Genomic DNA, 288,358 nt, shown 5'->3' on the forward strand with positions numbered 1-288,358 from the left:
ACAGGTGGTTGTTAACCTGCTGCTAAGGCTAGATGTGGTCGTGTGGACAACCACACAGATAGCATTTAAGCATTAACGCTATTATTTTGAAGTGGAGTGCTACCAATACAAACCTATATAATACTGCCAGTCTGTCGTTGGGTACTATTTTCAGAAAACACGGACAAATACTTTTGACACTGTCCCTGCCTAGGTGGTATTGGCCTTAATTCGGCATCAGGTAACTGTTGTGTGAAATCCCTCGTGCAGACCACGTGCTGTGTGCATGAAAGCTTCAGTCTTATGTCATATAATGGATGATAAGACATTCTATTTAGTCCTCTATTGACATGTCATGTCCCGATATAGCTAAAGAAATATACGTAATCGGCTTGTCATTCTTAAAATAACTTGTCCTACACTGGCAGGACGTAGCATGATATGGTCGCAATATACACGTAATCTGTAATCTCCGACTTTGAGTCGAGGATTTCACTGAATCCAACTAGTTTCTGGAATATATCTAAAACATAATACAGAATTAAATGTAAGAAACGTGTTTGTTTGTTGTTAAACGCTGCACTCAGCAATATGCCAGATATATGAAGGCGGTCTGTAAATAATCGAGTCTGGACTAAACAATCCAGTGATTGATATCTTGAGTATCGAGCAACGATCTACACAATGACAAACATCTACCAAGTCAGCGAGCCTGACCACCAGATCCTGTTAGTCACCCCTTACGACAAGCACAGTCGCTGAAGTAATGGTGTGGTCTTCATTGAATGAGTGAGTTTAATGCTGCGTTGAACAATAATAAATATAGTTGTATATATTGTGTATGTGTGTATCACTGCGTGTTAAATGGTAAGGTATAGCTAGGGTAAACTATACAGCGAAGCCTCGCTACACCGAATCCTTATTATCAAAATTTGTTAAAGCTGATTTTACTGTTCGATATCGATACTCTGTCCGTATCGAACTACTAAAAACTCGACATGTTATCGATGAGCACAGCGCGGGGATTCCGGGTTAGAATAGGTTCCTAGTAAACTATATGCAAATGGATTGCGTGGTCAGGCTCGGTGACTTCGTTGATTGCGTGTCATCGTACCCCGACGGTGTACCGCCGATCTTTGCTCACAATATCAATCACAGGCGACCAAATTAATCGGGTGGTCAGGCTCGGTGACTTTGTGAATTGCCTGTTATTGTATCCCAACGACGTGGTTTGTTGCTCATAATATCAATCACTAGTTTGTCTGGTTCGAATCGGTTATTTATAGGCCGCTGCCATACTGCTTAGTGCGGAGTAAAACAACAAACAAACAAATTGAGTTGGCAGAAATCTTACAGCGAGGCCTAGGCCCACGAGTATGGTGCTCACAAACACGGGATAATAATTTGAGAGGACCTCCAAATCCCTATACATTCAGCCACTCCTGTAATACCAAATTGAATATATTCATTTACATTTCCTCAATATTTTGAAACATGGTACTCAAACTGGCAGCAATAAACAAATAATAATGTTTACAGAAATGTCTTCCTAAACTGTTACATTAAAACACTATCAGAAAAAGAAACATATTTCGACAATCTAATTTATGGCAGCTGTATCTGGTATGTGGCTGTTGTGCTGAAGCGTGGGATCAAATATGTCTCTCGCGTGATTCCATGACCTCTGATCATTACAGAAGACTTGTCATTAGCTTGTAGCCTGGTTAGAGGAAATAACTCAGGGTTGCGTGATGCGTTTACGCTCATCGCGAGAATTCCCAATCAACATGTGTTTTTTTTAATCCGACACTGACATTGGCCTTACTTTAAATAGGGGGGTCATATTATCATAATTTACCAGATCACACGTTACTAAGAATTATTTTCGATGCCGGACTGCTCCAGTATGGTAAGAGCGAACAGGGTCAATCGTAAAGTCACAAACATGTTACGTCACATCAAACATTATGACGCTATGATGTCAGTGCAGGCCGTTGAGCTGATTTGTGTGGGCTTAAAAAAAGACCGCGAGTGACCAATCAGATATCTGGATTTTTTAACGAGTAATGATATAGCCCATTCCAACGGCGATACATCATCTTTCCTATGGCGATGCGATGCGGTGCGGTGCGATGCGGTGCGGTGCGGTGCGGTGCGGTGCTGTGCAATAGATGTCTGTCTGCGGTTGGGTATTTTTAGGCTGGACACTCAGACCACTTATTTAGTCGCACACATTTACAATATTTTTTTTATTTCATAACATCAAGTACTTATACAGTAGACATAATAAATAAACAATTGTACAACAATAACATTGGACGCACAAAGTAATTATTTTCAGAACCAATGACAATAGCCATGGATAAAGTTCAGAAACACAAAGATATATGCATGCATACATACACACACAGCTCTAGTTCGGTACAATTATATCTATACAAGTACATGTGTTCAAGGACAGGGCAAACAGGGACAAGGTCAAACACGAGTGGATGCGCTGACATTGACCAATGTCTGCCTCCTCTTCATCAGAGAAACAGGTATAGACGCATGAACACATCGCATGTGATCTGTCATTATTCTGACGGTGGCGCCTGCAGTATTGTGCAAACTACCAAAACACTCCCATTTATTCGGGCGTTTTATGGAATTAGAGACGCCAGGGGCTTCCGACAGATTTGTTTTGTTCATAGTTCTTCACATATCATTATCAAAGTTAATTAATTAACACGTTCGTCTGTCCATACATATTTACAAGCAGACATTATTTTATACTTCAGAAAGTTGGTAAACTTGCTGTTTGTTTGTTGTTTAACGCCGAGCTCAGCAATATTACAGCTACGTCACGGCAGTAAATAATCGAGTCTGGACCAGACAATCCAGTGATTGACATCATGAGCATCGGTCTACGCAATTTTGATACGATATGCATCAATCAGTCTGACCACCCGATCCCGTTAGTTGCCTCTCACGGCAAGCATGGGTTGTTGAAGACATATTCTCAACCCGGATCTTCGCGGGTCTTGTTAAATAAAGATGATTAAGCGGTTAATGTTGAGTTCGAATCTTTAATTCGTTCCGATTAAGACTGATGTCAACCATTATGGTTTGACCAAATTTCTTGGTGTCGTGGTCGTTTCTCCCACGTTAAGCTTCACACGTCGTTATCGACTGAAATACGGTGCTAAACAGCGTTAATAAAACCCACTTAAAAACACGTCAAACGAAAAACGAAACTGCAGAATATTGACAATGATGGCTTAGTTTCAAGCGGAACAGTCCGTTTAATGGTGTATATTCCTGTACTGATTTTCTATTTGTCATGCAGATGGATCTGAGCGTACTGATCACGTCTTTGGTGGCTGATCGTAAATGATACGTACACGTGTTTCGTGTATGCTGATGAACACGACATATACGTACATGCGCACAATTGATTTACTACAACTCATCACTACCCTAATGCAGAAACCTCCCACTCTGACTGGGTAGAATCACGGCTATTCACTGGCGAGATTGGTATTGACGGGGTAAAAACCAAGTAGTCGACAGTGTCTTAATAGGCTGGTCGTGTAAAGGAAACTCAACAAATATTTATACAGATAGCCTACACCATCAGGTCGATAATATATCGTGACTCGCTTCGTTTGTAAGATTTAAAGGAATTAATTCAAAGGTAGGTGTTACAAAAACAAATGTAAAGAATAAAACGGAATAGTTTTGAATACATAGTATGGTTGAAATGGTTAAAACGTGCATGGAGTAATATAAATACCATTCGAACATGACACGCGATAGACTGTGGATTCCTTTGTCACAGTGGTATACCCGCGGACTGGTTGGTGCCAACACCACTCACCATCAACATCAACATCAACATCGTTCGGGCAGTGGGTTTATCTGCATAGCCTAGCTACATAAATGAAGAACAACTGACTAGACACTTCCGTCTGAAAAATAACGTCTTCCATTATATGATGGCATCAAGTTGCGAGCGCATATTCGAATCACCAGGAGTGACGTCATGATAGAACAATGTTTTATCGTGAAATAAACCCCGCTTTGTGCTTCATTGTTCTTTGCGACTTATCTATATTTAATTATATGTATACGCTCTGGGTAAAGACAAAATAGTTTAAGGATGACAACTTCTTTATTCTGAGGAAGAGAATTTATGGATGTCAACTTCGTTGCTATGAGGAACACCACATTTCATAACAAAGGTGGAAACTTAACAAGGGAAGCCAAAAGTTAATTTACGCCGATGTGTGATTAGCAATGGACAGATGGAAGCCAAACACTTAACAGTTCATAGTTAAAAGGTGATAGCAAAGGATAACTAGAAGCCAGGATTGGTGATAGGTAATAGGAAATAATGGGCAATTCGGAAACGAGAGGTAGGGGGAATTAACACTGATAGGTAATAGCAATGAACAATGGGCTTCGGGTAGCATTCAAAAATGCCAATCAAACAGTTCATATGTTCTGTGATCTGTTAAAGAGACAAAAAACGTGTCTGTGGTTCAGAATAGGTTAAGGTCGCATTGTGTGTTACTGTGGCCAATGGACGTAGTGTTAGCCTTGTAGCTGACCAATCGTTCATTACGCCGAGAGTCCTGGACCTTACGGTTACCACGTGTGAAGGGAGGTGTGCTCCGCAGTCATAGGGCTGAAATACAACGTCAAGCGACGTCAAACATGTCCACTGTAACTGTGATTTTAATAAGCCCAATGTGTTTTATGATTCACGTGAGCCGATAATCCATTTCTATTTTGTCGTAACCGAGTAATTCGTAACGAATATTATACACATGTACGTAGCCCGTATGGTCGGTTATATGTGCTTCAAGTAATACCGATAAACAAGGACAAAAGCTTTTAACACCGATATTATCCTATTTAGAAAGGTTTTTCTGAATCTCTACTAACTAAAATACGACACAAAGAAATGCGAGTATCAATAACAATGATTTGCTAAGTAATAATAAATCGGATAAGGTATAACGCCCTGAATTCTTAGCATGAATAAGTCAGATATACTTACAAATGGCCAATAAAATGTATGACGAGGTACATTTTCAACAATGGTCCGTAACACTAACCTCAGAGTAGTAACAATGTATCTTGTTATTTATTATTCAACAATGGGTCCCACGAGAGATTTACTGACGTCAGGCGTAGCGTGGGTGTTCAGAGATACGTGGGACTTAACGTCGTATTTAAAATTCTTACATACAGCGATGTGTGTGTGTGCGCGCGCGTGCGTGTGTCTGTGTGTCTGTGTCTGTGTGTGTGTGTGTGGGGGGGGGGGGGGGGGGGGGGGGAGAGAGAGATAGAGAAAGAGAGAGGCTGTGGACTAGTGCCGATTTTATTGTGCTAGCCCACTGCGATACAATGCCGCAGTTTAACATGGATACCCCACTCAGACACAGTATACTGAATCCGAGCCGACCAGTTCTTGTATTATCCCGTTAATGCCAAGCGATTTACCGATGACATCACTCGCGATTCATCACTGGATTGTCTCCTCACGATTTGATTCTTTAAAGACTGTCTTCATATGACAGGAATACGGCAGTGCGACCTTACCTAACACTTACTTTAATGCAAATAGTGCAAGTGGAGGCTGCTGTATAACAGGACATGCTTACCCCCTTCGCGAACACCTGGTGTCTCGTCACTGATTTTCATTCATATCATTTTAACCACTATTGTACCTTTTATGCACAATGGAATCTGTTTCGACAGATAATCGAGACTGATTATTCTCTGGCGTTGAAGTTTTACATTTAACGACGGGGTAGATCATACAGCGCCGAACGACACTTTCTGTGACCTCTATATGATGGACGGCTCTTTTCATCTCGCCTAAAACATGATAAAATGTGTAACAATTCTCAAAATTATTTAACAACACTATAATGATATTGTATTTATATTCTTATGATATATGTTACAACTGGAGATATATCCAGTCAAACATTACTGCATAATACATGGATTGTTGGCAATGAGTAAAACTGTACTGTCTCCACTCTATTTACCAGGATGTAATACTGATTGTGGTATCAAAGTCGGTTACATGAAATATCTAAACAACGCTTGTTTTCCGTCCTAATACATACAGTAAAAGATATCCGAGCTGGTCTGCCCATATGTGTACTGCTAAAACGTGGGATGGTGGGGTAGCTTTGTGGTTAAAGCGTTCGCTTGTCATGCGGGGCTCGATTCCCCACATCGGTACAATGTGTGAAACCCATTTCTAGTGTCAACTATACCCACTCACTAAAGCAGGTGTAGTCTGATTCATATTGATGTAAGGGCATCGTTTCAACCTCTCCACACTGCCGGGCGGAAGAATGTAAACGCCCATGGTATACATTGATGGTGGCGAAAAATGAAACATAAGGAAAGGTTATTCCATGGTTATGTATTTGATACGGGTATCAGTGTTGTGTTTTGGACCTGAGGTATGCAGTGGTCCGGTGGCTGTTTTCAGCATGGTAACGTTAGGATAAAGTTTGGATGTTTTTGGTCAAATCCAACTTTCTTTTGCCCCGCAGTTTACATTATTGTTGGTTAAAACTCCGTCAGTCGTGATCCTTCAGAGAACTAAGAACCTGTCAATCAAATATCTTACAAATTAAATTTTAATTCCCGGAACACTTCTTCGACCAGTGATTGGTTGTCAACTTGCAATTTCCGTAAACACTCTATAGCATTCAAGATGTACCTATCACCATTCTTACGGATGTCTCAAAACCAATATATGTGTCAATTTCACGCTGCTTAAGTAGATTTCATGACAAATCAAAAACAAAACCGACTTGTTTCACCGCAAGAGGAAGCCTATGGCTGGCTCTACAGCTTGTCCAATGGGTTTTTCAGGAGAAGGTGTAAAAATCGCCCTGGGGGTCAATAAGGTAAGAGTACCGCTTCTTCTCATAAATGTCATATATTTATAGTGTGACAGAGGTAATCATTGTTTATTTATGTAAATTTCATGGCTATTGTCGCACCTCGTTTGACCCGTGTCTATTTCAGTGACAACCACTGGATTAGTTCCTGTTAACAGACTCGTTGGATTAAGATTCGGTGTAGCGACGCTTCGCTGTATAGTTTACCCTAACTATACGTTAGCATTTAACACGCAGTGATACACACATACACAATATATACACAATTTATATGTATATATGTACATTGCTGAAAGTGGCGCACCCATCAAGATAATTAAGATGTTAAAATAAAATCGCCAAGTTATAAAAGTTCTCAAAATATTATATCAATTTATACGGTGTACAATTTAAAATACACTTCTAGCCACTAAAAGGCCACGTAGAAATAGTACATATTCAGGTCGTGTTTGTCAACGTGCATGGTCTGAAAAGGTCTCGGGTAAATTAGGTCAAAGCCAGGCCAGTTTGGTGGATCAGTTTGCGTAGGTTGAAAGATTTCTATTTCAGGTCTAGGTGTTGAATGTCGAGTTTCAAGTGTAGAAACACCCAGTATATATAAATATATAGCACAAATACCACTAGCCGAGATGTGACACGCAGTATACATATATTAGGCAAAGCATATACACATATAAATATACACAAATTGTAAGTAGACAGATTTGCATTTCAACAAGTTTGTTTAGCGTTAAGGTATCAAAACTCCTTATCTCTATTTAGATATATCGAGATTCCAGCCACAATGTAGAGTGAATGAATGAGTGAGTGAATGTTGTTTAACGCCGCAGTAATTCAAGATTTGTCACAGCGGCCTATAAATAATCCGAGTTGGACATATCAGTGTGTTGATATATCCGAGTGTGGACTGACCGGTATGTGGACATATCAGAGTGTAGGCATATTTGAGTGTGGACATATCCGAGTGTGGACTTACCGGCGTGTGGACATATCCTGATGTGGGCATATCAGTGTGTTTGCATATCCGAGTGTGGTCATATCCGTGTGTGGACATACCAGTGTGTGGACATATCAATGTGTGGACATATCAGTGTGTGGACATATCAGTATGTGGGCATATCAGTGTGTTGGCATATCCGAGTGTGGGCATATCAGTGTATGGGCATATCCGAGTTTGGAAATATCCGAGTGTGGGCATATCAGTGTGTGGAAATATCAGTGTGTAGACATATCCGAGTGTGGACATATCTGAGTGTGGACATATCCGAATGTTGGCATATCCGAGTGTGGGCATATCAGTCTGTGGACATATCAGTGTGTGGATATATCCGAGTGTGGACATATCCGAGTGTAGGCATGTCTGAGTGTGGACATATACGAGTGTGGACATATCCGAGTGTGGACATATCCGTGTGTGGGCAGATCAGTGTGGAGGCATATCCGAGTGTGGGCATATCAGTGTGTGGGCATATCCGAGTGTGGTCATATCAGTGTGTGGACATATCCGAGTGTGGACAAATCAGTATGTGGACACATCCGAGTGTAGATATATCCGAATGTTGGCATATCCGAGTGTGGGCATATCAGTGTGTGGACATATCAGTGTGTGGATATATCAGTGTGTTGGCATATCAGTGTGTTGGCATATCCGAGTGTGGGCATATCAGTATGTGGACATATCGGTGTGTGAACATATCCGAGTGTGGACATATCCTAGTGTGGGCATATCGGTGTGTGGACATATCCGAGTGTGGACATATCAGTGTGTGGACATATCCGGGGGTGGACATATCCGAGTGTGGACACATCAGTGTGAGGACATATCCGAGTGTGGATATATCCGAGTGTTGACATATCCGAGTGTGGACATATCCGAGTGTGGACATATCCAAGTGTGGACATATCAGTGTGTAGACATATCCAGGGGCGGACATATCCGAGGTTGGACATACCAGTGTGTGGACATATCAGAGTGTGGACATATTCGAGTGTGGACATATGCGAGTGTGGATGTATCAGAGAATGAAGACACTCAGCCTGACTCGATCATAACTGAAATCGATTAAATGGCACTGGGTACTGAGGACCTATTTTGAGCTGATATCCCCACAGGGTGACAAGCATGGGGTGCTGGGGACCTATTCTCACACGAAATCCCCACAGGGTGACAAGCATGGGGTGCTGGGGACCTATTCTTTCCTTGAATTCCCAAGAGTGACACGAATAAGTGCTGGGGATCTATTCTGATATAAAACTGCACGGGGTGGCAGGGACGCAGATAGGTTTACTTCTGTGGTGGACGTTCATACTTAAACGATACTGTAGCCACAAGGGTACAACCAACCACGGGTTTGAACCGTGCATATGACACAACTTATTTCCTGAGATACACATCATATTGACAAATAGATATTTACAATTCACATTAGGCTACATCAAATTCATTGTTTGATATTAAAGGTGATTTGCTGTTTTGTTACTGAAATCTCCTTCACATATCTCTTGACAATAATAACAGAAATAACAGCGATTTCGAAAATTAATAATGATTACTTCATGAAATATTAAATAGAAAACTTAAATAATGTAACTATCTTTTTAAAATTATATAATGATATTGTTTTCTCTCACATAACTGTATTTTCTCTTGAGAAGAAATTGTAACTTCCAGCTTATATGCACTTTCGCGTCAAGGGAGGTAATCATGGCGGCCCAACGATGCACGGACAGCTGTCGAAACAGCTGATGCACGTCAAGGCTGATCAGAGTGCAATATTCTATATTTACACACACACATTTGTGTTCATAGATTACTTTAGAACGACACTGGGCATATTTCCAGATCGTTTATCAGGGTTTAATTACTGTGCATTAATGGCGGCCACAGCGACATGGACCCCGTGAAATCCGGTTTAGAATAGGTCTTCAACAACCCATGGTTGTCGTAAAAGGCGACTATGCTTGTCGTAAGAGGCGACTAACAGCATAGGGCGGTCAGGCTCGCTGACTTGGTTGATGCATGTCATCGTATCCCTAGTGCCTTAATCGATGCTTATAATGTCAATCACTTAATTGTCTGGTCCAGATTCGATTATTTACAGACCACCTTCATATAGCTCGAATATTGCTGTATGTGGCACCAAAACGCCAACAAACAAACACAAGCTTCATGATTTTCACACTGAAGGTACTTCAGATTCAAAAGTACACACATATTTTGAGCTAAATTAACATATTAAAGTATACACGGCTTTGTAAGTATTAGGTAAACTGTGAGACACGATTCATAGGTTGTTACCCGGGGAGTGTTATTTCAAAGTGTGAATCACTTAGAGGGTGATCCGCGCATCAAACCTTTATGCGTGGAAGAGTTGTTCTACTTGATTAGGTGATTAGAACCCGGATGTATATGTTTTACAAACTCTTGTCTTAATGATCGGGGCAGTAATAATCGTGAGTCCTCCATCTTTGAATGAAAGTTTTATTACATGAACGTCTCTTCTCAACAACGTGTCTCAATGACTTGGCCAAATTAGCATACTACTTCCAATCGTCTGGTCTCGTTTAAGGTTTACTATGGTGATCAAAGTCCAGGGTCGTGGTGCTCTCTTTAACGAAGTCAAAACAACCCTTTTGACAAAATCACGAGGGCAATTGTTTTTGTTAAGAAATCGAAAAAACAAAAGCACGGATGTGCAGTCAGTATGCGATTTTGTTTGTTTGTTGTTTATCGCCGCACTCAGCTATATTCCAGCTATATGACGGCGGCCTGAAAAATAATCGAGTGTGGACAAGACAATCCAGTGATTGACATCATGAGCATCGATCCACGCTATTGTGATACGATGACATGCATCAATAAAGTCAGCGAGCCTGACCACCCGATTTGTCGCCTCTTACGACAAGCATATTCGCCTTTTACGACAAGCATAGGTTGCTGAAGACCTATTCTCCACCCGGATCTTCACGGGTGTCAGTACAAGTCGGCACAGGCATAATCTGGGTGTACCGCCCACAGATAAATCGTGTCTGGATTATACCACCACTAAACGTATTAATATGTATTTGTTATGTAAGTAAAAAACGTCCACGCAAGAGAATAATCAGCCTCGTGTGTCTGCGATACAGATAACATTGGGCGTAAAAATGCAAAACTATTGTGTTTAATTATTTGAAAATCAGTGATGACACCAGGTGTTCCCGAAAAGGGTAAGCATGTCCTGCCCTACCGGTAGAAACCGCCACTCACACTATTTGAAAAAAAAACAAGCGTTTGTTGCCTGACACTGCACAGCAGTGCGCCGGTCATACTAGCTGTGGCCTGTAAATGTTCCAGACAGTTTGCCCGACTAACGGCTTTTCACTGTTTAATTGTTTACATCTTTCCTCTATCTCCGAAAATTACTGTTTGTACATGGAAACAACAACACAATACAAATGGCAATATATAATATGACAAATCATAATCGTGCTGGTATACAACGACAAATATTTCATCTATGGCGAAGCTGACACGAAGAAACTATTTCAACAGAACAGTTAACAAGCTTATGGCTGTAATAGCACACTAAGTATCAAACCGAGAGAGCTAATGTGTATGGGCGATCTCGGGCGTGTTTGAAACAATGTCGAGAGTGAAAGTGGATAGTCCAGCACCCATTGCGATCATTTCCATGATGTAAGTTGAAACTGGTTGTGATTAGGATATGTCTCTGAATTCAATACACCTCATTTTCCCTTTTAAAGTGTATAGCATGAATATTGTCTAATATATTTCAATTATCATTTGCTTTGTCAAATTTTCACTTATGTATGAAGCGATATGGCATGTAGTCGTAAAACTAGATGTGATTAATGCCGTATTTGGATTCAAAGAATTGGAGATTTGGCGTTATCTTTGGATACAAGGAAGTCGTTAATGACGAAGAGTTCAGAACACCATGGGCGTTAACATGAATCCACAAATAAACCGAAATTTAGGCTGTTCGAGTGTTCGAGATGTATACGAGTGATCATGACTTTACAGATATCGACATATCACGAGTTTCCGTTATTAAGGTCGATATTAACTCGTCTGGATTAGGATGTTATAAGTTTGTCATTTGATATTCACATGCTATAGCTGAAATCACACAAATACGAGCTGTACAATATATATATATTTTTAACCTCCACAGGATAAATGGGTTAATAATATAAACAAGTGTACAGCTACGTATACCTGTGATAAAAAGAAATACCATGTATCAAAGAGGATTATTCCGTGCTAACGATCATACGATGGAATTCCCTATATTTTATTTCTCTCGTGTCTGTTTATAAATCGTCCCGTGAGAATGCATTGTTTGAAAATGAAACAATCGGTAGTGGACAGCTGACGGAAGTAGATCGGAGTTCCGCGTTGTCATATTCGTCACACAAATAATTAAGTCCATGCAGATATTCTATAACACCATGTAATGCAAACTAAGTCATTTGAACCTTATTCTTAGTGTACATGCTATTGTTGATCTAAACAGTTCATTTCATTATCGCTAAACATAATGCGCAAATATATAATAATGCAACTCGATCCATAGCACACGGATATCAGGCGAGATTGACAGGGCAACAACTATCACGTGACGAACCCGACACGAGCGTGGTGAGGTCATAAGAGGCGGGAGCTGATTGGTCCAGCCTCAGCATATATATCCCCGTGGGTTATATTTAGCTTCAGTTTATCCATTGACTTGAGTATAACAACAGCGCCTTGTGTCCTGTCAGTCTAGAATCTACCGGTGAACACAGCTTCATTATGAAGGCAGGCAATATGAAACCTCAGGATAAGAAATGCGTGCATTGTGCCGTCTTTGGAGACGGAATGGTTGGGAAGACTAGCATCTCGGAAAGCTACGCACAGAAATCCTTCAGTGAGAGTTATGAAGCTACAGTATTCGAGAATTATGCAGGTATGTACACTGATATTTTCTCTTAATATCATTACCGTTCTTATCAGGGATGAAAACGACAACCGGTTTCTCTCTTCTGAAATTATTGTTTATTATCTATTTCATTTCTTACTAGGTATCACGTGATATTACTTTCTTGTTTCTACTATATTTATGCAAGTTACATTCAACAGTTGTACAAAAAAATGTTTAGAGTTAAATCCTTTCGAAATATATTTGTGCGAACATACCATTCTCTAGCACCGCTGCCAAAATTCCTTTCTCGAAGCAACGAGAAACATCAACGACACGTGAAGTAATTTGGTTTGGGGAATGTTTGGTTTCTAAGGTGTTGTAATCAGTGGGTGGAATAGACGCAGTCGGTGAGCCATGGATCGAAATACCAGACATACCACACCCCGTCACCCACTATCACATGATACAACCTATTGATCGGGTTAGCTTCATTGTTAGGAAGGAATGCAAAGCAGTGTAACTGTATGGGTCGTTACACGAAGCAATGGATAACAATTCGTAGGTGTATTATGTACTTGTTAATTTAATGTTATGAGTTATTGATATTAAATGGCGGATATTTATGATTATTTTTTTTTATTTTCAGTGCCCTTGAGCGTTGCTGGGGAGGAGTTTATCATCAGCATGTTCGACACAGCTGGACAGGTAAGAACAATTTCTGTTCGACTTTTCCTGACGTCGTAAAACGATATGGTATCCTTTTGAACATATCACAGTGATCTGTTATATATTGGCATGGGGGATTATCTAACAATAGGGGATTGTATGGATAAATAAATGTTAGATAGCAACAAAGTGATACATATTTGAAGAATTAGCAGAGGCAGCATCCTGGCTAGGGTAAATAGGTGGCCAGTAGAACTGTAACCAGTTCGCTAATATTGTCTGTGTTTTGAGTCAAGATTCTTAAGCCGAGCTGTTTGCCTAAGGAATCATGGATGTTTGCCTTCCTGAAACTTGTTGAACACGATCACAGTGTCGGTGTACGTTTACATATTCTAGATCAAGGCAAAGGGCTTCCCGTTAGTGTTCTACTCTACATGTTTATATGGACATTGTCTTCTGTGAATAATGTAACAGATATTTTAATGTTTTCATGTTGTTGTTTTTGCAGAAAGACTACGAGAGTCTACGCTCGTTCACTTACAAAGAAAGTGAGGTCCTGCTTCTGTGTTTCTCCACCTGTGACCGGGAAACGTTGGCCAGCATCAATGACGTGTGGATGCCTGAACTGAAGAGACATACTAAACAATCTAAACAAAAGAGACCGGTCATCCTCGTGGGCACCCAAATTGACCTCCGTGTCGGGAATGAAGACAGCGAGGTCAGCGCCGACGAGGGTGTCCAGTTGGCCAAGGACATTGGTGCTGACTGCTATGTGGAGTGCTCGGCAAGGAGCCGTGAAGGACTGAAAGAGGTGTTCGAGCATGTTGTGTTTTCAGCTCTGAAGTATAGAAAGAAGAAAAGTAATATTCTGAAGCAAATCTTCAGTCGTTGAACTCTTAAGTCCAAACTGGATTTACCTCACCAACGACCTTGATTCGTTGACAACAGCAAACACTCGCCTGCTGAGCATCGGCAGCTTTTTGTCTGCTCGTCGCGTGCGATGTGTCGTCTGCTCCCAGCTGCGACACAACTTGAAAGCTACTTCCCCTTGATTCTTGGGAAAATCGACGAAGTTTGATGGACTTGTGTTGGAACCGCCATCCATGGTGTTTGCATTCATTGCAAGTCACTAGTCCCTGTGATAAAAGTGATCTGAGGTGACAAGTGACAAATACGTCACAGGTCTGCTGTACCCCCTGTATCCGATACAGATGTAGGAACTGTGATAATGGTGGTCAAGCCTTTATATCCATCATTCGACTGGACAGATGTATTTGATTGATGTAATCAAATATGACTTAAGTTTGGCACTTCCAAATTCTAATTTATTTAGCTATTATTCTCGATCTAAGTCCCATGTCTTTCAATCTAGTCATAGCGAATAGTAATGTTTTGTAGCAGATTTAGGTCAGATTTTATATTTATTATTAATATATTGTTAATCAAGATTATATTTGAACCAAGTCTATGTCAACGAATTCCGTAAAGATATAGGGCGGGTCCCTGTGATAGGAGTCGTGTTATGCTACCTGTATTTTATTAATAGGCTCCATGTTTATACAAATATGACGACAAAATGAGCATTTATTGCAAGAGTGAAATGTTTCAACTGTTGCTGTCTTCATGTGCCGCTGGTCGGCAAGGATACATTTTTTAAAAATAAAATTTGTTGAATGAATATTTTACTTTTGTTTTCCTTTTAAACTGTCATGGGTTTGATGTAACAAGTGGTGTCACTGATATGGTCAACACATTGTAAGCTTGAATGCGGTGCTAGCTGCCTGCATCAAGTTATGTGATGACATTTACTGTGTTTCATCCATCGAGTTGATGTGATGAATGGACCGGCGGTAACCACAGAGCTGACACGCTGTATTGGTGACTGGTGAGACTCCGTCCCCAGCATCCTATGTCGGTGGTAAGAGGTGACGAAATGGATCAGGTGGTCAAGGGTCGGTTACTCACCTCAGATTGTGTCTTCGTAACCTGGCGGTGTAGATCGTTACTTACAATATCGATCACTTGATCGTCCGGTCCACCCTCGATTATTTTGACTGCCGTTATAGAATAGTGCTGAGTGCGGAGTTAAGCAAACAAACCAACACTTTGTAACCTTTCATCTGCCAATCGATCCTGGTTTAACGTTCTATCAAATAGATATTCACCATATGTATTCGAACTCCGAACACCCTTTAAGAAGCAGTTGCGTTAGTTAGCGTTCACGTAAAACGACGCCCAAAAACCCCTCAAATTATGGATCAAGATCGGAAACAAGTACTCAAATGTTGTAGACCATGTTTAAAGCAATACTCCCTTGATATACTGTTCAGTATGTAGGGGATGGGGGAAGCTGACACACCGTGGTTCAGTTGGAATACTGTTCAGTATTTAGGGGGTAGGGAAAGCTGACACACCGTGGTTCAGTTGGAATACTGTTCAGTATTTAGGGGGTGGGGGAAGCTGACACAACGTGATTCAGTTGGAATACTGTTCAGTATTTAGGGGGTAGGGAAAGCTGACACGACGTGGTTCATATGGAATACTGTTCAGTATATAGGGGGTGAGGGAAGCTGACACACCGTGATTCAGTTGGAATACTGTTCAGTATTTAGGGGATGGGGGAAGCTGACACAACGTGATTCAGTTGGAATACTGTTCAGTTTATAGAGGGTGGGGGAAGCTGACACACCTCGGTTCAGTTGGAATACTGTTCAGTATATAGGGGATGAGGGAAGCTGACACACCGTGATTCAGTTGGAATACTGTTCAGTATATAGGGGTAGGGTGAAGCTGAAACACCGTGATTCAGTTGGAATACTGTTCAGTATTTAGGGGGTGCGAGAAGCTGACACACCATGGTTCAGTTGGAATACTGTTCAGTATTTAGGGGGTGAGGGAAGCTGACACACTGTGATTCAGTTGAAATACTGTTCAGTATTTAGGGGGTGGGGGAAGCTGACACACCTCGGTTCAGTTGGAATACTGTTCAGTATATAGGGGGTGCGAGAAGCTGAAACACCGTGATTCAGTTGGAATACTGTTCAGTATTTAGGGGGTGGGGGAAGCTGAAACACCGTGATTCAGTTGGAATACTGTATAGTATATATAGGGGGCGACGTGCATGCACGTGTGTGTGGCTGCTTGTTCGAGTCTGGACTTATGTCGGTATATCTTCTGAGACACCCCATGCTGCAGTTTAACATGGGTACCCCACTCGGACACATAATACTCATTCCAAGCCGACCACTCCCCAGCTTTATCCCCTCAATGCCGAGCGGCAGGCAGGGTAACAACAAGTACATCGCCTTACGTCTTTTGGTATGACGCAGCTGGGGATCGAACCACGACCTTCCGCTCTCCGGTCAGGCACTAGACCACGGAGACCTTGTGTAAATTTGGAAGACGAACGTGCTCACGCACCCTTGTTCATTGCAGTCTGTCACATTGCTTGACATACATGTCAAAACATTATGGCTGTATTGTTGCTGGGGCTGAAATGGACACCAATGAGTCATATTCTGGTGATAAGCCAATGCTCCGGTGACGTGGGCGTTGTTAGTTGATTGTGAGACGAGGTCCCTTCTGCTATCTGGGTTACATTGATTAAGCCAAATAAATGTCTAATATCGATTCAGGGATGCTACAAGTCTAAAAGTCTTTCTTAGACTGTTTATGGACACAACAGTGACGCCGCGTTTGTCCAGAAAGCTCGTCTTACTGACAATCTTGTTGAGAACGTCATTAAAGTGACATTACCTAGAATTCATAATTCGTTTATACGGAAATTAATGTAGTCCCGATGGTTTAACTGTATCGCCGTAAGTAACGTAGATCATACGCAATGCATATAGTTTTGTATTAAATACATAGCTTCGTACATACATGCGGTGGCGCACGGGTGGCCCTGCCGTCTAGAGCGCCGCAATTCGCTGTGCAGAGTTGCGTTTCTTGGGCTCGCCCGTGTTCGTGGGTTTCACCAAAGAGGTAAACATGTGAGACCTGCATCACTTTCCACCCAGATCAAGCTAATACGTCGAGTTTTATAACTCGAATACGGTACACAGCGGTGTTAAACCTGTTTTTAAGACTTCGAAGTTACTGTAACAGCTGAGGCAGAAACAGAAAGAGTCTTAAAACCTATAATAAGACGTGACTCCTTCACGTCGTAAGAGACTGCAAATCTGTTAATAAGGCGTTCGTTCTCATTCCATTCACTGACACAGATTCGTCCCAATTTGCAATTGTCCGTGCACAAGCTGAATTGGAAGCCTTGATGACAGACAGCAATGCTCTACTATCCTACCTCCGGCACGTCTGTCGCCCTTCTATGACCCAGAACTTGTTAACACAGATTCTCTTAATGAGCGCTGGACAGTTCTCCGCGCAACTTCCGGGCTGATCAATGTGCACAAAACATTCTTTAGTTTGAAATAGAGGGCTACCTCAAACTCCAGGGCACCGTAATGCTATGGAGTTATCCGTAGTTCGATACACGCAGGTTGTGACAGTCACATCTTCTTTATCGATATATGGAGTTCGGAGTGCGGAGTTCCAGTTATCGAAGTTTCTCTGCAAGAAAGAAGTTCCTTTCAAACAGTATGGTAAAATGGGCTTCGGTATTCATGGTGTCTTGATCAACGAGGTTGTGCGTATTACTAAGAGATACACCACCACCTTCGTGGTCGAAGATAGAGCCCGGTGAGCGAAAGGTCGGTGATTCGATCCGTACGACGTCAAAAGTTGATACGTGTTGTTATCCTGCCTGGGGCTCCGCATTAAGCCATACAACAAGGACTGGTCGGCTCGGAGTGTAATGTCTCTAGGTCGGGTATCCATGTTAAACTGAGGCATGGTGCCACAGTGGGCCAGCACTATAAAACTGACAGTACAATTAAACAGCCACACAAACACGCACACAGGAACACATACGTGAACGCACGTTGCTATCTATATACAAGTGCAATAATCTTGAACGTGACTTTCAGACCTACTTGCGGAACCTGTGTATTTCCACCCTCGCTACTCCAAACTCCTTACCTACCGGAACACGAAATAGGAATTTATGCTTTATGTCTTTGGTTCACCGAATGTGAGCTATAAGGATTGAAAAGTAATGGGTAGCTATAAATATGTTTTCGAACCAATTCGATTCAATTTAATCCTGTATGTATCGTTAAAGCAGATTTTACGTCCATGTCCAAAGTTATTCTTATTTACATTACAGTTTGATATCGGTACTGTGTGTGTCTCGAACTACTGAAAACTCGACATGTAGTCGATGAGCGTCCAGTGGGGATTCCAGGTTAGAATAATTATTGGTTCCCAGGCAACTATTGGTCGTAAAAAGGCATCCAAATGGATCGGGTGGTCAGGCACGGTGACTTCGTTGATTTCATGTAGTCGTACCCCGACGGCGTACCTCCGATGTTTGCTCACACTATCAATCACAGGGTTGTCCGGTGCAGATTCGGTTATTTACACACCGCCGTTTCTGAGTGTGACGTTAAACAACAAACACGCAATTAATTATCCTTATTTATTCAAGTTATCGAGGTTAGTTCGTCATTTAGTGAATGGCAAATGTTCAATATACCTGCCGGCGATATGTCATTGAGCCCGGACCAAACTAGTGGTCAATAATGTGAACAACGATCCACGCAGATAGGTGAGGATGACTCGCAACCAGCCATTTCGCAGTTAAACAAAGCGGTGACCAGCAAGCCATGTTTGAGTAGCCTTCTACACTACGCATGGATGTGAGGATGTGTGTTACACATTGAACTGCGATATATCACTGATGGTTTATCCAATACCAGCAGACTAATGGACATAAAAAAATCATAAAAAATCTATGATAGTTAGAGTGAAAATGCACAGTCCATTTATGACACAAACTGTTGCCTTGTTGTTTCAGGAAGGGTTGTGTTATGATAGCTATCTGTCAGATGGACTGGGTTTTTCTTCCTCAGTATGTTTTCGTATTAAACAAACAATGGAAATCCCTACTTTAGACAATATCAGACACTTCCCCGTTTCTGTTTTGACGTATATAAATAATAACAGGGAAGTTGAAAATCCACTCATATAACGGAACAGAACTTCAATTCCTTGGTGGGTGAGTATGGTTTTACGCCGCTTTAAGCAATATTCCAGCAATATTCACGGCGGGGGACACCAGAAATGGGCTTCACACATTGTACTCATGTCGGTTCAATTCCTTAAAGGCAGGATATAGGCTAAATAATCAGAGTCCGATAGTCACATTTAAAGAACAAACGTTTTTAACGAATTATCCTGAAGAATAAAATATATGTTTTGAATGAAATTTTATTACATAACTATTTACTACTACTACTACTACTACTACTACTACTACTAATAATAATAATAATAATAATAATAATAATAATGATGATGATAATGATGATGATGATGACGATGATGATTGAATAACAGTCCATGCATGTGAAATGACATTTTGTAAGATTTTGAACAGTAGGTCAACACTATTTGTCATCATTCTTAGTTCATTATCTGACCCATTTCTTTCTGAGTCGCCCTACATTTCGTTCTACAACAAGTAGATGCTGTCCTATTACTTTCCGGAGCCTATCCCGAAATGCTTTGATTAGCGCGATACCACTACTATTCTTAAGACCAATAAACGCCTGCTCGTCAACTCGACCTAAAACCAAGAGCAACTTGTCACAGTATTTCCCTGCATGAAGTCCATCCATTTCCTTACATCCGCTTATCTTGGATATATAAAGTAGCTTTTTAAAAAGGATTCAATAGAATATGCCGTTCTTTTATCTGTGGGCTCATCTGCCGAATTCCCGCGTCGTCGTAATCCTATAACCAGTGAATGAGGGACTTCCGACCCTCTAAGAGTACAGCGTTAATGAAGCGTTAGTTCCCGCAAATCAAAGTGTCACTACATCTATGCTCCTGAATCTGTGTCAACGTGTCTGCGGACTCGAAAGTGTGCCAGCTTGCGCGCTGAGCAATGGCTCTGCTAAGCGAGTACCCACAGGAGACCTTTCTGCATCTTGGATAATGGTTATTAGTACAATGTGCTGGCGTCTTTTTGTCCGGATGATGCTTTATTGTTAAAGAGATCGGATGAATTCTGGGTACTCGTGGGCGATATGTAGTGACATAAGAGCAGTATTCTCAAGGACAAACGTATGTCGTCATTTCTACCGTCTATGAGGGGTATAGTAATGTCATTAATTTGATGTGAACGCATTCGGGTTCATCATACTGTTCTGACGTCATAATGTATGATTGAGAGGACTGTATGTGTGACGTCATTGTTCCAAAACCAACAACTTTGCGTGGAATATAGAAGTGTCAAATAAGGCAATTTTGTCCACCGCGAATCCGGTGGTGATTACAAACACGTACGTACTGTACTAACTAATGTCCTGGAGCTACAGTTTCCTGTCCTGTCAATGGCGGGACTGAACTTTTCAGATAATTGTTTTGCTCGATGATGTAAGAGAATAACATTCAACGGTCACGGCCGTTGAAGAAAGCTGCCCCGACAGGTGAGAAAGGTTTGACAGAATGATCTTAACCAACGGAGTACAGAGTTTCCTCAGGGTGTCCAAGTTGCGTCAGTCAAACAGAATGAGGCTAGATTAGTCTTCTGTGAAACAGTAAGTCTAGATGAGAGTATCTGCCTCAGTGAGTCAAAGTGAGTCTCCTGTCTGAGTGAGTCCAGGTGAGTCTCCTGTCTGACTGAGTGAGTCTAGGTGAGTCTCGTGTCTGTCTGAGTGATTCCAGGTGAGTCTCCTGTGTGAGTGAGTCTAGGTGAGTCTCCTGTCTGAGTGAGTCTAGGTGAGTTTCATGTCTGAGTGAGTGCAGATGAGTCTCCTTTCTGAATGAGTGAGTCTAGGTGAGTCTCCTGTCTGTCTGTGTGAGTCTAGGTGAGTCTCCTGTCGGGCCTGAGTGAGTCCAGGTGAGTCTCATGTCTGAATGAGTGCAGGTGAGTCTCCTGTCTGACGGAGTGAGTCTAGGTGAGTCTCCTGTCGGGCCTGAGTGAGTCCAGGTGAGTCTCTTGTCTGAGTGATTCCAGGTGAGTCTCCTTTCTGAGTGAGTCTAGGTGAGTCTCCTGTCTGAATGAGTCCAGGTGAGTCTCCTGTCTGAATGAGTGAGTCTAGGTGAGTCTCCTGTCTGAATGAGTGAGTCTAGGTGAGTCTCATGTCTGTCTGTGTGAGTCCAGGTCAGTCTCCTGTCTGAGTGATTCCAGGTGAGTCTCCTGTCTGAGTGAGTCTAGGTGAGTCTCCTTTCTGACTGAGTGAGTCCAGGTGAGTCTCCTGTCTGACTGAGTGAGTCCAGGTGAGTCTCATGTCTGTCTGTGTGAGTCCAGGTCAGTCTCCTGTCTGAGTGATTCCAGGTGAGTCTCCTTTCTGAGTGAGTCCAGGTGAGTCTCATGTCTGACTGAGTGAGTCTAAGTGAGTCTCATGTCTGCCTGAGTGAGTCCAGGTGAGTCTCATGTCTGAATGAGTGCAGGTGAGTCTCCTGTCTGACTGAGTGAGTCCAGGTGAGTCTCATGTCTGTCTGAGTGAGTCTAGGTGAGTCTCCTTTCTGAGTGAGTCCAGGTGAGTCTCCTGTCTGACTGAGTGAGTCTAGGTGAGTCTCCTGTCTGTCTGAGTGAGTCCAGGTGAGTCTCCTTTCTGAGTGAGTCCAGGTGAGTCATCTTAATGTGGGAGGAAAGCCCGAAGTGATGCAGTTCTAAAATGTTTACCACTTTGGTAAAACCCACGAGCACGGGTAGTGCTGACAATCCTACACACACAGCTCTTGATCACACATCTATGCTGTTTATTGTTTATTTGTCTTTTATATTATTTTGTATTTCATTACAAATTTATATATTTATAAGTTATTATTTCAATTTTCGTTACAAACTAATATGTCTATTGCTTTAAGGAACCAAGTATTCCAAGTACTTTAGACTACAGAACCCTACATGTTGTGTTATGTGTCGTCCAAGACAAGCGGAGTGCTGTATGAGACCATAGTACATATTAAGTTCCTGTCGAAGTCACAACTATACATCGTTGTAAACGATATTCGAGATATTGAAGTTCGAGTTAGCTATGTTTTGTTGTATTGATAGTCTCTCCTTGTAAACGTGTAATAATAAGTTGATGGAATACACTATATATATGAGGTGTTGCTGATTTTAATATACGGTTATGAACTCTACGCAAGGTGTTAAAGAGTTCAGTACCCCCACACATCCACACCTATCCGGTCAAGCACACCAACCAATATAGCATATTTCCCCACGCCGCCATCTCAATGCACTGCCGCAACAGAGGTCCACACCTGAGTTGGCACTTGGCACGCCGTCTTCTCACACTTTGAAAAAAAACATGCAAAATTCCTTCCTCCACAAAGCACAAACAAGTTTGGCTGGGCTAAGGCTTGGCTTCAGGCTTGGCTAACCGGGATGAAACGATAAATGACGCGCCTCATTCCGTATCTTTACGCCTCGTGTAGATCGTCTCCACGTGGGATTATACCCGCAGAATGTTGTCCATTATTCACACAGATAAACTATCGTTTAGAACGATGCAGGTTTTTGGTCTAGCAGACTCCTTGTCGGCAATTGCCCTCATATCGTCACTCCTCTCGAACTGCGGATTGTTTCAATGTCCCTCGGAACTTCGATTTAACTTTTTTTAATATGAATTGTTTGATAGGCATTACTTAGAAGTTGACGGATGACAAGAAAGATGCAATTTTATGAAACAACTTCTTTAATACTGTAAAAAGCGACGTTTCGGTATAGATCCTTACATCGTTGTCAAGCAAGACTGAATTAGGTTGTTGTTGTTGTTGTTGTTGCATTAGGTGTTTTAGAGGTCGCCTTCTGCCTAGGCAATTTCGGCTGACCTGTCCCTCTTTGAGACTCCTGTGTGTGAGAAGGGTTCACATATCTATTGTGATTTCGGTGTTCACATAATTTCTGTTTTTGCATTGATATGATTTCTATTTTCTTATATTGATATGATTTCATTTTTATCCTTGGCTGCTCTGTTTATATACGTTCGAGCAGCTGTCCATCTCTCAGAAATAGAGTTAGTTTGGCCTTCGCTATTGCATCTCTTGGCTTTAGGAGATCTATGACAGATAGCGGATCTAACTGCAATTCTTGTTTTAACCTAGCCCGGGCTGGGGCATGGTCTTGACATTCTAGTAACAGGTGGTCAATGGTTTCAGCCTGATTGCAAGATGAGCAAACCTTGTCATAGTGCTTTTTGTGACCAAGTCTGAGGCGTGAGATAGCAGTTTCAATTTTCCTTTCATTTGAGTATGAGTTTGGCTTTTGTTGTACCTTGGGTTGAATTTTGTATAGCCATCTGCCGATCTTACTTGCGTCCCATTGGGCTTGCCATCTTTTTGCTATGGAGGCTTTGATTTTGCTTTTTATCTCTAGTTTACTAAAGGGAATAGGCTGTATATCCGCTTTGTCTAGAGCTAGCTTCGCCAGTGAGTCTGCTTTTTCATTTCCATGAATATCTATGTGAGAGGGGATCCAACACAGCTCCACCTGTTGCCCTTGGTCCGATAGTTTTGTATATTCGTATAGAAAATTGTTGACTGTGTTTGGCCTGGAGTTTGAGTTTCTCCCACTGATGGCCTGAAGTGCACTTAGCGAGTCTGATAGGACGACTGCCTTTGCTTCCGGGAGTTCCGGTATGAGTTTGAGTGCATGATGAATTGCCTCCAATTCAGCCGTGAATACTGACTGACCATCAGGCAAGCGAACTGAATGTGCTTGGGGTTTGGAGCTGTGGATATGGATCCCGTAACCAGCACTGTTGTTGATAGGATTCTTGGATCCATCAGTGTATATATGGGCCCAGCTGTCCCAGGTAGTTTGAATTTTAGTGATAGCTACTGATCGTAGTAGGGTTGGGTTTTCTCTTTTAGTGACTTCTGATGTTAAAGCAGTGTCAACTTTGGGAGTTTGTAAAGTCCAGGGAGGGTGTAAACCTTTGTAGTGACTTTCTGGAGGCTGAATGTCATCGCAATTGTGACTTCGAATGAGTTCACGCACTAATATCCCAGATGGCTTTAGTGAGGGATTTTTTCGAGCTAGGGCTTCATCTCGAGCGTTTTTGTCTTGCCATATCATTTTAACCAAAGGGTTTGATGTTCGTCCCCAGAACGATAATATTGCCTGCTCTCTTCTTAGTTTCAATGGGAGTTCTCCTGTTTCTACTTGTAGTGCTTCTAGTGAGGTGCCTGTCGCTGCGCCTGTGGCCAGCATTAGGGCTTTGTATTGTATTCTGTCTAGGCGCCTCAAGACAGTATTTGATGCTGAGTAAAAAGCCTCACAACCATAGTCAATTTTTGATCTGATAAGAGCTTTGTAGAGGTCCAGCTGAGTGTCCCTCGATGTGCCCCAAGATGTGCCTGAAATTGCCCGTAATACGTTCAGGTCTTTTTGACATCTGTTTTCCACATATTCTATATGCTTGCGCCAAGTGAGGTGTTGATCAAGGATAACTCCAAGAAATATTGCAGATTTTTCGAATTTGATAGGTTTGCCTTTTATGGAGACACGGGGTATCATAGCATCTTTCCCCCGGCGTTTGAATAGAACTCCAACCGTTTTTTCACTTGAAAGGGTGAATCCCCATTTATTGCACCATTGATCTACTCCGTCCAGGGCTGACTGGAGTTTTTTTCTGATTTGTGAGATATCTCTGTGCTTTACCCATATTGCTCCGTCATCAGCGAACTTAGAAGTTTGGGTAGGAGAGTTGACATGGTCAAAAAGATCATTGATCATGATATTAAACAGGGTTGGGCTTATGATGCTGCCTTGTGGCGTGCCATTGTCCAGTGCCATAGGATCCGATCGATTGTTCCCTATTTTAACTGATAGCGACCTGTCTTGCAGGAAGCTGTCTATGAAGTTTGCCATGTTCCCTTCAACTCCATTTTGTGATAGTTTTGAGAGGAGTCCGTCATGCCATACCATATCGAAGGCTTTGCTGAAGTCCAGAAATACTGCGGCTAGGCATTGTCTGTTTAATTGGGCTTTTTTTATTTCATTTTCCAGTCTTAGAATATGATCTAGACACGAGTGTCCCTTCCTGAAGCCACTTTGGTCAGGTTTTATGTGATTGCCAGTTTCAAGATGATGCATGAGCCTTTTTGTAACCATGGCTTCCATGGCTTTGCACATGTTTGAGGTGAGTGAGATAGGTCGATAAGAGTTTGGTAGGGCTTCTTCTTTCCCTTGCTTTAGCAGCGGGATAACCGCAGCATGTTTCCATGCTTTTGGGACTTCTCCTTTGGACCATATCGTGTTATACAGCTCAGTGAGTAAGCCTTTGGTTTGATCAGGTAGAATTTTCAATATCTCGTAGCTGGTTGTGTCAAGACCAGGTGCTGTGCCTTTTCTATGTTGTATCGCATCATCAAACTCTGTCACCGTAAATGGTATATTGTATACCAGATGCTTGCTTTGCGGCCGTTTTGAGATCTTAGGCATAAGCATTTTTTCCTGTTTGAATTCTTCGCTGCAATTTGTGTTGCTGCTGACAGATGAGAAGTGCTCAGCTAGAATGTTGGCCTTTTCTTTGACTGTATGGGCGTTGGCTAACTTGGGAATTTTTGTGGGTTTCCGCTTACCCCTGATTGCGTGTATTTTGCTCCAGACTGTTTTAGCATTTGTTTTCTCATTAAGGGATTTGCAGAAGGTCTGCCATGACTCTTTTTTAGAATCGTCTATGAGTTGTCTTACTTTCGTCCTGGCTGCTCGGACTTGGGCAAAGGCTGATTTATCCCTTTTTGACCTATTTAGGGCTTTCTTTCTCACTCTCCTAGCTTTTCCTATTTCCCTGTTCCACCATGGTACCGGCGTTTTGCCAGTTTTGTGGTCTTTTTTTGGAATTGATTTTTCAGCTGCGGCAATAATTGCTGAGGTGAGATTTTGGCAAAAAAGGTCAGGATCATCCGAGGCAATTTCTGAGGACTTGAATGATAAACATTCCTTCCTGAATTTAGGCCAGTCAGCCTTTGCATAGTCCCATGTGGGCTGAGGATCGGGCTGTTCCTCTAATTGTGGTGGGCTACCTATGTAGGTGAGTATAGGAAGGTGATCGCTTCCCCATGTGTCGTCATGGACTTGCCATTGGCAATGTGAGGCGAGGTGTTTGGTGGCAATTGTAAGATCAATTGAACTCCACGTGTTGTGGACTTGGTCATAACGTGTGTGACTGCCGTTGTTCAGAGTTATGAGATTGTCGTCCTCAACCCATTTCTCTACCATTTTGCCGTATTTGCATGAATCATTCCTGTCTTCCCAAAGAGGGCTGTGGGCATTAAAGTCACCAAGGATTATCCCATTTTTGCCTACTATTTGAGCTAGTCTTGTTAACTCTTCCATGTTCGTTTCATGGGTAACCCTGTGATATATGTTAGCTATGCGTAATTCGTTGCCATTTGCCAGTTTTAGGGAGATTACTTGGGTTTCAAGGTTTCCTACGTTTGCTTCAATATTCTTGGAGGTACAGCTGTCGTGGACAAGGGTGATTAGTCCTCCTCCCTTGTTGCCAGGCATAAGTCTTTTTCTGTCTTTTCTATATTGGGTGTACCCAGGTAGTGTGAATTTGGCTTTTTCACTGAGTTTAGTCTCCTGTATTAGAATGACATGAGGCTTGATCACCTTTTTTTTGACGAGTGCAGTCAGTTCATTGCCGTGGCTCTTAAGGCCATTTGCGTTCCACTGTAGTAAAAGCAAGTCCATGATAATTTATAGATGAGCGCTTATTGAGTTTTAGGGCATACCCTATTTAGGAACTGTTTCTTTGTTCCTTTGTATTTCATTATTTTGGAAGCCAGTTTGAGGATACAGGTGGCTTTGGCTTTGACACTCATTTTTCTGCTTGTAATTTGGATCAATGCCGTTGCAATGAACTCTACAACTTTGTTTGTGTTCTGAGCCTTTTGTTTACCATGAGCTGGTGTTTTCTTAGCCTGACTGATTCGTTTGCTGTGTTCCTCAGTTTGAGGATTAGAAGGCATGGGGTTTGATTGGGGAGCTTGGGTCTTTTTCCCCTTGCGTTTTGCAGTGGCTTTGTGCCAGTGAGCAGGCGGATCAGTGCTCACAGATTCGATTGTTTGCTCAGTGCTCACAGATTCGATTGTTTGCTCAGTAGAGTGATCAGTAGTCGCTTGGGTTTTTTCGACCTCATTGGGTTGAATAGATTTGGATTCAGATTGCTGAGTAGGTATTTTATTTATACGTTTGCTGATGAGCAAGCGTTTAGGACATTTCGGCGCCAAGGATGAATGACCCTCTTTCCTGCAGTTTGTACACCATGTGTTGCAGTTTTCTTTGCAAGAAACTCGGGAACAGTTTTTGCACTTGGGTGGCTGGTTACATGATGTTTTCGTATGTCCATAGAGCATACAGTTTGTGCATTGGGTTGGCCTTTTCCTGTATGGCATTGTTTCTATGTCCTTACCACCTAGATTAAGATGGCCGGGGACTGACTGTCCAAGTAATGTGAGTATTACTACTCGTGTGTTGTTTGTGCCCATTGATGTGATCCTGAATGCCAACAGGATTGTAGGTTGGGTGACTTTCTTTTGAGCTTGACAGACAATTTGATAAAGCTCATCGTCATTAATTTTTTTGTCAAGATGTACCGCACATCTGACATTGCTAAGCCACTTTGGGGTATCCCATTTTAGTTTGATCCCGTTTATGCTTTTGGGCATATCAATTGACTCTGTGAGATTGTCCCCGACAACAACATACCCTCTTCCACACTTATTTATTCGAATAATATTTTTGTGCTTCAGCTCTTTGGCAATATCTTGAGCTGTTAGGATCTTATTAAGATCTTGGGAGAAGTCCGCGCTAAAGACTACTTTTTCCCATTTGGTTTGTGGTCTTCTATTTTGCTGTGTCTTTGATTCTGATGAGACCATTTTTTTGTCTTTTCTGTACCATTTTAGCCTTAGGTGGGCTAGATTGAGGCTGTTTGCGTTTAAGCATGCCTTGAGCCCATAGGGCACTATAATCGATATTTTCTTTGTTTTTAGTTCCTGAGAACGTGAATCTGTCCTGAAAACGGTCAGGGACATTTAGCGCGGCTTGACTATAAGTCAAGTTGGCTGTTTTTTTTGGCAGTTTTTCTGGTGACCAGAGTGAAGGGATTCCCTTCATTTGGGTTGGGCTGACCCATTCGAGAACTGGGCTGGTTCTCTTGAGAGTTGGGCGAACTCTCAACAATTGTAATTTCTGGACATAAGTCCGCCATCTCCATTTCCAAGTTCATATTTGTCAGTCCCAGGGGCCTGGGTGATTGACAACCGTGCAGTTTAAGCTGGTGAGCGAACCGAGCTTGGTAGGCGCGGAGGGTTGTGTACAGACTGAATTAGGGTACTTACTTACTTATATTGGAGATTTAACGTGCGCTTTCCGACTGCAAGCGTATGTCGCACACGGGCCCGGCCAGGCCATTTAATGTGTTTCCAAAAAGGGGAAAAGTGAGTTTGTGCAACCCAGGAGGGGGCTTTAGGGGTTACTTATATAGTAATTTTGAAATTTTGAGATTTGGAAAGAATGCCAAGAGTGGGTGGGGGACGAACTAAGGGAGCTGTGTGTGTTGGGTGGTTATCAAATAAGGTAGTTTTGGTTTTAATATTTTATTTGGGGTTTAAATGCGACTATTTAGTCCTGTTTTTATTAGGTATATGCCTAAGGCTTTGAATTTTTCTAATTTATTTTGTGGGTTTAGGATTGATTCTAGTGTAAGTCCGGTTTTAAGATTTAGGGTGGTCTGTAGTGTTGTTCGGTGTGTTTGGTAGTGTGTGCAGTGAATGAGTACGTGTTCTGGTGTTTCTTGTTGTTTGCAATGTGGGCAGTTTCCTGTTGTGTGTAGTTTAGCTATTTTACGGTGTTTATTTAGTTTGGTGTGGCCTGTTTGTAGTTTGGTAATTATTCTGTCGATTTTTTTGGATGGGTGTAGTATTTTGGGTTTATTTAAGGGTTTTTTGAGTACTTTCCTAATTTGGCTATTTGAGTTTTGGTATATATTTTGCCATTTTTTGTTAATTTTTTGTTTAGTGACACTTTTGATTTCTGATTTTGAGCTGGGTAAGTTTAAGCTTATTTCTGGGAGTTTAAGGGATAATTTTGCTGCTTTATCTGCCTTTTCATTTCCAAAGATTCCTACGTGGGCGGGGATCCAAATGAACTCTATTTGTTGAATTAGGGACATAGTACAGAATATATATAGTAGGTGGAGGATTAACAGTAGGGGATTAACAATAACAACAATAGCATATACGAGTATGAAAACATAGGTAAGGTGTTGACAGCAAGGGGATAATACTGTCACAACACGATGGACAGAGAACACATAGATGGAAGCCAAAAGGGACATGAAGCCAATTACAAAGGATAAGTCCCTGCTTCTTTTAGTTTTCTATTAGTAAATTAGTTTAAACATCCCGCCCCATCAACACCAGAATCAAAGAGCGCAAAACCCCAACAATGTGTTATGCAGTGAGGCAATGGATCAGTGGGACCGGGGACATATTAATTTAAGATGCAATGGTCTATATGATACTTCGATGACCAATGATTGCTTGGCCAAGGTTTCAAGTAGAAATCATATCAGTAAGTAAGTGAGCTGTGTTTTAGGCCGCTTTGAATATTATTTCAGTTATATCACGGCTTGTCAGCTTAATGTGTGAGGACAACCCAAAGCGGTGCAGATGTTAAACGTAATGTTAAAGTAAAACCCCGTTAACCTAAAGTCTGAGAGGTGTTTCGAGTTACCCAGGGTGCCGGACAATCGGTGTGTTGATATAAGATCAGATTACTAATAACTATATATCCAGTTAAGTGTTACACTTGAGCTCTAGATTCAGTGATAATTCCCTGCAGGAGTTTTGGGACATGCACGATAATGTCACCGTTATGAAACACTCGAAGCTTTCAATGAAATATATTTAAAATGTGACATATAAAGATAAAAGCGCCAAAAATATTGCTATATTCATATTAAGAAAGCTCTAGTAAAGTAGGATCCATTGTACGATTCCGACTATATCATGGCTATATCATGAGCATGTGTTTCAAACAGTTGATGATACCAGGTGTTTGCAAAAAAACAGTGTCAAGAAAGGTGGAAAGAAGAGTGAGAATATGGACAAAAGTGCAAGTGTATTAGTGTTTTGGCGACTTGGTGCTATCAAACTCATTATCTTTCAAAATATGAGATGGGAAGTTGGTTTCTCCAAAGATGCAGCGCCTGGCATTATCAGTATTCCCTCAGCAATGTCCGAGATTATGTGAAAGGAGAAAATGATTCTCACTTTACCTATCAAGCCCCGTTACTTCACCTTTTACCTTTAACCACACATATTCGGTGTTACTGGAGCACAAAGCTGAGCCTTCATCACTCCCTTAGGCTCTCATTGTACATCTTTGCATGAGTCATGTGAAAAAACTATCTCTTTCTAAGTAGGTCATTGTAATGCTCTCTTGGTGATAAAAGCATTGCCTTAGATTACTTGTTATTGAGTCTTAAAGCTACGGAAATTATACCGTACTGCGGTATGTGATTCTGCGATATGTCTTTCCGTTTTCTTCAAGGCTGAACGTACAGTTCGACCAACTTGGTCGTCCAGTTTGTCCATAATTTACAGATGAGTGCTGCTTTTGTTTAACACCGCACTCAGCAATATTCCAGCTATATGACGGCGGTCTGTAAATAATCATGAACATGGATCCACGCAATTGGGATCGATGACATGCATCAACCAAGTCAGCGAGTCTGACAACCCGATCCCGTTAGTCGTCTCTTACGACAAACATAGTCGCCTTTACAAGCATTTTTAAATCTTCTTCAATTATGTTATGGTAGAATTCATAACCTTTTAGGTACAATCGAGCATGTTCTTTCCACGAATATTTCAAAGAGCCTCATATGACACTTGCTCAAAAGATGTTTGATCAGGCTTACAACATTTAAGGCCTTAGTAAGACTTTCACATTGGTTTAACGACGCTTGGACCAAGAGGGTTATTCCTCAGCGTGAAGACCCATGTATGAGATACACATTCATGGGCCTTTGCAGCTAACATGGAGAGGGATTGGCTTGAAATATTGGAAAAGATCTCCAACATCACCACTCTTTTACCTCTTCCGACCCGATTTTCCACATACGGAATATGTGTCCTTGAATAATCAGTAACAACTTCAAAACGAGAAAACACACATTTATTTTCATCGTTAACGCAGACATTATCACGATATTCCCTTTTACTCTCAAACGGTTTCTTTCTGGATTCACACAAGCGATGACGCCATATGTTTTCATGGCAATTGAACCGCCTGGTTAGAACATGAACAGTTGAGAACACATTACTGTTCATTTCAATCAGGTTGCTGCACGTGCACGTAAGCTTCACGTAACCTTGTACTCTTGCAGGTGTCTTTTTCTGAGGCTGTTGATGAAATCTTTGACAATGGCTTGTTGTCATCTTTTGTTCTTCCTCGCGAGCCTCAGGGTAGGATCTAAGCCCATGATCAACCGAGGTCACGAACGTTGATAAAATGTAGGGAAATCCTTACCACACTTAGATCTTCAGATATCCGAAATACTGATCTCCTGCATTAGTCTTTTCTTTGAGCGATCATGATAGCGAAAGCTCGTTGATTTCGTTTACTCTTTGTTTTTTCGCGTTAATTTAACATCATGACATTTTGAAATACTTACAGACGGTTACAGCACTCAGACAACAGGTATCGACAACGTGCCCACAGGACATGTACTTTGTCACCGTGGATCGTGCTCCATATACTACTTCAAAGAAGAAGTTAAAGAACACCCGATTCTTTTAATGCTATTCGAAGTTTGCCAAGGACTAAGTTTTGATGATATAACAAAATCATCCAACAAATAAAGATTGTACTATCCCGGTACACAATGACAAGGGAACCCCTATGGGACCCCAAATTCAGGAGGAGCAGACAGAGGGCATGCAGTCATGGGCACGATGCGCATGAAGTGTTTGAAAACCTGGGTTTCGATGTTTAGAGACAGAATCGTTGCACATCATTGTCATTGAACACAACATTTGCTACTGAGGATTCCAAAAACCAAATGCACCATTCACCGTCAAAGAAGTCATTTGACGACTGAAGAATTAGGCAGATGCATGTACATGCTTGAAATTAAGTCAATACAACGTCACGTTCCAAACGTCTTTGTCAGGGCATGGCGATCAAATCAAGTATACATAACAGAAACCATGGAGATCAATTCAAGTATACATAACAGAAACCATGCAGATCAATTCAAGTATACATAACAGAAACCATTGAGATCAATTCAAGTATACATAACAGAAACCATGGAGATCAATTCAAGTATACATAACAGAAACCATGGAGATTAAGTATACATAACAGAAACCATAGAGATCAATTCAAGTGTTCATGACAGAAACCATAGAGATCAATTCAAGTATACATAACAGAAACCATAGAGATCAATTCAAGTACATGTAACAGAAACCATGGAGATCAATTCAAGTACACGTAACTGAGATCAATTCAAGTGTTCATAACAGAAACCATGGAGATCAATTCAAGTACATGTAACAGAAACCATGGAGATCAATTAAAGTACACGTAACAGAAACCTTTGTAAAGAGGTTTTACCTATGTAAATGAATTTTGATTTGAGTAGTTCCGTAAAACTGATTTCTGTTATGAACGAAGATTCCTTCCAAGTTGTTTTAGCTAAAAGTATTTACAAAATGTTTAAAATTGTAAATATGCACGCTATAGTGTATGTGCTTTGTATATACTAGTTTTATACTGTGTAATATTGTCATTGTGTCTCGTCAGCCAAGTAAGGCTGTCACTCTCAAGAAATAAATAAATATCAGAGTCTGTTTTTGAGTATGCTGGATGAAACGTGCTTTGGGTGGTGACGAATCTTAAATGCATCGCAAGGAAGATGTGTATTTCATTCTCAGAAGGACTGTATACCGCCCAAGGTCTGTAAATAACAGATCAGGGCCAGCATACGTCAAATGACAATCTGTAAATATCAACCTGCAAATAATCAATCCGTGTTCATTTCCCTCCATCAGAGAACAGTATGCTCTCTTTGTACACAACACTAATTAAACAGCATAACAAACGGATTTAGCCTTGAGGAAATTGACCACTTCCATAAGCTTTTGATAGCAGCACGCTTTGTCATGAGCACGGGTGACTATTTAAATACATTTCATGATCGTGTGTCAAGCCTTGTGTAATTAATGTATTTACTTGTTGTGTTTGACGATAACGCCAGTAGTTTGGCAGGGGGTGGGGGGTTATTGGATTTTATATACTAATAATTATCGACTGCAGGGTTACTGTATTCAAAGTTGTTTGTAATATATGAGGATGACCCTTAATATAAGATTCACACCAGTTTCAAGGACGCGTGTCATTACTGATTAGTCGTTTTAAGTCCTTTTTGCTCACTCACTCACGCCCGTTTCCCTGAGTATAACAATGACCTTTTCATGATTATGATGGGTTTTGTCGCTTATATTCAGTACGTAGGCTCTTGTTGCAGCTACTCTCTCTTGTGACTGAAATATGACTAGAATCCCCCCGTGGCGTTATTATATAAGACATTACGACACTGTTCTCCTGAACACGGAACAAGGCATGATGGAACATTTATCTGTCCACACTGGCTTTTTTTTCAACATTAATTATTACAGACAAAACATTTCAATCTTGTACGTCGACGAAAGGAAATAGCGTTCCACTGACCTAATTTGCGATTTTGTCAATACATGTCCAATTATTTTCACCCAATAGTCTGTGGAAGTCAGTGTCGCAGTAGAAAATCTAGGTGAAAGATAAGTGTCGCTTAGCTGAAGTTCCAGGCTGGCTGTCAGATATTGACAGGGCCATGTTGTAAGGGTCCAGTTTAATGTGATAAGGCAAACGGCTGCCTTTGAGTGCATGATGATAATTCGATCTGTCCTCCCATGAAAGGATTGACCTCCGTGAGTTACATTATAAGCAAGTTATGGTGACTCTTGAGATCTAGGACAGGTACCGGCTGGAGCAGAACCTGGTTCCCGGCAGAGTAGAGTTATGTTCAATGATCTTCTTTTATATTAGCGTAGTTACGAACGTGACAGTTATCTCGGTTGGTACCAGATACCACTTCCTGAATTAAAGTTTATGGATAAATTTCCGAATTTTGACTCTACATCGGGATGTAAAAGACCCAGTAGGCACAGATGCTACCCCAATCGGGATCCCCCAATCCACGCTTCTTTTTAAGCATGTACTTATTCGACAATGTCATACATGAATGTGCTAGGATATACTAAACTGTCGGACGAAAGAAAGCGTACACTTGAAAACAGGATTTGACCAAAACCTTAGACGTTATCAAAGCGTTACTGGGCTGAAAACACTCGCCGAAACACGTCAAACTTCAGGTCCAAAACACAACTTTGATACCCGTATCGAATGTATTACCATCGAATAACCATTTCTTGTTGGTTTTCTTTTTTTCCCCGTCAAATATGGCTTTATACGTCCTTTTGCCCGGTACCTTATAATTAACTGACTCATTTTGGCATGTGGTACAAAACAAATAACACAATTACCCCTGCTTTTCCAAAAAGCTGTATCCTAAAAAAACAGCTAGTTTTTTAAAGAACGCAGTGTCGCATCCGTTACTGTGTGTTTCGTAGTTGAGCTTTATGAAAACTACAAGGATATTGGATGCTGCTTAACTCATCGTCACTATTTTCTGTACAGTACTGTTATTGCCATATGCCACTCGCAGTAATTTTGGGTGTCTTATTTAATTTGCGAGACAAAATAAGCCCTACACAGCGATTGATGTAACCCATTTATAGCTACACCTTCCTAAAATGAGATCGTAGTAACCTTGTTCTTACCGCGGGATTTGAGTCAGAATTTAATTATAGAGGTTATCCTGGCTTATTAATAATATCTGATCTGTCCCGAATTTTAAGAGTTCCATGTCTCCCTCTTGCTTGACAGATAATGTCGGTCGGTGTCCGCTAATGTGCACGTGAATGATGAAGTAACACTGAGAGGAGGGGAGGACTTTCCTTCACTGGCTGATTTGTTAGTTTGTTGTTTAACGCCGCACCCAGCAATATTCCATCTATATGAAGGCGGTCTGTAGATAGTCGACTCTGGACCAGGCAATCCAGTGATTCACAACATGAGCATCAATCCACGCAATTGCGATACGATGACATACTTCAACCAAGTCAGCGAGCCTGACCACCCGATCCCTTTATTCGCCTCTTACGACAAACCTAGTCGCCTTTTACGGCAAGCATTGGTTGCTGAAGACCTATTCTAACCCGGATCTTTACGAGTCCCACTGGCTGGTACCCGTCTATACGACCGGAGTGTTATATAAGTAAAGTTAAGTATGTTGCAAGAAGGTAACAGACATTTTTAGATTAAAGAATCGTGTTACACTAGCAGGGCAACTGGAGTGAGTGATTTGGGTTTTACGTCCTATTCACCGCCGAATTTGCTAATATACGCATCACGAACAAATTTAGAAGCTATGGAATCCTAGTAGGGACATTGTCGCTTTGTTGTCCTTACAACAATATATAATTCTCCTATATTATATGTCGCATTGTCGCATTGTCGCGCTTTGAAAACTATTTGCGACAACGCGACAGTGTCCCTTCTAAGATTCCATATAACAGTTAATTTGTGGATAACAACTGTAAATGAGACAACACCAAAACTAAACTGACATTTATGCACCCAAATACCCAAAAGTGGTAGACTTTTTTCTCGGAGCACTACCCATGAAAACACATTGACAATTAAGTTGTACACACGTGAAACGACATCCACCACGTGGCTTGAAAGTACAGGGCCGACTCAGACCAAAGGAATAATGCATGGGGTATGACAAAGAGTTTGACAATTCTGTATAATGCAAATCGAAACGACCACCAAACGCTCGTAATCCGAGGGCGAAAACTCCGAGAGAGGACTGTTACTGTTTGCGTTCGCCCGGGAATGCTAGGACAAAGGCTAAGACAACGGCTGAGGACAACGAGCATGACATCAACCAAGACAATGGTTAGGCCAACGGCTAGGATATATCGACCAGATCAACGCCCGAGACAACAGCTAGGACAACTGCAACGACAAGGATCAACGGCCGGGACAACAACTTGGACAACAATCGGGACAACAACCAAGAAAAAGGCTAGCAAATGGGCTAGGACAACTGCTTGGACAACGACCAAGACAACAATCAAGACATTGGCTAGAACAACGACCAAAACGACAACCAAGACAAAGTCTAGGACAACGGCCAGGGCAACTGCTAGGACAACGGCTAGGTCAACGGCCGGGAGAACAGCGAGGTCAACGGCTAAGTCAATTTCAGAGTAGCCGTGGGTCCGATCATGTGATCACCAGACGGAGTGCTATGACCTGTGTTCGTTATAGGGAAGCCATGATCCTATGATACCGTTAATCTGGCACAACAAGGTTGTCATTACTTAATATTCGGGATGACAACGCTGCCCACACTGAGCAGTCAACAACCGTCAGTTGGAGTTGTCTTATTTAGTTGGTTGAAATGGCAATTATGGGTTATTTCGAACGAAACACCAGCTCGAGATAATCCGATACGACTGCACATTACTATGTCATACGTCCAGAGTTAGAATTGGCTTTTAACAACCCGTGTTTGTCGTAAGGGACGACTGACGGGATTGGGTGGTCAGACTAGCTGACTCGGGTGATCCGTGTCATCGAATTTGATCATAGTTCGATGCTTATGGTGTCGCTCACTGGATAGCCTGGTCCAGACAAACCACCGGCATCCATTGACTGAGGTAATAATAGTGTCGCGCTTAGTGCATGCCGCTGTGTGGTGTGGAAATATGAATGGCCTTATTCATTAATATTTTTTATTAATTAACATAGATGGAACATAACTGAGTGTTACGCAACAAATGCACAAACGTCCATGAAGGTTATCCTACTGTCAATGCCAACATCGATGTCCCTCAAATGATGTTCCGTTCACATTTGTTAAGTATATTTTGAATTTATTATTCAAAGCAAAATTTGGACCAAGATTATGATTTACATCTTTACAGGATATCGTCATTGATCTGCCAGTCTTATTTCCAAACCTTACAGATTACAGCAGGAAATAGCCATGAAACCAATATATTTCATAAATCACAAAAGACTAAATCGGAAGTCTTACTCGTTGTGTGACACTTCAACAATGGCAGACAACGTAACAGAGAAAAATGTCAGGGTCAATATCCGTATCGTTATTGGCAGATGATCCAGATGATTCAGCAACAAACTTGACTCATATCCGTGACTGCCTATAGATATCCTACCATGATTCCTCCCTGCATTATCACTGGCTTTACCCATGGGGTTGACTCTATGTGTCTTGTCTCATCAAGTACACTTAACCTAGACTGAACATCGCGAGCTGAAGCTCGGGGACCGGGATGAAGGAACACACTGTCTTGAGGTTTGGAAAGGTGATGTCTGTGCATGTTGACTTAATTGCGAAATGTGTTTGAACCCACTAACAAATAACATGGGCCTGAAGTTAGCAGCGGGTTCGTCATTCAGCTCATGTCCAAGAAAATATATAAATAAATGGAATAAAGAATCTGTAACTGTTATTCATGTACTAATTTACAATAAAGACTTAAATTGTGGGAAAGCCTTTGCAGAAGTAGCCCTCATTAAATATTGACTGTATTTTAGGACAAATTAACAAATATAGGAAAGTTTAATTGTATTATGAGTGTGGCCTCTGCTCGTGGACCCTGTTTCGCTTTTTTCAACTAACGTAAATATGAAAACACTGCTGACATTTTTTTTTAAATTGACGTAATAACTGCAATGAAAATATCAATTTCCTAAAAATAATTTGTTCACGTTTCCAGATTTGTAGATAAATCACCAACGATGTGTAAACCAACTCGAATAACGAATAACGAACCCAGTGGAAATACCGTATCTCATATCTGTTATACAATAACATAACTTTAAGATGTGTGTTTGTTGGTTGATGAAGGGTTAATTGTGAATGTTACCTTGAGAAGATGTCTTTTTAATATGTTTGTTGGTTTGTTATGAAGACTGGAGATGTGGTAGCGACAGTGTTGTGGGTGCAGAATGGCAGATGGACTAACACATCCGGATTTCCAGTCTGGCTGCATGTTGTTTCAAAATTAGTAATGCGTCTGGCACTCTTACGTCGTACCTGTGTTTATGTAGGTTCAGTGTTCGAAGTCAAGGGTATATCGACATTTCCGGGAACTAACACTCATTGATATATATCAATGCGTGCGTGCGTGAGTGCTTGCGTGTGGACGGGGGACCTACTACCTAATAGATTTTCTTTGTTTTCCTCTCTCTCTCTCTCTCTCTCTCTCTCTCTCTCTCTCTCTCTCTCGCTCTCTCTCTCTCTCTCTCTCTCTCTCTCTCTCTCTCTCAGAAAATCAATGGTCCCTATTCATAATGCAGTTCAGCCAATCGGTGAGAAGTATCTATTGAATCCTGTTACAACGTGTGAAATCCGTGTCAGATATCAATCAATCATTCTAAAACATGATCGTGCGTTTGATAAAGATATTGATTCATGTTAACGTTGCTAATGATAAATGCATATAATGGACATAACTCATTGTTTGTGTCCTTATCAGAATACTGAACAATTAGTTCAGCGAATTATATCTTGACGTCATTGTATTGCACACTTACTCAAACAGGAACTTACAGAGGAGATTCCCCGGATTACAACTTCTAGGTTCGAGCTTATGTTATTTGCTCATGAGGCAACCGGGATCTAGAATTGGCTGCCGAATGCTTTTTAAAAAGCCGAACCATATGTAGAACATCCTTGACGAGTTTCCGAACTGGTCTGGCCCAAATGCAAATGTTCTATATTGTAAATGCGACAAATGCTTCTCCCCTGTAATTTCCTTTTATTTCCTTTCAACTATTTTACAATAAATCTGTTTCAGCTTCCCTTTTACAGTTTATCATTGCAGTTGTTATATTTCTTTCTTTACTTTTTTTGTCGGAATAATGCGCCTAATTTGCTTATGTTATATTGTTACCTGTAACACTATTAATACTATTTCTTGTATCTTGCACTGCCTATTATTATACGTATAGTGTCTTTCCATTGTGAAGACATTTTACAGATCGACAACTGTTTCAAGTTTTATATTGTCACGATATCCGGATGTTGCCAAGGCAAATTATAACATTCTAATCCTTTAATGACGAACTATTTCAAAGACGAAGACGTAAGGCATTATTACAGAATTACACTCTAACCAAATGCAAAATAAGAGACGTTTCAGTCTTATAACGTCATCGTCGACGGTAACTTGGTTGACTTGGTCACGAGGGTCGTTGCTCACGCTGTTAACCATTGTCGTTGCTGTCACGTCGTGGGGGGGAATTGCAACAACGTCACACATATCATAGACGAGTTGTTTTCCTAATCCTCTAAGAAAATCACGAACACAGGCAAGATTGTATTTGGATCGAGGATCCTGGCACGATCCTGTGTACAGTATGTCGCGGCGCATTAGCTGACAGGGTCACCAGGATTATATGTCACATTTTAGAAACAAAGCGTGCATCCTGAATCATTTGAAGTAATAAAAGATTAGTGGCGACTAAAGTCGATACCTTGTCACGTGTATATAAAATTAATCACAAATGCATGCCAAAACAAGAATATGAAAACCCTGCTGACATTTCTAAAATTCTGACTTAATAAAACAGTTATTTGTGTAACAGACAAATGCATAGATAATTTGAATAATAAATTTGATAATTATACTTGTTTGAAAAAAAATACAAAAACATGGTAATTTCATTCGATCATAATAAATATAATTATTTCAAGTGTAAGAATTAAATTCTATTACAACCTACGTGCGTTAATTCCAGGTCACATTATAGAAACAAGTCGTGCATCCTGATATATTTGAAGTAGCAAAGATTAGTGGTGACGGCACCTTCTCATGTGTATATATAATTAATGAACCACAAATACATGCCAAAACTTAAATGTGAAAACACTGCTGACATTTTTTTTAAATCTGACGTAATAACTGCAATGAAGATATCATTTCCTTAAATAATTTGTTCACGTTTCCAGATTTGTAGATGAATCACCAACGTTGTGTAAACCAACTCCACATCAATCGATTCTTGAATAGCACAATGTGACAGGTGGTACGCTCAAAACGGCAGAAATATCGGAAGTTAATCTGATTGGTCAGTACGATGTTCATTTCAACCAATCGTTGTTGTAAAACGATAATAGGCTGCGTCTGTGAGTGTTTGTAATCATAGTTGTATGGATGGTTCGAATTCATGTTCTCATTAAAGATTATAAATAACGAAGCTCACTCGTTTGTTCACACGTCAATCAAAAACATTTTTTGCCGCATTAAGGCGAAATATATATATCCTATGAGACATTGCCATCGAAGAATGTTCCGCCTTTGGTAATTAATAGTCCTCAGTTTATGAGATGTTTCTTTATTCTGTTGATAATTGATGACGCATGGACACTCGCGGTGGTTTTGCCCAATCGGTTTTTTCTTAATTCATGGAGATGATATAATCTCAGTGATCTAGAGCGACATGCAGATATGTGTACCTTGTCGTCCCAGCATTCGCAGATCGCGGGTTCGACTTCCAAATTCACCCCGATGATTCAATGAGGGACTAAATGTAAGTCTACTTCACACACGTGTACATCGACAAAGAACACATATTTGGAGACATTGAACGTAACAAAAGCATCGTACGTCAGCGGCATCAATGTACGTTCCATTACATTTTCAACCAAAAGTTATAAAAGCGAATATTGTGAAATGCAAGCCATCTTTCGATTAAAGGGGAAGTTAGGAGAAATGTACCAGTCTCTCCCGATGTGTCTCGTGTGATCTATTTCAGATGACATCTTGTATATAACACTGCCACCTTGATTGGCAGGAACGCGGGAACGTTAGAGTGCTGTTGAATTGTACCGTGACAACGGAGAAACTCGCCTCGGTTTGAAAGAGGAAGTGCACATTTAGAAAGGTAGACTTATAGTGGGTGGGAGAGTGATAGTATAATCAAGCTTTATATATGATGAACGTATACAACGATTGTTTATATGATGGATCAGCAATATATTGTGGAAGTAAACTTGATAGAAGGGTGGAAGCCATGTAAATGTATCAGGTTTCACAGCGCTATACATTACTTGGATAAAACCACGGTACGCGAAAACAACGGGCGAGAGTAAATGTTGTCACACGCAACAGTTATCATTATTACTGTCGGAGTGAGTGGGTGAGTTAGGTCTAACGCCGCTTTGAACAGTATTCCAGTTATATCACGGCGTTTTAGCTCGATTTGGGAGGAAAGCCCGAATTTATGCAAACCTTTATTCCTGTCCGATTACAGCAAGCTGTATACGATAGAGGAAATCAAACAAGAGCCCAACATCTCGAACAACGATTCAGAATGCATAATGTATAAAAGCACATCATCAGGTCATACAGTGTTTTAACTCCCCTGTAGGTGACCAAGCGTGGTGCGCTGAGAGCCTATTTGACTTTGAAGCTTTGACTTCTGGTAACAAATCTATGACATAGTAATTAACGTTCTGATTTATTATTAGTCTGAGGCATACCCTGATTGGCTAGGCCATTAAGGAAGATGACCAATCAGCAAAGTGTATACGTAAGGTTACTTGGGTCTGCACTCAGAAGCAACCTGACTTACGTAAATAAATTAAAAAAGTAATCAAGATTGGAATTTATAAATAAACATTTTGTCGTCAGTGTGATCTGTTCTACGTCAAGGATAAAAGCTGAAGTACAAACCACGTCATCCTGTCGTGGCTGCATGTATTTAGATCATTTCAAATACATCATTCTGGTTACACGGTAACGGTACGTTTGTTATATTTTAAATTACGCCATGGTTGCGACGTAATGACGTAAAATATTGCTTCATATATCATGTTGGAAATTCTTCAACAGTACACATACAATTCTATGTCGTCAGAGGCGCGGTATTTTCCAAAAAAGATGCCAGTTGTGGTAGTAGCGGTAGTACCAGTAGCAGAAACGGTAGCAGCAGTAGTGGTAGTAGTAGTGGTAGTAGTAGTAATAGAAGCAATAGCAGCAGTAGCAGTTAAAGTAGCAGTAGTAGTAGTAGCAGTAGCAGAAGCAATAGTAGCAGCAGCAGTAACCACAGAAGCAGCAGTAGTAGTAACAGTAGTAGCAGTAGTGGTAGCAGTGGTAGCAGTAGTAGCAGTAGCAGCTGTAGTAGCAGTAGTAGTAGCAGCAGAAGTAGTAGTAGTAGCAGTAGCAGAAGCAATAGTAGCAGCAGTAGCAGTAGCAGCAGCAGCAGTAGTAGTAGTAGTTTGATAACAACGTGCACGTGTGTGTGTAGCTGCTTGTACTAGTCCGGACTTATGCCGGCTTCAATGTTCTGGTTCACTGAGTCACCATGCCACAGTCTAACATGGATATCTCACTAAGACACATTATACTGACTACGGGTCCTTGTTTTGTCTCCTTAATGCCGAGCGCGACAAGAAGTACCATCTTTTATCTTCGTCTGATGTGACGCGATCGAGAAGTACATAAATGCGTACGTGGCCTTAAGATGATTCCAAACCGACGGTAGTACAACCGTACATGTAACCCCTTTGTTTCAAAGATATTGACTGACATGAACGAGTTTGATGGGTTTTAGGTCGCTTTTAATAGAAATCGGTTGCATATCGCAGCGTGACTGCTTGATGCGGATGAAACCCATGAGTAAGGGCATGGTGCAGACACACCAAGAAACATAATTATCTCTGCATAACATGTACCCTCTTGACATGAAAACTTGGGAATGGCTGAAGTGTATATCTTCACTCTAGCTCCTAATCTCCCCGGTCATAAGTTGCAATTCTTCGTTTGGGATATTTCATTGAGGTAGCACAGTCGTCTCCGGTTGGAACTTAATCAAGAAAATATATGACATTCCTACTTGTTCCTTCCCCCGCTACAAAAGAGCTACAAAAACAGCTAAGAGCATTAACAAAACTAACACAACAACTCTAAAGGTCAACTTCAAAACAGTTAATACAAAACAGCTTTAAAAAAACAGTGATATCTGAAATTTCATGTACGTAAATAAAACACATAACAAACCATACCCTCTTGTCTCACAGTCGTGTTCAGCGAACCTGTGGCAGATAGTATTACAAATGCATATTCACGTATCGCGAAATGGCGAGCATGTCCTCATTCTTCCTTGATGTACCGTTTACTCTCCAAAACCGTATGTTAAATTCTAGTTTTGTAACCCACGAGGACTTAATCCTCTGCTGGGCCCACAGGACCTGCATGTAGAGTTGCGTCCCTTGGGCACGCCCAACACCTATGACAGTGGATTCGAATCGCCTACCTATTGCTCATGGGTTTCACCAAAGTGATAAACGTCTGAGACTCTCACATTAGGCTGACACGCCGTGATATAACTGAAATACAGTTCAAAGCGGCGTTAACGCATTCACTTTCCGATGGCACTCGCCTCTACCCGTAATTAGTCCCATAGATCACCACAGACTATTCTCAAAACGGGATGTTTCCAGGAAGAAATACTCAATGACTGTAATACAAGTCTAGTAGTACGTATGGTTTTACGCCGCTTTTAGCAATATTCCAGCAATATCACGGCGGGGGACACCAGAAATGGGCTTCACGCATTGTACCCATGTCGGGAATCGAACCCGGGTCTTCGGCGTGACGAGCGAACGCTTTAACCACTAGGCTACCCGACCGCCCCTATACAAGTCTAAGTCAGACCGACATGATATAGGAGAAGACGGCATACCGCATGCCCGTAAACATGTCAGATTATGTAACAAGCAACACATCATCAACAACCACGAGGGAATAGTGACACCGCGCGCGTCCGTTTTCCGGGAATCGCAACCCGATATATTGGACTCCTGCCAGGTATTCCCAAACATCCGGGTTTCATTTGGTCCGGGATGGCAGCTGCACTGCAAGCCATTGATCCATCATCAGTACAATAATAACAGAACGATTATGATATTTATGATAAGTTGTTTCTGGTAAGTGGTAAGATCTTTGCTTCTTGCTCAATTGTCATATCACAGCGCGGGTGAACTTCACACATTGTATCCATGTTGGGAATCGAACCGGGGTTTTCGTCCTGATGAGCGAACCCTTTAATAACTAGGTTAGCCTACTACCTACCTACCATCAGAATAATGCTGCTTGCAAACTTAAACCAATTCGTTACGTTATGAAAATAAATGAAAAGAATACAATGTATTAGGTTTTAATTTACCAGTTCGTATATTGAACATGATTATATAAATGATGTCAATTGATTCGTTCAGTATTTCTGTACAAAGTCTCGTGTTGTTTGGTAATGGCGCGTACAAGAGGCAATGTGTGTATGTGTTTCAGCAGAGAGAACGATCGCTCAAGTGAGAGATATGAGAACAATCGTGTTGGTGAGATTTGGAGTATGCAGCACATGCGCCTGGGAAACTGACATTGTGGTTCTGAAGAAGCAACAACAAATATATATAGCTAGGTAATGATTGTTAGTCTAGTGCTCATGGCAACAGAAAATACATCTTAGTCCGCCATATGTTATTTGCGCATAGGAAACAGGACGAAGACAATACCTGATTTCGTAATCTATACGTGGCATTAAATGGGCACACTGCAACTCTTTGACCTTGATCTGAATTTTAACCAATAACTAATAGTCGGAATATTATACAATTTAAACTCTTTTATGTGGACCCCGTGAAACAGAACCTTGAAACTCAAACACAATTGTTGTAATTAGGCGTCGGGGGTTAAACAGAGGTCAGCGATATCGCAGTTCTCTGTGCACCGTTACCTCCCTTGCTGGATCATCCCAATTACGAGTTCTGGTCAGATAGCATCACACCCGTGCTCGTGGATTTCACCACTGTGTTAAACATGTAAGACTTGCTTCATTAGCACTTCGGATTAACGAGGTTTCGCTGTACAACATGTTCTATCATTATCATCGATTTTATGAGAAGCCAAGGTTCCTTTTTGAACAGGGCGGTCGGGTAGCCTAGTGGTTAAAGCGTTCGCTCGTCACGTTGAAGACCCGGGTTCGATTCCCGACATGGGTACAATGTGTGAAGCCCATTTCTGGTGTCCCCCGCCGTGATATTGCTGGAATATTGCTAAAAGCGGCGTAAAACCATACTCACTCACTCACGTTTTTGAACAGGATTGATAATAAACATGTTTTGTTTTCGTATCGTGTGTTACGTTTCGTTTACCTGGTTTCAAAACACCCTCTGTATTTACATCTTGCTGCATACACATATGTTTCTTGCATCAGAATAAATCTTTGCCTCCTCAGATACATATAATGTTTCAAACAGCTTCATCGTGTACCAGCGTTATAACGAAATCTCACGACAGGAAATATCTCGCTATAAAGATGGCATAGTTTCCCATTTTCATCATCGCTATACGGATGATAATTTTTCACCGTTTTATACATGATAGCTCTATGTGAATAATGTACACGATAGAGTACTCTCAAGCCCAGGGAAACGTCAATTACAGTGCCTTGTCAATGTATAAGGAGGAAGGAAATCGGCTTTACATATTGCGCAGCAGGGGTTGTGGAATCTGCTCTTGTCGCTTTTTCAAACATTACACAGCGTTCAATGGCATATTTTGTGTTGCAGCGTGGATGACAGATTGTCCGGTGTTTCAAACAGCTAGTTTGGGCCAACTGTAAACATTGAAATAAACAACCAGCGCGCGACGTCCGGGTCATAACAATAGCGCGGTTTAGTCAAAACAAAATCATCTGACTGTGATTTATTATCATTCATAACTGCTTACGTGTCATAACTCTAAAAAACAAGTATCAACGCCAGTTATTAATGTTATTTGTTTAAGACTTTGTGGCTATTGTTGTAGCAAGAGAGTTTTTATAAATAATTATTATCAGTGACATTTAATTTGTTTGAACCTTTGACTTCCTTTTCTTTTCTTTTCCTCTCTTTACTGTACTTTGTTATGACACATGTTAACTGTACCCTTTACGTGCATTGTTTAGACGCCTGTTAACTGTGTACTTGACGTACATTGTTCAGACACATGTTAACTGTACCCTTTACGTGCATTGTTTAGACGCCTGTTAACTGTGTACTTGACGTACATTGTTCAGACACATGTTAACTGTGACCTTTACGTGCATTGTTTAGACGCCTGTTAACTGTGTACTTGACGTACATTGTTCAGACTTATGTTAACTGTGCCCTTTACATGCATTGTTTAGACGCCTGTTAACTCTGTACTTGACGTACATTGTCAAGACACCTATTCACAGTGCCCATGGTGTACATTGTTCGGACACATGTTAACTGTGCCCTTTACGTGCATTGTTTAGACACCTGTTAACTGTGTACTTGACGTACATTGTTCGGACACATGTTAACTGTGCCCTTTACGTGCATTGTTTAGACGCCTGTTAACTGTGTACTTGACGTACATTGTTCAGACTTATGTTAACTGTGCCCTTTACGTGCATTGTTTAGACGCCTGTTAACTGTGTACTTGACGTACATTGTTCAGACACATGTTAACTGTGCCCTTTACATGCATTGTTTAGACGCCTGTTAACTGTGTACTTGACGTACATTGTCAAGACACCTATTCACAGTGCCCATGGTGTACATTGTTCGGACACATGTTAACTGTGCCCTTTACGTGCATTGTTTAGACGCCTGTTAACTGTGTACTTGACGTACATTGTTCGGACACATGTTAACTGTGCCCTTTACGTGCATTGTTTAGACGCCTGTTAACTCTGTACTTGACGTACATTGTTCAGACACCTATTTACAGTGCCCATGGTGTACATTGTTTAGACACATGTTAAATGTGCCCTTTACGTGCATTGTTTAGACGCCTGTTAACTGTGTACTTGACGTACATTGTTCGGACACATGTTAACTGTGCCCATTACGTGCATTGTTTAGACGCCTGTTAACTGTGTACTTGACGTACATTGTTCGGACACATGTTAACTGTGCCCATTACGTGCATTGTTTAGACGCCTGTTAACTGTGTACTTGACGTACATTGTTCAGACACATGTTAACTGTGCCCATGGTGTACATTGTTCGGACACATGTTAACTGTGTCTTTGACGTACATTGTCAAGACACCTGTTTACAGTGCCCATGGCGTACATTGTTTAGACACTTGTTAACTGTGTCGACGACGTACATTGTCAAGACACCTATTTACAGTGCCCATGGCGTACATTGTTTAGACACTTGTTAACTGTGTCTATGACGTACATTGTCAAGACACCTATTTACGTATTTCGTACATGCATATCATTATACATATATGAGACAAAGATAAAGTTCCTTTTAAAAGTTTGTTTACAACTTTCCAATAACCTAAATACTGTTCAAAGTAGCGTTCAACCTTTACTCACTCACTGATGTGATATTTGTTTGTAATTGGATGGATCTATAGACATAAACTAATTTGGTTTATAATGAAATCTAAATTTTATTTAACCTAATTACATTCGTAAAAATCATATAATATCAGTAGAACATCACAAGTGTATAAAGTAACGTCTCTTCAAAATAATCAGACGGGTCAAACAGGGAACAGAAGTTAAAATTGTCTGTTGACGTCAAACCAATATGTCCAAACTGTAGTGAGTGAACCCGTTACTTGTGTTCCGTTATCCAACAGATGCAAACTGCAATAAGTTTCCGTCTTGAGTAATCTATTTCAGGCATGTGGAACTCCCTCCTTCTCGACTAATTGCGCCATGTCTGCTTCGGCTTTAACGACTGTATAGTTATCAACACTTGAAACAATTACACAACTCGAAATAAATACCTTCCTCGTGAGTTTTACACTCAACGAGGGCCTGCTTTTGATTTGTGTAACTATATGTTGATGTACACCGTCTGCATGTTTGTTTACTTGCACGGATCACATCCATTAACAAACAGCATTGGGGAGACTATGAAAGGGTAACTGCTCTCGTGCGGTATTTAAATATAACATCGCTTTTGAAATAGCTCCGATAGACAGACAGAGTTCAAAAAGCGTAAAAATAAATCTGTTACGTCATGGTTAATATGATCTCATCGCCGTTTTGTAATATGACACTGGTTATCTTTGAGCAAAGGAACGTATTCTTGGAACGACCTTAATGCTGATAATAATTGAAGATAATATACTAACCCGCAGTGTTGAAAAGAGTTTTCTAATAGATGCAATTCGATTTTTGGCGCTTAAATGGTTTAGCCATTTTAAATCCAGGGTGGTCTTGTCAAAGTAGCTGGCATGATTAAAAAGTGTAAATGAAGGTCCAGTGTTTAACACGTCCTTTTTTTATTGTCATTTTTATCCGACTGTTGCATATTTGTATCCGAATTGAGCACTTGCCTTTTCTGCCTTCGCCGACATGTCAGATGGACAAGACAGGTCTAAAGACTTTGATGGACTTTTAGAAGTTGGCAGAACATGAATGCATGATACTTTTTAGGGACATCAACTGAGGATATATGTTCATGTGATGATATACATGGAACCCCAAGGTGAGCAAAAAAACAGGCGAGTCGAAAATCTGTTCTCGTTTTAAATCAGTTTGCGTGGGTAAATAGTGAGTGAGTGAGTATGGTTTTATGCCGCTTTTAGCAATATTCCAGCAATATCAAGCGGGGGGCACCAGAAATGGGCTTCACACATTGTACCCATGTGGGGAATCGAACCCGCGTCTTCGGTGTGTCGAGCGAAAGCTTTAACCACAAGGCTACCTGACCGCCCATAGCGGCTAAATACGTGCGATAAGATTGTCTTGTGTTGCTGTCTGTAAGTGAATAAAATAGATTACAGACGGAATCAGCTACAAATGTCACATGTTTTCATCTAAGTGTGTTCGTTTTCATTATGCATCCACCGGAGCATATGTCTTGGCACATTAACAAACCTACCGCTTATATATTTAGACACGTTAACCACATCTAAACTGTATCAGATCAGTTCGTAATATATTTACCGTGATGAAATATATTGTTCATCCTATATCTTATCCTTACTCAATATGTTACTGTCAAATATATCGGTTAAACAATGTCTCAAAATATCGTTGAGCCAGGAGAGTCTGTACGGCCATTTGTCACGCCTTTCAAATGTGCAACGTGAATGTGCCATCGGCATGTTGCAGACGGGAACGTCCGTAGCTGAAGTCGCAAGGACGATGGGTTGTAGTCGACGGACTGTTTATGATTTACAGACGCGTCTACAGAAAACGGGTACCACCACTGATCGCCCTCGGCCAGGTCGACCACGTGTGACGTCACATGCAGAGGATCGTCAGATTGTCTGACGTCACCTCCGTAACCGATTTTTGACGGCTACATCAACCAGAAATGAACTGTTTAGGGGTAGACTGAGCGCGCAAACTGTTCGAAACCGTCTGAGAACTGCTCACCTTCAAGCACGACGGCCATACTGCGGGCCGATTCTGACTCAATTACACAGACGTCAACGTCAATTGTGGGCACAGCGACACTTACGATGGATTCAGAGGAATTGGAATCAAGTCGTCTTCAGTTATGAATCCCGATTTAATCTTCGATTTGCTGATGGTAGGGCGATGGTGTGGAGGCGCAGTCATGAACGTTACGCCCAGTGTTGTCTACAGGAAGTTGACAGATTTCGAGGCGGAAGTGTCATGGTGTGGGGTGCTTTCTGTGGCAATGCACGTTCCAGGCTTCTTGTCATCCTTGGCAATCTCAACGCTGCTGCGTACCGCGACCAGGTACTGGCACCAGAACTTCTGCCTTTTATGGCAGCACATGGACCCGGTTTGATTTTCCAACACGACAATGCCAGACCCCACACAGCAATTTTGACAAGAAATTTCCTTCAGAATGCGTGAGTCAACGTCATGGACTGGCCGTCAAGGTCTCCCGACCTCAATCCCATCGAACACGTCTGGGATGCTCTTGGCAGAAGTCTGCGCACTCTCCAGAACCAACCACAAGGTCCATGCGGAGGCGTTGTGTGGCAGTTGTCCACGCACATGGTGGCCATACACGCTACTGAACTTGTGTGCCATCAGATTCTCGAGCTTGGGACTTATGATTTAAACTGTTGATGTTATTACCGAATACCGTAGGTGCTTGGAACAAATTATGGTTACCACCGTTAATTAAAATCCTTCTTTGGACATTAATGATTAACAATTACCTTCTCTGATACATTTGCCCGTTGTATATCATATATGGGATTACTTTTAAAAATGTGAAGTTTTTAATTTGACTCAGTATATTACGCTCGTGCTTGGGTCATTCTAGTCCTGCACCATGACTGTGGAATCTATATTGTTTAGGTAGTGTTTTTACTAAAAGCATAGGCAAGTCTTGATCAAACTAATCAAGTCTAGTTTGCTGAAAACAGCAGAAGAGGAAAGGTTATTTCAAATAAGAAAAAAAATATTTTAAAGACATGTTTTCATTGTCTAAGTGTTAGTCTAGGGTTATTCGTGTATGTATTGTTCTTGCACTGCGTTCTCACTAACTAATTTGCATATGGAACAAAAAAACTAATAAAACTGACCTGGTAGAACATTTCCTTCGGCCAGATATGACGTCCGTCACAGATACATTTGGATTAGTTCATGCTGATGGCAGTAGTTCAGGATCTGATGAGACAGGATTTCTTATTACGCTGATGCACGTGTATGATCGTGCTGACAAGTTCTGGGGAGTATAGTATCGTGTCAAGGACTGCTGAACAAAACAACAGATGATGTAATGGAGTAAGGTAATCCCAGTCAATGTGACCTAATCAAACAGTGGGTGAGGGCAAGGGAGGTAACAGGATTGGCAGAAGTAGCAGAATGAAAGGGTGGGGACTGGATTGATTGAGGCGGTAGGTGGTAAGGTAATCTCCAATGCAACGCGTTGTTTCGCATCTCTGGGTACATTTTGTTTTGTCGGCGTAGTGTACTGAAAATGCGGATAATCTTTTCGCGAACACCTGGTATCATCACTATAGTGATTCGGGGCGGTCGGGTAGCCTAGTGGTTAAAGCGTTCGCTCGTCGCGCCGAAGACCCGGGTTCGATTCCCGACATGGGTACAATGTGTGAAGCCCATTTCTGGTGTCCCCCGCCGTGATATTGCTGGAATATTGCTAAAAGCGGCGTTAAACCATACTCACTCACTCACTCACTCACTCACTCACTATAGTGATTCATAACCAGAAGCTCATGATATAGTCGGCACTGTACAATCCACCCTGCTCTCAGCGGTTTTCTCAAGAATATTGAAAGGGTCTGGTTGCTTCATTCCTGTGTTAGATGCCTAGATTAGATTTCTATTTAAAACATGTTTACCTGTAAGTTACGTCAGCTGTTATCTACAAACAATGACATAGGAATCTGACGTGTTGAGGAAAATACCTCGGCACTAAGAATTATTTCAACCACGTGTCGCTCCATAATGACCTTGGCCTTGGTAATCTGTTAAACAATGTGTTTTCTGGCAGTTTACCTTATCTGTAGACTGAGCCCAAGGGGCAAAGAATATCTAAAGTTCAATCACCTCTCGGAGGACGATCACCTACAAACAAATCTACCGACGGATGTCCTCATTAATTTCCTAATCTAAACAACCCGGAAAGATACAAGCCCATCACTCTGACATCACAGTGAGCCACGGTAACAGAGTAATTGAAGCACAAGTACACTGGGCGTCATTAACTATGGTGGAGAATAGTCTTCTTTGCTGCACTCCCCCCACCCCCCCCCCCCCCCCACCCCCCCACCCCCCCCCCCGACCCTTTTAGCTAACAATTTAACATGACCACCCCCCACCCAATATACATGTAACATTTTTTCCAGGACTAGCCCTTCCCTGTAAGAAATGACCTGTCAAATGTTCAGATACAGCTATTTCTTAACGACCTTCACCATGCGCAGAGACACGAACAAACTACTCTTGATTGGAAGCCAACAAGCTGTGAATAGATCACGTGCGATCTTAAATTACTTTTGTTCTTTTTAATGTAGTGCTTATCTCAAGTAACGGGATATTTAAATGTTCATGTATTCTATTGTGATCCCATTGCATAGACTTGCATGTATGAAGGTTAAAGAAGTGTTACTGTATGCTGAACAAGCAAATTCTATTTGCAGCGAGGTATATAAACATAAAACTACGTCGATGGAAAAGTGGCATTGGGATTTCAGTGGAGATGCTCTTTTGTGTTATCCGATATCATACGTGCATCATACTAGTATGTCGTACATTGTATGTCTCTGCTTATCATGTTCTTGGGTTAATTCACTGAAAAAAGCATCGCAGTCGTAGCTCAGGTCACTGTTTGCCATTTGGCAGTTGGGCCCAGAACAATATTATATTTGAACATTTCTGAACAACATCTGATCTACACTACATCCTACTACATCAGATCCAAACAACAAAATTGAACAACACCTATACAAAACACCTGGAGTGAACAACATCGCTACATATCATCTACGAACAACATCTCATTTGAACAACACATCCTGGCAACATATATGAGTAAATTCAGATCTAAGCAACATATACGAATATAGTCTCTTCTGAACAACATCTAATATATACATTCTGATCTAAACAACATCTATAAATAAGGTCTGACCTAAACAACATCTATTAACAAAGAATCATCGAAACAACATCTATGAATAAAGTGCCACCTAAACAACGTCTATGAATATAGCCTCATCTAAACAACATCTGTAAATAAGGTCTGACCTACACAACATCTATAAATAAAGTCCCATCTAAACAACATCTATGAATAAAGTCTGACCTAAACAACATCTATGAATAAAGTCCCATCTAAACAACATCTATGAATAAAGTCTGACCTAAACAACATCTATAAATAACGTCTGACCAACACAAAATCTATGAATAAAGTCTGACCTAAACAACATCTATGAATAAAGTCTGACCTACACAACATCGATGAATAAAGTCTGACCTAAACAACATCTATGAATAAAGTCTGACCTAAACAACATCTATGAATAAAGTCTGACCTACACAACATCTATGAATAAAGTCTGACCTACACAACATCGATGAATAAGGTCTGACCTAAACAACATCTATGAATAAAGTCTGACCTAAACAACATCTATGAATGAAGTCTGACCTACACAACATCTATGAATAAAGTCTGACCTAAACAACATCTATGAATAAAGTCTTACCTAAACAACATCTATAAATAAAGTCTGACCTAAACAACATCTATAAATAAAGACTCACCTAAACAACATCTATGAACATAGACACACCTAATCACCTAACAAAAATGTATGAATAAAGTCTGACCTAAACAACATCTATGAATACAATCTCATCTAAAGAACATCTATGTATAGCATCCCGATACAAGATATATGACGTCACCTGACCTAAATTACGTCTCTGAACAAATTTGAACTACAAACAACATACTTTAACAACTTTTGATATAAACAACTTTTATGAAAAAACATCTGATAAAAATAACATCTCTGAACAGCTTCTGATCTAATCAACATCTCTGAAAACCATTTCATCTAAACAAAATCTCTGAACAACGTACGATCTAAAACGCATCTCTGAACAACATCCGATATAAACCACGTATCTTAACAACATACGATCTGAACAACATCTGTTAACAACATCCGATCTGAATAACATCTCATCTAAGCAACATTTTCGAACATCTGACCTAATATCACCTCTGACAAACATTTCTTGACAACTTCAAACAACATCTCTGGGCACAAACGTCTTTGAACAACATCTGCTTTAAAAACATCTCGTCCGAGTACTGAATACATCACTTCTGAAACCTTGGTTTCTGGCGCATCAAGGTTATTCAATAGCTTCTCTATCACCCATGGTGAAGTTACTTGTTACACACAGTTGCGGGGCGTTCCATATAATTTTCGATTCTAACCATAGCTGTGTCAGGTACAGTGAGGGTTAACGTCGCGTCCAAGATTATTGCACTTATATAGCGACGCGCATGCACGTGTGTGTGTGTGTGTGTGTGTGTGTGTGTGTGTGTGTGTGTGTGTGTGTGTGTGTGTGTGTGTGTGTGTTGGTGTGTGTTGGTGTGTGGCTGTTTGTACTAGTCCGGTCTGATTTATAGTGCCAGCACACTGAGATACCATGCCGCAGTTAAACATGAATACCCCACTCAGACACAGTATACTGACTCCGAGCCGACCAGTCCTTGGTTTAGCCCCTTAATGCCGATCGCTAGATAGGGTTACAACACGTACCATCTTTTAACGTCTTTTGGTACCTCTAGACCACGGAGGCGGCGTAAGGCACAGTGAGTGAGTGGATTGCGTTTGAAGCCGTTTTGAACAGTATTCCAGTTATATCGCGGCGTATCAGTTTATTATGGGAGGAAAGCCCGAAGTGATGCAGGTCTTAGACGTTTACCACGGGCACGCGTACGGTGCTGATAAACCTAGAAACATAATCGGTGTAAAACCGGATTCGAAACAACAATCGTAGTTTTTTGGCGTGTCCAAGGGACGCAACTCTGCATAGCGAATTGCGGTGCCTTAGACGACTGAAGCCCCCGCGTCTGTAAGATATAGTACATCGCAGTATGGTAATTTGTGTGTTCCAGCTTGCAAACGATTTATGAAAATAATCATTAAATTTTATAAAATAAGTATAGATAAATATTCACAAATTCAATTTGAATGCTTGTTAGATTAATATCTCTTTATTTATATTTGGTTGAACGGAGTGAAAATGTTCAAAACAATCTATCCGTTTAACTTATGTATAATGTTTCTTAAAAACTGAACTGAACAATACAAAACTTATGTTTAAAGTTGTTTCACTTGAAGCTGAAGCTACCATTTACGCCTCGCACCTGCGTGTTCTTGCACTGTTTCACAGAAACATACGAAGCGCATCTGCAAACGTTTCTATGGCAACTATGCTGATATGCTTGCTTATGACGGCATGCCATTAAGGAATCACTGACGTGTGATCACACTGTGCGCGTTTAGTTGAAGCTCTTTGCGTGATATAAACTGACGTCCAAAAGAAACTTTACCAGAGTTTGAAATCACTCTTGCTCAAAAACAACAAAACATTCATGCATGAAGTAAAGTGTAGAAGATCAATTTTTCAACATAATCAACACTGAAAATGACAATCATACCGCCACCGAGAATGACGTCAGAGCACCCCAAAGTTGGGTGTGGTACAAAACTCGAGCTTGTGTGTGACCACCAAATGCCTCAATACACGCAAAAACTCTTCGACGCACAGAAAAAGTCAGTCGTCTGATGAGGTCACGTGGGATTTGACGCCATTCTTCTTGGAGGGCCAAGATCAGTTCTTGTCGGTTGGCTTGAGAGTGTGGTCGTTGTCGAACACGACGATCCATCAAGTCCCAGAGGTGTTCTATTGGGGATATGTCGGGTGAGCGTGCAGGCCACGGCTGGACGTTGACGTTGTTGGCTGCGAGGAAGTTAGTGACAATTCTGGCTGTATGGGCTCTAGCGTTGTCATGCTGATAAATGACACCACGTGGCTGTTGTTGGAGAAATGGTAGGAAAACTGGACGAAGAATGTTATCCATGTAACGCTGAGCTGTCAAGTTTCCTTCAACGATGTCCTCCCCTGCCTACAGATCCCTCCCCACACCATGACACTCCCTCCACCATATGGTACAACCTCCTGCACGCAACAGGCTGCCGTTCGTTCGCCCCTTCGGCGGTAAACACGTTGTCTTCCATCAGCCCTAAACATACAGAATCGACTTTCGTCAGTGAAGACAACCCTCTGCCAGTCACGTCGTTGCCAACGTCGTACAGTCCGGGCCCATCTCAATCGCAGACGACGATGTTGCGCTGTCAATAGCTGTCCTCTGTACGGTCTAAAAGCCCTGATTCCATGAGCCCTGAGTCTCCTGGCCACTGTCTGTCGACTAACCCTGTGACCTAAGGCATTTGTTGCCGATGACGTCACTGTCAAGAAGCGATTTCGGAGGTGCAAGGTACGCAAGTACCGGTCATCATGGGGCGTGGTCACCCTGGGACTGCCTGTTCTTGGCCTGTCAGCGGTCCGTCTGTCTGTCTGTAACGTTGCATGAAGTTGGTAACGGCAACACGGGAGCAACCGAAGGTTCGTGCAATATGGGCGTGGGTGGCTCCCATCTGTACCACACCCAAGGCTCGTTCACGTTGTTCGACTGTGAGTCGTGGCTTTTCTTTGGTGTGTTTTTTATCTCTGTGGATGTCTGACTTGCCTTTGCAATCGTTTTATACCCTTACCCGCACGTAAAGTTTCTTTTGGACGTCAGTTTACTTAGACTGTACATCGTCACCTTATTGTTTAATTTGTTTACAGATCGCACGACAGGCAACATACACTTTCTTGTTTATGTAAATAGTGTGAATGACAGGTGCTGCCGGTGGGGTAGGACATGCTTACCCTTTTCGCGAACACCTGGCCATTCATATAATTCAGTGATCCATTCGTATAATTTTAATCACTGGCATGGTACTTGGCATACTATGCCAATGCGTGATATATACTAAGACACTATAAGTGATATACTAAGACATGGTACGTGACATGCTATGCCAATGCGTAATAGTGAGTGAGTGAGTTGGGTTTAACGCCGCTTTTAACAGTATTCCAGTTATATCACGGCGTGTCAGCTTAATGTGGGAGGAAAGCCCGAAGTGATGCAGGTCTTAGACGTTTACCACTTAGATGTATGTATGAACATGGGCTTGTGGCAGTGAAAGGGTTAACTTGCTATTGTCAAGGTCACGGTCGTAGCTAAGTGTTTACCTGGTGTCTGCAAATCAACAAGAGTCCAGTCATCAAACACGGCCGATGAATACATTGCAGTGGCTCTTTAGTTGCAATAAAACTGCAGAGATGTTGAATTGTTGCAATAAAGGAGCCAGTAACCGTAATTTGCAAACCAAAATAGCTGTTACTGGCGATGTACGCTGAAAGAACAGACGATACTACCAGCAGTCGAAGAAGTGAGGCACACAGCGTAAACTGATTGTTTTTGTTCATGAACATAAATATTATGCATTTACTTTTGCTATAAACAATAAAGAGACAATGCTCCTTTCTCACACATTGAAACAACATATAGGTCAGGAATGACGGTACTTCTGACCTGCCTCTCACATGGCACATGAGTGAGTGAGTGAGTGAGTTGAGTGAGTGAGTGAGTGAGTGAGTGAGTGAGTGAGTGAGTGAGTGAGTGAGTGAGTGAGTGAGTGAGTGAGTGAGTGAGTGATCTTTTAACAGTATTCCAGTTATATCACGGCGTGTCAGCTTAATGTGGGAGGAAAGCCCGAAGTGATGCAGGTCTTAGACGTTTACCACTTAGATGAACCCCCCCCCCCCCCCCCCCCCCCCCCCCCCCCACACACACACACACACACACACACACATACACAAATAGGCTCACACATTGTACCCATGTCGGAGATCGAACCCTGGTCTTCGATGTGACGAGGGAACGCTTTAACCACTAGGCTACAAGGCCGCCCCTGATATATACTAAGACACAACCTGCACAATCAGTCCTGGTGGCATTTCGGGTTAGAACAGATACCCAACAAGCAATGCTAATGGTAGGCAGCGGCTTATGGATCGGGTGGTCAGGCTGGGTGACTTGGTTGATTGCGTGTCATTGTACCCCGACGATGTTGATCTTTGCTCATAGCATCGATCACTGGGTTCTCTGGTCAAGATTCGATTTTATTTAAAGGCCGCAGCCATAAATCTTGAATGTTGCTGACTGTCGCGTTAAACAACAAAGAAACAAAGACACCGTAAGTGTTACAGTAAAACCAGGACTTCGCACACGCCACTTGTTCATTGCTGAATACGGCGTAAAACAACAATCACTTATCCGCCATCTATGTTCTTCTTGTCCCCTGATTAATTGGAGATGGTATAGATTTCTGCAAACAACGTTTTTGTTGCCCGAAGCGCTTGCAAGGATTTCAATCCGTCGGGAGCATTCGTCTACACTCGCATCTTTCTGTAACTTTCCAAGTTTTGTGTCCGGAATGGCACCAGTTGCTCACGAATGGGGCTGGAAGTGCAAACAAACTCACAACGTCCTTCACACTAAGGCTACGACCTGGAAATCAAGTAGGATAACTCATCCCGGTTAAGGAGCCTACACACGTGTCAACTCCTGAATCAGCTGATCAGCGGGCTACTCACACACGCAGTCTGACTTCGCTGAAGATGTTCTACAGCAGCTGTTCGTGTGTAATGACTCGGGAGGTCAGAACAGTGACAAGAGCTTTTAGAACTGGCAAATGTTCACTCCTTGAATACAACTTGAAGAAGCGTGATGGTATTTAGTGCGTTAAACTTGAGACGTGTAATTTTGGCGTTATATATGATGTCGGGTGAAAATCACCGACACATTCTGTAATCATATTCAATAACGTTAATGAATCAGGTCAAGATTTCCGAACAATGAATGAAAAATATGATATTTAGTAAATGTATTTACTAACATGAATGAAGTTACCGAATGTCCTTATTCAAACTGTAATTTGGCGATTCATAGGGTGAATTGTGACTTGGGTTGAGTGATAGAGTGAGTGGGTATGGTTTAACGCCGCTTTCAGCAATATTCCAGCAATATCACGGCGGGGGACACCAGATATGGGCTGACTTGGGTTGAAATAAACAGAAAGAAGTATACATCCATGTTGGATAGTGCTGTAGTCGCCACGGGTATCATAGTTGTATTTTGGACGTTCAGAACGCAGTGTTTCTGCGGCTCTGTTACACCTATAGTGATTATGGGTTTTTTAAAAGTCTATATAAGTTATAATTACGGCGTTCTAGGAAAGAGAACAGTGATGCCTACTGTCGATGTTCCCCACACAAGGTCCGGGGTTCGATCCCCGACCGCGTCATACCAAAAGACGTTAAAAGATGGTACTTGTTGTTACCCTGTCTGGCGCTCGGCATTGAGGGGCTAAAACAAGGACTGGTCGGCTCGGAGTCAGTATACTGTGTCTGAGTGGGGTATTCATGTTAAACTGCGGCATGGTATCTCAGTGAGCTAGCACTATTAATCGGCATCAGTCCGGACTAGTACAAGCAGCCACACAAACACACACACGTACATGCACGTCGCTATATAAGTGCAATAATCTTGGACGCGACGTTAAACCCCATTTCACCTCACCTCACCTTGGGAACCGCAAATTGTTGCTGACAGCCCAAGGTTCATATACGAAGCGGATCTGAAAAGGACCAAAAACACAGATCAGAATTGAGCGAATCACGACCAGCGAATTGCGTCACTTCCGATCAGGAGTATAATCCTTGAGTATTATCCTTTGTTTGATAGCATCGTTCTCACCAGTTTTCGGGTTTCATCCGTCAACGGTTCGCGTCACTGTCTTATTTGCTTCTACAAGAAGCTGAAGCGCTGAGGCGACATGAACATCTCACCCTCTCACTCACTCACTCATCTGTCGGCGTCGCTCGCACGAGGTATCAAGTATTGCTTTACGACGTTAATACATGACTCTCGACAGATTTTAGGCAAATATTTTAGGTCGAAGCTTTTTAGTTTATTTTCAATTTTTTGTCGCAAACATACTAGGGATTATTGTGTTGATATATTTCAATTCAGACTGACACATTAAAACTAATATTGTCATCAAACATTTGCAGCATACCTTTTACTCAACATGTCACCACAAAAGAAGGTAGAAATCTATACATGTATGTAAGTTGAATTGAATTTTATTATTTTTTACTTGTGAAATCATTTTGAAATTTGAAATTCAAAACATGTTCATTTCAGCTCGATTTCAGCTTCAATTTCATTCTGAATCACACGTGTACACAGTTTATCTCCCCTATCCTAATCATCCAGTAATGTCAGCCTATGAAATGTACCAGTTCATTAACACGTCAGGTGGACAAGGCCGGTATAGATCATGGAACAGGTACAGCGTCTTTTGCACGTTTCCGTGAGCGGTAGGTGTGCATAGGAATCCATATCAACAACGCGTTGGTATTTGCTGTCTGAAATAGGCACTCGAGGACAAACTGTAATTGAATTGTTTATATTTTCTTATAGTAAACATGTCTGTCAATGTCAAGGAATGCTGGGCCATATGAAGGAAATAGTTGTGTATTTCAATTACACATTCCAACCACTTATTCACTTTCAAACATGTATTAAGGCTGATAAATACACGCATTGCTGGGCATGCGCGTGTGTGGGTGGAGGGGGGGACAGAAACGGCTTCCTGGATAAAAAGAAGTCGACCCAGTGAATGGAAATGACCCGGACAACACTGGGGTCAAATGGAGCGTGTTTGTCACGATACGCTAGACTGTTTGAGTGAATCAGTTGATGTTGATTACGCCGCAACAAACACCTCAAGACCAATATTTTTCTGAACGTGATGTGTTCATATATGTCATTTAATTGTTCTATTGTCGTCGCAGTCTTCTTGTTGTTTACGCCCAAAGGAATATGTAATCGAAACTGATTATACTCTCGCGATGGGGTTTTATATTAAATATTGTTAGGTCAGCGTAAAGTTCTACCCTCTTATTCAATGTATGTTTAAATAGAAATATAACTGTAAATCAAAATAATTAAGGTTTTTATGCTTGTTACAGATATTAAATGTTTACCTTGTTTCTTGTGCTAATTATAAGTGATATAATCAGTGATGTGCCCAGGATGCATCTATACTAAACGGGGTCACCCATGTCTGTGTTACAATGTCGCATAAAAGCTAGGCTTCGCATCTCCAGCTAAGGTTGTGCGACTTTCAGTTGTTACAAAAGCGTGATGCTTTAAAAAAATTCTTTTACTCCCTCTAATAAAATCAGCTTTTGAACAAGCTTAGTGGCAAATAATATTAGCGCAATTCAGACAGTGCTCTCATTATTGGAATATCTGTCGGCCAAAGGTAATCACGGGTCCATTTTCTCCAAATAGTTTTCCTTTGCAATTACCAAGGTATTGCAACATGTCTTCCCATTACCCCAGCCATTGTCAGAATAGAACGATGTGACGAGACCGCTACATTGGAATCGCAAAGATTGGGGACACTCCTCTAGCTCGAGGCATTCAGCCTCCAGTGCCATGTCTAGCTTTGCCGTTCTCATAATATTTATAGTTGGAAAGGTTATATTTTGGTTCTAGTCCGAGCAGGTTGAGATAATAATAATGATGTATTTCCGGATATCAAGCTGAGTTTCCATAATTAAGTTAGTTAATGGTGATTTCTACACCTGGAAGTGCTTCACTGAGGCAACATGTCTGAAATCATCTTCGGAATAGCCGTAGATATGGATTTGTGTTATATGATTGAATGATTGCACGGTTGATACATGTTCTTACTTTCAGTTGCATTGTTTAAATGATACTCTTTTTCACTTTTCTTTAATAGATGAATATTGATAGAATATTGGTACCTAATGGTTTATAACACGCGTTTCGTTATTTCTAAAAAATAAATGTATTGAATAAAAGGTTATACATGTATATTACATCATACGACCTTGATGTTTGAATGATTAAAATTCTATGAGGTTTGTTCTGACACTCGGTGTGTATGTAATCATGCTTAAAATGATGTCCGATCCAATTCTCTATTTTAACTTTACCATATGTTCGTATGGTTTTTCAGGTGAACAATTGACTTGCCTTAGCGTGTGTCTGTAGCCCTGTAGGGCTAGACACGCGCACCTTTTTGCGAACACCTGGTATCATAACTACTTGATCGTGATTCAGAAACACATGCTCGGAATCGTGCAATGGAATTTGTTTTAATAGAAATTTCTGATGATTATGAAAATGGTTTTGTCGTTTTACTACAATTTCAAACATAAACACATCTTGCTTAAAAACGCGGAATGTCTAATAGAGTGAGACCCGGTTAACCCAGACCTATACCGCTCACTGTGACTTCGTCTCAAATTCAAACGGCCGGATATGAAGTCGTGGGTTCGTAGATATATCGATTTGATTTCATTCAAACGTCCCAAGGCGCCACGGGTGGCTCCGTCGTCTAAGGCGCCGCGATTCGCTGTGCAGAGTGGGTTCAAACCCCGGTCCGCCCCGATTATGTTTCAAGGTTTGTCAGCACCATGCCCGTGCTCGTGGGTTTTACCGAAGTGGTGAACGTCTGAGACCTGCTTCACTTTGGGCTTTCCTCCCACATTAAGCTAACACGCCGTGATATAACTGGAATACTGTTAAAAGCGGAGTTAAACCCAACTCCCTCACTCACTCACACAAACGTCCAAAGCAATGTAAACTGAACAAAGGAGCAAGGATATAACAGGATGTCCGTTCAAACTACATGCAGTGGAGGTCATCAGTGTCGACTCCAGTGAAAGTCGCAAAACATATCTCCCTATCTCAAAGGATCTTCTATTCTGATTGAAGACTGAAGAATATATTTTGTCAACAGTGGCACCAAAGTATTTCTGAATCGCTTTATCTTAGCAATTACAGCAAAGTGAACTCTATTTGTACAAACTGTGCATCCGGAGAAGCAGAGGATGAATATCATGTCCTACTTATATGTGAAACATATTCAATACGTCCCATTTTAATTCTGGAAACCCAAAAGTCCAGAAATTCTACGGTCTTTTCCCAGTCTCGGTCAAAGGTATTTACAAAAATAAGCATGCTGTTTTCATGGGAACATACTAAGGAAGAAAAAATGAAAAAGAAAAAGTTCAAAAACTCAATATTTACACCATCTCGCCCTTGGGCCTGCCCATGGGCGAGAATGTTTTCCTTTACACAAAACTCATGTTTTTGTTTCTCAAATACTTAACTTGTATTCCATCAAGTATCATACACAAAATTTAACTCATTTTAACTTCATTCAACGATTTTATAGCGATATTGAAATAGTTCGCCCATGGGCGAGAAAAAGGCTTGGCCCATGGGCGAGAATATTTTCCTTTACACAAAACTCATGTTTTTGTTTCTCAAATACTTAACTTGTATTCCATCAAGTATCATACACATAATTTAACTCATTTTAACTTCATTCAACGATTTTATAGCGATATTGAAATAGTTCGCCCATGGGCGAGAAAAAAGCTTGGCCCATGGGCGAGAATATTTTCCTTTACACAAAACTCATGTTTTTGTTTGCAAATACTTAACTTGTATTCCATCAAGTATCATACACATAATTTAACTCATTTTAACTTTATTCAACGATTTTATAGCGATATTAAAATAGTTCGCCCATGGGCGAGAAAAAGGCTTGGCCCATGGGCGAGCATATTTTCCTTTGCTCAACAGTTTTAGTTTCGCAAATACATTAAGGGATTATAGGTATGACACATGATTCAACTCATTTTAACTTAATTCAACTAATTTTTGGCGTTATTAAAATATTTCGCCCATGTTTTCGTCAGTCCCTTTAAAGAATTAACTAATTGTTTACAAAGTATATTGTATCATGTGAAACACACTTTGTATTTATCATTACATTACTAATCTAAAAGGGCCTTTGGTTGGTTGTTGGAAATTTCGAAATAATTATTTCATTATATGCGGTGCGATGTTTACAGGCGATTGAGTGAATATTTTGACACTAAAGCAACTTTTAAATGCATTGTCTCTTTTGGTATGAAAATGGTAACAGTTCAGAAAAAACAACAGCCTTCTTGTGATAATTCTCATTTTCTCATAAGTACGTTGTATCTAATTACAGTGTCGGCATTATTTACATTATTATTTCTACAATACCTGCTCTCGGTCAGTTACGATCTACCACACCACACGCGAATAAACAGTTATGCAGGTGTTGCTCTGGGCAAATACCTAGCCTGTATATGTATATTTTTTGGTGCATACATGTATTACATATGTTCGTTGATATGTGGATATATTAAGCACAAAGACAAAAAAAAGTTTATGAAATATGAATTAGTGCCTTGATATATTCAACGAGATGTGTGTCATCGTTTAATGGGTCATTCAATAAAAGTATGTTTGGAGGAGATATGAAAGGAGCCGCCCAATATACACAGTGTGGTCCGGTGAACTACCACCCCATCCTGTCCGTAAGAGTTATGTAATCGGTACACAAATATATTTGATGCGGTGTCAGTGTGTAAGGAGTTTGAATTACGTCCGCCACTGGCCACAGAGGTAATCCTCAAAATATCGTAACAATCAACAAGGTCAATGCCGTACTAATTACCTGGTGACGCACGTAACAACGACTGTCAATCTGTCTGCTACAGCTACCATACCATCATCCCTGTCACAACTGGCATATCAACGGCTTATTCAAAATATTAATTGTAGAAACGTCGTTGAGAGACTAAAGTATGTCGTATACAGTCCTCATATTTGATTAAAAAAAAGTAAATACGTCAACTGGGAATTCAACTGGATGTTACCCTCCTTATATCAGCTAACAGCCCTGTTTGTGAAAATATGTACAAGACATAAGATTTATAGACTAATAAAATCAATTGTAAGGCCGCATACACCAAAAAAACGAATTATATATGTCTTGGTTTCATCGCTTGTGTATTAGATGATGGGAATGACCTGAAATGTTTTTAACGTTAGATTAGGAAGGAGAGACATTACAGTGTTTTATAATACTTGGGAACATGAGCAATAAGATGTAGCAACATAAACATGCATGGAATGGAATAGGAAAAATGGTGAAAACAAATTGAAATAGATTTTAATAAAACATTATTATAATAAATAACTTGCAAAAGCGGTGCCCAAAATTGTTTGACCTTGTTATGTGCGTCGTAGACTGACGACTAGCAAGTTATTGTCATGCTGTTCGCATGGTTCCATATACAAATTCAGATATACAACCGGTATAAAACTGAGAACTGAGATGCCAAGTATTACCTGCATTCACACACGGAAGCAAAATACTTGAATGTATGCCCTCTCCTCTGAAAAATGTATCACTAAAGTATTTGCATTGTAATAAATATAGTAATAATAAATCTTGGTAAATTTGGTAGGTCTCCGGTTTCGGAGTCCATACCACACAACCAACTAAAACCACACAATCCTTCCGACTCCCAAACAACCAATCAATATTCATGGCAGAACTAATGGGCATGGCCTCAGCCCTCCATAATCAAGAATCCAAAAAACACAACAAAAAAATCCTAATACTTACCGACTCCCTAAGTGGACTGCAAGCCCTCCAAAACAAAAATACCAAAAACCGACCTAAATTAATAAATCAAATACTTAAAAGCTCCAACGACCTAACTAAGGCAGGCAAACAAATAAACTTCTTGTGGATACCCGCCCACGTAGGAATATACGGTAATGAAAACGCCGATAAAGCAGCTAAACTATCCCTCAAAATCCCAGAAATAAGCTTAAACTTACCCATCTCAAAATCAGAAATTAAAAGCGTAAACAAGCAAAAAATCACCAAAAAATGGCATAACCTTTATCTAAACTCAAATAGCCAAATCAAAAAAGTACTCAGCAAACCACTAACCAAACCAAAAATTCTCCATCCATCAAAAAAAATCGACAGAGCAATCACTCAACTCCAAACAGGACACACCAACCTAAATAACCATCTAAAAAAATAAAAAACATACTACAGGTAACTGCCCACACTGCAAACAACTAGAAACCCAAGAACACGCACTCATCCACTGCACACACTACCTAACACATCGAACCGCATTACAAACCACCCTCAATCTAAACAAGGCTCTCACTCTAGAAGCAATACTAAACCCACAAAATAAACTAGAAAACTTCAAGGCCTTAGGCGTATTCTTAATCAAAACGGAACTAATAAAACGCATCTAAAAACACTATAATCTACCAAATCAAAATTACATAAACAAACAAACATCCACCATACCCAGCTCCCTTAGTTCTACTCCCCAACCCCATCGGCACCTATTCCAAATCTCAAAATTCCAAAATTCTATATAAGCAACCCCTAAAGCCCCCTCTTGGGTTGCACACACCACTTTCGCCCCTTTCGGAAACACATTAAATGGCCTGGCCGGGCCCGTGTGCGAAATACGCATCGGTCGGAAAGCGCACGTTAAATCTCCCAAGAAAGAAAGAAAGTAAGTAAGTAAGTAAGTGAGTGAGTGAGTGAGTGAGTGAGTGAGTGAGTGAGTGAGTGAGTGAGTGAGTGACTGCACCAACAAAGTCTGTCGTTCCACAGTATCGACAGTCAATGACATCATGACGAAAGAGTCAAGTCCTCATAACCATGAACCAGTTAATCATGACTTTAAGGTATGCATTACGGCCTTATAAGAATATCAATATTGATACTGTAGGTAAAAAAGACTAGATTACTGTATGAGATAAACGTATTTATGCAAATGTAATTACGTATAACACGTTTTAAAATATTACATTTCTTAAATGTGATTTTGTTTGTATATTTGACAGATCCGAGAGTCGTTGCAGAATCTCAAACAGAAGGCCAAGTCATCCCTGATCCCCATGCCAACACCGTTCGACGAAGCAGTAATGGCATTGAAGAATGGTGAAGCCTGGACCGATGAAAGCAGGTCCGTAGTGGAAGCTATGCCCACATTCCACGCGAAGAAGGACACTCTGTACAGAGCAAGACGATCCACGTTACCACCACTTCCTGCACACGTCACCACAACCTGGGTTGAGACAGAGCAGGAGCCTTGGAACCATTTCAACAACGACGGCACTCGCACCAATAACCACCTGGAGGGATGACATGGACGCTTAAAGAAAGTCATCGGCAAAGCCCATCCCAACATCTTTGAGCTGATAAGATTTCTAGGAGCTGAACAGCAGAAGGCAGAGTGTAATCTGCTACAGTACCAGCGTCTCCCACCAAAAAAAGAAGTTTTGTGATATACAACGCAGAATCGATCAACTGAAGACCAGACTGATTCAGAATGAAGTCAGCGTAATTTTCTTCGCTGACTCAGTGTCTCATCATCTCAAACTGTCCTAATTGCCCATGACTTTTACGTCATCTAGTACATATACTTTCTAATTATTTGTAAATAAATCAATATTCCACCCTTATTGTCTTTCTTTCGTTCTTTTCAAATCCATTTCCACTTTTTTACTTGCTCGAGTTGTTAAAATAACACTCGATACCCATTGTTTAACTAGATTGGCGGATTAAAATATTCGCAGGACGACGACCTCACTTTTTGCTAGTCTGTTTTCATACGACACAGGGGGTCGTCGTCCTGAGAATGAACCCTACATGTATTGTTGATTGTAGAAGATGCTCACATCACTGTATCTTAGAAGGTTTACCCTCACTTTGCCAGCAGCTTGATGTTTACAGAATGGATTAGTGGTTACACCTGACTGAGCGTGCAGGTCCAATTTATTCCCCGTGTGATTCTATCTGGGGTGTACAACCATGAACTATATCAAGCCTAAGAATGTCAGGTTCAAGTATCATTTGCAACACATTCAACAGACAATAAATATGTTATATTAACTAAAAAAAGAAAGCGAAAAACAAAGTTTTACATTCATCTTTTATTTCACACAGATATTTGCAACATTTTACATTCATATTTTATTTCACACAGCTTCCAAAGTCGAACAATATATGAAACATATCATCCAATTTATAGTCCGACAAGATGTGAGACATTGTCTCCACAGACCAGGGGGTTGTGACACTTGTCACAAGTAGTCTCTTTTGCTGCTCTAACCTTTCCTCTAGCTGGCGGTACACCTTCTTGGGTCTAACACTTCCACCTGCATTCAGCTGCATCACCGTCAACTCTGCAAAGTTCTGTTCGGACTTCATCAGGTTCACAAACTTAAATATGTTGGGGTGAAAAGCAGCAACTTCGAAAGCCATCCTTCTACATGGTTTGTTGTCCTTGGACCTACAGTGTCGAAATGATTCCACATGAATCTCTCTCAACCCTCCACCCACTGCTCAGTCACATAGTCATCAAAGTTCCTTACTTACACCAGGGATGTCCATATCAACCGATTCCAAAGCATGGAGCCAGAAGTCTTCAAAGTCGGAGAAGTGGAAGTGCTGCTGCATGACGGATAAACCGATGCACAGATGGATTGTTCTGAAATGTTACCTGAAGTCCACAGCGTTGCACATTCTTCCATACTGAAGTGAAACATACACCCCTTAATCTGGGCAACTAATTTGGTGTAGCACCTCTTGTTTTAAGGGATCACCATGCTCCAGTGACCTGGAACCTGTAACAATAGGAACACCCTCTCAGAACGCAAAACTGATAACATTCAAAAATGTAATTAGTACACAGTTAATTGTTACATATAATTTCCTGCATATTCCTTTTTAAACAAAAAGCCGACATGTATACTGAAATCGGTGTCCACTGTTAAAAGGGTATTAGTGCAGTCAGCCATGGTAAATGGAGAGACAATAATAAGGTGATTAATTATTGTCTGTTGCAGAATATACGGTAAAAGTGTAGTCATTTATATATATACACATTACACATATACAGATAAAATACACGATATGATACAGTGCAAGAACAAACTAAGAACAAACGGTTTCTATTAAAAAGAATTATACGATTATGGGTTTAATTAGCATGTTTAATTTTTCAGGCCAACACGGTTGAGATACAGCATCGACATACTCAACTTGAGTTGTTTTCTGCCGGTCGTAAGTTCATTGTTTGACTGAGCACACTTGTGTTGAGGTTGCGATATTTTCTTCTCTTTGTTGGCAGCCTTCCACCGGCCTGAATTTTGAAAGGTCTCAGCATGGGACTGTTAATTTCTTCTTAAAGATGTCAAAAAGCATACAAACTTGTAGATGTTGGGGCGGTTAGGACCAAACTTTTTTCAGCTCAGAGTGCCACTCTTCCCAGTGTTAGTGGTCCTGGAACCAATGGTGTCAAACAGGTTCTGCACAATACGTCCATCAGATTCAACTGTTCAGCAACATTGTCACTGAATTTCAGGTGAACGAGGGGAAAGGCAGACGCACGTGGATTTTCTCTCAGGTTATTATTGTCTTGAGTTCACATATTGGGGCATTTCATATACTAACTGCACAGAGTTCACCTGCACATGTCCACTTTATTGAGACAGACTGTAACCAAAAATGCAATGAGCTGTAGCTCCCAGTCCCTTATAACAACGACAACAACAACCAGTGTGAGGGCACAGTAAGGTTAAACCGTGTCCACCAGACAATCTCAGATGGCTAACGCCACATCTCCCATCAAGTCAGTTCTATTTTTCAGCGCATAATTATTTTTTTACATTTTGAATAAAGGGAATTAAAAAAAATCATATTTAACAAACCTACACATTACCAAAAACAAAACTTTATAATCCTTTCTAGACTTCGTTCCAATTAACCTGGATCATATAACTCGCTCGCGAAGGTCGTATACGACTTTAAAGTGAATACATCTTTAGTGTACAAGTAACTTTTAACTGTATCATATATACTCATGATAAGCAATTATTTTCGTTCCTAATTCGAATGAGCACATTCTGGGGCTAAATCTGCAAAAGGACAGACAAAATATTTCTTTGTACAATGCAAACGATACAAACGTAGCGGCTGTTAAAAGAGACAATGACTTAATAATCTGCAATATATCATTTGTTCTCGTTTAATCTATTGTACATCTTGAAACTTTACAATCACTTCAATGAGTACTTAAATGTTGTGGTATTATGAATGAATTTAGAATATCAATAGCGAAAAACAGTCACCATATGGGATGTACATGTATAACTTGTCTTCCAGCACCACGCTTGTTCCGAGGCCCGTGGTCATAAAACTAATCGGTCCTATAAAAGGAGCAACAATCCCGCTGTGGTTCACTCCCAATTGTCAGACGACCTAATCATCGGACAGATCAGTCAAGTGTGACCAGTGTACCTGCCTGGTCGTACCTCCTAATTACTGAGCTGCCCAATACTGTCATACTGAGTGATAGAGATTAAACAGATTATGATTGTGTTTGTAAGTTGCGTTTGATCTGTGCCGGGTTGCAGTTGTTTTATTAAGCAAGACCAGGGGTAGTTTTTTCAATGAAACCTATCAACGGTTGAGTTTGTTTTGCATTCATGTCATTAAATACATTGTTAGGTAGAATGATAACACGTTATATAGATTAAACATCTCCCTAACCTCAGTATAATCTCACATGTACTCCAAGTACCGTACTATATTACTTTGAGGAGACATTGAGTAGGCATTGTATGCTGTCGGAATGACTTTACGCAAATCCCTGCGTCAATGGACCCGTGAAGATCCGGGGTAGAACAGATCTTCAACAACCCATTCGTGGCCTAAATGGGCGACAGCGCTTGTAAGAGGCGACTACCGGGATCGGATGGTCAGGTTCGCTGACCTGGTTGATGCAAGTCACCGTATCCCAATTGCGGGGATTGATGCACATGATGTCAATCACTGGTCCAGACTCGATCATTTACAGACCGCCGTCATATAGCTGAAATATTGCTAAGAGCGGCGTTAAACAACTAACAAACAAACAAACAAAACTTTGAGGAATTCACAACAATCACAATGACGACGTATGCATATCTTGCAATCAACCTGAATCCAGTTACTGGAATGTCAAACCCGGGCTTGGTTAAAACAAGCATTGCAGTTACATCCGCTACACGTTCTCCTGTAATAATTGTTTTATTCACAAAAAGTGTTAGGCCTATTACACAGAACTATTTACAGAGAGGAGAAAAAAAATACCACTATTTTACATATACATCCATATCCATACAAATAGATATTAAGACTGTATGTAATGACCGAAGTCAAAAAGCTTTGTAAATGTAGACTGCATAAGAGCATTAAATTTATTTTTAGAAGGGGTAAAATATTTAGGAGGAATGTATTCAGCTCTTAAATCACTATAAGCATTGCATATAAGCACAAAGTACATCTCCTGTAGTCAATAGATGCAATACCGAGACAGCAATGTCAATTTATGAGGGACAGACAACTACTCCAACATATATAAACAGAGCAGCCAAAGATAAAAATGAAATCATATCATGTACGAAAATAGAAATCATATCAACACAAAAAGAGAAAGTGTTTAAGTACTAAAACTTGCAATAGATATGTGTACCCTACGTACACATATGAGTCCCATTCGAAAGTCTACAACACCCGAATAACTGTCACACAAGTTTGGGTACCCCTTGTGTTCAGGCAAGTTCTTTAATTCAAAAAAATTGTATTAATTTGTTTTAACCATTTTCCTATTCCATTCCATGCATGTTTATGTTGCTACATCTTATTGCTCATGTTCCCAAGTATTATAAAACACTTTAATGTCTCTCCTTCCTAATCTAACGTTAAAAACATTTCAGGTCATTCCCATCATCTAATACACAAGCGATGAAACCAAGACATATCTATTTCGGCTTTATGGTGTATGCGGCCTTACAATTGATTTTATTAGTCTATAAATCTTATGTCTTGTACATATTTTCACAAACAGGGCTGTTAGCTGATATAAGGAGGGTAACATCCAGTTGAATTCCCAGTTGACGTATTTACTTTTTTTTTTATCAAATATGAGGACTGTATACGACATACTTTAGTCTCTCAACGACGTTTCTACAATTAATATTTTGAATAAGCCGTTGATATGCCAGTTGTGACAGGGATGATGGTATGGTAGCTGTAGCAGACAGATTGACAGTCGTTGTTACGTGCGTCACCAGGTAATTAGTACAGCATTGACCTTGATTGTTACTATACTTTGAGGATTACCTCTGTGGCCAGTGGCGGACGTAATTCAAACTCCTTACACGCTGACACCGCATGAAATATATTTGTGTACCGATTACATAACTCTTACGGACAGGATGGGGTGGTAGTTCACCGGACGACACTGTGTATATTGGGCGGCTCCTTTCATATCTCCTCCAAACATACTTTTATTGAATGACCCATTAAACCCATTATCTATTGTCACTTAATTTCCCAGTGTGATGTATAAACGAGACATAAAATGGGAAGTGAAAAAGAAACAAACTAAACTTTAATTCGTTGAAAAATAACGCCAATGAATTGGTGTACACGTGCATGAATTTGTATGATAAACTGTCAAAACGTATTGAGAGATAAGGCCGGGTTCATTAAAGATTGTTGCAATATGTAAAAAAGGTGAAATTTGTAAAACTTCTGTAAAGGAAACATCCAACCAAAGGCCCTTTTAGATTAGTAATGTAATGATAAATACAAAGTGTGTTTCACATGATACAATATACTTTGTAAACAATTAGTTAATTCTTTAAAAGGACTGACGAAAACATGGGCGAAATATTTTAATAACGCCAAAAATTAGTTGAATTAAGTTAAAATGAGTTGAATCATGTGTCATGCTTATAATCCCTTAATGTATTTGCGAAACTAAAACTGTTGAGCAAAGGAAAATATGCTCGCCCATGGGCGAACTATTTCAATATCGCTATAAAATCGTTGAATGAAGTTAAAATGAGTTAACTTTTGTGTATGATACTTGATGGAATACAAGTTAAGTATTTGCGAAACAAAAACATGAGTTTTGTGTAAAGGAAAATATTCTCGCCTGCCCATGGGCCAAGCCTTTTTCTCGCCCATGGGCGAACTATTTCAATATCGTTATAAAATCGCTGAATTAAGTTAAAATGAGTTAAATTTTGTGTATGATACTTGATGGAATACAAGTTAAGTATTTGAGAAACAAAACCATGAGTTTTGGGTGAAGGAAAATATTCTCGCCCATGGGCCAAGCCTTTTTCTCGCCCATGGGCGAACTATTTCAATATCGCTAAAAAATCGTTGAATGAAGTTAAAATGAGTTAAATTTTGTGTCATGATACGTGAAGGAATGCATTGAAATATATTTGCGAAACAAACACATAAGTTTTGTGCAAAGGAAAATATTCTCGCCCATGGGCCAAGCCTTTTTCTCGCCCATTGGCGAACTATTTCAATATCGCTATAAAATCGTTGAATAAAGTTAAAATGAGTTAACTTATGTGTATGATACTTGATGGAATACAAGTTAAGTATTTGAGAAACAAAAACATGAGTTTTGTGTAAAGGAAAATAATGGTGTAAATATTGAGCTTTTGAATTTTTTTTATATTTTTTCTTCCTTAGTATGTTCCCATGAAAACAGCATGCTTATTTTTGTAAATACCTTTGACCGAGACTGGGAAAAGACCGTAGAATTTCCCATTTAAGGTAATACTATAAATTTCTCCCCATGATATGATGCTTGCTGTTTCTGTATTCTTAAAACATGTCTTTATAATGAGGAATGTGTAACTTGATTTAAAATCTAATCATGTACATCACGTGACAAACTATGCAGTGGCAGAGCTGTGGCAGGGGTACATTGCTGGAGGTCCACTTATTTCCTGCGATGTTCATACTGTTAGCTGCAGCCTTGTGCTGGACAAGTGAGTGGGAGAACGTGGAGAAGTGAAGACGCTTACAGCACAGTTTCACAATCCTGTCTGACATATTAGTGGGTTTTTACGTCGGCGTATAGTGTCAGCTGTGTTTTTTCTTGCACTGGCAGAAATCAGTTCTAGTCGAACCTAGCCGGTTTGTGCAAGCAGGCATCGTATTGATGTCAGTCACAGTGACCTAACTCATACGACTGAGAGGCAAATCAGCACAGTACTTCGATTTTACCTTGCTTCATTCACATTTTCATCCTTAATGAGAACGGGACACGGCGATAACTTCAAAACTGTTTACATCAGAAATGCGCCTTATAACATCAACGTATTGAAGATTTGTCCGTGATTGCATGTGTATTAATCACGGGGTATGCGTCATCACAAAGATTTGATACATGTGGAAACTATTCTGAATGTACGTTAACAAAATATTTACCACCTTAAACAATGTTATCGTGTGACAAATCGTTTTGTTCTTTTAGGTGAATGAACTCTGCAAGGCTGGGTGTTGATTTCATGAGCTGCGCAACATATGTAGATGACAGAAGCAGTTTTTTTCTTACCTATGTTACACGTACATGTGTACGATTACATTAGGGTGTGTGTGGTATGCACGTGTTTGTTTGTGTCTACATATGCACGTGCATTTAGGTGTACTTGGCATACACATGTTCGTGGATGTATATGTGTACGGAGAATAAATACACGGTTTAACTGCTACAGAGGTCCAGTCCATCCTCATGTGCGGGGGTTGGGGGTGGAGAGTGTGTGTGTGTGTGTGTGTGTGTTTGGGGGGGGGGGGGGGGGGGGGGTGGGGGTGGTGTCACGGGTGGCCCAGTTGTCTAAGGCGCCGCGATTCGGTTTGCAGTGTGCAGAGTTGCGTACCTTGGGCACGCCAGAATCCTATCATTATGGATTCGAATCCCGGTTCGGCCCGATTATGTTTCTAGGTTTGTCAGCACCATACCCGTGCTCGTGGGTTTCACCCAGTGATCGATGCTATGAGCAAAGATCAACATCGTCGGGGTACAATGACACGCAATCAAACAAGTCACCCAGCCTGACCACCCGATCCATAAGCCGCTGCCTACCATTAGCATTGCTTGTTGGGTATCTGTTCTAACCCGAAATGCCACCAGGACTGATTGTGCAGGTTGTGTCTTAGTATATATCAGGGGCGGCCTTGTAGCCTAGTGGTTAAAGCGTTCCCTCGTCACATCGAAGACCAGGGTTCGATCTCCGACATGGGTACAATGTGTGAGCCTATTTGTGTATGTGTGTGTGTGGGGGGGGGGGGGGGGTTCATCTAAGTGGTAAACGTCTAAGACCTGCATCACTTCGGGCTTTCCTCCCACATTAAGCTGACACGCCGTGATATAACTGGAATACTGTTAAAAGATCACTCACTCACTCACTCACTCACTCACTCACTCACTCACTCACTCACTCACTCACTCACTCACTCACTCACTCACTCACTCACTCACTCACTCACTCACTCACTCACTCACTCACTCAACTCACTCACTCACTCACTCATGTGCCATGTGAGAGGCAGGTCAGAAGTACCGTCATTCCTGACCTATATGTTGTTTCAATGTGTGAGAAAGGAGCATTGTCTCTTTATTGTTTATAGCAAAAGTAAATGCATAATATTTATGTTCATGAACAAAAACAATCAGTTTACGCTGTGTGCCTCACTTCTTCGACTGCTGGTAGTATCGTCTGTTCTTTCAGCGTACATCGCCAGTAACAGCTATTTTGGTTTGCAAATTACGGTTACTGGCTCCTTTATTGCAACAATTCAACATCTCTGCAGTTTTATTGCAACTAAAGAGCCACTGCAATGTATTCATCGGCCGTGTTTGATGACTGGACTCTTGTTGATTTGCAGACACCCGGTAAACACTTAGCTACGACCGTGACCTTGACAATAGCAAGTTAACCCTTTCACTGCCACAAGCCCATGTTCATACATACACAATGTACCCACTGCGTAGTTACATGATGCTATTAAGTAGTGTAACGGTAGTAGTAGTAGTAGTAGCAGAAGTAGTAGTAGTAGTAGAGTAGTAGTAGCAGTAGTAGTAGCAGAAGTAGCAGCAGCAGTGACAGTGCAGTAGCAACAGCTGTAGTAGTAGTAAGCAGCAGCAGCAGTATTAGTTGGTTGTTTAACGCCGCACTCAGCAATATTCCAGCTATATGACTGCGGTCTGTAGATAATCGAGTCCGAATCAGACAATACAGTGATTGAGATCATGTATAAGTTGCAGTAGTAGTAGTAGCAGCAGTAGTAGTAGTAGTAGTAGTAGCAATAGTAATACCAGCAGCAGTATAAGTAGCAGTAGTAGTAGTAGTAGCAGCAGCAGTAAGTAGCAGCGGTGGTTATAGTAGTTTGTGTTTTAGTAGTAGTAGTAGTAGTAGTAGTTGTTGTTGTTGTTGTTGTTGTTGTTGTTGTTGTTGTTGTACCAATTGTAGTAGAAGTAGTAGGGTGAGTGAGTGAGTTTGGTTTTACGCAGCTTTTAGCAATATTCCAGCAATATCACGGCGGGAGACACCAGAAATGGGCTTCACACATTGTACCCATGTCGGGATTCGAACCAGGGTCTTCGGCGTGACGAGCGAACGCTTCAACCACTAGGCTTCCCGACCGCCCCGGAAGTACTAGAAGTGGTAGGTGTAGCAGCGGTTATTAGCCTTTGGTTGTTCGTCAACATTTGTTGTTGTTGTTTGTTGTTTTACGCCTCACTCAGTAATATTCAATCTATATGACGGCGGTCTGTAAATAATCGAGTCTGAATAGACAATCCAGTAATTGGAATCATGAGCATCGACCTACGCATTTAGGATACGATGAGTAAGTGAGTGAGTTAATATTTAAAGTCACATCGGCAATATGTCAGCCATATAGTGACTATATCAAATTATACAATACATTAATTTAGAATATAACCTGTCCATAAAAGACAGTAAAAGAACTAGATTATCACAGATATAGGTTTAAAACTAGTAAATGACCACACAACTACTCATAAAATTACAATATAAAAGTGGGCAATATATAAATGAGACCTTATGTTAAAAAGATGAAACTTTGAAATATTGATCACTTGTGATGGAAATCAATATAGTCACAAAGGACATGTTTGACTGTGATTCTTTCATCACAAGGGATACAGAATGGTGGATCCTCACCTTTCAATATATATTCATGTGTATATCTGGACTGACAACCCAAGTATTGCATGTTTTTCATTAATATCTACTTGGGAGTCCCACTTCTTTTGCATTAGATCGTTGATGTAACGTCTATTTACAAGTTAATAACCATTGTATGGGATAAGAAGTGGTGTCACAGATTTGTTGAGTGCTGCCTTTGCAGCAGCATCGGCCATTGTGTTACCAATGATTCCAACGTAGCTGCGTAACCAACCAAAAACGATGGCGTACTGGCCAGTCGTAAGATCGTTGTGTAATTCAGATGAAATATTCGTCATGACCTGAAGACAGGAAAGGGAATGAGAAAATGTGATGAACTGCATATGTTTACACTGAGTATTAATATATTTCAGAGCTGTTAATATTGTCTGTGATTCTGCTGTAAAAAACGAAGTGTCATTTGGTAATCTTGATGATATGGTTCTTGATCCAATGATAGTGGCGCTAGCAACTGCGTCACCATCATTGGATCCATCGGTAAATATAGACTTGAAAGTGTTTTAAGTGCTTCTTAATTGATTATATTCTTGCTGATACATTATTTGGCAAGTGTCTGATTTCTTTAGTAAAGTTAAGGAAAGAACTACCCGTGGCTTTACCAGTTGCCTCGGAGGAGACGACAGTACATGTGCAGGAGAAATGTTATTGAGTTCAATTTCCAATGCCATCGTAACACCATAAGCGGCATTGGTGAGGCGTTATCAGAACACAAATGACGTTGCCGACCACCCACGTTCAGGACGTCCCCGAGTAACGACGCCAAGACAGGACAGATGGATTCGAGTTACACATCTCCAACACAGGTTCCAAACGGCAGTAAAGACGTCCCAGACAATTCCTGGACTGCGCCGTATCCATCCCAACACTGTCAGGAATCGTTTACGTCAGTACGGGATTCGACCACGACGCCCTGCCATACGTCCCATCCTGACACACCGTCATTGTGTCAGCCATCTAAGATGGTGTCGAAATCATGTTCGCCAACCTCGAATATGGTGGAGAAATGTTGTCTTTACAGATGAATCGAGGTTCAACATTTCCCACAGTGACGGGCGCCAACGTGTCTACCGGCGTTTGGGAGAACGTTATGCACGCAACTGTATTGTGGAGAGGAATCGTTTTGGAGGTGGCTCTATGATGATTTGGGGTGGGATAACAGCACGGCACCGAACCCCTTTGGTGGTTGTTCAGGGCAATCTCACAGGTGTTGGCTACAGAGATCAGATTCTGAGGCCTGTGGTCATTCCTTTCCTGCAACGTCATGGCCCGGGATTGACATTTCAACATGACAACGCTCGTCCTCACACGGCCAGGGTCGCAATGGATTTCCTTCACCATAACAATGTCATGTTACTGCCATGGCCTGCAATTTCTCCAGATCTCTCCCCAATAGAGCATGTGTGGGATGAAATGGAGCGCCGTCTGCGTCGTCTTCCACATCCTCCAGATAACGTCCGTGACTTGGCACAGGATTTGAGGAGGATATGGCAGGCAATTCCCCAGGCCTTCCATGCCCATTTGGTGGACTCCATGCGTCGCCGATGCACTGCTGTGATTTTCGCACAGGGTGGTCATACCCATTATTGACTTTGTGACTTTGTCGTATGCCCTCTACTCCATTTTGATCTTCTGACGTCATCGTAACAGATGTTGTTCAGGTCCCGTTGACATTTTCTTATGGTCCGATCATTCAGCTGCTACAGCGTCTGCATCATTTTGTTCTTGCTGTGTTGTATTTCAATCCAGAATATATTTTCTCCGTGCACAGTTTCTTTATGTGGCTAGTATATATACCTCAATTCCAAAAGTATGAAAAACAGCAAGAAAAGAAACCTATTTATTTTCATTCAGAAAACGGAGAGGATTATAATGAACTTTTCTCTATTCATGAACTCCACACTGCCCTTGGACAAGCTCACGATACTGCCACAGGAGTTGATAACATACATTATGAACTCCTTAAGCACTTACCAGAATCATCCTTAGAAACACTATTAAATATTTTTTATGTCATTTGGACATCAGGGAATTACTTTTACAGGCTCCACCATAGACGATGCAGATATAATTAAATTTAGCTCTGTAGAGTTGGAGGAGTGTTTTCTTATCCCCTTCCCAATTGGAATTTAAAACAACTTTCAAAAAGTCAAGGTACTTCAGGCATTTATTTTTCAAATACTTCTAAGAACAGTGATCCATCAATGGAATCATTTAAAACTTTGGAGAGACTATTCATGTTAATACTAAACAAAGTGACAGACAAAATACTGCCTTGTGGGACACCCTGATCCTGATTATAATGATCAGACAGGATTGAGCCTTACCCAGACTTGAAATTGTCCGTCAGTTAACATTTTGGATATAAACTGAGGCAAACGGCCTCTCAATCCAAAATCATGTAAATCTTTTAGAATCCCGTTCGTCCAGGTAGTGTCATACGCTTTTTTCTAAATCGGAAAAAGATTTTTCACAAATGACTCTAGCCGAACCAAATCGTCAACAGTACTTCGATTTTTCCGAAATCCACACTGAATGTTAGTAATTAAATTATTAGACTCCAAGTACCATGTTAATCTATTGTTGACCATACGTTCCGTGTTTTTGCAAACGCAACTTGAAATGAAATGGGTCTATAATTTGAGGGATCAGTACAACCCCGTCCAGGTTTCGGTATGGGTACAACTATGACATCGTGCCATGAAGAGGAAAATTTACCTGATGTCCAGATATCATCAAAAATTAACGAAAGGGTTTCTAAACACGGTTCTGGTAAGTGCTTCAGGTATTGATGGTGTATATTATCAGCTCCTGTAGCAGTATCATGAGCTTGTACAAGAGCAGTAAGAAGTTCATGGATTGAAATATTTCATTATAATCTTCCCCATTATCTGATTTAAAATAAATTGAAAAAAGTTAATAGTTTTCTTTTCTTCTTTGCTAACGTTTCACCGAGTGTATTTGCCATATCAAATTTGTTGCAATTGTTTGGCATCAGAGTAAGAAATAGTTTGTGTATGCTTTATTTTTGATATTTGTGATTCAGAAATAAACATAGCACAGGATTTGGACGAGGCCACATGCTCCCCGTCACAGTTGGCACATTTGATCTCGTGTGTGCACTCTGAACCCTTATGAGTTCCACTGCAAGGAAAGCACCTAGGCTTGCGAGTGCAAGTTTTGGGCCCCGTGTCCAAACTGTTGACAGTGGATTTGGAACATAACCCTCCACACCAGCGTTTGGGTAACCAGCTTTGATAGACTTTGGAATTTTGGCAAGACAAAAAGTGAAAAGATAGGTATTTGTTTGGATGAAATTTCAATCTTCTGGTTTTTCTACTAAACCGCTTAACAGCGGTGAACTCTTGATGTTTCAATTAAGCAGCATTCTCGTCTTCTGTCATGTCAGATAGACAGCGAGCGCGGTCTCTGACAATGCCTCTGCGAGAATTCAGTGTCCTGTGCACCGAAACAACAACCTGGGTGTTAACAAACTGCTAAAGACCCAGTAGATTGACAGATTGTTGTCCCCGTGCAAATTCCACAAGGATGGAACCAGAACGAAGACGTGTAACATTGGTTACCTCTCCACAGTCACAATGAATGCCTTTTGAGATGGCGAAAGGATTAAGTTTTAAAGGATTGCCATCAGCAGATGCGATGGCAATGAATCGTGGCCAAGAATCTGCCATCGCAGGTGATATGTCTTCTTCATCAGGCGGTATAGAATCGACATAACAGCGTTTATTTGTTGTGAAAGAACCAGTTGATTTGTTGTGAGCCATGCATGGTGTTATTATATTATTCGGCACCCCTGCTCCCCACCCGCCATCGAGTATCAACAAGGACGACGTCACACTGGAAGCCAACTTGCAACACCAGGGATACAGAGTGTTATACTCCAGAAAATATAGACCTGAAAAGATATGAGATAAAGAGAATAAGTGTCAGGCTGGTTTGGCCCATAACACTGCTCCCACGAAACACAGAGTTCAGAGGTCTCTATCATAAGACTCTAGGCAAAATTGACCATACAATTGTTTTGATCACACATTCAAGCGTGAAACCACATTTTGTATTAATGATATAGTTTTCAAAAGTCATATACTCTATGCTAGGGCATGACGTGACCAGCTGATTGATAGAATCGGGCCAATTATACCACCCATCTAGGTGAAGTGAGGGTCGAAGTGGTGTGTTGGGTAAAAGGTGCACCTGTTCCTGGCCCCAGTGCCCTCAACCACCAGAATCCCGTCCTCCATCGACACAGGGGCGCAACCTACGGCAAACGGGTTGCCCATTTAGGTCGCCTCTTACAAACAATGGGGTGCTGAGGATACATTCTTGAGTACCTCGGATGATCACGGATACGATGACATGCATCAACCAAGCTTGTCCATACGATCCCGTTAGTCGCCTCATACATGCATCAACCAAGCTTGTCCATACGATCCCGTTAGTCGCCTCTTACATGCATCAACCAAGCTTGTCCATACGATCCCGTTAGTCGCCTCTTACGACAAGCAAAATGACCTTTTACAGCAATCATGGGTCGTGGAAGACAAGTTATAGCCTGGATCTTCACGGTTTTGTCCAGATATGGTCCAGACAGCTGGGTGGCGTTAGATGACAAACAAACACATACTTTTAGTGCAAGGTGTGTGAGAGGTGGGTGCTACTGGTAGAGGAGGTCATGCTTACTTTTCAGGAACATCTGGTGTCATCACTGATTTCAAAATATCTATTCATATAATCTTTTCTTTCACGACAAATGAAATCTGTTTCGGCAGATAATCGAGACTGGGTATTATCTGACGTTGAAATTTCATGTTTATGTCCAATTCCTAAAAGGGGCACCACATTTGTTACATGGTCGCTTTTCGTATGCCAAGAATCGCGCCAGAAAAGAGAGCCGCCACAAGAGGGCATCACCAGAACCTGCTGGGGACTAACTCCTTCTGCAAGCGTCTACCCATGAAGATCCGGATAGAGAATCCATGCTCTTGAGTGAGTGAGCGAGTGAGTGTGGTTTTACGCCGCCTTTAGCCGTATTCCAGCAACATCACGGCGGGGAACACCAGGAATGGGTTGTACCCATGTCGGGAATCGGACCCGGGTCTTCGGCGTGACGAGCGAACGCTTTAACCACTAGGCTACCCGACCGCAACACACCCCCACACCCCACCCCCACACCCACACCCCACCCCAACCCCCACCCCCAGGCTCTTGAGAGAAATTTCCCTAAACAGAAACAATGTTCTTCCTCTTCACCCAAACTAGTGCCAGACAGGGTAAGGAGATCAAAGCGCTTGACTTGATCAACTGTCCCCAGGTGATGTGCTTCGAGTGAAAAAAAACCGAACGAACTATACGTATGTTTATAATATTAATGTTTAAAAAATCATATTTCAACTATAAATATTGTCTTTCCTTTTTTCCAATGTAATTGTATATAAGTGGAAGGCATGGGATTAGTGAATTTTATATAATATTATATTTTGTGATTTCAAGATGTCAGTGTCATGGGCGGTAACACCTTAAACCTGTTGGGATTTGACGCATCAGAGACATATATGATGTCTGATACAATTCAAGGTTTTGACTTGTACCATATGTTCCCGTGTTTTTGAACAATCGACTTGCCTTTTGGTATGTTTGTGACGGGAGTCACCGGTTGGGCACCTGGCCTCGTGACTATTTGATAGTGATTCATTACGATAAACATGTATTAAGGTCCTTACCATAGGCTCTGCTTATGGTTATCGACAATGTTTTGTCGCTATTATTTATTAGCCAGGCAAGCCTCAGCTTATGGTCTGATTACTTGTATCGAACGTGTCATATGACATCACGTCAAAGTCGCAGTCACGTGTGTGTGTGTGCATGTGTGGCTCTTTTACTTGTCCGGATTAATACTAGTTTTATAGTGCTAGCTCACTGACACACCTTGCTGCTGTTTAACATTGATACCCTACTCAGCCTACCAATCCTTGTTTTGTCCCCTTAATGACGAGCGCCAGGCAGGGTAACAACAAGAAGAATCTTTTAACGTCTTTGGTATGGTGCGGCCGGGGTTCGAATCAACGACCTCTTGCTCTCCGTACAGACGCTCTATTCACAAGACCACGGAAGCGATTCCAAATGTCACAAACATTGTTCTATGTTATAAAAAAATTGGTCTTCAGCAACTCATGCTTGTCGTAAGAGGCGACTAACGGGATCTGGTGGTCAGGCATGCTGACTTGGTTGATGCATGTCATCGTATCCGAATTGCGTAGACCGATGCTCATGATGTCAATCACTTGATTGTCTGGCCCAGACTCGACTATTTACAGACCGCCGTCTTATAGCTGGAATGATGCTGAGTACGGCGTTTAACACCAAACAAACAGGGACATCTATTGAGGACACACCCAAACATGTGCATATACGCCAATCTCACCGGGAAGGGGGATGCCGAGGTTAACAAGGTGTCGCTGTATAGTGTACGTCGTCAAGCTAATACTTTAGATTTAAGTAACTTTGCCAAATTGTATAGATTTCTATTTCAGTTTTGATTATTCTTTCAAATCATAAATATTGTAATTTATAACCTTGAAGGGGAGACTGATTAGTTTTATTTAAGGATAAAAAACTTCCTCGGGCTTGACCAAGAAAGTACGCCCTGGGCAGAGGGATGTTGGGCCGAAAACCTGACCAACATCCGTCTGCCCAAGGCGTACATGCTCAGTGGAGACCGAGGAGGAGGTTTATCCAAATTATATACGGTCTAAATGCAAGAAATACCAAACAAAATAAGAAGACATCGGAATACCTTATAGTGAAACATTACAGAGCGTCGCGGTAAAAGAATTTGATGAAAGCTTGCGAGAGAAAGACCACGTGCAACATGCGCAGGACTCAAGTCATGACATGTAAGATTGAACACTCCTTTATCACCTGCCCCGGTGGCTCAGTGGGAAAACAGTGGGTTACAAACCTACCCACGATACATTAGGTTGCAGGTTCGATTCACGTCAAGGAGTTTTCATTTGAAACAAAATTGGGACTCTTTACCAATAGAAAAATAACGTTACATTCATATGACCTTGGTCTTACAATTCAATTAAACCTTCGGCATTTCCTTGCGAATGCCCTGATTTCCTGGTCAATGAATACATTCGCAGTTTAGCAAAATTTTAAAGAACCAACTAACACGGTTGTGATACATCACACAAGGTTTATAAACTAGAACACACTTCATAGCGAAAATATTTTTTTGTCTCATCTTTTCTCAGAATAATAACGGGTCAGCTCTTTGGCCTGTGTCGTCGTGGTAACATCGTGGTAACGTCGTGGTAACGTCGTGGTAACGTCGTGGTAACGTGATATAGATCCCATGTCAACACACATGAACGCGTGCCATTAGGTGAGGTACATTTCAAACAGTATCCCAGTCGTCTAAGGCGCCGCGATTCAATGTGCAGAGTTGCGTCCCTTAGCCACGCCAGAAACCTTTGATTGTGGGTTCGAATCCCTGTTCACCCCGATTATGTTTCAAGGTTTGTCAGCACCATACCCGTGCTCTTGGGTTTCACCGAAGTGGTAAACGTCTGAAACCTCCTGACACGCTGACACGCCGTGATATAACTGTAATACTGTTAAAAGCGGCGTTAAACCCAACTCACTCAAAGAGAATCAATCACTATTGCAGTCACGTTCATGTCATTACACTTGATTGTTCACGATACTGAAATACATATTGCACGGGAACCTGAGCATATTGATCAATATCTAAATGTAAACGTGTGATCCAAGGTAGGGTTTGCCTCATTGACATGCATGGGTCACGGATATCCGTCTCGCGGCTGTTCACATGAATACAATATCCCAGGGAATTCATCGTCACAACGGTCGCCGTACATCCGCATTCGTGGTTAAGGGAGGCGGGTAAGTCAGGGAGGCGGGTAAGTCAGGGAGGCGGGTAAGTCAGGGAGGCGGGTAAGTCAGGGAGGCGGGTAAGTCAGGGAGGCGGGTAAGTCAAGGAGGCGGGTAAGTCAAGGAGGCGGGTAAGTCAGGGAGGCGGGTAAGTCAGGGAGGCGGGTAAGTCAGGGAGGCGGGTAAGTCAAGGAGGCGGGTAAGTCAGGGAGGCGGGTAAGTCAAGGAGGCGGGTAAGTCAGGGAGGCGGGTAAGTCAAGGAGGCGGGTAAGTCAAGGAGGCGGGTAAGTCAAGGAGGCGGGTAAGTCAGGGAGGCTTGTCAGCTTGAACCAAATGAGTGAGTGAGTAAGTGAGTATGGTTTTACGCCGCTTTTAGCAATATTCCAGCAATATCACGGCGGGGGACACCAATATAGGCTTCACACATTGTACCCATGTCGGGAATCGAACCCGGGTCTTCGGCGTGACGAGCAAACGCTTTAACCACTAGGCTACCCGACTGCCCCCTTGAACCACGCAACCATTCAGGAAAAGAACTGGTCATGCGCCATAGATAACGGGAATGTAAGCACTGTGACAGCTTTTTAATCAGTAAATGGGTTCAGGAAATTGAATGGATCAGCAAACTTTAAATTTATTTACACATTCAGTGATGAACCATATTATGTATCCCGCCGTCATTCGGCTACAGCCAAAACTCCTTGCAACGTGGTCATGCGGGTGTGAATGACCAGTACATCGTTCCCTTTATATCCATATCTTTGTAGTCTGGCATGCTGCAAGTGCAGCAGAAGTTTCACTTAAAACTCAAGTTCCACTGATCTGAGTGATGTAGTAAGTACATTATCAAGCAAACTGTTGTTTTTGTGTTCGGTCGATTGATTCTCAACCATTTTGTAACACTATTCGGGTTTGGACCCAACCTGTCCAACTTTCAGTTTGGTAACTTTTCCTTTTTCAAAAGTTCTGCTTCTTATGTCCATCATGCACAACCTAAGTAATTGATAAGTACATTCCTGCATCACTTCGAGCTTTCCTCCCACATTAAGCTGACACACCGGATATAACTGGAATACTGTTAAAAGCGGCGTTAAACCCAACTCACTCACTTACTATTATTCTATACAATGCTATATTATACTGCTATTTTCATTGTTCTGTTTCGCCTACATCTGAACAGTTATAATGTTTTAGTGAACATTGAAAAAATCTTAACATTCTTTCCATAGGTTGAACTTGAAATGTCTCGTAAAAAGCAAATCTCAGCTCTCTTTTCAGGAGAAAATAAAACATGACTCTAAACAAATCTCGGATTTGATGTGAAAAAGATCCTTGGTCCAAGCACCGGGCTACGCTCCTGGGTAATGTGAGTGAGTGAGTGAGTGAGTGAGTGAGTAGGGTTTTAACGGGGCGTTTGACAGTATTCCACTTATATCCTGGGTCTCATCTTAAAGTGGGAAGAAAGCCCGAATTGGTGCAGGTCTCAGAAACACACGAGCACGGCTACATTGCTCACAAACCTTGTAACACAATCGGGGCGAACTGGCATTCGAATCAACAATCATGGGTTTCTCGGGTGTCCAAGGGACGCAACTCTACACAGCGAATTGCGGCGTCTTGGACGACTGGGCCACCCGTGCCCCATCTAGGGTACTGATGTTAACAGACAGCATCTCTTTGGGGATCCTTTGAGGATGTCACAAGTGACTGGACATTCCGTACACATACATGTGATGGCAGGAGCCATGAAAGTTAGCGAGTATCAGTAAGGAACGTCCAGTTACACTTGCATTGCCTAACTTATATCAAAGTAACAAGACACTTAGTAATAAGAGTTCAATGCAGCTAGAAAGTTGAAATAAACCAGTAAATAAATGACAATAAATACAAAATAAATATGCTGCACAGAGATTTCATGCAGTACATTTGTAAAACAGGAGAACCTCTCACTTTGTGCTTCGATGTTCGCGCTATAGTTGAACTCGACCGTAGAGTCGTACTGCAATGGGTTCGTTTTTGCGATTTGATCGTTCTAGCTAGCACGTTCGTAAGACTCGTGCTTAGAATTCAGGCATAACCGTATAGTTTTCATTGCAGAAAGTAGATAATATGTAGTTAAAACAATAGGGGGACTCATAGCTGTATTTCAGTCCTACATGTACACCGTGATAACGATGAATTATTGCGCAAAGCGACGTCAAACACAAAAAAACTATACTGATTAACAAGTAGAGAGATATATTTGGTTTCCGTGGGTGGCTTAGTCGTCATTTCACCGACATTTTAACGTACGTAATTATAATTATATTGATGACATGTATCATCATTCAGTATTTTATTATATACAGTAAAGTACGGTTATAACGAACTCAAAGGGACTACTAATTTTAGTTCGTTATAACCGTAGTTCGTTATAAGCATATATACAGCATAACTACAGCAAATAGTCGGGACCAAAAAAGTAAGTTCGTGATATCCATAAGTTCGTTATAAGCGTGTTCGTTATAACCGTAGGTTACTGTAGTTTGATACAAATATTCGAGGGAAGAACTATCAATAATATTTTCATAATTGTCCAAAATTATCATGAAACTTGAAACCTGTCTGTTATAAATGCGAACATCCTCACTCTCAATTACAAGTTGTTAGTGCTATAGCACTTTCGGGATTTATTATTCCTTCCACATTTTTAAAGCTAATTTCTTTTGAACAAAACGTGTTCATTAATGAACCCGCCGTTGACTCTATACACAATGCGATCGATTTGGTGTTGACTTGCTTAAGGGAGGTAACTCTGACTCCCCAAGCAGTTCAATCTGAAACGCCATGCATTGCTCAACATGAAGTCTTTTAGTTCGAAGCTTGTTAGCAATTTCTTTGCAAATTAAAAAATACTTCTTTCATCTTGTGGGTTTTTTTTTCAATCATCACGAGGGAAATTGTATTGATTGACATAACATTTAAAGTTTATCAAACATGAAATTAATAATTTGGTTGAATGTTTGACAGATTTCAATTACGTCAGCAATCGTGAAAAATGTCTAATACGATACATGTGAGTACGGTTCATGCTCAGCTCCCCGAGGATCACTCAACACATGCTTTCTCCACCATATGTATATATTTGTCTCCCTGTTGACATAAAAATCACAATCCGATATAAACGCTATACACAGTATTTTGTTCCCTAACATGTTATATTCACCCGTTTTTCAGTGCAATCGACTTCTAAAACAAATAAAACACACGCGGTTAATATGATCTTCCCGAGGCAGTCCATTAGTCTTTGGTACAGCTGGTGGACACGCTTGCCAGGGGAAGATGGGATGTTTTATTCGAATATTGTCATGACTTCTCCCGGCGAGTGGATATATTTTGCTCCTTGCTCAAACCTGTTGTTGATACTGCCTTACCCTGTACAGTGAGTGAGTCAGTCAGTCAGTTAGATTTAACACCAGCTTTTAACAGTATTCCAGTTATATCACGGCGTGTCAGCTTAATGTGGGTGGAAAGCTCGAAGTGATGCAGGTCTCAGACGTTTAACACTTCGGTGAAACCCACGAGCACGGGTATGGTGCTGACAAACCTTGAAACATAATCGGGCCGAACCGGGATTCCAACCCACAGTCATAGGTTTCTGGTGTGCCCAAGGGACGCATCTCTGCACAGCGAATCGTGGCGCCTTAGACGAGGGCCACCCGTGCCAAGATTTCCACTTTAACGGGGTTACGTCTATTCCCAGGGAAAACAATTCTTATCAATTTAATTTGATCATTTTGTCATCACCTAAAAGGACAATAAGAAGGTTCCTGCGCACTGGGCGAACAAATCGCCATGTTGTTGCCTTCTCGACCAATATACCTGCTAAGCAAGGTGACAGCTGTCTTGTGTCCCCCCAAAAGACCACCATGTCTCTGTGTGTGAGGAGTTCACACCAAGAGAGCATTCCTCAGATGCCGCTGTAAATACATAGCGTCGTTGACCCCGCTTCCCTTGTCACCCGAAGGGTCATAGTTGTCTTTCTACCTTGGCCTTTGAATTTATCTGTTTGATGTGCAGACTGCTTCAGCTTAAATATGAACTTTGTTTTCAATTTTTCGTGTAAAGCCTCATAAATATACTTCTTCGTAAATGTATTCAACCTTATCTGACCACTCTAAAGTGATAAACCACTTCTAAAATCATAAGAAACCTTTGCTAAAAGCCGAGTTGTACAAGTCAGAGTATATCATTAGCATGTAGTTATGAATCGCTATCAAATAGTCATGATACCAGGTGTTCGCGCAAAGATGAGCACATCCTGACCCACCGGTGGTACCCGCCACAACACATGAAATGGCAAGTCTGACATCATTTTTCTGAACAAGCTGATCTCATATCATTTACCTGAACTATCTGGTCTGATATCATTTATCTGAACAACCTGGTCTGATATCATTTATCTGAACTATCTGGTCTGATATCATTTATCTGAACAATCTGGTCTGACATTATCTTTTCACGCTTAGACACTTAGTCCGTCACCATTATCTGATCCAACTAAAACTGAACTCATTTACCTGATCCAACGTAGTCTGTATCACCATGGTTTGAACTATGTTTGTGTAGACCATGTTAATCTGGATCACGTTAGTCTGAATCAAGTTAGCCTTGACAAAATGTGTTTATCTGGACCACGTCAGACTACGATAATCTGGCCAAAGTTTGTCTGGATGACGTAAATCTGGATCTCATTAGTCTGATATCATTAGCCTTATCCGAATTTGACTGGGCTGCATAACTTTGAATTGGCTAAGTCTGGGCCACCAGCATTTCTCGCCATATGATCTATACTGTAATCAGGATATCCCATGTCCTTAGGGCGGATATCTATGTCTTGCAATTCCTGCACTTAAATGTATCATACGTGTATCGCGGATAGGCAGAGATGAATGATGCTGCAATATGCAAACCGGCCTAGAATTTGTTTCAAGGTTGTTCCAAGACCAACTCACTCACTCACTTAATCGTTTGTAGTTAATTGGTCCTTACTAAATACATCAAAGAGAAAGAGAGCGCGTAACAGAAATGTACATGACATGTACATAACACCTGTCCGTCAATGTCTTTAGCCTGTGCGCCATGTCACCGAGGCTATTCAAGTGTCACTGAAAACAAGTAGTCTTCGGTTTCTTTGTTAAATCGAGCGTTATCATGTTCGTTACCCCGTGAAATACGCGACTAATTCCACTCCACCCCAGCGCTTGTTTAATGCTCCGAACCCTTCAAGGACTCGCGATCATTGTTCGCCCATGACTTGCGGTTTCACACTATATTTAGACCATTTTTTCTGTAACATCGGGTCAAGAGTTCTTGAAATATGTTTCTGTCGTGAAATCACGTTCATTAAGTAAACACTGTGATTTCTTTATTTTTAAATGGGGTTGCCAGTTATCGATAGACCTCGGAATAATGAACTAAATTATCGCATCTAGGAAATATCTAACTGTTCTAAGTTTTATACAATGGTGGAAGGGCGATAATGAACGCATTTTGTATTGAAACACAATTTATACGAAATAAGTGGCGCTCTGCAAACACGTGGACCACATTAGTCTGAAATTCGTGTGGGCATTATGTATCTGTACCTCGTTATTTTGGACGCCGTTACCCAAGACCAATTAAGTGAATACACCAATATACTGGACGAAAGTCACGTCAGTTTTACCACACTGATCTGGCCATCGGACGGTAGAAGCGGCTGTTGCACGTGCTACACGAGGGAAGGCTGCTGGCCCTGATCTTATTCCTGCTGAGTCACAGAAAAGTAGTACTTGAATTGACATTCTTTTCAGACTGTTTACATATATTTTTGATAACAGTACTTGTCCGGATACATGGTGTAATAGTTAATAATTAATCCTATCAGGAAGCTGGATAATGACCCACGTGTATGACCCTTAGGGTATAGAGGCTTCTCTCTCCTCTGTCCCCTGTAAGATTTACTTTGACATTTTAAACATCCGTTTGAGGTAGTGGCAAGAAAATAACAATATATTAGCAGACAAACAAAATGGCTTCCGTGCTAGACGAAGTACCTGAGAACACATCTACAGTTTATTTTCTGTTATTAATAATAGGAAAATGTCAAGGCAATCAACTTTTGTTTGTTATATCGATGTAATGAAAGCCTTTGGTAAGGTCAACCGTTATTGTATGTGGTATACACTCTGAAAACTTGGTTTAAATGGTAAATGTCTCCATGCAGCCCAGTCCCAGAACTCATGGTCACGTGTCCGGATCCGCATCAATGACAGTAATACAGATACATTCCAGGTACAGTCGGGTGTCCGTCAAGGCTGCGCTGTCACCGTCACTGTTTTCAGTCTACATAAACGATCTTGTGAAGGAAATCAATAATTTGACCTGTGGCATATATGTTGAAGGCTCCATGTTAAGCCTGTTATTATACGCAGAAGACATTGCACTTTTGGCTCCTGATGAACGCTGTTCACAGCGCATGTTAGACTGTGTATCTGACTGGTGTATGTGTTAATACCAAGAAAACTAAGATTGTACATTATCTGTTTTCGCAGATCTGATTTTGGATTTATTATCGGTAACAACACCATCGATGAAGCTTATAAATATCTTGGCCTTTGGTTTCACGAAAACTTGGATCTGAATTTAACAGCTAATGAAATAGCTAAGTCGGCTAGTCACGCACCGGGTGTCATTATTTGTAAATATAGGCCCGCCGGTGGTTTGGCTTCTGGTGTTTACAAACCACTTCATGAAACTTTAGTTCAGCCTATTTTATCGTATGGGTCGGCGATTTGGGGAATTCTGCTCCGAGTCGTGCCTGCCTTTTGTTCTAGCCGTGAACAGTATACCTCAAATCTAGCTGTCCGTGGTGACATGGGATGGACCCTCAAATTAACAAAACCAAGAGCACCGGCTGCGTTCTGTGGATGAAACAAGAATGCTTCGTGCCATTAGCAGAGGGTCCCAAATTTTCAGAAAGTCTTGGTATAATGGTGTTGTTTCTTTAATTTCTTCCTGGCAACTGCCTATTGCAGATATTTTCAACATTTCATTAGTTGAATTATCTCTTGTTTAATATCATTAGATTATCAAGATTGTCATTTCTTTGTTTGTTTGTTGTTTAAGGCTGCACTCCAATATTCCAGCTATATGGCGGCGGTCTGTAAATAATCGAGTCTGGATCAAACAATTCAGTGATTCACATCATGAGCATCGGTCCTCGCAATTGGGATACGATGACATGCATCAACCAAGTCAGCGAGCCTGACCACCCGATCCCGTTTGTCGGCTCTTACGACTAGCATAGTCGCCTTTTACGGCAAGCATTGGTTGCTGAAGACCTATTCTACCCCGGATCTTCACAGGTCATTCCACAACTGGTGTAACCAGAGGCCAAACAAATGGCAACAAACTTCGTACATATCACCTGTTTTAGGATACGTTAACAGTTCAACCATATTTCAGGGCTCCTCTACAAAGATCACAACGCAGTGTTTTGAGTAAACTACGATCAGGCACTCTGCCTTTGCATATTGAGTTGGGAAGGTTTGTACGCCCAAAAGTCCCCTTCGAAAACAGAATTTGTAATTTGTACAGTCGTAATTGTATTGAGGATGAAACTCACTATTTGATCTGTTATACATTCTTTTCAGATTTGAAGTATGACCTTTGGAACGACGTAACTGTACTATATCCCTCGTTGCTACACCTATCACCAGTTGACCCGTTTATGCTCAACTCTGATATATGCCAGCCCCGAGCCTCACTCATATCTAGAATGCTTAGACGACGAAAGTTTCATTTAACTAATTAAGTTTTATATGTTTGTTGGTTTGTGTATATTTTGGTAGGTGTGTTATGTGTGTGTGTGTGTGTGTGTGTGTGTGTGTGTGTGTGTGTGTGTGTGTGTGTGTGTGTGTGTGTGTGTGTGTGTGTGTGTGTGTGTGTGTGTGTGTGTGCGTGAGAGAGAGGAATGAGATCTAAAATGATATCCCTATTGGGATTCGGACAGGGCCTTTGACATGACGAGCAAATACACCAGTCCTATACAGCCCTATACACTGAATAGACACCACAATGCTAAGTGAACGTGTCTATTACAGCCGGATGTTCATATGTCGCGAACAGCCAGCTGATACTTCAAAACATGTTATGATTGAAACACCTCTCTTATCAACAATGATACCGCCCATGACATGTACATATTATTCACAACGATTTTCCGGAGTCCAGAGATTTGCACCAACGTCATACAGAGCAATTGATATGTGATTTACCGGTTACGCCTAGCAAGGCACATGTTTTGTAAATAGGCAAGGCATATCAATGTCAACTGTAAATTTACCGTAAACTTGTGACATCGACCAGCACTCAGTGTCAGTTTAGGAGGCCCTGGGGTTGGAACGGACTGTCTGAAATGTCCTGCCTCCATAAACTGGCTGTTTGAGCTGTGTTGTTTGGCTGTTTTCATCGTTCTGTCAATATTGTGGGAGGGTTATATGGACGATTCCAATTGTTACATCTCAAATGCAAATAAAACCGAGTGACGAGATAATCCTTGCTATGCACAATGGATCGGGGAGGCGTCTTTTCTTTGCAATGGAGCCTGAGTGGCCACTGTTGACTTGCATGGTCTGGTGTCAGGTGTAACCACTGGTGTTGTTTGGGCATCAAACAACATGTGCAAGGATAATGGTGGTGTACAAATACTACCTGTATTATATATGTAGGATAGGGAGACTAGAATTGGAATATGTACTTAACATATGTGAAATATTACAAAATATCAAAATGCGTCTTTCGGTGTGTATCTATATAATTTTATTTATGCGTCAAAAATAGTTTCAGGAAGAGTAAAAATAATGGTGAATGTGATGTCAAATGTTTTCCAGTTTTTTAAGGCAGTATGTTTCTTCAGTGACGCAGAAACATGAGTCCTTTTGTTATTGTGTCCATGCAAACGTGACAAATACTAACTTTAGCTGCTATTGCCATACAGAGAACGATTCAATGATAACTAATTCTTTTTAAATAATCTGTAAGCCATAAGACGTTTTCATGGTAGTTAGGGAAACAAAATGCTTTAAGCTACAAAAAACATTTCCACTGTACTATTCCGATTATATCAAAAGATTGTGGATGATGGACATAAATAGTATAACTTTTGATGTAAACTGACGAACAAAAGAAATGTTTCCAAACAGGATGGACATAATGGGTCCAAACCCCGAATACTGTCACAAAATGGCTGAGAATCAGTCGCCCAAAATCAACCAAAGCAGTTCGCTGAGTAATGCACGTGCTACATCACCCAGATCAGTGGAACTTGAGTTTGAAGTGAAACTGCTGCTGCACTTGCAGCATGCCAGACTACAAAGATATGGATATAAAGGGAACGATGTGCTGGTCATTCACACCCAAACCGTTGGCAGTGACAAATAACATGCTGACATTAACGGTTCTGAAAGAACAAGCAATTGGTATGGCACATCAAGGAGACAGGCGATATTTCATCGTCGACGTCGTTGGTGACTAGCCCTGCACCATAACAATACCCCTGAACATTGTTTAGCTTTTGTCCCCAAAAGCATTTTTAAAATATTGAAAGTCCAAGTATACAGTAAAATGCATTTCTCCAATCACAAAGATCAGTTTTTTGCCTCAGATTGGTCAGAATTAGAAACACTCACTTACATCTTACAGGGCCATTAGTAATGTCATTTAATTGTGACGTCATTGTAACGTTGACGTCACAATGGTCTGCAAAGCATTGTGATACAATTTCATTGCAGCGATATCTACAATATCCCAAGCGATATCTCCTGTGGGAGCCAGTATTGGATGATAAATCACAGTCAACAACGCTTATGGCGTCTTGAAATGGAAGATGTGAAATGCTTATTGATAAATAATGGTTACAGGCATACTGTCTCTCATGACCAGGTCTCTCTGTCAAGGATTAGGGATTAGTCACGAAATACTCTGTATTGATGAGGATGGTCGAGTCTTTATATTGAGGCTATGCTTTGTCAGGCAGATGATGGCTGAGTTTTTTTACACAAAATTAAGAGCTGTGGTTTTTTTCCAGCCGCCCCCCCCCCCCCCCCCCCCCCCCCCCTTCCCCCCCTTTCTTCTCTTCAACCCTTGATAGTCCACACAATAGGAGGAAATGAACACTAAGGTCGGTACTGCGCATAGTGTGCATGTTCAATAGCAACGTCCCATCCTCCCTAAACCCACTATTTCCTTTACTGACGCGAAAACACGTTCGCCTGACGATATGGAGTTGTAATGTTAGCTGTGTGTTGTAAACGACTTTCCTAACCACTTATGCACAAAAGTAATTGTGTACGCGAGTCGTGCGAGTCAAACTTGATACCTCCTCGACAAAGGTCGGTTCAGATGCTTTCTATTTTTTTAGCTTGGGTCGAAATGATGTTGAAACGAAGTGTGACGTCAGAAGTGCAAGGGGCATAAACAAGTATACGTGATGAAATACTTGTTCAGAGGGCAGGGCAGCAACAGGTTTCCACCCACTTTACTAAAAAATAAGCAGAGAATATTCTGCGCGCGCATAGGCTCTCATGTATCTATTTAAAGTGAAACTTCGTTCATCCGGACCCCGAACGTGAAAAGCGCACTGGAAAAAAACAGTTGTACGTGATAAAATACTTGTCCCTAGAGGGCAGAGAAGCAAGACACCTCAAGTTACAAAACGTTTTCTGTAATTTAATTAAAATTTCGATAAAGCAAATAGCGACTGTTCCGAATGTATAAAACCGAACCCTCTTTAGTCCAGACCCCATTGCGTCGATAGCTTTAAGGACCTCTTCATATTAACAAAGCGGAATTACCACAAAACCATCATTCACCTAGTCGCTTCTTACGACAAGCATAGTCAACCATGGGTTGCTGAGGACCTATTCTACCCCAGATCCACAAGGGTCCAATGCAAATGTCATCGTGGCCATCGTGACAAGAAAAATATCAAAAGTTATCATCGATTCCTACGGTGGCCCTTCAGGGACATGGAGTCTGTTTTTCAATAATTTGATATTTTCCACCGCAGTGTAAATAGTTTTCACCTCGGTTGAAATAGTTTTCTGTAATTTCGTTTTAGTTTTTGACATTTTCGCTTTTGTTTTTGACATTTTCGTTTTTGTTTTTGAAATTTTCGTTTTAGTTTTTGACATTTTCGCTTTTGTTTTTGACATTTTCGTTTTTGTTTTTGACATTTTCGCTTCACTTTTCAGCGATTCAATATCTTCTTTATACATGATTTATCACATATTTGTATGACAAATCGTGTTAATTTGCAAAAGCTTACGTAGGTGAAATATCAAAATATTGAAAAAAAGACTGCATGTCCCTTATGGGCCACCGTAGATTCCACACTATACAATGTTTAGTCTCAGTAAAGGAAATAAAAAAGGAAAAGACTGATAGTGATTCGTTTTTATCCAAATTACATTATTTATACAAAGACAGACACCCTTTGTTATTAATTCCGAAAATGGGGGTTTAAGGGGCTGTTTTGTTCCAGATTTCTTCAAGGGCAATAGTTAGCCGATTCCTATGAACAAGAACAATCTTCTATTCCATGTGCAGACGGCCAGGGGTAGCCCAGTGATTACAGTGTTCGCTCGTTACCTCTGTTGCGCAGTGGAAGGCGACGATCACGTGTCCACCTTCTGCCCTTCTAACTCCTCTTGAAAGTATACAATTGATGGGGAACAAGACGTGACTCTCTTACATATAGATGGAAATACGAAACAAACTATGGTAGATACATGACCACGAATGTAGGAATGAGCCAATAACTACAGGAGCAAGTATACACTTTACATTTATAAGGACCAGGAATATTGGTCCAACTTATATTCATAAAGATCAGGGACCCGTGAAGATCCGGGGTAGAACAGGTCTTCAGCAACCCATGCTTGCCGTAAAAGGGGACTATACTTGTCGTAAGAGGCGACTAAGGTGATCGGGTGGTAAGACTCGCTGACTTGGTGGATGCATGTCATCGAATCCCAATTGCGTGGATCGATCCTCATGATGTCAATCACTGGACTGTCTGGTCCAGACTCGTTTATTTACGGACCGCCGTCATATAGCTGTAATATTGCTGAGTGCGACGTTAAACAACAAACCAAACCAAACCTATAAAGACCGGGAATATTGGTCAACGAAACGTAAAGCCTACACTTACTCTTGAAATGCATCAGTGTCAGAATCTACTTTCTGCACGTGCAACGAATGCCACGATCTGTTTTCCGCGAAGCATGTGACTTTTATATGAATTGTTCATGTTACATGAACCGAAACAATGTGTGTTATAACCTCTCATCATCAACACCATCAAACACCATATCCTGCACTGATGATGCTTGAATACTGCTGAAAGCGGCACACGGCTATATGTATTGCTAACAGTGGCATAAAAACCATACTCACCAACTGAATCAGATCAGCTATTGTTCTCAGGCGTTGTTCACAGGCGTTGTTCACAGGCGTTGTTCGAAGGTGTTGCACACATATGTACTTATAGGAACTCCATAAATGTTTCAAGTTATTAAGAGGCGTAAATTCAGTTTTCAGGCAGTCTGACATATTAGCTTTGTTCTAAATTCCGACCGACTATTCAAAGTCATTTATGTCACTATAGCTAGAAATGTTTCATATTCTCATTTCTTCTTCGTTTTCCTGTGAACAACATGTGAACAATAGTCAATCTGATTCAGCTGGTGAATATGGTATAGATTAGCTGCAAGGGCAAACATATCGGGCAAACATGTCGCATGTATGTGCCCCAGGGCACATATCGTATCACGAGAAAACAATCCTCGAACAGTGATTGGCTATAGGCGTGCTTACGTCATTAACTCGTCCGCCGATCATGTCGTTGTGCGTGTCAATAGAGATAAGCTAAATACCTCAACGATTAATACAGCTACGGTAATAAATAGAACATTATACTCATGTCCATGTCATACTATGTTTAGGGCATACTTGCCTAAATTCTGGTATTTCCCGAGTGCATACCAGAATTTGCACAGTCTTTCTTAAACATAGCATGACATTAGCACTCCTTTAATATCCTCTGTGTATGATGTTAATGTCATATCAAGTATAACCATTGAAAATATATTCAAGCATTGTGATTGTCAAGATGTGAGAAATACATTTATCTATAACTTAAACTGATATCTGGATCAATGTAAGTTCAGTAGTTTACTTTCATTCAAGGTTTGGTTTGATTACATAAATAGTAGTGACGTGCTGCAGAAAGTGGACGTTTGATGTTAATTCCACTACTTACAGCTCACTGGCCTCATCATACTGCCATCAACCTGTTCGGCAGGTACGCTGCAGGTATATCGATCATCTGATATCGTTCAATAATGGTCCAAAACCTCAGTGGGCTTAAAACCAGAATGTTGTATGTACATTTCTATGTCAATGTCCAATCAAATTATTGACACAGATCATATGACCAGGAGATAGGATCACTTTATTTCAGATCATATCAAAGACAGAACCATTTGGTTATCATTTATCAACTGTAGACTGTTAACATTAAGGGTGAATTTTGTGATCTATCAGCTGAAATACTAAAAAAGAGATAATGATTTCATTACAATAAGCTGCCTGGACTTTGGCCAGAATAACAAGAACACGCCAATTGAATTTTACTACTGGAGATAGAAGAGTAGGGATCTGAAAACACTTCTTAGATTTTCTTACATAAAAAAAATATCTGTAAATGAGAAGATGGACAGTTACTTTTGCCTTAAAACACATATTAATTAATTTGTATTTGTTTGTGTTATGTGAAATAAATATGCATATTGTGTTTTTGAATTATCAGCCAGTAGGAGATAGGACATTATGGTTCTCAGGCGACGATGTGGAGGAGATTTCTGTGCGGCAGGATACGCTCACGTTTCCACGAACATCTGGTACACTATTTAATAGTATTTTTCATTGACACCTCCCCATGATCTAGTTGGAATCGTAGGATGGACTCATAGTTTTAGCAGATTTTTTTATAATTATGGAAAGCGCTGTGTGGCTTTTATAATTATGGGGCAGCTGATGTACTGTCTGACTTGAGATGACGGTTTGATATTGTTGTGTTGCACTCTTGTCAGTTCCCTAATGGTTTGTCTGTATAAACAGAATAGCATCGCTGATTCAGCAACACTAGTCTAACTGAACCTCTGACTGCACTTGCTTCAGCTCAGCAGTCAAGGTCAACGCGCACTCCCCCAGGTGTGTACCAAATGTGAATATAAAGTGTCTCGTTAACACAAGTGAAGTAGCGTTGACGTAGATATACTTATCAATGTTTCCCGAGAGAGCCAAATAATGAGACACTGACAAATAATGCTGAAAAAATTAATTTGACGTAAATTGTTATTTTGATCATATTTACATTGGGATTAAGAACTTGACTCTGATGCTATCTTTACATTAAAATACCCTTGCTTCCAAAGATTATACGTGGATTGGAAATCAATTTGAGGAATATATTTATTTCATACTGCGAATGATACTATTTATGAACCAAGGTTTCCTGGGGTCGAACTCAGTCTTGTCCATTGTGGACGAGCCACGAACCACGTGTACCCTTCCTGACATCCATAATGGCATGGTATCTCATTGCGCTAGCACTATGAAACTGGCACTATAAAAAGTACAAAAGCCCCCCCCCACCCCCCACCCCCACCCCACCCCCCAAACACACACAAACACGCACACACACACACACACACACACACACACACACACACACACACACACGCACGCACGCACGCAAACACGCGCGCGCGCACACACACAGACGCGCTCACGCACACATCCATGTTGCTGCATGGCCGAACAACACCACTCTCCCACCAAATATGTACACACTAAACAGTGAAATACACTGACCAAAAAAACAAAACTACGAGCAAATCTTTTATTTTTCGGATATTTTGTTCCACTGTTGTGCCGACCAGCGGCCAAATGTAAATAGTATAAAATATATATTGCACCTGTTGTAATGATACGAAACACTCAACTGAATACATTGTCCCTGGGTAACAATCAAAGTACTGGTGATCTATGAACTAAACAGGTTACGTATTTCAATCAATATACATGTAATTTCATGAAAGTACGTTATCCAGTGTTAAAGATCAGTGAAGCCTCATGTGACTTCTTGTTGTTTAAGTTCACAACATTTGGAGATCATAAGAGTCATCGTGTTCAGTACATGTTAGTCTGTCATAAAGACCCTGAAACAAATATCTCCAATACAGCAGACGCAAGTCTATAATATTTGGCAAGTCTAGATTAATGCAGTTTTTAAAAAGACCCTGGGCTCCTTTTTATTATATTTCATTACAATAATTTAACGCCTGTTTTTTTCGGAAAAATATGTTCATTTCAGAGACTAGATGTTAGTCTAAGTACATGTGTACCAAGATAGTTATAAAAAGAACGCGCGTGTGATTAAGCTTACATGTAATTACCAGTTTATTGTTTAAGTCGTATTACCTGGTGAACCCTCTGGCTTTGATGTAGTGACCCAAACATTCCTCCGATTGGGATTACCAATTTAGGAAGGTGATTTGCAGATTAAAGATTAAACATCTACTTATAATACGGTCACAGGCTGAACCAATGGTGATCACAGATTTATTTTAAAGTTCTTGTGATGACGGCATCAGTAAATTATAGAATTATTTCGTGTTCCTTGTTTGTGTGTAGACAAACACGTGACTCAGTTGTTGGTGAAAAATAGAATATGAAAATGAAAAATTATAAAATTAACGAAGTCAAATGCGTATAATTAAATAACGGTTTCAGTCAATTGTAGAATTAGTTCTTTTTCATGTTTTGTGAGTAGGCAAACATGTGACTACGTTTTTGGTGGAAAGTATAATATGAAAAAATCGACAAGGTCAAATGCTCGTAATTCAATGCTAGATGCATTATAATAACGGCAACATCTTACTGTTCACGCATCAAATGTTTACCGTCGAAATAGCGAAATGGTAAACACAAGATATGAGGAAAAAGTTCACAGATTGGCAGGTACATTGGTCAACAACCTAGGTGACGTAAGCACTGTGTAAGGTTAACAAGATGGCATCGGGGATTTCGCTTGAGGGGCCACATGGTTAATAAGCGTGTCCTTCACACAACTGTCCGCCTTCATATCAACCCGTCACTGATCGGAGTCATGGCGTAATGAATTAACTTTAATAGACTCATTGCATGGAATGTCTTGGTGAGGTCCACGCAGCGTGGCCGGGTTAGTGTTGACATCGCCTCAGGCGGTGAGGTGTCCGGCTTCAGACAGATGTCTCGTCTAAGGGATGAGTCATGTCCGTGATGACATCTTGTTGCAAAAAACATGATTTTTACGGACAGTAACTTCCGATGAGGAATGGCAGACGATTCTCGTATTTGGGTAACGAGACAGACATCTCATGTGAACACACGTTCTCGCGAGATTGAGATTCGATTCATCCCGATCCTGGTAGGATCAGAGTCATTTCTTGAAGAGTCTGCGCAAGATGTTGCCCTTCCTCTTCCGGTCCTTCAAGGCGGAAATGACGACATGATCAAACACTTCCTTAAGGCCCTGCTGTTTCTTCGCGGAACATTCCAAATAGCAGTCAGCGCCTATCTCTTTAGCCAACTTCGCGCCTTCTCTCGTTGTGATATCGCTTTCCCTCGTTCCCTTCCTGAGATCTGTCTGAGTTCCTACTAGGATTATTGGAACCTTTCTGTGTGTGAATTCTTTGATCTCTGGGAGGAGAAGATCCTGTACCCTCAAGAAAGACTCCCTGTCGCATGTCGAGAAGCACAGCACGAACACCTCGCTCTCTTTGTAGGTGATGACTCGCTCGTGTACAAAGTCATCCTGGAAGAAAAGTAAATGGTCAGTGAACGGACTTTTGACAAAACATGAAATACTTTCCCTCGAACCGTTTTATATTCGGAGGGAGGATACACTAACCTTGTCAGAATGTATTTTTTTGGTTTCTCTTTTTTTCAACAGTCTGAAGCATAATTATGTTTTTCAAGCATTTCCTGCGACAATGTATTTGTTTCGACACAATTACAGCCCTCTCACTACCCACAAAGCTCTGTTATCAGCAAGTCCAAATATTAGCCCTTGATACAAGTGCAATACAATGCTCTGATATGCGCGTCACACACCCTTCTCTATTCCGACCTCTACTTGGGCGGGTCAAAGTATGAGAGTCATGAGATGACCACGGGGCGGGGGCCAACCACGTCACATAGACCGTCAGATGATAACGATCGACAAGCTGATTGCAATTGACATTATCATTCGGAAATTAACAACCCATCAATCATTTTTCAAGATAACCATCAAAAGACATATCATGTGTTGTTTTCATATTAAATGGGCAGAGGTTTTATATGTAAATCAAATTGGTTCGAATCCCTTATGAAAATGCATTGGGTAATCTAGCAATAGGTCCTATATCCTGACCCTGACCCTGACCCTGACCCCACGCTTGATCCCAATCAGCGACAGAGAGATACATCCGGATCCATTAATGTTTTGTCGATGACTATGCTATTTCGTATTTCACATGTTTCATTACTGTTATTTAAGGGGTAAATTTGAAATATGTTTCAAATTATTAATCTGAAAGCGTATCTACCTGTCCAGGTGTATCGAAGATATTCACCATGAATTCCTTTCCGCCAACTGCCATGCGCACTGCAATTGAAATAGACAACATAAGGACATAGTAAAAACATGTCACAGCCGTACAGTTAATTGATAGTTGTCAAGATAGGAAATGTGTGTCATCAGTAGTTTTTTGTCCTGCGTGTTTATAGCCCATGTATCGTAATACTAAGATTAACTTACTATAGAATTGCTATACTGAATATAAATGGCAACGGGGGCGGTCGGGTAGCCTAGTGGTTAAAAGCGTTTGCTCGTCACGGCGAAGACCCGGTTCGATTCCCGACATGGGTACAATGTGTGAAGCCCATTTCTGGTGTCCCTCGCCGTGATATTGCTGGAATATTGCTAAAAGCGGCGTAAAACCATACTCACTCACTCACTCACTAAATGGCAACGCTAGAGAATAATCAGTCTCGGTTATCTGTCGACATTGGGCGTGAAAGGCGAAATAGTGAAGAAAATTATAGGAATGGATCACTGACTGCTCTAACGGCAGCAGCCGCCACTCACACAATTGGCATACAAAAGCGGACTGTAAACGATCAAGTTTTGACCAGACAATCAGCTGCAGTTAATGGAGAATAAACTTTTTCTCCTGTACCCCCGCGGGAGGTCTTTTTGGGGGAAATAGATGATGATGTTGATGATGATGATGATGATGATGAATCTGGGCGAGCCAATCCAGCGACACCATTGCGCGTGTACTGACTATGTTGAAACTAAAACCCTATATGTTGACGTTGAATTACTTCCGATGTGTAAAAATGCAGATAAGCTGCATTATTATAAACTTGCATTATAATTTCTTACCCAAATAATAGGGCATTGCCATTTGATCCTATAGACAACAGATCAAATTGCGCATAGTTTATATGTTCAATATATTACGATGTGTCCATATCTAAAATGACATGGTTTTTGTTGGGGAAGATCTCTAAAACCGTTTCGCCCGCTTACGTCTCAAAACACTCAAAAGCGGCCATGTTCATCTGAGGTATATGCAATTCAGTTATACGCCCTTCTTTGTGCCAATGCTATCGCTCTTGTTCGTAAAATCACTGACCTGAATCCATTAAGTATCATATTTCAAGACTTTGAATTCACACAGGATAAGATGCTATTTATATCCATATAGTAATTATCAGCATCCCTTTTGAAACCCATCTCCAATTTTCCTAGAGAGCGGGGATGTTATTTCAACTAAATAATGTATAAATAGACATCTATTATAAAGACGGATCCTCGTCAAATAGACTCCACCCTCACGGGTATGCTGTGGTTTAAATAAAACTCCGAATGACATACATACGGATTTGGATATTCTTTGAACGCCCTTATCCTTTTGACTCGGGGTTGTATTAATGTAACATGGGCGAAAAGACATAACCTGCAAACATGGCATATAGCGATAACCCTGGGAAAGCGGTATCACCGTTCATTCTATTAATCCCTGTTTCTTAAGCCGGTAGTCTTAAAACAGGTCAAAATACGACAAAGCAAATAGTAGCGAATGGGTCAAAAGGAAATCCTCGTCTTACTTCCGCGTTTACTTGCAAAAAGCATATTTACGATTCTGCACTGAATATGATTTCAAGGCGGACAAATATGTTTTGGCACACAAGGGAGTTTGTGGTGGGATATTTGACATGATTCTGTGGTAACAAAGCTGGGTCCTCGTGTTACGTTCATGTTTCTGGTTTTTAATAGCCGGACATATTTTCTTCAACAAAACAAATAACCACAACCAGAACTGAATGAACACGTTAAATGGTAATGTCATTGCAAAATATGATTCATTGGTTTTAGTTAAATATGTTAATTGTGAAAATATGAGATGATGCGAATGCGTGTATTTTCTCTTGTTCATAATGAATAAGGTACGATGGGGTAGCCTAGTGGTTAAAGCGTTTGCTCGTCACGCAGAATACCCGGGTTCGATTCTCCTCATGGGTACAATGTGTAAAGCCAGTTCCTGGTGTCCTCCGCAGTGTTTTGCTGGAATATTGCTTAAAGCGGCGTAAAACCATACTCACTCATAATGAATAATAAATGCCCCTCGCTCTATCATAGACATTTTCAACGTAATTTGCGTACATATGACACCAAACTACCCATAGTAAGCACTTTGTAATTTAACTTCTCATAAATCAATGACAATAAGTTTTAAAAAGGTGCTGATGGTATAAATATAAGCAAATATTATCTATGTAGGACCATTACACACTTACATGTGTTTGTGTATTTATGTAATACACACAGGCACAAATATTCCGCATGTGTGTACATGCAAGGCATGCATACGGCGAGGTGTGCACATGCATGTAACACTCTCACACACACACACACACACACACACACACACACACTATACATTTCACACGAAGAGGTGTATATATGTATGTAACACTCACACATATAGACATTACTCACATACACAAATAGCGCAGTGGTTAACACAGATAGCGTTGTAACACTTCTCACCTGTATACTTGTCCAACATCGTAGCCACGTAATCCTTTCTAAACCTTTTACTTATGTACGTCCTGAAGAGCGTTGTCTTCCCAATAAGACCGTCGCCTAGTAGCGCACAGTGGATAGTCCTACTTTCCGATAGTTTACAGTTGTCTGATTTCATTTTAACTCAGTTTTATCTTACAACGGGACACTACGAAGTACCTTAAGTTGTGTTGTCGTCAAATGGTGGTGACCCAGGTATATAGCGAGCGTCAGCCAATCAAAAACCAGGAGTTACGGACCGTAGTCACAAGCCGGAAAAGTCACATGACCCTTTTCGTGTGTCATTGTGGTCCGATTTAGGTAAGTCGGTGCAAGTTTTATAACTTCGTGTGGCAAACGGAGCGAGTTGATCTCATTCGCTGCTTGTGCCTCGTAAGAATGTTACAACACGGAAGGTGAATGTACTTATTTATTCAAAACTTCAACCTCTTCTCACTGGATAATTTCTCACCCCTATACATTATGGTGAACTTGGAGGTCGTGTGAGTGGCAGTTTACACCGTGGTGGATCGAATTTAAGTGCGTCATTGTTCAAAGCGCAACAGTGTAAATATATACAAAAAATGCAAACGGGAAATTGAATGAATACGGAAAACCGCCTAACTATTACATTCCTTAAAAGTACGTCAACAAAGGCACTTGAGATCAGAACCTACAGACGTACATGTAGTGTACTAAGTAACCACAACAGAATACGTAACATTAATTATAGGTAAATCAACTGAACGTAAAACACAGATAATCTCCCTCGCTGTGGTGAATTTGATTTGTTGTAGTGATCAGACAAATCGTTTCACGGAAGACAGACTGCATTTGTTGTCTCTTGTGCAATACGAAAATACAATCATTAATTGTCAGTTACCTATGCAAGTATTAGTGAGTGTCGCTAAATTTGTCGCCCCGGTTTCGTGTTTTCTTACTCTGTATGCTACAGGTAAATCTATCCGAACGGGGTACACCCTTTGTATGTTGTCAGGTTGGTTTTTTTTAATGACCTCCTTAGGTGTCAGCGGTTAATTAGAGGATGTCAATATCATTGAATTTGTATTTGTCATGTACCAGTATTTGTACCTCATATACCCAGTATATCGGCCCTGAGAGCACAAACGTTCTAGCTAGTTCTGTTCTGAATCACACACATACCAATGAAAACGGAATACGAAGCAACGTATGTTGGTTAGACGTGGTGTCTTCTCAGTCCCCCTAAATACTGTCTAAAAGTAAGGGCCCTATTGATATCAATGTATCTTGTCTCGTCATGATCATCATCCTTCTTACATTCCGAGATTCATATGATCATTCACATATATTTTGTCGAAAGGTATATTTTCCTACAGATTGAATAATGACGAAGTTCTATGACAAACACAATGATAAGCTTTGAAATATCACACACAATGATATCATTAGAAATGACATACACACTAATAACATTTGAAATGACATGCACACTAATAACATTTGAAATGATATATACACTAATAACATTTGAAACAACGCGCGATAACAATCAAATGACACACCATAATAATAGAAATAACACACGATATTAACATTTGGAATGACATACGATAGTAATACTTGAAGTAACACACTAAAGCTGTTATCGGCTGTAGGGAAACAGATGCAATGCAAATTAATTAGAACTGGTAGAAAGATAGTTTTATTTGTTTGACAAAACAACAACCATTTATGCTCTCTCCAACGTTTCCTAAGAAGAACAGTCATTAAAACTGTTAATGACCACCCTGGAGATAAGAATATGATACATTTTAACATGAAGAAATATTAGGGTAAACTCCCAGGGAATTTGCGTTTGATCAGCTTAGGTACACATGCAAGTTGACTTTGTAACTTTAATCAATTAATTTCTCTTTACAAAAATCATTTACTCAGTATATTTTGTTCTTTCTAATATTAGCACAACTCGGAATGCGAGTATGAATAAATCCCCTCTATGTTCACTTTGTACCTCGTGTCCTCCATCCCCTACGGAAGGGATTATCCTTAATCTTAGCACCTTCTGGATTGACTGATATAACGCCAGTTAATAGGAGTCGAAAGATTGCTAATTGTCACGTGTTTTTTCAACTTAATTAGCCGGAGGATAGTGTTTTAATTAACCCCCTTGATAAGTATTTCTTCCTTTGGATGTTCACGCTGATTAGGTGTTGATGTTAAATGCCAAAACAACATCTTCACGGGATTCGGGAAGGGATTAGTGTAATGCTTTATCCCTTGGTTACATTGCTGTTTAATTAACTTTACTCGTGACAAAAACCTCAGCCACCTGATATATGTTTGCAGTCCATTAAAATATCCCTTTGTTTGCATACCTACACAAACATTGATTATTCTGAGCATTATATCTTCAATGGATATTTAACTTCATATTTCTACAATATCCAATTTGTTATTTATTTTCTTTGTCTATATTGACATTATTTTTTACTTCAATAAACTTCATGATTTATCGGTTCCCATCATTAGTGTCGGATAAAGCCGACTGTCGGTTGAACGAGACTTGACTGTATTCATCTTTCCATAATACGTGTAGAAGATAAAAAAGATAAAATGAGCAGCTGTCGAACAAGTGGACTTCGTCCTCGATATCGTTTCCTGTACAAATTGTATATATTCTGTTTTGTAATAGCATTTAGAGTTGTTAAGTCATGATTCGTCTATACATACACCCTCCCGTCCCACAGCGAGCAGAAGGTGGGTTAGTACACGACCCCTCCGGCTATAACTATTACATGCACTCGTAGAGGTCACACGCGTATATGCGTCGAACCAGCTCAGCAGGTAATGACAGTGGTCGTTCATTGTGAACAAGAGGTCACGCGTGGCTCTTTGTTCTGTAGTTGAAATTAATCAAATATTGATAAATCTTAACATTAATTATGCGTTACGCAGTGTTGTTGAGGAGCCTATGGAGACCCGTGCTTGGATGTCGTTTTGCAAAACTTGATGAACACGTTTTATATCCGTACTCATTTTTATTTCAGCATGGATGCAGACCATCGCCCCATACAGTTACTGTGCAGCCCACATACAGTTACTGTGCAGCCCACATATAGTTACTGTGCAGCCCACATACAGTTACTGTGCAGCCCACATACAGTTACTGTGCAGCCCACATATAGTTACTGTGCAGCCCACATACAGTTACTGTGCAGCCCACATACAGTTACTGTGCAGCCCACATACAGTTACTGTACAGCCCACATATAGTTACTGTACAGCCCACATACAGTTACTGTACAGCCCACATACAGTTACTGTGCAGCCCACATACAGTTACTGTACAGCCCACATACAGTTACTGTGCAGCCCACATATAGTTACTGTACAGCCCACATACAGTTACTGTACAGCCCACATACAGTTACTGTGCAGCCCACATACAGTTACTGTGCAGTCCACATACAGTTACTGTTCAGCCCACATACAGTTACTGTTCAGCCCACATACAGTTACTGTACAGCCCACATACAGTTACTGTGCAGCCCACATACAGTTACTGTACAGCCCACATACAGTTACTGTTCAGCCCGCATACAGTCTTTGGGCTGTACACTAACGCTATTGTTTCTCAAGTATATTGCATGAAAAACAAACATTTCCAAATGTCTAACAATGTCAACACACATTAATATATTATATTTGTGTAAGGTGGGATGTGCACAGTATCATAAAATAGTTGTTACATGTACAGTTCGGTAGTCAGTCCAGTTGTGAAGCCCAGACCACTACCCTGGTTATGTACATTTGATACAATGATATGCTATGTCTGTACAAGTACCAAGTGCTGTAGGGATACTGTGTCAACTTCCCCTTTGTGTCGAGCAGTATTCAGCAGCCCCAGCCTTTAGTGTGTACATTTCACAACTTTTGAGGTACACACGAGGTTGATCTTTCTATGACGATTTAAAAGAGGGTCATACGACCCTTGATCCAAAATCTCCGACCCGTGAAGATCCAGTATAGAACAGGTCTTCAGGAACCCATTCTTGCCGTAAAAGGCGGCGGCGCTTGACGTAAGAGGCGACTAACGGGATCGGGTGGTCAGGCTCGCTGACATGGTTGATGCATGTCATCGTATCCCAATTGCGTGGATAGATGCTCACGATGTCAATCACTGGTCCAGACTTGATTATTTACAGACCGCCGTCATATAGCTGGAATGTTGCCGAGTGCGGCGGTAAACAACAAACCAACCAATCAAATAGTGATCACACCAGGTGTGCGCGAAATGGTGAGCGTATAATAAGGAATGAGTCCTGACCTGTGTAACGGAGCTGTGATCAGGGGTGTCATTAAATAAGAATAAACTGATAATGAAAACGTGGAAATAGGTTCACAAGTTTATTAATAATAGTTAATTGTACTAATAGATGACAATAAAAGATCAGATAAATATTTATCACGTTCCGAACAATACTGTGGAGGAAACACAACGATTTAAAACGGCCCAAAGAGTTCATAATAAAAGTTAAAAACGCCAAGAGAGCATGGCATGTACAACGATATTTACCGCCTAAAGGTGATTACCAATGATGCCAGGTGTTCTCGGCAGCCTCATCATCAATACCTACTTTTATTATGTCACTGTAAAATGGAGACATAACCCTGAGGTATCTGTAGTGAGAGGTATCTTAAAATGCATTGTAAAAAAACACTCACTTTTCAAATTAAATTTAGTTGTGTCAAATCAAAGATTACATATCTTACAATTCAAAACAAGGGCTACCTCTTAATTCACGCGTTAATCAATAATTCTGAAATATGTCGACAAAATGCAACCCTTCAAAGTGCGCTACTTCATATGATGCTCACAAATCTTTATTCCAGTGAAGAAGCAAATTGGTTTACAGTGCTTTCATTTTTACACAAATTTGAAATGTACTCACATACATAGATATTCCACAATGGTTAGATCATTCAGCGTGACATGCACAAAGGGGTGTGTCTTATTTATCCAGAAAAAATTATACAGATGCAGTCTGTATTCCTGTTGTCAATGTAGACGTGAAACGAAGATCACAAACTTACATTTCCACTAAATGTTCACAAAAAGTAAAAATAATAATGCCTCATCATTCCTTTAATGCAAAAGTCATAAATAGTAAAGCCTTTTCATTTTTTGTTCGGTGATTTTAAGACATTAGCGTCTACATCCACTTAGATAACCTTTTCGTTTCTTTCTTGCTCGTTGGATTTAAGTAACGATGGAAAAAACATTTTCGTTGTAATTACCGACTCTAGTTAACGACTATTACTCATTTCATATGAAATCTACACCTTGACGCTCTTGTCAATAGCTGACATTGCGCGACGACAGTCTTATCACATTGCCGGCTTCGACCACGCGCACGTGGTCTATTTCACATGGGCCATGTATAGTGTGCAACGTGCCTCATCTTGCGACTGGCCATGTGATTTGATCTATGAATAGAACTGTGATGGATCGTCATGTGACTAGAATAGTACTGTCTTGCTAATTGTCGTGTGAGTTGAATCTTATGAAATATCAACAGTTCTCGAGTTAACTGGTTCACGTGTCTGCAGCACAAGACGAGAACATACACATTCGTTCCAGACATAGATCAGCGTATAAGTATGTCACATAGATCAGCGTATAAGTATGTCACATAGGTCACTAGCATCACCTTTACGCAGCAACTGGGTATGCCAACAGGGAAAGGTGATTTCACATGTGAAGAATAACATTAACCTTTACCTGTTCTATTTATCCAGAAAGCGTGTTTGTATGGCTGTCTGAAGATGCAATTATGATGAGAATCGGGTGGGCAATATGTCTACTGAGAGAGAAACTAACTGGATAGGTTACAACAGGAAAGACCCAATTATTAGTGTAGTAGTTCGACGATTAGCAAGTCTGTACATATAATGTGCGTGCGACTTGGGGCGTTCAATTGCTGAATGTCAGGTATTAAAGGTTATAACGCATAGACACATATCGAACAAGGAAGGTTAATACGTTTAAGAGACATCTAGCAGAAACTTCTCATGTTTTCGAACACAGTCCATGAAACCATTTGTTATGAAAGGAAAGGTAAAATACAGAAATATCTTTGACTTCCGCTTGTTTGCCATTACCCTTACCGAGCCTTGTACGGCTTCAAACACCAATCAGTCACAAGAGTCTGTTGCTATTCAGCATCCGGTAATACATAAGCTAGCAACGGTAACGTTAACGTTCTCGAGAATGTTAACTGACTGTTTGTGTACTCCTTTAGAATTGTTACTACAATATGCATAAGCATATGTTTACCTGTCACCCAGAATGTTATCAAGGGAAAATGTACATATCTGTGGTTCAAAATGTAGTTGTTACCCGTGGGAAGATATGTTTGCCACAGTGCATACTTTCGTCAAGATATTGACCTTTCTAACACGTAGCTTATGGTCGAATACTCCCCAGGGAGCTGAGAATGCAGGTTGAATGTACACTGATATTTGGACTGGAATGCATACTCTCCGTCGCGTATATTATTGTTATTATGTACAGATTAAAATATATAAATGCAGCAAAGAGGATTTGGGTGATCCTGGCACAGTCAGGCTGGTCATCATCAACTCAGGGCCCTTGTCCCCTCTCCACGCAGTCCAGACAGCGAATGGGACTTCTCCCAGGAAGCGCTGCCTAGTCGCACCCAAATTCAACGATATAAATGTGTTCATCGGATTTATCAAAAAGGACAAGATCAGGTTTGTTGGCCTGGAGAGGTCTGAGGCTGTATACGGGCCTATTCCAGTTTTTTGTATTTATCATTTTCTATTTTCCACTTCATATTCTGTAACAAAACCACACGCATGGCGAAGGCGGTAATACAATGGTCGAGACACCCCATCATATCGCTATAGATACTGCGTTTGTGCCAAAGTTGCGCGTCCACTGACAATGTGTTGGACATTCTCATTACATCCATTGCATAATCTACATTTCAGGTTTACATTTTGATGCAAAATCACACATTGGCGGTTTCGAGTAGGAATTGACTGGTCCTGAGCAGCAAACAGGACGCCTTTTGTTTCACTTTCAGGCCAGCCGACTTCATCCAAGCGAAGGACTCTGCAGGGTTGCTTTTTTTCTTTATTATTATTATTATTATTATTATTATTATTATTATTATTATTATTATTATTATTATTATTATCGTTACTATGTCCTTCGTATCATATGTCGTAAGTAACATGTACAAACTGTGCACTGATTGCGCGGTCATTTCAAACCTTGACCTTAGACATCCCAGTTCCAAACATTTTCAACGCTGAAAAGATTTCTTAAATTGTTTCTAAACATAACTAATAGCCGCCGGCCCTCAAAGTCTATTTGTATACATATTAAAAAAATATACCAAAATATACATCGATATAAAGCATATCGTTATGGATCTGCACGCAAGGAACTTCTTCATACAATACGCACCACCAGTACGTTTCCTCCAAAAAAGCTCTTTTTAGACTAAATGACCCTGAGTATACAGGTGTTATTTTGTGACAGAGACAGGCGATAAGAAAAACACGGCTCTCCACATCACTATTCAAGCCATTGATATTACGTATGATAAACCTATTAAACTTGACGACGCATCCATCAAAACTCATCCGCTCATCTTCATCTTTCACACTACGCTTCTTCGTGAATAAGCACTACATTTGCGGTTGTGTGAGTAATGGGGCCTGTCAAGGTGTCCTTTCCCCTAACCACTACAACCTCACGTATTGGTGCGAACCATGGTAGCGTATACATGTATTGTTTGACCCCCCCCCCCCCCCCCAACCACCACCACCACCACCACCCCCCCCCCCCCCCCTACCCCCGACCTCCCTCACCCTTCCCCTGTACCTGGCCACCTCAAGGCTATTACTCCTGTTGGTTCCTCAAGGTCATTATGATTTACAAGATAGTTACCCCTCTACTTGAGATTTTCACTCAAGCGTAAAGTTCGCTTACCCCTTAAAAACTTAGCATGTTTATATCGTGTTAATTTTGTCCATATATCGAATGTGGGCAAGCAACATAAAATTGAAACACAATGATATGCATGTTTGCAAGTTGAAGCACCATATGTGTAGTAATATATATGTTGTGCTGTATGTAACGTTGTTGGATTTTTCAAGTTAGTACCCTTCACAAACGGAGAATTATACAGAAAAACCCAGTTCATGCGTGATAACTATTTCCAGAGAAATTATCCGGATTAGCATACATGTCCGGATAATTGATGTTACGGGTGCATAGTAATATCCCTTTGGTTTTACAGTGACACCTCGTTAGTACGGAAACCCCGAACTTTATATGTGTATGTAGACAACTTTTTAATCAAGTTTATTTAATAACTTAACTTATAAACTTAACTATCCGAGGTGCATGAGTACAAATAGAACATTGCAGTATACAATATGTACAACAGGATGACAATGTATTCTTTGATTTTCATATTAGAACTCAATACTCATGATTCGTAATACGGACATTTGGTCATCCGGACGATTTTTAAAGGAACGATATCGCCACTGGATATATAATAATTTAAACAATACAATATCCGGAAGGCGAGACATCCCGACTGTTGTATTATCTATAGCATCACTCGTATTGCTTGTTTCTAAAATATTCATATCTGTGTCAGCGCCATAAAATACATATCTATGAAAACCCTGATATTCCGGAAACCCTATCCGATGGGTTTGAACGTCTATGCAGGATTAACTACATCTTTACTGCGGATAGTGTTAAACACAACACTATCACTTGAAACTACCACGGTAGGGTGTTTCATTATAAATGGACCGACCTCTTATACTTCTTCTGATTTTGCCGCAATGTAGTGCGTGAGTTTCAGTTATGTCACAGTGTGTCAGCTTGTGGAAGGAAGGCCCGAGTGCTGCCGGTCTTAGACTAGTTCCCCTGATGACATCCACAAACCAAGGTTAATCTGGAATTCGATCCACGATCTGCAGAACACATTGTGACAATGTGCATAACATGGGGAAATAATACATTGCAAACTGTACTATTTACGTATTAGAGTGCATATTAAATCTTGAAATGCGTAATATGAGCGTTAATGAAAGCCCACGACACCTCCTGTGGCTATACTTCTCGGCGGAGTTTGTTATTGTTGAAAGGTGTTCCACGTGACAAGGTGTTTGAACGTTAATGATTCCTTCCTACATCCTCCCACTGACACACCCCGGAAGATGCACGACCATTGATTTATCCCCCCCCGTTCTGCTGATGCACTCTATGACTACAAGAACAAGACAGATTAATGAGGTGCACTAAATGGCAAGTGAGAAATCTGACATGTTCTCAATTCAGATCAACAAACAACAACACAGCTTTGATTAATACTTCGCCTTCTGTATGATACATTCACCCTTTGATATTGACATGACTATTTCAGAATTTCGAGGGTCATCGTTCCCAAAATGAAGATGTTATCATGTTTTCATTGATCTATTCATTTCGAATGGTTCAGAATCAGAGACCATATACCGGTGAATGGTCTCTGTTCAGATTAATGAGGGGAACATATGTAAACAAGTGGAGAAATCGTCATGTCATGTAAGTTGGACGTTAGACGTATTCAAAAACCTGTGTATTGTGTATTGTGTAATATTTTGTGTATGTGTGTGTCTTTTGTTTTATTTGTGTGGGTTTTTTTGGTGGTGGATTGGTTTGGTTTGTTTTCGTTGATGTTGGTTTCTTTTCTTTGGTTTGGTTTTGTTTGAGGGGTGTTTATTGTGGGTGTTTATTTGGGGGAGGGGTTCACTCACTCACTTGATGGCATGTTTTTTGTGATAGACAGACGCAACATACGGGCTCTTGTTCTTGCAAGATTGCATACTCTACTAACAAGTGATTCGAGCGGAATTTGATCAGATTAACATTTTTACATGACACCAATCAAAACAGGCAAATAAAACGTTGTCATCGTAGCCTTTAACAGAGATGAACTGGCGGCAGTCTGACCAGTTGTGAGGCTGACCTTACACTGTGACATTAATAGTCTGTACGGCCATGTGGACTGTCTCGTGAGACGCATATGATTAGGGACCAACACATACATGTACATGGAGTAGGCACATGCGGCATTGAGGCTTACAGTAGTAGTGTTATTCATTCATTCATTCATTCATTCATTCATTCATTCATTCATTCATTCATTTATTTATTTATTTATTTATTTATTTATTTATTTATTTATACGCGTTTCACACCACAATTATCCATTATCAAAATTTTTCAACGACATCCTGGACAAGAATAAGAACGCACGCTCCCACATGCTTAACGAAACAAGATATCGACGATACAAAGGTTGGGTTGCCCACACAAGCGAAACTGCAATCTAAATGCGTTTGAGCTATACAGACACCTGTAATCAAAGAGCACGCGCGATCTCACTTGTACACAGGATCGTATAGCCTTGATCTCTGAACTCCAAGCAAGTAAGGTGTAAACAACCAAGGTAATGTGACTATATGATTAGCTATTACCTGGAAGCAACGTGATAGCTGAACTTGCATTTCGTCTTCATTAAACTTCCTTGTATAGATGCTATCTCGCCGACTATATAAACATTTTATCTTAGACATTTTGAACTGATTAGGGTACTCCTTTTCTCACCTGAAACATTAAGGGTTGGGATAAGTCTGTGGTCAAAGGCATCATATTGGGTGTAGATTCGATCCCTTAACCTCCGAGACGCGCTGGGAGTGGGTTCGACTCCAAGGTTAATCCCGGCTGTGTGGTCCTTGGTTTGTGTGCACCTGTGCCGTCCTTCCTTGACCGATGACCAGGACACAATTGTCACCATTGAAAACATAAAGATTAATATCAAGGGGAGTCTTCACATTCTCCGAAAAGGTGTGGGTCGGTTCGACTTCTCAGCCTTCCTGGGAGAAGGGGCAAGGACCCTGAGCTGATGATGAGCCTAACCAGCCTGACTGTGCCAGGATCACCCAAACCCTTTTTGCTGCACTTTTTATTTTATTCTGTAAATAAATAAATAATAATGATAATAATGATAATGATAATAATAATAATAATAATAATAATAATAATAATAATAATAATAATAATAATAATACACGAAATTCAGGGTATTGACAACCTCACACGAAGAATCATGTCAGACAATAGATCCCACACATACCAATCATTCAGCATGTTATCGTAACTTACGTTATTTCTGGCCCGAGGGAATACATGATATGGTCATAGGTATCAATACCGCATATTTTTTAAATAAATTAGTGTCAAGTGGTGTCTGAAAGACAATCAGCTGTAGGCGTACCTATTCCAGGAAACACTAACAGCGACACCAGAATAAATGTGGGTCAACACTCTTAATTTCTTTACTCTATGCATTTGTTTGACTTGAAAAGTCCTATCAGGTTTCTTTGGACCGACAACCTGGGGATCGGATGGTCATAATGTGTGTAGCCTCGTTCCACAAAGATTCTTTAGTTCTACGACTATAAGTTCATGTTAAAATATAGGAGTAACGTTAGTCGGAGCGCTAAAACAGGCCCCAGCTGACGGTTTATGGCCACGCCCCTTGACCGTGCGTTGATCTTTGTTCATACCCACTGTTATAAACGTTGTTTTATCGATATACTTAGTTGAAAAGTAGTTTATTTCACGTTTGGGAACTGCTTTTGTTTGTGGGATGTAAGAAATATTTCAACATAGAAAAAGTCTCCTTTCTGACATTGAAAATGTTATCCTAAAGGTATGTATTTTTAGCACAGTGTTATCAACATACCAGCCCATCCGCTATCAATAGAATTAATCGTGACAACAAATGGTTAAAAATTATACTTATATGTTTCCACGATAGGGAAAACCACATATAGCCGTAGATTAAAAAACATAAGCAAGAGAATATTGCTGAGTGCGGCGTTAAACAACATTTGTCAAACAAACAAACAAACAAAGTAAACATTAACAAGACTGCAAGTCATATACATGTACAGGGATGTGAGGGAATTAGGAAATGAGTCAAAACGATTAAGTCTAATATTTTGTGATTTATGATGTCCTAATGCGTACTTTGTCCATTTCACCAACACGTGGTGTCATCACTGATTGTTAGGGGTCCATTCATATACTTTTAATTACTCTTTTGCTCTTTCCGCCCTACGAAATCTGTTTGGGCAGATAACCAAGGCCGATTGTTGTCTAGACGTCCAGCCCCTCCTTCCTATGTGTTTAGGTGCGTATGGTACAACACAAATGTGGACATTTTTATAATGCTAATATGTTCATTATAACACTCGACGCAATAAAAGACCAAGAGTTTCGTCATGCGGGAAAGACACTGGTCACTACGTCAGAAAATCTGCAGGGTTTCAACATCTAACCTAGACTGTATTTTTAATTTGGTATGTGATAATGTTTAAATATGTGAGAAGACATTTGAACATATTTTGTTGTGAGGGAAAGATTTAGCTATACCGTTGAATATGGTAACTGAAATCCTTTATTCAAGTTATACAGAATGATATGACCAGAGACCACATACCGATATATGGTTTCTGATACGACATAAAACTATTTTCAAACTTGTATATGCATGTATACCGGAAAGGGTTGGAGCCTATCTTTACTAATCTGCATTTTCTAATCTGCAGCAGTGTAAAATGTTAAATGAGAGTTGTACACCCGACAGCCATGTCACGGGCGTATCACGGGACGCACGTAATGATGAAATGTATTACGGCGGGCGCATGTCAAGTCCTGTCAATCACCTGCTGATACAAGTAAGGCATGCGGTGTTGGCCGCGTGTTAACGTCACGTGACGTGTTTCCGAGAAATCGTGAATTAACCCGATCGTATCAGAATTCCGGGCCGATATGGATTGTTACAGAATACAATTGTTGAGTAACGTTTTGACTTATTGTCTATTATATGATATATTGATCAATATGCCTGGCGATACATGGAATGTCATTTGTAGATTTCATGATTTGAAATAGAATGGGCTTTACAATTATTAAAATAATTTACGTTCAATAGACTTGATTCTGTGTAGGCACATGCGTATTTCCCTTGACGTTATGTAACTCGTGTAAACATAAGCCACTTTGCATATCTCACTATCAATAACTGTCATCTTCGATACGCCGACGGGCATTTATATCTAAATCAAAATTAGATCATGTACTCTTATTTTTGTGAATAAATGTGTTTCAGTGTTGAAATATTCGTCCGGTCGAGATGCGTTTGTCAATGCACACGGCACGTCTTCTGCAAAGATAACCCTGACACCTGGACCCCCCGACGTTTACTGCTACGAAGGCCTACGTCTATACTAAATACATTTTGGTTCAAACCCAAATAATTTTGTAATTTGAAATTTACACGATATACGGCTTTTCCATTGGACGAGAGGTCGGTCACATGACCGCGAAATTGACGTTCATAAGTGTATACGTTTTTCACGAGACCTTGTTCTTGAAATGACGTAAACACTGACGGACTACTTCCACATTCCCAGGGAAACCCCTTGGAATTCCCTAGCACGAAAACATGCATAAGCATTATTTCTGATAATTTAGAACCTTTAATCTTGGTCTCAGCGTTTCAGCATGCATTGAGAAACGTCAGAGAGCTTGACTGCACGATTGTTCACGAATTTCCTCGCTACGGCCCATCCTAATGAACAAACGAAAAAATGAACATCCAAACTATCGTCAGTATCGACTCGATCTGTGTTTAGGCTGACAGTGACCGTCTCCAGCAATCTACGAATTTACCTTGGTGTCTGTTTGACGCATCTTTAATCACCTTTCAATAATCGGTCAGTTGATCAATGATGACTAACACATGTAACCGCCACAGGTTCATTAACAACTTCGGAAATCCTCCCGTCACGTTTATTGTGACTGACTTACTGAGGTAGTTCTTTACAGACCTTTCTCACCTAATGCTGTTATTATTTCAACACATGTGTTGCGTAAGATGTTTGTGAAGAGCAAGTTGGGCATCCATACGCCCATGTCACCTCTCTTGTTGGGGAACTATTTTACTCCGCGATCTAGCTGGTTGTTGTATGGCTGTCAGTGTAAACATGAAGTCACACGTACTAAATAAAATTGTGTTTAGATCTTGGCCTACATTCTTTGAGGTAAGACATTGTGATAATTTTTTTTATAAGAATTGACTTTCACTTTTTGTGAGTTCATTGGAGTATGAACCTTCTCAGAGGGCCAAACATTGTATGAACGTCGTCGCAAGCTCCGACGTTCATAACTTTTCTAAATGGTACTTGGAGAATGAAGATCGTGGAAGACACTCTCCTACCCAGAGTTCCATGCGACCAGCATAGTTCATCTGCCACAGGTCAGCGCCATGTGACGACTCGTCACATCTAACACAGTCCATTCAAGATATTGTATATGTTTTTTATCTGTTTCACTTTTGAAAAGTCTACGTATCTAAAGATTTTATGTCACAGAATGGTTAAGTTTCATTGAGAAAATATCCTAAATCGTTTCCATTTGCGTAGTTATCCTTTGTTTACATTGGTGGTACGGCTCCACGTGCTGTCATCGAAGCAATACGGAGGGCTAGCGATACGACCTCTTTGGTGTATAAATACATATTGTCAAGCAACTCACACTTGTAGTAGTATATCTATATAATAATGCAAAACAATATGTAAAGCGCCCCCAAATACTTGCATTAGTCCGTTCTATTCTGATTTCTGATAAAGCCAGTTTGTTTACAAAAGAAAAAAAACGTCCGGTCACGCGATATGCAAATTAGCCTGTGGTAGTGGTGTTCTGCCATGTCTCCACATGGCATAACACAGGGCATGGCCACAGGGCTACTAACATGCGCATGGGCTTTCCTCCCATATCAAACTCACGTGCCTCGATATAACTGGAATACTGTTCAAAGCGGCGCTAAACCCATCTCACTCAATCATGGGATGTCAGCCGTTCCATATTGCTTGTCTACACGTTGAAAGGTTATAATACATATGACAGAGAAGTTATGGGAGGTATTTGATGAAGATAATACTGAAGAATCCTGTGCTTCAAACACATCACCGATTATTTATTTCCCTGGACAAATCAAGTGGATAAGCCATGTTGGGACTAGATTTAGCGAAATGACATTACGATACGATCGTTACATATTACAAGAGGAGAGATAGTGGATATTTCATGTGTCCAGTGAAATATCACGTTTCTCTCATCGAGTGACGGGGTAAAGGAGATGTTTTCACGAATGGCGTAGCCACAAGGGAAAACCTCTCCTTTCTTCCGTCGTGAAACATGATTTTTCACGAGACACATGGAATAACCTTCTTATAATATATTTATTGTGTTGTTGAATAGGGGTAAATTATTATTTTTTATAACAATTGTAAAACCTTGAAACATAAATTCTCTACCTAACAAGTAGGGACGTTTAACCAGTCTCGATTGACGAATTAACTTTACAGTTTATATAGAAACTTTTTCAAGAGAATAACAAACGGCAAGACGTGATGTGAACTTCAGAAGGACCATCTGTCATTATTTTGCCTTGTCAATGTGAAACTAACGTAAAAAGAAAGTCAACAGTTTGTGTACGGCCAGACACTTACGATAAAGTTAGACGGGGGAGGTAGCCCTTGTATGACACTAGTTCCGTTAAAGTGACAGGGTCACTGCAGTGTAATATCAAGTGTTATGTTCACTACTGTGAAATATCAAGTTTTATGCTCTCTGCAATGAAAATATCACTTTTCTCATCTTCAGAAAAATCAGTTTTTCACACTGAAGTTTGTAATAAAAGTAGCTCATCGAGTTAGTGTTCGCTTGTGACCACGACGACCCGGGTTTGATTTTCTATCCCTGCCCACTCGGATCAATTAGAGTTCAGTACTCCCTTGCACCGAGTGGTTGAAATACATAATATATATACACACATCCTCCCTTTAGACGGATTATGTGTTTCGTTTCCTGTTACGTAAATCAACCGAAATGTACAATGTACCTAACAAGTTTGACGTCAGAATTCAAAATGACGGCTTGTCCTCATGTCAAGTCGATCCGATGTTCCATTAATAAAGGTGTTCGTTATGTCACACCTGTCAAGGGAGGATACGTTATTTCACAGCTGTAAGACTGACAAACGAATTCGTTGAAATTAATCTGCGTATTATTGAAATATACGAGGTTTTGATCTCATGGTCAGTCACTATTTTCAGATTCCATTTTGTCAAATATGACAGATAAAAAAAACACATTCTCAAAATATAAAGATTACCAAGCGTTCTGTCTTTTGGAAATGGATATTTGACAGCCAAAAAAGTAAAATGACAGTGTATTTTAACCTCATATATGTTTCACATATACCAACGCCTGAAGCATATAACGTCACAGTACGTGGGAACACATGATTCACACATGTCATATCGCGTTTCTTCTGAAGTTCTAGACAGATTTTTGTATAGGATCCAGATAGATACTAGTTTACTGTATTTTGGCGATATAAAAAATGCAAAATCGACTCTCGTTAATATGCACATGTACTTTTATACTTATAAACTGGGCGGCAAAAGAAAGTATAGGTCGAGTTCCATGATCGATAAAAAAAAATAACAAGAAGAGGTTTTGTTGTGAATTCTAATATATCTAGGGAGGGGTAACAAATGATTGATCAACCACAGTTTGAATGAAATTGTGCAATCACAGGTAATGTAAGCTCAAGGTAAACAATGGTGGGGTAAGAAATTTCATTTTCAAAAGTTGTCTGAAATGTCACCAAACAATTGTCAGACACACTTCAAGTTCATTGTCGACACAGTTGCCTTCAATAGCGTGTATGACCTTCAGCTGCCTCAATGCATGCTGTGATACGCCGCCTCAACGATGACGTCAGTCTTCTGATGACGCGGACTGGAATCCGTTGCCACTCGTCTCTCAGGGCCTCCTGCAATTCTTGTCTGTTGACAGGAGGCTGATGGCGTGCTCTAATCTGTCTGTCAAGATGGCCCCACAGATGTTCAATAGGATTCATATCGGGTGAGTGGGCAGGCCAGGGCAAAACGTCAACGTTCTGCTGGTTTAGAAAGTTCCGAGTCAGTCTTGCAGTATGGGGCCTGGCATTGTCGTGTTGAAACAATGTCCCCTGCTGTTGGTTTTGTAAGAACGGAAGCACAACTGGCTGTAACACTTGGTCTCTGTACTGCACAGCGTTCAGGTTTCCCTGTATAATCACCAAATCAGTCTTCTGATCTCCACAAATACCGCCCCACACCATGGCACCTCCCCCGCCCAATGGATGGACCTCTCGAATACACGCCGGAGCAAAATGTTCCCCTCTGCGTCGATAAACTCGTTCTGTGCCGTCATTTCGAAACAAGTTAAACCGACTTTCATCAGTAAACAGCACCCGACGCCAATTTCTCACTTGCCAGTGTCGAACCTGCCTCGCCCATCGCAGTCTCAGGCGTCGATGTTGAGCAGTCAGTACCATTCCTCGGAAAGGACGATACGGTCGGATTCCAGCAGCACGAAGTCGTCGTAATACTGTACGTTGGCTAATGGGATGTCCCAAAGCTGTTGCTGCCGTCGCTGTCGCCGTTACGAATCTGTTTCGCAAGTGAATGAGCCGTATCTGAACGTCTTCCAGTGGTGTTGTCACTCGGCGTCGTCCGGTTCTAGGCCTGTCCTGTGTCCTCCCTGTCTGCCTGTGCCGTTGAATCAGCCTGGCTACTGTCAATGGTGTACAACCAAACCTTCTGGCAATTTGAATCTGTGTTGCCCTCATTTCGGCCATACCGATGGCTCTCTTTCTCTCTGCTCCTGTGACAGTCGTGGCATTTCTTTTGTGTGCTTTCATCACGTGTGGTTATATCCTGCAGACGAACGCATTTATACAGCTAACATGCACGTGCAGTTTATGCCATAGGCGGGAAACCTGTTTCACCATTTTTTTGTGATCGCACGAGCGCCGTCAAAGGTGGCGCGATCGGGTGAAGTGTTTTTTTACTACCTGTTCCTGTGCAGTCATATTCCCAATACCCACTTTCCACTAGTTATCGCTGTTTTTAAGGAAAATTACAAATTGCCAACCTATACTTTCTTTTGCCGCTTAGTGTTCGAGGTTCACACCATTCTTTCACTCGGCACCGATCATCCGTAATTTCTCGTAGGCCGTTAGTTATACCCAAATTAAAGTACATCATCCACCTCTGCTGAACTCCTACCTGATTAGAGTCAGCCATACTACATGGTGTACCACATCGATATCAGATGAGACTGAAAACCTGCAGAAATGCACATCAAGTTCACAATGCCCAAGATATCTGTTCGCTACTGTCAGTGAGCTAACTCCATTGATAAGTTCAGTTACGTTATTAATAACACCGTCAGCTACTAATGAGCCAGCCACGCTAATTGATGACGTCACTGACGCGTTTGTGACGTAACCTGGGAACATATTGATCTATTTCAGTCAAGCGCTGTCTCGTTTTAGCGACATGATTGAAAGGATTCTATTCACAGGGTTAATTTCAGAAACCAACTGTAAGATAGCGTCGTTAACCTTGTTTCGAACCTCATTCATTTATTTCGATCGAACATGAGATGAATATTATAGGAGTTCAGTTTTAAGTGTCATTTTATGCAACCCGATCATTTTTAGGACAGTCATATGTTCAGTCATATATTGTTGATGCTATTCAATTCATAATTTATTATTTAATTTGTTTTAACTTGGGCAATTGTTGTGCTTGTTCTTATAAATGGTTATTCATTATCACCCTGAGGGGGCATCCACGGCACAGTGGTAATTTTTTATGCTTAGACACTGTTTCAGTATAATTAAAGTTATCATAAAGTGTATCATTTTTAAGTTTAGTGAACAGGAAGTTCTAAATAGGTTATCAGATTACTTGAGTCAAGCTTGCAGGGATTGCTTCTTCAAAGGAAACACACAGTTCAATGTCACCAATGCACGGAGTAAGGTAGCATGTCAATGTATATATATTTGTTAATATTAAGTGTTTATATTGAGTGGCTAACAAATTAAGAAAAGTATGCTGTATATATTTGAGGCGGTGGGTAGTACAGTAGACACAGGCGAAGAGTTGGCTTGCCACGCGTAGGTTCCGGGATTAATTCCCAACTCATTAGTGCCTCTGAAATGTAAGGCGAAATAAGAGTAACATTTTAAATGAAGTTTCGTGTGAGTGTGTGAGTGAGTGGTCCAGCAAAGTCATAGCGGGTTACACCAGAAATGAGCTTCACAGATTGTACCCATCAGCGAACTAAAGCCTTCGATGTGTCGAGCGAACGCTTTAATCACAAGGCAACACCACCGCCCCTTCTACCCCGATCGATTTTTTAAAAGTTTTTTTTTTTAAGTAAGTGTTTGTCGTGAGTAAAATAACGGTAGAAACATAGTTCCGTTTTCAAGCACTGAATACGCACCAGAGCAAAAATGTCAACTCTCAATACAAAAATATGCCCATGAGCGTGCGACTTGATCCCATTACAGCGTGTTTTGGGGCTTCTGAGCATGTCTGCAGCACAAAGTGTTTTGAACTGAATGGCTTCATCATTTGATATACTGGAAGTGACCGTCTTTTTCAGCTTCTCTGTGTTTTTGCACTTCCTGTGTTGACATCTCGAGTCATGTATATTTCAGGCCCAATATCGTAAACACAAGCCGCTTAAACACCAATATCAGGTGATGATATATACTGAGTGAGTGAGTGTTGCTTTACATAACAGCCTGCAATATTTAAGTCCGTCGAATAATAATGATAATAATAATAATAATGATCATCATCATCATCATCATCATCATCATGTCTGATCATGTCAGACAATAGATCCCACCACCCTCGCTCCTCCCTCAATCGCTTATATTTACCAATCATTGTGGGAGGACGTGGTTTGATTAACGTTGGGGCTCTTCGTGATAGAATAATTTTGTGCACTTTTGCACACATTTATTTGTCTAATGATCCTCTTGTGAAGCATGTCAAGACTCATGATGAAAACAAGGCATTCCACAGTTTTCTAAATCGAGCCAAGGATGTGGCGCATAATCTCAATGTCGGCGTTGATGTTGTTGATGGTTCTGTACTGCTGGACGGTTCAGAAATGAATGTCAACCAAGCGAAGTGACATATCAGGTCGGCCCAGTTTTTAAAGGAGAGGCTATGTGAACGACCACTGCATCGAGTTGTTTATGTGCAGTGTGTTGAGAAGTTCAGCAATACTGCAGAGTCCTTCACTTGGATGAAGTCGTCTGGCCTGAAAAGGGAATCAGAAGGCTTTTTTCCTTTTTGTTGCTCGGGACCAGTCACTTCCCACTCGAAACCGTTAATGTGTGATTTTGCCTTCAAAATGTAAACATGAAATGTAGATTATGTAATGAATTTAATGAGACTGTCCAACACATTGTCAGTCGATGCCCAGCTTTGGCACAAACGCAGTTTCTTACATGACATGATGGTGTAGCTCGATCATTTTACTACCGTCTTGAGTTCCACCCATAGTATGACCCGGAATATGTCGAGGGCCTCATGGAAAATGATAAATACAAAATTCCTTGGCATAGGCCCATTTACAGCCTCAGACGTATCCAGGCCAACAAACCTGATCTTGTCCTCTTTGATAAATCCAATGAAATCATTTATATCATTGAATTTTCTGTCCCCTGCGACACTAATGTGATTGACAAGATTGAGGAAAAACATGGCAAATATGCTGCCTCGCTTTCGAAATGTCACGTTTGCATCCCAAGTACTAAGTTGTCTGATTCCCCATTGTTCTCGGTGCCTTAAGTTCGGTACCTCCCAATCTGTTGACTGACAGAAAATACAGCCCTTTCTGACAATCTGAGTAATACAAAAGGCTGCAGTGTTGGGGAGTCTTCACATTCTACGAAAACTTCTGGGTGAGTTTGACAAGGCAGCGCTTCCTGGGAGAAGTCCCATTCGCTGTCTGGGCTGCGTGTAGAGGGGGCAAGGGCCCTGGGCTGATGATGAGCCTAACCAGCCTGACTGTGCCAGGATCACCCAAACCCTCTTTGCTGCATTTTTTTTTTAATCTGTAAAAAATAATAATAATAATAAAAATAATAATGAAAATACAAGAAATTCAGGGTATTGACAACCTCACACGAAGAATCATGTCAGACAATAGATCCCACCATCCTCGCTCTTCCCTCAATCAATAATAATGCGAAAGAATTCATTCATTAATCATAACAAATCTCTGCTAAGAGCAGAGTCCATTGTACGATTCCAACTATATCATAAGCATGTGTATATGAATCGCTATCAAACAACAACAACAACAAAAATAATAATAATTATAAAGGTCATGCTTTAAAACGTTCGAAATCGTGAGGCAATATTACACAAAATATTTAAAAATAAAACTGGCATGTTAATAACTTCTTGGTGACATAAAGAATTGAACTGAAAAAAATGTGTAACAAAAGCTGGTGGGAATAAAAGATGTTCACTAAGTGCTTAATTACGAAATAAACTGATGATGCTCGTTCCTTTGTAGATATTATACTGACGCGTGAAAATGAACCCCCACCTATGACAAAACAAAAACCTCACTACAGAAAAACATGTGACTAACGGGACTGTGTCCTCGGCCTCTTTAGTCTGTCAACATGACGATTACTGTTTAGAGGGACCAGTACAATCAATAGGACACCAATATGTAGTCCAATCGATACATTTATAAATGCCCCAATGTCACTGTCAACAAACCCTATTTATTTAGTGTTGTTATTTTAAAGTTTTGACGTTCCTTCGCGTTACGAAATGACGTTCCTTATATAATAAGACAAACGCATCCCCAAGATGTTTCTGAATTCGGTCATAAATATATGTTAACGTTTTTCACCAACTTCAAATCACCTTTATTGCAACAGTAGGTGAACACCAAACAGCTCAATTGTAAATGACGATTAATGAAGCCTCAGCAGTGTGCTCAAACAGGCCTCTGGCTGGATGAGACGGAACACGATCCACCCTTTTGTGCATTGATGCCAGGGCATCAATTACATGACACGCGCCAAAATATTGATTTTCCCGGAACTTAAAACATGCCTACGTATGTCCAGTTTAATTTATTTCCAGCTCTTTTCAGGACTTGGATTTCATAGAGGGGTTTCTCTCGTAATTGTGATGTATTGGCAATTAATCATTATGTGTTTGTTATATATGAAAGAGGTAACCGCGATAGGGATAAGAAAGAAGAAAACAATATTGTTTCTTGTTGCATGATACACATAAATTGTAAACTGTTTGGAAATGTGTGCTACAATTTTATTGGTTGAAAAACGTGATTATATGGGATTTGAAGTCCGGGAATTTCCCAAGACTATTCACTGCATAGGATTACTTTTTCTGATCAGAACTATTTCATCTATATAAGTTGACGAAACAGCGATTTTGAACACGTATAATAAATACAGGTTACCACACGAGTGTTTTTGGAAATGGTTAATACTAAACTGACATCCAAAAGAACTTTACCAACTGAAAATATAAATTTCAGACAAAGCATAAATTGTTTTTCGATGAAGTCTATCTAAAACACATAACCCAAATACAACAATAGTGTATGCAGAAAATGTTAATCGTCTGTGACATGTTTACGAGATAACTGGCGAAAAAGTGAAAAACACGTGCACCACGGACAACTGCAAATACACGTGCGGGTAAGGGTATAAAACGAGTGCAACGGCAAATGCCTTGGGTCACAGGGTTAGTCGACAGACAGTTGCCAGGAGACTCAGGGCTCATGGAATCAGGGCTTTTAGACCATACAGAGAACATCTATTGACAGCGCAACATCGTCGTCTGTGATTGAGATGGGCCCGGACTGTACGACGTTGGCAACGACGTGACTGGCAGAGGGTTGTCTTCACTGACGAAAGTCGATTCTGTATGTTTAGGGCTGATGGAAGACAACGTGTTTACCGCCGAAGGGGTGAACGAACGTCGGCGTGTTTCGTGCAGGAGGTCGTACCATATGGTGGAGGGAGTGTCATGGTGTGGGGAGGGATCTGTGGGCAGGAGAGGACACCGCTGGTCATCGTTGACGGAAACATGACAGTTTAGCGTTACATGTATAACCTTCTTCGTCCAGTTTTCCTACCATTTCTCCAACAGCAGCCACGTGGTGTCATTTATCAGCATGACAACGCTAGAGCCCATACAGCCAGAATTGTCACTAACTTCCTCGCAACCAACAACGTCAACGTCCTGCCGTGGCCTGCACGCTCACCCGACATGTCCCCAATAGAACACCTCTGGGACTTGATGGATCGTCGTGTTCGACAACCGACCACACTCTCCAGCCAACCGACAAGAACTGATCTTGGCCCTCCAAGAAGAATGGCGTCAAATCTCACGTGACCCCATCAGACGACTGACTTTTTCTGTGCGTCGAAGAGTTTTTGCGTGTATTGAGGCATTTGGTGGTCACACACGCTACTAATGACTTGTTATTGAACGTGAGCGATTGTTTATGTACTCTGCCTATTGTCCATGATTCTGAAAGCTCGAGTTTTGTACCACACCCAACTTTGGGGGGGCTCTGACGTCATTCTCGGTGGCGGTATGATTGTCATTTTCAATGTTGATTATGTTGATATATTGATCTTCTCAATACACTTTACTTCATGCATGTATGTTTTGTTGTTTTTTAGCAAGAATGATTTCAAACTCTAGTAAAGTTTTTTTTTAACGTCAGTTTTAGTATCCTGTATTAGGACAAAACAGCCCTGGGGGTATTTACCATCCAAACACACACAAGCGTGATGATATCTTTATCAGGTGATGTCATTCTTAAATTGTATCGTCCAAAAACCTATTCTCATCTCTCGCAAACGGTAGTGAATATTGCAAGTTTTACTGGTATGAATCACGTGGCCATGTCTGTTTCAGTAAAAGTCGAGTCCGTCATTGACGACTGGAGTACTCTCCAAGGGGAGGTAAATCTCATTCACACACTTCATTGGTTTCAATACACCTTTTGTATGAAAGGAAAGAAAGACGTCTTATTAACTTAGTCAGACAACCTACACAACCACTGAGGGCTCGTGTCTGCAGTAGAAATAGCATTATTTCTTCTCTTCTGTAATATCATTGGATGAGTATCAGCTATCCAATCACCAAAGAGCTATGTTAACAGGCACATTCTCGTAAGATTGCTGCAAGTAGATTTCAAGTGATTAATTTTTCAAAAACATAGAACAAGTATTTGGCCAAAGTAGATAAATTACTTTGAAGTGTATTCATCTTTTTCATGCAGTGGCGTAACTAAATACATGCAAACGACAAATGCCAACACATAACGTTTCTCCTTGCCACTCGCGGCAATCCATCGGGACGCCCGCTCGAGTAATCACCCTTCATCAAGGGGAAGGAACTGTAATGTATGACACGTCACGTTAGTCTGGCTTATTGCAGCGTTACGAAATACAATCAGATGTCCACACAGACACAAAACGAAACAAGTAAAATTACTCCAAGACTTGGAGAAGGTCCCCAAGCCTAAGAGGTCTGTAGGAAAATACAGGTATGGACACTGATCCCTATAAGGCGCTTGTGTCCTCGCTAAATAATTTGTAATTATATAATTCGATAATTATATGGAAACTCAAACACAAACTCAAAACCACATACATAAGTATATGAATATAATAAATTTGACTAAATCTAAAGAAATGTTATCAAAAAGTTGGTTTTTTTCAAAAAGACAAATTCACAACAATGGATAAAATATAATAGATTTATAAATTACATCCAGGCTTCCAAGACCTGCCACTATACTGCCACTTGTGTGCGGAAACAACAGCCTTGCAACGACAATGAAGGGATCAATTTTATTTTGAACTGAAATAGATTAAATAATCGACACATAGGAAGAAACAAATAACAATATGTTGAAAAGAGTATAACAGGTCTGACGACATGAAACTGTTCGTGGATATATAAACCAGAACACGGTACAAAATGAGCATACGAACCTGAGTGAAAGTGAGATTCCAGTGGTTGTTGGTAAACGTGGAATTTGGAGGGGTGTATAATTCGGGGTTAGGTTGGAATATTTCCGAGCGAAACTACTCAACAGAAACTGTGGACACGTCACTGTTATTCGTTGCGGGATTTACACAAAACAACGGTGGAAACCTATATTGCTATGTACATAGGTTAAACATAACGGTTGCGATGCGTGTTCCTGGGACACGGGGATTTGTGGGACAGGATGTTTCCATTTTGCCACTACAGTGTATGTCATGTTGCTTTTATATAACTCTTTTCTATGAACAAGGTGGCCTTCAAGTGAACGGAAAATGTTTAGCCACTGGTGTGTTTAACTGAGGGAGTCACTATCTCACTCATGTGGGCATTATTTGAAAGGGGTGACAGCAACATCACAGCAACATTACCGCAACATCGCAGCGACATTATAGAAACACTACAACATCACAACAACACTACAGTAACATAGACATCATCGCTATGACATCATCACATCACAGCAACATTACAGTAACATAGACATAATCGCTATGACATCATCACATCACAGCAACATCACAGCAACATTACAGTAATATAGACATCATCGCTATGACATCATCACATCACAGCAATATTACAGTAACACTACAACACCACAGCAACATTACAGTAACATAGACCTCATCGCTATGACATCATCACATCAAAGCAACATTACAGTAACACTACAACATCACAGCAACATTACAGTAACACTATAACATCACAGCAACATTACAGTAACATAGACATCATCGCTATGACATCATCACATCAAAGCAACATTACAGTAACACTACAACATCACAGCAACATTACAGTAACATAGACATCATCGCTATGACATCATCACATCAAAGCAACATTACAGCAACACTACGACATCACAGCAACATTACAGTAACATAGACCTCATCGCTATGACATCATCACATCACAGCAATATAACAGTAACACTACAACACCACAGCAACATTACAGTAACATAGACCTCATCGCTATGACATCATCACATCAAAGCAACATTACAGTAACACTACAACATCACAGCAACATTACAGTAACACTATAACATCACAGCAACATTACAGTAACATAGACATCATCGCTATGACATCATCACATCAAAGCAACATTACAGTAACACTACAACATCACAGCAACATTACAGTAACATAGACATCATCGCTATGACATCATCACATCAAAGCAACATTACAGCAACACTACGACATCACAGCAACATTACAGTAACTTAGACCTCATCGCTATGACATCATCACATCAAAGCAACATCACAGTGACACTACGACATCACAGCAACATTATAGTAACATAGACATCATCGTTATAACATCACCACATCACAGCAACACCACAGCAACACCACGACATCACAACAACTTTACAGTAACACTACAACGTAGTTAGGACAACATCAGTTTATCACAGATTTCACAGCAACATTACATGGACACTACAACGTAGTTAGGACAACATCGGTTTATCACAGACCTCACAGCAACATTACAGTGACACTACAACGTAGTTAGGACAACATCAGTTTATCACAGACTTCACAGCAACATCACAGTGACACTACAACGTAGTTAGGACAACATCAGTTTATCACAGACCTCACAGCAACATTACAGTAACACTACTAACTAGTTAGGACAACATCAGTTTATCACAGACCTCACAGCAACATTCCAATGTCAGTACTACCTAGTTAGGACAATATCGCTTCATTGCAGACTTCACAGCAACGTTACAGTAACACTACAACAATAATCACAGCGACAGTACACAATAACAGAAACTTCACTATAACATGATTTTAATCTCCTCATTGAGCAGAGAATGAAAATGGATTGTGCGGTAACTATCCATTGAACAGGGTAATAATCGTATGCGCTATGTGCATGAGTCATGTGGAATTAACGCAACACAAGATTGAATTCTATTTCTTCATGATTATTTATATTATCAATATTACGTCATCAGTAAAACCAATACAAAACAGCAATACCACAGCAACACACCAACATTACAGTATCACTGATCCTAGCAATGTCGAAACAACATCATAGCATCATACAGACAACGTTACAACAATAACAGAGACACGTTACAACAACATACGTTACAACAATATCACAGACCCGTTTCAACGTTACCATAATAACACCGACACGTTACAACAACATTACGACAATAACACAGACACGTTACAACAACTTGAAGACAATAACAGAGACACGTTACAACAACTTTACGACAATATCACACACCCGTTACAACAACGTTACAACAATAACAGAGACTCCTTACAACAACGTTACAACAGTAACTGAGACACCTCACAACAACGTTACAATAATAACACACAACTCTTATAACAACGTTATAATAATATCACAGACACGTTACAACAACGTTGCTACATCTATTACACGGACACATTGCAACACCTTTCCTACAATTATCGCATGGGCACAGAAACAACTACGTTACACTAATTACATAGTCACATTACAGCAAAGTTGCAATAATTATTACACAGGCACGTCACACCAACGTTACAACAATAATAGACACTTTACAACAGCATACGTTACATCAATATCACAGACCCGTTACAACGTTACAACAATATCACAGACACGTTACAACAACGTTACAACAATATCACACACCCTTTACAACGTTACAACAATAAGAGAGACACCTTTCAACAACGTTACAATAATAACAAACACCCGTTGTAAGAACATTACAACAATAACACACACCTCTTATAACAACGTTATAATAATATCACAGACACGTTACATCAACGTTGCTACATCTATTACACGAACACATTGCAACACCTTTCCTACAATTATTTCATGGGCACAGAAACAACTACGTTACAATTATTACATAGTCACATTACACCAACGTAACAATTATCATGGGCACATTACAGCAACGTTGCAATAATTATTGCACAGGCACGTCACACCAAAGTAACAGTTATCATAGACATATTACAGAAACGTTGTAATAATTATTGCACAGGCACGTTACACCAACGTAAGAATTATCATAGACACATTACAGCAACGTTGCAATGATTATTGCACAGGCACGGAACACATACGTAACAATTATCATGGACACATTACAGCAACGTTGTAATAATTATTGCACAGGCACGGAACACCAACGTAACAATTATCATAGACACATTACAGCAACGTTGCAATAATTATTGCCCAGGCACGTTACACCAAAGTAACAATTATCATGGACACATTACAGCAACGTTGCAATAATTATTGCACAGGCACGTTACACATACGTAACAATTATCATGGACACATTACAGCAACGTTGCAATAATCATTGCCCAGGCACGAACAACTATCAATCCCATGGCAAGAATGTACATCTCACCATTGATATTCTGAGGGGGTCAATCATTGGTGCGGGTTTGAGACGGACCACTTGATATAGATGGAGTGCCAACTTTAATTGATACTAGTAATGATATACGATAGAGTGACTGATATGATGTATTGTTACATTGTTACATTGGTTGAAATCCAAAACCATTGTAAGAAATCATTGCACTCGTGTTTTGCCATCGTAGTTAACATGACGATACATCTGGTGTTCATTTATATTACTGTAGATAATGTATCAGTTTAACAACAGTAATATGAAAGTGTTTTAACTTCTTTTGAGTAGTATATTTTATCTGGCACAGGCATATACCTCATTGCCGCGTTACTCAATTCTAAATCGACATATTATAACACACCGCTTATAAATTAACCCATTACTCAAGAAGTTGATCCATTTCAGTGGTTGTCCTAAGAATTATCCAATAAAGTTCAGGGAAGAAGTTCTAAACCGGTTATGGGAACGACAGAGTAGTAGAAGACAAAGACGAGAACCTCCACGACTGTCCCAGACATAAGATGAACTAAAACCTGGGTCAGAGGGTTACCCCGAGCGGTAGGCAATCAATGTACATTTCAACCTATCAATCAAACCAAATCCATTTCATTTCAAGTTTCAACACCTCTGCGCTCTTCGTTTTAATCCTTGCACACTACCCCCAGTTCGTTATGCAATAAGCTAATTGTTTGAGTGAATAGATGCTTCTCTTTCGCTTGACCGCTAACTGTTATTTTTAAGGATTTGAGTATTTGTTATCGGCACAAAGGATGACCGATAGTCGTAAACTCATTCCAGGTAGAAGATGTGGATTTCAGGGTCATTGACCGCGAGAATTTGGGTCACTGGGACAAGCTTGGACTCGATATTGTTAACGGGTGTTTTAATATTTTTCACAGAACCCCACAAGTCTAATGGTATATGTTCTAAAACACACTTGTGATATTTATGCATATATTTGTATCAATAACAATTAATTTGTATTAATTATATCAAAATATCATAATGTCTTTAATAATAATTTTAGTCAACAGCCTAGATGCCCCAATTTGAAATTGGTTCAGTTTTCTTCTTATATCTGGCTAATGTGCAAGTTGTCAATGCGAGTTTTCCAAGGGAAGACAGTAAATGCCCTATACGGGTTAGTGAAATCTTGGTTGAAACTTTATACTCTGGTGAGGCTGAGGCATATACTGTCGAGATCGCTTTCACACTCAAACAATCCTTACATAATCTTGAACAAGAATACCAACACCACTTCAATGGCACCACGGCTGATGTTTGTGTTGATCGTTGTCTTAGATCAATACTTGTGTTGTCTGTAGACTCAAGACACAAACAAATGACAACCTCGCTGAGTACCGATGACTCCACGTATAACGGTCAATCTGGTGTTGTTAACTTGTTATTTGAAGAGCTTAAGCTTCCAATTTCTAGATCCAACTTAAGGCGCGGACCAGTAAATGGTGTCGGTGTTGGCGTGTGCGGGAGTGGGTCTGCGGTGGGGTGATGGTAATATGTTCTGGGGAGAGGGGATTTGATGACCCTCCACAACAACGTAATATCACCCGGCTTGTGTGGTGTTGAGTTATACACTGACACATCACAATTTCAACAGCAACATAAATGTCCGCCCTTGCATTATCTTCATGTTTTATGTGTTTTACAACCCAGGATCAATCGGGGTCGAATTAGTTCCCGTTTCCCCCTGGTTATGATCCTTGGGTTGTCCTACCCCACACACTCACGGTATCAGAGAATGTGGATTGCGCAGATTCGCTCCCTGTTAACGTTCACTCGTGGCAAGTGATTGAGTGATTGACTTGGGCTTAACGCCGCTTTGAACAACGCTTTAGTTAAATCGTGGCGTTTCAGCTAAATGTAGGATGTGATGCAAGTCTCAGACGTTTACCACTTTGGTGAAACCCACAAGCTAACCTACAAACATACGCGGGCGAACCTATCAATATTAGGGGTTTTCTTCCGAAATATCTACTGCACAGGCGCAAACACACGATGTTCCAGCCAGTATCAGTGTCACTAACCATTGCAGCAGTGCTTACATTTGACACAATCTCTATATGTACTCCTAAGGGAGCTGAGAATGCAGTACCAATGCGCTCTGATTCATTCGTTAAACGGGTGCATCATGTCCTCTATATTTATCAAGTCCCTCGATGTTGTGCTATTTAATGTGCTGTGTTTTACAGTGGATCCATACATTATTATTTGTAATAATTATTTCATAAACCCTAGTCGACGTGATAGTTCACACTGACTGATGACGCAATGTATAAATTTACACGAATATTTATATATTCTCAAAGCATTTCTCCACCCAGCTTCAGGTCACGCTGGTATAGACCTGTTAATTTACTAGATATATCGAGCTTCTCTAGTAGCTATTTCTAGAATTCATCTGTCGTTCAGCAGACTGTATAACTATTTTGGTCTGGACAGAAGCTCATTCCTCTTTTTTCAAGATCAATGTCGTCATAATGCCATGGGAAGCACGACCCCCGAATCCGACAATGGTGAATAGGCGTGAAGAGGCTAACTTTAATTGCCACGTGATGATATTGCATTTATTCTGAGATATTTTGGTTTCCGTGTTTTTATGGAATTGCGTAATGTTTCTCTAAACGTGTTGACGTCGCCACGTGAATCTTTTAGCGGAATGTTTTATATGAGGTGTCGTGCATGGTAATAGTTCACTGTGTAAAGTGTGGTTACATTCTATCAGCTCAGCTTCTTGCCCTGTGTTGTCACACATTGACGTGAACACGTACACACAAATGACACATAACCGCATACTTACACATGCACAGAGGACATACATGAACATAGACCAATACAAGGGTTATCAAACAGTCAAGGACACAGACCAATGCAAGGTTTATCAAACAGTCACGGACTCAAACTAATACCAGGTTTATGAAACAGTCACGGACTCAAACTAATACCAGGTTTATGAAACAGTCACAGGACACAGACCAATACAAGGTTTATGAAACAGTCACGGACACAGACCAATACAAGGTTTATGAAACAGTCACAGGACACAGACCAATACAAGGTTTAGCAAACAGTCACGGACACAGACCAATGCAACATGAGAGTTGTGTACTTGAGCATTGTCTTGCAGGAGACGGACACCCTTGGTCAGCATGCCACGCCTCTTAAGCTTGATAGCGTCCCGCAATTTCCGCAGCAGTGAAGCATAATAAGTTCCTGTAATTGTGGTACCCTTTGCCAAGAAATCCATCATCACTACTCCGTGCTGGTCCAAAAACACCGTGAGCATGACCTTGCCTGCAGAGGGTTGGACACGTGCCTTCTTTGGGGGTGGTGACTCCACATGCTTCCATTGCATCGACTGAACTTTAGTCTCAGGATCATAGTGATTGGCTCATGTTTCATCCTGTGTGATAAGTCTGTCAAAACATTTGCCTGTTTTTTTGGCACATGTCCAAAAGATCCTTTGAGCAATTGACTGGTTCCTGCTTTTGGAAAGGTGTCAGCAACCTGGGAATCCATCGTGCAGACACCTTATGCATGTTCAAATTGTCATGGGGGATTTTTTCCACAGACCTTACACTGATCTTGACATCTTGTGCTAACTGGCGAACAGTTATACGTCGGTCTGCCAAAATGGCGGTCTCCACTTGATGGATAGTGTCCTCATCAATGGCTGAATGAGGGCGACCAGGAATGGCAGCTGTTTCCACAGATGTCCGACCACACTTGAAATGGCGATGCCAGTGTTTAACAACGTCATATGATTGGGCATCTTCTCCATAAGTTGATTTCATTTCATCGAAAGTTTCTTTTGGTGTGCGACCTTTCAAATAAAAAAAACTAATCACTGCTCGGTATTCTACTGGCTCCATTGCCACACCCTACTCGATCATAACACCTGTAAAAGTGATAAGATCAATAGTTCGGTGCTGCAAATTCAGACATAACCCATAGATACATGTATCATTACACATGTGAAATTTCAACCAAATATGATGACCCTAAGTGGTTTAGGGGAAATCTTTAATGAACACTCCTCGTAGCTTCGCAGGTTTGTTGAAATCTGCTTGAACATATTAATGAAAACTGTGTGGTCACCATCTGTATTACATAACTATTACATAAGTAACATGTCGAAATCTGGAGGTAATAACAACGACCTATTTTAGACGACCATGTCTCACAAGCAAGTAAACTAACCTGTTACCAGCTGTTTAACATATTTTATGTCTGGCACACTTTTCAGTATTAATATTCAATTGCTGAAATGTTTTAATTCACGTAGACTGGGAAACGACAACATTCACATTGACATTATTTGAACATTCAAGCCATCATACAGCTAAAGAATACATTTTTTTGAGCCGTAAAAGACATTTTTAATTGACTAAGCGTTAAACCAAATCTGTTGACATTTCTTGTTATCTTTAACAGAGCTCGAATGTCTTTTTTCTCGGAATGCTGGACGCGATATGCTGTTGCAAATATGGCGGTACCATCAATACCAGATCAATTTCCAAAAGTATAAAAAAACACACCAAAATACCGTCTTGGTCAAGAATCTCCGCATTGACACAATTCCCATAAACCGTCAGCATAGATCCCACAACCACCCACAACCCTTCCCTCAAGGATCAGTGTGATACCACCCTCACTCCTAACACTCCCAACTCTCCAAACACTCTGCCAGTGGCAAAAAGCTGGGCACGTTGTCTCCAAATAGAAGCTTTATTTTACAAAAACTAATTAGCATCGCCATATTCTGCTAAGCATCAGATATAAAATTCCCTATGTTGCGTAAGTCGCATGTTCAATAGATGTTGTATTATATCCATTCTAGCTCTTTTGAAATATTTTCATTTTGCCTGTGCCCAACCCTGTGGCTTCCAATCTCTCATGAGGTCGAAGTGCATGCATGGGGTTACGTTTAGCGTTGCGTTAGATGTAACCACAATATTCATATCGAATCAACAAGATGATAATTATACCACAGTTTTATTGAATCTGTCATTTCTGTCAAAAATATGACGAAGGGAATGCATTCCGCTTTCTTTTCTCGTGCCTTGAATTTCAATCAGAAAGACGCAAATATATATCACCGTACCATCACAATGAATACTATGCAGATATTTATAAGAGAGGTGGGGTAGCCTGGTGGTTAAAGTGTTCGCTCGTCACGCCGAAGGTCCGAAATTGTTTCCCCACATGGGTACAATGTCTGAAGCCCATTTCTGGTGTCCCCGTCGTGATATTGCAGGAATATTGCTAACAGCGGCGTAAAACCATACTCACCCATATAACTATACGATTCATATGCTTATACCGATGATAGGGGTCTGCATAATATTTGTTCTGTTCTTAATCTCCATTCCTCTGTATATGTATACGTTAGCTACAAGTAAACTAATTGGCAAGTCGTCGATACATCGCTGGAAATGTCCACAGTAGGGTATTGAGAACGCTGCCATCTTGACTGTGTCAAGTAAACACCCTAGACAACAACGGCCTTGATGTCACTCATTACCACTGCCGGCGGCACCGACATCCTCTTGACAACATTCAGGCTGCAGCAGTTTCCGTCGGTGATTGCAGGGCTGAGGAGAAGGATGCATTGCTGTGGAGGTTTTTAAACGTTTTTCACTTTTTTTTACAAACTGAAGGACACCGCCATTGCATGTTTGTTGTATCTCATACCAAATCGGGATTGAAAGACGCCTGGTTATATATATATATATTTTATAAGGGAAAGGTGATAGTTCACGGTTACAGAAAGTAATGCGTCCGAAAAAATATTTATGGAATACACATTAACTGTTCCTACACAGATGTAAAAGGTGCACGTATGTATACTATATACATGCACACACACGCTCACTATGTCAATCACTGGATTGTTTACAGTGAGTGAGTGAGTGAGTTGGGTTTAACGCCGCTTTTAACAGTATTCCAATAATATGACGGCGTGTCAGCTTAATGTGGGAGGAAAGCCCGAAGTGATGCAGGTCCCAGACGTTTACCACTTCGGTGAAACCCACGAGCACGGGTATGGTGCTGACAAACCTAGAAACATAATCGGGGCAAACCGGGATTCGAACCCACAATCATAGGTTTCTGGCGTGCCCAAGGGACGCAACTCTGCACAGCGAATCGCGGCGCCTTAGACGACTGGGCCACCCGTGCCCCCGGATTGTTTACAGACCGTAGTCATATACTGGATCATTGCGGCGTAAAACAACAGACAAACACAAACATGAGGTCGTTGATGCTTACCCCTTTGATGAAACCCACGAACACGTGTACCAGTTTCATACTTTGTTTGATCATTTCATGTAACTAATGTCGAAGGCGTTCAGTTGTTGATACATAACATCCGACATTGTGGCTGAGGATGATTGTAATGTATAAAATATATGTCCGTCCCCTCCTGCGAATTATAGATATTGCAACGTTGCATTTCAATAAACACAAGTTGCTACAAGTACGTCAACTTTACCAAGTTGCAGTCGATGTTCCCATCAAGGTCGGGTAGGTTGGGACTGTGTTGTTTCAGACGGTCGTGTGACACGGGGCACATGTACAGTGGTCCGGTTTAGTGTACTGAAGATGATGGCCACACACAAATCATCGATTCACTGATCGCGTGACAGTTTGCTTGGATGGCATGGTTCGACCAAGTTCATACATTTACAATTTGTCGATTCCACTTTCGAGAAATAATGCTTCTGTCTGAATATACTTGGATGACAAACATCCTAATGGTGACAAGATATACTTATTAGAAAGAATCCGATGAAGTAAATACTTCCATACCTTTAAAAGGGTTATTAATTTGTGTGATAACACCGAAAATAAAAACATTGCAGGATTGTGTTACATGTTCTAGTTACATCAAATCATATGATGAAGTTTTTTTCAAAGAAACATTGTTCGTGTCAAAGACTTCAAACTGAAAAAAGGCCTGTGGCACAACATACATACCTCTTTAAAGAGGATTTGTCAACATTTCACATCCCAAGAAAATCATTATGTGTTTATTATTATTATAAATATACATTCCAAAATATCCACAGTGAGAGTGTTCAATGTATAAACTGTCTCAATTATTGCAATTCAAAATTGTACATGTCGCAAATTATGCACACCTTAATACCAGAAACATTCAGAGCGCGTCACAAACAAGACAGTCTGGCTAGGCTCCATCACATCGATTGTCTCACAGAAGCTGCCAGGCACGTGTTGGCTGGACTTGTGATGACCCGTTAGTTCAGCGTTATCGGGGAGGATGCTCGTCTGCTGCAGCAGCTAGTCACATGCCCACAAAACCGTGATGTGACGGTGCCGTATTTCCCTTGACACGTATCTGGCCTTGGAGTAGGCCAAGATGTTAAAGGCATCCCAAGAATAGATGTTCTGTGAATTCATCCCCCCGTGAGAGGATTGTTATTTTAGTTGACATTTCTGAATATGCGCTCTATGTTTGTTTCCAAGCTTTTCGCGAAGTACAAGCGTGCGCTAATGGTTCGAGTCATTGTCACTTGTAGGTCGGCTTTTGTTTTTTTGCGTTAGTACATAGGGATTGTACAGGCCGCATATCAGAGAGCTGGAAATGTCATTTGAATTCACACTGGTCCGTTGATCAGTAGTAATAATAATAGTAGTAGTAGTAGCATAGTAATAGCAGCAGTAGCAACAGCGGTAGTAGCAGTAGCAGTAGTAGTTGTTGCTTATTTCTTTGTTATTTTGGGGGCAGGGGTGGCCCGGTCAATACAATACCTCAGGGTATGTCAGCGCCATAACAGTACTCGTCAGTCTCACCCCATGCCCCTGACACAGGATAGTAATATTACATATATATACTGAGCCGCAAAAGAAACGTCACCATGGATAGTATATGAGAGACCTTATTTGTCCAAACACTGAAAACATACTTTGAGACATATTAAAAAGATGAAACTTGGCAAAACTGATCATCAAGGTCAAATGTCAAATGTTCTTAAAGTGAAACACAACACTAGTCTCTGAGAAAATGGCATCACATGTCAGTATCTCGAGTGTCAACCATGTGCATTGATGACTGCCGTGCCACGTCGATACATGGAATGGATGAGGCGGTCGATGAAGGCCATAGGCACTTGAGCCCACACTCTGAGGAACGCCTGAAGCAGTTCAGCTGTAAGTTGTCGGCCTTGGTCGAACGTCATTCAGCCGTCTTTGAATCTCGTCCCACAAGTGCCCAATGGGATTTAAAACGGGACTGAGGGTAGGCCACAGAATAGTTCTGATGCCTTTCTGCTGGAGGAAGTCTCTTGATGCTCTGGCAGTGTGGGCACGGGCTTTATCATGCTGAAACTTGTAGTTACGACGTGTGGTCTCAAGACTTGATCAATATACCGAGCTGTTGTGACACCATTGCCTCTCCCTGGACCGATGTTCTGGAAGACCACAGGGCCGACACTCTGTGCAAGACCAATTCCACCCCACACAATGGTGTGTGAGACCCATGAGTCTCTCTCAACAACACAAGCATCCGAATAACGTTCCCCACGGCGTCGCCGGACTCTCTCTCTCCCTGCCATTTGCTGTTGAGATACAGCAACGGCTCTCGTCTGAGAAGAGGACTCTTCTCCACTGCTCGTGGCGCCAATGCTGGTGCTGTGTTGCCTACTGAAGACCGAACCGGCGATGACGTGGTGTCAGAATGGGTCCTCGGTGTGTCCTGTGACGCACGGTGTCCGCACTAATTTGTCGCTGGTGTGTCCCCATGGTATGTCGAGCAGTTTCCGCAGCAGTAACAAAGCGATCTTGAAGATGCTGTCGCACAATCTGACATTCGTGACGTCGGGTGGTGACCCTTGGTCTTCCACTACGTAGTCGGTCACCTGTAGTGTTGGTGGTCTGGTACCGGTGCTGGAGCCTGTATATGGTCCTTACGTGGACTTGAAATGCATTGGCTACTTGCCGCGCGGTTTATCCAACTTGCGATCGTCCAAAGGCTTGGTGTCGCTGATTTCTTGTCAATCTTGGCATGTGGCTGCAATTCAATAACGAATGATTGTTATCCGATCTGGGTGGATTTTTATAGGGCAAGAAATGGGGGAACGCATGTACATTTCAATTTGCACGGATCTCACGTGCATCGGGTTACCATGGCCGTTGCCGTGATGCGTTTGGGCGACTGGTTTTATTGTCATCTGCTTTGTTTTTTATCATCAAATTTAATTTTTCCGGTCAGGGTAATGTTAAATTCTAGAAACTTTGAAAAATATTACCCAGATATTTAAAGGACAACTTTTCATGCATGTTACTTGGGGTGACGTTTTTTGCGGATCAGTATATAATAGTCAAGGTACGTCACTTTGCCATCTTGGCCGAAGTTGAAATCGGCTGTATCGTTAAAATGAAATGGAAATGTATACATGTTATGTTCACAATACCTCCCCACCTCCCTCCACATACGAAATGCATGCCGCAAACCTTCATTTTTTGCAATTTAATACCTTTTTCGGGTGATTTGATCCTAATATTGGCTTAGTGGCGGCTGTCGGTCACGGAAGTAAACAAATATATCCGCGCTCAATGGCGTCGAGCGCTCTGATTGGTTAATATCCCCGTGTGCGTTTGTTATGGTTAGAGCGTGGACCAATCGCTGCACTCGGCGCCATTTGAGTTGAGCAGCAAAGACAGAGCATTACTTAGTTTATTTTTGTCCTGATAGGGATGGGGATTGGCTTGTCGGCACTATACTTAAGTGGTAATCGGCAATGCATCACTTCAGGCTTTACGGCACGTTATACACGCTCGTGTTCAGTGAGGACAATAGACAGTAACAAGGGTTCTTTATTCCGGAGATTATTTAGTAAACCCAGACGAATTGGCTCGGACCAATTAACACTTAACGTTGGAATTGGCTTCATTTAGTGCCAAATTCGTTAGCTCAGAATGTCAAACAACGTTACATCGACTTCAGGTCAACGTCATGCAAAGTTGCACGTGACTTCATGAAGATCAACTTCTCTGAAACAATACTTTATTGAGCTGAATCACATCCATTCATGTCAATATTCATTCATGTCCGTTGGATCCCTGTATAAATATGATGGTATATTTTTTATGAAATACAAATATTGCATTCAAATATATTGATACCAACCTCCAGACGGTGTCCATTATATGAAAAAATTGCGTTCCCCGGTTGTGTTGTGTGCGTTAATGAGTGATTCGTGAGTTCTAATTTGCCCAAATGTCATGGGCCGCTACCTGCAACTGATACGGTGACAATGACACTTTTCGAGTTCAGCTATGGACGTACAGGCAGAACTGGGGGCACGAGTGACACAGTCGTCTGAGGCGTTGCAAATGGCTGTCCCTTGACCGTGCCCAGAAACCTATGATTGTGGATTCGAATCCCGGTTTGCCCCGATTATGTTTCTAGGTTTGTCAGCGCCCTACCCGTGCTCGTGGGTTTCACTGAAGTGGTAAACGTCTGAGACCTGCATCACGTCGGGCTTTCCTGACAAGCCGTGATATAACTGGAATACTGTTAAAAGCGGTGTTAAACCAAAGTCACTCACTCCTGGTTCAACTAAAGTGACAGAACTTTAGTCGATTAAGACTAGTTGTTTTTGAGACATAATCGTCTATTTTGCATCCTAAGTGACTCTTTTTAGGGATAAGCTCTTGGTGTTTATTTCTCCTTTGTTTACTTAGCCCAGTTTCTCTACTCATTAGAGTGTGGAAGTAATTGACGTTGCTGGTAATTGGTCGCAGCCGACATAATTGTCAGTCGAGTCCATATCTTGTCAAAGTGTTGTTTTAGCTACCTCCATTTTAATAGCCACAGGAAAACCACCATCCAGCCACAGGCTAGAACCATCAGGAGCAGTGTACCACATTCCGTGCAAATGTGGACAAGCTTACATAGGAGAAACATCTAGGCCCCTCAAAACCCGAATTAGAGAGCGTCAAAGTTCAGTCTCCACAAATGACTCTAAGTCAGCTCTATCAGACATCCGTGACAACCCAAGCCACAGCATCCAGTGGGACAAAGTCAAAGCCCTCACCACCAACCACAAAGACTTCAAAATCAGAAAACTACAAGAAGCCGTCAACATCAAGACACCAATTGCAACCATCAATCCACCGTGACCAAGGCTACTACATGCAACCGGCGTACTACCAACTCATCAGAGACCCCAATCAGTCCTAATCCTGGCTTCACCCTTTTGTTTATGTTACAGGTTTCACCGGCCAATATGTTTTACCATTCTGTGTACATAACAGGCTTCTCCATTCCAGTGTAACTGCATCTTAAACTTACTCAACTGGAAAAAAACACTGCCTCCTAATTGTAATAAAGAAGTTGTACATCCATAAATCTTATCCTTACTCCAACTTCTAAATGCCTCTCAAAGAAACTGTACTACAGTTGTTTGGCTAACACTTGTTTGTATATTTGAGCTCATAGAATCAATTTGTGATCTGCATGAGCACAGAGTGGATTTATTTGTAATTGTCAATTAGTACAATTAGTAGTTGTTTAATAAACCTGTGAACCCATTACCACGTTTTCTTTATCACTCTATTCTTATTTTATGACACCCGTATCCATCGTTTATGTTGTACGAGATCGACGACCTTCACTTTCGTCTTGTGACATGCAGTTGTTTGAAAAATGTGAAACAACACTGTACTAATGCAAGTCACAGACAGTACTGTAGACACATTAAATCGAACATTACACCTTCGCCCTTGAATTTCTAACCATGTGGGTTTGCAAAAAACACAAACTTGAAATATCTCCTCGCTAAAAATGGCCAGGGTTATTTATGCACGCGAGAAATGTCGTTCTTTCATTAGTGTTGATTGTGTCTGATTACAACCGGGGAAATCTCGCGACACGTGGGCCAGCGTTCTGGAGTATGCCTTGCTGTTGGTGGACAGGTATGTTTGAAAGCCAAGTTCGACTTTTAAGCCCAATTTACCATAGTTAATACATTTGGAGCAAGTCCGACTGAGCTGACGCTAACGATGATTGGATTTTTCTGCAATACGTTGATGGATGATGGGTGACCGGCTTAGGTCAGTTGATGACACGACAATATCTAATAGTATTCTATCAGAGGCTATTCAATCAGTCGACAGGTTTGCATGTTTTCCAGGAAATTAACATTCAATACATTTTACTAAAACTTACAGTGTTATAGTTGTACCCTGAAATGACCGACATCCCCATGGCAGGTATAGATAGGCGAGCTGGGTGACGTTTAGTGTTGTATGTTGCTTGGGGTTCTTCACCACTTGGAGATTCTGGGGCACAGTCAGACCCACTGGTTATTGCAGTTTATTCATATATAACAGTAAAACCACAGGCACATTGTACAGAATACATGGCAACGTTCAAGCGGTTAGAAATGCTACAAGGATTTATTTCTTAATAACATGGCATGATATATAAAGAGAGATAGGTTTCGTATAGCCGTTTTGCTCACGTGTGATATTAAAGAGATAAACTTGTATTTATTTGAATGTACATAAGATTTTTGTTCCAAATATTTTTTCCTTAAATTATCATATTTACAACATACAAGTAAAATGTGAAATTCATCTCCGACGAATTTAAGGAACATTGTCTACATAATCTTAAACATGTTGGTATTTCTTTGTGCCAACTTTAACCATTAACCTGTGTGAGTTGCATCTAAATTGTGTAGATGCTATTCTGCATTTTCTTATATTTACATCAGTTAATTACATTTCTGCGCACATTTGCATTTTAACATAATAATAATATTCGCATTTGTTAGAAACATCTACAGTAGATCTCCATTGTTGAAGGTTCATGTCAAAAAGCGTCTGCCATATTTTCGATATGAACATGGCATGATTCCCCAAGAAACACTGTCTGTCCAAGATGTAGCCATACCCACATTTATACAGTAGACATTTAACATTATATGCTAAATTTTGATCTCCATTCTTTTCATACAATAGCATCATATTTTACTATTTCTTTGGTAATCTACCTTCTGGCATTTTTAGTAATTGTAACCAATATCTTATGATTTTTATATAGTGATATATATATACAAGGGCATGGGACCACATTCAACATAAACCATTACGTTAGAAGTACTGTGTTTAACACAAAAAAAACTTTACATGCGTATAAATGTAAAGATTCAATTCCTTTAGTCTCTGCAAAACCCCATATTTCCAAACCAAAGGAAAGAATATGACCTTTTTTGTGTCAACAATTTTTAAGAAAGTTTTATAAGCCCAGTCGCTAAAATGTTCAAAACGTTTGTAAAATTCTCAATAACATCTTTTTAGCTTGGATTGCAGCAGTACGCATATGTCGGTTCCATGAAAATTTACTTGAAAATATTACACCAAGATATTTATATGAGGTTTCAGTTTGAAGTAATTGTCCTCGAAAATACCACTTTTCGTTTTTTGACAGCATATTTTCTTTGCTACATACAACAATTTTTGTCTTATCCAAATTAACATTAAGTTTCCATGTGAATTAAATAGATACCATAACTTGTCTCTACAGACTGAATCGAATGCTTTAGAAAAGTCTACAAATACAGCGTACAATTTTCCACCTTAACGTTGAATATACCTATCTATAAGAGCCTGGAGGATAAACATATTATCAGTGGTTGAGTAACCTTGTCGAAAACCTGCTTGCTCTTCGTCGATCTCACCAAGTGTATCCGACTACAATACCCAGCGTTTATTAATAATGCTAATAAATACCTCACTGAATATACTGGTAAGTGTACTCCCCCTATAATTTTCAGTATCTGTCACTGAGCCTTTTTTGTGAATTGGAACGAAAGTACCAAGTGTCCAAGTGACCTTTTTGGAAAGTAAGAGGTATCCATTATTGTATTGAATGGTATTTCCAAATACGACAGGGTGTTACCAAGAGAGTATTTAAAGAATTCTGTTATAAGTATATCAATTCCAGGGCTTTTCAATTTTTCAGATTTTGAATAGCAGATTTAATTTCTTCTTTTGAGATTGGGGAATCTAATATTTCCGTTGCAAAATTGGTTTCATCATTATCAAAAGATTTCAACTGCAGGTTATTTGTGGAATCATCATCGCTAAAAAGATTTTTGAAGTAATCAAACCCACTACTTGTAACATGTGACGTGAAATAGGGTTTTAACGTCGCGTTCAAGATTATAGCAGTTAAATAGAAACTTGCATGCACGTGTATTGCTGCTTGTAACAGCCCGGACTATTACCGGTTTATAGTGCTAGCCCACTGAGATACAACCCTGCTGTTTAACACAGTATACTGACTCCGAGCCAACCAGTTCATGTAATGCCAAGCGCCATTTTATCAACGTCTTGGGGTATGACACAGTCTGGGATCAAACCAACGTCCTCCTGCTCTCCGGGCAGACGCTCTATCCACTAGACCACGGAGACAGTCTGCTTGTGACATGTGGTGACATGAGCATCAGTTGGCTACACTGCGTGGCCTGGCGGATTGTTCGGCATCATATACCACTGAGGTGTGGACAGTTGCTCATAATACCAGCTGTTGGTTTATCTGTCCCAGACTCGATCTTTTACCTACCAGCGTCATATAGCTGGAGGATTGGTGACGCACGTGAAACGCTATTCCCTCAATCATATGATAAGCAATATCGCGTTTCGTAGTTTCTCAAGGAAGCTAAATTTACCTTTGGGACTGATTTTAAGCGATTGGGGTTTTGTATACCGTCCAAATAGTATCAGCCTAGCTAGTTGCCATGGTGTTCACGCGATCCCTATTTTAGAGTTTGTTTATTGTTGTACAAAGACCACGAAGCTTACATTCACTGTATGCTGATCTTTAGGCCACGAGCTCATATCACAAACATGATGAAAATGTGATTAAGTGTTCATTGTGAATTACGTAGTATAGCTTTGCTGACGTGGACAGATCTATCATTAAATGCAGCAGGATCCGCTGGTCTTGGTTGTGAATCCCAGCGTCGTTGTGAGTGTGGTCCCCTTAGTGTCTCACCTGCACAAGCAGATTTCACCAGGCGTGAGCGTCTACGGGCTGCGACATCACGACCTTCCTCCCACATCAAGATCGCAGGCCGTCATATAACTGAACTACTGTGTAAAGTGACGTTATACACGCAGGAACCAGGGTCAGCATTACAATAAGGAGATATTTCACAGGGAGCGCCTTGGTCAGATAAAGACAGCATCGCACTCAAATAGAATACTTTTGGTACAAATATAGATATGTACAAGAACTTCATGAACCGAACAGAAGTGCCTATCGCGGTTGTCTCCTGACGGTCAACGTCACTTCGTTAAGTCCGTAGAAGGTCACTACGTGTACATGAAGCATAAGTTAACTATTCAAGGCCTCACAGTTTTAGTTTATTCCCTAAATGCGTCTTATACACTTTACGACTTAAAGGAAGTTAATACAAAACCCGGCTATAAGTATCTGTCACGACAGCAATATATTTTAACTCTCTTTGATTAGTATAGAACAGGTTTCATACTGAAAATATTTGCTGCTTATTCAGTGCGTTACATTTGCAATTAGTAATATTAATTTGTTGTATTATAGGCATTGCATAATACATTTCTTAAAACCGTCATATTTGCAATTAATTAGATGAGTATGTCGTACTGCTCTTTCTCCACGCTTGATATCACACTCAAAGCGCACCATTATTACCACGATCAACGGATCAGTGTGCTTTCGATTTTCATTCTCAGCTCCCTGGGGAGTATACAACCTGTGAGGCACAGTATCCCTACATATTGGATCATGGGGTCACCATGTATGACCTGGCTGGTTGTGTGACATCGTACTGGCTTTGCCAAGATACGTTTGTTTGTGCATGATCCGTAATATAGAGGACGAGAAGAATCCAGTTACCATGATATAATGTAAAACGGAAGATTTTATAACTTTGAAAGCGCATGACAAACCGTGGATAGAAACCTGAATAACGAAACCTTTCAAACATGGAATTTTATTTGAAAAATATCAACAAATGTCTCAATTACATTCTCTGTAGGAAATTGACACGGAATTAGACAATCTCCAGGTTGAATCTAACCATATCGGTATCGAAAAGTGAAGATAGATGGCTTGTCACTATGATCTAAAGTTTGCATGCCGAAGCACGTTGCCTCCACGGCATACCATTTACGCTGCTGTTTTCGTAGTAAAACCATTCCCCTTGATATGCTATCTCATCTAGCGGATCGAAATAAATAGAATCTGTCTAGATGACGGGCTTCATTCTGTGCAGAGCTGATTATAGTTAGCTCCGGACATTTAATGTGTAGAGAGAACATTAATTTACAACCAAAGCGTCTGTAACGCGAAGCAGATTGCCGACCACGTGCCGGCCGACAACGTGATCAGAGCCTGATGTATCCTTCATCAACCTCCTAAAATGTGATGACTGCTAGTTATAAGTAGGGCGGGGATAGGCCTGTGATATTATTCAACAGAGAAATACAATACACAGCATCCGCATTCCGGCGCTGCACATGGTGTGAAGGGTGCGTTCTGCCCTTTTGACCTTTGAAATTTAAAAGGTGTTCGTAGGTACTAAAAGTAATAACTCATTTTGGTAAATCCAATCAAATCATTGAACGCGAAATGCCAACTGAAACAGCACTCTTTAAGCCGTATCCTCGCTTTTTTCTCTGTGTTTGTTCGTATGTGTGTGCGGTCATGCCTGCGTGCCTGCGTGCGTGTGTGTTTTAGTAAACTCCGCAGTCAGCAACAGAGTCTATTAGAAACCCCTGAGGAGAAATCGACAGACGTGTCTCCCCCGGACAACTCTCCACTTCCGGTGTGTATAGTCGAAACTATGACGGATGACACGTGACACTTATTTATGAATAACAACCACTTTATTCTTTACATCGACTTTTCAGACATATGTATGCAATATGTTTACAAAAGTTGGACTAATTTAATGTATAAAAATAACAATGTTATGACAACGATATTTGCTGACAACAAACCAAAATTCTCCATACCAACATCAGTCGCTTCAAAAAAGGAAACTGCAAGAAACTATTAAAAAACAAAGAAAGAAGCCAGCCATTCACAGATACCAATGCCAACTAAAAAATTACAAAACTTACAAAATTTCATCATTTGCGAGATACAATATGAGAATCAAGGAAAGGCATTTGTCTATAGTCTGTTTATGGCTGCCCACCATGGCTGATGGTAATAAACATTTCCTAGAACTTAAGGGGCACTGATTAATAATTAAATGTGAACCTGATCAATTAATTACCACAATTTAACTATTTTCGTGTTGACAAGTAAATGGGCGTCTCGGGGGGATGGTGTGACATTGTTGTTTCCACTTTTGTTTTGTTTTTTTGTGAGAATTGGTGGGGGACTTTGGATATCTTTTCAGAAAACGCTCCCTAACATGTATTTCTGTGTTACATCGAGGTCGATCTGTAATTGTTTGTTTTATTGTACCACACGAGCAGTTTGAGGGTGTGTAGGATGTCATGAACAGTAAACTAGGTGGGAACTAGCAGTGTCCCGGACCATTCCCTACTCGACATGACATTGGGTGGGCTGAACTTAAAAGGGGATCTTACGCAAGGAACGACTTTTTTAAACGGGGAGCTTTCCAGCGTGATAGTCTCCTCATGTACATCCGGAATAGATGCTACACCATCGGCCACCTCACAACGTCACAACTTTCCCTGAATGGACTTCGGTGCTCTCGAGCGCTGTAATAGGAGCCATTATGTGTTGCACTTGCTGTAAAAGCCTGAAAGCTATTTTCATAGTAGTTAAGTACATGTAATAAGATTGCAAATAATGTAATGTTCGTTTCTTACAATCCACGTAAACATTGAAACTCTATTAATAAATCACGTGGAGTGCAGTGTGACACTCGTTCTATTTAGACTCAAGGATGAATGCCGTGAACATTTGTCAATTTCATTTCAGAACGATAATTCAAGGCGGAGTCTCTATGGTCCCGGTGTTTTAGAAGTACAATGCATGAACGCGATATAGGTCGTGATCCACCTGCCATTGACATATATTAGTGAGTGAATATTGTTTTGCGCCATCATCGAGAACGACCACCTGAATCAGTTTAGTCGACGCTTGGATCAGTAATTCCGGAATCCCCATCTTGACACATAGTAAAGCATGAAGTTCTTTGTTTCATGAATATTAACACGACGCGGCGACCGCCTCCGTGGTGTAGTGGAAATAGTCTGCCCGGAAAGGGAAGCATCGGTGGTTCGATCCAAAGTACCAGAATATGTTTAATATGGTACTTGCTGTTACCCTGCATGACGTTCAGCATTGAAGGGATTTACCAAGGACTGGAATCTAAGAGCAGAGGCGCTGGCAAGAATTAGCGATGCAATGGCATCGCCATGGACCACTGGGGCTTTGTGTGGTCTTCTAGGAAGAGATATAGCTTTTCTTTTAATATGCACAGATATTTCTGTTAATATCACCATGTTTGTATTCAAAAACTCGTGCTTCTTGATCGGGGTTTTAAATATGAATCGTTATGATCTTTAAATGGTAAAGGATATATAAGTGAATCATCAATAAATGTACATAGTTTTTTACTAATGCAGAGTTAATAAACTGTTGTGTGACAAGGTTGAGGGGTGATGGAATCTAATAATGTTCTCAAAGCGATATTAACAACGCCTAGAAAACGTGAACCTTCCACGTGCTTTGGCAATACCTACTTGCTGCGAAAACAAACTGCCCAAAATTATCCGCGTGCACATACGTCACGTGTAGCTGATTGTAAACGACAGTATTATGACGTCAGAGGCACCCACGGTGTCTTCCAAGAGCACGTTCCATTACTGTCTAGCCATTGATCTATACTAACGATTGGAAAGTGGCGTATACTCAAGAAAGGCTTTAGGCGTCTTGAAGCTATGTTATGTCTCTGACCATGACACTTCTTGCTGTTCTGTGATGTGTTCCAATGTCATCGATTTCATTCACATTTCCTAAGGACTCATTTAAAATGTCACAACAATTATCCTGTATAATGAATCATTGATAGATATGACTGTTTAGGATGTTGTTGTTGTTGGTGTGTGTGTGTGTGGGGGGGGGGGGGGGGGGGGGGGGGGGGGGGTGTCGTGATATTGCTGGAATATTACTTAAAGCGGCGTAAGACCATACTCACTCACTGTAAAGCCACATTCTCAACACGTGTCCACTAGTTGTACCATTACTGCAACATCGGACGTCTTTTAAACCTGTATGATCGGGGCCGGCACAGATGCCCGATTAGGGAGAGTCGCAAAGAAAACTTAACTCTGTATTTTAATATCCTAACTGTGATTTTTTAACATACATTTGAGATGTATAGTTTTAGTTTTAACGATAACGATAACTTTACAAGGACTTTGAGTCAGTGCTGGCTCTCATTAAATGTTATTATGTATAATAAAAGTTTTTATAACTTTTTAACCTTTTTAACTTTTAACTGCGCTCTCATAACGCGTTAATGTGTTTATCCTGACGAGTTCAATGTAAACGGGTCTGTGTGGTTTCTGCATAGCATTTCTGCTATTTTCATAATATATATTTAGGTTAATGGGGTTTTAGGATGTGATTTAAATGAATGTTTAGCTAAACAATTTTCATCGGGTACAAATGTTCGTCCCACATTATGCCGACACATCATGATATAACTGGAATACTGTTCAAAGCGGCTATCAACCCAACTCAAAGATAATTACTGAGTCAAACTAAAAGGACACATGACCATGCAGTTCCTTGCGCACATCAGCAGTAAACCATCTTGTTTAAGTGTAGTAAATAGCAATACTAACAATTAATTCGGTAAACATTGTATAGTGCGCTTTGTTTCAATGCCTGCACCCATCTTGTCCAGCCCTTAGTCTCGGAAAAATAATTTTGATGGAAACAGGCAACTACATTTAAGTTGAAAAGAAGCCCAATTTAGACATGAGCCTGCGGAAAATCTAGACTTGCTTCATTTAAGGCTGTAGCACAGTAAGGACTGAGAGGAAGAGAAAGTGATATGGTTCAGGGACTTTGAGAGAGTCTAATACCCACAATGGTGACGTTTTATGTAACGGTGCCTGGGTGGTTTCTTGTTAAATCAAGAAAGTAATTCATTGTAAAATAGTATATGTCAACAGGAATCAGATTCTTACATGTGCATGTACTGTTTCGTTAGTTATATTTCCACCTTCCCCTGGATTAATAACTGACATAATAACTTCGTATTATAGTTACCATTACTTACTCTCATAATCAGTATTATCAAAATTATTATCGGGATGTGGGATCACGACTTATCACAGATTTTAACGAAATCCACTCAGAGATTGGAATGCGTGGTGGGATTTGACTTGTGGAGGACTTTTCCAAATTTGACGCATCAGTGAAAACAATATGTCCGATGTCGTTCCCTATATCGACCTGTACTTTATATTTTTCAAATGAACACTTGACTTGGCTTTGTATGTGTTTATGACGGGTGCCACCGGTGGGTCGGGACACGCTCACCCTTTCGCGAAAAACATGTGTTATCATTATTTGATAGTCATTCACAAACAAACATGCTCTAGATATACATGTCGTCGGAATCAAACAATACACTCTGCTTTTAGCAGCTATTTTGTAAGATTATAGAAAGCGTTTTGTCGCTTTTATCTGTTTTATCAAAGCTAAAGTGGTTTATGCATATGAAATGAAAAATCCACGATTAATGTTTCCATGACAACGAATACATGTCGAATCTTGTCCCACTTAGACAGCATACAAGAGCATCTATTTTTATACATGTCATACAATATATAACAGGTTTACCAATCGATAAAAAACATATCTCCGTAAAACCTGTACTTCAATCACAATATTTCGCGTGGGAATATTGTAATGACCTTATCCCCTTGAAGACGGCAGTAAGCCAAGTTTTTTTAAGTCCCGATTCTGCCGGTGTGTTGCCATTCGCTATATCCTACTTCTGGTTAGACGTGGATCACACTTATGGAATGTCAGCGCTATGCATTGAAGGCCAAGCAAGGATAGAAATACATTTAGAAGTCTCCACGTGAAACCATTATTACAAATTACAGTTACGGAAATATGGTGTTCTCACAGCGGGGCTGTTTCAAGGTCGTTGACGTGAACGACAGGGCGATGGTGTTGCCCCAGAATTAGGCGTATTCCCAACTTCCTTTCAACACATATTTTGATCACTGCTATACTGCGAATAGTAAGAATAGAGCGCGTGTGTTTCTAAGGATAGGAAGCGAGGGGTTATTTGTAGCATCCGTGGGATATTAATATCATGTTTCATCACACATTTATTGGATTTTTTTCATCACATTCCGCTTGTGGGCTCGAATATAGATTCTGTGCACAATGTTGGGTAAATCCAAAGGCCAGCATGGATCTGTTAATGGTTTTATTTCTAAAACACCATTGATATGTTGTTCTGTTTGTTTCTAGAAAGCTATCTGAAAAAGTTCCGTGAAATACCTTCGTCAAGCATGCACTATAATCTTCACGTGAAATCATGTTTTGACGTATTTACATAATCTTTGATATGTTAACATCAATTATATACTATTTCATAAGTTATATCACAAATGCCATATCGGGTGTAATGACGAGAACTGCACTTGTCTTCTCTGTAACACTCAATATCTATGTTTTACACAGGCTATTTAGTATATTCACCTGGATGTAGGATATGCTATCATGATATCACTATCGCGGTTGTCGTCATTGTCCCGTCACAATCACGGTCGCTGTCACTGTCACAATCACGGTCGCTGTCACTGTCACAATCACGGTCGCTGTCACTGTCACAATCACGGTCGCTGTCACTGTCACAATCACGGTCGCTGTCACTGTCACTATCACGTTTGCTTTCACTGTTATGGTCGGTGTCACTGTCACGTTCGCTTTCACTGTCACGTTTGGTGTCACTGTCACTGTCACAGTCGGTGTCACTATCATTATCGCGGTAGGTGTCACTGTCACAACCACGGTCGCTGTCACTGGCACTGTCACTATCACGTTCGCTTTCACTGTTATGGTCGCTGTTACTGTCACGTTCGCTTTCACTGTCACGTTTGGTGTCACTATCACTATCACAGTCGCTGTCACTGTCACTATCACGGTCGGTGTCACTGTCACTATCACAGTCGGTGTCACTGTCACTGTCACAGTCGCTGTCACTGTCACTATCACTATCACAGTCGCTGTCACTGTCACTATCACGGTCGGTGTCAATGTCACTATCACAGTCGGTGTCACGATCACGGTCGGTGTCACTGTCACAATCACGGTCGCTGTCACTGTCACTATCACAGTCGGTGTCACTGTCACTATCACAGTCGGTGTCACTGTCACTATCACAGTCGCTGTCACTGTCACCATCACAGTCGCTGTCACTGTCACTATCACAGTCGCTGTCACTGTCACTATCAAAGTCGGTGTCACTGTCACTGTCACAGTCGCTGTCACTGTCACTGTCACTATCACAGTCGCTGTCACTATCACTATCACGGTCGGTGTCAATGTCACTATCACGGTCGGTGTCACGATCACGGTCGGTGTCACTGTCACTATCACGGTCGCTGTCACTGTCACTATCACAGTCGGTGTCACTGTCACTATCACAGTCGCTGTCACTGTCACCATCACAGTCGCTGTCACTGTCACTATCACAGTCGCTGTCACTGTCACTATCACGGTCGGTGTCAATGTCACTATCACAGTCGGTGTCACTATCACAGTCGGTGTCACTGTCACTATCACGGTCGCTGTCAATGTCACTATTACAGTCGGTGTCACTGTCACTATCACAGTCGCTGTCACTGTCACTATCACAGTCGGTGTCACTGTCAGTATCACAGTCGCTGTCACTGTCACTATCACAGTCGCTGTCACTGTCACTGTCACTATCACAGTCGCTGTCACTATCACTATCACGGTCGGTGTCAATGTCACTATCACGGTCGCTGTCACTATCACTATCACGGTCGGTGTCACTGTCACTATCACGGTCGCTGTCACTGTCACTATCACAGTCGGTGTCACTGTCACTATCACAGTCGCTGTCACTGTCACCATCACAGTCGCTGTCACTGTCACTATCACAGTCGCTGTCACTGTCACTATCACGGTCGGTGTCAATGTCACTATCACAGTCGGTGTCACTATCACAGTCGGTGTCACTGTCACTATCACGGTCGCTGTCAATGTCACTATTACAGTCGGTGTCACTGTCACTATCACAGTCGCTGTCACTGTCACTATCACAGTCGGTGTCACTGTCAGTATCACAGTCGCTGTCACTGTCACTATCACAGTCGGTGTCACTGTCACTATCACGGTCGGTGTCACTGTCACTATCACAGTCGCTTTAACTGTCATGGTCACTGTCACTATCACGGTCGGTGTCACTGGCACTATCACGTTTGCTTTCACTGTCACGGTCGGTGTCAATGTCACTGTCACGGTCGCTGTCACTGTCACTATCACGTTCGCTTTCACTGTCATGATCACTGGCACTATCACGGTGGGTGTCACTGTCACTATCACGGTGGGTGTCACTGTCACTGTCACGGTCGGTGTCACTGTCACTGACTGTCACTATCACGCTCGCTTTCACTGTCACTGTCGCTGTCACTGTCGCTGTCAACAGAAGCAGAGCATTTGAAATCAGTATAATATCAATATAGGAAATGAAAAAAAACCATACAGTCTCCCCCCAAAAAAAGAAACGCACACGTAGTATGTAGTTCATTGAACCCGACTACACAAATAATCCAGTATATAGATTAGATACATGTTATTGGAAAATGTTGGTGGCCTGATATTCGACAAACGGTGCGTCAAAACGCAGCCACTGTCTATTTGCAATGTCTTAAACGCCATTGTTTTCACACTTGTTTAAAAATGTCATGGAGCAAAACTGAAGCAAAATGCACGTGCAAGTTATGGCATTCGTAACTCGTGGTAGTGGCTATAAAAAGGCAAGCATAAGCCAATAATTTGTCATTCACTTCATTTCAAGTTCGAAAATGCCGAGCCTCAGCGATGCCGATCGGAACATCGCCATAGGACGTATCAAAAGAGGGGAATCGCAGTCTTCTGTTGAACGTTCACCACGGGACCATTTGCCGCCTTTGTGACCGATACACACAGCTCAATTCCACTAAAGACCGTCCGAGAACCGGTCGACCAAGAGTTACCACCCCTGCACAGGATCGCTACATTCGACAGTTCCACCTACGTCATCGCAATGTCACAGCTACGGGGACTGCAGGACGCATCCATGGTTCAAGGATTATATCGGACCAGACTGTCAGGAACCAGATGACCCAGAAGACCAGTTACCGTCCCCGTTTTGCAACAGATCCATCGACAGCGACGCTTGCGCTGGTGCCTTACCTTGTAGCCTCGTGTCACGGTAGACTTCATTATGCCAACATAGACGTTTTGCCCTGGCCGTCGATCTCAACCTCTGGGATGAACTCTATCGACGCTTACGTCAACGTCAGAACACGCCACAGACACTCCCACAACTGGCCAATGTATTACAAGCAGAATGGCGCAGAATTCCGTAGGAAAGAATTTGTACACTTATCCAGTCAGTGCCGAGTAGATGCAGAGCTGTGATTGCTGCCCGGAGCAGTCACATGAGATACTGAGTTCAGCGCCACCTTGTGGCCTTATGTGACATGACAATGAACAGTTTTCAATACCTTTGTACATCGACAACATGTGACTATCGTGCTCCAAAATTTCATATATGTATCTATGATATTAAATATATCGATTTTATTAGGTACAATAAAATGACTAAAAATCTACCTGTGCGTTTCTTTTTTTGAGAGTGTATTTCTGTCATACAAATTGAAAGCTGTAAAATATGCCGCAGAAACAAATCGACAACCCTATCTTCATTCTAAGACAAACGATCTGCAGGTCATAGAGTAGTCTGTTAACCTCAACTCATGTTTAGCACAAAGTCGCTTCACAATGCAATGCAATCTGTGAGAGTATATATCAAACAGTTGCTAATTAAATCAAATCATGCTTTATTGATATTAATTAAACCATCTTAATCTAGCTTATTATTAACACTGGTTCTCATCCCTTTATTCTCTACGGCAAAGCAGGGTAGAGTAATGGCCCTTAGGCCTGACGGAATCAGGTGATTCCCACATTCTCCCATATTATGACCGGTTCATTATCTGAAATATCTGCACCGATCTGGTGACGTGTTGTGGTATGTCTCTCTGAAACCCAAGTGAGTTTCACCCAGGTGGTAAACGTCTTAGACCTGCATCACATCGACGGGATTTCCTCTAACACGAAGTTGACACGCCGTGTTATAACTGAAAACTGTTCAGAGAGGCTGCAATCCAAACTCACTCACTATGTCATAAACTGTGAGACCAGCAAAGTGGATTTGTATTGACTTGAAGCTGACTAGTTTCGACTAGCAATAGACACGAAGTCGGCCTGCCTGTAGCTGCGGCAATAACTGTACTCACACTTGTACTCACACTTGTGCATAAACTCTACAACTAGCCTTAGCTGGACAACAGTGTGTATGACAGGGCAGTTCAAGGTTTTCCGCCTCAAAAATGCAAGATAAATGTCTATTTCCTCATCTATTGTAAATCCCCACGATGTACAACCGTCCGTCTTAAAAGCGGGCAATATATCATACAAATAGCTCATATAGAAGTTAATCCTGAGGAATCTATGTTCATCCTTGACCATTGTCCGAAGAATCAAAGAAACGTGTTATTGGTCACATTGTCGCGGACTTGGCACATGGCCGTAATCCTCACTTTGCCTCGGGTCAAGTCGGTCGCTATTGGTCTGAAGTCGGACATTGACTTGATGGATGCCCTTCTAATTACCTCTACACTGTTATAAACTCACCAATCCCACAAGTCGAAGCATAAATGTTTCAAAAGCAACTTTAAAATAATTTCCTGTGAAGTAATGTAACATTAGATATGTTCTATGTACAAGCCTGAATTCACCCTGATTATAATAACATTGAGACATCTGTGGTAATTGGATTGTGTCGTACAATGAACTCGGATGCTATCTTGAAATTGTACACATAACGTTAAATTCTTCTTCTGGTTAAATACTTGGAATCCGATACGCCTCGTCAAGCTGAAGTTTTTTCATCGAATCCTTAGTACGATTATTAAGAAAGACCATTTGACATGACAACTTGCATTGCTTTTAAAAAAGTCCCCTTGGGGAATTCCTGGTGAGAATAGCCCCCCAGTTACCCAGGCCTGTCATACCAGCCAACTTAACATTCTGTGTTTGTTTTATATTGTTTATGTTATATATTATTGTTTTCCAATATACCCAAGACCCTAGAATCTCACATGGTCGATCCTTAAAAGGATCTCTGCAATTTCGAAAGACAAATACTCAGGCCTTAAAACAATGACTTTGATTAATCGAAGTGTTTTTATGAGATTGATTGCTTTGTGTGGGTGTAGGGACACGTTTGGATACAGCTCTCGTGATCACGTTGTGTTTGCATGGCTATCTGATGTGTAGCTTTACACCAGGGTTGTAACAAGCTTTAGGTATGAATGAAAATGGCTTCGGCTCTGAAAAGCACATTCGTAGAAGCAAGTAACGGCCTTTTTACCAGTAATTATTCAAATAAAATACAATGTGATTCAGCCCATCATTCAGTCATGGATATCCTGGCCTTTAGAAAACATGTGCACTTTTACACTTCTTCTCTTAAGAATGCGATTCTACCCCATACGTCGTGTTAAGGAAACATACAAGAGAAAGGTTGCTGAGTTTGTTTCTTGTATAATTGATAATTGTTTCTAAATTTAAAAATGTGTATGTAACAATCACTCATTCCTACAACAGCAATCCGTGGCTGAGTAAATTAGGTTGGTTCTATGAAGACGTGGGTAAGAAATGAATGGGCACTCACATGCAACCTTACCATGTTTGAAATGTTGTCAATTTATGTTGAAAAAAGCAAGTTTATTGAGTTTCGAAGATAAGAGGTCTAGGATAACCCTCAGTAGTTGTTAATTATGCGAATACTATTTTCATTTCTAACGTTTTAAATCAAATTAAAGTTTTAAACACAAAATCATGCTCAAATATTATTTGAGGGTCAGTACAGTATATTTGTTTGATATAATGTCGTTATCTCAAGATGTGATGTACAGTTTCCTTTGCTCCTGTTTATCTCCCCACTCCTAGACGTCCTATTGAATCTGTATTTACACTGCGTGAATGGTGGTTGTGTGATGCATGTGGAATTTTTTCACTGAACTCTGCAGTGAATCAAGCTCCGTACAATAAATGGTAGGGATCCAAACAGATATTCATAAATCGCTTGATTTTTTTTAAACATGCTGACTGGGATTATAGAAAATCTAGAGCCCAGAAAAAGGATGTATGTTAATCTGTTTCTTAGTTTTTCTCATCTAAAGTTTATCTAACATCCTCAGATATGATAATTGTTATATGTTGCATTATGTGACATAACATTAGACACAATATGTTTTCTAATTTTTTTTTAAGTATTATAATATTTGAAAGTATTTAATAATCAGCAGAACATCGAAATTATGCAACACAGTGTCAGAATTAGTTAGAACACTATTTGGAATGTCAGCATAACATTGGTGCTATGTTTTATTGACATTTAAATAATATATCAAACGTGCATATATGCACTTGCTCATTAGAGATGTATCTCAGTTTGAGAGGGAAAAAATATTTGTCTGTGCGTTTGTTTGCTTAACACCCCACTCAATCAATATTCCAACAATATGACGGCGATCTGAAATTAATTGAGTCTCGACCAGACAATGTGGTGATTGATTTCATGAGCATCGATCTAAGCAATTGGGATACGATGGCATGTTTCAAGCATGTCGGCAAGCCTGACCGCCCGATCCGTTAAGTCGTCTCTTACGACAAGCATGGGATGCTGAAGACCAATCCTAACCCGGATGTTCACGGGAAGAGGTGCGACTTTCTACGCTGTAACAAATGGGTTAACATCCTAAACACAAACCTAAGCGCGTTCCTTGTCTCACAATCATGACGCATTTTAGGTCTAAACATGTTTAGGATTGTGTTTAACAGCTAAACGTGATACGGGTCTGTACGTGGGCAAAACCCGTATCTACGCTTCTTAGGTAACTTAAATAGGGGCGCTTTCGATATCTTTATTTCGTTTGCGTTAAATTTAAAACGTTATCTCGAAGCAATCAGACATACTTTCATTCTACCTGTGAATCTGATTGCACATCTAATTTCAATAAAAAGTATTATACATCTGATCAATATGTTGATTTAATGCCCAATGATATGCACTTTATGTGAACATGTTTCGCTTATTACGAGAATTCACAAGTAGTAAAAAATAAAAAGTAGGACTGTTAGTTGCAGCAGTACACCTGCCATACGATGGGGCTTATAAACAGTCGAGTGTTGACCAGGCAATAGATAAATAAGTGAGTGAGTATGGTTTACGCCACTTTTAGCAATATTTCAGCAATATCACTCGAGGGGGGGGGGGGGGGGGGGGGGCACCAGAAATAGGCTACACACATTGTACCCATGTGTGGAATCGAACCCAGGTCTTCGTCGTGACGAGCTAGATAAAAGACATTCACGACAAGGACACTTTCGATAGCTTTCTCACCCATGTATGGCCTTGCATATAAACGTCTCGTGATCTGTCATTTAAAAGTAATCGGGTCTTTTCTGAACTCCCTACCTTGTAAAAACGCTCATCAACACGCTTCGTAAGGATCCATTTCTTGTCTAAGTCTGAAGATCAAACACGAACACCTCACATCATGACCTGCTGAGGAGGAAATGTTCAAAACAATATTCTGTACAGAGATGTAGTGGTCAATTCGAGGGGATACAGTGCCAAGGGAACACGCGAGTGTGGTGTCCTCGATCTGCTTTGAGGGCAAGGTTTCGATTAACCAGCCAAGGGATTCATATAATGTGAAGCATGTACTTTGAAGGGGGTCCGGTTGATGTTTCGTAAACCCATTCTTCGACGTTTTTAATTAATCTATTGGAGACATGTTCTGCTATATCTTTAGATGTGAATTTAGTCTCAAACAAAGGGTATTATATAAATACAACAAATATGTAACCATAATATACCCGCACTAAATACAAGACAGAAAACAATATCTATAAGCATAGATATAAGCCAGAGAATAACCTCTCGATAATCCTCCGAAACAGATGGTCGGGAATGCAAAAATAGGAGTGAAAACTATATGAGTGGGACGCTGAAAATCATTCATGTTACGAGGTGTTCGCGAAAAGGGTAAGTATGTCCTACCATACCTATTATTATTGTGGTTATTATTATTATTATTATTATTATTATTATTATTATTATTATTATTATTATTATTATTATTTATCAGAAGACACTCTCTACTTATAAACTGTACGTATTTATTGTACATTTATTTAACCTAACTAAAACTTTACATAAATTAAGCTTTTGTAACTTTGTCATCTTGACTGCATGCTTGATATCTATTTTGGGGTGGTATATTTTGCTCATGTAGCACCGTTAGAGGGTTTATTGATTGAATAAATCATGAATCAGTGACGTGGTTAACACGTTGGCTCGTAACGCCGCAGACCCTTGTCATTGATGCCACAGTCCTGAGAAGTCAACCATCATTGTATCCCAGGATTAACAGTCCTGGACAACGATACTTAAAGCATAATATCCATGAACATAAAGCGCTAGTTGACAATGTCCCGCGACAGCTAACCCATAGGCTTGGAACTAATGTCCTATCAGTGTCCCAACAGTTCTGTCAGGGTCAGGGTTCAAGTACACAATGTCCTACTTGTCAGTTTCATTTCAATTCTTTATTGTAAAGGTGCGGGGTTAGTGAAGGTTATACGCATGTTAAACCTGGGGCAGGATCATTAGAAACAACAGCTCAGAGGGCTTTAACCAATTTTCTCCTTGGCCAACTTTAGCACCTAACCAATTTGATCAACGTTGTTTTGATAAGAATATTTCAAAAGATATTCAAAAATTCTATGAGCGGAAACACTCTATATACCTTGCCTATGTCGATGGGCCTATTATGAGCCAACATAGCCCTGATCAAGAAATCATCCCGTTCATGTGAGGACGCTTTTTAATGAAATTAAAGCTAGCGATTCACAAGTACGTTCAATCTATAGCATAACATACCGAATGAAGTACAAAAAGTCCCATTCATAAACGGATCAACGATAAGTTTTGATGTCATTAATATATATAATTGTTAATTCCACAACATTTTAATATGTGTACTTATGATAACAATAATGCCCAATTCCATACACATGCATATGCCACATGCGTTAAAAGCATAATATTAATGATAATGATGACTATAAAAGCTATGATACATGAAAAGCATTCTGAAATTGAAATGAATTTACCGTTAATAGAATGTATTTGTGACCAAAGGATTTCTGTCTTGGTTTTGGGACTTGGAGGAGCACCTGGTTCTCTCATGACAGAGGTTTTGTAGGTTTATACTCAAAAAGCAGCTTGGATAGATAATCTTGGGCATCAGAATAAAGGCTCTTGTCGATGAGACAGCGGGCTTTGAAGTGGGTCCGAGCCTTCAGTGGCAGCCAGTGGAGAGATTGCAACACGGATGTTATGTATGCAGATGATGAATTAGGGGAGACAGTCCTGGCTGTTGTGCTCTGGATATGTTGTAGACGCTGAAATTTCCCCTTAGTGGCTCCAAACAGAAGGCTATTGCAACAATCTGGTCTCGTTAGGACCAGTGCACGGACTAGAATGTGTGCTGCATCAGATGTAATCAGTGCCTGATGTTTCCAATACATTTAAGTTGGTAAAGGCAGCATTTGCACAAATGACCCCCTTGAACGTCTACTGGCACACCAAGGTTCGTGACTTTGGGTGTCAGAGATATCAATGAACCCCCAGTAGATATCTCCGTTTCATGAACTTGCTGCAGCTTCTGCAGAAATTATCCTCATTCAGCTTCAACGGGTTTGATGGCATCCACTGTTTCTCTCGTACATGATGTTGTTTTGGAGAATGCATGTCTTAATGTTGACAGCCGGAACTTGTTGGACAGTTGAATGCAATCTGCATCCCTGTGATAAGATGTCTGATGTTTGAGAATTCTGCCTTACATACCACTGACATACAGGATGATTAGCACAGGGCCGTGACCGAACCCTGGGAGACACAGCATGTCTCTGACATAGACTGAGTGGAATCTGTTCCTGGGATATGATGAGAACCACCTCAGTGCATCACCTGTGATTCTAATTTGTTCTGATCAAGAACCCTGATCAGCAATTCGTGGTATATGGTGTCGAATGCAGCTGATAAGTCCAACAAGACAAGTGAAGACATATCCAACAACACGAGTAAGCGCTGTCTCTGTACTGTGATGGGAGCAGTATTGAGATTGGTATACAAAATGTACATCCAGCAGATTGTCTGGAATGTACAGCTGTTTCTAGGATTTTAGAAAAGAAGGTCATGTTTGAGGCCGGCCTACAGTTTTTTAGTTCGTTTATGTCCAGATCGTCCTTCTTCAAGAACGGATTGACAACGGATGTATTTTAGGAAACAACTATACACCACCAGAAGTAATCGATAATTACTGACTTCCTATGAATTTGGATCTTGTAATGATGGTGTGAAATTGTTTCTGCCGTTTGTTGACATAATTTCTGTATGCACTCAGCAAATTTATGTCTTGTGACACTCCATAAACCGAGATGTCCGATGTCAATAGTGTCATTCAATTGTCCCCTTCAGTATGAGGCACTGAGCTGGCTGTTACGCTGTACTGAACCGAATTCCAGTACATATCGTCCTGATTAACAGTAGTCCACAGTACTGTCATCTATGTCACTGTTAATAGCTTCATCATGTACCAGACGCCCCACAACTAAACTCCCATACACGTGGCCAAATCGATAGTCTACACGCATCTAGTGTCCCTAATCTTGTTGACTGACTTAGGTCTGTTCCCACTGTTTACAACCGTTATTATTCAAGCATGTGTACATAACCAGCTCCCCGCGCCGTGCATGATGACCTTGTCCTTATTCTGTAGGCTGTACTGCCGCGAGAGGACGGAGGCGTGACTCGGTCGCCACTGTCTACCAGATGGGCTGACACACGTGAGAACGGTAACGCGTGGAAGCATGGCTTCAAAGGATATATTTTTCCGACCTAATTGCGAAATTATGCATCCGTTTTAACCAGATTGTACGAAAACATTGTCATAAATACGCGTGTTACACAAGACGAATACGTATATTACAGTCCGTTCGGGTCCAAAAAGAGAACAATGAATTGCAAAATAACTCAAAATCGGGAATATTATATAAAATATCAATACGGCAATGAATACCCTGTACCCAACAATATCTGTATTTTTATTCCCAGCACTGGAAAAAGTTGTTTAAGAAAGTATCATGTTGTTATATGTACATGTTGGCATTTCATGCGGAGGGGCCACAACAGTAGAAGGAACTGCGCAAAACAATACTGCACGTATAACACAACGGTACAGGGAACAGCATAAGCAGAGTTGTCTCATGATAATATTAATAATATTAATCTTAATCTGACTCGCTCATGACACAGTCCTCGTCGTGGGAACTGAGTGTGTAACTGCTGATAGTCACAACTATAGGTGAGACTGTTGCTCCTCAGTATGCTGAAGATGAAACATCTAGTCCGCATTAATATTTAGCTTTTTGCATGCTTTGGGGTATGGATTTGGCGCTTTATGCACATTCTTATAATTATAAGTAGCGTTGTTGTTATTAATCATTTCCTTAAATATCATTTGTCATAGAAAAGACATTTTGTTACAAGCATGCATCAGAATTTTTTATTCTCCCAAAAATGGAAAGATACGTTTTTTATACCATGGAATCCTGGCACCACTGTATAGCTGACACGTGCATAATGTCGGGATATTTTTTTCTGTTCAGTTTTGTCCCTGAAACAATAATGGGCCTCAAATAATGCACCTCTGCAGGGAATCCAACCCGTATCTTTGGTGCGAAGGGCAACGCTTTAACCACTGGGCTACCCAAGCCCTTAAGTTCCCATAATTGTTTATCACACGATGATTTAACACCAGATCCTGTAAACTGTTCCCTTGTTTCTACCATTACGCATGTACCAGCACAAAAGCCCTTTACTGGTCACTGACCCTAAATGACCATCACAAAAATCTCAAATATGGCCTCCATCTGTCCCGTTATTTCACGTGCCAAAGACGTGTTTATGAAATATCATATTGACAGATAAACAATTAAAACAATCCACGCTCTCTTAACCCTTTACTTCGCCAAGTGGTAACAACCCACATTATCTTGCGCCAAAGGGGAATGCAAACAATACCTTGAGCGTTTTTGCTACGCTTCACACCTGTTCGGCGTTGTAAACCGTCAAAATTGAGATATTATATTACAAAGAATGTCTGAGGTTTCTATGTTCAAGTAGCTGTGGAATTTGCCACACAGATAATATATGCGCGAGGAATGCTGTAAATAGAATGGTTGTCTTTCTTTCATAAAGACCAGTTGGGTTGATTGCATTTTCCTGTGTATATTTGGCATTCCTATCATCGTTGGTTCATGTCCTTAAAATATGACAGTAATTCTAACAGGTTCCATGAGAAGCAGCTGGATGTCAAGACATTTGTTGTATCAGTTTATTTCAGCATAAAGGCCACAAGCCGATGTACATTAGAGATATATGGATTATATACAAAGTGGTGGTACAATAACGAGAGGTGAAAAGTGCAATTAAATTACAATTAGAATTGTAATAATGCAGAACGTAAATATATGACATCGTTTATGTATCTAGGACATATAAGGTTTCAATGTTATAAGTTTGTAGTACATTTCTTAGAGAATATTCTTTATTTAATTCAGTTTTGGAAACATATGTTCGTCTTAAAATGTCATAAATTGGGGGGTGGGGGTGGGGGGGGGGGGGGGGGGGGGGGGGGGCAGTATAAATGTTACTAATTTTCTGTAATAATTTTACAAAGAGGACAAAATCTAAAGTCTCTGGCAACATCCTCCCGCGTAGTTAACTATATTGCTCATAATTTGTAATTCTCCCATACACTGTTAATCAGAAACATGTATCGCTCTGTTTGTTGTTTGATAGGTTGGGAATAATATATCAACACAAACGGATGTTTGATTACAATCAAATACATTTAAGATGTGGAAGTCATCCTGGTGCATAATGCCTTTCAGAAAACATTGATTAACGTTTTATGCAGTTGAATATTCTGGTAAAAATCCAATGAGAATATATTGATGACGTGAAGGAGCTGAGGTCCCTGGTGACAGCCGTGAAACAAGAACAGATAACTCTTGTATCAAGGCCAAGTATCGAGAGTCATCCTTATTCAGGATTCCCGGGAATGCTTTGCTTTGCTCTGTTTATCCAAACCCACAATGTAATGCTATAAACACCCGAATCGCATAAGTCGAATGACATGTCTGTATACAGTGTATATGACAAATGGTCACTTTCTAAGTTAAGGGGCTGTGAGGTAGCCCAGTGGTTCAATCGTTTGCTCGTCACGCTGAAGACTCGGGTTAGATTCCCAACATTGGTACAATGTGTGAAGCCCATTTCTGATGTTCCCCTCGTGATATTGCTCACTCACTCCACAACGCATTATTTTAACGATAACTAACATCCTGTCTCAATCTACGTTCCCCCCTAATTACAGCCAAGACACAATAGTCGACTCTGTATATGTGTGTACTTGTGTGTTTGTATCCGTGTGTGCACGTGCCTCTGGTTTTATTGGGATGTTGGTGGGTGAGTGAGGGCCGCTCTGTTTTGGATTGTGGCGTAATCTTTTAAATATGTCTGTTGTTTTAATCTTCAACTCCTAATGTAGATGTAAAACAAGTCTCAGCCGTGGGGAAATGACCTTGTTAATCCATCACCCTGACTCCATTATCATAAGAGATAAAAGAGTCGATAACGCGAAAAACACGTGCACGTGGGTGTTATCTTAAAACGTACAAATGTTACTAGACTGATGATTGCCATAATCCATGCTCTAACATTTCAGTGTCCAAAACCAAAACAATGGCATACATACCAAGAAAGCAATTGCCAACTTCAGAAATCATGAAGAGGGTGAATATCTACCTTTTACTTCAAGAGTGGTATTGATTCGTATCGATATCAACATTGATCATATCTTGTGTATTTCAGTCCAAGGACATTCATTGTGGGTCCAAGAGAACACGAACACGTCTGTGCAAACAGTCTTGGACAGAATCGATGGTAGCACAGGATTAGCTAGCCTGATTTGGGTTAACACGAGCAAACAGCATGCACATCGCATGGATGAGAAATTCCATTGTTGGTGGTACCCTTCATTAAACATTAAAGAAGTTGTTATCCATAAAAATTGTGTCTATCTTGTCATCCGTCAACTTCTAAGTAATGCCTATCAAACAAATTAGAGGTGAAGGTCATGCGTCGAATGTGAAGGTTTGTCTATGTTGAATGTTGGTTGATGTCTTATACACCGCGTTGCGTAACTATCATAAGATAAACCGTAGTGTGTTTTCTCTTTTAATGATATAAGTACACATGTAACATGACATGGCCCGGGGGTGGTTCAAGTCGATGTAACTCACAGCGGTTCCGAAAGAAAACAGAGACACGGGTTTCAGAAGTTTAAAACTTTTGTGACCTAAAAACGGGCTTGTTTATGGCGATGAGAGACCATGGATCATAGTCGGTACAAATCTGGGACTCGAAATACGCAGTAAACTATCACTGTCTACAAAGGGAGGTAACTCTTCGCCACCATTGCACCCTGTAAAAGTATTGACGTTACCTTAAGACCGTGGGAACCTCCGGTACAAAACCGATATAACGAACACCTAGTGACCTACTAGTTATCACACTTATAAGAAATATAACATTACACTTGGCATCAGTTGGTTTGAATCGAAATCAAATGTCGGTAAGTCAGTATTGTGACTTTCATGCTTCGTGGTTTGGTTTTGAATGTTCTGTATATTTAATTGCTTTCATTTGTTTTGTTCTCATGTTTTAGGGACACGAGTGATCCATTCGTCTCAGGCGCCGCAATTTGCTATGCAGGGTTGCACCCCTTGGGCACACCAGAAACCTGTGAATGTGGGTTCGAATTCCTGTTTGCACCGATCATGTTTCTAGGTATGCCAACACCATGCCCGTACTCGTGGGTTTCCTGACATACCGTGATAGAACTAGACTACTGTTACAAGCGACTTTAAACCCCACACAGTCACCCATGTTGCAAATGTTTGGTTTTCTTTGAATGTGCATTTTGTAAGTTTTTTTGTTTCCTTACTTTTTCTTTTCATTTGGGGCGAGATGGTTGCTCAGGTCTCGGTGGTGTTAGCGGCTGATTAGTTTTGTTCGGTTTAGTTTTAAGTTTTGATTGGTTGGTCCTGTCACATCGCGTTGTAGATCGGTCTCACAATCAATTCCTAAAATAGACGGATTTACAGGTGGAAGATGGACAAATACTTTAAAGGGGTAGCCTTGTGGTTAAAGCGTTCGATCGTCACGCCGAAGACCCGGGTTCGATTCCCATGATGCAATGTTTGAAAACCATTTCTGATGCCCCCCCCCCCCCCTTGTGGTATTGCTGGAATATTGCTATTGGCGGCGTGAAACCATACTCAGTCACAAACGTAGAGACACTTTGAACGATTGATCACTGTTCACGGCGATTGTTCACTGTTATTGAATTCGATACGTATATTTCCTCACACATGAATTTCATGCATCATGCATGCATTTAAAACCCGCTTCGCGTCCTTGGAAATAATTGCTTGTGATGTCTGTATCGAAAGTGACCAAAGGCCATATGTTTTCTTTCATGAATATTACTGACTGGTATTGAGAAACTCAAACATCGTGGTAGGCGCCTTCAGTTGCCCGATAATGGAATTATCCATCGACTCAGTATCGACGAACCCGAGAAATTAGTTTCATACTGGCGTCGGAATTGCAACATCGGCTGAATAACACGTCTCCTGAGACGACATCGTTGTCTGTGCAAGCATTAACTGATAAACATGCTCGAAGAAACGTTGCTTCGCTTTGCTTGTTCAGGGAAATGTGAAATCCTGGTTAACTCGTCAATTTTCGGGAAATGATTCCTCAGGTTACAACGTTATGTATATTTAGCAGTTACGTTTATACAATTATTATACAATTTAAATTGTTTTAAGCGTTAATTAGATTGGTTTTGTACATAAAACTACATATTAATACTTATTCATATTTCTAATACACCAAGGGACATGGGTGGCCCAGTAAGCACCATAACCATACGGCGTTAAAACCAACAAACTTACAGAGGACCAATGCATGGACCCCTCTTTTAGTTCATAAACCCTATAGCTGTCAACACAGTTGTTGAATAAAACCACTGAACAACGATATGTGGAGCCTCTTCTATTGCACCACACCCTATAATTGTCAAAACAGTTGTTGAATAGAACTACCGTGGATGGATGCGTGGACCCTCTTCTATTGCACCACACCCCGCAGCTGTCAATACAGTTGTTGAATTAAACTACAGTGAATTGATGAGTGGACCCTCTTCTATTGCACCACACCCTGCAGCTGTCAAAACAGTTGTTGAATTAAACTACAGTGGGTGGATGCGTGGACCCTCTTCTATTGCACCTCACCCTGCAGCTGTCAAAACAGTTGTTGAATAAAACTACAGTGGGTGGATGCGTGGACCCTCTTCTCTTGCACCACACCCTGCAGCTGTCAAAACAGTTGTTGAATTAAACTACAGTGGGTGGATGCGTGGACCCTCTTCTATTGCACCTCACCCTGCAGCTGTCAAAACAGTTGTTGAATTAAACTACCGTGAATTGATGAGTGGACCCTCTTCTATTGCACCACACCCTGCAGCTGTCAAAACAGTTGTTGAATTAAACTACCGTGGGTTGATGCGTGGACCCTCTTCTATTGCACCACACCCTGCAGCTGTCAAAACAGTTGTTGAATAAAACTACAGTGGGTGGATGCGTGGACCCTCTTCTATTGCACCACACCCTGCAGCTGTCAAAACAGTTGTTGAATAAAACTACAGTGGGTGGATGCGTGGACCCTCTTCTCTTGCACCACACCCTGCAGCTGTCAAAACTGTTGTTGAATAAAACTACAGTGGGTTGATGCGTGGACCCTCTTCTATTGCACCTCACCCTGCAGCTGTCAAAACAGTTGTTGAATAAAACTACAGTGGGTTGATGCGTGGACCCTCTTCTCTTGCACCACAACCTGCAGCTGTCAAAACAGTTGTTGAATAAAACTACAGTGGGTTGATGCGTGGACCCTCTTCTATTGCACCTCACCCTGCAGCTGTCAAAACAGTTGTTGAATAAAACTACAGTGGGTTGATGCGTGGACCCTCTTCTCTTGCACCACACCCTGCAGCTGTCAAAACAGTTGTTGAATAAAACTACAGTGGGTTGATGCGTGGACCCTCTTCTATTGCACCTCACCCTGCAGCTGTCAAAACAGTTGTTGAATAAAACTACCGTGGGTTGATGCGTGGACCCTCTTCTCTTGCACCACAACCTGCAGCTGTCAATACAGTTGTTGAATTAAACTACCGTGAATTGATGAGTGGACCCTCTTCTATTGCACCACACCCTGCAGCTGTCAAAACAGTTGTTGAATAAAACTACAGTGGGTTGATGCGTGGACCCTCTTCTATTGCACCACACCCTGCAGCTGTCAAAACAGTTGTTGAATAAAACTACAGTGGGTGGATGCGTGGACCCTCTTCTATTGCACCACACCCTGCAGCTGTCAAAACAGTTGTTGAATAAAACTACCGTGGGTGGATGCGTGGACCCTCTTCTCTTGCACCACACCCTGCAGCTGTCAAAACAGTTGTTGAATAAAACTACAGTGGGTTGATGCGTGGACCCTCTTCTATTGCACCTCACCCTGCAGCTGTCAAAACAGTTGTTGAATTAAACTACAGTGGGTGGATGCGTGGACCCTCTTCTATTGCACCACACCCTGCAGCTGTCAAAACAGTTATTGAATAAAACTACCGTGGGTTGATGCGTGGACCCTCTTCTATTGCACCACAACCTGCAGCTGTCAAAACAGTTGTTGAATTAAACTACAGTGGGTGGATGCGTGGACCCTCTTCTATTGTACCAAAACCTGCAACTGTCAAACCAGTTGTTAAATTAAACTTTAGTGGATGGATGCATGGACCCTCTTCTATTGCACCTCACCCTGCAGCTGTCAAACAGTTGTTGAATATAACTACAGTGGGTGGATGCGTGGACCCTTTTCTAATGCACCACACCCTGCAGCTGTCAAACGGTTGTTGAATAAAACTACCGTGGGTGGATGCGTGGACCCTCTTCTATTGCACGAAACCCTGCAGCTGTCAAAACAGTTGTTGAATAAAACCATAACAGATTCATCTTGTGCGTCGAAGCGACAAAACGTTTTCATCATAAGAAGTGTTTACATTGCATTCAACACATTTTGAAGAAGGGACATTCATGCTTTTGTGAAGGGTAAATCTAACCATAACTCAAAGCAGGAGAGATAAACCGAGTATGTTATCTGAATTGAAATCTCAACTTATGTATCTCCATTACTACGGTGTTAAATTTGTTGTCGCCTTGTGGAAGGTGAGGTGATCTGAGAGGGTGGTAGGAAGTAACCCATGTAAATGGAAGGGATAGTTTCAATCAGATTAAAACTATGTTACACATTCATTGTCCTTATTCCCTTTATCATATTATTACCTGTATAAATACGCCCCAATTATTACCTTAGCTGCAACCTCACTTTGGGAAGACATGGTAGATACAATCAATATGTGAAAAGTCTAATCACTGGTTTTCGTCTTAGTAACACAAGGGGGAGTCATGGTCAGAATACGTGCCTTGTACTCCATGGTTGTCCTTAAGGAGTCACAATGAGTGACTCGACGGCAGGATTGCTGCTTATTCTACCAGTCACTGTCCAAGAATCGATTAAAATAAGATAAGACAATATAGACTTAATTATCCCGAGGGAAATATTTCTTTCCACGTTAGGGTCTCAGTAGCGAAATAGACAAAAACGTGTCTTTTACGTGATTAATGCAATAGGGTGTTGACAATACCACAAGTTTTCAGAAAACTGTTTTATCAAACTTGGCTTGTATTGCATTTTACAATTACTAGAATACTTTACTGTATCACTTTACTTTAATTTGGTCGCGTTGTCTGAAAACATTTTTCATCTCAATAGAACTGATTTCATCTCTTTAGTTATCCATGGTTTATTATTTGCGTCATTTTTTAATTTGTATTAATGGTACGATAATATTTATCTACACAGCAGTTTACATAATCCCTTTTTACTTTGCATAATTCGTCCAAGTTGTCACACTTTTCTGGAAAGATGTTCCACACTGTACACTCGAAACACCCTTTGAGCTGATCCAAACAATCCTTTGTCCATGACTGTTTATAGTTGGAGTGTCAAATGTTCAGGACAATTTGTCAAATATAAAAGCAAATGTAAAAATGTGAAACGCAGGACTTCCTCTTTGATAAAAGTCGATGTGCACTTTGGGGATAGACTATTTAGGAAAGAAGTAGGCAACCTATGAGCACGAATTGTGCTCCTCACTTTGATTATCTGTTTCTTTATAGAAAGGAATTTCATAGGAATTCCTGCTGGGATTGGTAAAATCGAAACTCGGGATTGTAGCCAATAAGTTTAACTTAACTTGGGTTATATCGATGATCTGATCTTCTTCAATATTTGTCCAATAGCCACCCCTTCCCATGATGTACCCGTAAAGGGAAATCGCCTCAAGTTTCACATTGAGATCTATGTAGAAAGATTCAGAGTGACAAAACAATACCCAGAAGACTGACTGTATGACAAGAGACAGGACTTCAACTTTCCAATTGTCAAATTCCCTTGACGTCGAACAATATTCCAGCCGTTCCAGCCTTTTGTGTCTACATTTCACAACTTTTGAGTTACAATCGAGAATCTTCTTTCTACGATAAAAAAAAAGAGCGTCATTCGGCTCATGCTCAAAAGTTGTTTGATCATGGTTACGAGATGCAAGGCATTAAGGAAACTTGATAAAGACAGGTGGAGGAAATTTATAAATTTGACGCATCAATGTCAAATATGATGTCGCGTGCAATTTTCTAGTTTGATTAATGCCATAAAGTTATGAATAGACGACTTGCCTGCGCATGTGTTTATCACCAGTGCTTCCGGCGGGGAAGGAGACGCTCACCTTTTTTGCGAAAAACCTTGTTTGAGAGTTAATTATAAACACATGCTTATAATATATAATGAACCGCAAACGAAACGTCACCCCAAGTAACATTGCATGAAAAGTTGTCATTTAAATATTTGGGTAGTTTTTGTCAAAGTTTCTGAAATTTAACATAACCTTGTCCGGAAAAATGAAATTTGATGAAAAAAAAACAAAGCAGATGACAATACCCCATTGGGTCACCACCCGACATCAGGATCATCTGATTGCGCGACAGCATCTTCAAGATCGCTTTGTTACTGCTGCGGAAACTGATCGACAGACCAAAGGGACACACCAGCGACACATTAGTGCGGACATCGTACGTCGACGATTGACGAGCAGACACCTTCACTGTCACAGGCCACAGCGAGGACCCATTCTGACACCACGTCATCGCCGGGACCGTCTTCAGTGGGCAATACCGCACCAGCATTGGTGCCTCCAGCAGTGGAGTCCGCTTTCAGATGAGAGCCATTACTGTATCTCAACAGCAAATGGCAGGGAGAGAGAGAGTCCGGAGACGCCGTGGGGAACGTTATTCGGATGCTTGTGTTGTTGAGAGAGACTCGTGGGGTGGTCCGAGCATCATTTTGTGGGGTGGAATTGGTCTTGCACAGAGGGTCGGCCCTGTGGTCTTCCAGAACATCGGTCCAGGGAGAGGCAATGGTGTCACAGCAGCTCGGTGCTTTGGTCAAGTCTTGAGACCACACGCCATACCTCATTGGCACGTCTCCGCAACAACGAGTTTCAGCATGATAACGGCCGTGCCCACACTGCGAGAGCAACAAGCGACTTCCTCCAGCAGAATGGCATCTGAACCTGCCCTCAGTCCCGATTAAAATCCCATTGAGCACTTGTGGGACGAGATTCAAAGACGGCTGAATGACGTCCGACCAAGGCCGACAACTGTAGCTGAACTGTGTCAGGCGTTCCTCAGAGTTTGGGCTCAAGAGTCTGTGGCCTTCATCAACCGCCTCATCCATTCCATGTATCGACGGTGCACGGCCGTCATCAATGCACATGACGGACACACGAGACACTGCCACGTGATGGCATTTTCTCAGAGACTAGTGTTGTGTTTCACTTTAAGAACATTTGACACTTTAATTTCAACCTCGATGATCAGTTTTGCCAAGTTTCATCCTTTTAAAATGTCCTTTTTAAAAGTATGTTTACAGCGTTTGGACAAATAAGGTTTCTCATATATCTATCCATTGTGACGTTTCTTTTGCGGTTCAGTATCGTTGGGTAAGGGGGTATATTTAATACTTTACTAATTAAGTTTTTTTATCCTACATCGAACTTTTGAAATTGGTCCCTAACGTGGTAGTATGTCTACCAAGAGATGATATTCTTCATACACGTGCTGATATATCATCTCATATGAGACCACGAGTGTTCGATTTATCCTCGCACGCGTTGGACATGTTTATCACGTTTAGGTTTAATAGTCATGGTTTGGTAAGAAGTGAGGACTGTAGAACCAAGATCGTATTTGTTTCATTTTGTAACAAAATCGCATCGGACATCAGGCGCTGTTTTTCTCCTACAATTAAATGTGTTTTTCTTCAGTCTCCCGAAACATATGTATGTGGCTTCTACCGAGCGTGTGCAGGTTCCTTGTACATTGTTCATCAAACATTCATTACTTTGTACTCCGTGCAATTTACTTATCCGTTAGTTCATATTCTTCCCATGATATGGCACCGACATCGTGTTATGTTTTAATTTAAATAACATTGGGTATTATTCGTCTGTTTGTTTTGTCTCTTTGTGTATTTTGATTTCATGTTTGTTTTTAGTGGGGTTTTGTGTATTTATTTTGCTTTTTGTTTGTTTTTTGCTGTTTTGGGTTTTTTGGGGATTATTTGGTGGGAGAGGGTGTTTTTGCTCGTGTTTTATGTTGCTTTGTTTGTTTGGTTTGTTGTTGTTTTTGTGTTTCTTTTGGCGCTTTGGGGTTGTTTTATTTTTTGCTTGTTTTTTTCGTTGTTGTTTGGGATGGTTTTGTTTTGCTCGTTTTTGTGTTGTATTTTGTTTGGTTTGTTGTTATTCTGTTTTTGTTTTTGTTTTTTGTTTTTCATTCTGTTTACTGTTCTGTTTTTTATTGTTTGTTGTTCGTTTTTTGTGAAGCAATGTTTGTTTGTTTGGTTGGTTGGTTTTGTTTGGTTTCTTGTTTCATTCTATTTTTTTGGTTGGGTACGTGATTCAAATCTCATTATAAACACAATGATATTAGCTTCTCCTTCAGTGTACTCGAGTCGCCATAAGTCGTCCTCAGACGTTCTTTAAGCTCACAGGGCTATGATAAAATGGCAGTTATTGGCAATTATTATGCAATTTAGATTTCCAGGGAAACATTTTCAGGAATAGCAAATGGTTACTTCGAAAAGGTTATTCTTTAGTACACTGATAGGTTGATTATCATAAGCCCGGCTATATAAATGGCGCATGTTGGACTTCATTATGATCGAACGCGATCTCAAAATCATGGGAAATGAGGCCATCAAATATTATGAAAAGTATTAAGATCGAGCTCTGATATCTCGATGTAACGTTCCAGTCGATGTCATGAACCTTTATCGGTTCTATTGTTTAATGTTGCAATTCCCCTCGTCTCGAAGTATGGATAATTTGTCGCACATCGAATGTCCAACTGTAGTTTCACTTCAGTATATAGTTATAGTATATTAAAATACATCTGTGACGTCATTCTTTTGTTTTAACGCTCCATTATTTTCCAGGAATTGAGAGTTGTCAACCATGCATTATTTTGAACCAACATTTGAATTAATTTCCACTTGGAATAGACAGAACTATTTTTAACATTTATTGACAAGTACATAATTTGAGTTTTAACTAGGGGAATATCCTCGTAACTCTCCATTCTTTAAAAATAATGGTCCTCGGCCCCTGCGGGGCCTCTGCTCCACTATTTGTAAGGAATGGAGAGTTACTCGGACATTCCCCTCTACGTAGTCTTGCAAACGATGTCACTCCTTAGTGTAAAACGACGACAAAGAGGGCCATCATTCCTTATGCAGGTTGCACAGGGGCTCCATTGATCACGAACAACGTTAACGTGTGTTTTGATCAAGTTTACAACATTCATGGCATCAATAAAGCTTTCAAAATGATTTATGGGAGACATGTGGATGACATTTCCAAATTTGACGCATAAGTGACAAATTGATGTCCGATGTCATTCCATATTTTTATTTGTACCATATGTTCCCGTGTTACTTCAAGTGAACAATTGTCTTACCTTTGCATGTATTTGTGATGGGTGCCACCGGTGGAGCAGGATTCGCTCACCTTTTCGCGAACACGTGTTGTCATCATAAGTTGATAATGATTCATAAACACATGCTCATGATATAGTCGACTCTACTTTGGCAGATATTCCTTATGAATATGCGTTCAAGTAAAGGATTGAAAGTTCGGTTTCAATTCTTGAAAACGCATCTGTTGCCTCAATACGGACATTTCTTTTGGCATAGTCATGGTACGCATTGTCCCTTTCACACACCATGTAAGCTGTTGTGAAGCTTGTTCAATCCCTCGTGATACAGAATGACAGAATAAGTAACGGTTTATCACAAGGCACGTTTTCCCCGAAGATAATGTAAAAGTGGTCAGCACTGTAGATAATACATCTAATACTGATAGTTCACACATTACTCAGTGTAGGTGGGTAGGTCGTTAGGTAGTTGTAGGCAGGTAGCTTGGTAGGTAATTGGGTTGGTAAATAGGTTTAGTGTTTAGAGGATATGGCTTTATGCTAAGAGATGAAAATATTGTTTGCTTGTCAACCCAAACACACGTACACCTATGCTGAATGTCACTGTAGCAACAGTCCCTACATCCATAAGTTAATGTATTGTTGCATCAAAGTACGACTTAACACTTGGTGACATGACGAGATAGAATGGTTCTTTTCACCTTACCGGAATCAACGAGAAGTAAAGCAATAAACGTATTCATATACATTGACCGTGCTTGACCCCCATGTGGCCACATTCACGGTCCAGTGGTATTGCACAGATTAACCCCACACTGGTCAGAATTATGACCTCACCTGCCACGTTCCTCGACCTATGTAGGGTAAATAGTAGCCATGGTCACTCCGTAGCAGGTAGGTATGTCAAGTAAGGGAGTACTATGTATCGATGAAAACGGTATAGCTTAATCGAGCAGGTTGCGTTGATGTGTGATTATAGTCTAAAGGGGTGTACTTCAACTAAGGACAATTTATATAAAACTACTTCTCTGTGAAGGAAACAGTGGGGCTTAACTGGGGCTAAATGCATTCACTGCAGATTATGTAATATGCTTTCCATGTGTTGACAGACCCTCTACAACGTAATGTAACGCTTTTCGGGAAGTTCTAAATGTTTGAATAAATGTTCATCACCTCCTGTTATTTATATCCATACAACTTAAAAGAAGTTAAGGACCATCCAATTCTTTCCAATGACTATAGTTAATCTGTTATGCCATGACAGATTAATTACATTAGAATGAAATAATCGGGTGTTCCCTTCTTTTGTGTAGTATATTTTAATCATCATTATTCATTAGGATGTTTCTGTCAGGGTCATTTCACAAACGCATTTATAATCCTATTGAACCGAATTCAATGTTGTACAGGTCGCTATTATCCAGTATTTGATATTGGAACGTGATATTTTTCGATCTGGGAATACAGTTTATTATTCCGTGTCCAATGGTCTCGGGCGCCACTATTCCCTGTGTTGAGTTGCGTCTCTTGGGCGTGCAAGGATGATTCACTAGTCGTTTGATCTAATCCCATATGGCTGATCATGAACCTTGGTCACTATCATACAAGCTTCGATGAGTTTAAGCCCGTCTAAGGCGGCGCGATTCGCTGTGCAGAGTTGCGTCGCTTGGGCACGCCAGAAACCTATAATTGTGGGTTCGAATCCTGGTTCGCCCCGATTATGTTTCTAGGTTTGTCAGCACCATACCCGTGCTCGTGGGTTTCGCCGAAGTGGTAAACGTTTGAAACCTGCATCACGTCGGGCTTTCCTCCCACATTAAGCTGACACGCCGTGATATAACTGGAATACTGTTAAAAGCGACGTAAAATCCAACTCACTCACTCACTCAGTACTCCGAAGTTCGTGACAAACTGGGTGTCACTTTAGACTGTCGTGCTGCGGTGATTTTAACACAACAATATACTAGTATATAAAGTAACATCGTCTTTAGCGATATTTCGAATGAAGGGAGTTAGAGCTCTGCAATTGCGTCAGTATTTTTTTGATAAACTGCGATGATATACATTTCGTCTGGATTGTCTTGTCTGAAACGTGTATTTCTCTGTACTTGAACACAGCAAACGTAATAATGCCTAAAGCCTGTTTCTGCCATGTCAATTTGGACTTAGTTTTATTTTTAAATGTTGAAAGTGCCTAAAAATTACCTCCTGTAAAGTACATTTTGTATTGAGCACTGAGATAAAACTAGCAAATCCAGACTAGTATTTTTCCAGTTGTTTTGTTATTTCGTATTTACATCTACGTAATGCTTTGTGTCGATTATTAAATCCAACAAAACAGTAATTTTTTTTCATTTCAATGAGTACTATACCCCTCGTATCACTTGCGTTTGCTTCACACAAAATGGTGGCCCCCGGTCGGGACGATCTGATCGTCGATAATCATGATCTATATTGTTATAAAACGGGTCTTACATCGCGAAATGCATCAAATCACGTGAGCACCTTGATTAAAATCATGAAAAGATTTTTAAAACAACTGTTGACAACGAGTTGGCGGTGCACATATTTTGCAAATCCTGCAATCGACCGAAATCTGCACGACAGTTCGGTGCGCGATTTTGATTGGACTATGCATTGACTCGTTAGTCCAGCCAAAATGTAACTCCATAATACCAGCCTAGTTCGGCAAGGGTGGAAACTGGACTTTTATAGTCAGTTAACTCCCTTGCCTCGGGAAGATGCTTGAAACCATGCAATCTGCATTAACTCGGTTTCACTGTCTCACATTCAAGGTTTTACTGTTTTCGAGTATTGCAAAACAAGTTAATAAATTGATTAATAATGACAAGTTCAAGAAATGTGTTAGTAAACACAATGCGGATATATAAATAGAAACTATTTTAAGATGCTTCTCTCAGGATTGACTTATTGACTTGAATCAGTAAATAACGTAAATAAATAAATCTGATCTCCATTCAACGGTACATTATGTTAATTGGTCAAATTCATGAACGACTTCATTTGGGGACCGTTTCATAAAACATATTAGATATTAAAGTATCCCCTTAATATTAACTCGAATGTGACTTTTTTCAACATTCAGTTTAACAAAAACAAAACAATACACCCCGACAAAATAATCACTCAGTTTAATAATCTTTAATGAGTAAAAATAATTTAGAAACAATGTTGTTTGATACCTCCCCTTCCATAAGTGAGTTATTTCCCTGCGGTCATACCTGTCAAGACAATATCTATCTCGACACTTGAAATGTATGTCATTGTGTATATCCGTCGACCATGGCGGGGGACGGTACGTTGCCGAGTTGTTAACAGCTGTCATGTGGCCAAGCGAACTTCCCGATAGGTTTCAGCTATTTGGATTGACTGATATGGACAGCGGTTCTCACCAAATCAATTTCTTTGTCAACTGATCAGTCATTCAGTCATTCAGTCAGTCGTTTGAAATGTATCTGGATTTATCAGAGATATCGTGAGATCAAATGACCTCTCCGAGGAGATCACGCTTCAACGAAGTTGCATCACAATGCGTTGTGTACCGTTGTGACAATGGTTACCAAGACGTCACAATCGTCACTCATCTTTCTGGTTAGCTGTACCTTTTACACTCAAGGTACTACATATTACTGTTTACAAACTGAAAAAGTTGAACGAATGACGTTGAATGATAAACATAATTTCACCTTTGGGTATTTTGATGCCAGGTGTTATCAACTTTAATCGAGTCATGATGCTATATTTGATATCAAAAGACAATCGGGTGAGATTCTCTATGACAATGTCACCAAAAAGTTCGCAAGGTCCATGCTTTTTTTGCTATGAGTCTTTCAGTGACTTCATAATTAAAACATCGGACGGTTACTTTCTACATTTAAAACAATTTAGTACCAATTTTCATATCATCTACATTTTGTCATTCACAGTTTGTCATTCAATTGTGTATCATTGTACTCAAATACATCTTACTTGCTCAGTAGGAATTAGGAATGGTTTCAGTGGCAAGAATGAAGTCAATTCCTTATTTTTAGTTATAACCATGTGTTCCAGTGTTTTTTTAGTTGAATAATTGACTTGCCTTTGCATGCGTTTATAATTGGTGTGCTCACCTTTTCGCGAACATCAGGTGTGATCACCATTTGTTTGTGGTCATAAACGCATATTCATGATAAAGTCGGAATCGTACAATCAAGTCTGCTTTCAGAATACATGTATTTGTTCAATATAACGATGACATCTTGTCATCATCATTTGTGTGAAACAAACAAGTTGCGTAATAAGGTGATTATGCAATAGCTGACACAAATAATACATATTACACTTGGACTATATAATGGACACGTTATAGTTATCTGTTGCCGTGCTCACAGCTATCAATAATCGTTAACCAAGAACACAATGTACGTGTTTTCAACAACTGGTTGTCCAAATTGATTATGAGTTACGTTTGGGGTGGGATGTGTGTGTGTGTGTTTGTGTGTTGGGGGGGGGGGGGAGAAAAAAATCACACAGCGAAAGAGGGGGGGGGGGGGGGGGGGGGCTGCAAAATAATGGATATTTAGGGACCGGCCATGTATCATAAGGAGGAGGAGTCATGACAAATGTTGCATATATTTGGAGGGGGCAAATGAAGAAATGTTACATAAAATTAGCCGATTTCAGCACATCATGATACAGTCCGGGGCTTCTAATCATGGTAACCGGTCCAGCATGTCAGAGACATACAGCAAGTATTATAAACTAGATACTTATGGTACGTGTATTGTATAGTACATGCAGTTGTACATTGTATCTCAGTACGATAACTCGACAGATATGTTTACATTGTGACTGTAAATCACCAATGTCTAGTTTGCAAGTCGGGCCATGTTCAGCCTATCCTTCCTTGTCTTGAGACGGACGGATCCGAGACCATACCCCACGACCAAACACTAGACTATGTAATAAAAGGAGGAATCGTGACAAAATGTTAATTGAGGATGTCCACTGGTGTTATATAAAAGTATTTAATTAGATATTTAACAAGTCATGTGTTTATTAAATCTTACATTGTCTGACTACCCAAATAAAAAATATAACGAAAAAGGGGCACTTAGCTCTCGCGAACTACTGCGTCTTACTACAAGGGCACAGAGGGACGTTATTCCCGTGTCAACAGTCTCGCTGAAATTACTTGTCAGTATTTTAATCCCATATGGATATAAAATATAATTATCTATAAGAAAGCGTAATGGTATCTGGTAGTTACCGTGGTATTGTTTTGGCAGATATATTAAAGATAGTGCGCATTTACACTACGCATTTACATGTACGCATTTCTAATGTGCAGAGCATTCCGCTGATGACGTCATACAGCGCTTTGACATCTCACAACAAGTCTTTAACTTGCGATTATTTCTGTTTGTTTGATCATATATAGCCAGTCTCTTTGACAATTTGAAATTTACTCTATGGTTTCCGTCTTCCACACTTCAGAAGGGCGATAGATTGATTTATATTATGTCGTAAGAACATTTCCATACACGAGAATTTGAGATGTGCAGCGCTAATTAAATCATTAAATCATACCAGCAGTTTAAGGATTGCACTCAGCAATATTCCAGTTATATGACGGCGGTCTGTAAATAATCGAGTCTGGACCAGACAATCCAGTGATTTATATCATGCACATCGATCCACGCAATTTGGATCGATGACATGCATCAACCAAGTGTAGACTGAGAACAATGTGAAGATGCAAAATAAGAACAATGTTAATATTACCAATTTAGAACGATGTAAGTATGAACAACTTAGAACAATGTAAGGATTAACAATTTAGAACAATGTAAGGATGAACAACTTAGAACAATGTAAGGATTAACAATTTAGAACAATGACAGGATGAACTATTTAGAACAATGTACGGATTAACAATTTAGAACAGGATGAACTATTTAGAACAATGTAAGGATTAACAATTTAGAACAATGTAAAGATAAACAGTTCAGAATATAGTAAGGATGAACAATTTGGAACAAAGTGAGGATGAAGAATAACAATAATATAATGATTAAGAGTAAATGTCCCATCGTCAATACTAGTATTTCAGCCACATAGTGACGAGAGAAGGGTATGAAGAATGTACAGATGAAGAATAGGGATTATGTTCAAGCATACAAAAACACAGTCATGGTTGCACAGTTTTCATAGGGTACAAAATGTTGAATGTTTTTCTATGTTCAATGAAATATAAAATGTTAAAATCTCGTCATGGCACGGATAATTCTAAAATACCTAATCTTTCAGTGAGTTTTCGATACAGGAATACCTCATTACCTCAGTCGAATTACGACGTGTGATGTTTTAATACATTTGCCTAATATTAGCTTCATGTCATTATCGCTTAACCATGACTGGATGGAGTTAATGCTCGTTGCATTGACCGAAGCACCGTTACAGATATGCACAATCAACCATTAAATAATTCTGCATTGCGGAAGTATTAACGAACAAACTTGCGTCTTTGTGAGATTTTCTTTGCACAGACGACGGATCAGGGTTTAATTAATACTTGCTGAGTCACATGGGATGAGGCTTAGTGACTTGGATCAGCATGGCGATCCTTTTCAAGCTCATGGCCCGTCTATTCTGTCAGAGAGAAGTGCTGATATTTTTGTCAACCACCGAATTTACTTTGTTGTCAATTCATCAAGAAATAAAAGCACACTACATGTCTGGGAACCACAACACATTTTCATCCAGGACAATAAGCATATCCGGTGGATAATTGTCATTAATTATTTCTTTCCAGCATTTTTTGGAACACATACTTTGTTTATTATCCCTCCCTAAAAGCAAAAAAATGGATTCTTTATAACGAAACAATTTTTCTACAAAATGTTCTGTTCATAAATCATGTAGCGCTATATTGTACTTATGCATGAGATTCAATTCCATTGCATGCCTACCCAGACTAATACCTAAGCTGGTAAACGCGCCTTGTAATGCTCAGTGTAAGAGGGACGCATGATGTATAGAAAATATATGTACAGGTTGTCCCATATATTAATCCTAAACACGCGATGACGTCAGTAGGACATCCCAAGTCGTAATATGTCATAACAAGATAGATCGCCTGACTTTATTCAGTGTTTTGGCAGAGTCATTCGTTTTTTGTTTGATGTTGTATTTTTCTTAAATAATATGTCATTTCTTCCCCAATGAGGAAATGTTGCTTTGATTTACTATTGACACCTTTGTGTGCGTCATTTGTTTGAAAAATACATTATAGAGTGATTACCTTCGTCAAATATGGTAGAGCTATGAGGTGGTCTGAGGTTCAGTCAGAACGTTCAAACATAATTCCTGACGCAGAAAGTTTGGCTCTTCTTTGATGTAGACAATGATCAACAACTTTCACTCTCCTCTGATATAGATAATGCTGATGTATAGAGATTATTGCAAGAAAGAATGTCTGCTATACTGATTTCACAAAACGGAGATCTTTATGTTTATATTTCCAGAATGGGAGAAATGCGTGAATATTGATGGGAATTCGAATATCCTTGAGTAAATATGACATACACACGGATGTAAAGATTCCGTTCTAATCCACAGTTTATTGTTAGCTGTTATAAAAAAAAGTAGTTTATTCTATGTAACGGGTCGAGAATGTACATGAAACAGTGATGTGATGATTGTGACGTTACCATCTATTGTTGCCTCATTTCCTATCACGTCAACAATGATGTCACAATTGTGTCTACTGCAACGTTGCATGACACGTGACATTCGTATACCATGTGTTTCCTATATGTCCTCTATAACTTTCCTGTTCACCTACACGGATACGACTTGCGCACCCCATGTCATTTGACCGTCGACTAACATCTCAAACTCAAATTATGTCTGTTTCTGTTTCTTAGACCATAAAATAGTATTGCTTGTTTCAATCAGTCGACACCGCAATTCAAAACGTCATCTCAGTCAGTTTCGATTATAAGCCGCTGGGGGTAAAAGGCACAATTTTATGAATGGATCACCGAAAAGCAGTGATGGCATCAGGTAGCACTCTGCCTTTCAAACAATTTGCCTGAAAGAATAAATGTTAGATTTTTTTGTATCTATAATATATCACCTTGACATTTGAGATTTCGTCAACACAAAAGTTTACTGGCCCAGATATAAAAACAATGACGTCAGTGTTTGGGTGTTATCATGTGATCAATCTATGTACCTGCATTACACTGTTAACATCGATACTGCAACATCGATTCCGCATTCCACAATTATCATCGATACCGCATAACACACATACCACATTACACTGCTAACACCGATACCGCCTTACACTGTAAACATCGATACCGCATTACACTATTAACGTCGATTCCGCGTTCGTCCGTTAACATCGATACTGCATTCGACAGTTAACATCGATGCCGCATTCCACAGTTTACATCGATACCGCATTACATATTAAAATTGATACCGTATTACACGTTAACATCGATACCGTATTACACAGTTGAAATCGATACCGCATTACACAGTTACTATCGCTACCGCATTACACATTAAAATCGATACTGCATTACACAGTTACAATCGATACCGCTTTACACATTAGAATCGATACAGCATTACACTGTTACAATCGATACGGCATTTAAACTATTAACATCGAAACCGCATTACACTGTTAACATAGATACTGCATTACACTGTTAACATCGAAACCGCATTACACTGTTAACATCGATACTGCATTACACTGTTAACATCAATACAGCATTACACTGTTAACGTAGATACAGCCTTACACTGTTAACATAGATACAGCATTACACTGTTAACATCCATACCACATTTCGCTGTTAACATCGATACCGCATTACACTGTTAACATCGATGCTGCATTACACTGTTAACATCTATACTGCATTACACTGTTAAAATCGATACTGCATTACACTGTTAACGTCGATACTACATTAAACTGTTAAAATCGATACAGCATTACACTGTTAACATCGATACTACATTAAACTGTTAAATCGATGCCGCATTACACTGCTAACATCGATACTGCATTACACTGTTAACATCGATACCGCACTACACTGTTAACATCGATACTGCATTACACTGTTAACATCGATGTCGCATTACACTGTTAACATCGATACTGCATTACACTGTTAACATCGATACTGCATTAAACTGTTAACATCGATACAGCATTACACTGTTAACATCGATACAGCACTACACTGTTAACATCGATACTGTATTACACTGCTAACATCGATACTGCATTAAACTGTTAACATCGATACCGCACTACACTGTTAACATCGATACTGCATTGCACAGTTAACATCGATACTGCGTTGCACACTTAACATCGATCCTGCATTGCACAGTTAACATCGATACTGCATTGCACAGTTAACAAATACTACATTACACAGTTAACATCGATGCTGCATTGTACAGTTAACATCGATACTGCATTACACAGTTAACATCGATACTGCATTGCACAGTTAACATCGATACTGCATTGCACTGTTAACATCGATACTGCATTACACTGTTAACATCGATACTACATTAAACTGTTAAAATCGATGCCGCATTACACTGCTAACATCGATACTGCATTAAACTGTTAACATCGATACCGCACTACACTGTTAACATCGATACTACATTAAACTGTTAACAACAATACCGCATTACACTGTTAACATAGATACAGCATTGCACTGTTAACATCCATACCACATTTCGCTGTTAACATCGATACCGCATTACACTGTTAACATCGATGCTGCATTACACTGTTAACATCTATTCTGCAGTACACTGTTAACATAGATACAGCATTACACTGTTAACATAGATACAGCATTACACTGTTAACATCCATACCACATTTCGCTGTTAAATCGATGCCGCATTACACTGTTAACATCGATACTGCATTAAACTGTTAACATCGATACCGCATTACACTGTTAACATCGATACTACATTAAACTGTTAACATCAATACTGCATTACACTGTTAACATAGATACAGCATTACACTGTTAACAACAATACCGCATTACACCGTTAACATCCATACCACATTTCGCTGTTAAATTGATGCCGCATTACACTGTTTACATCGATTCAGCATTACACTGTTAACATCGATACTGCATTACACTGTTAACATCGATGCCGCATTACACTGTTAACATCGATACTGCATTACACTTTTAACATCGATACTGCATTACACTGTTAACATCGATACAGCATTACACTGTTAACATCGATACAGCACTACACTGTTAACATCGATACTGTATTACACTGTTAACATTGATACAGCATTACACTGTTAACATCGATACTGTATTACACTGCTAACATCGATACTGCATTAAACTGTTAACATCGATACCGCACTACACTGTTAACATCGATACTGCATTGCACAGTTAACATCGATACTGCGTTGCACACTTAACATCGATCCTGCTTTGCACAGTTAACATCGATACTGCATTGCACAGTTAACAAATACTACATTACACAGTTAACATCGATGCTGCATTGTACAGTTAACATCGATACTGCATTACACAGTTAACATCGATACTGCATTGCACAGTTAACATCGATACTGCATTGCACAGTTAACATCGATGCTGCATTGCACAGTTAACATCGATACTGCATTGCACAGTTAACAAATACTACATTACACAGTTAACATCGATGCTGCATTACACTGTTAACATCGATACTGCATTACACTGTTAACATCGATACTGCATTACACAGTTAACATCGATACTGCATTGCACAGTTAACATCGATGCTGCATCGCACAGTTAACATCGATACTGCATTGCACAGTTAACAAATACTACATTACACAGTTAACATCGATGCTGCATTGTACAGTTAACATCGATACTGCATTACACAGTTAACATCGATACTGCATTGCACAGTTAGCATCGATACTGCATTGCACAGTTAACATCGATGCTGCACTGCACAGTTAACATCGATGCTGCATTGCACAGTTAACATCGATACTGCATTGCACAGTTAACATCGATACTGCATTGCACAGTTAACATCGATACTGCATTGCACAGTTAATAGTCCAACCTGAAGACCTTTACAATATATAAGGCAATTAGCTCATGTCGAAAAATGGTGGATATCAGTACTATAGTTAGGTTACGGTTCTAACGTAATCCCCACAACACATGTTTTTCGTAAAACGCGACTAACGGGATCGAGTGGTCAAGTTCGCTGACTTGGTTGATGCATGTCATTGATCCCAATTGCGCGGATCGATGTTCATGATATTAATCACTGGATTGTCTGGTCCAGACTCAATTATTTACAGACCGCCGTCATATCGCTGTAATATTGCTGAGTGCGGCGTTAAACAACAAACCAACCAACCAACATGTTGTACCTATTTAAACCCTTTGACCCATGCTCCTACCTAAAACCCACGGATAACGTGCCTCGTGTACACTACACATACCCGTTTGCACATCAACAAAGAGTGTCACTACATCTTACGAACAGAAGTTTTCTTCCGAGCCGTGATGATAGGATAGTTTGACAATATCACTAAGAACACTAAGAACACTGAGTACAGGCCGCCGCCCAACTAACCCATCTACCAATCATGATGCGGTCAAGCGTTACGACATTAAAGTTTTCCTGTTGACGAACGCGGTCCTGCTCCGCTACTTGGTGTCTACATAACACTTAGTTGTGTCTTCCGTAGTACAGGGTAGAGGGTACTGGGTGCTCCGTGGAAAGTCATCCACTGTGGTACTGCGTTGTCTGGCACTAATGTGACCTGGTTGATGATAGATTGGACCTGTATTACCCGTCGGGAGGCGATTGTTGCCATAACCGAATTGTGTTTTAAAGATAGTACACTAGGGCGGGGACGGGCAACTCGGGACCTCGGGTCGGGTGGGTACTGAGTGGGACCTGGGTGCATGTTCATGCATGACCAATGTGAGCCAGCCAGCTCCACACCCAGAAATAAATCAACATTTTCAAGACACATGTGCACTGCTCAACTCACGTAATACGAGGTAATCAAGGTTTATGAGGTAATCCCGTGCGTCACACTCTGTCAAAAGCTTTAGATATATCATAAAATTCAATACAATAATATGCGTGCTTACCATCTGAGGGAATTATCATTACACATTTCTATTAATTGAGAGACAGTAGAATACCCAGGTACAAGTTAAAGTTGGTACAGGAGACGATACATATTGTACATTTTACAATAAATTGTATATATATAATACTTATCCTCTGTCACACTGTGAATTTCTCATTCTTCTTCGATCTTAAGTGGATACCTGCCTAAAGAACGTTTTCCAGCTTCTAAAAAACAGTTCACCCTATCTGTGTCATGCACGCTTTTCATGCTGGTCGACCTACACGCGCTGAACACCGATTTCCGCAGCCAAGTCATTCTCTTTCTCTAATCGCCATCGTGAAATGACGTGCATATTGCAAGAGAATCCATTTGGTTTTCTCTTTTTTCCACTATTCCCTCTTCAATTTTCGCCAATGAATCCTTCAGTTTTAATGTCGGCGTCAAGAGCAGGACAGGCTCTCTAACTCTGCGGAAAATCGACAAAAACTTAGGAGAAGTATACAAAAATCAGCAAAACTATCATGTCTTTGACGATTGGGAAATGGTCTTACTATTATTTTGTCGACCAAGAACCAACTTACGGGATTTAAGGAAAGTTCACTCAGTCATTTGCGACTGACTTGGTTGATGCATGACATTGATCCCAACTGCGTGGATCGATGCGCATGATGACAATTGTCATTGTCTGGTCTAGATTCGATTATTTACAGACCGCCGTCATACAGCTGGAATATTGCTGAGTGCGGCGTTAAACAACATACAAACAAACAAACTAGTACAAGCAGTCACACAAAGACACACACACACACGCGTGCGCGCGCACTCACGCTAGCACACACACACATACACACGCGTGCGCGCAGGCACGCACGCACGCACGAAGGAACGCACGCACGCACGCACGCACGCACACACACAGGCACACACATGCACACATACACACACGCCTGAATTAGACAATGACGTAGCGACTCTTGCTCCGTTGTGATGCTCTACGGTGGACAGTAGAGATTTAGTGCCCCTAGACATTACTAATTCTACTCCTATTCTTCACTATTCACTCGGTGTTGGAGGCTCGTACCTCAGTTTTGGATAACGTATCTTCTCCCTAGGAAGCTTGCATGCGAGGTACTGTCGGTCTTATCCAGGACAAGGTTACGGTCATTCTGAATCTTCTTGATCATCACGTGGGACCATTTACTACTCTAAGACAGCGTGGTGTCCTTCAACACTGCCCTCTTCTATCTTGTGGAATCCTAACGATTTAACTTCCATCCTGGCACAACAACTTCAATCTATCCTACAAGCTGTGACGTCAGTCGGGTCCTCCTAAAAATACAGCCACTTCCGTTCCAGCTTCTCCTCAGCCTATGACATCGACAGTAGCTCCTTTTTCACCTGTACCAGTGGATGATTTAATTGATCATCATGCCTCCATTGCTTCTTCCACAAGCAGTTTTGACACTGCAGATACGGTCTTGGTTGGATTGCGACAAACTCCAGCTTCCCAAGAATACTTCGACCGAGAGATGCTTTATCATCCTTAGTTGTCCCTTCTGCAACTTCGCCATATATTACACTCCCTACGTGACCGGTTTTAGTGGATATGGCTACAAATCTGGATAAAGCTTTTGGGTCCTTTCGCTGGCTATGCTATCAATTCCAGTTTCCTCGTTTCCATGCGGGGATGGATGGGCGGGCATAAAGCACTGAGATAGGATGATTATGTAAATTAATTATATATACGAAAAAACAGTGATACAGAACTATATTAAGTAACACTGTCTAGTGTCCTAACACAAACCGCAGGGATAGGGAAGAAACACGCCAAGTGAGTATTTTGACCCTGATATGTGAACAGAGGAAACACACATGAAGTCGGGCACCTGTTCATACGTGAAGGAGCGGAATTGTAGAGCCAGACAATACAATGTACGACTTATAATCAACTCATAAATGTTAACCAGCCAATCGACTCTACAAGACAGGGGTATCACTGTTTCCTATGGACGTCAGGACAAGTGTAGCTTGTCATTTTTTTAACATTTTGGGGGATTGAACGCCTCAGGGATTAAATCGATAGGTTAAGACGAGAAGAGGAACGATTGACCAATCCACAAATGGATCGTCAACCCAATACCAACCCAATACCAACCCAATACCAACCCAATACCAACACATGCCCAAAGCAGAGGACAGTGGAATAGAGGATCGGGACACTGGGATCCAGCTGCACCTGACGCAAATAAGGATCGAAGTCTCTGCAGATGAGTCATTGTATCCTCCAATCAGATTCTCAGTCTGGGAAAACCTGAAAGATTATAATAAATCTAAAGGATCATGTCAGGGTTTATTGTATTTGGAGAGAGACATAGTTCAAGGAACTGAATCGTCACTCCCTATCTGCGCAACTGTGTCCTGGATACTTGTTGTGTGGCCCAATGGCCCAAATTGATGCAGCCCTTGGAAGTCAGTCACAGAGATGTCTCGGAGGTAGAGGGATGCGAAAAACGTATCGGATTTCCAGACACATCCTTCCATAATTGCAGCCAAAGTACAATTACTGTGTAAGCCATAGTAGAAGCGACAACGAGAGTTGAAAGCTGTGAGGGTTGGAAGTGACCAGAGCAAGTAGCCCAGCAAAGGCATAAGCTCGGAGATTTACCAACCAGTTCGCAAATAAAGTTGTAGTACACAAAACTTCCGTAAAAGCTGTGGTAGAAAGTGAGATTAAACGTCTCTAACAGGAATGCCAAAGAGGTGTCACCACATCAAGATAGATTCGGAGCGCACATACAGGACACAAAAGATACTTTATCGAGATACTCAGGATTCAAGATCCACGTCAAAGTCGGATTAGTAAATAACCAATCATTGGCCCAGAAAAAAAACTTTCACAAGCAAATTCCATTTGAAGCGAACTCTGTCGAATGTCACTCACTGGAGCAGCCGTTGTCAGAATCAGAAGAAAGACGGTTTTAAGCGTGATGCGTTTAAACTCATTCTAGGGAAGAGGTTTATAATTGGCTGAAGTTAGATGACGAAGTATGATGTTAAGACATCAGATCGGTGGTCGAAACCGACATGACTGATCGGCCAACTTGTAAGACTAAATTAATTGTTGCAGTTCAGCAACCATAGGGACCCTTGCACCCGTTACAGTATCAACGACGGAATTGTTTGCAGCAAGATATGTAGCTAAGGTAGAACACTTTAGCTTGCGTGATGACCGGAGATGATGAAGGTATTCAGCAAATTGTTGTGAAGAAGCAGGAGCGGGTGCAGAAATATCACACACATGACAGTCGGCCTCAAAAGCCTTCCACTTACGGTCGTACAGTGACTCAGTTGAAGATGAGATCTTGTGCCTGCGAATTGGATGAACAAGGTGAATAGGGCGCAACCAAAAGCAGTGTGATGTGGCTTGTGGTATTTATCTTCTTCATTATCGGAGGTAGAACACCGGGGTGGGGAAAGGCACAAGCGTGTAGGCCCTCCGACGAGATTGCTAATGTATTGAGGTCCAAAGCCTGAGGATCAGGGATGGGAGATACAAACGTGGGATAGCTGAGTGTAGAAGCAGGTTATGAAAAGATCAACGTCGTGGTACGGAAATAACTGGCAAATCCACTGGAAGATCATTGGATATGGGCGCCACTCTATGGTAGATGGTTTGTAGGACACTGGAGACGTCGGGTATGTGCCTCCCCTGAACATAAACGTTGAGTGTGTCGATCAGTTGAAAAAATTAAAGCACCAGAGACAGTAGTTTATCTTGTTAATTGTGAAGATGGCTTTCTTCAAGCGACGGGCGGTCGGGTAGCCTAGTGGTTAAAGCGTTCGCTCGTCACGCCGAGGACCCGGGTTCGATTCCCGACATGGGTACAATGTGTGAAACCCATTTCTGGTGTCCCCCGCCGTGATATTACTGGAATATTGCTAAATGCGGCGTAAAACCATACTCACTCACCCCAATTCTTCAAGAGACAACCACCCTGCCACTTGTAGTTTCTGACAAGGCGCTCGCCAACCCACGGTTGGGGCAGCCACGAAGAGATGTAAGGTCCTTCAGAGACGATTGACGGAATCAGCCACCATTGGAGGTATGCCCATAGGTGATTCGGCATGTAAATTAGAACTTGACAATCATCTTTCTGGAGATAAGACTTGAGAAAAAAGTAAATTTCTTGCAGGTGCCGTTGTCCTCTCCTGATAACGTGCTGTGCTGTGATGACATCAGGAGACCGAGAATTTTGTTGCCATTGATGCAGAGAGATTGACTGACAGATTTTTTGGTGTTGACAAGCCAGCCAAGATGATGAAGAAGATGCTGCTTGAAGTCGAGATGTAGGATGAATGCCTGAATTGTCATCGATGTATGATTCGAAAAAGATGCCTCGAATGTGTAGGAATTTGACAGTGGGCTTGATGAGGGGGGTAAATAGCCATGAGGCTGTAGAAATTCCAAATGGGAGCATTTTCCAATGTTAGTGGCTGGCGAGGAAAATGGACTGGACAAAATGACGGTGCTCCTTATGAATGGGGACTAGTAAAATGTGTCATGTAGATCTAGACGGATCATTTAAGTTGCAGGGCAAAGAATCATACATAGTAACATAACGTCATCCGGGAGTGTGGACGTGTCTCTCGGTATAACCTGTTGAAAATTAGACAAAGTTGGAGCCTGACCTTCTTTGGGACCATGAAGATCGTAGATTAGGAACCTGGTGTCGTCGGACCCATGTATCCAGATATTCTAAGGCATTCTTTGCAAGGAACGTAACAAATCTGTGAGAAGTGGACGCTGCTTTTCTCGATACAAGCTTTGAAGAGGCTCATACGTTGTAGGAGGAGTCGAAATGAGGGCTAGATGATAACAGATTTGCGGAAAGCATAGGACAAACGGATCGTCCAGGATAGGATAATTCTTTGCGATTTCACCCAATCACTGTAAAGAGGAGACGAGTCACCTGAAGGTCGTATCTCCCGCTACTTTTCGGGAAGCGTACGTCCCCCCGATTTTCAACCACGTTGTCCTTGGTGACCACGTCGACAACTTCGAAAGGAACTGGATTTGTTACTAATGACCTCCCAGAAGTCCAGCTCAGTTGGCAGGTCGTTTCCCGCCATTTCGTTGTTGTTATTTAAGCTGGTTATGTTGTAAACGGAGCAGATCCACTGTCACTTGGAGAGTGCAAAATCATGAATGCGTCCAACAAACAGTGAAGGAGTTGACCAAGGCAATTGATTTATGCGATTTTTAAGGTACGAGCCTCCACCGCCGAGTGAATAGTGAAGAATAGGAGTAGTGTTCGGCGAAAAGTAGTGTCTAGGTGCACTAAAGCTCTATTGTCCACCGTAGAGCATCACAACAGAGCAAGAGTCGCTACATCATTGTCTAATTCAGTGTGTGTGTGTGTGTGTGTGTGTGTGTGTGTGTGTGTGTGTGTGTGTGTGTGTGTATGTGTGTCTGTCTGTCTGTCTGTCTGTCTGTCTGTCTGTATGTGTGTGTGTCTGTGCGTGGTTGCTTGTAGTCCGGACTGATGTCGATTTTATAGTGCTAGCTCACAGTGATACCATGCGGCAGTTTAACTTGAATTTCCCACTCAGACACTGTATACTGACTCCGAGCTGACCCTTCAATGTTTTAGTCCTTTAATGCCGAGCGCCAGACATTGTAATAACACGTACCTTCTTTTAACGTACTTTGGCTTGACCCAGCTGGGGATCGACACCCCGGACTTTCCGCTCTCAGTGCGGACGCTCTACCACTAGGCCACGGGGGTGGTCACTAGGCCACGGGGGCGGACGCTCTACCACTAGGCCACGGGGGCGGTCCGGCGCACCATGTCCTTTTGGGGAAGGGCATCTACACGTTGTAGCCGAGCGACGAGGTTTGTCGCTGTGCCAATAAGAAAACAAATCAGGGCGAGAAGAGGGATAGTAGCTCGACCGAGGACGGTAATCCAGGTAAGCTGTGCCAGAAGTTAAATCATTCGTATTCCACAAGATAGGAAGTAGGCGAACGTCCAACAGTAAGAAGAGACGGGGAATCCGAGCGGCGCATAGGAGGTGAAATGGGGTTTAACGTCGCGTCCAAGATTATTGCATTTATATAGCAAGGTGCATATACGTGTGTGGCTGCTGGTACCAGTCCCGACTAATGAAGATTTCATAGTTCTAGCTCACTGAGATACCATACCGCAGTTTAATATGAATTCCCCACTCAGACTCCATGCCGACCAGTCCTTGTTTTTGCCCATTAATGCCGAAAGCCAGACAGGGTAACAACAAGTACCATCTTTTAATGTCATTTGGTATGACGCACCTGGGGATCGAATCCTGGACCCTTCTAGGCGGACGTTCTTCTGCTAGACCACGGAGGCGGTCCAGCGCATAGACGGTTGAGTGTCATGCAGGCCCTTTTGGGGAAAGGGCATCTACTTGGAGTAGCCGGGGGACGAGGGTTGTCGCTATGCCAATGATATGAGAAGTAGCTCGGCGAGACGGTTATCCGGGCAAGCAGTGTCATGACAGTACCCTCGCCATGTGGGGAGGAGACCATATCCTGTGGGTAGCATTCCAAATCATGCACCGAGTTTGTGAAGGCATAGTACGACTCAGGGTTCCAAAGAAATTCTCGTTGTTGAAAGTCTCGTTGTTTTGCTGGTAATGGGCGCAGTCTTTCTGTTGACATGAAACATCAACTTGCTTGAAAATCTAATTTTATAAAGTCACTAATAACATCGCATTTCGGATAAAGGAATCTGTATAATGTTTGTGGTTGCAGTCAGCCCACGTAACGCCAGTCGACGAATCTATTTCCAGTAACAACGTTTTAATAATACGCCTTATGTCAATTCTATTAATCATAGAAAGTTATATATAGACCTAAATTAAAACTCGGTTCGGTGTATTAATTTTAAAAGGTTTTTTTGTAGTCAAACTGGTGGTTATTTCTTAATTATTTTAAGAATACCTCTTTGAACAATTTTATTTATCGCCTATTACGAAACTTGGTGCCAGTGTTTAAAGGGGCACTGATCTAACGCAATTCCATGGGACTGGTTGTTGCCTTTGTTATTGTTTTTTCCCAGTGAGTACCCGGATGTATAGCAGAAATCTAGACTAGTTCGCGACCTCTGCTGCGCAATTCGTGAGCGCATCAGTCATTTTTATGGGTAGTAATAAGGGTGTATGGTCACATTGATCAAGAAAATGAAATACAGTTTTCGAGATAAAAAGGAAATGTAGGTATCTTTGTGGGTAGCATCGGTAATGGTGACGAAGTTTTGATAAGTCACTTGCTTGGTAATTTTGCGATTTTCGTTTACACTAGTTTGACTTGCAACACAAAGTAAATATTTCACCTGAGCATTGCTTTTTTATAGTGTGTATATTTTTTTACTGCCAAAATGAGTAACATTTTCAAATTTATTCAAACTGATTAAAAAACATTTCCATTTGTATTAGTATGATACCGAATTCCAAACATTTGGATCTTTAATGTTATCACCAAGAGACTGAAAATGTTACGTTGAAAAGTACATTTCTGTGTTGTTTGGCTTCTAATCCTACATAATGATCTGTTGTGATGTTTGTATGCCCTTTTGATCATCTTAATCAATCTGGACAGATTTTTTAGTCAAAATGACTGAAATATTTATACACATTTTATAAATTGCCTGAGAGAATCACATTTTACATATTGACTGTAATATATACACGCTTACAAAGGAAAGACATGTGAAAACAACGTCTATCGTGCATTGAAGAATTTCCCAACCAAGACGTTGAGAAACATGAACGAATCGGTTCAAATGAAGGAAAACAAAATGCAAATACCATAAATGCAACCCACCAAATTTATGTGTATAAATTTAAGGAGCTTTTTCGAGGAATGTATCCGTGAATATCCAAACAAAGGAACAATATTCCACTCGTCCGCAGCTGTACAAAGAAACTTATTCGATGTCACGTGTCTCTGTAACAATCAAATATTTTAAATGATATATATCGTTTCGGGATATTATAACCCGTGTTCGTTTCTGAACTGATCACTTGGATTGTTTCAGGTGTTTCACATAGGTGTCAAGTCTCAAGGGTCGGCTGAGAAAGCCCACGTGACAACTATTTTCATAACGTCCACGGTTCCTAAAAACTCCATTGAGTGATAGATAACAATGATCAATCAATCAAGGTATTATCAGTTAACCCTTTGAACAAAGTATATTGTTTTTACATCGGCACTTCACGCCATGATATGAGTGTATTCCCTTTGTTTTAGTAAACCTAGACATGTAAACACTCACTTTTGACATATCCACTGTGCAAGATAACAGTAATTAATCAATCAACGTATTTTCTGTTAATCCTTTGATGACCTGGAACGATCCGTTGATTTACAAAAAAAAGTAAATCAACTGATCATTCACCTCTTGCTGGTCTGCCACGTGCATATTACATAACACACATTTCACCTCACTTCAAACCTGGATTTAGATTGAATAATTACCCCAGACACAATAAATGCCAAATGGGAACCTTTGTCAGGTAATCTAAGTGGTGCTACCACTAATTGTACCTGTAATAAATTCATTAACTGAGCATCAAGTGAATGACGACAAATACACAAGTGTAGGGTTATACGAGAAAACGTGGATGACAACAAGGGAGTAGTAATCGTATTATCGACGCAATCTGAAATCCGAAAATGCTTTCACTGCATAGATTCTTTTTTTAGTATTAAACTATAACCATTTGGGGTATTTCCAAATCCGATTAGCTCCGCCTTTCTTTTTGTCTGTTTGTTTAGGCTGAAGAAATTAATTAACATGCGTCCTTTGTCGAAATCTTAATAGATTACAGTTAACCAATCAGTGTTTATGCAAAAATTCGTAAAACACATATTGCCTCCAGCCTCCAAGTTTATTTAGCTGTCCTTGCAGACGGTAGCCCAGTCTCTGGTCACGCTCAGTTGCGTTGCGTATCATCCGGGTACTCACGGGGGAAAAAACAATAACAAAGGCAACAACCAGTCCGGGGAATTGCGTAAGATCAGTGCCCCTTTAAAGAGCGAAGGGGCGCTAATCTTTGACTTGATAACAAACACGGCTCACACATCATAAATTCACACTCTACACTCGCCTATCCGGCTGTTCGGAAATAACGCGGCTTAGCCAGTAAACACAGGTAAACGGAATAACGAGGTCCGCACAGTGGAGGTTGTAATGTAGTACATGTAGTGTATCTGGTTCTGGCATAAGTAATACAGCACCTTTTTCGGTTTATATATGTATCGGCGTTCTCGTAGATCTTGAGCCATAATATTTGAGATTGTAATAATGTTTATGTTGACGAGGTGAGATGTCGGAGTCACAGCGTGTAACGAAGCGTTAGAGCAATGTGGGGGGTAAACAAAGAGATGCGGATGGAAGTTTTTTATCACTTTGCCAAACCTACGGGCACACTATTGTACTTCCAGTTCAAGGTTGGAACCCACGATAGTCAGAACACTCGTTGACTTGACACAACGTAATGAATGTGTTATAGCGCGGTTTGGATGTGACAGTGTTGATGCAGTTGAGAATACGCTTAAAATTATTCCGTGTGTTTAAATGAGAGTGGTTTCAATTTGCAGCCTTTGAGCATTATTCACTTCATGTTGTCGAGTACATGTGACCCGATTACCAAATTATTCTGTTTCGTACTAATAGCACCATAGCCTAATGTAATCACACCAGCATTCTTCTGTTTCTTTGATCAAAATATGTTGACAACGTTGCAGGGCATGGAGGTCAGAATGAACAAATGCCAAGTCAAGCACAGTCAAATTTCTCCCTTATCTGGTGAATCGTGTCAGCGTATTTAACTCTCAATTATTCCCCTGAGGGCGAAGGATGCGTGCATACATCACAGCTAACTATCGCTGACAGAGATGTGATGGTTAAGACTGAATGAAGCCGGCTTGAAACAGTGCTTGACTTTGACTTTACCCAAAAGTTTTATATCAGTGCTTGAAGTGGACGTTACCCAAATGCTCAATATCAGTGCATGATGGAATTCATTTTCTCAAAGATCAGTATCAGTGCATGATGGAATTCATTTTCTCAAAGATCAATATCAGTTCATGATGGAATTCAGTTTCTCAAAGATCAGTATCAGTTCTTGAAGGACATCGGATCAGTCTTTGCTACACCTCTATGCAGAGTTTCGTACAGCAGGTATGCCAGAATTATGATCGTGTGTTCGAATCCCGTATCGCCGCTATCATGTTTCTGGGTCCGTGAGCACCAAACCCATTGGGCGTTGGTTTCACCAAAGTTGTAAAACTATCTTAAACCTATGTCACTTAGGTCTTTCCTTCCACATCAAGCTGGCCTGGTGTAATACAACTGGAATACTGATCGGTCGTCAGAAGAGAGATCAGTTTTGTAAAGTGACTGCCAGTATTGTTTCGATAGAATGATAGAATGGATTTGGAACCAAACCCATGCGCCCCAACACACCCGAAACACTGCACATGGACCATGCGATTCCTCCGTGTACGTGAGTGGGGATCATTCTGTCTTTTCAGTGTACGAACCTGTCTGCAGGCGTCCTAACGAACGTCATGTGAACGTCAACGTAAGGCAACGTGACACATTTGGGGATGGCCTGTAATGATATCGGGAGTGATCACTATGACTACCAGAACGCCACAGCATATTGTCCATGGACGGGGCACTGCACAGTACTAGACAACCGAGACAACCTACTGGCGTCAATAGTTGTGTCGTTTGAGCGCCATGCTGATCCACGCTTTCCAGGCGATAACGCTCGTGCCTACCGTGCACCTATCGTAACTGACATACCTACAACAGTAAAACATCTCCAGAATGCAATGTGAGCCGTGACTTGTGACCCTGCTCCCATACAGTTCATCTGGGATATGATCGGGGGACGTGAACGCCGACGTCAAAAGCCACCCGCTATGTGAGCTGAACTGGATCAGGAGCTGCAAGAGGAGTGGACAAGACTTCATCAAATTGTCATTGGGAGATTGATTCTGACCAAGCCTCGCCGCATTATCGAATATTTGACAACCGTAGGGGCGGGATGACCCATAATGGATCAAGTCAACTTAAAAGTTCATGTTTACTACGCCTCCCTGTCGTCGTTCTTTGGTGTTTGCACCCTCACAATACACCGCAAAAACATGTTCTCTTGATTGTCATCTTATACCTAGTTCTAGCATTACCATTACTCCTTATCTCTTTGTATTTCTGTAATCATCTGACATTTCATAATATCCAGCACTTTTGTAGAGTATATATGACAAGGGAAGAGTGGGCCCACATTTTAGAAAACGGTTATCAGCACTAAAACAACCAGAGACTGGTGACTGACTGGTGGTAGCGATAAACAGCCACCGGAACAGGCTATCGGTGTAAGAAGCTTCATATGCACCACCGATAATGCAGTGGAGAGTATACCACTGTATACATTTGATCAACGTACCGTAACAAAGCCAAACCTGCATCTCAGTAATCTGGCACTCTCTCTAAACCGGCACATTTTTCAATTCCAAGCAAACCTTAATTAAAACCTTAATTATTATGTAAACTCTGTTCACTCTGGCATTGAGGATTGTTTCAAACTCCAATTTCCTCTCTAAAGCTACAAAAATGTATATACCGGCGTTCTTTTCTGATGAGTTGATTGCCGGCTTGAGAGAATTAATGTAGCAAGAGGTATCGGCAAACATCTGAACACTCACCGACAGAAGAAACGCGATCCATAGAAACATATAGAGAAGTATGCAGGTTAAGAAGAGATGTGTCATACTTAATGACAAAACTAATAATCAGTCAAGAGGTACCATAGTTCCGTTTTTTTATCACGATATGCTGCAACTGATTTCAAATCTGGAGTCATGGGTCTATGACGTCACATGTGATGTGTTCATGGGCGTTGATTCACACAACATACCAATGTTCGTTTGTGCATCGAGCCAATCTAATACCTCTTGAATATGAGTAATTCTTCATATAATAACCAACATGTATGGTATTAGCGTTTCTTTTGTCACTGTGTATACAAACTTTCACTCATATGAATGTTGGTCCATACGACATATCTGCAGGCAAAACAGTCATATCAATACGAAACTAGAAATATTATCACTACAAAAGCAGAAATGTAATCAGTACTATAACTCCCAGTAGATACAATTAGTATGTACTCTACCTACACACGAGTCCCAATGAGGGACCGGTAAGCCAGCTGAGGCAGGACTTGAAGCAACACCAACTACACATAGCGTACAGACCCCTAAATCCAAGAGTGCGTGAGTGACTTTGGTTATAGGAGTAATATCGCGGCCGGGACCACGAGAAATGGAGTTTACACATTGCATCCATGTGGGGAGTCGAACCCGGGCCTTCGGTGTGACGTCACGAGCGAACGCTTTAACCACTAGGCTACCCCACCGCCCCTTAAATCCAAGAGACGCAGCAGCGAAGGCATACTAATTCTGAACTATTTCCGAAAGACTGACCGCTACTGGAACGTATCTAAACACAGCAGCCACAGAAATCCTTCAATTTCTGAAAACCAAAAATCATATCAGTGCGGAACAAGACATCTGATCAAGACGAACACAGAAATGTTATGACTACTAAAACCCCAACAGACATGTGCACCTGACACACACATGAGTCCACAAGAGGAGCAGGAAATCAAAAATAATCATTTGAATTGGAATTATTACTCTTTTATCTTTTTTTTTTGAGTTTCTCAAGTTTTTGAGAGAAAGAAATCCGTTAAGACAATCTGATCTTAGCTACAAAGATCAATCGTGCAAGAGAAAATAAAAATAGCATTGTTGTAACGGTAGGCTGCAACGTTAAACATGCGAGTCTCAGTATCGCGCCTTGGTTTCCATGGTCTTGTGGATAGAGCGTCTGCCCGGAGGGCGAAGATCGGTGGTTCGATCCCCGGGCACGTCATATCAAAATACATTAACAGATGGTTGTCACCCTGCCTGTCATACGCAACAAGGGTGTCAGACAAGGGCAGGTCTGAATCAGTCTGAGCCGGGTATTCATGTTGAACCATGGCATGGTATCTCAGTGGGCTAGCACTATAAATACCGGCATTAGTCCGGGCTAGTAAAAATAGACACAAACACGCACACACTCACACGCATGCACGCGCACTCATCTAAATAAGTGCAATAACCTTGAATTCAACGTTAAACATAGTTCACCTCACTGTCCTTCTCGTTGTATACTAGACATATTATTTTTCACGGATCTGCCATCTCAACAGGCGTGGTGCGTTGTTTAACGCCATGCTTCAACCAAAAAAAAAACCAAAAAAAATGCGTGTTAGAAACAGATCAAAACCAAAAAAACCTGACAAGTTTCCTAACCTAAGGCTCTTTTGTGTCCCACATGAGTTATCGAATGCAAATGCTTTACTCACGCAGCGATCATCCCTCGTACAACGATGGAAGGGAGGTAACTCGTATAAGCAACGAGACCTAAACAGCTCACGAAATCAATTTTATTATATACTTAAGTGGGAAGTTTTCCGAAGTTGTGAAAAGTTATATTTTCATTGCAGTGAACATTACAAATGATTACGGAACTATAGTCATACAAGCGTGACCTCCCCTCAAATTGTCTCCGGGGGCACGGGTTGCCCAGTCGTCTGAGGCGCCGCGATTCGCTGTGCAGAGTTTCGTCCCTTGGGCACGCCAGAAACCTATGATTGTGGGTTCGAATCCCGGTTCGCCCCTATTATGTTTCTAGGTTTGTCAACACCATACCCGTGCTCGTGGGTTTCACCGAAGTAGTAAACGTCTGAGACCTGCATCACTTCGGGCTTTCCGCCCACATTAAGCTGATATAACTGGAATACTGTTAAAAGCGGCGTTAAACTCAACTCACTCACTCAAATTGTCTCCCTTTATTGTAAGTGTCTGGCCCGTTCACAAACTGTTGACTTCCTTTTTACCTTAGTTCCAAAATATTTGTTGTTACATTTGTTTATATTTTTTATGATTTTTCAAACACGATACTACTTTTTTAGTCGCAAATACAAGGGGTGGTGAAACGTCCCTGACTGTTAGGTAGGAAGAATTTACCGGTAGACAACTACACAAAAAGTATATAATAAATAGGATATTCCATATGTCTCCTGAAATATCATGACGGGGAGAAAGGAGATATTTTCACGAGTGTTAAACCATGTATTAAATAAAACCATTAATATCTGATATGGATTCAACGTCCACATTTCAACATCATCACAACTTTCAAATCCTTCAACGTCCACATTTCAACATCATCACAACTTTCAAATCCTTCAACGTCCACATTTCAACATCATCACAACTTTCAAATCCTTCAACGTCCACATTTCAACATCATCACAACTTTCAAATCCTTCAACGTCCACATTTCTACATCATCACAACTTTCAAATCCAACCAAATATCAATGTCATTTCAATCTTGCAGCACAACATTTTTCAACCTTGATATCCACTCGGTAGTTATTGTACAGTGATATAAACTGAAGGTCAAAAGAAAGTATACACCCATGTTTGATGGTGGCCAAAAATGAAACAAAGAAGAACTGGTTATCTGATGATTTACTGTATGTATTTGATACGGGTGTCACAGTTGTTTCAGCGACTATTATCAGAAATTTTAATAACGTTTGTATTGTTTTTGGTTACATCAAGTTGTAAGTGTATGCTTTCTTTTGACCGGCAGATTGTGTGGATACGTTAAACAGTGAACAACTCGGACAGCATACCGACATTGTCAATAAAAACTGATGGTCCGACTTCATTGTTATCATCACTGGTTTCATATCTCGAACTACGCACGATGTATGTTTCTGGTCCTTGTCTTGAAACTGCATGATACGTATTCTAAACTTTCAACAAATATCAAGCCAACTGGGATACTGCCATCGTCACTACGGTCATAACCAGCTGTGAGTATGAATGACAGCATCCATTGGTGACTGTGTACAGTTGCATACTTAAAATCCATGTGACAGGCATATATAAAACACTTTGCCAGTTTTACCTAAGTCACTTCATGACTTTCTACAGTCTAAGGGTGTGGTCGGGCAGCCTAGTGGTTAAAGCATTCGCTCGTCACCCCGAAGACCCGGGTTCGATTCACCACATGGGTACAATGTATGAAGCCCATTTCTCCTGTAGTGAATTAGTTAGCATATTGCAAAAAGCGGCGTAAAACCATACGCACTCATACACTGTTTATAAACTCTAAATGCGCAGTGTGACACATTTATAAAATAATGTTCTTTTCCAACCGATTCCAACCGAACCACGAAGAACGAAGCGTGTGTTTTTTTCACTATGAAACATTGTTCTAACATGACGTCATGTCTGGAGATTCGAACTTGCGCCTGCAATTTGATGACGACGTAAATTGTCTAGTGAGTTGCTAGAGAAGTGTCTAGTGAGTTCCTAACCATAGCTGTAGCTGGACAGCGCAGATAACCAAATGAACAAACGATTGCTTCCAAAAGTGGGAGAGATATGACAATCGGTATTGGGTGAAAAAGTACAGATTATCGACGTGAAAATTGTGAAAATATGCGGGAAAGACCAGATTTACCCTGAAGGGAGTATGAACGATTCGGGCTAGGCCCCTCGTGATTTATTTTCGCTGCAGTGTATGATAAACAACCCCCACTCGTCTTTTGTTTGTTAAATAATGTATTAAGATTGTACAGGCTCGAAACCGAAAGCATTAAGCAATGGACGCGAAAAATAAGATATCTGTATCATGCTGCGACGAGTTACTTCCCTTACACCGTGTTTGAAAGCACATAGAAACGACAGTGGTTTTGACTTCTTGCAATTCTTGATAAATCGGTAAAGTTTTGGTTTTTTTAAATTACGTATGACATACAAAGTCTACGTCTTCATGTAGTCGTAATACGTTATACACTTTAACGAGTATTGCTGTAAATTTGGATAATTGTCTGAAGAAACATAGTAGGTTTTTTACCTGTAGCACCGTGATCGCAAATTGAGCCAACTATAATGTAGGCTGGACACATATATTTGATGAACATTACCTCTTTATTTGCTTGACCGAAATTAAAGTCATACTTTAAAAAGACTTCATAGTGTCAAACGTTGACCGTTTCGAACCAGTGATGCACCCTAGATGATATGACATGCGATATTTTACAGCTGTCTTAACCAGAGTTGCCTCCCTTACGTCGTGTTTTACTCAGGCTTCAGAAACGTGTTTTAATGTACGACACCGTAGGAGTCTTTTGCACGAGGTCGTGAAACATATTTTAGTTCTAACTTCTAGAGGGGGAATGACGGAGCCGAGCTTCAAATACAGATAATTATCCCACAATTAATTTCATATTTTACCTCTTTTTTCGGTTTTCATTATATAATACTAATAAATATTTTCTAGCATGCAGCAAGATAACGATAACATAAACAATATTGTAACCTCACGAATTTCTACTAGTCGGTCTGATTAAAGCAGGACACGGGGTACTGTCGGGTTCAACCAGGTACATGGTTAAATAGTAGTGTGCTCTTACTTCCAATCCATTTAGTACTGCACGGTTTTTTTTGTTATTAGGTAGGCTTCATACATACAAGATATGAATATATAAGACCCAGATATATTTCAAGTTTCAAAATCTATCTTCCTGTATGTTTAACCGTGTTGAATTCGAACCAAGAAATATTTCACCAGCACCCCTTTTAGCCGTGCTCAAGACTCACTGAAAGAGTTACTTCCCTTACGTCGTGTTTTACAAGCCTGCCGTTCAGTGTCGTGTACGCTCGTCGTCTTTGGTCGCCTGGATATCACGTATGCAATGAAATGCCTTCCGTCCATTCCAACGACACTGTTCCTGCTAGAAACATCGGAGTAACCACGTTTGATATGAACGAATAATCGTTTCTATATGAAGACAATCTTTACAGTATCTGCCCGGAATGACGAGTGTCCGCACATACGGATTTCCGAGGCTTCAGATTACAGTTTGCCCAGCATAGCTCAGCCGGTGTCATTACCGTGTACATGTTTGTATTACCGTTAGCGAGCCAGTAACAGCAACTTATTAGTTTCCCACGGTCTCTGCCGCCACCTTTGCTTTCAACAAAGATATATTGAGAAACCAAGTCTGTATAGTTTACTGCCGCACTCAGCAATACTCCAGCCGTATGACGTGGACCTGTACAGTCCAGTGACCGATATTAAGAGCACCGACCCAAGTCATCAAGGTACACATGTAAACAACCAAGTCAACGAGTCTGACCAACCGATCCATTTGGTTGCCTCTTACGACCAGCATGTAATCGGGTATTTTGAATGCGGAGACGCCTCTATCATAATGATCATTCTTTTTAGAGATCATATGTCAGCTTGGTGTATGAGCAAAGCTCGATATTATACAGATATTAGAGGATTACAACACGAATGTGTATGTACTGACAGCACGCGACATATGATCAAGACGAACCTAATTGTAAATTTTGTTTTCTGTCAAAAAAAAGTACAAACATTACCGTTAGGATATCGTAATAATTGCACACTATGACCTAATTTGAAGTTAATTGGATTGAATTCTAATATTGATCTATCAAAGAAAAGTGAAAGTGGATATTTTATATCATGTATTTTATAATAATGTTAAGACACACAAATACATACCAAAAAATAAGCCTGACGAATAATTGACTTTGTGTGATGAATCTGATCTGTTAACACATGGCAATCTATAAACCCTCAGACGTGCATTTACTTTAAAAATGTTTGAAAGGAAATGTATCAGTGTTAAAAAAACGGTATTATTAATTCGAAATATTCGTCTCTAAAGATGTAACATTTTGGTCACGGGAGAGTACATATACACACCATGGCATTCCTCTTGTCTCGAAGTACGGATCTGGCACGGGTGGCCCTGTCGTCTAAGGCGCCGTGGTCGCTGTGCAGAATTGCGTCCCTTGGGCACGCCAGAAACCAGCTTGTGGGTTCGAATCCCGGTTCGCCCCGATTATGTTTCTAGGTTTGTCAGCACCATTCCCGTGGTCGTTGGTTTCATCGAAGTGGTAAACGTCTGAGACCTGCATCACTTCGGGCTTTCCTCCCACATTAAGCTGACACGCCTTGATATAACTGATTTGAGTGTTGTTGTGACAATGTCGATGACGTCTCACAGGTCGGTGTAAGATGGTAGTTTATTCCGGGGACAAGGCCATGGCTGAACAAAATGTAACCATGTCGTGAAGACACACACACACACACACACACACACACACACACACACACACACCTTTGAAACCAAATGTAGTATGTTGTAGTCAGTAACATTATCTGAGAGAGGATTCTCCCTTTTAAAATTGCTTGATCCGCCCTTGCATGTTACCGTCTCATATGTGAGGAGTGAGCTAAATATAGTCAATACTGTTGTCACCAACGACATTAACACCATCTCAACATCAACATCAACATCAACACCGATGTTCAGATTATGTTAATAATGTTTATTAATGCACTTATATGTACGTCCGTTTTTATTCATTTACTCGTGCATTTTCTGTTTATACTGTGTATGTTCGGGTTTTTTTATTTCTTTGATAGGCATTTAGAAGTTGGTGTTCTAAGTAAGGATAAGAATCTATGGATGAACAACTTCTTTATTACAATTAAGAGCGACGTTTCGGTGTAGGTTCTAACACCGTTATCTTATCCTTATTTAGTTGTTTTTTTATTAATTTCTTTTCTTTTGATATAGACATTTGAGAGATTAAATCCAGAATTACACTCTGTTAACCTTAAAACTCTAAAAACACCTTGTTTGAAACAAAATGAACGAGACTTTTGCAGTCACTCTGACTTGTCTAAATGAATCTGTACTGGTCCTAAAAACTGCTAATAAAGTTTCCTCTTTGAAGTGTTTCAGCTAAAATCACGTAAAGCGATTAAAACATCGAAGCTCATTTTGTCCCGCGCATGTTTTGACTGCGACTGAGCCTGTGCGAGAGTTATTTCGTCAGCAGTAATTTTAGATTGCAATGGTTCGAGTTTACGTATTGATCGCCCGACGTCGTTGACTGCTGCGGTTGAGGCCTAGCGTCCGCGTCGGTCAAGGCGGATGTTTCGGTGGGAATTACGAAGTATATCTGAGGTCGAAAATGCACATTTGATATGAATCACAGGAAATAATTTTGCAAATTTCTATCGTTCAGAGATATTTTCCGCATGAAAGTGAAAATGAAGTGTATTTATTTTCGTATGCAATATGCGTATCGAATATTTCAGGAATTTATATCAGTGATGTAATAAGAGTGCCTGGACAGAAACACGGGATCCGCTCTCGAATCTCAAATTCGTTCCGATTATGATTCTTGGTTTATTTGCACGAGACTATTACTTGTGGGTTGACAAAATCTTTTTTGATTCCAAATCATTCGTACAGTTCGCGGGAGTTTCTGAACTTTTTGTTTGTCAAAAACTTTCGTGGAAGGGTCCCCGAATTGCAATTTCGTGGCTGTATCGTAATCCATTCGTAATTAATTCTTATGTTCCGTTACAGCTTCGTAATCGATTCTTTTGCGTTCTTGGCTATTTTTAGCGATTCGTGGCTCCAAAAATTTCTTGTCCTCCACCCGAAAACATCCCGAAACAGCCACGAATGTTCATGTAAGAATTAAGTAAGAACAACACGATTCCCCAAGGACCAGGATCAGAGCAACACGTGCTCTCCGTTGAACCTCCTTGGAGGAAATGATGGGTTGGCCAGCCTTTCGGGACCCCAGAACATGCCGATGTGTCAGGAAAAGTACTCATTTTCGCAAACTATTCGTAGATATGTCGTATTAGTCGTATTTTATTCGTTGCGATCGTCCTGCATTCGTACATGCATTCTGCATATTCGTAACTTAGTCGTAGGTGATTCTTACCATTCGTGCATGATCCGTACAAGAATCTTGTAATTCGTACATGTTTCTTAATCCATTCCTGGCATTCTTCATATTTTTCAACCCGATTAGCCATGAATGTTCGTAACTCCGTCGTACGTTTGACGTAACTGCTTCGTACCTCCTACCGATTTTCAACGAAAGTTTGCATTGTTGGCCCAATCATCACGAGTTTATAAAGTTTCCGATTCGGGGTGATTCGGGATATTCGTGGTCGTAGTGAAAGGGGGGCATGAGAACAAGTCTTCAGCAACTCATACTTGTCGTAAAGGGCGACTATACTTGTCGTAAGAAGCGACTAACGGGATCGGGTGGTCTGGCTTGCTGACTTGGTTGATGCATGTCATTGATCCCCATTGCGTGGATCGATGCTCATGATGTCAATTAATGGATTGTCTGGTCCAGACTCGATTATTTACAAACCGCCGTCATATAGCTGGAATATTGCTGAGTGCGGCGTAAAACAACAAACAATCAAACAAGCGTCCTGCCATAACTGAAAAACTATTAAAGGAGCGTTGAACTCCGGTTCACTCACTCATTCATGTCCAGTGTACTGTTTTATATTTCTGCCTCATGAATGAGGTCAGATGAGGTTACCATTCTGTTTTTAAGTGTTGAGCCGGTTGTTTCAATATGTTGACCTCATGAAGTGCCTCCTTAGCAGGTGACACATACAGACCTGCTTTAAAAAGGTATCCATGGTCTAGCGTCGAGAAGTGCGACATAGTCAAGCGTGAAGAAGTGAGATATACTCTAGCGTGAAGACGTGAGATATGATCCGGCGCCAAGAAGTGACACACTGCTCAAGCGTGAAGACGTGAGACATACTCTGATTTGTTATTTTGTGTTGGGGGCATATATCCTTTAATAAATGGTCATGGCCGGCATTTATTCGGCAACCGCAAGAAAGCATTTCAAAATATTGTACCTCATATATGTCAATATTTCAACGTTCATTGTATAGTGTCGTGAAACTGTTCTCTTCATATTCCTTAACAACCCATATGCACCTGATGGAGTTATCACGATGTCACTCTCTACATTGTTCAACTATAGAAGAAATAAATTATTTGAAAATGAACACGTTCCAATAACCATTTACAACACTAATTGTCTTCGTATTTTTGTATATTTTGAATTTAGGGCTTGGGATTGGCATCAGATAAACCATTAACATTTCTACATTACTGACACTAAACGTATCATAGCTTCCATTTAACGCCTGGATCGATGCAACGGCACGGCATTAGCGGCACCACATGCTTATTGCCACAGTGATAGCAGGTAACTCTCTCCAGTTGATAATAACATTCGGTGGTTTCCTTCGCGTTATGGTACTATTATGAGCAGCTACAAATTAATTTCAGATTTTCATTGGCATCTTTATCATTCTGACGTCTTAATGAAGTCTTGTTAAATACTAGATATAACAAAACGAGTCATGTATCTACTATTAATTTCTCAATGTCCCTTCCCTTATATGTAAGATCATTCCTGCAATCAACAAAATGTCAGTTCATGCTTGAAATAAAGTTATAGATATCACAAATGTAATTTTTGTTCATGGATGAAACTGTAAACAAATGTTAATGATCACCACAGAGTTGGACCATATACGGCGTTAAACTGACTTACTCATTATATCTCCCCCATCCCCCCCCCCCCCCCCCCCCCCCCCACCTCTCTCTCATGCCTCATTCCCTCTCGCTTACTTCCTCTCACTTTCATCCTATCTGGCGCACACTCCCATCTTTCTCACTTTTTCTCAGTTTTACTCACTTACTCAAGCTTTAATTTTAATCACTGGATTGTCTGTTCCAGACTCGATTATTTACAGCTGGAATATTGCTGAGTGCGATGTTAAACAACAAACAAACAAACAAACAAACAAACAAACAGAAGTTGAGTCGCCGAGTTTTAAGGAGGTAAAATGGGGCTTAACGTCGCGTTCAAGATTATTGCACTTATATAGCGACGTACTTGCACCAGTCCTTGTTTTCTCCTCTTAATGTCGAGTGACAGGCATGGAAACATCAGGTACCAGCATTTAACGGCCGGGAATCGAACCACCAACTTTCTACTCTTCCTGTAAATACAGTAAAACCCAAACAGGCATAAACGTAGTACGTAGAGGTGCTTGGGGTACGATACTTCGCATAAATATCTTCCATCTCGAAGGAAGGGTTATTTCTAACGATGTCCTCCATTGTCAACGGCTGTCACGTTTGTGGGAAGCTTCATGGTGGGACTGTTCTGCAGGAACTCACGAAGCGCTGGGTCTGTGCATTGAGTGAGTGAGTGTCTATTGCTGAACGCCGCATCAGCAATCTTGCAGCTATTCACGGCATTCTGCTATACACGCACGAGATATTAGCGTGTGTTGTAACATAACTATGACTGCCCGAAGGTCGCTGTGACAGTTTAAAGGTTGTGTGACTCTTGGAAGGTGACTGTGACTGTCTCGGGATTACAAAGAACATCTGAAGACGGCGGTGGCACGTTGTGACTAATGTGACGGTGACTGTCTGACTAAAGATGATGATGACTAGAGGTAGTTGTGACAGTATGATGGTGACACTCTGAAGGTGGCGATGACTGTCTGTAGATGGCGGTGACACTCTGAAGGTGGCGATGACTGTCTGTAGATGACGGTGACACTCTGAAGGTGGCGATGACTGTCTGTAGATGGCGGTGACACTGTGAAGGTGAAGATGACTGTCTGTAGATGGCGGTGACACTCTGAAGGTGGCGATGACTGTCTGTAGATGACGGTGACACTCTGAAGGTGGCGATGACTGTCTGTAGATGGCGGTGACACTCTGAAGGTGGCGATGACTGTCTGTAGATGGCGGTGACACTCTGAAGGTGGCGATGACTGTCTGTAGATGGCGGTGACACTCTGAAGGTGGCGATGACTGTCTGTAGATGGCGGTGACACTCTGAAGGTAGCGATGACTGTCTGTAGATGGCGGTGACACTCTGAAGGTGGCGATGACTGTCTGTAGATGACGGTGACACTCTGAAGGTGGCGATGACTGTCTGTAGATGACGGTGACACTCTGAAGGTGGCGATGACTGTCTGTAGATGGCGGTGACACTCTGAAGGTGGGGATGACTGTCTGTACATGACGGTGACACTCTGAAGGTGGCGATCACTGTCTGTAGATGGCGGTGACACTCTGAAGGTGGCGATGACTGTCTGTAGATGGCGGTGACACTCTGAAGGTGGCGATGACTGTCTGTAGATGGCGGTGACTCTCTGAAGGTGGCGATGACTGTCTGTAGATGACGGTGACACTCTGAAGGTGGCGATGACTGTCTGTAGATGGCGGTGACACTGTGAAGGTGGCGGTGCCTATCAGTCGATGGCGATGACACTCTGAAGGTGGCGATGACTGTCTGTAGATGGCGGTGACGCTCTGAAGGTGGCGATGACTGTCTGTAGATGGCGGTGACACTCTGAAGGTGAAGATGACTGTCTGTAGATGGCGGTGACTCTCTGAAGGTGGCGATGACTGTCTGTAGATGACGGTGACACTCTGAAGGTAGCGATGACTGTCTGTAGATGGCGGCGACACTCTGAAGGTGGCGATGACTGTCTGTAGATGACGGTGACACTCTGAAGGTGGCGATGACTGTCTGTAGATGGCGGTGACACTCTGAAGGTGGCGATGACTGTCTGTAGATGGCGGTGACACTCTGAAGGTGGCGATGACTGTCTGTAGATGGCGGTGACACTGTGAAGGTGGCGGTGCCTATCAGTCGATGGCGGTGACACTCTGAAGGTGGCGATGACTGTCTGTAGATGGCGGTGACACTGTGAAGATGAAGATGACTGTCTGTAGATGGCGGTGACACTCTGAAGGTGGCGATGACTGTCTGTAGATGACGGTGACACTCTGAAGGTGGCGATGACTGTCTGTAGATGGCGGTGACACTCTGAAGGTGGCGATGACTGTCTGTAGATGACGGTGACACTCTGAAGGTGGCGATGACTGTCTGTAGATGGCGGTGACACTCTGAAGGTGGCGATGACTGTCTGTAGATGGCAGTGACACTCTGAAGGTGGCGATGACTGTCTGTAGATGACGGTGACACTCTGAAGGTGGCGATGACTGTCTGTAGATGGCGGTGACACTCTGAAGGTGGCGGTGCCTATCAGTCGATGGCGGTGACACTCTGAAGGTGGCGATGACTGTCTGTAGATGGCGTTTACACTCTGAAGGTGGCGATGACTGTCTGTAGATGGCGGTGACACTCTGAAGGTGAAGATGACTGTCTGTAGATGACGGTGACACTCTGAAGGTGGCGATGACTGTCTGTAGATGGCGGTGACACTGTGAAGGTGGCGGTGCCTATCAGTCGATGGCGATGACACTCTGAAGGTGGCGATGACTGTCTGTAGATGGCGGTGACACTCTGAGGGTGGCGATAACTGTTTGCAGATGGCGGTGACTCTCTGAAGGTGGTGATGATAATCTAAAGGGGTTGGTGTAAGTCTGTGGGTGACCCTCATCCCCCGCCGGCGTCCAACCCAAATCCCTTTCCACACGACCACGATGATCAATAATTCTAAACTACACACACGACATAACATCGTTGTAATGGACTCGCGCCAAAGATTTACCGTGTGGCGTGTGCCTCTCCTTTGTGAACCTACGTCTATATTGATGAGTGAGGGTTGTACTATTCACGGGCACATTACGCTGATGGAACATCACGTTCCTTGATCCAATATAAGCCTCCCCTTTTCACCTACATCACCACATAGAAAACGCAATTTGTTTTGGTATTTTTGTACAAAAATCAGTTACTTGCTTGCCAGACAAAAATGCCGTGGAATGGAGATTCGTGTCATACTCCGCCATGACCCATCGTCGGTGTTATTTTTTTTATGCAGGAGACACAGTGACCTATATACTACCCTGAAAAGTCATCCTTAATAAAAAAAAAATCTAAATGTCAGCAGAAATGCTGTTTTATGCATCCTGACAATGTCGTTTACAGGTAACGGTTTGTGTGTTTACTTACAAATTGGAGCAGCTGGAACTATAGCATCTACTTCGCATCCCTGCGGTGTGGACACAAGAACTTATCAACACACCATACGACTTGATATCAGCCAGTCGACTCTTAATCATAAACACATTATTCTTTCAAATGTTCTTTTCAAACAATACGTAAGTCGACACTGATAGGTGTACGGCACTGTCTCTAGATTGGCTTGTGAGTCACATAAGTCTGGTTATAAAGGTCGTTGTCTGACGGAGAACAGCCACCGTGGCTTGGCCGTATAGCTTTCACGTCTCGGCAACACGTCGATAGACAACACTCACTTATCTTGATAACATCAGTATACAAACACTGACGTGCAGTTCAGCTGATTCATTCGTCGGCTACATTGACTATAAACAAATGATTTGAGAAGAGCCGTAACGGATGGGTATTTTTTGTGTGAATTAATATGTTACATTGTAATTTGGTATGGGTTGTTTAGGAAGGCGGGATTGGTGTGTGAATGTTTTAAGAAAGACTTTATTCCAAACCTTTATTAATTAACAGCGGCGAGAGGGAGAGGATGGTAGAGGTAGCGTGACTTAGTGAGTGAATGAGTTAGTCGTATGAGTGAGAAAAAATGAGAGAATCAGATATAGAGTGTGCGCTAGAGAGCGCAAAAGAGTGGATGAGACATGGTAAGGGCGTGAGCAAGAGAAAGTGCACGAGAGAGAGAGAATGAGGCATGTATCAGAGAAAGGAGAAAGAGTATGGTTATTATATAAAAAAGGCGTGACTCATTGGATATAATGAGTGAAGTGCTATTTTATGACAGCCGTATCACGACTGTGAGTTTCGAGCTTGGACAAGGCAAACTGGTGGTTAATGGCATGAACAGATCGATCTACGCAGTCGGAACTCGTCTACACACAATAACCAATGCAACCCTACCGATTCTCTTTTCCGTTAAATGGTCCAGTTCGAACCACGTATGCGTCATACCAAAATACGCGTTCAAAGATGGTACTTGTTGTTACCCTGTCTGGCGCTAGGTATACAACAAGGACTGCTCGGCTCGAAGTCAGTATGCTGTGTCGGAGTGGGTTAGCCATATGAATGTTAAACTGTGGCGTGGTATCTCAGTGGGCTTGCACTGTGAAACCGGTGTTAGGTCGGACTAGAACAATCAGTCGTGCACAATATGTCGCAATGTAAGTGAACACGTCGTTAAACTTCGCTCCACCTCACCTCACCTCACCTCACCTCACCTCACCTCACCTTAACAAATAGTTAATGACTTTTGTTCTACTGCCACTACAGTGCCATTAACGGTAACCCTTAGACTATAATACCCGCTGCATAGCCAATCAAGTAGACTAACACTTAGTCAATGAAAACAACTTTTCTTCGAAAGAACCTTTCATCTTCTACTGTTTGAATCAAGCAAAATGGGCTTGGTTAGTTTGATCTAGACTTGCCTAGGCTATTAGTTAAAAAAATACCTAGGAAATATGAATTCCACCATCATGGCGCAGGACTATCAATCAATCTGTCATAAGGAATTATACACATGCACGCACATGCGCACACACACAAAAACACACTCACACACACACACACACACTGACATATTTTTATATATCCCATCATTGTACAAAACGCCGACTGTTCAAGTGATCGTGTGGCAGTTAAGAGTAGCCACTATATCAATGGGTGAAGGGTTGAAATCTTGTTGCGAGTTGTGTGAGTGTTTGTTTGTTTTTTTGTTTGCCTGTCAATAATTGAGTTTGGAATTAAAAAAACAGTCACACGCTGTTGAGGTACTACGGTCCTAAATCTACCACTGAAGACACCGATCCTAAAGCACTCGATCAATCAGTTGACTAGTATACGTTGCTAGGTACCTATTCTAATCAGGACTGCCCGCGGGAGGGGGTGACCATTATCTCAGTTATATCACGGCCTAAGGTGGGAGAAACGCCCGAAAGAAATGCAGTTCTTAGACGTTTACCACTTTAAAGGAACCTACGATCGTGGGCATGGTGCTCACAAACCAAGGAGCAGTGTCTGGGTGAATGTTGGCTTCGAAACCACGATCATAGGTTTCTGGCGTGACAAGGGAACGAAACTCGGTGCACGGTGAATTGCGGCGCATCAGACGACTGGTCAGCGCGTGTCCACTGCTGTTTGAGTGCCGGACTGTCGGTTACTACCTCACGTTGGTGCGTCTGGTCCAGTCTCGACTTCGTACAGACACCGGTGACAAACTGTAATGCTGCCGAAATCGTAATATTTCGCCACATTTAAAGGGGCTTCTAAGTACTGATTTTATCTGATGTTTTGTCAAAAGTGTTATGCAAATGTATTTTTTTTTCCAGACCCTAACCTCGAACTACAAAACATCAATCGCTTTCTATATGATTACCAGCTGAGCCGCCGATTGCAGTTTGTCCGTCATTATCATTGTTTACACATTGTGACCTAGTTAGTCCAACAGATCATGTTGTTATTCTGCAGCTAATCCAATTTGCCATCACCGCTCGTTTTTCTGTATCAAATGACCTTTATTAAGTACGCTCTGCGACCAGTAGTGCCTTAACGAATGGTTATTATTACTTCAACGTTATTCAGTGAGTCAAATAAGTTCTCATAAAGACATATGACATTGTGATTGGTCTGAAAACTTCGAAAAATAAGAAAATATGTGATCGTTATTATATAACTCATCAGGTTTGTTTTTCTTATATCTCAAGTTGTTTCACTTGGCCCGGTTAGTGCGCTCTTTAAACATCTAGGTCAGGAAGAAATGGATCACGTTTTGATACGGTTAGGCTATGTGCTACGCCGTTACGAAGACAATTGACATGTTGATATTTACAACAGCTGTCCATTTCGTCAATGTCATATATTCCTTCTGTGTTAACTATCGCTGACGGAACGTCAAGATTCGTATTTCTATGGTTTACATTTCGTTGACGAGCGATTGTAAGCAAATATGTTTTTCTTCACAGCTGGGATATTATGACATGGAAGCTGGCCTTTCCATTTCAATATTTATTATTTTTAATCTATAGCTATGTAATATATTCTTTGTTGTATGGCATGTTTTGCATGAACTTGACGTACTGGCCAGAGAACCAAGCGTTGGTGATGGAATGAGTTTATGGTCACGTAGCTCGTAAGGAGTATTTCATTTATATCACGGCGTGTCAGCTTAATATGGAGGAGAGCCCAAAGTGATGCAGGTCTCAGAAGATTAGCAATTTAGTCAAACACGGGTGAGACGCTGACAAACCTAGAAACATAATCAATTACTTTGTCTATATATCAACTACTCAGAGGTTCAATGAAATGTTCTACCTGCGCTCTTTTCACTAGTCAATCAGTCAGTCGGTCAGTCAGTCAACCCATGGTGGTGGGTTCGAATCCCGGTTCGCCCCGACTATGGTTCTAGATTTGTCTGTAGCATCATTCCCGTGCTCGTGGGTTTCACCAAAGTGGTAAACGTCTAAGACCTGCATCACTTCGGGCTTTTCTCTCACATCAAGCTTCCACGCCGTGACATAACTGGAACACTGTTCAAAGTGGCCACTCGTGCCCATGAGTCGTTTATCCGGTTCTTTACTAAACACGATCTCTCAAGGAACGGAACCGTCTTAAGATCAGAATTTGGAAACTTTGGCACCCAAGAGCAGATACCTTATTCATCTGTAAATATTCATGAATTATAGTTTCATTGGATCCATGGCTTGCACCTGTGTCTTCCTCAAGTTCACCAATGGTAATACGTATATCTGAAAGTATAAGTTTTTCTATCTTCTTAAATGAATCTGCATTGATGGAAGTTGATGGACGTCCAGACGTAGGGTCATCAGGGCTTGTTCTCCCAGCCTTAAACATAGCTGCCCAAAGTTTAATAGTTGAATAGCTAGAGCATTTATCCCCATACACTTGTGACTTGCGGTCATGAATTTCTTGGGGAGTACTTTTCTCTAAAGTAAAAAACTTCAAGGCTGATCGGCACGCGTTATTTTCCACTTCTGGGTCCATTTGGACCCCTATCACGTTCAACTGGCTGTTACTAATATACAAACGGCCTCAACAGACCAAACGCACTTGCAATGAACTACTGACATAATTTACTACATTGACTATTGACTTTGTTATGGCCCATAGTATTTTATGTATTAAAGTACTCACGGAAATGGAAAAAAACTGTTTTTTCGATCTCAGATTTTAAATAAATGCAGTTAATATACAAAATATATAAATATTCAAACAACTCAATTAGTACTAATTGGACCTTGGCACAAATACAGCGTATCAAAGGTTTTTATGTCTTTTTACACGTAAAAGTGTGTAAAAATATGAACAAAACAGACTATTGTGAAACTGAGCATAACCAGGTGTTAGTAGATCAAGGTGAATGTCCATGACCTATGACACCTTGACGACAGGTGAAAACAGATGCTTGAAACCCACGTGCATGTGATTTGTCAGTGGTTAGTGATTTGTGAGTGGCATTGTGGAATAGTGAATCATCGTCAAAATATCAGAACGTAAAAGTAACATATTCCCTTCTCAAATTACAACTTACATGTCATTATTATTATGTACATTACCAGGCTAATTTGCATAATGCCTATAGCCTGTTTCTGCCATTTCAATTTGGACTTAGTTTTATTTTTGAATGTTGAAAGTGCCTACAAATTACCTCCTGTAAAGTACATTTTGTATTGAGTACTGAGATAGAACTAGCAAATCCAGACTAGTACTTTTCCAGTTGTTTTGTAATTTCGTATTTACATCTACGTAATGCTTTGTGTCGATTATTAAATCCAGCAAAACAGTTTTTTTTTCATTTCCATGAGTACTTTAGTTCTTGGGGCGATAGCATCAGCGGTAGAGTGAGTGAGTTGGGTTTAACAGTACTAGTGGTAGTAGTAGTAGTAGCATGTGTAGTAGCATCAGTAGTAGTAGTAGTACTAGTTGTTGTTGTAGTTGTTGTAGTCGCAACAGTTGCAACCGCATCTGTAGTGTGTTAGTTGTATTATATAGTAGTTGTTGCGGTTGTTTGTTTAATTTATTGTTTGCTTTATAGTCATTTGTTTACAATCCCTGGTTCGTATATGTCCAAATGACCTGTGGCAGATTTTGGCCTTTTGCGAGGCCACATTAATAAACATTTGTCTTTGTAATTTGCCGATGGAAGAGAGTGGGAATGGCTTAAAAACAAATTAATTTCCAGATCTCTCGAGACAAATATACAACCATCGTGTACATGTCTTTCACATAAATAGCTGTTAAAGACAGCACGAGCAATTACTTCAACACTAACTTTTCCAGGTTGTAAACGGCATCGCAACTGGCTGATGAAAACCCTGGACAAAAGTCCTAAATATGCCAGAGAGGATTAGTAAATAATTAATAACGCCCCCCTAATGTCTGCTATCAAGACTAAATCTAAATCATCACCAATAAACAGACTTAAAAACCGTTATACATCACTTTGTAAAGCGACGCTCAAGTGATGAGTTTCTAATTAAACTTTGTTTCACAGTTGCAATACACGCCACCCATCTCTGACACCTGTCAATTGATGATATAAACTTGTCAGTAAGGAAATGTACAAGCACGCGTCGACCGTACGCCTCGTTAACCCTATATTTGTCAACGCAATTGGTTCTGACAGGCTTAAAGATGGCCTCGTCTACAGTCGAGACGTGCAATGGTCTGTTACCTACAAGAAAAACGCTGGCATTCTTTCGGAGATTGTTCATCTCAGACTGCACGCCCAAATCTGATGAGTCATTAGGAAATTTCCCAAGAAAGTGTGGTAATGTTTGCTATTTTGAGATTATTATGATCTTTCAAAAAACTAAAATCACACGATATCAAGGATTATTAAGCCAAGCCGTTGTTATTGGGTATATTTCCGTATTTTTTTTTATTCAGGTTAAATCATCAACACTTTATCGAATGTCGAATTGTGCTCTTGACTGGCTTTTCTGCAGTTATTTTTTTCTGAATACATATATTTCAAAAATAGTTTGCGTATGTCTTATCTAATCTCGTGTGTCTTTTTAAGTATAAATTGAACTTATTAGTGTCAAGTATTTGTAATACGCAACTGAACCTTGGAACACTCGTTGAACCCCTTTACCTAGTGGTAACCTGGTGGATATATTTTGGTATCCCTGAACAGAATATGTCCCCTGCTTCTCGTAATGGTCATAAGTGCCAGCTGCAATTGGATTCTTGTTTTGAAATGTGTGACCTAGCCCATTTTGTGTCATGGTGGTTTGACGCCCTTGCTGCCAGTCATTGTCTTCTATGGCCTCGATTTAATTCCAGGCTGTTGGCGTAAAGATTTGTTTGTTGAAGTGAAGAGAACGTATCTCTCAAAATGTTGTCAACAATTCTGTGTAAAATATTATGATAAGAGTATGCCGTTATTTGGTGCTCATACCATGGATCACTGTTTTGACAAGTTTTAGTACTATAACTGCGATATACCTAACTAAACCATTTACGAAAGACATATGACACCATCATAAAACAATCACTTGTGTATCTCAATCAATTGTGTAAGGATATTTTGAGTATATTTTCTTTAATGTTAAAAGTCCATCCAGACTAAATTATTATAGCTGGTATTGACAGTAAACGCTGTCCAAATCTATCCACGACACGTGTGCATTACGGAACTATTCCGGCGATGTCAATTACACCCGTGACGTCATCGTGATGTGTACTGACAGAGAACGCGTGTGGTCCACGGAGCCCGAGATCCCATGACATCGTTGGGGGTCCAGCTATCAACCTAAACACATTGAAGAGATTTTTCACGATTTCTTTTTCAGAATTGTGAATGGAGCAAAGTGAATAAAAAATAGGCAAATTGCAAAACCATTTTTGTGATTGAACCTTGCTGTTCGGAGTCGGTAGATATAGACTGCAGCAGCTTATACCTCGGTACAAGTCAGTGTCTGTTTCACTCAATAGACCACAATTGTGGGCGACGTCATCGTGTACGTATTTAGTTCTCCAACTTCTAAATGCCTCTCAAAGAAGTGACCTGTAAATAATTTAGTCTGGGTCTGGTAAACCAGTGGTTGGAACCATGAGCAACAACTCGGAATACGATGCCACTGTCGTTAAACAAAAAATAACGTAATAATGAAAACGTGGAGATAGGTTCACGGGTTTATTATTATCAGCTTGTTGTAAATATTGATGACAATAAAAAGACCAAAAACCCTACTTACACCGACAACGATCATTGAATAATTAAACCATAAGAAATATACAAGCTGATTACCTAATCATTTGTATAGCAGTAATAAAATAACACCGGACAGTAAATTAACTCAAAAATCTAATGAGAGAATAACCTCGGTTGTGTTAGATAGGGGGAAATAAACTTAGAGGGGCTATCCCTTAAATAATTCTCTTGGACAATAAAATAGACGAACACGCCTGAATATCCAACTTGTCTTATAGACTAAAGACATTCTAAACTTCCAATAGATACAAGGTACTTGACTTACTGAGTATCTAGACTTACAATCATTAAAAAGTGTACTTGACCAAAAGAATATCTTGACTCCCAATAGTAAATAGGTACGTCAGCTAACCTGAGCAATCACAGGAAAGTGGGTTATCCACGAATTACTAGAAAAACGGAGTACGAAAACCTCGCTAATACGTTTAGCTCAATACAACCAGAGTAAGCCAGTACTGGGTAAACTGCCCCGCAGTTACTTACGGTCGAGTGACCACCCAGTGGCGCTTTCTGTCGGTCAAGACACACGATTTCGCCAGAGATAACATATTTGTGCGCAGAACGCGAGAGAACAACCTATCCTGGTCAGCCATGGGAATGCGTCATCCTGGCGAGGTAAGCGAGGTGTGTTTCCTAACATAGGGAAAACCCGAATAACAAAGTCACTACTAATCCAATACTGAAGATGTAAGTACAAAAATAAAGCGCTGGACATAAGCTATCCAACGGTACCACTAAAAACTTACAGCCAGATATGTACAATTATCGAGGGGGCAAAAATGACAATAAATACATGAGAAATATACAAGTACTAGATAGTCGCGCTGCTGTGTGAAAATCAAAGTTACTGAAACATTTTCCGTACTTGAATAAGGTAGCAAGCGTATAATATATGACATATATCAAATCAATGCATGATAAAAATGTGCGATTAAACCGCTAGTGAATAAAATTTACGGGTCATTAATTCTCTGACAAAAAATGTAAAGGTACTGGACAACGACGACCACAGAATGGTCATGGACCCCGGACAATTAAGAAAGAGAGAGGGAAGCGGTGCGGTCACTAGACTGTGACTTGTCTGGTTTTACGACCCGCTGACACCCACCAACCCATGCTTGTCGGGATGAGCGAATAAATGAATTAGGTGCGATGACTGGGATGATGTCATCATAGTCCAACTGCGCGGATGCAAATCCCGGGATTGTCTGGTCCAAACTCGATTATTTAAAGACCACTGTCATATGTAGTCGTAATATTGCAGAGCGCGTCATTTAACAACAATCCTTAGACAACCGCGGGGTTAACATTATTCGACCAATCTAACGGTGAAAACATCTTGGGTTGACTTTTGACCTATGCCGGGAACCGAACCCGAGTGCAGCGAGACGAGCGAACGTTTAAACCACTTGGCTACCTGCTCCCACGTACAAGTGTCCCTCGTGGTTGTCGATTCATATGAAACGTTTCCAATGTTCGGCAGCCACTGGTCAACTGATTAAATACTTTCAATATCACTGTCAGGTGACTCGCCCATACGAGGTTATGACACCTACATAGAAAGCCGTTAGTGTGGACCTCGTTAGTAAGAATACGTCCGGATGTCTCGCCTGTTAAGAGCACCTTCAGAGCTATTCCCATTTCCTTGCCAATAACTCGGTACTTTGCTCAGCACGAAATACACCGTAACTTCCACAATTTGAGAAAAAGACGCCCATGCACAGACATGCAAGTGTAATATTTTTCTGACGTTGATGCCTGCATCCCAATATCCTGTATGGAACAAGACTGTTTACAGCCTGACAACCTCAATGAGTGTTTGATCAATCGCTTGCATATGTTGTTGCATAACATTTTGACGGGATTTATATACTATGCAAAAAAAAAAAGAAACACAAACGTAGTACATATCTGACAGTGTTGCCGACATCCATACAAAACTAATGCCACAAATGAGTCGGTCATTTCTGCATGGATTTGGTTTGATTTGTGTGGAAAGAATAAGGTAGTGCAGAAAAGATAGCAAAAACACAACCACGTGAGAACCTGGCGCCGAAACACACCAATGACACGCTCGTGCAATATCACATGTTGGGCTATAAAGCATTGGGTCTTCATTTGCATCCCATCACAATCTTACAGCACGTGAACAGCGAAAACATGTCACGACTATGGGAAGCCCAACACAACAACGCCATTGGCCGACTGCATACAGGAGAATCATCTTCAGCTGTTTATCAACGTAGCATCAAGCACCATTACAAGACTGTGGAACCGTTTTATTAAACACAAGAGTAAACATGAGACCCTCCCAGATCCAGTCGGGACCACCTATCGCTACTAGAGCACAGGAAAGATTCATACGGCTACGAGACGTACGTGAAAAAAACACTATGTTCGCCTCTACAACTACAGCAATACCAGGATTGTGTAGGACATAAGCCCAACCGCGAAGAACCGTTTACGCGCTGAAGGTATTCGCGCTAGACGACCAGTTCGAGGTGTCATTTTGACGGACCTGTATCGTCGGCTGCGATGTCAATGGCGTCAAGGTCACAGGGTATGGCCACAACTGCGATGGAGACAAGTTTGATTCACTGAAGAGTCACGTTTCATGTTTCGCACGTGCATGTCATGTTGGTGTATTTCGGCTCCAGCCTCTCACTTGGTTGTGGTTTTGCGATGTTTCTGTCTTTTCATCAAATTTGTGCAATACCTTATTCTTTATACACAAATCAATTCCCACTCCATCCAGAGATGACCGATTATTTTTTGGTATTAATTTTGGTATATATATGTATATAAACTGAAGTACAAAAGAAAGTACACACCCCACTATTCTGACATTAAAAGAAGACAGGGCAAACTTTATTGTGATTGTAATGTTTAATGTCATTGTTGAGTCATTTTCAAACATGTTTAGAATGGATTTAAAGATTTGTGGCCACATAAAACTTTTCAGTTGACAATAACGTCCATAGGCGGTCACTCATCAAAAATCACACTTGTAGAAATGATGACAGTCCCAGGTATGAAGGCCATGCAAGTGGTCTCAGTACCTCGTATGACCCCCATTTGAGTTAATGCAAGCCAGGACACGCCTTCTCATGGAAAAGGTCAACCGTCGGATGACGTCATTAGGGATCCGCTGCCACTCTTCTCGCAGAGACTGTTCCAGCTGTGGTATGGTGGTTGGTGGCTGTGCACGTCGTCGCAACTGTCTACCGAGATGGTCCCACAGGTGTTCAATAGGTGACAAGTCCGGAGAGCGTGACGGCCAAGGCAAAAGCTGAATGTTCTGACAGTTCAGGAAGTCCATAGTGAGTCTAGCGGTGTGTGGTCGGGCGTTATCTTGCTGAAAAAGAAACCCCTGCCTTTGCCTCTGCATGAAGGGGATCACCACCGGCTGTAACACTTGGTCCCTGTACCTCTGGGCTGTCAGGGTCTGGTGGAGAATGACCAAATCCGTCTTCTGTTCGCCGCAAATGCCTCCCCAAACCATAACGCTGCCTCCGCCAAAAGGATGAACTTGTTGGACACATGCTCCAGCCAGTCGCTCGCCTCTACGTCGGTAGACTCTCACTCTACCGTCAGCATGGTAGAGGTTGAATCGACTTTCATCGGTAAAGAGGACTCGTGACCAGTCACGACGTTGCCAGCGTCTGACTCTTCTTGCCCAGCGAAGACGGCTGATACGATGTTGAGCGGTCAAGGTCATCCCACGGAATGGTCGATAAGCCCGGATACCGGCAGCTCGTAGTCGTCTCATGACTGTGTTCCTGCTGATGTGGTGACCTAACGCTGTCGACGCTGTTGATGCCATGGTGAGGAACCTGTTGCGCAGGTGTAATGTGCGTATGTACCAGTCTTCTGCAGGGGTCGTCACTCTCGGTCTTCCTCTTCTTGGGCGGTCGGATGTCTGGCCAGTCTGGTTGACACGACGAAGGAGTCTGATAATGGTTTGCCTGGTGCAGCCAAGGGTCCTTGCGATGTGACTGTTCGACGCCCCCACTTGGGACATTCCCACGGCTCTCTCTCGCTCCGCTGCTGTTACACGTGGCATTTGTCTTGTGTTTTTTTCGTTGAATGTGTAATGAACGATAGAATCCACTGCCTTTTATACTGTTTCTACGCACATTGCACGTGCAAAAGGAGAAAATTGCCATTTTCAATCATAATGTCAAGGTTACGTGTCTGCGATATGCTCTCAATGGTTTTGTTCATTACATTACGATAGCGCCAAAAATGTAACAACTTTTTCAACCATATGCGTAATATATGATATTTTAGGGGTGTGTACTTTCTTTTGTACTTCAGTTTATATATATACATATATATATATATATATATATATATATATATATATATATATATATATATCACCGCCACTTAATGACAAAACTAACAATCGGTCAAGTGTTCAGGTGATGTCCAAACTTTACACGCTAGTCCTACACGAGACACCTGGTGCATCTCGATTCATGGATCTATGACGCCACATGGGGTGCGTTCATGAACTTCGGTTCGTCAACATCACAGTATTTTCGTTTGTGCGTCGAACCAATCAAATCTTGAATATGAGTAATTCTTCATATATTAACCAACGTTAACATGTATGGTATTCGCGTTTCTTTTGTCGGTGAGCGTAAATATACTTATTACCCACGTGGTGAAGATACAGGTGGTAAGATACTAAATCCGTACGTCACACGTGTGTCGTACAAGGTTGACCTTGTTTTATTCGTTTTGATTGGATAACCGTGACCTCTGTCACACCGGGACTACTTTTTTCATTCATAAAAAATCGCGAGACGTCATTCATTTTGCGATTACAAGGCAGAACTGAAGAAAATCATGAGCACGAGAGATATTTACAAACACTTTATTAAACCAAACAAGATAGTCACACGCATCAAATTCGGTTTGCATTCTATATAAGTTATGCATTGAGCTTCTACAGACGTATAATCGAGCTAGATCTATAAATCGATTTACAATGTACGACTGCCGATCGAGCGCGTCCCTTGAGCGTGACGCACCCGACCATTTTCGCAACTTTCAATTTGATGTAACGTAAAAGGATAAGCGTGGTGAAATGAAGTCTGTTTAAACTATCTGGACAGATATCTAGACTTACTTGGGATGATCCGGTTGTGCCATCGGTGTCCCCTTTGAAGCGTATGTTGTGGCGCTGTTTCGGGAAGTGTTGTTCATGAATGAACGAACACAGCACGACCAGATAACTTAAAGTTCACAGTTCCGATACAAATCATTCGAAAACTCCGTGGAAGTGTGCCTGACTTCTGATTTTGTGGCCCAAAACATCCCAAATGTGAACAGTAACATTCCCTATCTCTAGAGTAAAACGCTGTGAGTGGATCGCGGTTGTCTTTTCTTATTCCGGTGGCGACCTTGCCCTTCGATCGTTCGAAGCTGTCACTGACATGCAAGCAGATTTGAGTTAGTTGATTTTCACGTCTTCAGTAAAGGGTGGTAGAGTTAACATGAATGTCTTTGGCGAACAGTATGATTTCCCTCTTCCAAAATGGTACGGACTTGATATAAATTCAGCTGATAGATCAAGGAAACCGAACCATTTTGATTGCACAGACGGGATCCCGGCAGTGTGATGCGTGACTGTTGGTCCGATATTCAAAGCTCGGCGCTAATGTGACATTTCAAATTTTCCTATCGGTGTCCTGCGTACTAACAACATGGCGCTTGAATTACCATAAGTTGAAGACTTTCTTCCAAAAGGATCTTGAGCGTCGGTGCTGGTTTGTTTGTAAACAGATCAGCAGGCGCATGTTGTTAATGCGTATGCATAAACATGTCAACAATGCCCATATTTGGTCATATATCAATATTCATGCGCAACCAGATTTTACAACAGGTTTCGGTTTGGTCTGTCAACGAACGCAAGTTGTTATGTATTTACACTTAAATATATATTCAACGTGGGTAATAAATAAGATACTCGTGAACTTTCTATGATACCATAGAAAGTCAACTCGTTTCGTAAAAATGGTATCTAACGAGAATGAGTGTAGTATTCTCTCTATATATAGTCTATTGACCGTTATTCAGTTATGGCCTGATGAGACTCGTGTTCCATCTTACTCCACTTATTTAATTATTACTATATTGTGCCTGAGAGTTAGAACTTTTCTGTGCCTCTCTCTCATGCCTATGATGTAATAGTGACAATAGAGGGAGAAGTAAAACGTAGTCCTAGGCGACAGCCAACGTTATGCTTTTGACGTCATAAAGCATATGACGTCATAGCTAGTGATAATAGTGGGAGGCATGAATACATTATGGTGTGAGTGCACAAATACACATTGAGCAGTATGGCTATTTACTACAAGCCGACGGACACGCATCAGTACCTACAATTCAATTCATGTCATCCGCGGCACACTAAGATTAATATTCCATATTCGATGGCAAGAAGAGTGTGTACTATTGTTTCGGATGTGGACACAAGAAACCGAAGATTAGAAGAATTAAAGACATATCTCCAACTACAAGGATACCCATGCGGAGGGATTAAGGACGCTGTAAATAAAGCATTTAAAATTCCACGAGAAACATTAATGAAAACAAAAGAAACAGATACAGACACGGACATTCTTCCATTAGTGTGTACCTACAATCCTAGATACTGTAAAATAATGACCCTTATAAAAGCCAATCTTTCAATTTTACAGCAAAGTAAAAGTATGAAAACCTGTTTATCTAAGTGTAAACTTATACGCAGACAGCTTAAACATCTTAAACAAATTCTTTGTCCATCCAAATACTCAAAAAGACCGTCAGTGTAACAAGCGTAACACACCTCGATGTGGAACTTAAACAAAAATGATTGAAGACTGCAAATTTCAATTTTGCCAAGATAAACTATTTACTGTTAAAAACAACATGAACTGTGGCAGTAAAGATGTTTTATATGTTTTAACATGCGGAATTTGGTGAGCATTATATTGGAGAAACTGGTATGCAACTAAAAGACCGAATCACTGTACGCAGACAACAAATTGGAGATCCAAATGTACGTTGTATTAATGTAAGCAAACACATTTATGACTGCGGGAGTGGTCATTTTACTGTCTTTCCGTTTTATAAATTGTTTAATAATGACAAACATTTACGAATGGAAAAAGAACAGATGTTCATCAGGCTTTTGAAACCTAAACTTAATTCAAAAAGTATAATTTTCAAAACTTCCCCAAGTGGCTCAATGTGTATTTGTGCACTCACACCATAATGTATTCATGCCTCCCACTATTATCACTAGCTGTTACGTCATATGCTTTATGACGTCAAAAGCATAAAGTTGGCTGTTGCCTAGGACTACCTTTTACTTCTCCCTCTATTGTCACTATTACATCATAGGCATTATGACACCACAAATACAACTGTTGTGCGTCGCCTAGGACTACAATGTAAGTTAAAGTTTTCATTACACCTGAAGAGCCGTTGAACGGCGAAAGATCTTGTGTGTATCTCAGGCACCATATAGTAATAATCCAATAAGTGGAGTGAGACTGAACACAGCTTTAACTGGCTAGCGCTTACCACTCTTACCACGTATGAGTCTCATCATATATATACATATATTTTTTAACGTAACGCGCGTCTTACTTAGTTTAGACAAATACCTTTAACCCTCTGGATGCCGAGTTTTTTTTCTGACGCACATTTTCCTAAGATCGGAAAAGTGAAGGTTGTGCGAGAATTGCGCTCACGAGGCACTGGATCTACCTCTGGCTATAAAATTACGCAGAGGTGGAGAATATTAAATTCCCTATTTGATTGTGTAAAGTTAACTGCAAGTATTAAACCGGTTTAAAAAAAATACACTTCTAAGTGTTGCCCGAGAATTTTTTCTGCCTTGAAAAACAGTAAATTTCTCCGCTTTTTATCGTACACCCATAAAAGTACTGTGCGACGATTTTTTTTATTTACAAGCTTTACGGAATCTGTGAGCGAACAAATTACTGCCTAATATCTGAACGACATAACTATATACCAAATGGAGTTATATGCATATGTATAACGACAAACATGCAATGCCAAAAATAGCTTGCCGTAAATGACGAAAACTGATTTTTCTCTATGACGTCAAAAGGCGACAGAGAGGTTACACACGTACACAGAAAAGGGGGCATAACTCCGCTAAGCTTAGCACTAGTTTATTGTAACTCAGGTCACTTGGTGAGAATTAGCTGTGGGTAAGGATAATATATTTTCGTGGTGTTTTGTTCACGAGGAACCAAACTATTCCAACACAAATATCGATAAAGAAACTGTATACGTTTAGTTGTAAAAAAAACCCATAAGAAATGATGAAATCTTGCTTCATAAAAAAGAGGTAATAGAGAAATGGATGGCCCTATATAACCTATAACTTAGTCCTTAGATTCCGACATTCTCCTGAATGTGTAAGTGTAATTTGACTAATGTTGCACCATTATTAATGGAGCACTAGCCTTATCATCAAATGTAATGAAATACCCTAAAAAATAACACTGTTATATTTGACGTCATGGCTGGTTTTATGTCTTTCATAACGTCGGAGAAAGATGTCTCTGGTATTTTGATTAATATATATCTCCCCTAATTTTCGTTCATGATATGGAAAATCTCGATGTGTAAAACGGAATTTGACGCTTTTTCGGCACAACATAAAATGACTGCTTTCAACAATAGAATAATGTCTTGAATATGTAAACAATTAGCTAGTTTATCGTGTGTCTTAATTGGACAAGGCACGCACCTGTTTGGCATCAATTTACGTAATGAAATACCCAAAAGAATATTTCAAAACAACCAAATTATATTCAATATTGGACAAATATTGTTATTATTTCTCTACATCTCGTCTCAGAATTACACACTAAAAGATGCGAAGAAAGCTCTATTGGTATAGAATTGTCAGGATAATCGTATACGGTTGAACCAACAACTAGGTAGGGTACTTGGCATGGGTTTTATTTTTATACATTTTACAATTCCTGGAGAAATGAAGTGAACAGTTTAATATCCTGTGATCACAATATTAAAAAAAGAATGAACCCATTGATTATATAATGCAAAACGAGAGGAATAATTCGTAAATTGTTTGTGGCTAACACGCACCTGGCGAATCGTTAGATATCACGGCTCTGTGTATCAAAAGACAAAAAAAAAAAAAAAAAAAAAAATATTCCAAGACCAAGACAATTCTTTCAGAAATGTGTGCATATCTTTTTACGAAACAAATTATCCATTCTGTTAAAGTAATATAGATCTATTCAGTTTTAGTTATAAAATAAAATGAAACAGCTATTCAAAGACATTGGTTATATGAACTTATGATATTGACTATTACACATCCCAAGAAATACGTACATGCTGCAGTTACCTTTACGCTTCATCTTGTAACACTTGTCCAAAGGAAAGAAATATCGTATTCGACACTAAAAAGCTATCAATTGTTATGTAAACAATGTTTAAACAAACAGGAGATTATCAAAGGTTCGTTCATACATGTTGTGGCTTATATTTGCGTATGATATCATTTTGAACATTGACAAATATCCAAAGGGAAATTAATTGTGTGACAAAATGTATAAAACATATGCAAAATCTACATCATAACTGAAACTGTAAACAGCATGATACAATACTCTCATTCAAGGACCTTCACCTCAAAGAAATTACCAAATATGTACAACAATGTTGACGTATAACATCACTACCTGTGACCGACTTTTACAAAATGGCGTGTTCACTGTCAACAGTACGCGGGATTTTACGAGAGGACTTTCGTTGATTCAAGGATCGCATATACATAAATGTGACATGTAAGTAATCAGAAACATTCTGACAATCTATGTACTGTTATTTGTTGTTATAATTTTCATTGAAAAGAACCGAAATAGGCAGAAATTCCGATAAATACCGTTGTCGTTGTGCGTGATTTTGCGTCAGTCATGGCGTCACACATGACGGTAACTTTGACTATTTCTGTTGAAAATATCAAATCATTGCAGTGTATCTATTTTAAATTCCATAATTTTTCCTACTATTCTCTTCCCGTGTATATTCTGAAAATGTTGAGCCAATGTCTTGAAAGAATAGACGAATGGATAGCTCAAAATAGGAGAAAATGCTACACTGTGTAAAATCTGTATTTTGCTTTGTTTACATTTCAAACATGTGCAGTTTTTCGAGCACAGCGTTCGTTTTCACACCTAACATATTTTGCTTGATTTCATCCAGCCATTTTGTATTGGTGACAAAGACCATTGTTCATATGATTCTAAAATGTATGAGGAATTCAAGGATGTGTGTATGGCAGATAAGTTTGAAATATACGCGATGTTACAGGCGTCTCATAACCGGTGTACCTGAAACGTGATTTTGTAAACACTATCCAACATGGCGGAAAGTTCACTTCGGCGTTCGTGTTTGCGTATTTTCCAAAACATTCGAAATGATTCTCGGTTTATCGGAGACGTTTTGGAATGATCATTGGTGATTTCTTAAAAGACTGATACCCGTGATCACTAATATGTTATTTTTGAAATTCATTTCAACGAGTAAATATCCTAAATTTAGATTTCTAAACATGCTGTAAATAACGCCGTGTGTGGTGATTTAGTAATGTGTAAAAAATGGCGACATTGACGATGTACCTAATTTTCAGAGGTCATTTTCAGCAATTTTGCTTGGTCTAAAATGCCAGTGGGTGATATCACAGAACAGGGTATTTCCCACCTTATTCGAAACTGTGAAGTGTATTTGTGTGGGTGATGTATTTTGAATTTTATTCGACTTCAAAGTGAGGGTTGTAGAGGAAGGACATATATGTCCCTCTGGCATCCAGGGGGTTAACGGAAAGGAAATGTCCACTGTTTGTTCCATTATTTGTTAAGTTTAATGACTGACAATACATTGACATTGATATGGAAGTAAATATTACTATATTCATAATGACTGACGGTCATTATATATTATGTATGTGTTATGTACACTCTCTCAAAAAAGAAACGCAACCCCTATATTTTCAAGATGTTTATCTCAATATTCAAGTTATTATAACACATTTATTATTGAAGACAACAACATGAAATTTGGCATGGTGGCAGTACAGTTATGCAAGTTTAAGTCCAGGCTTCGACAGTTCTCTCACTAAGATTGACTTGACGCAAGGGGGCATCTTTCTCAGTACCTCGTATGAGCGCCACGAGCTGCGATCACAGCATTGCACCTCCTTGGAACAGAACGGATTAGACGCCGGATTCTTTCCTGAAGGATTGCTCTCCACTCCTCCTGCAGTGCAACGGCTAGTGCATCCAACGTCTCGGGCGGCGGTGTACGTGCACGTACTCGTCGATCCAGATAATCCCAAACATTTTCGATTGGGTTGATGTCTTGTGATCGGGAGGGCCATGGTAACACGTTGACGTTAGAATTCTGGAGAAAATTCACTGTTGCATGAACAGTGTGCGGCTGGGCGTTGTCGTGTTGATAGAGCTCCCTCTGTTGGTCGATAATCGGCAGAAGATGAGGCTGTAAAACGTCATTGATATAGCGCTGGGCTGTCAAATTGCCACAAATGATCACCAAGTCTGATCTTTGGTTGTAAGACATGGCTCCCCACACCATGACGCTCCCTTCACCAAATCTGTCGACCTGCCGAACACATTTCGGGGCAAAACGTTAGTTTCCTCTTCTATAGACACGCTGTCTTCCGTCACGGCGTTGTAAGCGAAAACGTGATTCGTCACTAAACCAGACGCGCCACCCTTTTCTGAGGGTCCATATCCGAACGTTGGTGCACCACCTAAGTCGTTGGCGTCGATGTTCGTGGCGTAAAACAGGTCCAATAAGTGGTCTTCTTGCACGTAGACCGGCCTCTCGTAGACGGTTGCTAATTGTTTGTGCGGACACTCTTCTCAAACCTGGCACCTGTGTTGCAGTGACGGTAGGTGTGGCTAGCCGATTACGTAGGTGGGTGACCCGGATGAATCGATCCTGAGGTGGTGTGGTAACACTTGGCCTACCACTTCTGGGGCGATCTTCAGTTGCATGACACTGGATGTATTGGCTCCAAAGTAGGGAATCGTTGTTTTATGAATATTGAGGTGCCAGGCAACGTTTCCAAAGCTTTGTCCGGCCTCAATACGACAAATTGCGATATTTCGATCTGCAGCACTCTACCGTGGCATATTCGACCTTGTCTTTCGGTGAAAATGATAGAGTGAATTGCTAATCAACACGTGCTTTTATAAACCCATACTTCTACTGCTCTTTCCATGAATTGCACGTGCATGAGGCTTTTGGCATGGGCCACGTGAAAATTTTGCTCACTATGATAAAAGTAACAATAAAATGCCCTTGTGCACGAAAATTAATGTGTTTGGGCGCTTACGTTAATAAAAAGTGTACATGGTATCCGTGCATATCAGAAAAACTGTATTTACAATCAACATTTTTCTTTTTGGGGCTTTCTAACATTTTCAGACTGGGGTTGCGTTTCTTTTTTGAGAGAGTGTATAATACTTCATGTATATAATGTAAAACTACTTTAACTGAGCAATATATTCCAAAGTATAAAGGAATAATAATTCAAGAATTAACACTGATTTGTATACATGTTGTTTTCTTTTGTAGCAGTTGTCACAGTTGTTGACGACAGGACTAATCTATTCAGATTAAAGGGAATATACCCCAGACCTGATCAATGTGCCCTTGACCATAAAAGTTGTTTTAAGCTGTGTGACAAATGGAAGATGACCGTCACTTGCCTTCCGACAAAATTTGCAATCATCAGAGGATGTTTATTGAAAAATGGATTAAGGACCATTAAGTAACCATTAATAATTGACATCTTGATCCAGATCTCTTCCCACATTACCTTAATATATCGATTACAACGACATCTATATAGTGGTTGCTTCCAATATGTCCTCATGAATCACGACCACATGGACGGACATGACTAAACACGCACGTGCATCAATGATAGACAGACACGGTTATATATATATATACGCACGTGCGTCAGTGGCTGCTTGGCTGATGAGGAGACTGTTCCCACGAGAGCGTCTCCGCCACAACCCTTGACGGCTGCTGTACCTGTCTACGTCGCTGCAGTGAGCTGAGACCCCGACATGATGTGCACGTGAGAGTAACACTATATTCACACACAGATAAATCACATGGGGCTTACTTCGGAGCGAGGTCGTGTTGTTGATGCTGAGTCAGCTTGCAGTGTTGAGGATTTCAGGGCGCCTGTCCCATGTAAACCAGAGCTCTCATGAATGTATTCCTGCTTGTCGAAAGGGATGACTATTTGAGGATAAGGTGGGGAATATGTGACTCATACAACTCGGTTTGTTACTCCTGCTGTCAGCCTCTGATGTTCCTGGTCTGGACTCGTGTATTTACAGGCCGGCATGTTATAGGTGGAATAGCGTTGACTGTGGCGTAAAACAACATTTACTCACATTCTTCAGGACACTATTATGTAACCTCCTCTTCCGCATCATGATCAGTATAGCAATGCTGCTCTAGGTAATGCCTCAACAGCTAGTGCTACCACTTTTACAACTACCACTACCACACCGGATAAAACTTGTGGGAATTCCGGATAGGTATACAGTCGGGCAAAAGAAACAATACACGTGAAAAATGGATTTGACCAAACATTATAGACATTATCAAAACGTTACCAGACTGAAAACAGTACCCGCAACACTGCACACCTTCCAAACTATGATATCCGTATCAAATACATCATCATCGAATAACCATTTCTTGTTTGTTTGATCCAAACTCGATTAATTACAGACAGGCGTCATATAACTGGAACGTTGCTGAGCACAGCGTTAAACAACAAACAAACAAAACAAAACCACTGATACACTACTACCTTCGGCCTTACTGCTATACCACAGCTGATGTACAGTAGACCCCTAAATCTGGTGAAATCGCCGTCATTAACGAATGATGAATACTAGTACGTAGTAATATTCTTATATTTTGACATTCCAAACAGAAAGGGGCGGTTGGGAGGCTTTGAGTTTGGCTCATCACATGGTTCGTGACCTAAATGGATGCTCATGCTGTCAACCACTGACTTGTCTGGTCCAGGCTCCAGAGATAGTTGGAATATTTCAGACGTTAAACAATATGCACTCTTTCACTGATTTGATATTCAACAGCTACTGACTTATGGTTGATCACATGTCCAACGAGACCCTACAGTTCATCCGATTGTGATTGGATTTCAGTGCACGTGAACAGTATTTCAGTTATGTCAGTTCGATGTGGGAGGAAAGCCAGATGTAGGTCTTAGAAGTTTACCTTTTCAGTGAAACCCACGAGCACGGGTATGGTCTTGACAAACCTAGAAACACAATCAGTGCGAACCGGGATCGAACCCATCATAAGGGACGCAACTCTGCACAGCCACTTGCGGCATTTTAGTCGATTGGGCCAGAAGCGTGGCTGTGGCGTAGTCTTGTGGTTAAAGCGTTCGCCCGGGTTGCAACTTAACTGTGCCCCTCCCTTACGAGCATTGCAAACACACATTCGCGGCGGAATATACACGCTGTGTTTGACCCGCGCTACTTTTTTCGCCCCCGTCAGTCATCCAGACTGTTTTCTCGCCCCCTTACCCAGCGTCTCACACAGCGCGTAGCGATACATTGAGTCCAATTTTTGCACGTGCTAATGTTTACATTCGAAGATATTTATTTTACTTGGGAATAATTAATTGCGGAGCCTCGACAGGGCAGCGAAATATTTTGTTGATTTTACTTTCAACTTTTGCCGTGGGTTAGAGAACTTTTGCTTTATGAACTGAATAAAATGGGCCATCGTATCAGTTAAAGTGAATAGGTGAAAATAGTGTGCATTAAGCGTATCTTATCTTGAGAGGAAGATCAGACAATAAGAGAATAAAGCTAGATTTATGTCCAGATGTCCACATCTATATATAAAAAACAGATAAAAAACAGTTAATCCGGACTGAGCCTTTCGCAGTGAAAGCCGGATCAACAAATTTCCGGATTAAACAATAATGAGTATTGGCTTCCAGGCAGGAATTTGACCGCCCTGGGCAGTAATCACGGCTCTGCATCTCCTTGGCACTGACTGGAAACGTGTGCGAATTCTTTTCTGCGGAATTCTGCGCCATTCTGTTTGTAACGCGTTCGCCAGGAGTGTCTGCGGCGTGGTCTAACGTTGACGTGCACCTCGATCGAGTTCATCCAAGAGGTGTTCGATTGGGTTGGGATCTGGAGATCTCGACGGCCAGTGCAAGTCGTTGATGTTGGCATTATGAAGGTAGTCTACCCACACACACACACCATGACACTACCGCCACCGAAAATGTCGAATTCACGTACACAATGTAGGGCAAAAGGATCATTTAGACGACGATAAATACGTTGTCTTCCATCTCGCCTGTGCAGAAGAAATCGTCATTCATCGCTAAACCATACTCGTCTCCAGGCTCTTAAATTCCATGGCTGTAATGTATGGCACCAACACAAGCGTCGCTGTCGATGGATCTGTTCTTCTGGATCGGATTCCAGCCTCGCGAAGATGGTTCCTGACAGTCTGGTCCGATATCCTCCTCAGACCAGGGATGCGTCCTGCAGTCTTCGTAGCTGTGGCATTGCGATGACGTAGGTGGAACAGTCAAATGTACCGATCCTGTGCAGGGGTGGTAACTCTTGGTCGGTCGGTTTTCGGACGGTCTTTAGTGGAATTGAACTGTGTGTATCGGTCATATAGGCGGCAAATGGTGCTGTGGTGGACGTTGAAGTAGCGTGCAACAGAAAACTGCGAGTCCCCTCTTTGGATACGTCATATGGGGATGTTCCGATCGGCAGCGCTGAGTCTCAGCATTTTCGAACTTGAAATATGTTGACAATTGAGTTATAAATTATTGGCTTATGCTTGCCTTTTTATAGCCACTACCACGAGTTACGAATGCAATAACTTGCACGTGCATGTTGCTTTACTGCTTTCCTCCATGACATTTTTGAACAAGTGTGAAAATAATGCCGTTTAAGACATTGCAAATCGACAATGGCTGCGTTTTGTCGAATGCATCGTGTGGCGAACATCAGGCCACCAACATTTTCCAATAACATATGTCCAATTTATATACCAGATTTTTTGTGTAGTCAGGTTCAATAAACTACATACTACCTGCGTGTCTCTTTTTTTAAGAGCGTACGTTGATACGTAACCCATGCTTGTCGTAAGAGGCAACTGACGGGATCGGGTAGTCAGACCCGCTGACTTGGTTGACGCATGTCATCGTATCCCAATGGCGTAGATCAATGCTCATGACGTCAATCACTGGATTGACTGGACTCGATTATTTACAGACCGCCGTCATATAGCTGGAATATTGCTGTGTTCAGCGTTAAACAACAAACAAACAAAACAAACATAGTTACGTAGACATGTTCCTTTGTGTTAATATAATATTTCAGCTATATCACCGCGGCTGGTAAATAGTCTAGTCTGGATCAGATAAGCTAGTGGTTGACAATGATCAACGATACTCGCCGCCGGGGCAAGATATGAGATCAACCAAGTTGACCGGTGGACCGAGCCGGACCACCGGATCCGTTTTCACTCCCCTGAAATCAAGGGGATCAATTCTACTTCGGAACATGACATTTCAAATATCAATTTTAATGCCACAAGAAACGCACTTTTCATGTTGTAACTTCCGATCTCATTGATATGCATTAAGAATTATCTACTTGCACACACGGTGATAGAATAATATGTCTAGAAACGTTCCACACATCGTTTTTAGATTCGAACAGTGAACAGCGACTGTTCATATCAAGAAAAAATGGCCGGAATGTGTATCTCTGATGACGTGCTGAGAGCAACATGCACACATATATTGTGACACTGCTGGGTGCTGAAGGTTACCATAAAAGTGAAACGAAGCAACAACCGTCTGACGGAATGACGTCCAGACTAGGCTAGACTAGACTAGACACGATCGTCATCGAGTATCGATCATGACTGAACCTGAAAAACACGACAACAGATCTACAGGTTCACCACCCTACGATTTACAGTCTTAATGCACGTAATGCACAATCAAGTGGACATCAACGTTTAACGTTTTAACGTTAAACGTGGTTGTGATCCGTTCTCCCTTGCGCCAACGCCATCTCCCGTCAACTACTGCCATACAGACCATGAACTCCACACAGACCCGTGTCGGCAAACACAGTTCGTTGGTTGTCGACGGCCAATCTCGGATAGCGAATTCCATAGTATAGGATGTGCGTTTCTTTTGGAATTTAGTGTAAATAGAATGATTAGGGGTGGCCGGATTGGTTGGTAGAAAGATAGATGAAACACAGCTGGTAGATTAGAGGTAGATGAACTGATGAGCGGGTAAATGGATAGATGGCGGTTTGATGGATAGATGCCCTCCTTAGAATGACTAGAAGGGTGATGTATAGTTATAGTTGTTAACAGTATTCAGTAAAAACACTTTACTCCTGCCCTCGTTTGTCCGAACACCTCGCATATTTTAACAGACATTCCTGTTTACGATTAGGCACGTCTTCATATTATCATAATAACTTCTTTTATTATACTCGACGGTATTTCATGTTGAAAACCCTGGATTGTCTGGTTTAAACTGGAATATTTAAAGGCCTCCGTCATTTAGCTGGAATATTGAGGAGCTAAAACATAAACAAAGAGCAAATCGTTAATCCAGAAATATCCTAATACGCTCGATTTCACTGAAGTTTAAAGGGATTATGGTGGCTGGCTTTCGCAAGCCAAATCTTTATATTACGATATGTCTGTTCGTTCGTTTTATTATTATTTGCCTACATTTAATTTCGGGATGCACAGTAATGTTTGTAGGACGAGATGCAGTTATTTCGTTCAGGTGACTAACATGATTTCGTCATATGCAGAATCATCGTCGAACCGAATAAACTTCAAGGGATTGTCATTTAAGCAGGAATACTGTTCCATTGATTGGGAGAGAATCAACTGTTACTAGTGCATTATTACTCACGAGCCGCGAAGACCAGCCGCAATCACCACCATTTGGAGCACCTGCACCGGGTGACCCAAGTCGGTAAACCTCAGTAATGTTTGATAATAATAAATTGAGGAATCTCGCGCTATCAGTTTCTCCCGTGATTTCCCGAGATCGGCCATCTTCGAGTGCAGGGTCTCAAAGCTTTGTTTGTACATAGATACATGTGAGGTTACAAAGAACATGATTAATGCCCTTGTTTCTTTGTCTGGGAAGTCATTGTATTTATATAGATGTAAACTCAAAATCTTCTGAATAGTTTATGTTCCTTTTTATTAAACGAAGATTTGGTTCTGTTATATTGAAGCACCTATTATCAGTGAGTGAGTGAGTGAGTGCAGGTCGTAAAAGTGTACCACTTCGGTGAAATCAGCGAGCATGGCCGTGATGCTGACAAAGCAAGGGTGATAAACAGGCACGAGGACCTTTCTTAACAGGATCCTGCCACGCGTACGAGGCGCTGTTCCTGTCTAGCCTACAATAATTCCCCGCCCTATGGTTAAGAGACGCAACTCTGAACAGGTCGCCCTCCAGGTACGATGACACGAATCAGCCAAGTCAACCATCCTGACCCCCCGAAATTTTAAGTCGCCTCTTTTGACTAGAAGAGGTCTTCAGCAACCCATACTTGCCGTGAGAGGCGACTAACGGTATCGGGTGGTCAAGCTCGCTGACTTGGATGATGCATGTCATCGTATCTATATTGCGTGGATCGATGCTTTACATCGATTATTTACAGACCGCCGACATATAGATGGAATATTGCTGTGCGTGGTGTTAAACAACAAACAAATCGTATGACCAGCATACGTTGCTTGGGGTCCAATTCTAACCCGGAATCTCCACTGTAGTCCCACATTTGGACGAGTCAGTCACCAGACGTCGACACTAAACGACACGTATTGGGTAGGGGAGCCATATTCTGTCCACGTGTTATGAAAAAGAACCGTATACAATATCATTGAAATGTCATAATTTAATCTACCGATCCTAAACACAAGACAACAAAGTCTGTTTGTTATAAACAGTAAATATTGGCATCCTCTCAGGAACGTCGGGAACCCTTCGTCAAAGCAATCTGAGAAACTGAGAATATTATTTAACGCCGCAGTCAAGACTATTCCATCAATGTGCAATCTTATTAAAAACAGATCTTAATCCTCCCAAGGTACCGCTGAACAGAGATATGTCCTCTCACCCGACCAATCAGAGCGTCGCTTATTAGATCGAAGAGAGAAGTGACAGTCGGAATGTGTTTTCTAATCATACAGACTCAAAAAGGTTAACACGGAGTATTTCGCACGACAGTTACAATCTCATCTGTACAACTCACCGTCATAATCACCGTCAATCTCTCGCTTCAATGGGATAGACAGTTCAAACGGAAGAGACTTTCTATAGCCCGTGAGAAGTACTTCCATACAACATGGGCCTTTTATCAGACATTCAAAAACTATATTTTGTTCAGTTGTCAATTTTTTAATCGATATTTGAGTCGCCAGCTTGAAACTAGTGCCATAAAGAAGCCAGAGAAAGCTTCCTGCTGATTGGCTAATGTCGACGTCTTCTTAGTCATTTCATTGGTCGGTCAAAGTTCTCGAAATGTCGTTACATGTAATGAGGTGTCATCAGATCTCTTTGTAGTGGTAGCGATCGCTAAAATCTGATTTTAATGATACTTACCAAGGTTCACGCCAGCCTGTAACTAATCGAGTCTGGACCAGACAAACCAGTAACCGAATGTCGTCTGGGCACAGAGACTGACCATTTGGTCCTTTCCAGTCTCCTCGGCCTACGACATGCTACACTCGGGGTCTAGTCTGACCCCACAACAAGCGTAAGTATAAGCAGATTGAGTGACTTCAAATTTAACGTCGCATTGGCATTATTCCAGCCATATAGCGACGAGAACAAATTGATATATATATAGGTCTTTGAAAGGCATTTAGAAGTGATTCACATAAGGAAGAGTGAGTGAGTGAGTTGGGTTTAACGCCGCTTTTAACAGTATTCCAGTTATATCGCGTGGGAGGAAAGCCCGAACTGATGCAGGTCTCAGACGTTTACCACTTCGGTGAAACCCACGAGCACGGGTATGGTGCTGACAAACCTAGAAACATAATTGGGGCGAACCGGGATTCGAACCCACAAGCATTTGTTTCTGGCGTGCCCAAGGGACGCAACTCTGCACAGCGAATCGCGGCGCCTTAGACGACTGGGCCACCCGTGCCCCAACATAAGGAAGAGAATATATGGATGTCAACTTTTATATTATGAGGAACACAACGTTTCGGAGTATATGAAAGAGTAAGCATATACTCCGAAACGTTGTGTTTCTCATAATAAAGATGTTGACATCCCATATTCTCTTCCATGATATATATATACAATTGAATCTTGAAGACAAAGTTATATCTAAAACAAATTTGTCAAACACATTTGTACATAACAACGTGTAAGCTAGAGTATAGGGCAGTCCTAGTGGTAAGACAGCTTTGTCAAATGGGTCCCAGGTCATAGACGTTTATCGAACATAATCGTATTCATTATACCAGGTATCTGTATATGTCCTTACTGTGTCTAATGGCACGGAGGAAGATTCGTTGTGCAGAGTTGCGTCCCTTGGACACACCAGAAGCATATGATCGTTGATTCGAATATCGATTCGCTCAGATTTCTAGGTTTGTCAGCACCATACCCGTGTTCGTGTTTTTACCGAAGTAGTAAACGTCTATGACCTGCATCACTTCGGGCTTTCCTCCCAAATTAAGCCGACACGCCGTAAAATAACGGTTATACTGTTCAAAGCGTGGTTAAACCCAACTCGCTCACCCACTTTCTGTGTCTGTATGGGTTCTTGGCTACTATGCCACGTGACCATAATAGCCAATAAACACACGTTACAACCATGGTATTATGTCAGATATTGTCATCCCTTTTCAAAATATAAATATATTTCAAGCCACATTTCAGCGTGACCTTTGATGTCATCTTGACACGTTTAACCTGGGGATAATAATCCCACTCAGACATTACACCGTTGTGTTGACGAACCCGATCGAGCATATACATGCAGTAAGAACCATCAGCCATTCGGGTTGACGGACTGATACATGTTACAGAGGGCCGACGAAGGTTATTGTGTAACGGTAATGTCAACACTTCCTTCAGTTGTTGATGACTCACGGAAGCTGAGGAAGGCACATGGCGACGCATGTTGATTGCACTTGACGCATCGATCCGTCAATCACTGGCACTCATCTATATTCATTGCTTACATCATTAGCGTGAGTTGGCGTACGTACGTCTGTACACTTGCTTATGTTACAAGCACCGTCACGGAGTCAGGGGTGTCGTGAAATCAGAATAAAGTGATAAAGAAAACGTGGTGATAGGCTCACAGCTTTATTAAGTAACTACTTATTATATTAAAGTTGACTAACAATAAATCCAATCTGCGCTCTCACAGATCACAAATTAATTCTATCTGCGCAAATATACAACTAAGTTTTAGCCAGACAACACTTGGACAAGAAACGGACCCGGTGCGTCGACTGCTGATTATGTCGGCTGCGACCAATTAACTCCTAAGTCAATTAACTCCACACGCTAATGAGTGAATAAACTCGGTTCAGTAAACAAAAGGGAAATAAAAACCGAGAACATATCCCTAAAATGAGTCACTTTGACTACAACACTAGACGATTACGTCTCAATAAAAAATCTTAATCGTTCCCAAATAGTTCGTTAATCACGGGAAATTGGTTATCCACGGATTACTAGATAAACAGAGTATTGGACACAATAGTTACTGAGCGCTTAGCCAAATACAGGAAGGTTGGTTATCTACGTATCGTGAGAAAACCCGAGAATTAAAAACACTGGTTATTAAGAGTTTAGAAATCACGGGAAAGATGGTCATCCACGGATTTCGAGCAAAACTCAGTATTACAAAACCTAGCTACTACGTTTAGTTCAGTACAACCAGACTAAGTCAGAACATAGATCAACAAAGTCCCCAACCCACTTACTGACGAGACCAGTTAAGATCCGGGTTAGAATAGGTCTTCAGCAACCCATGCTTGCCGTAAAAGGTGACTATGTTTGTCGTAAGAGGCGACTAACGGGATCGGGTGGTCAGACTCGCTGACTTGGTTGGTGCATGTCATCGTATTCCAATTGCCTGGATCGGTGTTATGATTTCAATCACTGGATTGTCTGGTCCAGACTCGATTATTTACAGACCGCCATCATATAGCTGGACTATTGTTGAGTGCGGCGTTAAAAACAAACAATCAAACTTACTGACGGGACCTGCGTTTCGACCGTGACAACTCCAGTAGCGAGACAATCGTGAACGATTTAACAAAGTCTGGAGGGTGATGGTGATGATGTTGATGTTGGAGATTTACTGAACGCTTCCGGTGTTGCCGATTTCGCACTCGGGGCATACCTAGAAACATATGAAGAAATTATTTGAAAAATGTAAATTTGCAAACGTTTAGGTTTGTGTGACCAGTGTGGAGTCTAGTTACTTTCCTGTCCGTTAGTTTTTGGTATTTTGAGACTTTGTGTTGAGGCTTTTTTTAACATTTGTTTAAAGTGTTTTGCTATCGTTGAGTTTTGGTATTTAGATGCTCATTTAGCAGTTTGCTTAGAATAATTTGACTTCGGCCTTACTGTGGCCCACGAGACCGCTGGTCTTGCCATCTTTGGGCTATAGAGGCTTTGATTTTTATTTTTATCTCTACTTTACTAAAGGGAATAGGCTGTATCTTCGCTTTATCAAGCTAGCATCGATAGTGTGTCTGCTTTTTCATTTCCATGAATATCTATGTGAGAGGGATCCAACACAGCTCCACCTGTTGCCCTTGGTCCGATAGTTTTGTATATTCGTATAGAATATTATTGATTGTGTTTGGCCTGGAGTTTGAGTTTCTGCCTCTGATGGCTTGAAGTGCACTTACCGAGTCTGATAGGACGACTGCCTTTGCTTCCGGTAGTTCCGGTATGAGTTTGAGTGCATGATGAATTGGCTTCAATTCAGCAGTGAATACTGACTGACCATCAGGCCGGCGAAACGAATGTGCTTGGTGTTTTGAGCTGTGGATATGGATACCATAACCAGCACTGTTATTGATAGGATTCTTGGATCCATCAGTGTATATATGGGCCCAGCTGTCCCAGGTAGTTTGAATTTTAGTGATAGCTACTGATCGCACTAGGGTTTTTTTGGGTTTTTTTTAGTGACTTCTGATGTTAAAGCAGCGGTGACTTTGGGAGTTTTTAAAGTCCAGGGAGGGTGTAACCATTTGTAGTGACCTTTTGGTGACTGAATGTCATCACAATTGTGGCTTCGAATGAGTTCTCGTCCTAATATCCCAGATTGCTTTCGTGAGGGATTTTTTTCCGAGCCAGGGCTTCATCGCGGGTGTTTTTATCTTGCCATATCTTTTTACAACCCAAAGGGTTTGATGTTCGTCCCCAGAACGATATTATTGCCTGCTCTCTTCTTAGTTTCAACTGGAGGTCTCCTGTTTTACTTCAGTGCTTTTAAAGAAGTACCTGTTGCTGCATGTGTGGCCAGCATGAGGGTTTTGTAGTGTATTCTGTCGAGGCGGCTCAAGACAGTATTTGATGCTGAGTGAAAGACCTCACAACTATAGTCTTTTTTTATCTAATATGTGATTTGTAGAGGCCCAGCTGAGTGTCCCTCGATGTGCCCCACGATGTGCCTGAAATTGACCATAATACGTTCAGGTCTTTTTGACATATGTTTTCCACATATTGTATTTGTTTGCGCCAAAGTGAGGTGTGGATCAAGGATCACCCCAAGAAATACTGCGGATTTTTCGAATTTGATAGGTTTGCCTTTTATGGAGTCACGGGGTATCATAGCATCTTCTCCCCTGCGTTTGAATAGAACTCCCACAGTCTTTTCACTTGAAAGGGTGAATCTCCATTTATTGCACCATTGATCTACTCCGTCCAGGGCTGACTGGAATTTTTTTCGGATTTATCTATGTGTTTTACCCATATTGCTCCGTCAAAAGCGATTTTTGAAGTTTGGGTAGGAGAGTTGACATGATCAAAAAGATCAATGATCATGATGTTAAACAGGGTTGGGCTAATAATGCTTCCTTGTGGCGTGCTATTGTCCAGTGACATAGGATCAGATTGATTGTTCCCTATTTTAACTTGTAGCAACCTGTCTTGCAGGAAGCTGTCTATGAAGTTTGCCATGTTCCCTTCTACTCCATTTTGTGCTAGTTTTGTGAGGAGTCCGTCATGCCATAGGTCATCATGTCGAAGTCGTCATGTCGAAGGCTTTGCTGAAGTCCAGAAATACTGCGGCTAGGTATTGTCTGTTTAATGGAGCTTTTTTTTAATTCCGGTCCTAGAATATGATCTAGACATGAGTGTCCCTTCCTGAAGCCGCTTTGATGAGGTTTGATGTGGTTGCCAGTTTCAAGGTGATGCATGAGCCCTTTTGTAACCATGGCTTTCAAAGCTTTGCACATGTTTGAGTGATTGAGTATGTTGAATTTTAAGTCACATCGGCAATATTGCAGCCATATCGTGACTATCAAGGGCTAAACATGCTAAATATTTTGAAACTTATATAAAAACCTGCCAACAAAGGACAGTAAAATAACTAGACTTATCACAGAAAAAGATATAAAACTAGTATGTAATATTTTTAAAAAGTATAGCACTATACATAACAATTACATGATAAAAACGGGCTAGAGATCGCCATCCTCTGAAGATAGATCACCATACTGGGGACCATGGGGACTTACGGTTCCTTTGCTACCTGCATTGACCCCAGCAGGATTTACACTATCCCTTCAGTGGCTGGCGATTGAACGCAATTTAGCCATCAGTTAAAAGAAACGAATATACTACGTTTAAAAAAGTGGTTCGAATAGAAGTACTTTCAGGATGTGGTCTTACGTATCCTCTCAGGGGGACAATAATTTTACACTACTTCAACCCTCCTTGAGGATACAGCCTCTAACGACCCGTGAAGATTCCGGGGTAGAATATGTCTTCAGCAACCAATGCTTGACGTAAAAAGGTGACTATGCTTGTCGTAAAAGGCGACTAACGGGATAGGGTGGTCAGGCTCGCTGACTTGGTTGATGCATGTCATCGATTCCAATTGCGTGGATCGATGCTCATGATATTAATCACTGGATTGTCTGGTCCAGACTCGATTATTTACAGACCGCCGTTATATAGCTGGACTATTGTTGAGTGCGGCGTTAAACAACAAACCAACAGCCACTAACCATCAAAGTAACAGAATAGACACTACCAATATTATAAAAAAATAACTATCTACATAATTCAAAGTTCTATTTCTTTTAAAAATCCTATAATTAAATGACAACTAATACTATTAAAAAGATCCTTAAACGATGATGATTTGAAACATTTATCCCCTGTGATGGCAAAATCAATACAGTGAAGCAGAATATGCTTGACTGGATTCTCTTATCACAAGGGATACAAAATGGAGGATCCTCACCTTTCAGTAAATACTCATGTGTATATCTGCTATGGCCAGTGCGACATCGTCGCATCATGACCTCTTCAAATCTGGACTGACAGCCCAAGTAGGTGTAACTGATATTTGGTTTAATTTCATGTAATTTATTGATACCTACCTGGGTGTCCCACTTCTTTTGCATCAGATCTCGGATGTAACATCTGATGTGAGGTTTCATATCAGTGTATGGGATACAAAGTGGTGTCACAGATTTGTTGAGTGCTGCCTTGGCAGCAGCATCGGCCATTGTGTTCCCAGTGATTCCAACATGGCTGGGTAACCAACAGAAAACGATGTCGTATTGGCCAGTAGAAAGATCATTCAACAATTCAACAATTTCTATTATAAGTGGATGCGTGGATGACATGTTTTTAAAAGTCTGGAGGCAAGAAAGAGAATCTGAAAAAAATATGAACTGGTAATGTTTAGATTGTCTATTGATGTATGTAAGTGCTATTAAAATAACATTTGCTGCTCCTGTAAAACTTGAACAGTTATCTGGTAATTGGGGTGAGATAATACTGGATCCAATGACAGTGGCGCCGGCAACAGCGTCACCATCTTTGGATCCATCTGTATATATAGATTTGTAAGTATCATATGTGTTTCGTAATTCATTATATTGTTGTTGATAGATTAGTTTGTTTGTGTCAGATTTCTTTACTTTAGTTAATGTTAGTTCCACCCCTGGCTTCGCAAACTGCCAGGGTGGAGAAGAGAAAAGCTGAGTGGGGGCAATGTTTTCAAGATTTAATTTCACAGCAGAAAGGTGAGATTGTATTCTTATTCCAAGAGGCGGAATAAGAGATGATTTTGTTTGGTAGAGATTTCCATAAAGTGGATTAAAAACACAGTCATAAGCTGGACTGGATTTCGCAGAACATAATTTAGATATATATTGCAAAGATAATTTAATGCGACGTTGATGAAGGGACGGCTCATCAGCCTCCACATACAGACTTTGTATCAGCGAAGTTCGGAAGGTTCCAAGGCAAAGCCTCAGGCCTTGATGGTGAATAGGATCTAGAATTTGCTTTTGCTTTTACAAGCTCCACAATAAATGATGGAGCCATAATCTAGTTTGGAGCGGATAAGTGCTCTGTATAGTTGAAGGAGAGTTTTCTGATCTCCTCCCCACTTAGAGTTTGAGACAACTTTCAGTAAGTCCAGGGCTTTCCGACATTTATTCTTCAAATATTTAATGAGGCAGAAAAGTCAAATGGTGATCAAAAACATTATACCCAGGAACTTAACTTCTTTTACAACCTCAATAGGGGTGTTATCTAAAATTAGTTCTGGATCTTTGTGCGGTTTAGATTTTCTACAAAAATGAATACAATTCGTTTTAGATTTTGAGAACTTAAATCCATTTTCCAAAGACAATTTTTGGATTTTATTTAAACATAGTTGTAGTTGCCTTTCAGTTGTATGCATGTTTTTGCCACGACAGGAAATACTGAAATCATCCACAAAAAATTATCCATCAATTGAATCATTTAAAACTTTTGATAAGCTCTTGATTTTAATGCTAAGTAATGTGACAGACAAAATACTGCCTTGTGGTACACCCTGATCCTGATTATAATCGGCTTGGGTATCAGGACAACTATAGCATCACGCCACGAAGGAGGGAACTTCCCTGAGGTCCAAATGACATCAAAAATATTCAATAGTGTTTCTAAGGATGATTCTGGTAAGTGCTTCAGGAGTTAATTATGTTATCAGCTCCTGTAGCAGTATCAAGAGCTTGTCCAAGGGCAGTGTGGAGTTCATGAATAGAGAAATGTTCATTATAATCCTCTCCGTTTTCTGAATGAAAATTAATAGGTTTCTTTTCTTGCTGTTTTTGATACTTTTGGAATTGAGGTATATATACTAGCCACATAAAGAAACTGTGCACGGAGAAAATATATTCTGGATTGAAATACAACACAGCAAGAACAAAATGATGCAGACGCTGTAGCAGCTGAATGATCGGACCATAAGAAAATGTCAACGGGACCTGAACAACATCTGTTACGATGACGTCAGAAGATCAAAATGGAGTAGGGGGTCATAGGACAAAGTCACAAAGTCAATAACGGGTATGACCACCCTGTGCGTGAATCACAGCAGTGCATCGGCGACGCATGGAGTCCACCAAATGGGCATGGAAGGCCTGGGGAATGGCCTGCCATATCCTCCTCAAATCCTGTGCCAAGTCACGGACGTTATCGGGCGGATGTGGAAGACGACGCAGACGGCGCTCCATTTCATCCCACACATGCTCTATTGGGGAGAGATCTGAAGAAATTGCAGGCCATGGCAGTAACATGACATTGTTATGGTGAAGGAAATCCATTGCGACCCTGGCCGTGTGAGGACGAGCGTTGTCATGTTGAAATGTCAATCCCGGGCCATGACGTTGCAGGAAAGGAATGACCACAGGCCTCAGAATCTGATCTCTGTAGCCAACACCTGTGAGATTGCCCTGAACAACCACCAAAGGGGTTCGGTGGCGTGCTGTTATCCCGCCCCAAATCATCACAGAGCCACCTCCAAAACGATTCCTCTCCACAATACAGTTGCGTGCATAACGTTCTCCCAAACGCCGGTAGACACGTTGGCGCCCGTCACTGTGGGAAATGTTGAACCTAGATTCATTTGTAAAGACAACATTTCTCCACCATATTCGAGGTTGGCGAACATGATTTTGACACCATCTTAGATGGTTGACTCGATGACGGTGTGTCAGGATGGGACGTATGGCAGGGCGTTGTGGTCGAATCCCATACTGACGTAAACGATTCCTGACAGTGTTGGGATGGATACGGCGCAGTCCAGGAATTGTCTGGGACGTCTTTACTGCCGTTTGGAACCTGTGTCGGAGATGTGTAACTCGAATCCATCTGTCCTGTCTTGGCGTCGTTACTCGGGGACGTCCTGAACGTGGGTGGTCGGCAACGTCATTTGTGTTCTGATAACGCCTCACCAATGCCGATATCGTGTTACGATGGCATTGGAAATGTGTTGCCACTTGTTGTTGCCTCATTCCCGCTCGGATCATTCCAATGGCTTCATGACGCTGTGCAGCTGTCAATCTTTTGAATGTCTCCAATAATTGCTGTGTTCAAACCTATATTTCATATATGGACGGTGTGCCCTTATATCTATATTTTCTCCGTGCACAGTTTCTTAATGTGGCTAGTATAGTTAGATGTGGAAAAGTGTTTAGCTAAAGTTTCACCAAGTATATTTGCAATATCTGATTTATGATTTGGTAAATGGTCCCCATTTTTGAGATGATGTATACTAGATTTAGTGTCCTTACCTTTGATTCTTTGGATCATGTTCCACACCTTGGATATGGGCGTTCTTGAATTTATTTTTGAGACATAAGTTCGCCAAGATTGCCGTTTACTTTGTTTAAATGTACGCTGTGCTTTTGTGTTCAAAATTTTAAAATTATTTAAATTATGGACCATAGGTTGGCGCCGGAAATAACGCTCTGGCTTTTTCCTCGCCTTCCGAGCTCGCTTGCAATCATCGGTAAACCATGGTTTACGTATGTGAGTAATTGCAGAGGACTTTGGAACACATTTTTCAGCTATTTTGATGAGCTCATCAGAAAAGCTTTGTATTTGGTCAGGAACGTCAGTAAAATGATCAGGAGTTAGTTTCTCTGTTCAGAGAATGTCATATAGAGTCCAGTTTGCTTTAGATAAGTTCCATCGAGATGATGGAGGAACATCAGATGGGGTAGTAGGGTTAAGAATGGTTGGAAAGTGGTCACTTCCACAGAGGTCATCGTGGACTGACCACTCAAATTCATTTAGCAGGTTGGAATCGGTAAGCGACAAATCAAGAGAAGAGTATGTGCCTGTACCAGGGTGTAAATATGTTTTAGAATTATCATTAAAAAGGCATAGAGTATTGTTGGAAATATAGTCTTCTAGGAGCTTGCCTTTACTGCTTGTATGAACCACTACCCCAAAGTGAATTATGACAGTTCATATCACCCATAATAATACAGGGTTTAGGAAGCTGGTCATAGAGAGCTTGAACAATTGAAACAATGTGCATGGTGATACGAACTGCGATAGCTTGTAGAGTGATATTGAGAGGAACAGGTCTATAAATAACACCCTGCCTCACCAAGACTGAAGAACCTCCAGTTGCCTTAGCCCCTGGAGGTGAAAAGAAATGATAAGAATCATATTGTCTAATGTTGAGCTGATCAGTATTTTTGGAGTACGTTTCCTGTAGGCAAAATGCCAATGGTGTAAAATCTTGTGTCAAGAGCTGCAAAAAATTAAAATTGTTCCTTAGTCCTCTGCAATCCCACTGTATGATAGGGTTAGAACTGGTCATGGTGGTTCTACTGGGGATCTTGTCCTGGGGGGAGGTCTACTCCCATGGCCTGTCTGAGATTGAGTAACCTCCATCGCCAAAGGTTCAAATTGGTTGTGAACCTTAACAGATGCGGAATGACAGGAAGGCACCTCCAAATGTTGGAGAACCCTCGCCGTTTTTTTTCAGTTTCTTTTTTTCAGTTTTAGTTAGATGCAAGTGTCTTTGAAATGTTGATGATTCTAGTTGGATGATAGCAGGATGTGATGATTGGAGCTCCTCTGTCTGTGAGGCTGATGTTGCTGTTATGGTATCATCAGAAGATGTTTGAGATGTGATATCTACAGTTTGCTGCTGATCACTCACCTACGAGATGTTTGTCTGGCATCCGATAGATGCTGTAGCAACTTTGACAATAGGAGTGGAAATTACAGCTGCCGAGTAGGATTTTGTTGGAATATTTGGTGATTGAGATTGAACTAAGTTTTGGGCATCACGAAAAGAGACATTATTGATGTGTTTTACTTTTAGTATTTTTGATTGGAGAATAAAATTTTGACAAAGTTTGGATGAAGACAAGTGGTCCCCGTCACAGTTTGCAAATTTAATGGTGTCTATGCACTGAGTACTCTCATGTGAGCGACTGCAGCAGACACAGACTGTGTTGCGGGTAGAGGTCTGGGCACCTTGTCCAAAACTTTGACTTTTGTAACATCGGAGTTAGTTTGGGACATAAACCTCCACTCGGATATTGAAATATTCAGCTTTAATTGAATCAGGAATTTTCGAAAGTGAAAATGTGAAGAGATAAGTGTTGGTCTGAATGATGTTGGTATCCTGATTTCTCGTGAATCGTTTAACCACTGTAACTCCTTGTTTGGACAGTTCTACAACAATTTCATCTTCACTCATGTCAGACAGACATGAGTTCAGTGTTCTATGTGCTGAGACAGCAACCTCAACATTTGCGAATTGGCTGAGTGATAACAAGTTGAGAGATTGCTGTCTCCATACGCACTTCACAAGTATGGAGCCATTACGGAGGCAGGTGACATCATTAAACTCACCACAACGGCCATTGATGGCCTTCGAAATGGCAAATGGGTTCAGTTTCATGGGTTGATGATTTGATGCTTCGATGAATCGAGCCCAGGAATCCAGTTGGCAATCAATTTCATCATCAGATGAGCTAGCATCAACATGTTTTCTTTTAGAACCAGACTGTTTTTGAGACCTGAGATAAAGTGGTTCTGCACCCCTGCTCCCCACCCACCATCGAGTGTCAACAAGGACGGTGTCTTATTGCATTGGATATCCAAAATGCAAAACCCCAGGGATACAGGGGTGTTATACTCCTGCAAATATGACATGAATAGCTATATTTGTCCTCTAAATTTATTGCTAAGCTGGTTCCGCCTATAACAATAACTTAGAGACATACAGAATTCAGCGGTCAACATTACCAGATTGACCCATGAGCCACCGACTTCTGGCATAGGACTCTACGCAATATATATTTATTTCAATAAATGTGATTTAAAAAAACCAAGTGATACATTTGTGATGAATATAATACATGCAAGTGCAAATATAATAATTAGACGTGGGGCTTGGCGTGATCAGCCGATTGATAGAACCGGGCGCATTCTACCAACCGTCAAGGTGAAGTTAGGGTGAAAGTAGTGTGTTGGGCAAAGGAATACAGGTCCAGGAACCAGTGCCCTCAACTACCAGACTCCCTCCTCTTTTACGACCAGCAATGGGGTGCTGAGGACACATTCTGCCCCGTGTCCACACGGGGGAAGAGCTATTAGCATTATGCAGCACTCACCACCGGGAGTTTCTCTTCACGAGTGCCTGCACTTGTTTGAGGTGAGTGAGGTCCGTCGATAAGAGTTGGGTAGGGCTTCGTCTTTCCCTTGCTTTAAAAGCGGGATAACTGCAGCATGTTTCCATGCTTTTGGGACTTCTACTTTGGATCATATCGTGTTATACAACTCAGTGAGTAAGCTGGTTGTGTCAAAACCAGGTGCTGTGCCTTTTCTATGTTGTATTGCATCATCAAACTCTGCCACATTAAATGGTATATTGTATGCCAGATGCTTGCTTTGCGGTCGCTTTAAGCATTTTTTCCTGTTTGAATTCTTTGCTGCAATTTGTGTTGCTGCTGACAGATGAGAAGTGCTCAGCTAGAATGTTGGCCTTTTCTTTAACTGTATGGGCGTTGGCTAACTTGTGATTTTTTGTAGGTTTGCGCTTACCCCTTATTGCGTGTATTTTGTTCCAGACTGTTTAAGCATTTGTTTTTTCATTTACAGATTTACAGGTCTGCCGTGACTTTTTTTTTAGAATCGTCTATGGGCTGTCTTACATTTGTCCTGGCTCCTCGGACTTGGGCGAAGGCTGATTTATCCCCTTTTGACCTAGTTAGGGCTTTCTTTCTCACTCTCCTAGCTTTTGCTATTTCCCTGTTCCACCATGATGCCGGAGTTTTGTCGTCTGTTTTTAATTGATTTTTCAGCTGCGGCAATAAAAGCTGAGGTGAGCTTTTGGCAAAAAAAAGATCAGGATTATCCAGGCAATTTCTGAGGATTTGAATGATGTACATTCCTTCCTGAATTTGGGGCAATCAGCTTTTGCATATTCGCATGTGGGCTGAGGATTGGGCTGAGGATTGGGCTGTTCCTCTAATTGTGGTGGGATACCTATGTAGGTGACTATAGGAAGGTATCATTAAAGATTCACAACAAGCTATGTACAAAAATGACCATAAATACATGAGAAATATCTGAATGTAGATATAAATTCCCTAATGTTTTCAGATCATACATAAAAAAACAGTTTCAATATAAGAATATGGTAATGGACATATGAGAGACAACATACAACCAGTCATTACATGGTTTGGGAGTGTCATTAGATTACAAGAGAGAAAAATAGTTGGGCCACAAATTCTCCACACTGAATAATAGCGAACGCCGGAGATTACCGGGCGGTGCCGGAAATAAAGACAGGGAACATAGCGGTACTGGACCGTGACATGAGAATACACGGTGACAAGCACACACGGTGACACCGTCATATTGGTGTTATGGCTGGGAGCACCAACAATGGGCTTCTCGCATTGTATCCATGTGGGGAATAGAACCTGGGTTTTTGTCGTGACGAGTGAACGACCACTCGATGATTCTATAGGTAGGTCCGTATTATGCCATGTTTGTCATGAGACCTGAGTAGTGAGTGAGTCAGTTGGATTTCACGCCGCTTTGAGCAGTATTCACGTAACATCATGGCGTGTCAGCTTCATTTAAGACGTTTACCACTTTGGTATTATTCACAATAACAGCTTTCTGGCGTGTCTAATGGATGCAAGTCTGCACTGCTAATTGCGGCGCATTCGGCGGCTGAATAAGGTGCTAGTTACACTGTGTGACTAGCTGATTGTGTTTCAACGTGACCCGACTCCGTGGTCCGGTGATCATGATCTCGGCCTTTGGTGTGCCTAGTCCAGACTCGATACAGCTGGAACACTGTCGAAGAAAGACACGTTCTATGGATGAACAAACTTCTTTATTACAATTAGTGCGACGTTTCGGTGTGGATCCTAACACCTTTATCAAGCAAGTGATGGATATTGCTTACTTACTTACTTTGGAGATTTAACGTGCGCTTTCCGACTGATGCGTATTTCGCACACGGGCCCGGCCAGGCCATTTAATGTGTTTCCGAAAGGGGCGAAAGTGGTGTGTGCAACCCAAGAGGGGGCTTTAGGGGTTGCTTATATAGAATTTGGGAATTTTGAGATTTGGAATAGATGCCGATGGGGTTGGGGAGGAGAACTAAGGGAGCTGGGTATGGTGGATGTTTGTTTGTTTACGTGATTTTGATTAGGTAGGTTATTGAGTTTTTAGATGCGTTTTATTAGTTCCGTTTTGATTAAGAATACGCCTAAGGCCTTGAAGTTTTCTAGTTTATTTTGTGGGTTTAGTATTGCTTCTAGAGTGAGAGCCTTGTTTAGATTGAGAGTGGTTTGTAATGCGGTTCGATGTGTTTGGTAGTGATTGCAGTGGATGAGTGCCTGTTCTGGGGTTTCTAGTTGTTTGCAGTGTGGGCAGTTACCTGTAGTGTGGTTTTTTTAATTTTTGTTAGGTGGTTATTTAGGTTGGTGTGTCCTGTTTGGAGTTGAGTGATTACTCTGTCAATTTTTTTTGATGGATGTAGAATTTTTGGTTTGGTTAGTGGTTTGCTGAGTACTTTTTTGATTTGGCTATTTGAGTTTAGATAAAGGTTATGCCATTTTTTGGTGATTTTTTGCTTGTTTACGCTTTTAATTTCTGATTTTGAGATGGGTAAGTTTAAGCTTATTTCTGGGATTTTGAGGGATAGTTTAGCTGCTTTATCGGCGTTTTCATTACCGTATATTCCTACGTGGGCGGGTATCCACAAGAAGGTTATTTGTTTGCCTGCCTTAGTTAGGTCGTTGGAGCTTTTAAGTATGTGATTTATTAATTTAGGTCGGTTTTTGGTATTTTTGTTTTGGAGGGCTTGCAGTCCACTTAGGGAGTCGGTAAGTATTAGGATTTTTTGTGGTTTTTGGATTCTTGATTATGGAGGGCTGAGGCCATGCCCATTAGTTCTGCCGTGAATATTGATTGGTTGTTTGGGAGTCGGAAGGATTGTGTGGTTTTAGTTGGTTGTGTGGTATGGACTCCGAAACCTGTGTGTTTGGAGGTCGGATCTGAGGATCCGTCCGTGTAGATGTGACACCAATTTGGCCAATTTTCGTGTATGTATGCTAGTGTGGTAGTTTTCGCTATGTTTGGGTCGGTTTGTTTATTTATTTGGCTAGCTAGCGTTGTGTCTATTTTGGGTATTTTAAGTTTAGGGGTGAAGATATTTGATTGTTTGCAGTTTTGTTGAAGATTTTTAATTTGATGTCCATTTAGGTAGTTTGTTATTCTTTGGGATATTGGGGTAAGTAAGGGGTGTTTACGAGCTAGAGCTTGGTTTGTGGGGCTGATGTTTTGGTTTATTAAGTTTTGGATGAGAGGGTTTGATTGGGACGCGGCCCAGAAATTTAAGCTTAGCTGTTCCCTGCGTAGACTTAGTGGCATTTCTCCTGTTAAGGCCTGAAGTGAGGTGTAGGAGGTGCCATGTTGGGTGCGTGTAATTAGTTTGAGAGCCTGATATTGTATTGAGTCAAGTTTTTTAGATAGAGAGTTGTTTAGGGTGTTGTATATGGCGCAGCCGTAGTCTAGTTTTGATCTAATTAGTGATATGTAGAGAGAGAGGAGGGTATCTTTGGAGGCTCCCCAGTTAGAGCCAGATAGGCATCTTAGGGTGTTGAGGTCTTTACTGCATTTAGTTGTTAGGTTTTGGATGTGAGCATCCCAGGTGAGATGTTCATTGAAAATAAGTCCTAAGAATTTGGTTTGTTTTTGAAATTTGATTGTTTGATTGTTTAGCTGGAGGATTGGGGAGGCGGGTTTCATGTTTTTATGTTTGAATAGTATTCTCGTTGTTTTTTCTGAGTTAAGGGCGAAGCCCCATTTGTCAGCCCATTGTTGTACTTTATTAAGAGATTTTTGGAGTAAATTTTGGGCCATTTTCATGCTTTTAGTGCGGATCCAGATGGCTCCATCATCCGCGAATTTTGATGTGTTTATTTTAGGGGATAGGCCCTCGAAAAGATCGTTTTCATTATATTGAAGAGGGTGGGGCTGAGGATACTGCCCTGTGGAGTGCCATTTTCTAGGGGACATTGGTCCGATAGAGTTTGGTCTATACCCACGGTTATTTTACCATTGTTTAGGAAGTCCTGGATGTAGTTTATTATCTGACCTTTGAGTCCTATTTTTTTAAGTTTTTGTATAAGCCCATCGTGCCATTCCATGTCGAAAGCTTTAGAGAAGTCTAAGAAGATGCCTGTGGTATATTGTTTATTTAGTTGTCCAGTCTTAATATCTTGTTCTAGTCGGGCGAGGTTATCTAGGGTTGAGCGGCCAGGAGTGAAACCGCTTTGATCTGGGTTTATGATGTTATTTTGGGTTAAGTAATGTTGTAATCTATTTTTAGCCATTGATTCCACTACTTTACATAAGTTTGAAGTTAGGGATATTGGTCTATATGAGTTAGCTTGATTAGCTGGTTTATTAGGTTTAGGGATTGGTATGACTAGGGCCTGTTTCCAAGGAGTAGGAACCTGTCCGTTTAGGTAGATGAGATTGTATAGTTTGAGTAGTGCCTGGAGTAGTTTTAGGGGGAGTTTTTTAATTATTTGGTAAGAAGTTAGGTCTAATCCTGGGGCTGTGCCCTTTTTCCTGTTTTGGATTATGTAGAGGAGCTCCTCCATTGTGTAGGGTTGATTTATTTCTAGATTGTTATTGTTTGGTTCTTTTGTGGGTTTGTTTTCTGTTTTAAGTTTATCTTGGAATTTTTTACTGAAGTTGCTGTTACTGCTAACGGCCGAAAAGTTGTTGGCGAGATTATTTGCTTTTTGGGCGGGGTTTGTTGAGTTGTCAAAGTTAGGTTTTTTTTATGTCGTTTTAAGCCTCTATTGGCATGGATTTTGCGCCAGACCATTCTGGCATCTGTACGGTTATTTATACCTTCGCAGAATTTTTTCCAGTCTCTACTTTTGGCTATTTGGACTAGTTTTTTAACCTGGTGGTTTAGTTCGTGGGCTATGTTTAAATATTTGTAGTCGCGTTTTGCTTTATTGAAGGCTGATTTACGTTTTCGTCTAGTCTGTTCTATTTCCTCATTCCACCATGGTACGGTCGGTTTGCCTGTCTTAGATGTTTTGAAGGGGATGGAGGTTTTGGCTGCGTTTATTATATAGTCTGTTAGGTTTTTACAATAGGTTTCTGGATCATTATTTTCTATTTCGTTTAAGTTAGCTTCCATGCAGATATCTTGGAATTGGTCCCAGTTAGCTTTATTGTAATGGAATATTGGTTCTTGGTTTTCTGTTTGGATTGGTACGTTTGTATTTCCTATGGTTTATGTTTATAGGGAAGTTGTCACTACCTAGCGGGACGTCGTGCACTTCCCATTGAGTACTTTGGGCTAGATCTGCGGTGCATATGGTTAGGTCGATAGCCGACATTTTTTGGTATATCTTATCGTACCTCGTGGGTTGGTTGCTATTAAGGAGTACTAGGTCGTTTGTTTCTATCCATTCGGAGATTAATTTGCCATGATTATCTATTTTATGATCTATGCTCCATGTAGGATGGTGAGCGTTAAAGTCTCCTAGGAATATAGTAGATTTATCGCTTATTTGGAGTAGTTTGTTTAGATCCTCAGGTTGGACTTCCGCCTAGTGGTAAATATTTATGATGTTTATGTTTCGGTTATTTAAGGTGATTTTAATGCCGCTGGCTTCTAGGTTTGGCGTGTCTATTTTTATTTCTTCGTAATTTATATCTTCCCTGATAAATATGATTAGTCCTCTTGCGGCTCTTCTTGTTTTCGGTTTAGCTCTGTCAGTTCTAACTGAGTTGTAGTTAGGTAGTGTGAATTTGGATTTTTTTGAGAATTTGGTTTCCTGTATACAAGCAATGTGAGGGCCTTTATTTAGTTTAATTTTAGTTTTTAGTTCATGCTTAAGGTGAGTCCGCTGGCGTTCCACTGAAAAATATTTAGTCCTTCCATTATTGGGTTCGGGAGATTGGTGATTTAGTTTTTAGTTTTTAGTTTATTCGGTGAGTTCTTTTAGATGGAGGTTAAAGAGGAAGAAGGGAAGATCGGTTAATTTTAGATTGAAAGCTACTTTGTGGAAGGATTTCATGCTAGCTTTTGGTGAGTTTTGACTATGCATGTATGCTAGGAGTAAGGTGAGGTTATTTAGGTGTTGGGTGTTGGCTGGTTGGGAAGTTTGGTTTGTTTTAGTTTGAGTAGTGACTATTGTTTCCTCAGTAGTGGAGAAATCTTCGTCATCGGTTAGATTAGGTTTAGCTGATTGAGTTTCCATGGGGGAGGCATGTGATGTGGAGGGTTTTGAAGGTGTTTGCGGGATTGGTGTAGCTGATGATTTCTTAGTGTTTGTGTTTTGTTGTTGTGCTTGCTTGTGGGAGAGTGTTGTTACCATATGGGCTGTAGGGTGCTTGGATGAGGGTCGTGTTGTGGTGGTCATTTTGAGGTTTGTTTTGCATGCGGGGGTTGATGTTTTGGCTATGTGAGATGTGGGAGGGTTCGTGGTTGGTTGAGTGGCTGCTTGTGTGTGTGAGGTTGGTGCGGTTTCTCGGTTGGGGCCCCAGACAGAGCTGTCGGCTATGGGTGTGGTGTTTGTTTGTGGGATGGTGTTTGGGTGTGGTGTAGGGAGGAGTGGTTTAGATGCAGGTGTAGCAAATTTTTGAGTTTGGATTTTAGCCGTGTCTATGTTTATGTGTTTGTTGGCCTGTTGGGTGAGTGTGTGTCTGTGTGGGCATTGGTTTGAAAGTGAAGTGTGTTGGGTGGATTTGCAATGGATGCACCAGGGTGTGCATGTGCCTGACAGTCATTGGGAGGCAGTGTGGTTGTATTTGAGGCACTTTGAACATTGCTTAACCTGCTTTATATAGGGTTTGACTTATAAGTTGGTGTGGGCTCCGAAGGATATGTGCTTATGGGGCTTCAGGGAATTTAGCGGGGTTTTTTAAGTTGATTATGACAATGGAGGTTGGGACCGTTTTTCCGTTTCTAGTTGAGGTTATTCTACGCGTGCTGGTGATTAGGGGTTGAGGGTTTTGGTCTTGCTTTATGTTAGCTTCTAGAGAGTATAATTGTAAGTCCTCAGTTGTTTCCCTTGGGTTAACCCTAATTACGCCTCGTGTATATTGTTGCCAATTAGGTGTTTGTTTGATTACCGTGACGTGGAATATTTGAGTTATTTCATTTGCTGCGTTGTAAGATTCTCGGTTAGGGAAGGTTTTCTGGTATCCTTTGTTGGCTTTTTTAATATTGTTGTAATTTATTTTTTCTCTTTTAAACCAAAGTCCTATTTTATCTGCCGAAAGTTCTAGTGAGAGAGTGGTGCCTGAGCCTGCTGAGAAGAAGTAGAGGGCGAAGGTGGTGAGGAAGGCGGCCGGGGAGGGTGGAGTGGATGTTTAACCTATATCTAAACTCAAATAGCCAAACCAAAAAAGTGCTCAGCAAACCACTAACCAAACCAAAAATTCTACATCCATCAAAAAAAATCGACAGAATAATCACTCAACTCCAAACAGGACACACCAACCTAAATAACCACCTAAAATCTTTTTTAAAAAAACACACTACAGGTAACTGCCCACACTGCAAACAACTAGAAACCCCAGAACACGCACTCATCCACTGCACACATTACCTAACACATCGAACCGCATTACAAACCACCCTCAATCTAAACAAGTCTCTCACTCTAGAAGCAATACTAAACCTACAAAATAAACTAGAAAACTTCAAGGCCTTAGGCGTATTCTTAATCAAAACGGAACTAATAAAACGCATCTAAAAACACTATAACCTACCAAATCAAAATCACGTAAACAAACAAACATCCACCATAACCAGCTCCCTTAGTTCTACTCCCCAACCCCATCGGCATCTATTCCAAATCTCAAAATTCCCAAATTCTATATAAGCAACCCCTAAAGCCCCCTCTTGGGTTGCACACACCACTTTCGCCCCTTTCGGAAACACATTAAATGGCCTGGCCGGGCCCGTGTGCGAAATGCGCATCAGTCGGAAAGCGCACGTTAAATCTCCAAAGTAAGTAAGTAAGTAAGCACGCGTACATCACATGCGCAGAGTATAAAAGACCACGTACAGAACACGTGTACACCACATGTGCAATGTATAAAACAACACGTACAGAACTCGGGTACACCACATGTGCAATGTATAAAACAACACGTACAGAACACGTGTACACCATATGCGCAATGTATAAAACAACACATACAGAACTCGGGTACACCACATGTGCAATGTATAAAACAACACGTACAGAACACGGGTACACCACGTGTGCAATGTATAAAACAACACGTACAGAACACGTGTACACCACATGTGCAAGTTATAAAGCAACACGTACAGAACACGTGTACACCATATGCGCAATGTATAAAATAACACATATAGAACACGTGTACACCACTTGTGTAATGTATAAAACAACACGTACAGAACACGGGTACACCACATGTGCAATTATAAAACAACACGTACAGAACTCGGGTACACCATATGCGCAATGTATAAAACAACATGTTCAGAACTCGGGTACACCACATGTGCAATGTATAAAACAACACGTACAGAACACGGGTACACCACATGTGCAAGTTATAAAACAACACGTACAGAACACGTGTACACCATATGCGCAATGTATAAAACAACACATATAGAACACGTGTACACCACTTGTGTAATGTATAAAACAACACGTACAGAACTCGGGTACACCACATGTGCAATTATAAAACAACACGTACAGAACTCGGGCACACCATATGCGCAATGTATAAAACAACATGTACAGAACTCGGGTACACCACATGTGCAATGGATAAAACAACACGTACAGAACACGGGTACACCACATGTGCAAGTTATAAAACAACACGTACAGAACACGTGTACACCATATGCGCAATGTATAAAACAACACATACAGAACTCGTGTACACCACTTGTGTAATGTATAAAACAACACGTACTGAACACGGGTACACCACATGTGCAATTATAAAACAACACGTACAGAACTCGGGTACACCATATGTGCAAGTTATAAAACAACACGTACAGAACACGTGTACACCATATGTGCAATGTATAAAACAACATGTACAGAACTCGGGTACACCACATGTGCAATGTATAAAACAACACGTACAGAACACGTGTACACCATATGCGCAATGTATAAAACAACACATATAGAACACGTGTACACCACTTGTGTAATGTATAAAACAACACGTACTGAACACGGGTACACCACATGTGTAATGTATAAAACAACACGTACAGAACTCGGGTACACCACATGTGCAATGTATAAAACAACACGTACAGAACACGTGTACACCACATGTGCAATGTATAAAACAACACGTACAGAACACGGGTACACCACGTGTGCAATGTATAAAACAACACGTACAGAACACGTGTACACCACATGTGCAAGTTATAAAACAACACGTACAGAACACGTGTACACCATATGCGCAATGTATAAAACAACACATATAGAACACGTGTACACCACTTGTGTAATGTATAAAACAACACGTACAGAACACGGGTACACCACATGTGCAATTATAAAACAACACGTACAGAACTCGGGTACACCATATGCGCAATGTATAAAACAACATGTACAGAACTCGGGTACACCACATGTGCAATGTATAAAACAACACGTACAGAACACGGGTACACCACATGTGCAAGTTATAAAACAACACGTACAGAACACGTGTACACCATATGCGCAATGTATAAAACAACACATATAGAACACGTGTACACCACTTGTGTAATGTATAAAACAACACGTACAGAACACGGGTACACCACATGTGCAATTATAAAACAACACGTACAGAACTCGGGTACACCATATGCGCAATGTATAAAACAACATGTACAGAACTCGGGTACACCACATGTGCAATGGATAAAACAACACGTACAGAACACGGGTACACCACATGTGCAAGTTATAAAACAACACGTACAGAACACGTGTACACCATATGCGCAATGTATAAAACAACACATATAGAACACGTGTACACCACTTGTGTAATGTATAAAACAACACGTACTGAACACGGGTACGCCACATGTGCAATTATAAAACAACACGTACAGAACTCGGGTACACCATATGTGCAAGTTATAAAACAACACGTACAGAACACGTGTACACCATATGCGCAATGTATAAAACAACATGTACAGAACTCGGGTACACCACATGTGCAATGTATAAAACAACACGTACAGAACACGTGTACACCATATGCGCAATGTATAAAACAACACATATAGAACACGTGTACACCACTTGTGTAATGTATAAAACAACACGTACAGAACACGTGTACACCATATGCGCAATGTATAAAACAACACATATAGAACACGTGTACACCACTTGTGTAATGTATAAAACAACACGTACTGAACACGGGTACGCCACATGTGCAATTATAAAACAACACGTACAGAACTCGGGTACACCATATGTGCAAGTTATAAAACAACACGTACAGAACACGTGTACACCATATGCGCAATGTATAAAACAACATGTACAGAACTCGGGTACACCACATGTGCAATGTATAAAACAACACGTACAGAACACGTGTACACCATATGCGCAATGTATAAAACAACACATATAGAACACGTGTACACCACTTGTGTAATGTATAAAACAACACGTACAGAACACGTGTACACCATATGCGCAATGTATAAAACAACACATATAGAACACGTGTACACCACTTGTGTAATGTATAAAACAACACGTACAGAACTCGGGTACACCACATGTGCAATGTATAAAACAACACGTACAGAACACGTGTACACCATATGCGCAATGTATAAAACAACATGTACAGAACTCGGGTACACCACATGTGCAATGTATAAAACAACACGTACAGAACACGTGTACACCACATGTGCAATGAATAAAACAACACGTACAGAACTCGGGTACACCACATGTGCAATGTATAAAACAACACGTACAGAACACGTGTACACCACATGCGCAATGTATAAAACAACACGTACAGAACTCGGATACACCACATGTGCAATGAATAAAACAACACGTACAGAACTCGGGTACACTACATGTGTAATGTATAAAACAACACGTACAGAACACGGGTACACCACATGTGCAATGTATAAAACAACATGTACAGAACTCGGGTACACCACATGTGTAATGTAAAGAACAACACGTACAGAACACGGGTACACCACATGTGCAATGAATAAAACAACACGTACAGAACACGGGTACACCACATGTGCAATGTATAAAACAACATGTACAGAACTCGGGTACACCACATGTGTAATGTAAAGAACAACACGTACAGAACACGGGTACACCACATGTGCAATGAATAAAACAACACGTACAGAACACGGGTACACCACATGTGCAATGAATAAAACAACACGTACAGAACTGTGTCACAATGTAGGTTCACCTTCGTGTCTCCAATGACAGTTAGCTTTGCCCGTTTGTTACCAATGACAGTTAGTTTTACCCGTTTGTTACCAATGACAGTTAGTTTCACCCGTGTGTCACCAATGACAGTTGGTTTCGCCTGTGTGTCACCTTAGACAGTTTCACCTGTGTGTCACCTAAGACACCTGTTGTTTCCTGTGTTTCGCCAATGACAGTTAGTTTCGCCTGTGTGTCACCTTAGACAGTTTCACCTGTGTGTCACCTAAGACACCTGTTGTTTCCTGTGTTTCGCCAATGACAGTTAGTTTCACCCGTGTGTCACCAGTGACAGTTTTACCTGTGCGTCGCCTTAGACAGTTAGTTTCACCTGTACGTCACCAGTGACAGTTAGTATCACCTGTGTTTCACCAGGGACCGTTAGTGTCACCTGTACATCACCAGTGACAGTTAGTTTCACTTTCGTGTCACCAATGACAGTTTTACCTGTGTGTCACCGAAGACAGTTAGTTTCACCTGTGTGTCACCAGTGACATTTAGTTTCACCTGTGCGTCACCTTAGGCAGTTAGTTTCACCTCAGTGTCACAAGTGACAGTTTCACTTGCACGTCACCATTGACAGTTAGTTATCCCTGTGCATCACCAATGACAGTTAGTTTCACCTGTGTGTCACCAATGACAGTTAGTATCACCTGTGTTTCACCAGGGACCGTTAGTGTCACCTGTACATCACCAGTGACAGTTAGTTTCACCTTCGTGTCACCAATGACAGTTTTACCTGTACGTCACCAGTGAAAGTTAGTTTCACCCGTGTGTCACCAATGACAGTTAGTTTCACCTGTGTGTCACCAGTGACAGTTAGTATCACCTGTGTTTCACCAGGGACCGTTAGTGTCACCTGTACATCACCAGTGACAGTTAGTTTCACCTTCGTGTCACCAATGACAGTTTTACCAGTGTGTCACCAGTGATAGTTAGTTTCATCTGTGTGTCACCGAAGACAATTACTTTTACCTGTACGTCACCAGTGAAAGTTAGTTTCACCCGTGTGTCACCAATGACAGTTAGTTTCACCTGTATGTCACCTAAGACAGTTGGTTTTTTCCTGTGTTTCACCAATGACAGTTAGTTTCACCTGTGTGTCACAAGTGACAGTTAGTATCACCCGTGTTTCACCAGGGACCGTTAGTGTCACCTGTACATCACCAGTGACAGTTAGTTTCACCTTCGTGTCACCAATGACAGTTTTACCAGTGTGTCACCAGTGATAGTTAGTTTCATCTGTGTTTCACCAAAGACAGTTAGTTTTACCTGTACGTCACCAGTGAAAGTTAGTTTCATCCGTGTGTCACCAATGACAGTTAGTTTCACCTGTATGTCACCTTAGACAGTTTGACCTGTGTGTCACCTAAGACAGTTGTTTTTTTCCTGTGTTTTACCAATGACAGTTAGTTTTACCTTTGTGTTACCTTAGACCGTTAGTTTCACCTGTGTGTCACCTAAGACAGTTAGTTTCACTTGTGTGTCACCAGTGAGTTATTTTCACCTTTGTGTCACCAATGACAGTTAGTTTCACCTGTGTGCCCCCAAGGACAGTCAGCTTCACCTGTATATCACAAGTGACAGTTAGTTTCACCTTCGAGTCACCAATGACAGTTTTACCTGTGTGTCACCGAAGACAGTTAGTTTCACCTGTGCGTCAACAGTGACAGTTGGTTTCACCTGTGTGTCACCTTAGACAGTTTGACCTGTGTGTCACCTAAGACATTTGTTTTTTTCCTGTGTTTCACCAATGACAGTTAGTTTCACATGTGTTTCACCAATGACAGTTAGTTTCACCTGTGTGTCGCCTTAGACAGTTAGTTTCACCTGTACGTCACCAGTGACAGTTAGTTTCACCTGTGTATCACCAATGACAGTTAGTTTCACCTGTGTTTCACCAAAGACAGTTAGTTTCACCTGTGTTTCACCAATGACAGTTAGTTTCACCTGTGTGTCGCCTTAGACAGTTAGTTTCACCTTTACGTCACCAGTGACAGTTAGTTTCACCTGTGTGTCGCCTTAGACAGTTAGTTTCACCTGTACGTCACCAGTGACAGTTAGTTTCACCTGTGTATCACCAATGACAGTTGGTTTCACCTGTGTTTCACCAGTGACCGTTAGTTTCACCTGAACATCACTAGTGAGTTAGTTTCATCTTTGTGTCACAATGTAGTTTCACTTTTGTGTCTCCAATGACGGTTAGTTTCAGCTGTGTGGCACCTTATACAGTTAGTTTCAGCTGTGTGTCACCTACGACAGTTAGTTTTACCTGTGTGTCACCAATGAGAGTTAGTTTTGCTCGTGTTTCACCAAACAGTTAGTTTCACCTGTGTCACCAGTGACAGTTTCACTTGTACTTCACCAGTGACTGTTAGTTTTACCTGTGTGTCACCAGTGATAGCTAGTTTCACCTTTGTGTCACCAATGACAGTTAGTGTCACCTGTGTTTCACCAATGACAGTTAGTTTCACCTGTGTTTCACCAATGACAGTTAGTTTCACCTGTGTATCACCAATGACAGTTAGTTTCACCTGTGTTTCACCAGTGACCGTTAGTTTCACCTGAACATCACTAGTGAGTTAGTTTCATCTTTGTGTCACAATGTAGTTTTACACTTTTGTGTCTCCAATGACGGTTAGTTTCAGCTGTGTGTCACCTTATACAGTTAGTTTCAGCTGTGTGTCACCTACGACAGTTAGTTTTACCTGTGTGTCACCAATGAGAGTTAGTTTTGCCCGTGTTTCACCAAACAGTTAGTTTCACCTGTGTCACCAGTGACAGTTTCACTTGTACTTCACCAGTGACAGTTAGTTTTACCTGTGTGTCACCAGTGATAGCTAGTTTCACCTTTGTGTCACCAATCACAGTTAGTGTCACCTGTGTGTCAGCAATGACAGTTAGTTTCACCTTCGTGTCACCAGAGACAGTACGTTTCCCATGTACGTCACCAGTCACAGTAAGTTTTACCTGTACGTCACCAGTGACAGTTAGTTTCACCTGTGTGTCACCAGTGACAGTTAGTTTCACGTGTGTGTCACCAGTGACAGTTAGTTTCACGTGTGTGTCACCAGTGACCGTTAGTTTCACCTTCGAGTCACCAGTTACAGTTAGTTTCACCTTCGTGTCACCAGTTAGTTTCACCTTCGTGTCACCAGTGACAGTTAGTTTAACATGTACGTCACCAATGACAGTTAGTTTCACCTTCGTGTCAACAGTGAAAGTTGGTTTTTCTTGTGTCTCCTTAGACGGTTAGTTTCACCTGTGTGTCACTTTAGACAGTTTGTTTTACCTGTGACAGTATCACCTGTGTGCCACCTTAGACAGTTAGTTTCACCTGTGTGTTACCAGTGACAGTATCACCTTTGTGTCACCAGTGACAGTATCACCTGTGTGTCACCTTAGACAGTTAGTTTCACCTGTGCGTCACCAGTGACAGTTGACCCGTGAAGATATCCGGGGTAGAATTGGTCTTCAGCAACCAATGCTTGCTGTTAAAGGCGACTATGTTTGTCGTTAGAGGCGACTAACAAGCTCGGGTGGTCAGGTTCGCTGACTTGGTTGATGCATGTCATCGATCCCAATTGTGTGGATCGATGCTCATGATATCAATCACTGGATTGTCTGGTCCAGACTTGATTATTTACAGACCTCCGTATTTGTAGCTGTAATATTGCTGATTGCGGCGTTAAACAACAAACCAACCAACCAGTGGCAGTTAGTTTCACCTGTGTGTCACCTTAGACAGTTTCACCTGTGTGTCACCAATCAAAGAACCATTCTACTCATGAGGCAATGTGATCACGCGAGTCCCATTGACTGATTTGACTGGCGACTAAGTGAGTTGGGTTTAACGCCGCTTTTAACAGTATTCCAGTTATGTCGCGGCGTGTCAGCTAAATGTGTGAGGAAAGACCGAAGTGATGCAGGTCTCAGACGTTTAACACTTCGGTGAAACCCATGAGCACGGGTATGTTTGACTGGAGAACTGGCATGTTCGAAACATAGGTATGTATTGCGATGTGCCTTTAATTATATACAACCCAAAAGAAGCTCATGAACACCCTATTCTCTAATAGTACTATAGTTAATCTCTCATGCCATCACTCATCATAATATTGAAGATCGAACAGATTCGAAATGCGGAGTTTCCAGACTAACGTGGTTCCACTGTATTTACACAGAATCCGGGTTGATATATAAAGTAGGTGATTGCGTTTTCACCTTCACAAGCAAGGCAATAAATGAATCGGAGCCGTCATACTCTGCTTCACCACATCTCCGCTGTTCAAATACTCTACTAAATTCTAAATACAAAGCACAGAATATGAAAAACACATGACAACAAGCACGCCCATGAGTCACATGCAGCACCTGATTCCACACACTTGGAAGAAATGTCAAAAGTGGCGGTTTTGTCAAACTGATGTAACGGCGAAACCAAAGAGCTACATTCTCTGGAAGGTTAGTTCATCTTTTATCTGACAGCTCTGTGCAGGACGGCGAACGTGCGACCCCTACAAACTCTGTTCGGAGTTCAAGCCTTTGTCTCCCTGTGCACGGGCGTGCTCGCACACATGCACACGACTTGCACGAGCAGACCAACGATTCCCACGACCTTGAGAATGTGTTATTTTTAAAATAACACAATAAGAGAGAAACATTCAGTGACGAGTTGTTGGATTCTTCATGGCTCAATGTGAACAGTGTTAAAACTCGATATACATGTTTACTGCCAGACATTTCTCACCAAAACAAGGAAGTTAATTGGCCTGCCCTCATCAGGTTGTGCATGCGTGCGTGTGTGTGCGGACAATCCAATGTTTTTTATTTGTTTGTTGTTAAACGCCGCAATCAGCAATATTCCAGCTATATGACGGCGGTCTGTAAATAATCGAGTCTGGACCAGATAATCCGAAGATTGACATCATGAGCATCGATGCACACAGTTAGGATACAATTAATGGTATCCATCAAGCAAGGCAGCGAGCCTGGCCCCTCGATCCTATAAGTCACCTCTTACGACAAGCATAGTCGGCTTTTAAGGCAAGCAGTGCTTGCTGAAGAGCTATTCTGACCCGGATCTTCGCGGGTGTCCAGTGATTGACATCATGAGCATCTCAATTGACATACGATGACCATGTCAGCGAGCTTGACCACCTGATTCCGTTAGCGGCCTGTTACCAAAAACAGGGTTGCTGAAAGTCATTTCCAACAGGATGCTCACGGGTTTCCACACGTATGAAACTTGACATTGTGATCTCCTGTGTATGGGGCACCTTACAACCTAATACATATAGTGTGGTTCAATGTAGCACAAATCGCAATATGCAAATTGCAAAATGTATGATTCAAAAGAGAGACAACCACTTGTATTAAAATGTATCATAAAAAAACTCAAAGAGGGTAAATGCTGTCACCATGTTATTGCCATTTGCCCAGCGAACTGTAGATATTTACTTTTAGCTAAGGTTCGACAGATTATATATTTACAAAATCCTTTTCTTTGCTATTGAAAGGGACAACGAGTGGTGCGTTGTGTTAAATAACATGCTTGGGGTAAAAGGCGACTATGCTTGTCGTAAGTCGCGACTAACGGGATCGGGGGTGGTCAGGCTCGCTGACTTGATTGATGCATGACATCGATCCCAATTGTGTGGATCGATGCTCATGACATTAATCACTGGATTGTCTGGTCCAGACTCGATTATTTACAGAACGCCGTCACAGCTGGAATATTGCTGACCGCGGCGTTAAACAATAAAGATTACATAAGGTATATGTGCTTGCCACGCACTATCTGATTTAAAGAAAGCATACATTGTAAAATAGGATTTGACCAAAACATTGCAGAGGTTAACAAAACGTTACTTGGCTGAAAACAGTTACCGCAACACTGCAGACTTAAGGTAAAAAAAACAACTAGTATACACGTATCTAATACATCCCCATTGAATAACCATTTTCTTGTTTGTTTCATTTTTAGCCACAAGAAAAACATGGGTGCATACTTTCTTTTGTCGACATTCCTATTAGTAAACGTTAGTGTTGACGAACTATCGGGGTTTGAAAGAATGGCAATGACGAGGTGGATAAAAAAATAATTAATTGAGTTGTATTATGTATTATTTGTTTGATTCAAAACACTGGGGATTACTTCGGCTTCCGGAGAAGAGTCAAATATGAAGTCTAGTTGGCACAAAGACCCCCGCTGATCGTCCTAACAATTACTCCCGACTCGACGATTACTTTCTACTGATGCAAAGCCCAAGTCTAATATTCTTTCTAGTAGTCTGCCAATTATCAACCCTTCCTTTGAATGGATAGTTATTAATTTTACCATCGGCGAGATAAAAGGGCATTAAAAATATTGTCCGACTTTGTAATTAAATGAAGACTTCATTTTTGTCCCCATACTGCTTTCCATTGATTGATTATGACTACCCTATACAGAACCTCACACAGAGGGACCATAATCCCTTTCTCTGTGTTTATAAATAATTTAAGCAAGACAATTTTAAATAGGAAATATGTATCAAATTATCACACTACTGTAAAATTATCCTCTCCCCGTGGTCGTCCGGGGCCGAATGTGACCCTTAGGGGTCACGTCCAGTTGTGTCTTTGTTTCTTCGCGCATGCGCCAGATGCTAGATGACCGGTCACAATTGAAGAGTGAGCCAGTAAAGTATTAATGCAAAGGCCTCCGTACCTGTATTTGTGTTCGGCGGTAGGCCTTTGATGAACTGCCGTGAGATGTTGGTTTATCAAAAATTCATTACTTAATCGTTTCGGTTGGAAAAATTTGAATGGATCGATTATTTTTTATATTGAAGTAAAGCAATGAGTTGTCAAATCGAACTGTATTTTTCACGCATTCTTTTTGCAAAACAGATGAAGAGCACGTCACGGTAATTAGGTCAATATTGTTCGACTTTCATACGGTTCACACATTTTACTGTTAACAATTAATCTTCTGAATAGTTTTTTTTTCTCTGAATACGCAACTGTGCACAGCTGTTTTCCGTTTTTCGATTACAATAGGTATTTAGTATGAGAATATTAGAAATTGATACCCTGTTTAAATGGCAATATGTTGACTCTATATTTGTTGTCAAGAGCAAATACGTTTGTTCATTAATATATGATATATCCAGTTATCTTGTTTGCACCAACGGTTAAACTATTATGACGCTTTGTTATTGCAGGTGTCAAGTGTGAGTGTAACTGCCCTTGCGCTAACATCCCTGTTGGTAATTGCTGCATTGACGAACACATCACTATTTACTCTGCGAGACAGAATCTGTTCACTTCCGTGGAATGATACACCATATTCAATTTAACAATTTATTCTTTTCAAAACAATCTCAAACGTGAAAGGAAAAAGTTGTTAATATCGACAATTACCAGCTTGTGCATGTGTCTGTTGCTGCAAAAACAAATACCGGTGAAGAGAGATGTATGTGTGTTGTCTGCCTCACACGTTCGGTGCATGAATATATAGGCGTATGTTTGTAGTGGGTGAGTGAGTATGGTTTTACGCCTCTTGGCAATATTATAGCAATAATACCACAGGTGATGCCAGAAATGGGATCTGCACTGCGTACCCACGTTGGGAGCGAACCCAGATCGTCTACGCGACGAGCGAACGCTTTAAACCACAAGGCTAATCTATCGACCCTGAATTAGTTGTAAAGGTTTTTAGAAGTTGAATTTTCTCTATCTGTATAAAATAATGTTTGCAGGAGGAGGAGGAATACTCGTGCGTTAGCGGGTGTGCACTCTATCCATGTTTTGAAAAAAGTTCTGGAAAATATGATAATTCGTAATACTACACTTTACGGATGGTAAGAAAGCCTGTACATCATAAAAGGGTAAGACATGTTATTTAGAGGACGTTCTGTTTTAAAATAACCGTTACACTAGAAACAGATAAACGGTAGATACAGTTATATTACCCTACTCCTCCGAGTGAAAGATTTCATAAATTCAGTACTGATTGTGTCGAAGACGAAAAACATTTTCTACTACAATGTCCATTTTATTATGATATTCGCATTAATGAATTACCCAGTGTCAATAATACACAAGAAGCCAAAATTATAATATTAATGCAAAATGCCCCAGCTATCGCCGACTCTGGTAAATGTTTTAAAGTTTTTTAAAGTAATTTTACCAAAGTTCCATTTTTTACACTTACTATATATTTTATAATTATGTTAAAAACAGAAAATATGTAATAAACGTTTAAGTGTATAGACAGTGTCTCCTCGACCTAAATTGGCCTTGCATAAAAATATCAACATGTTATAATTATATAACTCATGTATATTTATGAGAGTAAAGCGTAAATATGATAACCAACACACAAAAAAATATTCAATCTTTCATCCATTCTATTTTAATATATATTGTGCAAACAACCAAATGCAGTAAGTCACAATTCGCGTCACCAATAGGCAATTACCCAACATAGGTTGTATAAGCGTGTGACAGTGACACCGTCAGTACATGTATAGTTCTGCCATATGAGTCATCTTATCAGCCTGTCTGAGACTTGGTGCAAGGCGACAAACACATTAGCACGCACGTCTTTTTCTCTTATTTTAAGTGTAATACGTAAATTATTAATCAGACAAAGTGTCTAATAAACTTCATCCAATGTATATTATAGCACCATTGGTATGTTTTTTAGAAAACAACTTAAACGACAAGGTTTTAATACCTGTAAATATAAAACGGAGAATAACCAGTTTGGAATATCTGCCGAGACAGATTCCCTTGAGCGTTAAAGGCTAACACAGCGGTGAACATAACACGGAAGATCACTGAAACCCAGTCATCCCACCAGGTTTTAGAGAAAGGGGTAAGCATGACCTGCCCTACTACCGGTAGTACCCATCATTAACACAATTTGCACAAAGTAAGTTCGCATGTCTGGCAGTTTTACCATACGCAATATACGCGTAATAATAAAAAATAATTGTTTGTTGTTTAACGCAGCAGCTATTCCAGCTATATGACGGGGGTCTGAAAATAATCGAGTCTGCACCAGACAATCCAGTGATTGACATCATGAGCATCAATCTACGCAATGTTTAAAGGATGACATCCATCAACCAAGTCAGCGAGCCCGACCACCTGATCCCGACAAGCAAAGTCGCCTTTTATAGCAAGCATGGGTAACTGAAGACCTGTTCTAACCCGGATCTTCACGGGTGACGACAATGATGATGTTTTGAGGTACCTATATCTAATTTGAAAATAATAGGACTCACTTACCTTTGTTAAGATGGAACCAATGTTCGTATAATTGCCATGTGTCACAAAGATAGTCTATATTCTTCATCACAATGCTTCTGTTTAAAGGGGGCACAGGTGGCCCAGTCGTCCAAGGCGCCGGAATTAGCTGTGTAGAGTTGGGCCCCTTGGACACGCCAGAAACCTGTAACTGTTGTCTCTATGTTTGTCACCACCATACTCGAGCTTGTGGGTTTCACAAAGTGGCAAACGTCTGAGACCTGCATCACTTCCTCCCACACCAAGCTGACATACATTGTGATATAACTGCAATACTGTTCAACGCGGCCTTTACCCCAACTCACTCATTCACTTCTTTTTTCAAATTAAATACTTCGTCTTTTATTAAACTTTTAAAGTATCGGACAATGATACAAATGATAAAGTCAATCTATTAAAACATTGCCTGATTATTCGAAACAATTAAAATAAATATTTCATTAACTGAACAAAATTGTAATTCCTTCTCATATTTGCTGACTAAAAAAGCAATACGCAGGCGTGTCGTGGGTTTTGTGAGATCCTGTGAAATCCTGCCAAGGGGAAGGCCGTGTTGGGGGCATGTTGTGTCACGTGACACACCGTATGTCAGTGTGGCGGAAACACACGTGGCTGGTGCTGTTATCGGCTGAGACTGACTATTATCTTTGACACTATCTCCAGAGTGTATGGCATCACCTGTACACTGCCTGCATACCGGTGACAGTCAGTCTGAAATGCATGTAATATTAACCCAGCTCTTCGTGTGATCGGCTTAACTGACTTCCAGTAACAAATTCACCACCGACGGGCGTAATGTCGACAAAAACAATTATAATTGATGCGTTTGTGAAAGTGTGAGTGTGGTTTAACGCCACTCTGTGTGTGTGTGTGTGTGGGGGGGGGGGGGGGGGGGGGGGTTAGAAGTTATCACTCAGGTGAAACCCATGAGCACGCGTATGATACTGTCCAAACTGGATCAGGATCAGACATTCGAACCGACGATCAGTGGCTCCTACATAAGTAGGTGACCAAGTCTGGATAGTGAATCGCGGCGCGTTAGATTATTTAGGTATCCCTTCATCAATGCTCGTGAATTTCTTTGTAAGAAAACGAACGAGATAGAAATTCAGTCAAAGCAAATTAAAGTATTTTTGTTTTGTTTGTTATTTAAAGCCGCACTCAGCAATATTCCAACTATTTGTCGGTGGACTGTAAATAATCGAGTCTGGACCAGACAATACAGTGATTGACATCATGAACAGCGATCCACGCAATTGGGACATGATGACATGCATCATACCAGTCAGGAGGCCTGACCAACCGATCCCGTCAGTCGCTTCTTAAAACAAGCATAGTCGCATTTCACAGCAAGCATGAGTTGCTGAAGATCGATTCTACCCGGTTGTCATCGTATCCCAATTGCTTAGATCGATGCTCATGATGTCAATCACTAGATTGTATGGTCCAGACTCGATTATATTCAGACCGGCGTCATATAGCAGGAATAATGACGAGTAGCGGTCAACAACAAACAAAAATCGTAAAATGAAATTTCTGTAAAATCAAAACAGAAGAAAATCAAATTCAAAGGCAAACGATACGACATATAAATGTCTGCAATGAATACTAAACGATAACACAAAATCCTCCGTAAATATAAGCACCGAACTACCACTTCACTTGTTATCTCCCGAGTGCAGTTCTACGCTGAAAGACCGCAAAACGACCATTAATCAATAACAAATATATGAATTTCCGACAAAATGATAATATCGGAGTTTGAGTGATAAATTGCCCCCTACGCATCTGAATGACTAAGTCACTCCATGGGGTTCAAACGAGTATGCTGTTGCGTCATTAAGGAAAGATAATCAATGGATAAACTCGTAACACTGTCTGTGACCTTTTATTGCAGTACAGTGATGCATAATAGGAGTCCTATGTCGCTAAAAGGAGCATACATTACCGACAGTACTCGTTACAGTGTCTGCGATATTGTATAATAGGAAAGAAGGAAAGAGTTGGATTCCCATGTCGATGTAAGGAGTATCTATCTAAATCAAATCCTGGCTTGTGGTAATTGCTCCGCTCAAAGCCTGCTGTGAAATTGCAACTTTCTTACTTTATGGGTGAATAATTTGGCAACTGGCGTGTATTATCAATAAACTGATGAATAACGGTTATTTTTAGATATAGTTTGGTAAAGTGCCCTGTACATGAGTTTTGATTAACGTTGTGTGGATAGCCCTTGGTTTTACGCTGCTTCGGGGGTGCACTTGAAATGACTTTTTCTTCAGCATCTTGTTTGTCTAAGTCTGATAGACTTATTGTATTCTGAAAACCTGGAAGAAAAAAACGTCCAACGCTCGTTCATTCAAACGGTTCTACGGTCGCGTTGTATCCCGATTCTAACCGTAAACATAAAGATCAACAGTTACTGTTATGCCCCATCAAACAGCACGTCATACCGCGTGTCAGCTCATTCCCACTCAGACCCGTATGGATGTCGGGTAATAACACAAGCGCCCAGCATCCTACGCTTGTCATAAGAGGCGACTAAGTGGATCGGTTGGTCAGGCTCTGTGACTTGTTTGATTGCAAGTCATCGTATCTTAGTTACGTTGTTTGATGCTCATGATGTCAATCACCGGATTGTATGGTTCAGATTCGTTAATTTACATACCGCCGTCATATAGCGGGAATATTGCTGAGTTCCGTTAAACAACAAACAGACAATCATTCAAGCTTGGTACTAACATATGGCATTTTTCGTTGCCCGCTGAAAACTCCACGAATCAGTCACCCGCCGCAATAAAAGCCCTCGTCTTTTCCGCCTAAGGCGGGTTACATTCTTTTCGCTGTCCTATCCGATCAATCAGTGAATTCCACTTGTTTCATTTGTCAATTGTAAATAGAAACAATTGTATTATGCCAGTCTATTTTATATTCCTAACAATTAATATTGACGATACGAAAACACACGAGGGTAATAATAATCATAATTATGATGTCATTCTTAAAATGTTTAAGGTGTAATTGAACTAAATGGAATACCTTTAAAAAAAATTAGGAACACTTTTTGAGAGAATTATATAGTGCCAAATGACTTGTAGCCATGATTCGACGCGACACATTGTCATTGTTGACATCGTTTGTTATATTCTTCAAGCAGAAGAAATAAAAAGTCCATGTCTATATATTTTGGAAATCGATTGCAGTATTCAGTTTGTTTAACCTATATCAATGGCGTTTATTAACAGCGTTCAACATAGTTAAGATATTTGAGCAAATAACGACCAGCAATAATGATATTAGAGTAACCGGTGATTGTTCAGTGTAACCTCGTTAGTCTGGGAACCTTGGGTGAAGAACGTCGACATATAAGGGCAGGTAGGAATATTTAAGGGTAGACGGCTTACTTGTTTTTTAGTGATAATGTGAAAATATGACAATAGACTTCTAGAACATTTACAGTGTCTAGACTTGATTCACCATGACCTATTAATGTGAAATATCAACAAGGGCGCATCTTCGCACGACTGCACAACAACCCTACAATTTTGTAGCTGGTAGGGTTTCAATGCCTCGTTACTTAGAGTACTCAGCTCTTGATAAGGGTATTTCTTTTATTCCATGATGCATCAAAAGGATTACTTTTAACATGCATATGTGTGATAAAGGTGTGAAAAGTATTCACCAAAGGTTGTGTACTTTCAATATAGATCATTCATAAAAACTAAATTATGTTTTACTAACATTGCGGGTACGTGAACGTTCACACAATGTCATCGCGACAGAAGAACATGTTATGCATAATAAATTTTAATCTATTTAAACGATTAAATAAATTTGGCTCAATAAAGCCTACCAAAGGCCCAACCATCGACACTACTACAACTACTACTACTACTACTACTACTACTACTACTACTACTAGAACTACTAAAACTCATGATACTACGAATACTTCTACTAGGCCTGGGACGGGTAACTCGGGTACTCGGGTCGGATGGTTCTTGAGTAGAGCCCGGATACCCACTGGACTACCCGGACACGTGGTTAGTCACGTGATATATTGTTTAATGGCACGAATTATCTAGAACATCCATCCACTGTTACACTAAAAGGGACTAATAATCGCATTTCTGTCTGACACTGCACGCATTCCTTCTGACTTTCTATGTTTGAATAGACATAAAACTCCAGTCAACTTCAATGTATGCATGACCAGATCGTTTTCTATCTAAATACCTTTTGCCACGGCTACGGTCAAACTATTCTCAATCCATGTCTGAATCGGACATGTGTACCTATGTCTAGAAACCAACAGCGGGTACCCGGGTAGGGTCGGGTAATAGTGGGGTGGGTACCCGGGTAGTAAATTTGGACTCGTCCCAGTAGTAGTAGTAGTAGTAGTAGTAGTAGTAGTAGTAGTAGTAGTAGGAGCCCAACTTACAAGCTGCTTACACTTTCATTCACTTATAATTTCACCTTTCCGTTTTTCGCAATGCCACACACGCACATTTATATGTCGACGATGGAGTAACCAGGCGTCATTGGATATTAGCGTCATACCAAGTATGTCTGAAGGGAACATAATTCTTCAAAGTCTCACAACTTAAAAATCATATCCAATATACTAGTATCCCACCAGTTAATGGGATACTGACATTTACGAAATTGTCACCTTTTTATTATTATTATTATTATTGTTGTTGTTGTTGTTATTATTTGACTAATAGCACCATATCCTTACATTCGTGATTAGATTACGGATATGTCTATATATTCTCGAATTTCTTTGCAATTTGAAAAGCCTCGTTATGCAGGCCTCCATGTTGAAACGGGATTAGAGCCATACATCAAAAGCAAGAAAAATGCAGTGATCTTTAGAAATAGGAATAACATAAGACTTTCAAATTATTGGATTCCAGTTATTACATATTTCAGAATGAAATACATTTTCAGAAAAATCTAATAATCATTACACAACACCATTACGTCTTTCTTCAAAAGAGTTCATATTTCTAATAGTTTTAATTCCAGTGACACCTGGTTCTTCAAAGCATGGGGACTAAAAAACAATTATTTATAAACGTTGAGAAGGGAGTGAGGAAAGAGAAAACGGCGTGCATGTGAAAACGTGTTAATTTTCTGCGTGGACAGTTTCTTTACTATTTCAATTATTGTTCGGACTGCGGTCAGTTCGTCCAATTGGCTCAAGCTGTTGCATGAGCCGGTCCTGACTTTATGGATCAATGAGCGCCTGTAGTCGAGAGCGGTCAGTCATTGCGGAGACAATAATAGCACGTGGCGCACGTGCAGTATTAGAAAGCGACACCTAGTGGTCAATGTGGTCAAGCTACACAAATTCCCGCCAACTGTTGCTGATTAGCAAACCTGATTTTGTTCATTAAACGGCAAAATTAATTATGCACGCATGCCTCCACAAGGGGTCGCCTCGTGAATGACGCAGTGTGGCTGAAGTCAAGAGTATTTTGATGGTCAGTGACGAGTGCTGAAAGCTAGAGTGACCGCTGTTTAGCACTAAAGTATTTCATAATCGCAGCTCTTGAACATGTCACTCCCATAACCCATTGTCAGCCACGCTCGCAACAGCTGTGTTTGTGTGAATATTGACATTGTTACACGAATATATTAATTTGGTCAAGAGAAATGAATATGCGATATTATATTAAAAGAGACAAATTATGGCAGTATCGCATTCATGATATCCTAAAAATATACAACAACATGTGCTTCGAATCGTGAATTGGCACAAACACGGAAACTGAATGCAAACATGTTTCCTACCAACCCTGTCACAACGTATTTGTTAAAACCAAACAATGGCCGGGGGTTCATACAATAGATCTGTATCAAATACTTCAATTATTACAAAAGACCCGTGAGGATCCGGGTTAGAAAAGGTCTTCAGCAACCCATGCTTGCCATAAAAAAGCGACAATGCTTATCGTAAGAGGCGACTAACGGGATCGAGTGATCAGGCTCGCTGACTTGGTTGACGCATGTCATCGTATCCCAATTCGGTAGATCAATGCTCATGATATCAATCGCTGGATTGTCTGGTCCAGATTCGATTATTTGCAGACCATCGTCATGTAGCTGGAATACTGATGAGTGCTGTGTTAAACAACAAACAAACAACATATGCATGTTAACATTTATCTATATTTTTGGTATTCAATAATGAACAATTTCCTTGATTTCGTTCTATAGATACGATTGTTTAAGTCTTTCTGTGTCAACGAAATATACTACATATATTATGTCATCAAATGGTTTACAGTGCATTGACCCTTTTCCAAACACCTGACGGATGTCGTGCTTCAGTACGGGTTAGGTTTATGTAATGTATGTTTACAATGTGAAAACACTTGCCAGAGCAATGGTCACGCTGAAACGAAAATCAACCAAAATAAAATAAATCATACAAACGTCACGACTATGTTGAAATATGAAATTGGGACGACAATTTATGTAATGATTGATAGCCCCACACTCGAATGTAATGAAAAGCGATTTGTTATGAAAAGCAAAACATTCGCAGATGTTGATCGCGCATTTGCTACCGGTCGGCCGACGCGCGAACACATACTTCACAAGAAGAAACGCAATTAACACCGAACTATCTGTCACTCTTCGGTCGCCTTGTCAAAGTCAAAGGCGTCAGAAATCCAGGAAAGGTCACTTCCTCCATGAAGAGTTTACACCTCGCATGCACGATCCGCACGTGCAATACATATCCGACAGCACGTGCTGAACATGGCCCGGATTTGACACGGTTTTGGCCACTGTCATGAATTAACGTAATTCAATACATGGTTTTGGTTTACAGGACAAAAAGTTGTAAACTGCCTTTAAATTGGCAAAAACAATTAGCGGCCAGTGAACTATTTGTTGATGGCGGTTTATTGTCAAAATGGTTGGGTGAGTGATAGGGCGGGCGTAGATTTAAGATCAGAGGTATTCCGGCGGGATTTCCGATGCGATATTAACCCTGCTAATTGGCAGTGATTGTCACGTGGATTGATAGGTGAAATTAACTATAAACTGAAATTGTGACACCTGACAGTAATCAGTGTACGTTTCAAATCAGCTGGGAATACCGTTATTTTGAGCATACACATTCTGCCAGATTATACAGGTCTTCTGTCATTTTTTCACACGTTTGGTTATCTAATTTCATGGATTTCATGCATTGTGATATCAGGTTTCAATTGCAATACAAGTTTAGATCATATGTCCGTCCTAATTGTACCCGTATTGCTGTCCGACAGCATGGTTTGTTTATTATAATTACGTGGCTGGTTTGAAGGCGTGTAAATCCTCCTAGTTATAATATAATTTTCTCCATTTCAATCGGAAATTGTAGAAGTAGAACCAATATGGTGTGTTTTATATTTGGTTCATCTCAATACACACATTATCACAAACCTATTGTGTAAAAAGATATTTGAGAACAGTAGATATTATTAACGTCGTGTTCGACAAATGTCTACAATAAAAAATACTTATTTCACGGACCCGTGAAGATCCGGGATAGAATAGGTCTTCCCATGCTTGCCGCAAATGGCGACTATGCTTGTTGTAAAAGGCGACTAACGGGATCGCGTGGTCAGGCTCACTGACTTGGTTGATGCATGTTATCGTATCCCAATTGCGTGGATCGATACTCATGATATCAATTACTGGATTGTCCAGTCCGGACTCGATTATTTACAGACCGCCGTCATATAGCTGGCATGTTGCTGAGTACGGTGTTAAACGGCAAACAAACAAACAAACAAATCTAATTCACACGTTAAAAAGAAATCATTTGACCCATAAACAAATACTGTTTTGAAAATGTATAGTCATCAGTATATTATTTTGACAACCATCCCAATGGACTTAAATAATACTAAAAAATACTTTAAGTGAAATGTAGTTAATCCCGTCAGCCGGCAAAGTCCGACTTTTCTTGGATTTCCGTAAATAACATAATGGAGACTATATAAAATATTATCATCTATATCTTTGCACCCATCATATGATTCGTTAATTTTGATTTTCTGAAGTAGTAGTAGCAATAGTGTAGTAGAAGCGGTAACAACAGCAGCACTAGCAGTAGTAGTAGTTGCAGAAGTAGATGTAGTGATAGTAGTTGCAGCAGCAGTGGTAATAGATGTAGCAGTAGTGGTAGTAGAACTAGCAGCAATAACAGCCGCAGTGGTAGCAGTCGTAGTAGTAGTAGTAGTAGTAGTAGTATAATTGCTTGTGGTAGTTACTAGTAGTAGTCGAGTTACGATTATAATTAATGTATTATTGTATGTTTGTATATATTTCGCTTTTTAGAAAAATAAACCTTAAGATTGTCGACTTAAACATCTGAATAATGATGTCTTTAGTGAAGAAATATTTATGGTTGTACACACGTTTATGCTAAATATTTTAAGAATTTAAACTAAAGGTATTTTGTATGTTCATGAAGCTCCAACATGTCCGCGGTTAGGCATATTGTCTTTAAAAATATTACCCACGAACCAACTACACACAGAACCACCATGTGTAAACTGTAAATGTATTTATGCCCTGACATCCACAGAGTGACATATATTTGAGAGGGGGAAGTGCAAAATCGTTCGTTTTCATTACAGTGGCCGTCACAGCTTGTGATGTATGTGAAATTAACGAGCAATTGACATCACATTTATCACCACGAGCAGCTCAATGAGAGGACGTTTACAGCCCTTCTTCCCTTATCCGCTAGATAATTTGTGTACAGTTATTATCGTTTCAACATGCTTGTAAACGCCAATAGCAAGAACTATTAGCTACCGTTATGGTTGCACGAGGCAGGCACTTAAACACCCAGGCTGCCCGCTACCCATGGCCAGATGTAAATATTATCATGAATTAGTATCTCTTCAAATCAGGGTCAATATGTAAATATTATCAGAGAGGCGTGGAGATGTTGTTGAATCTGAATTATTAATATTCACAGTTCTTACATTAACATGCCACATGTGTTTTTATTGTTGGGTTAACGCCGCATGTTTTTGTTTTGTTTTGCCCTTGTATTGTCCTCCCCGCGAGGCGTCATTGTGGGTGCAATGCATGTCCCCAAAGGGCGTGGTGAGCTTTGAGGTCAGCGCATGAAGATCTTTTTAATTCGTGCAAATCTATTTCATCAGATTTTAATTTTTAATCGGTCAAGCAGAAAAGTAGTTTAGTTTTATCGGACCGTGGCCTCATCCTTTATGTTGCCTATGTCTGTAACAATATTTTCCCTGAGACCAAAGTTATTTCATTCAATATGCATGATATCAATGCATATAGAAATGGGTAGTGTGAGTCAATATTACTTCAAGGGTTCCCTGTTAATAATTATTTTTCTCGTGGCTTTTTTGGTTGGTAGTGGTATTATTATTATTAGTAGTAGTAGTAGTAGTAGTAGTAGTAGTAGTAGGATCAATGACATCGTGTATGGATTAATAACAGCTGTTGACATAAAGTGTTAATATGTACATTGACAGCAATGCTTTCATATAAGGTATTACTTGACATTTGTTATTTTGATTATGATTTTTTGGAGAAATTAATACATTTGTCATTTCTTTAGTAAATACTTGAATAACAATCTTAATATTATCGTGAACCGTGAAGATCCGGGGTAGAATAGGTCTCCAGCAACCCATGCTTGCCGCAAAAGACGACTAAGTTTGTCGTAAGAGGCGACTAACGGGATCGGGAGGTCAGGCTCGCCGACTTGGTTGATGCATGTCATCGTATTCCAATAACGTGTATCGATGCCCATGATGTCAATCACTAGATTGTCTGGTCCAGACTCGATTACATACAAACCGCCGTCATATATCTGGAATGTTGCTGGGTGCGGCGTTAAACAAACAAACAAACAAACAAAATAACATTATTGTAGAGGAAAGTACAGCTTCCCTCCAGCATTTATATTTCTATATTCTGTAAGCACACAGTCGTTCTGTACAGACACTTTATAAAGTAATGAAAGACGTTTCTTATCGGGAACCACATTACCATGAAAAATTATCTGAGACGATTCACTTTGATTAAATTTCCCGTTGACAAGCACGGTGAATCGACATAACGTGTAACGCTGTTTACTCACTGTGTGTACATGTGGGTTGTACAGCTACCCCTTTAAGTTGTGTATTCTATTTATATTTCGACAAGAGATACAATGCACATACTCTACAGTAACAATCGAAAACACAGTAAACACCTTAACAACGAATCTGGACCAGAAACACGAGTGATTTCAATAATGATGGATGGCACGCGCCGCCGGGGTATGATAACACACAATAATCAACCTGGTCACCGAACCTGACAAGCAACACAACCACATAAAGCGCTGATCTTGCCCTTTTCGTAAACACCTTGTGTCATGACTGATTTTCAGTGATCCATTCACATAGTTTGCACAACTATTGTACCTATAACGCCCAATGAATTCTGTGTCGGTGGCTAATACAGACTGGCTATTTTCTGACGTTGACGTTTTCTATTGACATCCGAACAAGCCCAGAAATCAAAACACAACGACAACAACCTTTATATTAGTAATGCTTCTTACACAACCCACAGAGATCCCCTTTCTTTGACGTATGTTTAACCATGCCGAATCACGATTATCTCGGCGTAAATATAATTGTTTTGAAACTACGGATCGAATCTGTTCACCAAACAATTCCTTCTTATGTACCACCTTTTCATATTGAACCAATGAGGCATTAGAACAGAATGCACGCTTACTTCTAAAATCAATGGGATTTTAACACAAGCCACACGCAAACGCGTTTTCAAACGACCGTGTAAATTTTCAAAATGGCGGACATAACGTTTCATGTCCGACCTGTAACGACAAGGAACTGCTCCTTAGCTTCGAGCAGACTTGGCACATATCTCTAAATTGGAATCGTAAACATCGTTACGTTTGTGTCTTAATTTGTAACAAATCTAAATGAGTTTGTACAAAGACTTGTCTCGCCAGAAGCAGATTTCGCGAGACGGTGACATGATAATCGCTTTCCTCTGTCGACGCAAGTTAATTGTGGCAAATTTTCTCTCTGATTTACTTGGTAATTGCTGAGATAAGAAACGCGATCGAAGCTGATAAAGGCTGCAGCGTCTGGAAGATGATGCTGTGAGCAGTCACAGGAGCTAGGAAGAACGGACACTGAGATTACATAATCAAGGCAATTATCCCGAACGGTTTCAATTATTCACTATGTTTGTATAAGTTTTTAACCGATTTAACAAAGCTTTTGCAGGTCTTGGCTTGGACGGTTACAGATGTAACGCAATATTTCAATTTTACACCAGATACATTGAGATTGTCTGGCATTTGCTGAATGGATGTCAGGATTGCGATCGTTGACGGCCTTGATCGCCGTAAAGTGACCTTTAAGTCTTGAGTTTCCATTTCCATTTGTATTGGCCATAGCAATTACCTCTGGCATGTCAGAAACCATATTGAAGGGGTATTATATCTTTACTGTTTGTGTGCGGCAGTTCATGTTTGTTTTTTTATAAAAAAGTAATTAGTTTATCTTGACAAAATTGAAATTTGCAGTCTTCAATCATTATTGGGCAAGTTCCACATCGAGGTGTGTTACGCTTTGTTACACTGACGGTCTTTGTATTTTGTGAGTATTTGGATGGACAAAGAATTTGTTTAAGATTTTTAGGCTGTCTAGTGCTGCGTATATACACTTAGATAAACATGTTTTCATAGTTTTACTTTGTAAAATTGGAAGATTGGCTTTTATAAGGGGCATTATTTTACAGTATCTAGGATTGTAGGTACACACAAATGGAAGGATGTCCGTGTCTGTATCTGTTTCTTTTGTTTTCATTAATGTTTCTCGTGGAATTTTAAATGCTTTATTTACAGCGTCCTTAATCCCTCCGCATGGGTATCCTTGTAGTTGGAGATATGTCTTTAATTCTTCTAATCTTCGGTTTCTTGTGTCCACATCCGAAACAATAGTACACACTCTTCTTGCCATCGAATGTGGAATATTAATTTTAGTGTGCCGCGGATGACAGGAATTTTACTGTCTTTTCGTTTTATAAATTGTTTGATAATGACAAACATTTACGAATGGAAAAAGAACAGATGTTCACCAGGCTTTTGAAACCTGAACTTAATTAATAAGTATAATTTTCAAAACTTCCCCAAGTGGCTCAATGTGTATTGGTGCACTCACACCATAATGTATTCATGCCTCCCACTACTATCACTAGCTGTTACGTCATATGCTTTATGACGTCAAAAGCATAACGTTGGCTGTCGCCTAGCACTACCTTTTACTTCTCCCTCTATTGTCACTATTACATCATAGGCATTATGACACCACAAATACTACTGTTGTGCGTCGCCTAGGACTACAATGTTAGTTAAAGTTTTCGTTACACCTGAAGAGCCGTTGAACGGCGAAAGATCTTGTGTGGATAAAGGAGTTTTGCCAAGCA

General features: G+C 40.9%; 2 protein-coding genes across 2 annotated transcripts; one reads left to right on the plus strand and one right to left on the minus strand.

Annotated features, from left to right (window-relative positions):
• The first annotated feature begins 12,633 nt into the window (after window positions 1–12,633).
• On the plus strand, window positions 12,634–15,140 carry LOC139442414 (cell division control protein 42 homolog). The gene is made up of 3 exons (XM_071223226.1): window positions 12,634–12,847; window positions 13,449–13,507; window positions 13,977–15,140. Exons 1-3 carry the CDS (start codon window positions 12,694–12,696, stop codon window positions 14,358–14,360), a joined length of 597 nt encoding a protein of 198 aa, XP_071079327.1. The 5' UTR covers window positions 12,634–12,693; the 3' UTR covers window positions 14,361–15,140.
• An 85,111-nt stretch (window positions 15,141–100,251) lies between these two features.
• On the minus strand, window positions 100,252–105,745 carry LOC139442697 (rho-related GTP-binding protein RhoQ-like). The gene is made up of 3 exons (XM_071223576.1): window positions 105,548–105,745; window positions 103,035–103,093; window positions 100,252–102,259 (listed from the first exon to the last, which is right to left on the minus strand). The coding sequence occupies exons 1-3, from the start codon at window positions 105,699–105,701 to the stop codon at window positions 101,885–101,887; spliced, it is 588 nt and encodes a 195-aa protein (XP_071079677.1). The 5' UTR covers window positions 105,702–105,745; the 3' UTR covers window positions 100,252–101,884.
• Between the last annotated feature and the right edge of the window lie 182,613 nt (window positions 105,746–288,358).

The sequence above is a fragment of the Haliotis cracherodii genome, unplaced genomic scaffold, assembly GCF_022045235.1.
Source record: "Haliotis cracherodii isolate W230 unplaced genomic scaffold, xgHalCrac1.p SCAF_5, whole genome shotgun sequence".
Classification (NCBI taxonomy): domain Eukaryota; kingdom Metazoa; phylum Mollusca; class Gastropoda; order Lepetellida; family Haliotidae; genus Haliotis; species Haliotis cracherodii.

Excerpts from the sequence above, each read along its gene's own strand:
- LOC139442414 (XM_071223226.1), top strand. The coding sequence starts at position 12,694 with ATGAAGGCAGGCAATATGAAACCTCAGGATAAGAAATGCGTGCATTGT. Across the intron at positions 12,848-13,448 it reads AGTATTCGAGAATTATGCAG|TGCCCTTGAGCGTTGCTGGG; the intron begins GTATGTACACTG and ends TTTTATTTTCAG. Across the intron at positions 13,508-13,976 it reads TGTTCGACACAGCTGGACAG|AAAGACTACGAGAGTCTACG; the intron begins GTAAGAACAATT and ends TTGTTTTTGCAG.
- LOC139442697 (XM_071223576.1), bottom strand. The coding sequence starts at position 105,701 with ATGAAATCAGACAACTGTAAACTATCGGAAAGTAGGACTATCCACTGT. Across the intron at positions 103,094-105,547 it reads GATGTTGGACAAGTATACAG|TGCGCATGGCAGTTGGCGGA; the intron begins GTGAGAAGTGTT and ends TTTCAATTGCAG. Across the intron at positions 102,260-103,034 it reads TCTTCGATACACCTGGACAG|GATGACTTTGTACACGAGCG; the intron begins GTAGATACGCTT and ends CTTTTCTTCCAG.